Source organism: Calypte anna, chromosome 2 (genome assembly GCF_003957555.1).
Source record: "Calypte anna isolate BGI_N300 chromosome 2, bCalAnn1_v1.p, whole genome shotgun sequence".
In the NCBI taxonomy this organism is placed as follows: domain Eukaryota; kingdom Metazoa; phylum Chordata; class Aves; order Apodiformes; family Trochilidae; genus Calypte; species Calypte anna.
The window spans coordinates 20,733,538-20,951,236 of record NC_044245.1 but is presented as its reverse complement, the minus strand read 5'-3'; the positions used below and the strand labels follow the sequence as shown (position 1 = coordinate 20,951,236).

Below are 217,699 nucleotides of genomic sequence, written 5' to 3'. Positions count from 1 at the left end.
GATGGAATATGCCTTTGGCCAAGTCAGGTCAGCTGTCCCAGCTGTGTCCTCTCTCAATGTCTTTCCCAACTCCAGCCTCCTCATCAAGGGGACAGAGTGGGAAACAAAGTCTTAACTCTTGAGTAACCCAAAACATCAGTATGTCATCACACAAATCCAAAATGCACCACCACAGGGGCTGCTATGAAAACAGCTAACAGCATCCCAGTCAGATCCAGGACAAGAATTCAGCAGAAGTTCAGAGGGGGCTGGGGTAATGCCTTTGTACCCAGAAGCTGGGTGGAGGCTCAGTACAGGAGCTGAACAGGACTCAGATTAAAAATCTATTTTTTTCAATTTAGGAGCAGGGTTGTAAGCCCAGTTCTCCCAACTTAAGACACTCTGTAGATTTTATGGAAGTCCAGGAACTCTGCATGCTAGCAAAGCTCTGTCAGCTTTGTAATACATGGCACAGTGGTTAATATGAGTGTGTGTGCTACGTTTTGCAAACTTTCTGCTCTGACAGTCCTTCTTTGATGATGCTTGCTGGAGTATGTGAGAGCTTTGCTGCCCTCAGTTTTCCCCATCAACTCCCTACATATGGGCAGCAGTACAAGTGTCTGTCTGTACCATTCCTGCCAAACACAAAACAAAGCACTTTCCTTGCTGCTGCAGACTAAAAAATACTGATGTAGAAGAGGGTAGATTTAGGTTAGATATTAAGAAGAAATTCTTTAGTGCATGAAACACGTTGACAGGGAATGTGGCTTCATTATATTGTGTTATACTGACTGGTCATGAAAAGGATCCTTAGAAAGTGGTGACCTGCCAGACGGGAAAGTAAAGCCCAGAGCACTACAACGTATGAACAACCATACTGGGTCAGACCAGTGAGCCACCCGATTTCCTACAGCTCTTGCTGAGAAAAAGGGCATTACAGGGCTCCAACCCCTGGAAAAGCCTTGATTTTCTGGCAAACAGAAATTCAGGGGCTTTTTGAGCCAATGGTTTATCCAGGTAATTCATGAGCTTGTCTGATCTGATTTGAATCCTTTTATATTTTTACCTTCTAACAGTTTGCATTTAATAATTTTACAGTGTATTAAGGAAAATATATTTTTTTATTATTTTATCTTGACTGATCATTTTGTTGATTTTTGGTAGTACTCATTTAATGAAACATAGCAAATGGTTTTTCTGTGTTCAACCCCTCCATGCTACTCCTCTAGTAGCTCCTCCCCAACACTTCTGCATGTGTCTAACATTTACAGTGCCTTTTCATCAAGAAGCTATCCTATAACCTTAATAATCCTTATCACTTTTCTCCTCCTTTTAGTTCTGCTATAATCTATTTAAAACAAAGTGACTAAGACAGCAAGCAGTCTGCAACAACACAGAGTGACATAATGGGAACTTGTGCTTGCTTACCTTCAAAGTAAGTAGCAATATCTCATCTGCTTTTTTGATCACTACTCAATACTGGGCTGATGTTTTCAGGAAGTTATCCATGGTGACTCAATGATCTATTACCTAAGGAGCAGCATTACCTAAGGAGGGGTTTTTTCCCTGTACTTTGTTGTCACTGATATTAAATTTTCATCCGTTGTTTGATCTCTCAGTCACACTGGACTGTAATATTGTGCTGGAACTTTGAGCTCAGCATTAATACTGACTGCCCCTGATAATTTTGTATCAACTGAAAACTTCTGTCACCTCCTAGTGATCCTTTGCTAGGTCTCTGACGGGTATATTAAATGGAATAAACTGTCCAGTGTTTGAATACCTGTGGGAGCCCAGTGACAACTTCCCTCCACAGGAAAGGCTTTCCATTATTTCATTTTTTTTCCATATTTTCCATAATTTCCTAGTTTCTAGCTTAAAATAAGGAGCACCTGCCCTTTTTATATTTTAGGAATCTGCAGTCACTGTTCTGCAAAAGCTTTTGACAAAAATCTCCCATCTGCATCACCCTGTAAAAGCCTATGGACATTTCCAACAGATTCACGAGGCATGACTTCCTCAGAAAAAACTGCATTTGGAAACCTACCCTGCACAGGTGTTCTCACAGTTCCTCCTAATTTTGCCTGGTAAGAACATTAGATTTATTGCTCTATAGATTTCAGCATCACCTTGGAACCTTTTTTAGAGTCTGCAGTTACACTGTCCACCAGATGCATTGCAACTAGCAAATTAGCAGTTTCGTGCTGAGTTACTCCAGACGTATTTGATGGTTGCCATCCTGCCTTCTTTTTTGTCAATGTACTGATTTTGACAAATTGAGCTTGGTCTTCATCTGTCATCAGGGGCTCCTTCACCTGGTTCTTAATGAGCTGTATTCATGCAAGCTTTTTTCCTAAGTGTAGCCTTATAATGGTGAATAATCCTTCTGCCCCTTGACTGCCTCACTTGAGGCTGCACTGCATTTCTGGAAATCATCATGGTTTGGATGTGTTTGAAATTGTTTTTTATTAGCAGCTTGCTTCTTGAACTGGTATTTGATCCATCTCACTTGAGATCTACTTTTCATTTGCCAGATTTAGCCTAGGATTTCCCATTTGGTCATTACTTCTGTCAAGTTCTAGAAGTCCTCTTCACTGTCCTTTTTAATAGGGCTGTGTTATTTGTGATTTTTTTTCCTTTTTCTTTCTAAGAAGCTTTTCAGCAAGATAATGGGCAGTTCTCAGTTTAATATGGTATCACAGAAGGTTTCTTTGTGGCTTATCAGCATTTTCAATATTTTACCTTCTATTTTTGGGGAGTTTGTTTTTAAATATGCTGCTTACAACAGATCAGAGTCCTGTATCTTCCGTATCATCAGCCTTCAGTTCGACAATTGCACTTGACTACTTTGTACCTTGGGATACATTGACATGAAGTAACATATTAGGTGATAAAATCCTAAATTAATAAATTCTGCAGGATTTATTTGCCTTTAGTCTGAACAGAGCCTGCTGGAGCTGCTAAGGGAGTGAGGAGACAACAGCAATCAAAGAACTAGTGGTAGAAGTGCTGCAGAACCCACAAATTATTGGTATAGTCTTGGTTATAAAAGGCTTGGAAAACCACTCTTTATGCATGACATAAAGCAAAATGTCGGGCTGGCCTTCCACCTTTGTTCAATCTCCTTTCCATGTACACAAAGCAATTTCAAATTAAGGATTTGCTTTTCAGCTCTCAAATGATTTCCGTTCATCCGAGAAGCCCTTACCCAAATGCACCATGTATCACTAGGGACCTGCTCCACACTCCAAATGTTTTTTTCATGTAATAAATACTTGACATTTAGAAAAATTGCTTCTAAATTTACACAGTGCAGAGCTCACAGTTTGAAATTGCCCTCTAAACACCCTGAAGTGCCAGGCGCATAAATAAATATCTTCGCAAATAGATTCTTGTTTATTCGTTTTGCAAGTGTATTTTCAATTCTTAGAGATGGGTGGTTACCACAGGAAGAAAGAAACAGAAAATTTCTTTATTAAATAGCAAGAAACTTCAGGGGAAAGACTGATCAAAAATGTTAAATTCTTCTCTTGTTCTTTCAATTTTTTTTTCTCTCTTTGTAATCTAACTTTCATAATAATGGTATTATACATCTGAACTGTCCAGCTGTGCTTTATGTCATGGCAAACAAGGCATAGATTAAATTGCTTTGAAAAGAAGTTTTTAGAAAGGAAACAGTCTGTCTGCAGTTCCTGAATAGTATCCACCATACAGAATACAAATGGATCTCAAGATATATTCACCCCATAACACTACTGGGAGAGGACCATACATTGCTGTCCCCATTTTGAAAAGGTAGTAATAGAGGACTGAGTATTCAGACACATAGAGTCAAGGGACTACTCTCTCACTACATGGAGATTAAAAAGAAAAGATCCCCGCAAAGGCATCCTTCTCACTGAACTGCAAAGTCTTGCCTTGTTCCCAAGTGTGTGGAACGACAGGTTCCTGACAGCCACATATTGGTTAGCATCCCTTCTCACTATCACTAAAGACCTGTGGGCAGTGCCTGTGCTGCAGAGGCTGAAGAATAATGCAGTTAGTGGTCTCATGCAAGGATACAACCTTAAGTCAGTGAGCAAGACGATCCTTGTGTTTCCTTTAGCTGTCAAAAACCTAAACCTCATGTTGAAGTTGGCTCTCTGCTGTCAGCAGAGGCACAACAGCACCGTGGTGGATGGGATAAAGAGCCTGTTCCCTATAGTCCCCTGACTACTGAAGATGGCCATGATGATTACAGACTTGTCTTGGTCCGGATGTGCAAAGAGATTGTTTCTTGGCCAAGCCAACACTTTAGTGAAACTGAAATAATTTGTTAGATTTTCTTGCAAATGAGAGATGAAGCCATGTGGGACAGATTGAGTGTGGACATCCCCATTAGCACAGAATCATGCTTTTGCTAGTTCATACCTCTTTCTCTGAGGGTGATATCCAGATTCAGGGAATATGCTGCTCAGTCAAGCTCCATGATGTCCTCTTCATTAATGCCATATTACACTGGAAACAGGTTATTACTTACCTCCAGTTTTTGATTCTGTCAGTAAGAGATAGCCCATGACTCCCAAGGCCCCTCGGACTCACAGTTACTTTAAGTCTTGCTAATGAATTTATCCAAGTGAAGCAGTGGCAATCCCTAAGTGAAAGCAGTTTTACTTGCCCTGCTAGACTGCCAAGATAAGCTAAAGCCAAAGCACAATTGGATTAAACTACTTTTAATCCATTTGGGGCTGCACAACAGTGCAAGTACACAAATCCAATATTGATTTCAGCAGTGAGCATTTGATAAAGTAAAAGAACTTCTACATTAACATTAACCACTTGTGACTGTGAAAATTATTTTAGAGATAAAAGAAATTAAGTTCACCATGTTCCTTATTTACAAAGGTACAGATTCTGGCAGTGAATCCTTACCAATCTGATCTCATTATAAACTGTTTCTAAGTGATGCTGTATAGTTTGCTACTTAGCTACTATTTCCTTGGTCACAAAGTATAACATCAGAGGTGTAATGACCAGGCCACATAAAAGTCCATGACTTTGTATGAACAAGGCAGATGGTAGCTCATTCTGGGCTGGTACCTGACTTTCACTGAACTAAGGAGCTGTAGTTCCTTAGATAGGAGGACCCATAGATGCTGTGGCCCAGCTACTCACCCTACACTCTTTAGAAAAAATGGAATATAGAGCATGATTTATCACATCCTGACATACACACCTGAATTAGTCCAGGTGAATTATTCTCAACTTCTCTACATAGACCACAAAGGGGATCTACAGTGATGACACCTGCATTCAGTGCCAGGGAGACCACATTTGCTGCCAAAGTGCAACAACCTCCATTCCCTGCTGGACTACACAACACTGAACTCCTGTGCTGAGTCTCATTCCTCTCCCTTATTTTCCCTTCCCCCTGGTGTGAGGTCACTTTGCAGTGATCTTCCATGTCAGCTGATCTCTTGCTGTCTGACTTTTGAAATTAATAACCTCAGCAAATCATTCAGCTCCTGTGGAGCACATACAACACAATCAGTATAATTACTTCATGTCACACCTCAATTGTCACTTCACTTTAATGGACTGCAAGTAAGACGAACTTGAAAAGTGCTCCAAGTTAATGTTCTCAGAGTTTCTATTTTAGAGTCTTCTGAAAGATGTTCAATGTGTTCAGAAGAAGAGCGCTCATCCCAGAAATTATTATCTATATTATAGCAAAGCTAATAGGGGCAGCAGAGTTCAGAGCTCTATGATTAAGACACTGCTAAAGCCATTCAGTGTAGATAGGGAAAGGGTAGGACAGGAATGATGGGAATTACCTAATAAGTGTAGCTGTTTATGATGTAGAAATTTGTACATGAAGTAGTCACACTGACTATGAAGTAGCATCCTGTAACATAGAGCTTAGCACACAAGTCACCCTGTGGAGACTGTGATTGGTGAAGTGAACCTCAGACTCTTTCCTTCTGCAGCCTCACTCAGCTTTACATCAAGGTAAAATGCCCAAGGCCACCCACCATAGAGCTGTGTCAGATCTGCCTCCCACTCCGGCCCATCCAGTACTTCAACATGTTTGGTTTTTTAAAAGGAAGTTATTTTATACCTACATTTGATGGAGAACGGTGTACTCAACATCAGAGTACTGAAAGCTCCCATTTTAGGCCTCTGCCTCTGTCACCTAATGATCCACCCACTCCCCCATCCTTCCTTCTTTACATTTCTCCATGACATACCATATCCAGAGTATCTTAAATCTAGTCTCCTACTTTTCTATTCCAATGCCTCAGAGAATGTAAGTGTCTTTTTACAGAACTAGCTGTGAAACCTTTCCTGAGAATGTAACAACGCTATATTTTGGAAAAGTAGAAACAATTCACTTAAAATCCAGCTACAATCAGATTTCTTTTGCTCCTCTTTTGGATCATAGTCCAGCTTTAAGACACTTCCAAGGCAGCATGTGACCTGGCTCCTTCATCCCATACAGCTGATTCAGCCCCGTCATTCCTGCCTTCCCAGCAGGAGTGCCAGGCCCCAGCTGCTGAGGGGTCTGGGTGGGGCTGGGAGCAGCCCGTGGGCAGGAGCTGTGCCCCTGCTCTGTTAGAGGGCAGAGAAAGCTCAGGGCTCCAACCCACTCCTGGGGTCCATCCCTGGCTAACAGGAGGTTTTACACAATGCACATTGTTCAAGGCAAAGTATCAGTTTTAGAGGGACAGTTCCAATTGAGTGAGCTGAGAGTTTTTTTCTCTTTTAAAACTCCCCATATAATGCAAGAGCAATTTTTGTTCTTACAAAGGTGATTAAAAGCTAAACAAAAGAACTAATGCCCCCACAAGCTTGGTATTACACAAGTAGCACTGTGCTTGGAATTCAGTTGGATTTTTTCCCCTGAAAGTCTCTCAAAATACCTAATAAAGTAACAAAAGAAACTATTTCTAATACTTGTATCTTTTCCCTAGCATATAAAGCATTTCTTCCTCCTACAGCAGTAGCAGGACACAAGCTTCAGGACTAAATTCAACTTAGCTTCCGTGATGCAGAAAACAGAAGCTCTAAATCCAGTCCTTGCTGGGCTCTTTTTTTTTTTCACTTACATGATAAGAGTTTCATCTGCAATTATATTCTTAAGAGCCAATGCATTATGGTATCTCCATTTACTAGATGGTTCCATCTATCAGTCTGCACAGGCTGTGAGACCTTAACACTCCTATTTACTATTAACTGGCTCTGGCTCAGAGTGAGGATGACAGAGGCACTTGATACAGGATGGAAGAGCTAAGCTAAAACTTACACACGTAGCTCAAAACTGAGACACATTAAAATACCAGAACATGGGCATACTGGGATCCTTGAGGGAGATTATCACACCTCTCTTTTTAAAATGCTGATCAACTTCCTCAGCCTACGTGTGTCTTTCAGCTGCTGGCTGGCCATGGTGTCACAGTTTAACGCTGGGACAGCAATTAACTGAATACCATATGCTCTCTATTAATCCCCCTCCCTTCCCTGATAAAGAAAGGAGAGAGAATAAGGGAGACTTATGGGTGGGGAATTGAATTAGACAGCTTTAATGAAAGAATAATGATAAAAGGGAATATATACAAATATACAGAAAAATGATACCATATTCCTCCCCCTTTACCCCCAGCAATGTTCACATCACCACCAAGGCTGCAGGGCAGCCCTGGGAAAGTCCAGGCTGGACTCCTGGGGTCAGCAGCAGTCAGGAGCTGGAGGCAGGAACACAAAGATTCAGGCTGGCACAGATCAGGACCACAGGAGATGAATGGATGGAACCCTCCCAGGATGCCAAAGCAAACAGGGACAGGAGAACAAGGAGTTTGACCCTCGTGATCCCTCAAATTTATACTGAGTATTACACATATGGGATGGGACACTCTGGTCAATTTTGGTCATTATTTTGTCTGCTCCTCCCTAAAGGAAGGTTGCAGGTGTGACCTCTTTATTCCCTTCCTCTTTCCAGAGTATAAGATGTTCCTCAGAACTGAGCACAGTTCCGAGGCCTTGGTTCTGCACAACATTCTCCAGCTGTAACTATAAACATTGTGTGTTATCAGTCCTAGAAGCAGACATTGAGAAACTTGATGTTAATTTCAGCAAGTGCAGCTACTTATGAGAGACTTAGCTGAAAGCAGTATTACAAGTCAGAATATTAGCTCTATCCTGGCCCATACCAGGACATGTGGCCATGACTCCAACTCCCCTGGCCCACTGCTGTGGCTTTCAGCTTGTGGTCTACATTTCAGCCACTATCTATGCCTGGACTAAGCCTATGCCCTGATGTTGTTTTATCTTCACCTGACATTTTTTGCCTAACAGTAGAAGCAAAATCTAACCTGGCCTTGCACAATCTTGTTGCTCCTCCTGTGAAAATTCCTTAAGCCTTTCTGAAATTCGTAACCACGTGTCTCCTGCAGCTGGAGTGCTGTCTTCTTGGGAGATGCTCTGCCTCTAGAATGGTTTGTGCTTGGTGTGATCCAGAGATACAACAACTGCTTGACAGACAGCACCTCAGCACTCAACAGCTTCCCCTGGCTCTCCTCTTGCCCAGACAGCTTTTCCCTGACTGCTGCCCTAAGTAGTGGGTAAGGAAAAGGTAATGCTTTGTCTGGGGCAGTGCTCACTTGTTCTGGACCTTGACCAAACAGTCCATTAGGCAGTGCTGCTCCTTCAACATTTAGCTGTTCATCAGCTAAATATTTCAGATAGCTAAATTAATTCTAAGACACTGACTTTCCACAGCAGAAATCACACTTAGGCTTTACAAGCTGCTCTGATTACAAGGACACATTTGCATCTGCATCACTCATATATGCTAATCCAGCTGTCAGCACAACTAACAAAAGAAATCCTTGGGTTTTGTTATCTATGAAAGACTCACACTATGGAAAGGAGGGAGGCCACAAAGATCCAGATCTTAATCTTTGGGCAGAAGCTACTTGGTGATCCATGAAGCCAAATAAAACTTCTCAGTTCTAATTCTCTGTTCTGGCTGCAATAAAATTTGGCAATTGCAGTTCAGTCTCTAGAGGGCTCTAAAGGATAATAGTCCACATCACAAAACAGCTGCCTGTACATATTTGACCTGATTTGACCAGACAGGGAACTTCTACTTGGAGAAGTCACAGTAAGTAGCACAGAAGCTCTATGAGCTTCTTCTGGCCAAAAGCATAAAGTAAATGCTTTGAGGGAAAATGCTTTCTCTGAAATTAATCTGTTTGACACTCACTCCCTATAAGTATCTGTGTTCATGGCCAAAACCTATATTAAGAAAAAATCACACAGAAGCCACCAAAACATCTCTAAAGGTCTACTAGAAACACATTTACTAGACAGGAGCTCATGGTCAATATTTTGTATGAAAAAAACTTTTACGTCAGTGGTTTTAACCTTTTCAGTTTTGGAAACATTCAATTATTTTTAGAGACAGTTTTCAAATTTAATATCTACTTTTAGAGGAAAATGGTAACAATTTTTATTTCCTGTTTGGTTCCTTTCCCCAGTTTTTCCTTTTCTTAAAAAAAGAATTATAAAAGCTATTTAAAGCTGTTAGAAGTAACAAAACAAGTTACTAAGTGTGTTGCTATAGAGAAACATAAAGGACTGAAATTACATGAAGGTACTAGTTAAGCAACATATATTTATACATGTACCAATGCCCCAATCCCCCCATACCTGTTTTTAAGCACAGCTGGGTTTTTTCCTTCTAGAATTTTAAGGAACTGTCTAGATTTCTACCATCAGTTGCTAACATTGCTGTAGACTAATCAGAGCAACATCATACTTCAAAAGACATATTTTTGATTTTTAAGTCTCAGGAATTCAAAAAAGAAAAAAATTCACAATTATGCCTAATAATTCTTTATTTCCAAGCAGAAACTGCAAAAATATTCTATTACAGAACAAGTAACAAGTGCAGGATTCTAAGTATGCATTATAATAGTGAAACCATTGCCTCCTTGACAAAAAAATCATTAGGCACTTAAAACATGAAGACAAAGTACAAATTAAATCAGCCATAACATATGACTCAACATTACAAATTCATCTTGGTTTTCTGTAATAAAAGCACACACACAGCTGAGGGGCTTTCAGTGCCTCCTCCTAAATCCTGCGCAGAAACACTTCTATGTCACGCTGCACACATTCTACTCAGACAATATCAAGTTCACATCTGAACACATAAATAAGCTCAGTGTTGAGAGAATTTGAGAAAACCTCTTTGGAAACAGCAGTAGCAGAGCCTACACTAGCAGCATCACACAGAGCTTGGTGTACATAGAGGGGCACAATTATACCAGCTCCAAGAGGGGAAAGCTGAACAATACACATTTTAAAAGACAATGAAGTTTTGTGCAAAACCTATCGCAGAAACTTTATGGAATTACATTTTGATACATGGAAGAGTCTCTAAAACAACATGCATTTGCCACCCCTCAAGGAGCAGCCCTGCACAGAACTTCTCCATTCAATTATCTTCTCACTTGCGAGTCTGAACTAAACTAGAGGCAGAGGTGGCCTTTAGATGCACCTTAGAGAGGTCAATCTGTGAAGAAGCAAGTGTCCAATTGACTAACAAAAGTACCCTTCTAGAAACCAGTCAGGTACTCTTAAAAATTATTTTGGGTTGTACCACTGTTTTTTTAGGTGAGATTATGTAACTTCCCCTCAGTTTACTCTAGTAACATAAAATATATTGAATATTGGAAATCACTTTCATTAAATACTCAAATAAAAGACTATTACAAATATTAACACAAAGAATAAGTGTGAAGCTACTATAGAAAATGTGCATATAAATCATGCAGGAGTGTCAGCTGTTATTGTCCAGTTTTACAAAGACTTAAGAATGGGTTTGTACCTTAAGCACTAACAATAAAAACACCAAGAAAAGGTGGTTTGGGGGAATGATATCACAGCTAAGCCAAGAGCTGAGAAGCCTAGCAGGTTGTTACAATACAAACTTACTGTGAAGAATCTCCTCTTGCCAGTGACTAAAGAGAATAGCAAGGAATTTAAACCCAGCAATATTGTCTTGAGCTAGACTATGCTGTCACAACCATTAGCAGGATTCATTCTGATGGCTCTTGCCATGATATCATGAATTCAGGGTTGGGTCATTAAATACTTCCATCATGCAATTGTCTGAGTTTTCTCCCTCACTGGAGAAAAGAGAGATGAGAAGAATACAAGACAAAGCAGTACTAGGTGCAGCATCAAACACCGATGTATCACAGAATCATAGAATGGCCAGGGTTGGAAGGGATCATCTGGTTCCAACCCCCCTGCATGGGCAGGGACACCTCCCACTAGACAAGGTTGGACAGGGCCCCAGGGAGGGGGCAGCCACAACTTCCTTGGGCAACCTGTTCCAGTGTCTTACCACCCTCAAGTTGAAGAATTTCTTTCTAATGTCTAAACCTAGATCTCCCCTCTTCAAGATTTTAACTACTGTTGATGTTAAGTCAGGAATTAGCAGAAGACAGATTTGACTGTTTATATGATGGCAACATGAGGATGTCACTCTTTCTTGTAATTAACATCCAGACTGTTTTCATCCTTAAAGGAGTATTTGCTAACACCTGCCATAATAATTGCACCAAAGGGCAATTATTGCTCACACACAGAGGGATGTGAACTCAGGCAGGTATCACACATCACAGTACTAAGTTTACTCCTTGGTCTATGACAAACCCATGCTGATGTACTCCCCTCACATTTCTCTCATGTTGTGTTGCTTGAATCTGCCTGACACTGAGAGCATCCTGCCAGGCTGCTACCCCAGCTGGACCAGTGCACAGGAACCCAGAAACCTGGGGTCATTCTGCTGAGCTGGTGTTCCCAGAACAGGAATGTGCTCTGAAATGCGACTTTATGAAAGGAGACCATTAAATCATAGCAATAGTTCCTTTGTTTAGTGCCATGCTGCAGACTGTTTCATGCTCTACTTGACCATTATGATAATTTAGAGCCAATTAAGAAATACTTTATGAAATTCTGGAACAAAGCTTAATAAATATAAACCTGGTCACTCATTGTGTGCTGTAGATGAAAGGCGCAAATGATTTCTCCTGAGTACTCCAAGAGATCAGCAGCCTTTGAAACTTGTCTGGCCAGAAACTCTGAGATGGATGATGTTCCTGCTTAAAATGTCAGCTTCAAAATCAAGAGACCTAGGCTTTATGTGGTAAATAAACATCCCTTTGTTACTGTTCTTGGCTGGCAGACCTAGAGATGAAAGATCAGCTGCTGAAGTGCCACAAGATGAAGGATTACCTGGCTGTGAATATTTCAAACTAGGATATTCAGCTAGCAAGCTCATATGTTAGAAGTCTACTGCTTCAAAGTGTGCAACAAGTGGCTACCAGCTGTCTGAAGTAAAGCTGTTTTAGAATCGCAGAATGTCAGGGGTTGGAAGGGACCTCTGAAAATCATTGAGTCCAAGCCCCCTGCCAGAGCAGGACCAAAACTAGGGCAGGTCCCTCAGAAATGCACCTAGATGGGTCTTGAAAGTCTCCAGAGGAGACTCCACCACCTCTCTGGGAAACCTGTTCCACAGCTCTGTAACCCTTATAGTATAGAAATTATTCCTCATGTTCAGGATCTCATTCTGCAGATGTGTCACATGAGAGCAAGTGACAGGACTGAGAAAGACCTCCAGCTCAATAATTTTTTTAACCTAGACTGTCAGGCTGTAGCTCCACCAGAAGTCTGAGCAGACTCAAGATCTAAGTGATCAATTAATACAGACTAATTAACCAATCCAGATACATGTACTGGATAAAATCAAGTAATATGTAACAACAGGAATATTTCGCTACTCATTTGGGGAGCCCACAGAAGGTGCTAAATCACCTACATCATTTAGTTTCTTTCCCTGAATCACATAGGACAGAGAATTTAATCTTGACTCAAGACATCTTACTACTGTACCGAGCAAAAAGAATCAAACTGAAGTTAACTGCCTCAAAACTAGTAGACCTGGTGCAGCTCTGCTCTCTGTAGATGCTGTTTGAGACTGAAAGCATAGGCATGCTGAATAATGAATGAGTTTATTCTAGTTTACTGTCAATGAACTGAGAAACAGCATTTACAGTCAAAGGGCTTTTTATTTTTTTTATTATTTCTGAACCTGCTGGTGCTTGTTAAAATTACTGTAATGGGAAAGTGAGAAGGAGGAGCAATAATCATCCATGATAGATGCATAGAGTGGGTGTGGGTACCTAGTGTGGGTACTTAGAGTCCTTAAGCACCTTCTGTCACCACAGGGAGAGATGTGTCCTGCCCACCAGAAGAGCTGCTGTACTGACATCCCCTCCTGCAGAAGCCCATCTCTTGCCACTGACCAGGGAGGACCCCAGAGATGTTACCTGCCTGACTTGACTGAGGTGTCAGGGGACGACTGGACCTGTCCAATAGCCAGCAAACATACCCTGATGTATCCCTACAGTCCCACCTCCTTTGCTTTAAATGTGAAATTCCCCTGGCTCTGCTGGCACAAACCAATTTTGCCTTTCTGTTGCCACATTGCTGTTTTGCTGGCTCAGAGTGCCAAAATGGCTCGGTGCAGGGTCAGGCAGGAGCCAGAGCTGGTGTGATGGAGAAGGTGCAGCACAAGACCAAGGACTGGACTGGGTAGGCAGCCATCACAGCCTCCACACCCTGGAGCTACAGCCTGAATTTAGCACCTCCAGGTACGCAGTGTGAATTTCCTACCATGTTGCCTTCCTTGAGGTGTAAACCAAGACATTTAGAATATGTTTTCCTATGCTGCAAGCATAGCAGCTTTTGGTTCACAGCCAGACAAAATCTCTAACAGACACCAAACATTCCACATGGGAATGGGAAATAACTCACTCAAGGCAGCACTGGACCCAAAAGAACAATGCAACACTAAAGATCCAGAGAAGAAAATGGAATAAAAGCAGTCAAGCAGGTTTCTATCTAATGATGCTGTGAAGCAGTCATGTGCAAGGACACTGTCAGCCTCTGCAAAGGTACAGTGGAACTATTAGCACGTTGTCAGTGTTTCTATCTTTAGAAAACTATTTAATCTCAATATTTACTCCACAGCATGTGACAATATCAGAGGCCCACAAACCCTGAAAGTGATTATTCCTCATGTGAGAACTGAAAGGCCCTTCCTAGCTTCTGGTCAAGAATCCTTAATCCATACTGCACTTGCAAAAGTGTCATAAGCATTCCCAGCCCAGTACAGAATCCATTTATTCATCATGAACCCGACAAGGATGTAAAACAAATAAAAAATAATTTGTTTTGCTATCTGAGAAAAGAGCCTTCCCCACAGTGAATGTACTTCAGCAATTCTTGACTAATCTAACTGTATCCTGTTACAGAAATGTCACTATTAACTTGCCCAGCCTGTGTACAAGTTAACAGGACCTAGGTGCCAAGCACACAGCAGCAGTAGCTGTAATAAAGCTGAGTATACAGTCTGCACTCTCATGGAGTAAAGTGAGTAGAACTAACTTCTCTTAATAACTTCATGTCTGGAGTAAGGTCTGAGATACATTAAAAATAGGTTCTTCATCTAAAGTTTTATAGACAATAATTTTATTCTTTGAGGAGTTATAAGTACTTGTAGGAAAGGCTAGGAAAGGTTAACAGTTCCTCCATGTACTTCTTGTCAGTCTTGTGCTCAACACAAATTGCTGAGGGGTCTGAGAGCATAGAGGATCAAGTCTTCAGATCAGTGGCAAGTTTAAACTTAATTGAAATTGCACTGAAAAGTCTTAGTGTCTGTCCACCATGTCACAGAGCTTTCTCTTTGCTCTCATTTGTCAGTGATACACCACATGCCATTTAAGAACTATTTTTGTTGAGGAGACTAGAATAAGTTTCTCCTTTAAGAGGCTAAACCTCTTTTAAAATGTATTCCAATAACTTTTCTATCCATCTGCTAATACATGTGTGTTATAAATAACACAGCTGCACTGTCAGATACACAGTAATTTCAGGTCCTTATGGTGTCTGATGGTACATTTGTATACATTTATCTACTGAGATAATGCAACATGGCACTAACACTTTTGAAAAGTTACCCACTGCAAGCAAATTTCATTTTCTACAATCCACATCTTCTACTTATACATGAATGGGTTTAACTACTTAATTCATGCCAAGTAGTTCACTAAATTTAATCCAGGCAATGAATGATGATCACATCACCACTATGTATGCACAAAGCACTCACATTTGTTCTAAATCCACTGCAAGAACTTCTCAGTCTCTAAGAGATGTATGAATTCTTCCAAGTAAAACCATGTAGCTGCTACACAGCCAAGATCATCTCATTGCCCTACACTAGACTGGAATAAGTTACAGTACTTGCCTGAACGTAGGTATATATATCCCTTTCTGGATGAAATATGATGTGGTTCTTCTCCTTAACCTAGGTGCTTGCATCACCCAAAGTTCAAGTATCCCTTTGCAAAGCTTCCTGCTAGACACTCAAGGCAACTACATGCGTGATTTATGGTGTAGAAGGAGATCGTTTGGGAGCAAATGTCTCTGATCTATAACTAGGATCATGCAGTAGACAATCATCCACACCTCTTGTGACATGGATGTAGGGTCTACCAGCAGATGACCGTGTCTGGAAACTGGCACAAATTACCTTGACAGGATAGAGAAATGGGCAATCACCAACCATATGAAGTTTAACAAGGGCAAGCGTCAAATTCTGCAGCAAGGATGAGGCAACCCTGGTGGATGAGTGGCTGGAGAGCAGTGCAGGAGAGAGGAACCTGGGGGTCCCTGGTTGACAGCAAACTGAATATGAGCCAGCAGTGTGCCCTGGCAGCCAGGAGGGCTCAACATGTCCTGGGATGTGCCAAGTACAGTGCTGCCAGTCAGTCAAGGGATCTGATTGTCCCACTCTGCACTGGTACAGCCTCACCTTGAGCACTGTGTGCAGTTTCGGGCACCACAGTACAGAAAAGCCATCAAGCTACCGGAGAGCATCCAAAGGAGAGCAAAAAGGATGGTGAAGGGTCTGGAAGGAAGGACTTATGAATAATGGCTGAGGTCACTTGAGTTGTTCAGTTTGGAGAAAAGGAGGCTGAGGAGTGACCTCATTGCAGTATATGGCTTCCTCACAAGAGGAAGAGATGGGGCAGGTACTGATTTCTTCACTCCTGTGACCCAAGGCAGGACTCAGGTAAATGGTAGAAAGCTGAATCAGGAAAAGGTTTTTCACCCAGAAGGCAGCTGAGCAATGGAACAAGCTCCCCAGGGAAGTGGTCACAGCACCAAGCCTGCCCGAGTTCAAGAATCATTTGGATGACACTCTCAGGCACATGGTACGATTCTGGGGTGCTCTACACTGGGGCAGGAGTTGGACTTGATGATCCTGATCAGTCCCTTCCAACTCAGCAGATTCTATGATTCAAATTTCACTGCTGCTGAAGATAAAATGTGAGCATATGATGCTGGGACCATAACAGACCACAGTAAATCAAACGTTTGTGCTCCCCTGTTTTCAGTCACCAGCTGGTAGTGTAGATGTACCCACTGACTCAAATCTGATGTCTTTGTTTCTCTTAAAAGCCCTACCAATATTCAGAGGTCCGCTCATGTACTACTGGTGTCAGTCGATGCCCTAAAGCACCATCTACCTTTTAAAAAACTTATTTTGCAAAACTTGACTTTATTGCTGATATATACAACCAGGATTTATGGACACTTCTGCTTGGGTAGTAGTTGTATTGGATTCTGACAGGATTATCTTGGAAATGGATCAAGATGCTCGATGTTTTTTAGTTAACAGAGCTTGATCCGTAACAATTGATTCTAAGACTTTTAGGATAATTTATATGATTATAAAACTGCTACAAGGTAAACTTTCAAATATTACAATATAGAAATGCTCTTATAAAGTACCCATTTAAAAGGCATTTTGAATTTGAAAAGGTGCAATTCACTGAAGCAGGATTTTTTTACAGCTACTATTCTCATTTAGTAGATTATTGAATGCTCTTCATATCAGTTGATTGAGGATTTAATGCCACAGTGGTAAAAGGAGTTTTAGTAAACAAAACACCCAACAGTATCTGATTGTAAAAGAAGGAGACAGAAGACACTCATTATTTGAACTGATCATTCAATACACTCTCAAAAAAGGCACTGAAATTCTTCTTTAAACAGACTGATTATTAAAAGTTTTTGTTGTCTTTTATGTAAGCAATAGGATATAAGCAGCCATAGCTAGGGTAAAAACTGCTTGTCATAGCTCCTGGAAGCGTTAATGTGTTTCTTTTCACTGGGGTGATACTTCACTTGTTGAAGGATGTTGCTCCACAGTATTTTAGGACCACATGGAAACCTGAAGCACTGAACTGCATGGGTTTTTAATAAAGTGTCTGTAGGTTCTTTTCTCATATGTCCTGATATAGGAGAAGAGCTTAGGGTTGATTGTTAGACTTTCTTCTAACAATGCTTAGCTTAGCTTAACAGTCCTTATCTGTAGTCACAAATTGTTTGGAGCTGTGCTAGGTGAAAAAGAATTAGGAGAAATGATAGTTTTGGTACTGCTCATTTGCCTAATGATCATATGTCAGCTGAGATACAGAGCTGAGATTTCAGAAATTTGTGCCAAGTTGTGCACCATAAAGATTCCAGGGACTGCAGCATGGACCTAGCTTATTGCCCCCACTGAGAGCTGAACTGAACCTTAGACAGGAACACAAACAAGAAGAAGGGAATAAAAATAAATATATAACTCCAGCCCTTCAAACACTTTTTCATGAAATCAACATAATTCTCGAGTGATGCCATTAAATCCAGATCATTACCTATGGCAAAATAAAAGCTTGTAAACCTCTTGAGTATCTCTACCCTGAGGAATTCTTTTCATCTGTGCACTCTGGGACAAGCTAACACTGACATGGTTCTAAATTAATTACTCCTCTATAGATCTTATCACCTTTATCATGTGATGCTAGTGTTTACAGGAGCAAGTTCTTAATTGAAAATGCTCATTGCCAACTCATGCACCTACCATACCTAGACCACATCACATGACATTAACAAAACCAGAAATCTTACGTCAAAACATTATGAATGTCACATATTGCCACTCTCCTGAGATTGCGCTTTGCTGCAGTTAAACTAATAGTCAGGAGTTTCAGAATTTTACTAATGCAATCTTGTATTTTTAAAAATGCTTACTCAAAAATCAGAAATGTAGCAGTCATTGTATCTTCACTTCCTTTTCTCCCCAGTTGTAAAATATTTCTCTATGGTAACAATGCAGTTTAATGCTCACAAAATCACAGGAAATCAACTCCAACACTGAACTGCTGAGATACATACAAACTGTCTCCTTAGAATCATCACTCTGGAATTAAAACAATAAAATATGTAGCAAGACAAACCTCTTTTAGGGAGCGGCGCTTCAAGGTCCAACCAGGTGTTCCAGCAGAGACTCAAGAGTAGTGCTCTAAGCCTATAGCCCTCAGGGTTGACTAGCCTGGATCAGTGCTGTTGCTCCAAGAGCAACTGACCTCTCTGCTGGCTTGCTCAGGACTAAGCTGAGCCTGTGTCTCAGGCCTCACCTTTTATTGGCCTCATGCCCAGTGGGGACCCGCCCTAATCAGGCACAGGTGGGCCTAACACAAGCTCATGCCACTCCCTGGGAATTAGTGGCACCTGGTTGCCTCATTTCACTACAAAAATATGTTATTGGTATTTCTTGTATAGAAGGAAAATGGCTTCTAAATTAAAAATAAGTCAATAGTTTAGTCTCCTGTGTATGAATTCTACCTTTTTGCATCTACTTTTTCATCCTTATTTCAGACTGGAAGCCTATGACGTTTACTTTACAGTACCATAAGTTTGCAAAATTCCTCTGGGTAAGCTGGACTGCTAGTGACTAATTCAGCTCAAGCATCTGCCCTTACTAAAGGAGGACTTCTTCATTTGAATATCCCTAGAATTGCTCACACTTACTCCACCTGCATCACCTTCTTCAGGCTTCCCAAGCTGATCTGGATATGGGTATGTTCTAAATTATATTATCTTAGCCATGTTTTGAACTAGCTAGAGATTGAAATAATTCTTTTGTGGAAAATCAAACCAAAACCCTTCTAGATCTGTCAATACATTTAATTTGATCTGAACAATTTGATCTGAAATTTAACATAAATTCTAATTTGATTTAATAAATATTTTTCTGTTCTGGAGGGTTTTAACTAAACCAGAAGCAGTCTATCTCCACTTGTTTCATTACTGACATTCCTCACACTTAAACATAGTGGCTGAACACATGAGCAAAGTATGTCCTTAAAAGCAATACTGCATGGGTATTAAAGCAGAGACTTTCTTCCAGTGTTACATACATCTAATAATTTCAGGCTGGATAATATTTGCCCAAGTCAAGGCTAGGCTGAAATTTGATTGCCTGGCAGGAATCCAGAGGTATCTTTATTTTCAAAATGTGGTATCATCTTTCTCAAGGTAATTAAAAGTGAACTGTGGTGCAGTTCATATTTCTCTAGCTATACTATAGACACCACAAGTGTAAGAGAATTCCAGCAGAATTCAAGCTCATGATGGTATCCCACTATTACAAGTAGTTTATTTTTAATGGTTATATTTCAAAATAGGTTGTTTATAAGGGTATTTATCACTTATTTGGATTACAGCAATTTTTCAAATTAGAAAAAAGATTGCATGCTGACAGAGTCTGGAACAAAATTATTCTCTCTCATGGTCATTCTTGAGCAAATAAACAGGCAGCCCCCTGACTTTTCAGCATATTGTGCAGCTCCACCTTGAGTGTGGGCTGCACTGCTCTTCTGTCAGAAACAGATGCATTTTAATCATCTGTTAAAAAGCCCAGTCAAAGATTTTATTTTTCAGGTAAGGCACACTCAAGCTCTGTCAAAGGTTCAGCAGTCCTTACTCCCTAACTTCCAGCACATGTCTGTTCAAGCTCTCCTCATTCAGACCTGCTGGGATGATTGAGCACTATTCTCTTCCCCAGGCTCAGGGAGTCTCTGTTTCATTCTTTCTTTCTATATTTTTCTCTGTTGACTGACTCCTCGGAGCAGCTGCTTAATGTTACTGTGCTGTATAGCAAAACAACACATACTCCTCTTCCCTGCTGTCTCTTTCTAGCAAACAGAAAACCTGATGGATTCTTGGTCAGACAAAATCTGCATTTTAACAAGGCTCCTGGGCAATCAAATTTTTGCCACTCTGATTAATTTATCATCTGTCTATTTTTCTAATCAGATTTTACTGTCTATTTTTAAATATGAATCAGACTATTTCCTTTCCATGAACTTATGTTTAGTTGAAGCTAATGACATGCCCTTCAGGCTTATCAGGTTAAACCAATGAACAAACAAGACTTACTTCAGCTGTAGGGCCATAGTGAAAGTGATCTGGTTATTTAATACAAAATAATAAAGATCATTGTTTTAATTACATTGCAAGATTTTGCTGATGTCTCATTTTCCATTTTACTATCTGTGATAGGTGTGCATTTTCCTTATCAAAGAAATATACATGTCTGTTGAGCATAACCACATAGGTACAGAAGTGGATATTAAGGCAGAGTTTCCAACATTATTCAGCACCAGGTCTACAGGGCTCTCATATCTGACAATCCTTTCTAGCCCATAAGAAACTTTCACCTTTCCAATGACAAGAATCGTGTTTATGAGCAATACTGCCAAAATGTTTCACTGGGATGCTGTTATGGGCTCCCTGTGCTGTTCCAGAACTCACTACCTGATTGCAATGCAGGTGCTTGCAGCAGAGCTGCTTCTTTCACTTCTTATATACAGCAGCAAACTTCTGCGTCCCAATAAAAGGTGAAACTTCTGCATTAGACTTCTGTGGGCACCCAGTGGTGTAAGGAAGCCCTCTTCAGCTACCCACTAACAGGGAAGAGTATGAAGCAGGAAGAACATATATACTCATTATACTGTCCAGCAGGCCAAGGATGGTGATTCTACCCCTCTGCTCTGCACTGGAGAGACTCCAACTGCAGGACTTCACCAAACTCTGGAGTCCTCAGCACAGGAATGGCATGGACCTGTTGAAGTGGGTTCAGAGGAGGGCCCCAAAAATGATCTGGGAAATGATGCACCTCTCCTGTGAGGGAAGGCTAAGAGAGTTGCGATTGTTCAGCCTGAAGAACAGGAGGCTCTAGGGAGATCCTACTTAAGCCTCTCAGTACTTAAGAGGGGCTATAACAAAGATGGAGACAAACTTTCTAGCAGGACTTGTTGCAATAGGACAAGGGGTTCTAAACTAAAAAAGGGTAGATTTAGATTAGATAATAGGAAGAAAAATTTTACAGTGAGGATTATGAAACACTGGAACAGGTTTCCCAGAGAGGTCGTAGGTGCCCCATCCCTGGAAATATTCAAGGTCAGGGCTCTGAGCAACCTGATCTGGTTGAAGATGTCACTGCTCACTTCAGGGGGGCTGGACTAGTTGACCTTTAAAGATCCCTTTCCACCCAAATGATTCTATGAGTCTCTTATTATAGAATTTCAATTATCTCTAATAGTTTGTAATACTGGCAAACTAGTAGCTCATACTCAAAGCATTTAATTTTCTTTGGTTTTAAAAAGCTAAATTTTATTACTCTAAATATAGTGGAGAAAAATCTCGGGGCAGCACAACTTCTGGCTGTTTTTTTCTTTACAGATTATTTTGCAAATTTGGCCACATAAGTGATTTTCAGTCTGTCAAGCACAGACAGCATTTAATTAACCCATACAGATGCTTAAACATTTTTATGGCTTCTACCTGCACCTCTCTAGATTAAATATTCATAAGGAGTTGTCTTTTATTTTCTTAGCTGGTGTAGTTGGTACAATTAAAATTACATGGTATGTTGCCGGCAATTTATATTATAGGAAGAATAAATACAATGCAAACCACAGGGTGTAAATAGCTTAGCCACTAAGAAAAATACATTGTGTAATTCTTAACCTGTTCAATATGCTACATCTTTTTAAAAGAAAAAAAAAAAGCATACCACAGGAAATTGCATACACAGACATCTCCTCCTTGGTAATCTGCTATGTACTAGGAAAATGGATTCACTAACTGGCTTCTGTGTCCCTTCTCACGTGTTTTACCTTTTTCTAGTAATATATGAAAGAAGCTTATTTTTCCATTTCCTCAAATAAACTGAAATTTAACAAAATAGTGTCTTCTTGGTACTAGCAAACGGGAAGTTTGAAACAGCAGTCTCTCACAATGAGCCAAGTGAGAACATATCTTTGATAGCATGTTTTCTAAATACCATCAAAGGATACTTTCAAATACATTTCTGAACTTAGCCAGAAGAAAAGCCTTGAGATTCTGAACTTAAAATTTCTGGCTTGAACAAGATGATACTATTTTAATTTATTAAGTTGAGTAATACAGTTATGAGATTACATCAGTCCAATCAAAGCATCCTGTACACAACAGCAATTCTACCCTACATTTCACTTACTGTTATACTAACTTGAACTGAACCCCTGGTCAAAACAGAATTCTCTGAAAGGCAGATCTGTATTGTGATAGTATTGTGAGCTGGGGAGTTTCTGAACCTAAAAGTATTTATACAAATAAATCTTATTTTGTCAACATGGCAAATCAAGATTGAAAACAAATCTTTTCAAAGTCATCTGTCACCTGTACACAGTAAATTGCCTCAAGGTCAGCGGCCAGACTCTGTACTGCATTTCTCTGAGGCAATACACAGAAGGTGGAGGTCTGAGGGGGATGGGACAGCTAGAAAGGACAGAGGAAAGGGAATGACACTTCATCCTGTATTTCTAACTCCCAGATCCTGAGCTGCCTCGAGGTAAAATCCTCAGTGAGATCTGCTGTAGTGTATGGCAGCTTCCTCACTGTTGTCCACAAGCTGTTGGCAGCCCTGGCCTGTATGACCATACTGCTCTCCACTGCTCTTTACCTAACAAGAGGGAACAAGGGCACATATGCATGCTACTCCTTCATGGAACAATCCTGATCTTCACGTTGGCCTCTGTATACATCTAAAAAGGTTGTGCCAGGATTAAGTGTCTCCTTTTGTAGCTCATAGTATGGGACTGCCTTTAATAAAGTAGTTCAAAAAATCTTACATATAGCTGAGATAAGGAGACACTACTGACTGACTGTGAATTATGGTGATAATGTGTATGGAGCTATGCTCCCCATCTAGAGTTTGTAGCTGGAAACCATCTTTCAGCTCTGTGGTACATTATATTTATTCAGAAAACTTCAACCTCCCACTTATTTATGAACACAGTTTTCATTACATGTAAGGTAGAAACATCTCTCTAAGGAAGAACAGATCCACAATGTTCGCAAAACAAAATTTACCTTAATACATTACTTAAAGAAAGATATTTTACGTGGTAAAATGTGACCTACCTTTTTAGTTAGATTCACATTTACCAAACTGCAACTTTAAAATGCCTTTGCCATGAAGCTGAAGGATCTGGTTGTATTCTTTGGGCATTGCATGGAAACCTGGTTTGGGCAACTGGTTGTCGTAATAGTGATGGCTGATTGGCATCTTCTCTGTAGATTTTGAGAAAGGCCAGAAGCCATAGAGCTTCACTTCCTCACACAGCTCCAGAGCAGCACTAGTGATCATAAAACCAGATGACAACCGGTAGGCTTTCACACCCTTAGTTCTCCAGAACTGGGCAAGACTTTTCAGATAAGTGGGGTGAAAAAATATTGCCCTCTGGGTTGCTTTGAACTCTTGCAGAGTGTGATAGACTTTGAAAGAAGTGGCTGTGTTGCTTCTGAAGGAAAATGCTGGCAATAAAAGGAAAGCATCTCCATAGACTGCAATGTTCTCCAGAAATTCTGTCTTTTTTTCATTTAGTTTGTTGTATCTGCAAAGTACAACATTTTAGGAAGAGAGTGAATGGAAGGTACTATGGATAGAAATATTACAGACCAGAACAGCACAACCTCACTTGCATTTATGAGTTATGAACTCTTCTGCACCAGATCAGCATGTCTATGCAAATTTATACCAACCTGTTACCTGTTGTCATATGTGCTGTTATGAAAATCTGCCTTAACTGTTTAATACCTCTCAGAGGACTCAACTGGCAACATGGGAGCTACTGAAGCAGATCAGATTCACTGCTAATAGGTCCAGGTCCTGTTTACAGAATTGATCAAGTCAAGAAATTTCAGAGTACAAAACCTGTTATTTATAACCTGTTATTTATACATTGCTTAAAAAGACATGCTCTATGATATGTACTGCATAGGCCTATGAAAGGTGTTTGTTACATCAGTAGGCATTCTCTTCAAAGTATGGGTGTCTGCTCTGTGTGAAAATACAAGTATGCATGTGAGAAGTCTAGGAGTGTTAAACATACACACGTTTTAAAATAGCTGGAAATATAGGCACGTCTATCTCCTTTGACTACAAAGAGAACGTATGAAGATCTGTAAAGACTTGCAAGATCTAACTTCACAAATGAAGATGATTTATCCTCTGTAGATCTGAGTTGTCACCTGAATCACCTGAACATATGGCACTCACACACCCTTTGGGATTCAAAGCACTGAGTCCTCTTCTGTAAGTAGCTGTCTATCTGAATAGAGTATTTTCACCTTTTAAGAGCCACTTTTCACAAATGAAAAAGAGTGGTTAGACATTGGAATAAGCTGCTCAGGGAGGTGGTGGAGGCACCATCCCTGGAGGTGTTCAGAAGATGGGTAGATGAGATGCTACAGTTCAATGGTTAGGGGTTGTAGGGCAGATGGTTGATCATCTTAGAGGTCTTTTCCAACCTTGATGATTCTGTGATTCTAAATGTCTCCAGCAGAAACTGGAAAACTTGGTTTTACTTCTCTCCACAACTCAAGTACATTCAAACTTTCTTCTCATGCAGCATTTTGAGACAGAGGACAGCAGCTACTGCCATTTCCACTCAAAACCCTACCAGAGGACTTATCATTTACCTCTTGCACAAGTGGACTCACGCAAGGAGTGATACACTCCTTCATAGCTTGAAGGAGTTTAAACATAGAGCTTCTGCTTCCCAGAAAAGTGCTATTAGCACCAGAATCTGAAACAAAATGAATGAGCCTCTCCTATTGACTGAGCCTCTGTGCATCCCAGAGTCACACAGCCAAAACAAGCAAGCAATGCTAGAGCCTAAACATTGAGATACACTGAAGTGTGAAATTCTGGCCTCCAGGAATTTTCTCTGTTTCTAGTCCGTGTAAAGTACACAAAGAGCCATCAGGACAGAGTTCAGATCTCTGTCCTCCCTTGGCTCAACTCAACCTCGTCTTGTCCTTTCCAGCTCTGCCACTAGAAGGTGCAGTGTAGCCCAGCACCCTTAGGACACACAGGAGCTGAGCTTTCCTGCAAGAGGTCACCTACGCTGTACACCATGACAGTCACTGCTCAAAAGCTGATTAACCTTAAGAATAACATCAGACTAACCCAGTACTCAAACAAAGAAATTAAAGTGAATAAAGTCAGAATAGGCTTTCTGAGATAAAAAATAAATGTACTGCTGGCTAAATTATACTAAGTTGCTTCCTGCACCTCCATCAAAAGCATTTACAGTTTTTGCTGAAGACTTAATAAGATTTAATTAATTTGTAAAAAATCCTAAAGTCTTATCATAATGTCATTTCATCCTCACTCAGGTTTACAGAATTGCAAAGAATCGTTCTAGTTGGAAAAGACCTTTAAGATCATTAAGTTCACACATAACATAACATATAACATAACATAACATAACATAACATAACATAACATAACATAACATAACACTACCAACTCCTAGCTCCTATTTCCTCCAGTCTAACTCCTATTGGCCCTGATGCAGCTTAATTTGGCCCAAAAAAAAAGAAAAAAAAGAAAAAAGAGTGCACCTGCCACAGAACACTTTGATCAAGCCCAGACAAATCATGCACGGGGTCAGTAGTCACCAATGATGCTGAGCCACCAAGAAGCTTTTTCTTCCCCACATTCTTCTGCAGCCCCACTAACATAAATAAGCTAAATCTATTTTTTGGGAAGCAATAATTCATCCTCATTTAAGTTAAAATGGGCTGGGTAAGCATCAAAATAGTACTCATTGTGTAAAATAAAGGTCTGTCCTTGAACCAACGGCAAATGCCTATTAGGAATTTCTGTGTTCACTGTACTATTTCCTTCTTCCTTTAAAGGAAAAATAAAATTGCCTCATGCTGTCTATTTGACAAATACAGATATGACAGACAGTAAGATACAGTAAGATCAGTAAGCAGTAAATAACATGTCACAGCAGTCCTTTTCATAGATAAGTTGCAGTTCTAGCCTGATGAAGATGTCAGATTAGTCAGCCTGGCCTTATTAGACTTTCTTTTCATTAAGAAGGTGAAAAAAACACAACCTTGGCTGAGAAAAAAAAGTGTATGAGCAGCTTTTGTATGGATTGAGAAAATGGACTGCAGAAATAAGGCCTCCATTAGGATCAGGCTTAATGAGAACAGCTTCTAAGCACATTACCTAAGAGCATGTGTGCTTACAGTCATACTGATACAGTCAGAAATACATCTACAAGGTTTCCTGAATAATAGCTACAATTCCTTTCTCATGCTGGGGGTCATGAGGGTCATGGGGGACGAAAGAAAAGGCCTGGGCTTGTAATCATCAGTTTTATTCCGTCATAAATTGTGGATTGGTGCCATCTGAGGCACTCACTAATCTGAGCATTGCTGACTCCTTTCTGCTACAGAAAAGACCAGGTTTAACAGTTGGACTGGTACATATTTTAGATGGGAACTAAGCTCAATGAAGTAATCTGTATGCACTGGTTTCTATGCTGGTATCCCAGTGGATTTCCAACAAAATGTAAATCATGTCAAACAATTATACACAATTGCACAGACAGAGATTTGCAGCAGTACTTACTTCTGTGCTATGATACTCGGATTAACAGTCACAAGGTTTGTTTTATTGCCAACATCTTTGCTAATGCTTCCTGTGGTTGGAGGGAGGTTACACCTGAAATTGAGAAACATTAACAGATGTGCACCAGAAAAGCTTTACAGTTATTATTTGCAAATTCCTCTGCTGTGCTATGACACTTTCATGTCAGTTCCCAGGGACCTCTAAGCACTTTACAAATATTAAATAAGGCTTACAGCACTCCTAGTGAAAATATTTAATCTGCTGTACAGATGGTTAAAATAGGGCACAGGGAGCTCATTTTCATAAATCATCTCACAAATCAGAAGCAAAGTTAAAATTCTGTAAGGAGCCAGTCTATGAATGCCCTACCCTAGCTGCTAGGAAAACCTGCCCCTCTCTCCTAAACACTGCATTTGTTCTGAAAGTCTTCTATTATTTTCTGCTATAAAACAATCTAATTGACACCAGGTCCTCATCTTGCACAGTAATGTTAACAGCTGTTTCAGGAGACAACAACAGTATCACTTGTCCAACTGCAGAAACTGTGGCTTCCGTAAAAGGCAAAGAAAGCATTTTTTGTTTCAGTCAGTCACTTGTTAAGTTTAGCATCTTAGTATGCACTTTTTTCATTGTTAAGACAGTTATCTAACTGAAAAGACTAGATTTTTGTTGTTTAGGCTTTGGTGTTGTTTTGTTTGGTTTTATCTGTAACTTTGAAAAGCAGAAGTCTTAGCCAAAAGCAGGAAAGAAAACCAAGCCCAACAGACTGAATGATTGGACATCACTGAGAGAAGAACTCTCACTTGCTTACTCTGTTCCCTTGCAGGAACAATAAAGTGTGAGTCATGTACTAAAAGAGTGGGCCAAATTATGGTCCAAGTATGCCTGGTTTTCTAGACAACCTATAGAGTGGCCTGAAAAAACATCCTTAAATTAGATGCCTAATTTTTTAGATGGCCAACAGAAGATGAAACAAATACCAGGGCAGTCAAATAACTGCATTAATGAGAAGAAGTTCCCCCCCCTAAAGGATGTTAAATGAAGAGAAATAAAGAATTGTCAAAATCCTTCTCCAGTGCTCCAAACTGGCACTCGCATGCTTCCAGGCCAGCCAAGTCTTTAGTGTAGTGAAATGAGGCAACCAGGTGCCACTAATTCCCAGGGAGTGGCATGAGTTTGTGTTAAGCCCACCTGTGCCTAATTAGGTATTGGCCCCCTAATCCTGCTCATGCGCAGTGGGGGCCCACCCTAATCAGGCACAGGTGGGCTTAACACAAGCTTATGCCACTCTCTGGGAATCAGTGGCATCTGGTTGCCTCATTTCACTACACTTTAGAAACATTTGACTTTGGTAAGATGAAGCACCTCATACCTAAACACAAAGTCAGAACGATCGATTTCAGCTCCGCAGCTGGAATTTTTCAGAATGCCTCCATTTCCAACCACAGCACAGGTCTTGAAGGGATGGACTGAAAGAGGAGAGGACTGCAAACAAGTAAAAAGACACATACAATGCCTTATAAATCTTTTGACTGTTTCTTTGTATCTTCAGTAAGTTTAATAAGTAAATGCAAGTGAGCCTATTCACCATGCAGCAGACAGGGTTGCCAGGGCTGGACAGCCAAGAGCCAAAAATAGGCACCAACAAACTGAGAACTGCTACTTCTGTCATGAGTACTTTGAGGGAATAATACTAGATTGTTAAAACTGGACAAATATCTTTTAAATACACTTAACAAAAAAAATTACCTAATAGTGGACTGAATCCTTGACAAGCTAAGGAACTAATCTGTACTGAAGAAAGCTTAAATTAACCTGTTTTCCCTCACACTGTAACAGACTAGGGCTTGTCACATAGTCACTGACTTTGTCAGTTAATAGAAGTAAAATGCTCATTACTATGTCATCACACAACTACATTTAGAATCATAGAATTTTCAGGGTTAGAAGGGACCTCTAAGATCACCTACTTCCAACCCCCCTGCCATGGGCAGGGACACCTCCCACTAGATCAGGTTGCTCAGAGCCCTGTCCAGCCTGGCCTTAGAAACTTCCACGGATGGGGCTTCCACCACCTCTCTGGGCATCCTGTTCCAGTGTCTCACCACCCTCATGGTGAAGAATCTCTTCCTAACTTCCAATCTAAATCTACCCTCCTCTAGACTGAATCCATCCCCACTAGTCCCATCATACCTGACATCCTAAAAAGTCCCTCAGCAGCTTTCTCATAGGCCCCCTTCAGATACTGGAAGGATATAATAAGGTCTCCGCAGAGCCTTCTCCTCTCCAGACTGAACAACCCTGACTCTCTCAGTCTGGTTTGATGTAAAATAACAAATGTAGGGGAACCTGAAGATGCTCTAAAGGATAATCATGTGCCCTGGATTAACTGCTGGTGAATGTGACAACTCACTGAAGAGGACAGTGTTTCTGGCTGACCTCTACTTCTCTTCTTGTTAGATGTTGCTCCTTTGCTGTGGGAAGGCTGAATGGGAGCTAAATGCATCCACTTGTGGACCAGCACAGATCATAACCTATCAAATTAATATAAATTGTTGGCTATTTCAGTTGACATTAATATAGTTGGCTGTTATTCCAGGGTCTCAGACACATCTCATCCAGCCTCTCCAGCTGTGGGAGCACTGCCATGGAACAGAGGCCAACAACTGGGCTATTTTGACTGCAGAAACTGAGTGCACTTGTAAAATTGTATCAAAAATTGGTTACACAAAGTGTTCTTCTTCCTCCTTCTCCTATCAGCCTGCCCAGAGAGAAGGAGGAAAGGAAAAGGCAAAAAGTGTAGGGAAAATTACAGACACCATGTTCCCTAGTGCTATATTACAAAACAACATGTTCAAGTATTTTGTGCAATTCTGAAAAGACAGTGGGAGAACACAAAGGCCAGACAACTCTGGCTAGCTTAGCAAGTATTTATGCACATAAACCATGCTACTTTTCTCTTTCATTCAGTTTAAATTTGGAACCACTGTAACCTCTATTGTAATGAAGTTTCTAGTGATACACAGCAGCTTTAGAAAGGATTAGATGCATGGAGCCTGGGATATCACAAATCAAGATGGGTGAGAGGGTTCCCACATGCTCTTACTTTCAGAAATTAAGTACATCTCTGTACCCCTCTTTGCCTGATTTCCAGATTTGACATCTGTTAGGCCCTGAGTTCCTTTGCTCAGCCTATGTTTATGGCTGCAAAGGCTTCTCCTTAGAAGGCAAAAAAGATGGTGAGAGAGATGGGAAAAAAGTCTTTTAAGAAGTGTCTAAGGGCTTTGGGCTTGTCTAGTTTGGAGAAAAGGAGGCTGAGAGGCAAACTCGTTGCTCTCTACAGCTTCCTAAGGAGGGGAAGTGCTGAGTTCTTGCTGGAGAACTCAGCAAGGGAGGTGCTGAGTTCTTCTCTAAGATTTGGTGATGTGTGGGAATGGTTCAAAGCTACACCAGAGGAGGTTTTGACTAGACAGTAGAAAGCTTTTATTTACTGAGTGGTCAAACATTGGAACAGGCTTCCTAGAGAGCTGGATGATGGTTCAAGCCTGTCAATGTTTAAGAAGCATTTGGACAATGCTATTAATAACATGCTTTAATTTTTGTTCAGCCCTGAACTGGTCAGGCAGTTGAACTAAGTAATTGCAGGTTCCTTCCAACTGAAGTATTGTATTGTATTGTATTGTATTGTATTGTATTGTATTGTATTGAATGCTATGCCACACTATGCTACATTATGCTGTGCCACACTATGCTATTCCTTATCAGGTTTACCACCAAAATAGCTTTCAGAAGTTATATGCCCATGCCTCCACGGAAATGGCATGGGAACACAAGGAATATGAAATGTTTTTCCAGACTGAAATGCCTTTGAAAAGGGGTATGAGAAAAGTAAGTCAAATATTTTCAGAGGATTTACTCCTGAATTCATCTTGCTGCCAAACCAGGTTGCAGCCTGTGTTCTGTAGCAATTTGACCTGCAATCTGAACTATGATACGCTGTCCATGCCTCCACCACTGCAGAGGAAGGTGAAAAAAAAGGTGTTAAAATGTGAATTAAGTGCAAACAGGGTCTCTTCTAGAGGAAGGAAACAAGGCAGCTCTACTACTAACCAAAAATATATATGGCACCACAATTTTAATAACAAGTAAAAGTTCTTACCACAGGCAGCATCTTAAAAATGTCCTCTGTAATTAGGATGGTCTTCTTACTGTCCACTTCGTAACTCATGTTACTTCCAAGAGGGGTGTTGTTTTGAGAAGCAATAAAATTGTGAACTGCATCACAGCAGGAAGCTAATTCTGACCTGCAAAAAACCAAAACAATACCTGCTCAAAGACAGGCAATTAAGTAGGAGAGTGGCAGTAGAACTAGATGAATGAATGAATAAATGACCATCAGATCTAATTAACTAAGCAACAAAAGGCTGCATGAACCCTCTATAACTTCACTTCCCTTGACCTTCTTTGCAGAGCAGAGCAAGGTCCATTTTCACAGCAGATGCTCAGAAACTTATCAGACCAAGAACTCATTTTCTTAAACTGTTTTTTTTTCTCTTGGTCTTCCATTCCTATCCAGAACAAGTCTCCTCCTTATTATTGATTGCTCAGATTATTATAGAAACACTGAGAGACTTCAGTCCTCAAAGAATTAAATATAGGATTTTAACCAACATAGAATGAGTGACTGTAAGAAACTTGGAAGGCTGAAAAAAAGAAAGAACCAGAAAGATAAATGGGAAGTACTGGCTTTAGTATTTAGTGGAAAGCTAGATGGTTGCAAGCCAGTTAATTAATAATACATTTCTACACCTGTTCAGTGCAGTTCTCCTGTGCATGATCTTGTAGATGTTAAATGAATTACACCACAACTTGCAAATAAGGAAGATGGATATCTTTGTGGTAGAGACAGATAACCTAAGCTGCTCCCTGAAACTCCTTGTAAAAGTCCTCACATAGTTAAAAGTCCATCGGATTCCTTTTGCAAACATCTGTACAAGTGAATGCTTGTTCACAAAAAGAATACAATCACTCCTGTTATGAAGCACATGCACATTATCCATGCCAGCAGTGCTTACACAGGTGTATCTCATTGTGAATCTTCAGTTACCCAACATAACATGAACACTACATAAAAGAAATAACACAAACAGAAAGCAAACACAAAGTAAGAATAGTAAATACTTAAAGCTGTAAGTCCTGTAAACCTGATGCCAAGTGTATTTCAGAGCAGTTTGCAATATTACTTGAATAAGGGGCAAAGTATACAAAGTAACAGAAGTCTATATTTGTCTGACAGTTTTTTCAGTAGTTCACCTAGCTTGGGTCTTTGAAGTTATTTCAAGCTATTGTACTGCAAATGCTATTGTACTGCAAAGACAACAAAAACTTCGAGGTTTCATATTGAAGAGATTGTCATGACAGTACAGAGGAGAACCCACAAAATTTCCACTATATACCAGCAAAATTTCAATGATACCCCTACAAACAGTGAGATTACCTTTTATCTAAGTTCACTGCTATAATATTTTATAATGAGCAAGCAATTTACCTCGTTGTACTGCACTGGGGGCTCTAGGCAATGTTGAGTTTCTCCATGCTTTTGTCAATCCACGTCAGTATCACCAAAGTACAATGAGGCACATTATGATATATTCCAATCTTTTAGAAAAGACTGGTTAAATCTGGTATCTGAAACAGAACATGTTGAAGTGGAATGCTACACTGACAGCCCTTGAACTATCTAGAAATGAGGTAACATCAGAAATGACTAAAACAATGAAAGCCAACAGGGTTGAATCTGAAATCAAGGCTGAATATGTAAAAGTGCAATAAAATTATCAAGCCAGACTATTTTAAGAATCTTCCATGAAGACATAATTAGCTTAGTCAGATCCAAAATTAGGTCCCCCTTACAGGAATCCTCCAGCCTTTAGGAAAGTATACAGAGCAATTAAAAGATCCAATCATTTCTCCAAACTGTCACTAAATACTACCTCTCCACCCTGTCTTTTCCTCTTTTGAAAAAGAAATATCTCTGAATATATACTCCAGATTCTACATAATGATCAATTAAACCCAAACAGCAAATGTACTCTTAAGTCATACTGTAATCTTGGAATCCTGCTCATTTCCTTGTATACTGGGATGTGAGATTTTAAGGAGTGCAGTGGAATTATTGATCTGTTTAATGTCAGGAAAGCTATTGATTATGTGTTGGTGCAAGCTTATGCAAGCATCAATTGACCTTGCATGGTATTTTATTTGTATTTCAACTGTGGTTCATGGCTGTACAAAGATGTGTTAAGCAATACTATTATATGTTAGAGTGTAGAACAATACATCTCCATAAGAAGGAGTGGGATTTTATAATCTGCAGGAATGTCTTAACACACAAATTTCAGAAGATATATTAAAGTGGGATAAAGGTAATAGAGGTCAAGTGGAATAAAAATCAGAAGAGGAAATTACAAGACTGGGAAAGTGGGTTCTTTGCTTAACTATTCTTTTCAAGACCCAAAGTTCTTTTTTTAAGGTAGCAATATTTTCTTTTTTAAAAAAAATTAAAATATTTTCGTGGGGTGGAGCAATGTGCCACCTAAACTGCTGTGTAACATCAGGGGTTTTAAAGCTGCATTTTATACTTAGGAATTCCCTTCACTATCAAATGCAAATAAGTTTTGTCAGAAATGGTTCTTCTGTGGGTAGCTTCTGTACCTACAGCTCACACAGGGCTATTACAGCATGATACCACTGCTGAAGAACTGTTGCACCACTTCACCAGGCTCCAAGGTCAATGAGATAGCCTAAAAATGCAGTGCCTGGAAGCTTCTCTAAAACACAGCATTTGCATAGTTTTTCTCCATATTCTCCATGTTCTCCTTCCCCACCTCCTCAGTAGTTTTGAGGGCTGTTTTAGCAATTTGTTAGCTTCCAGCAAAAACAGTTGATACTATTTGTAAAGCCTGCATATTATTTGCCACCATGGGTGTACAGCCCAAATGAGAATAAATGAAGCTTAGAAGTCTGTAAAGCAAAGAGATGTGGAGGTGTAAAAAACAATTACAGCTTGCACCCAATTGGGCTCTGTAATTTGTTGCACTAATGAAACATTTCTTCTAAGTGCAAAACCTTTGAAGAATACTAATATAATAATTAATATTCAGGTTACCTAGGGAACCTGAGACTCTACTGACTGTAGCTATAAGAGCCTGTGCCAAGGAAGCTACCCAGCACAGCTTTTTTCTGGAGCTTTGAGAATGATGCTTCCAGGCAGCTGCGAGATTATTTCCCCTCCCCTTCCAAGATTGTGTCATTACTCTCTTATAACCACAAAATCCAAGAACCTGCTTTTGCTAAAACCAGTTAGAGGTGATGTAAATTTGAAAAAGGAAGAAGAACAGGGAAGATCTGAAAAGGGGGTGAAGGTGGGCTTAGAAGCAAAGGGATCATGTGGAGATGCTAGATGACTGCGGTGCTATACAGAACAAGAAATAAAAAAGGAAAAAAAGAAGTACACTGGAATTTCATAAAGGAAAGGTCTAAAAATACTTAAAAGTTCTCTATTTGTTAGTAGTCATGATTGCTGGACAAGAATTTCCCTCGACCACTGTTAGAATGTTGCCATTTACACCACTTCTGTTGTACATACACCATCTTCGCTAGCATCTGTTGTGAACTTAGAAAAAACCTCTTTAGCAAGGGTGACAAACATTAATGCAGGGCACAATAACTCCTACCTAAACTGCAAGAGCAATCAATCAAGTGCTTGCACTTGCTCCTCTGAGGACAGTCTAAATATGGCAGTGCTGATGCCAGCATTACCAAAACTGACATAAGTGAAAGGCCAGAAGACTGGTTCCCTAAGAGAGGCTTGACAAAAATCAACCAGAGAAAAGTGACTGTTGATATAGGAGGTATTAAATAGAACATGATGGCTTGTATTTGGCTCGAGGCTCTTCTTGATTTTGAGGAACGTGTGGGTAAACATCATATAGATGTCAAGGAACTCTGAGCACTGCCAGCAACCTAGCCAAGTGCACATGAGGGTGCCAAGCAGAGTAGCTTTAGCAAAAGCCATCTGGAAAAGGGCAGTTCTCTGACAAAGAATGGACACAGTATGCACAGCTGCATGGCTAAGATGAGCAGGGTAGCCAAGGGTCAACCTGTAATCCTGCACTCTGCTTTTCATACACTCATGCCTTTTTTTTGGCAAAAATATGGTGGTTTGTGCCATGCATGGCTGTTGGCTTTAACCTTTTGCCAAATTCTTTCCTGCATTTCGCTTCTAATTAATATTCTTTTATTTGGCCTGGATCTGCTGGGAGTGAGGCTTACAAGAAAAATTGATGTGTACTCACTGGCACACACTGCTGTCTTCTAGGAACATGAGTTACTGACTCAGATCACAAAGTCATTCACTCCATTACCAATATGATGGAAGCCAGCAGCAAGAGCTGCAAAGGAAAACACAAGAAAGCTTCTTTGAGAAAGTCACTACCTCACGGGAAACTGCTTTTGAACCTTATTAATTAGAGGCTAGTTTATGCCCTGAAGTGTAAGACATTAAATCCCTCATAAATATGCATGCCTGTACTTCAAAACTGCAGGATAATACAGAGATGTCAAACAGTTGACACCACACCTGAGAAGCACACAAGTGTTCTACTCAATCTAACAGATGGGCAAACAGGGAAAGAAGTGAAGCAGCTTCTCTGCAGTCTCATCAGCAGGCAGACTTCTGGTGGCACTGGCAGGTGAGCAATACCACACAGGCAGCTTCAAGCTCTCCTCCGGAAGGTGGCCAACTGGATTACTCAATTCCTGCTGCATAGCCCCTCTGAGATCAACTTCCTCTTCTGCAGAATGGATGTGTTTTATCTACCTACCTAATCAGATTTTTTTAACTGGTTAGCATTTGTATTACACAACTATTACACATTACTGACACTATGCAAAGTTAGAAAAAAGAAGAGATATACTGCCAATGGATTATTCATTCATTTATTTCACCACATTTCTAGAAGCTTTGTTCCCCATTGAAATCTTGTCAATGTATCATTTCTCAGCTAGAGTGTCCTTGAAAAGCTAGTTCCAGGCTTGTGTGCTTAAGTCTGAATAGTAAGTTTATGAGTGTATAAGCATGGAGTGTATACAAATTTAGTCAGTAAATTTTACAGTTACTTTGTTTTTTAATTTTTTTTTAAAGCCTCTGTTGGCCAACTGCTATGAGCCTTAATGGTTTCCTATATAGTCTGGTAGCAATGACAATTGTAAAATTTTAATAGCCTATTTCCTGAAAACAAGAGAGAGAAGTTTGAGACAATGGGAAAAGAAAAAAAAAGACTCATGCAAAAGCACATACCTTCTGTAAAACAATCATCTGCAGTGCCCTAAACCCAAGTACCAGTCCTTGGTCATATCAATGGACTTTCTGTATGGTATCAAAGCAGATCAGATCTCATAGGGGCAGAAGAATATCCAGCACTGTCATCAAAACTGCAGCATGAGTTGTATATATATGAACTCCTAATAGTCCAGCCAATCTGGATTCTAAAAAGCAGTGAAACCATAACAGCACAGCCCTTGAATGTCGATAAAGTAGTAAGAGTTTGCCCATCATGTGCTGAACCATGGCTTTCAAAAGATTATTTTATTTTGCTTGGTATTTGGGCTAAGTTAAAGCTACTGAACTCACCTCAATGTACATACAGTCCACATTCTCTACGTGCTTAGTGCACCCCAGTTTTCACTTCTGAATTTTTCCAATCTTCTCACTGGTTGTATAAGCTACCTTTACTACTTAGGACTCACACTCCTTGCTGGGAGGCAGTGAAAACAAGAGGAACAGTGAGTGTAAGTCCAACAGTCTTATATGACAGTTTAGACAGAGGGTGTCATGTTTGATCCCATGGGCCTAGAAGATTTAGAAAATGTTGTCCCAGTAGAAGGGAGATTAAAAAGCAATAAATGAAGAAGTAAAGCTGGAACAAGGAGTGGTTACTCTGTCACTGACTTGTACACCTAACAGACCAAAAGTAGCAAAATACTGGTCAGTGGTGGCTGGTCCATTCAGAAATAAGATAAGTTAAAAAAAGCCCAGAAAACAAAAGCCCAGAATGTAGCAGGGTGAAGAGCAGATGGTAGCAGCTTCATCTCCTGTCAACTATACAAGACACCTTCCTGCTATGAAAAAGAATGGACTGCATCCACAGCTTCTTATCATGCTCTAATATCTCTACGTACAGCTAAAGCCTGTCTGAGTTAATTAAAAGTTAATTAAACCTTAACTCTGTGTATTCCCCTGCCTCAGCTTTGGTAAACATGGTCAGTTCTGATACACAGCAAACAGCAATTTATGCTGCACAAAAAAACCTTTACCCCTTGCAAAAATACTACTTCCAAGGGTGTCATGCTGCACATGGAGATGTTAACTTTTCAATGCTGGTTAACTACAAAGATTTGGAAGATAGGTCAGTTTATTTATTTTTATTGATCATGACAGAATCTTTAATTCTGATGCATGTAATAATGTTAATTCAAGAGAGTATTTTCCCCTGGAGAAAATAGGGCTGCAAAGTGAAGCTTTTCTCCAAACCCAGCATGACACATATCCAGATCAGAGGGGAAGCTTTTCAGGGAACACTGTCCCTACTGAGCATGCACTTATGTGCCTAGCAAGTACAGATGTAGTCACATATCTGCATGCTCAGGGGCCGTGACATGCAGCATCAAACCTAAGGAGTGCCTTGGGCACTTGTGTAATAGAAGCAATAGTCTTGGGGTAAGAAAAACACTTTTTCATTACACAGTCTTTCACCAGAGTGCCAGCTGCAATGGACAAAATCGCATTGCTGATTTTTTTAATATTGTACAAATATTTTAAATCATTCTACTTCAGTTAGGTAACTATCCATTACAGAGGAGAGAGGTGAAATTACTTCATTCTTTTATCCCACTCAGTTTGCACAGTTCAGTTCAAATTAACAAGAGCAGCACCAAAATACTAATACCTACTAATGCAATCTAAATGCAATACAAAATTATCTTTTCAAAATGAAAGATTTAAATATATGGCTTGTTTGGTAAACATAGGGTAAACAGCTTTTCTGAATCAGGCAATGGAAATTACCTGAATTTTGTAGATTCTTCTGGTCTCCTTATCCAGGTGCAGTTCTGCACTTTTGTCACTATGTGAAGATAATAATCTTCTGAGTATCTAAAAAAAGGCAACAACATCAAACACTGAAATATATATACATTTATAACTAGAATCAGTCCCTAAAACATTCAAATTATGCATATGATGTATGAATAACAACATGTGTAGTGCAGATATAATAGACTGCTTTTATAACTCCATGACCTATTTTATTTTTGTAATTTGTACCAGTACTATCCTCATTTAATTAGCATGACCTATTAAATATCCTTTCTTAATACTCATGTCCTAGTGAACTTGTCTTTGGAGAAACTTTCAACGGTACACTGGTTTCAGACTTAAATATTTGGCCATTTATATCTTGAAGTTATTACAAATCATCTCAAGTGCAAATGTTAAAAAAACAATAAAAATGCCTTGTACTTGGTGCTTTAAACTTTAAAATTGTTTTGCAATGTGGCTCTTGCAAGCCAAGATGAAACTTTGTATTTCTTTTTGTTTCTTTCCTTTAACTTACAGAGTCCCCCAAACTCATTTCAATCATCACCACAGACCAGTATTTACATGTTTAAATACTTCCTTCAAATAAGTTCTTAAATAAAACAATCTGTTGTTTTACATCAACGAGCACTTCGGTGACACTGGTATACATAACCAAATACCTTTCTGCTCCTTTTATAACTTTTCATAGAAAGACAGAGTGGTTTGGACTGGGAGGGTCTCCAAAGATCATCTACAACCCCCCTGCACGGGACACTTCCCACTAAATAAGGTCACTCAAAACCCCATCCAACCTGGCCTTCAACACTTCCAAGGAGAGAGCATCCACAACTTCTTAGATAACCTGTTCCAGGGTATCACCACCCTCATAGAAATAACTTCTTCTTAATATCCAATCAAAATCTGCTCTCTTTCAGCTTAAAACTGTTAGCCCTCATCCTATCAGTGCATGTGCTTGTACAAAGTCCCTCCCAGCTTTACTTCAGGCCACTTTCAGGTACTGGGAGGATGCTATAAGGTCTCCCCGGAGCCTTCTCTTCTCCCAGCTGAACGACCCCAGCTCCCTCAGCCTGTCTTCAACAGAGTGTGCTCGTGCTCCAGCCCTCTGATTATCTTTGTGGCCCTCCTCTGGACTCACTCCAAAAGCTCCATATCCTTACTGTGTTGGGGGCCCCAGGACTGGACACTACTCCAGATGGGGTCTCATGATAGCAGCAGGTCTCGACCTGCTGACCATGCTTCTTTTGATGCAGCTCAAGATATGGATGGCTTTCTGGGCTGCTAGTGCATATTGCCAGTTCATGTTGAGCTTCTCATCAACCAACACTCCCAACTCTTTTTCCAGGTTTTTTAAGAGATTTTAAATTGTCCATATATGGAAATGCTTCAGAAAATATTATTCGAAAGAACAGTCACTTCTTCCTTTATGGGTTAAATGTTCATACTTCTCTCATTTGTGCTTGGATTCCAGTATAGTTTTTCTTAGAAACGGCAACTGTCTTGTAAGGAGGACTGGGTGAATGGGAGGGACATATGATATGGATGCTATGACATGGAACTAATGTCTGCAGAAAAGATGCAACATATTATTTTTGGCAAAAAATGGCTCAGAGTTGGCCAAAAAAACAAATGACCATGATTTTTTTTTTTAATCTGAAACTTCAAAGGGTGTATTTTGAACAGTTTTACAAGAGTTGTGATAGCAAGAAAACTCACTTGTTTTTAAATGGAGCACGAGAATTCATAGAAAGGATTATAAAAAAGCTGTGGTGGCCCCACAACCCAAAAGCTTCCTTCTCTCTGTTCAAGATGCTTTTATTACCATAGCTTTACAGTAAGCAATTTGAAAAAAACAGATGCCTTTTTTGGTTTGGTTTACAGTTGGAAGCGATAATCTTAGGTCTTTTCCAACTGTGACAATTCTGTGATAAAAGTAACTGGACCTCAAGCTAACTTGTTTATCTACTCCTGAGTAAAATCCATTCCACATTTCCAAATGAAAAAAGAAACAAAACTTTTAAGAGGAATATTGCATTAGAACTGATCTTTGGCTCAAGTCTGCACCATGATCATTCATGCATGATTTTCATTTTACAGACTGAGCAAACTCTTAAAGGAACTAGATGGCTGTGACTAAACTGATTTTCCTGAGCCCTTGCACAGCTCAAAAGAAAGGAATGATTAGACAGAAGTATGTAGAGAAACGAGATAAACCAGGTGCCTCGAATTGCCAGTGAGTGGGTGTGAGTCCACCTGTGCCTGATTAGGACAGGCCCCTATTGGGCATGAGCAAGATCAGGGGGCCAATAAAGGTGGGACACACACCCACAGAGGAAGCTCAGCTCACTCTGGTGTGAGGCATGTAGAGGCCAGCAGCTTGTCGAGCCTCTGGAGCAAGAAAGGCTCTTCCCGCTACACTTCCACCCTGGAAGCGCTGTGTGGTGGCTGGAGTCCTGGAAGAGACCAGCGGCTCGTCGGGCTTCAGGAGCAAGAATGGCTCCTCCCGCTACAGAAGTAGGAGAAGAGTGAAACTTGTTTCATTGCATCTGTAGGTATATGACCTGGTGCAGTACATTCTTCCTCCTTCCAGTCCAATTCCAAATCTCTTCTCTCCCTTTTGCCACTGCTGGTACTTACTTCATTCCACCTGTTTTGGTTTTGCTAGCCTTTGCACTTGTCATATGCCTTTGCAGGCCACTTTAACTCACTACCACAACAAAAAATAACCCAGAAGGAAAAAATATGTATATACATTTTCTTCAGTGTGTTAAACCAGATCAGGAAAGGTTCCATTGAATACCACAGCCAGTACAAGAGAGGAGTAATGGGAGGGAGAAGCTGGGAACAAGGCCTTCCTATTTCAACAGCCACCTGCTGATGTGCTGTATTATCAGCCTGGAAACTTCAGAACTACTTTCTGCTGAAGCTGCTACCTAAATTGGCTCACTGTGGGGTGAGATGAGTGTCAGCACCAGCACAGGGCAGGCCTGGGAGTGTTTAATGAGGTGGGATGGGATAGGCACACAGGACTGAAATAGCTTGTGTTGATGTTGAGTCACTCACCTAGTTCTATTTCTTAAGACTAAACAATAAATAACTCTTAGGTGCTAGAAATGACGTGAAAATTACAAGAATTAATAGGATAAGAGGGCATGAAGAGCTACTTAGGCTATAATTAACTACAAGAAAAAATATACAGAAAAAGTAAATTCTAGCCTAAAGGCATTGATAAGACTATCAGAGTCAGGAACTAAAAGAAAAATTTCTTCCTTCATCTTAGAAAGAAATTGCATGGACTGACAAGTTATTAGAAAGTTACAGAGGAACGTTTGGTTAGGAGAATAATCAAAGCATCACCCATAGTTCTGAAGGCACACAGGCACTCACTGTCAGAAACTGTAAGGACCATCTTATACATGTAACAGAAGCTGCACCTAGAGTAAAAAACACCGATTACAATGCAAGAACACTGCCGACCTTCCACTGCTCTCTACTCCATGGAATCACCCTTGCTCCAAGTTGTCTCACCAGCTCACCCAGAAAACTAACACTTCCAGGTCTTTACAAGGCAAAAAAACACCTCTACTCACCCTATGCATCCAGTTTTGCTCCTCTTGTGACTTACAAAGACGCTACGGATTTACGGAACTCATCTTTGCCAGCTATGTAACTGTGCCACAAATGGCAGAGACAGCCCAGGAGCATGTCCTAGGCAAAAGGATCTCCAGACTTCAGCAGCTCTGCAAAGCATCTGCCACTTCTGCTCACACCAGTAGTTTATGAAATGAACTCTACTTGAATACAGACAATATTCCCATGGATTTTTTAAAAGACTCAAACTGAAGCTCTGGGATTTGCTGCAGCTGGGTTTACATCCCAGAAAGCTTTATTTTTCCATTCAGCCTATTTTCGCATTTCCGGCTCTAAAGAAGCCTTGGGGACTCACTCCTCCAATGGAATCTGTTCAGAGGCCATCAAGGTATCATTTCATGGCTGTGCTGTAACCCCAACAGTCTTCTTCTCTACTCTTCCATTTTAAAGAACTGGGACATGTATTTCCACTGGCATCTGGGAGCTTACGGCACATACTCACTGATGTTAAAAGGGTTTTATTAAGAGGAAAGAGCTCTGAACTATAAATGTACATGGACAAGACAATAACTACAGTGCTGAGAGCAGAGAAACACATTTCATACTGATTTCATCCACCATTGGATGAAATGGTTGTAATTTACTGTTAGAGGAAACCTTCTTATATTGTATGAGCCTTGCTGACAACACCTGGAAGGTGTTTTTTACCTATAGTACTTGCCAGGTACACAGTGATCTTCTACCTTAACTGCAGTAGCTAAGGTGGAATTATTATGCACAGATGAGGAACTGACAAAGTATAGGTATCTTCCAATTTCTGGCAGATATCTGAAGGACAACAGGAAGAACAGAAGTGTTGAGACAGTAGAGAGACAATAGGTGAAATGTCAGAAGGAGAGACAGATGTGGCACCACTAGTTACTAAAGCTAAACACCTACTAGCTATTTGAATTAGAAGGAAAATTGAGCAGCAGGGGAAAAAAAGGAGATATACCTATTTGGCAGCTTAGGTTCAAGAAATAAAAAAATAAAACAGAAAAACATTGGCAGGGAATGCAAGAGAAAAGGATCCCTTTTGCCTTTGGACATTTTAATACTACCAAAAACCTATCAGTTTTTAAAGCCCTCAGGAGAATGTGCACTGGGTTTGATCTAGAATAAAAATGGAAAATTGCCAGCAAAACTCAGCATTTCGGGCTCTTTATCACCACCAGCATTTACCTGCTACAATAACTCCCTACTTACATAGCATTTTTTAATATAAAATAATCTGTCAAGCTTTGAACTAGTAATTTTTTTCCCTTTCTGCCAACTTAAGAGTCAAGAGTGTTGAGCACATACCTAGAAGTCCAGAACTCAAATTTAAAGCATTTATACACCATGCTGGTGAGTCACACCCTGAAAAAGCAACAAAGGTCCCTGCAGTTCTTCTCAGGGCAATAAGTTGCAATATTCAGGCACAAAGCAGTCCCCTTTGTTCCAAGTACCAGTTTCTCTTCCTGCCTGCCCAGTTTACCTTCTGCCTTGTTACATGATGCAGCTCCTTTTTCTTTATCCACAGAATAAAGGTTTCACACTTCATATAGTTTCTCCTACAATCTCAGTTCCAAAATGATCTAGATAGGAAGAGCATGTCTGCACAGCTGCAGTCTGTATAATTTCATAATGCATGGGATAAATAACAACATTTCTATTGCTACAACTGGATTTTGGGGGCAATACAGTTTCTTCTCAGTGCTGAACATTTTTCAGGTAACTGTACTCTTTAAACCTCTCTTTACCAGTCCCTGTTCCAGCTCTCACTAGCTGTGCATTAGTAACATAGTGGTCTACCACCTTTCAAAAGTGTAAGCACTCAGTTATAGTGTGGAATATTCCTTCAATGAGGTGAAATATTTTGGTGGGAGAAGAGGCAAAAAGAAGAAAAAATTGGAAGTGTAAAGATAGAATCCTGAGCATATGGTGACTTTAAAACAGGTAAAAGATCTTAAAATACAGTGAGAAAGTGAGAAAGAAGCAGAAAAGACAGATGTGTTTAAAATCATGATTTACTGTTGTTTCTGTGTTAAGAAAAAATTTTACTTCTCCAGACCTTTGAATGAGAAAAGACACAATTATTTTTACCAGAGCTTTTGTTTCTGATTCCATTTTTATTCTCTTCATAAATGCAGAGGGGGAAAAAAAACCTCCCAGCTTTAAAAAGAACATAATTTTAAGCTGGAACTCAGGCCTAAAGGGAAGCTTCATATTCACATTGTTTTATTTATTGGTACATCCAAATAGGTAAAATGTTACATGTCAAAAGCAATGAGGTGCTTCTCCCATTTTCATGTTAGACAGGGGCATGGATTTTGAGCAGGGCTGAAATCAAAGGGGTTTCTTCCATGCCAGGAAAAGGCAGAACAGCAATTTGAAACCCATAATTAATTTTGGGTGCTTTTTCAATATAGCTAAAATTGAATTATTAGTTTCCTGTGGACTAGTTATTTTAATAAATGCAATTAATTAGCAAGTTTTAATACTATTACATTTCCATACTTACTTCAGTGAATATGCTGAAAAGAATCCATTAACTGAACTTGCTCATAGCAGGAATGCTCACCAAGAAAAAGACACTCAAGAATTAAATTATTCCTCACTGATTCTATTCACCTTTTTGTGATTATCTTGGAATAAAATGTTGATAAATGGCAAGGAGAAATCTTGCTGACTTATACTGTGAAAATTAAAAAAGAAAACCACAACAAAACAAAATCCAACCTCGAATAAATATAATTAATGTGAAAGAAAGAATGCAGGCATATATTGGCTGAACAATTTCACTTTCCTTTTGTATAGCTTCTCATTAATATCTTCAGGAGTTATGTAGGAGACAATCTTTTACCCTTCTATTGAAAATAGAAAAGGAAAAACCAAAAGAAACACCTACCTTTTCTTCTTGAGAGATGATGACAAAATGTTGTCCTGAATTGCCTTACATTTTGAAGCCTGTTCAAACTGGTAAATTCCATTTTTATTAACAGTTGTTCTGTTGAAGAGAGAAAAAGCAACAAACTTTAAAAGACAGAATGTATTCTGACTGTGCTGTCACATTTACTTTGCTATGACAATAAGATTAATAATCGTTGATTTAACTGAAAACATTACCAAAGAAATCTTATTGACTTCTATTGTGAATCTCTTGTACAAAAGGGGAGTTTGCAGCTAGTGACTGTAAAATATTTGATTCTTTAATGTAACCCTATTTCATACTCTGAATTATATTTTCTGCCTTACCCTGTAATCAGAAAATGTAATTTAAAAAAGAAATTAAATGCGCTGCATCTTGAGAATTATTCTTTGAAGATATTTAAAATATTAAACAGTGAAATGCTTAGCAGATGTGATCTCCTAAAGTTGTTGATGAAATGCAATATTCAAAGCCAATATATGTACAGGAAACACCACAGGTTAAGTGGATCTTTTTACTTGGACTTTAACCTACTCACTTGAGCTCAATATTTCCTCCCTTGTTTATCCTTTATTTACATAGTAGGAAATAAATATCTGTAAAAGGAATCAATGCAAGTGCCAGGCAGTGATCCTTAATGCCTATTGTCTTATTTTCACCTCTACTGTGTTTCTTTTGCTCTGACAGTCGTAGTAGAAGATTGAGCTATAAATTAGTAGATGACTGAGTTCCTATGGTCTTATTCCATTCACCTCACTTCATCCTGTGCCTTGGTTCAATCTCATACAGTCTCCCTTTTCTATCAGCAACTTTCTGCTGTGCATATTGTCGTTCATCATTAATTTCTTTTTCCTCCAGCATTTTTATTTTCCTTGCTTCTCAACATCTTCCCCCCCTAACCCTGCCCCATTCCCTCTGAGTTCTTTCTGAGCACTCAGACACTGCAACCTATTCATCCAAACTAGAACTAGAAATAGAGAAGTCATAGATGCTGTGTCATTCACTCCTGGTGGGAGCTGCAGCAGTGAACAGAACCCATGCTGATCTTAGAACTACAGACCAAGCCACCACTGTAGAGAGGCATTCATGCACCAAGAGAAAGGGTCTGCCTTCCTTGTACACAATGAGATCTGCTTTTGAACCACTATTCCTTCTGCTAACAAGGACCAAAACTCTACTACCTTCACCTGTTAAAACATGGAGAGCATCTATCTACAAGATTTCTGACAAGCTGATTTTGAAGCTTTTATGTGGGAAAGATGCCATTTTAAGTCACAGGGTCACAGGAGTGGCTGAGCTTGGAAGGCACCTCTGGAGGTCATCTGGTCCAGCCTCTTGCTCCTAAATACAGTTGCCTAGGACTGCATTCAAGCAGATTTTGAATTTACAGTCACCCTCACAGTGAAAAAGTATTCCCTAATGTTCACAGGGAATACTTGGTGTTTCAGCTGGTGCTTATTGCCCCTGGTTCTGTCACTGGGCGCTACTAAGAACCTGACTCCAACTCCGAGCTCTCTCCCTGTGGGTATTGGTAAGGTCTCCTTTAGCCTTCTCTTCTTAAACAATTAAAACATAAACAACTCTAATGAGAAGAGACCTGACTGAAGAAAGAGTAGAATATATTCTTGGTTATTTTGCAATTGACTGTAATGTTCATAGTTACAACGGTGTAGGAAAAGGACAAACATGTCTTTCTTTCTGTTTCCATTACCCATGACATTTCTAGTGAATCAGTCACTCCATAGGAGCAATTCACTCAGGACAGAGGCTGCAGAGGAGAGAGACCGTCTCTCCCCCTTTCTTTCCACCATCAGGAACTTCTTCCCAGTGTACACACAGAGGTCCTAGGGAATTATGCTATGCAGTCTGTATGGCTCTTGGTGAGGGCAATTGTAAGACAACACAACGTAAACCTCTGTCCTTTCAGTTCTGCAGTGACCTTTATAGAGCCTAAGAGCTGGCACCACCTGCTGAGAGCTCCTCGGATGATTTTCCACACAGTTCCTTATCTAATTCTTTCTCAAGGAGTGACATACAAATGTGAGGGCAGAAGGCTCTCAGAGCACACAGTTCAAAGTATTAAGCACACAACTCCACAGACCTTACATAGTAAGTGCCAGCAAATAATCTGCCTATACCATTTATGAACACAGGTTTATTGCAGCTTTGTCTGAATGCTTCTGTCTACACTAAAGAACCAGGTGGGACCTTCCACAAAGGAACCCAGTAATAGTTCCCAAACACATTTACTTAGGACCAAATCATGATATCTCCCTCCTGCTTTTTTAAATGATTCCTCTGCAGCTGCAGCTTAAAGTAAGGGACATGGCTACAGGCAAAGCTTAGCTGTATAAAGCACACCTTAAAAAAATTATTATTGGTATCATACACCAAGTGGGTGTTACTGCTGCAGATAAGTCTGTCATTAGAACTAAAAATGAAGATACTGTATGCTGATTTGAGAAGTGGCTCCAGTCCTTCTGAGCCACAGCTGTCCAGAGGAGACCTTTTTAACTCAAGAAGCCTGCCAGAAAGACCAAGTCAGAGCAGGGAGCTAGGTCTGATCAGCTCACTGGAAGGTGCATTTGCAGGCACTGCTGAAAAACCAAGATTCTTACACGCAGAGGTTGCAACTCTTTGCAGAGTATCATCACAGGGTCCTTACAGCTTCCCATAACTTTGTGTCCTGAGATAAGTGGAGGCAGTGAATAAATATTCTCTCAACCAAATACAAACTTTACTCAATAGTCTTTTTAACTTCATAGCATTAAGGTCAACTGAAGCAAGATGCTTCATTTTACAATTCACCATCATTTTTATGCACACGTTTTCAAGACCGGAAAAATTTAAAAAAGGAGGAAGTCAGATAAAAAGAATGAGCAACGTAAACTTCTGTTCTGTTTTCTTATTAAATCCTGACTATCAGTTTTACAGCTATTAAGAGGAGAAAAAAGGAATACGGAGTCTTTCCCTTTCCAGACACATGTAAAGATTGGTAAAAATGGCACAACTGTGAGCACAACTAGACACAAATTTTAATCAATATTCTTTATCCATATAATGCAGGTCCAATATAGATCACCAAAATGCTTCTTCTACAGTTTTTTTTCCACACAAAATTTGCTCAACATTCTTTATGTGGTGAAAAATTATACAAAATGTTCTATTTGCAAGAGGTGAAGAAATACTTATTCCAGTAAAAGTTAAATGTCTGAATTTCTGTTTCATTGTCAGAGTGCCCTCTGCTTCGCGAATGATTTTTCCACTCAGATAAAAGGGGTGTGCAAGGGGCAGCCCAGACTTCTACTGCATTATTCATTGCAGAGCTGTGCAGGCATCAGACTCAAATTAGATTTCTGATCACTTAGGACAATTATGCTAGACGATATTTATCACTAAATTAATTTACCTGACCCGGTGGATGACAGTCTTTGTTCAATACTTGGAATTGCACTAAAGCTTCTGCAATGAAATCAGATAACATGCCTAACAATGCAGGTATCGGGCTACAATTCAACTAATTTTGCAAACTCTTAAGACAGATGAGAACTCCAAGTGGAAACCGTGTCAGATTCTGTTGGCTTGAGCTCAGAAAACTGATTAAATAGAAATTTGTGCAGCATTTCCCATAGAGTTTAGATGTTCTCAGAGCTAACCTCACTGACCAAAATCTGAAAAACAGAGGGTTTCTTTAATCATATATGAACAGCTTGAGGACCACATACTTCCTATGGTAATTCTACAAACTCAGAAAGTACACCATCTGTACTTTAATAAATCCACAGTAGATTAAGACCACATGCCACATTTATCAGCATGTTGTTATTCTATATCTTGCTGTCAGGAAGGGAGTAGTTCCTTAAACTGCAAAATTCTTTAAGACAAGGATGGCACCCACTATTAAAATAAGAACCTGAAAAACTATTTGGAAAGTCCACAGCCCCTTTTCCTGCACCTGTAGCACTCAGGCCTGAGACTACAGGGACCCTTAGTGCAGATTCAGCAGACAGACAGGTACCTCCCTTAGCATGGAGTTCTGGGGGAGCAGTGGTACAACAAAGGAAAAGAAAGGGAAGCCCTTTTAAACAAAACCAAACTCAACCCAAAACAGTAATCAGAGTAGGAAAATAAATGGATGAAAAAAGGATGAATAGTAGTGTAAAAGACAAAACAAAACAAAAAAACACCAAGCACAAAAACAGAAAAAGGTGATATAGTACTGTGAACTATACCATAACATTAAGATATGTCCATGACTGAAAGGCCAGTCTTCCAGTATTATCACAAAATCAGCTAGAAACAACTGAAAGAATGTGGAGTGAGATTTTCCAGAGAGCTCAGAACTGTACTGTCAGGCAACACTGAAAGCAACTAGGATGTCACCCCTAATTACAGAAAGAGTTAAGTACACACTGAACAGAAGGAAAAATCCCTCCCAGTCTCCATTTACTCTGTGCACAGCAAAACTTGTTGCATTTTTCCATGGCTACCTGCTCATCTTTCTGAAGCATCACAGGACCTCTGAACCCTGTCCCAGCTAAGCATCTCCAGCTAAAAAGGATAGCTTCTGCATGCAAAACTGCTCATCTAGATCCTTCTATCTAACTGGCACTGACCAACATTATCTGAACTGTGGATACTTTCTGTCTTAATCTCTCCCTTGAAGAGACTAATTTATATTTGAATCTCATAGCCTATTAGTTGAATACTATTAAAATCACGTAATCCTTACTTCTCAAGGAAGGGTGCTCTTAAGTTGTACCTTTGACACTATTTCAGATGAATTGGATGATAAGAATATAGTGATGTTTTTAAGGTTCACAACACCTTCATTAATAAGGCAATACACAATTTAAATGCTTGGTGAAATAGACTATAAAATGGCTTTATCAAACCACAGGAGTAAGAATTTGTCTTGTAGCATTAATCACAGTAACTGTGAAAGAGACTATCAGTTCCCATGGAGGTTTTGCTTATCTTAGGAATGCTAAATCAGGTCTTTAAGACAAGCTTAATTTTGAAATTATTTGGAAGAGCTTCTGGTGTATTCAACAGAAGGTGTTATACCTTACATCAGATGCTTTTCAGTTATAAAATCCATAAACCTCATGACAGGTAACATGACAAGCAACACTGAGAGTTTCAAGGTGGGCAAAGAGAAAATAATAAGGTACTTACACTAAAATGATGTTACGATAGCACATGATAGACAGAATGACAGAGCAGTTTCACTTGGACCAAGTAAACAGAAAGAGGCTGTGAAACCTTTCACCACCCTCAGCACATAGATGTGTCCTGGCAGCTGCTTTCAGCTGAATACCTATTCATTTAGACAGAACTAATACATGAGGCATGTGTTAGAAATGCAGTCCTAAAATATGTCTGCATCCATCACTTGAGAATGGAGGGAAAAAATACTAGGAGAGCAGTAAAATTAGTGAAGTTGCCACCAGTGCTGACTAATCTAAACTGTAGCAAATTATTTGTGCAATATACTGAGCTACTGTTCATAATCGTGGTAATAGCCTGTCTCATCTTCCCCTTCTGCCTGCCTGAATGCAGTATTTTGATGGGAGACAGAATGTACAGGTCTCTGTAGCATAGTTAATTAAGTATAGTTGTTTATTTCCTAGGTCTGCACAAAGATCTGCTGCTTTGAGAGGAACTGGAGAAACCAACATTACAGAACACTGCATTAATACTACCATGTTTAGTCATAGCTCCTCAATCACTTCCTCCCACTGTTTAATTACCTCAACACTCTCTACACTGGGCTTTCCTCGGACCTGCAAAGACAGAGTAAGTCAGGGAGACAGTAAGGGAATGCCTTAAAATTTGCAACACAAACTGTAATAGAGTAGTAGTGGTCTGCTCTTCAGGGTACTGCTGCCTTGTTATTATTAGTGTATATATATATATATATATATGTACATGTGTGTGTATGTATCTATATATACATATATGGCTTGAGAAAACTCTTTTCACTTCCCTGAAAGGAGACAGCATTATTTATCTGTTCTGTGTTCTTGGGCAGTACAAAAGGAGCTAAAATGTCTGCCTAAATGTAACATAGAACATCCTGGGCCTCCTAGCAAAGATTACCTAGCTCCACTTACCACTGTCACCTTCCTCTGATAAGTACTAGAAGTAGTAAGCCCTCTATTTCACTACTAATGGTGTGACTACACAAATATTCTGGCACACAGGTGAGAAGGGAGGCCCAAGTGCCTACAGATGGGACAAATGCAGGACTACTTCTTTGGGTTGTGCTATTGGTTTAAGAAAGCTTAAACTGTACTTTAGATGTTACAGCTTAAAAACTGAGAGGACAGGATGAGGCATAGGCATGAGGATTTGCCAGAGAACCATACTAATGTGGTGTAAATTATACTGGATCCATGGGGACTACTATACAAATCTTACCAGTAATAGCCTTGTTTTTAGTAAGAAATCATACTAACAGGCATAGTATGTTGCAAAATAAATCCAAGACAAAAGCTGGAGGTCACATTGTAGAGGCAGTCACATTATTTGAGTTATCTAGCATTTAATAAGAAAAACTGATAAGCAAAATCCTGTAAGAGACAAATCACATCTTCAAGGTTATTTACTAAAACACAGATTTCAGAGAACTTTAGGTGCCTAGTCACCATCTAATTAAATATTGTTGTGCATAACAGCTGCCTAAATATCTATGACAGTCTGAACTAATGCTCTGCTTTTCATCCTTTCATCTTTCAGTTTCACCCTTTTAAAAGAATTATTCAAAGTAAAAGACCAGATTAGCTTTCAATATTGCAAGGACCTTAGAGATTCTTCAGATGTTTGGTTACAAATATGCCTCCAACAGTCAAGGAAATCATTATAAGCAGGAAAGATCAGCTTGCAATTCTGAAGATTATCTAGATTACTTATACTTGAAGTTCAAGAACAGTGGCCATATTTTTTTTAATTTTTCCTCTCCCAGATGCTCCCACCTAAGTTGGTTACAAAATGTTAGCTTGCCAGAAAAATACATCAAACTCATCAAGAGATCAGAGTCCAACCTAAAATTCATGCACCCCCTCTTATACAGGAAAGGGCACTGCTGTCAGCAACACAGCAATGCTATTCAAAACGAAAGGATACTTCAGCAGAACCTTATTTTGGGAATTCTGCACCAAGAGACAGTTCCTAGTTTTATACTTCAACATACTGATGTAGCCTCATGTGGTTCAAAAATTCACTAAACCCTTTCAAACCTATTGCAATGATGGACTCTTCCATCCCTCTGCTACACTCATGGATACTGCAGCAAAACCCTACTGCAAACTAGAATCTAAGTCCTGTTGACTGGAGCATCCATCTCCATCACTGATGGATTGGTTCAAGCCTCCTGAACAAGTCCAGATGCTCTCTGGATCCAATCTCTCCAGCATGGCCTTCAGCCAGGCCCAGTCCAGCTGCTGCCTGGATCAAACTCCTCCAGCATGGCTCCCTGCCCAGTCCAGCTGCTCTCTAGATTAAAGTAACAGCTCCTGGTCAGTCCAGCAGGTCTCTCTCCTTCCTCATATGCCAAATACACGGCACAAACACTTGTCAGGCCAGCTTACTGTGCTTAGTCACTCAGGTGAGAAAGAAATCATCTCCTGGATTTAGCCAGCAAGCCACCCTTCCAAAGACACTACAGTTATAGGATCAAGAGCAGAATGCAACTTTTTTTTAATGAATAATTTACTTATCACATTTGTGCAGCCACTTCGTCATGGAGAAGTACAATTTCAGGTTGATCAAAACTAGCTCCAAATTAGTGCCAAAATCCTCCAAGCAGATTAAGGAAAATTATACTTAAAATCTAATGCTCACTTGCTTTATTAAAGATGAAAAACTGACCTACACGTGCCATGGATTTTCAGCCCTCTTTGCTATGTGCTGCTTCCACTTTCTTTGCTCCAGTTGTGAGTGTACTAACAGCAGATGGAAAGCAGCTAGACTTTGTTCTCTGAAGTGCTCTCTGCCAGCATTTCTAGTCAGTTTGACTCCATAGTTTAGCACACAGAGCTGAGTGGCAGGAGACTGCAGCTCAGAAACTAGAAGTGGAAAGGAAGATCATGAGAAGACAGGGCAGGGGGGAACCACAGGCATAACATGAAACATATTGGAGAACAGAGTGACAGTTAAGAAAACCAAAGCAGAACAGAGTACATACTGCAAAACCACTAAATTGTACAGAGTCAAAAGGAAAGGGAAAAACGTGGAAAGGGAAAAAATGAGCAGGAAAGAAAAGCAGGCTAAAAGCACATAATGGCAGTTAAAATGCTGCAAATATCCTTTTTTTCTTTTGTTTTATTCTAATTTTGAAATGTTACAAAATTAAAGCTTATGAATGTTTTCACTTTTGAGGTAGGGATCACAAGGGTCTCTAATCAAAGGGGCATAAGAAACCTACTGTTAGTGTACACTGCAATGATTACTACAACTATCATCACTTGCATTCACTGAGGGAAAGTGTATGTTGTTTCACCCTCAAACTCAGCTAGACTGGGTGAAATGTCAGCCTCAGTAAGGTTAACTGCATTGTCACCATAGACTTCAGCATAACTAAGACATCAGTTCCCATTAGAGACCCAATTCCCAAGTTTTTTCTAATTTTTATCATGTGTTCTTCACCACAATATGCATTGCCATGTAATAATCATTTTATCTGAAACGTTCAGGGGGTCATATGAAGTAAAAGAGCAAAAATATTTGCAGACTACTTCATAACAATACCTCACGCGTGGATTACACCACCCTCCTGCACTGTTAGTTCTACTACAGAGTGTCAAGACTCAACAGCACAAAAACAGAGTCATTAATATTGAAGGCTGCACTTAAGACAACTTGTTTCACAGCTAATTGTACCAACTATTTTGAAATTAAACTTCACAATATAAAATAACAGGCTGTACAGCAAAAATTTACACTGATCAGAAAGATCAAGGCATGGGATGAAGCAAAAGAACTCCCACAAATTAAGATGCTATAAAACATGAAAGAAGCTTTATATGTCTGGCCTAAAATCCTATGGTTTGTAAAGGAGAAATCTGTATTTTTAATTAAATACACATTACAAAAATAATATAATCCAGCTCCAGCTCCACCTTCCTGGAAAGAATAAAAGATACCTGAAACCTGTCATTCAGCAAGCACTTTTTGCACTGTATGGCAACAGAACTGCTATATGCAAAATTTTATTGGGCTCAAAGCCAATGGCAGAGTGACAGCCATCATTAAGAGGCCCTATGAACAAATAACTTATTAAAGTGATTTTTTATTTTCTCAGTCTAGTAAGTCTCTACCGCAGATTACGCTGCCAAAACAAAAGGAAGAACGAACAGGAATGAAGGCAAATTTCTGCTTCTGTAGACCCTTCCGGACGGACCCACACCACCAGTGACTGAAGGCGGGCAGCCCGTACCTGTTCTCGGTCTGAGGGGGGGAAGTGAGGGGGGACCTGAGGGCTCGCACCACTTTCGGCGTGACAGCAGCTACTCCTGCGTCCTCCTCCCAGCCCCTGGCAAGCAAGACGGGAAAACAAAGTTGTCAAAGCCCGTGATTAGACATCACCAGGCGTGAACGGCGCTGGTCTCCTCCCCACGAATCGTTCACGCGCCGCTAACACCCGATCCGAGCCTGGAGAGGGGCGCCGCGCCGGGCTCTGCCGCGCCCCTCTCCAGGCGGGGGGCGGCCGGGGGGCTCGCTACGTCCCGCTCCTCTTCCCCAGCCAGCTCCAGGATCTCCCGCCCCGCAGCCCCACCGCAGCGGGCGAGGCCCCCCGGCCGCCCTACCTGGCGCGGAGGGGCTGCTGGCCGCCCAAGCGCAGGAGGCAGCCGCCGAGCAGCAGGCTACCCAGCGCCGCGGCCAAGGCGATGACAGCCCGCATGGTGCGCTCGGCAGTGGCTACGGCCGCCCCATAGTATTTAAGGGAGGCTGCGGGGAGGGGGAGGTGGCCATGGCAGCCACAGGGTCTCTCCGCTCCGCCCCTCGCCCGTTCAGGCGGCCGCAGCCCTGCGCCGCCGCCATCAGTCCCCCCAGCCCTCGTCGTTGCCGGTTTCGGGGCCCTGCCCTGGGCTGTCGGCGGAGCCAACCGCGCTGACGAGTCGGGCAGGGGCAGGGCGGGCTTCCCGTCAAACTTTCCCCTCCGGCGAACTGCTCTCTGGTCAGTCCTTCGGAGGATGGCGGCCGCCGTGCGAGGGGCGGCTCGGCGAGGGGCTGCTGCCTCCGTTCCCCCGCTGGCCGCCGGGGCGGCGATGCCGCCTCATTGCGGAGGGCTGCTGCGGTGCGAAGGCGGGCCCCGGTCGGCCTGTGGTAACGGCCGCTTGGGGTGCTTCTTGGTAGTGGAGGCGGTCGGGCGACTACCGGGCGGTGCGAGGGAGTTAAAACACTGCCGAACGGGGGTGCTGCGACGCTGGAGAGCGCATGGATGCGCCGTGCGGGGCGACGGCGGGGTCAGTGTGCGGGGCAAGGAGGCTTCGGGCAAAGCCCGGGTAGCCTACCTGGGGCCTGGTACAGCCAGGGTACTGCTGCTGTTTCGGTAGCTCTTTCTCCTATTTATCCATGACATTTAATGTGTTCTTCGTTTCGTTTTAATATAAAATGTATTTGCAGTGATTTTGGTAAAGGAATGTTTCTCTAGTAAGTTCGCACCGTTTTGTGTAATTGTGCATATTGTGTTATTTTTTATACAAGGCCAGCCATTGCTATGAGGAACCTAGCAAAGTGCCATTAATTAGGCCCCCTTTTTTAAGAGGTTGGGTAGGAGAGATCCTTTACCTTACAGCAGCCTTTCAGTCGTGAGCCAGCTGACAACTTGTTTTTGCAGATTCTTCCCTATCCTTCCTGTTTTCTGTATCTGCAAGTGTTCCCTAAGCCTCGGAGCTGCTATTCTCACGTCCTCAAACAATGGCTTGATACTGTGTTTGGTAAGTGTTAGATCAGACAATGAGAAGCAGCATGCCTGCAGTCCAGCGAAGGAACAGCACAGCCCCAGCTGTGATAGGGTCTGCCAGCAAACATCTGATTATTTTTTTAGGGCATTTGTTAGCAGTGCTGTGGGTGCTGGTGGGAAGGAACTAGAAGTTGAGGGTTGGAGCTGCCATGGGGTAACAGGTACCAGAGTGGCTCAGTGCACAGTCCCCCCCTGCGAGCATAGCTTGGTTGCCCTCTTGGCTTTGAAGTGCTTAGTTGTATTAGAAAAACAAAGCCAGTGTTAAGACTTCTGAGCAAGTTTGTAGTTTTGAGGTTTTCATGAATCATAAATGTCTTGAATAGGAAGATGTTTCATCACTACTTCCAAAAAACTCACTTCAGGTTCAGGTCTGTCCTCTAAGTCCAGTTGATGTTGTATATGAACATATAGGGGCCAAGAGTCAAGTTCTTCAAGGTATGTGTATGTTCACTGGTTAGGAGATACTATGAATTTCAATCCCACTGTTAGTCCTGTAAATCTTGAAGGCTCCTAATTGTGCTAGGGGGTAGTACCAGTTATTTCATGATATCCATTAAATACTTGTATGTAAAACAATAAATCTTTTATTTTAGAAAGGCTAGCGATACTCTATCTCAGCTCTGAATGAAAGAAGGCTAAGAATCACAGTCCAGAAAACTGTTCTTTCCCCTCACTGTTATTTCCCTCTGCAGTACAGTTTTCCTGTGAGTCCTGAAGTATCACTGTCAGCTAATCCATGGGAAATTTAGTGATGTCAGTGAGGACATCGTATTTCAAGTTGGAGGTCTGCTGCCAACACCAGTCTATAATATCCGTAGAGATTATTTCCCAGATCACAAGGTTAATCTTTGTGTCATATTAAAGTTCTTGCAAAGAAAATGGGAAGATTATAAACCATATCTGTTTAAATTAGGCTTGGCACTCAGTGCTTGTTGTTTACCAACAACTTTACGAACACTTATTGATTGATTGTCACAATATCTCTGCGTGTTACCAGCCTTAATTTCCTGGCAGAGCAGCTTAGCAGAGAGGTTATGTGACCTAACTGAAAGGTGAGATGAGAATTGATGGTAAATCAGGATTCATATTTAGGAATGCTGGATTCAAAGAACAATTTTCTCCTGCATCATGTTGCAGTGTAAGCAGCCATGGTGTCAGGTAACATAATGTAGAGGTTCAAAATAATAAAGGCACAAGTGCTAAAGATGCCACACAGGAAAAGACAAAGACCAAACTACATACACTCAGAGAGACTGTCTCATCCTGTCCTCCTGACAGCTGGAAGCTGCTGCATCTTGGCATCATCCCCCAGCCTCTGATTCCGATTAGCTTCTGAAGTCAGTGGGAACTGATAATTGCTGGCTCACACAGAAGGAAGAGATCACTAATCAGCCAGGTGGTGTCATGATGACTTTGTTCCTGAGTTCCCACAGTCCTACTTAGCTGCTAATTCGGAAAAGTAAAATGTAGCCTTGGGTATCGTCTGTGATGGGCTTCTCCCCCCCTCCCCCTTCTTCCCCCCGGTTTGATAGGATTGCATCTCAAAAGGAATGTGGTTGTGGTGCCTGTAGCATTGCTGGTCACATGGAGCTAGCTTAGTCGTCTTATTTCCAGCAGCTAAATCATATTAAGAAGCAATTAATGTTCATTAAATGCTTTTCTAATGCTGCCATCTCATCAAAGCAATGGCTGTCATAGGGATATTACTTATTGCAAATGGGAGGGGAGATGACTGGTACAATCAGGAAGAAGAGAAAAGTACCAAAGTGACTCAGTGAAGCTGGAGTCTCATGTTGTGGCAAAGCATGAGTCCCACAGAGTGAGGTGTTGGTGCAAGACTGAGTATTTTTAGTGAACTCATTAATGTGAGTGCCTTCAGAAAAAAAAACAAAAACAAAACAACAACAAAAGCCCTTCAACAAACCTACTGAAATCTTGTGCATTTCAAACTGGGAGGAAGTAATTGGTTCATTGAGTTTCACAACTTTTTCATTTATTTCCACCCAGGTTTCCAGGGAATGTGGTTGAAATCATCATAAACTACAAGAATTGAGGTGCTGTCTGCCAAATTCTAGGACGTTAAATTGTCCAGGCCATTTACAAAAAAACAAAACCAACAAACAAACAAACAAACAAAAACAGCCATCCAAACAAAAAACCCTGCAAAAGACAATGCACTTCTGTACCCCATTTAAAAAAACAAAGTAAACTCCAAACCAAACAATCACCTTGTGTGGCTGTTGCTACTTTACTGTTTCAGTCTTGCATTAATGTTCTTTTTAATTGTTTTCTTCAGAATAGCATTTTGTGTTCTATAATTTAACAAATTATATCTAATAACTAAATTCAGCCAGCAAACAGTCTGTTGATGTCTACATAAAACTAGTTGAAGTACTGGCTGTTGAAAAGCAGTTGTGTGTATCCCAGTTTTGAGAAGACTGTCAAGTGTGCCAGTGGCAACTCATCCTGTAAAGGCACAGTTCATTCTCCACAAAAGGTGAAAAAAATCAGGGCATAAGGGAAGTAGTTGAGATGCTGAATGTCTCAATTATGGTCACCACTTGCAGTGGGACTTGCCTCTTGTGCAGAAAATTAATAATTTTTCAGTCTTAGAAACTGGCTGTGATTTTTATGTGTCTGAGTAATGTACTTTGTATACTTCACCAGATTTCTCTGTTTAGTTTAAGCAAGTAGCCAGTGTCTTTTTAGCAACCATGATCCTGCTCCATGGCAGGTAAACAGTCATTGGCAAAAATGCATCTTGTCACATTAGCCAACTTGAGGCCAGTAACTACTGAAAATCAGTGCTCTGCTGCCAGGCCCTGTGCAAGGCTTCATCCAATTAAGGGCACTGCAGGCACTGAAATGGCCATGATTGCTGTGCAGTCCAGTGTGTTTGCTCTTCCTAAGAAAGCTGATGAGAGAAGGGGGGACAAGGAAGAGGATCTGAATTCTAATTGCATACAAAGGAGGATTTTAATGCAGAAACCCTGGAAACTTTCAAGTTGTTAACTTGAAGAGAGCAGTTTTATTTTTTTCTGTTCTCTTTTCTCCCTAATGCTCTCAGCATGACTTTTTAATGTGACACCGTAAGAAAGGACATATTGGGTCAGACTAGAACAGCATGTTCCTCAGGCGGTGCCCAGTAGAAGATTCCTAGGGAAGAACTGTTCAGTGATCTGACCTAAGAATCCTTTCTCAGTTTCCAGCAATCAGCAGCTCGGGGACTTTCTGAACCAGAGGTATCTGTGTTTAGTTGCCTCTCGTGGATTTTTCTCCCATGATTGTGTCTAGCTGCTTTTTGAAACCAAGGAAATTTTTGCATCAGCAGTAGCTTGTGTCAATGATTTCCATCAAAGCTGAAATCCTTCCCATTATGATTAGCCCAGGAACAATTTGCTAAGAAAAATCTCTGTTATTATTTGGAAACTCTGCAAAAGAATATTTACCGCTTCATGCCTTTTAGCACAGGAGATCAAAGATTTTTACTACACATTGTGCAAATCAGTGCTGCTGTTAATACAAATTCACAGCATCCATTGCTAGAATTCAGAGGGAGTTATTACAGAGCATACTGTGAATGCAAATTAAAAATAATGCACAGCACTCAACCAAATCCTAATGGACCAATGGCACAATGTCAAATACATCAGGAGCAAAGACTTTTAATACTATTATTAAAACCTCAAGCAAACAAACAAAGCGAGTAAATCAGCACTGATGAAAACTGTTCAAGCAACATTTACTCATCATAGAGCAGGATGCAGACGGATGGTACAGCTCCCAGCGGTTCTTAAAATGCCTGCATGGCTGAAGGAGGAATATGCCTCCAGGGATGTCACATAATGGAAAGGTTCTCATCAGGCACTGTGGTCAATGTTTAAGGTAATTATGTCAAGCTAGACATTTCTTTCAATTAGTGAGTTTGGCACAGTGTGTCCAGCTGCTTATCTGTAGAAAATCCGATTGGGGATCACATGTTTGTTGAAGTGTGCATATAAAATACTCAGCAATAGAAGTGAAGGACTATTGCAGAGTTAGTTCAGAGTCATCCTTGATTATACAAGCGATAGGCTTTGATGGTTATCATTTTGTATGCTTATGGGAAATCAGATCCACAATCCAGGAAAACAAATGTATAATGTAAGCAAGAAGTAGGCATTACTTGGAAGAAGAAAAAAGAGGGAAAGCCATATGAGGGTCTAATATTAGGATGGCAGGACTATTGAGTTTGATCCAGGATGGTGGCCTGACAGCCCAAGTCCAAATTGGCTTCCTGGGATAACAGTGCACTGAAAAAACTAGAGCTTATTTTTCTGCACACATTTCCTGTGTTGAAATTCACATAGAATATAGGAAGTAAAAAAAAAATAAGCATTATATGCTGAGGTGCTGGGATAGACTACTTCATTGGTACCCAAGAAAACAATAGAAGTGATGTAGAGGGGTTTGGAGGAAGGGAGATGGGACCTCTGTCTTTAAACTGAAAAAAGCCATTAACCCCAATAAGAAATGTTAAAAATATAACTGGCTTGATTAGAGCCTAAACCTATTCTCCTGTAAGACTGGTTACTCTGGTCTTTTCTGCATAAAAAACTGTTGAATTATCCAGAGAAGGGTATCTGCTGTGAATCCTTCATTTTCCCTGTTCCAACTTTGGGTACTTCTTAAGCTGTTCTCAGCATTGTGAAGTTAATGCTGATAGAACTGTAGCACAAGCAAAGTGGTGTCATGGGTGTGGGTGTGCCCAAGCTCCCCGGGCCACAGCAGCTGTGCCTGACAGAGGGACATGGGGTCTGGGGCAGCCAGGCAGGGCTTGTGACTGGGATGTCCCACTGAGGGGATCACCTGAAGGACAACCCATAAGGGGCTGTGAAAGGAATTAATCACAAGGATGCTTGAGAGCTAGGGAGCGAACTCAAGGTTCTTTAGTTCAGACACAGCTTTAAGGACATGAATATTCTGCTGAAGTGGGTCTGGTCTCATGCTTGTGAGAGACCTCTGGAAGCTCATGGTAGAAGAGTCTCCACCATGAAACAGTATTTGCACATATCCATGCAGTGACTGAGTGAAGCAACACAGACACTGAACCTTCAGCATGCTGTGGGAAAAGAAGTTATGTAAGAAAATAAGTCATGCAAAAAAATACCTCTAAGTTAAAATGCTTAATGAAGCATTAATTAAGCATGGGGTGGCTCTCCTTTTTCAGGATTATAGGTGAAACTTAGGGGAAAAAAGCTCCAGACAGTTTTTTTAATTTAATTTTGCCTAGTAATGGTGTGAACCATTTATAAACTGGAGCTGAAAAACTTTTACATCCTAACCACACTAAGTCTGGGCTACTTCAAGGCCCAGCAAGATATAAAGGCATTTTAGGAGGGCTTATTTTAAATTGAGGTTGTCTCAAATGTCTTCTTTTTCCTCCATTCTGAAGTAATTTTCTGTCTGAATGGTATGGGTTGTAAACCAGGGGCCAAAATGGGCAAAACATGGTGGGACTTGGCGATGGTCTGGGACTCAGCGATCATGAAATAATAAAGTTTTCAATACTCAGGGATACAAGGAGGGTCGTCAATAAAACCTCTACATTGGACTTCCGGAGGGCAGATTTTGGCCTATTCAGAAGACTAGTCCAGAGTATACCCTGGGAAACAGCCCTTGAAAACAAAGGGGTCCAGGAGGGATGGACATATTTCAGGGAGCAAGTTTTGAAAGCACAGGAGCAGGCTGTCCCAGTGTGCTGAAAGGCAAGCTGGTGGGGAAGACGACTGGTCTGGCTGAACAGGGAGACTTTGAAAGAAATTAGGGTTAAGAAGAGGGCCTACCAATTATGGAAAAAAGAGCTAACTACTCAGGAGGAATTCAGGAATACAGTTAGGTTGTGTAGAAAGAAAATTAGAGAGACAAAGGCACAACCTGAACTGAATCTCGCCACCTCTGTGAAGGATAACAAAAAGTCCTTCTACAGATACATCAGTGGCAAAAGGAGGGACAAGGAAAACATCCATTCTTTACTGGACATGGGTGGGAATATAGTTGGCAAAGATGAAGAAAAGGCTGAGCTATTTAACACCTTCTTTGCCTCAGTTTTCAACAGTAAGACAGGTTATCCTGAGGACAGCTGGCTTCTGGAGCTTATAGAAGGTGACAAGAATCTAAACAGCCCCCCTGTAATCCAAAAGGAAACAGTTAGTGATCTATTGAACTGCTTGGATCCCCACAAGTCTATGGGACCAGATGGGATTCACCAGAGGGTGATGAAGGAGCTGGCAGAAGAGCTCACCCAGCCTTTCTCTATCATCTACCAACAGTCCTGGCTCACTGGGGACATTGCAGTTGGCAAAGTTGGCGAATGTCACGTCAATCCACAAAAAGGGACAAAAGGAGAATCTGGAAAACTACAGGCCCGTCAGCCTGACCTCAGTGCCTGGCAGGGTTATGGAACAGATCATCCTCAGTGTAATCACACAGCACCTGCAGGATGGACAAGAGATTAGACCCAGCCAGCATGGGTCTAGGAAGGGCAGGTCATGCCTGATCAACCTGATCTCCTTTTATGATTAGGTGACCCACCTGGTGGATGAGGGGAAGGCTGTAGATGTGGTCTACCTGGACTTCAGCAAAGCGTTTGACACCGTCTCCCACATCATTCTCCTGAAAAAGCTGTCAGCCCATTGTCCTGGTTCTGCATCCAGTTGGTGGCTGGTCACTAGTGGTGTCCCCCACGGATCAGTGTAGGGCCCAGTTCTGTTCAATATCCTTATTGATGATTTAGATGAGGGGATTGAGTCTGTCATCAGCAAATTTGCAGATGACACTAAGCTGGAGGGAAGTGTCGATCAGCTGGAAGGCAGGAGGGCTCTGCAGAGGGACCTGGACAGCCTGGAGAGTTGGGCTGATTCCAACGGGATGAGGTTCAACAATGCCAAGTGCCGGGTCCTGCACTTTGGCCACAACAACCCCATGCAGCACTACAGGCTGGGCATAGAGTGGTTGGAGAGCAGCCAGACAGAGAGGGACCTTGGAGTTTGGATTGACAGGAAGCTGAACATGAGCTAACAATGTGCCCAGGTAGCCAAGAAGACCAATGGCATCCTGGCCTGTAACAGGAACAGCATGGCCAGCAGGTCCAAGGAAGTGATTCTGCCCCTGTACTCAGCGCTGGTGAGGCCACACCTCGAGTCCTGTGTCCAGTTCTGGGCCCCTCAGTTCAGGAAGGATATCGAGGTCCTGGAGTGGGTCCAAAGGAGGGCAACTAGGCTGGTGAAGGGACAGACCCTGTGAGGAGAGGCTGAGGGAGCTGGGGCTGTTCAGCCTGGAGAAGAGGAGGCTCAGGGGGGGGTTGGTCTCTTTTCCCAGGCAACTCTCAGCGAGACAAGAGGGCACGGTCTTAAGTTGTGCCGGGGGAGGTTTAGGTTGGACATTAGAAAGAATTTCTTTACTGAGAGGGTGATCAAGCATTGGAATGGGCTGCCCTGAGAAGTAGTGGATTCTCCATCCCTGGAGATATTTAAAAAGAGACTGGATGTGGCACTCAGTGCCATGGTCTAGTAACTGCAGCGGTAGTGGATCAAGGGTTGGACTTGATGATCTCTGAGGTCCCTTCCAACCCAGCCAATTCTATGATTCTATGATTCTATGATTTGTGACAGAATTTGAGAGGTGCCCCCTCAGCTGAGGTAGGAAATGCAGCAGGTCTGGGGTCAGCTGCAAAAACCCTGGCAACTGAAGAACCCTGCTCTGGCATGGGGAGCAAGTGAGAAACCTCAGGTGGGTTTTCTGTGGCCAGTGGGTGTGAAAGGCAGGTAGAGACCAAGGGAGGGAGTAGGGGCTTTCTCCTTCTTCCTACAGATCCTTGCTTGGGCTCAGGTCTCTCTGTCCCCTAAACATATAGTACTAGATACAGGACTCTGTCCCCACAGTGAGATCCTTTGGTACATAACTATAATCTCCTCTGCGATTCATACATTATTAAAACTAACAATTCTTTGAACTGTTACCTTCTCCATTTCAGTAAGTATACGCTGATATCCTGTGCCCCAGTGACAGGCCTTGCTGATCCTATTGCATTCCTGGCTCACTTTCATTAGCCTCTGCAAATATACAGCCATTCTTGCTAAATCTGTGTGCTTAGTAAGCCAGAATCTCTCTTATGGTCCTCTGATAGCCACTTATGTATTTGTCTCCCTCTCAATTACTGTACTTCCAGAGAAAGCACATTTTGGTTTATTATTATCCAGTGCTTTCAATGGCCTGGCAGGAGAGAATTAAGGTCTAGCAGAGGGGAAAACCAAAGAAGACTAGTGCCATCTAGGAAGACTGAGTGCCATCTGAGCAGAAGGGATCAATACTCACTCAAATACAGCAATATTTTCAGAACAGGCATTCAGTGTCTAGCTCCCAGGTGAGGCTTCTGCAGCACATGCTCATTTTGTTCTTATAGATTGAGCAACCTTATTTTTAACCTTGAGGGCCGTAACACCCATAGCACTTGTTTAGAGACCCACTGTGTGAGGGGCTGTTAGAAATGCCCCAAAGTTAGCAAGTCCAGCTAAGCAGGTGGTGTATATAAATATCTGGTTTACATGCAGCATTTCTGAGTCTTTATTTGACAGTCTTGGCATCACCATCAGATCTGAAGGAATCTAAAAAACCTATTTGGGAGAAGGACCCCAGGGGGAGAGCAGGATCAAGCTGTGGAGGAGAGAGCCCCTGGGGTGGTGAGGGGGTGCATGGGGAGCTACTGGAGCTCAGTGTGGGAGGCACCCCCCTGGCATGCAAGGGTGTGTGGAGTCCCGAGGGCAAAGGGGGGGAGGATGAAGGAATTTTCAGCAGAAAGGAATGCTGATTCTTAAAGTACCATTATCATATGCTGGGGAGTTGTGCATTTTAATTACCCGCATTTAAAATCCTTCGTCTTTAATTTTGTGTTTGCATATTGCATGAGTATGCATTTGACCAAATAGATGAACATGTGTGACAGGCAATTCTAAAGCATGAAATCGGCACTTGAAACGTGCAGCTGGAGAAAATTTATTTAGCTGTTCCAGATGTACTCAGGTTCACCTTGGTTGTGCTTGAGAGCAAACTGAGAATTTAATAAGTACACAATATGTAATTTTATTGATAGCTGTTGGGTATGGTAATAAAAAAATACGTGAACCCTGCTGACAGGTGACTAGAGGGTAATGCAGAGAGAACCAAGGTGACACGGCAGTACCTCTACGAGCTGCCCCAAACCATGCTCCCTGGATCTTCCCTGGGGAGAGATGCTGCTTCAGCCTCTGCACCACTTCTTCTTGTGTGACTCATTCTTCAGTAACTTGCATGGTGCAAGAGTATTTGAGGGATGAAATCAGAAGCCCTCCCCTTATCTTTTCATCAGGGATGGAGATGAGACCACAGAATCAGTCCACACTGGAGGAGTTGGAACTTGCTTCCTTTCTCTACCTTGGTAAGCCAAGTTAGCAGCACTGAATTGCATGTTTTAATTTCTGTGGCACATTAACATCTTGCTAAGGATAAATAACACATAGTGGCAGGTATCTGACAGAGCTGCCATGGGGGATCTTTGCATGTCGCATACTGAGCTCTGTAAGACAGGAACCAGTGGTCGTCATGGGACCTATTTTGTGTCTGACCCAGTGATGCACATCAAGATCTGAAGCAAGATGATCTCTGGAAATTAAAATGTGCCCAGTAATTCAAAATTGTGACATATTGATTTCTTTGTTCAGACATCATATCATTTGTAAAACTCCAACACAGCACTATAACTCAATGTTTTGCTCTTTAACGATTGGTCAGTAGCCCAGTTATAAATAGTGTTTTACCATTTACTGACATTTCACATGTATTTTCTATAGACTCATAAAGAGAGTGAAGGAAGTTTTTAATAACCACAGAAATATTTCAGGCTAAACAAAAGCAAGAGCGCGTGATGATGGGAGTACACTCCCAATGTGCCACAAGAAGGTGCTGCCAGATGTTCTGCAGGAGATTGGGGAAGGAGCCAGAGAGCTGTGAGCAGAGCATGGAGAATTGCACTGGTAGGGCATCCGTGCAAATCTGTGCCCTGGAGAGCAGCTGGCTGAGGTCCTGAGCCTGATGTGAAATAAGTGACAGTGCTTTGAGCTACCCACCCCCCACCCCAGAAGGCATTGTCCTGGCTGCATCCTGCAGCAGCTCTTGGAGGAGACAGCAGGGAAGGGAGATGTGCTTTCTTCAGGCTCTGAGTGAAAAAGCACTGAATGAGCCATGGGGTGGGCACATGAGGATTAGATCACTTCTTTATGGCTATAGCAAGCAGGCATTTGGTTTTTTTCTAGCTATAGCATCTCTACTTCTGTCTTTATGTAATGTAATAAAGTGATAGAAACACTCCTTTGACTGTTCTGATCTATTTTGTAATCATAAAGTTAAGCCTTTTTAATATTTGGAAGTGTGTGTTAAATTTTGATTCTGCATTTATTCACTTCTCTTAAATATAAAAACATTTTGTGGAATTGAGTTATTAAATACAAGCTTAGAAACTAACTTCTCTCTTGCATAGCCTAGAAATACTGTGTTTTTCTAGGCAAGATGTAAAATGAATAAATGATATACAAACAAGCTGGTTTTGCTGGTTACAGGTACAAAAACTTCTTACGACTTCTACTTTTTAAAGGAGGCTGAAATTATACATTTTTTCATGTAAAGCAGCAACCTCATTAGTTGTATTTATATCTTTTAAAAAGAAAGACAAAAACCCTACTATTATGGAACAGAGCTGGGATACCATGTCTGTGTTTCACTCAGTCCAATACAGTAAGTCAAAATACAGACAACCATCTATGAACCATTTCCCATGGCTCCATTTATATTTAAAGGAAAGTTACTAACTTCTGGGCAGATATTTATTTCCTCCAAAAGTGCATGTATTCAAGCTCAGATTTCTTGCAAAACATGTAAAAAGATCCCAGGTAGGCTTATTCAGCTACAGGTAAGATAAACTCCTGCTTGACAATGAAAAGTGTTAAGGGATATTAAAAGCATTCCTGTCCACATCTGAAAATCTGCAGATTGTTTCCTTAATTCAAGTGTATTGTGCTATTAGGTAGTGGCAAGCTTTTAAATGAGTATTTTCTGCATAGCCTGGTACACAACTTCCACTGAATATGCAAGGTCCAATTTAACATGGACTAGATGGGTTAATTCTAGGTTTTAAGTGCACTTGCATATTTAATTATGTGAGAAAAATAGTTCAGGGACTTGGTGCAGTGCATGCAGTGCATGTCCTTACTGACATGAATTACTGTATCAGTGAATACCCTGCTACACTCATGTTGCCTACTTCAATTTCCCTTCAAATTAGAGCCAAATTTATCCTTTGTCTTCCCTTCCCTCTTCATGTACAAAATGGCTGCCATGCTCTTTTCTGTATCGCCCTCTGCCTTACAGGAGGGTGGGATTTTACAAGCACTTAACACTGCAATCAAAAGGGAGCTGAATTCCCCAGAGAGCAGAATTAATTGGTAGGAACGACTCAGAAGGAATCCCACTCCCACTGGAGTAACTCATCCATCATCTGTGAAGGGCTCTGCCACCCTGAATCTGGGTGGCACTGGCATGCAAAACACCACCAGGCTTCTTGCTTATCATGTTTATTTAAAGACCATCACATAGCATGTGCTCTTTTTGGCAATTCAATTACCGAAAGACCCTTCTCCTCAAAAGTATTCTTCCCCTAGCTATCAAAGACTTGGAAAAAATATTGGGTTAAATTTTTGTTTGCATTCATGAGAAAAAAAACCAAAACAGAATACTGAAAGGCTAGGTGCTGTAAAGTTCCAGAAAGCTGGGTGAGGAGCAAATCCGTGAACTCGTATTCTGTTAGGTTGAGCACACTCCGTCAAGAAACAAGCTGCCAGAGGTTTATTGTACTGAGCCATAAATGTGCAAGGTGATTATAGCAGATAAAGCCCCCAAACAGAGCTCATGGGCCCAGACACAAAGAGCGCTGAGCTCTGCAAAGCGTGCCGAGTACAGACACAGCCTGGCCGTGCAGGAGGCCTTCCCAGGCAGCATTACAGCTGGAATCTCTTACTGAACAAAGACGAGTGAAACTCCTTAAAAAAGAGGTTGGCAATGGGATAAAAAAAACCTTAAGCTGCCAAAACAAAAAAGGAAAACAAAGACTTGCTGTGCAGTTCCTGAAGAGTGACATTCAAATTAAAGCAGGGCAAGCAAGCCGTTTCTAAACCCCTCCTGTGAACCTGTTTCAAGAAGTTTTCTCTGTTGCATTCAAGTCATTGTGTTCAGTCGCAAAACACAACAGAAGTGTTAAAGGATTTCTACCAGGGAAAATTTTCAAAGCTATTTTAATTTACTAAGTTCCTCTTTAAGAAGGAATCGTTATGGCAAAGAGGAACTGGTAATTAATGTAGATGGTCCTGTCTCAGGAATCAGAGTGAGTTTTGTTGCATGAAGGGCTTGTTTCATGCTTCTTCAGCTATTGCCTTTTCTCAAAAAACATTAATTGAGGAGCCCTATTAGTTTGAAATAATAGTTTTAATTAGATTTCTACAATGCACATACTATTCTTAATTTGAACAAAACACAGTCGTTGAGTAGTTGTCCAGTACTTTAGTCTGTGCTTTATGTAAATAAATTTTATATTTCTCGATTAGCAGAGGTCAGTAATTTGCCCATGATACAGCAATGGACTATACTGCTGTGGAATTTAAAACCAGATTGGTCGTGAGTTAACTTCCATGCAAGCACTAAATTAAATTAAATTAAATTAGAGGTGATTTGCGTTTCCCTGGTCAGGATTAAAATATTAGCTGCTTTTGAGATCAGAAAAATATTCCCAGGGCAAAACCGCAAGAAACTGAAGGATGTCTGTGATTTAATTATGCATCTTGTGATATTTAGTGTTTTTCCCACTGCTCAGTCATCAGAGTCATGAGACTCTGAGACGCTGGGTTTTTTCTTTAAAACCTAAATTATCAGTCCTTAAAATTGCCAAGAAAGGAAAAAAGAAAAAAAAAGAAGAGAAGAAAAAAAAAAAGAAAAGAGGAAGTCCTTGAGCATTAGAGAAATCAAAGTGAGAAAAAAGATGAAATATTATTGAAGAACTGGTGTGGGTTCCTATGCAGGTTCCGATAGTTCCAGACATTTCTTCTTTCTTTAGCAGTGGTAAGCAATTAACACTGACAAGAGACTGTATAGTTCATGGGGATCATTTTTTAAACCATTTTGCACCACTTGGTCTTTAGAGAAATGCCCTAGAGAAGCAGTGCAGAAGATGAGCCCCAGTCTCCGTTGGAGCAGAACCCTGATCCAGCGGGCAGGACCCATGCCGGGGGGGGGGGAAGATCCGGCGCAGCTGGAACTGGTGCCTCCTGGCAGTGACTGATGTTTACAGTGCTAACAACTCGATGGCAGCTACCCTCTGTCAACAAGCAGTAGTAATGTTTATTCTAGAGATTTCACCACCACACTCATATTCTGGGACCAGATGTTGATGCCAGGCTGCCCTGAAGGTGAGGGGAGGCATGGGGCAGGAGGCACAGGGGTGACACCTGTACACACCACCTTGACAAGTACCAGGTGGCACCAGCTCTTCACCTCCAGAATGAAACCTGGGTGATGACTACGAGACATTTAAGATCACAAAACCCACTGTGTGGCCTTAGGGTGTGGCCTCAATACCTGTCTCCAACGATGCCCAAGAGGAGGGTACAGCAAGAAGGTTTTCCAGCTCCTCAGCACAGTGAAAGCTCCAAGTTATTGATGATCTCTGGACTGCCTTGCTAAAAAAACTAATGGTTTTCTCCTCCAGGAATTTCTCTAAACTCCTTGAACTCATTTGCTACATAGAACCGAATTCCACGTTTTGGCAGGGTATTGTGCGGAAAAAAATTAAAATATGTAATTTCATTTTTGTTGAAAATCTGATAATGTCAGCACATGATCCTTACAGTGTGCAAATAGTGACTCATGTTTTCTCATTTCTCATCCTCATACCAGTCACTGATTTAAATATCGGTGTCTTATTTTTTTTTTTGCAACTGAAAGCAATTCTTGAAGAGTTTGGAAAAAAAAATTAGAAACACAGAATTACAATTTTTCCAATATCTGTCTTTAGGACAATTTTGTATTGTCCTTGGTAATTAATTTGCCAACATCACATGCCACTTTTTTCACAAATTCAAAGTACTGCAGCAAGAAGCTGATTTTCTGTGACCTGTGGCTGAACAAAATCATTTTAAAATAGCCAAAATCAGAACTGCAGAAGTAATGCTTCTTAAATGAAAAAAAATATTTGTATTTTTTGCCATTAAAAGGAAAAAAAGCAAAGAAATATCACTTCAAGGTTCTGTAAAAGAGCTTAATTTGTGGGAACAATTTATAGATGCTGAATTTTATGTTAATTTGTCTTCTCCTGACATGTAAAGGCTTCCTTTGAGAGCTTTTATAGTGAAAAAAAGAAAATGAGGGGCTCTCACAAATAAAATTATGATAAAATGTCCTGTAATAGCATCAGTTGGGGTTGGAAGGGACTTTAAAGATGATCTGGCTTCAGCCCCCCTGCCATGGGCATGGACACCTCCCACCAAGGTTGAGGCATCCACACCTTCTATGTTCCAGTGTCTCATCACCCTCACAAGAGAGAGTTTATTTCTAATATCCAAACAAAATCTGCTCTCTTTCAGCATATAACCATTACTCTCTGTCCTATCACTACATGCCCTTGTGAAAAGTCTGTTCCCAGCTTTCCTGTAGGCCCTTTCAGGTACTGGAAGGTCATTATGAGTTCTTCCTGGAGCCTTCTCTTCTCCAGGCTGAGCAACCCCAAATCTCTCCCTTTCTTCACTGGAGAGGTGCTCCAGCCCTCTGGTTATCTTCATAGCCCTCCTCTGGACTCTCTCCAAGAGCTACCTGTCTTTCCTGTCCTGGGGACTCCAGAACTGGACACAGGACTCCAGGTGGGGTCTCACAAGAGCAGAGTGGGGGAGGAGAATCACCTCCCTCACCCTGCTAGCCACACTTCCTTTGATGCATCTCAGAATACGGTTATCTTTCTGGGCTGCAAATGCACTTTTCTGGCTCATGCTGAGCTTCTCATCAAGAAACACCTCCAAGTTCTTCATTTCAGGGCTGTTCTCAATCCATTCTCCACCCAACCTGTGTTTCTGCGTGGGATCGCTCCGACCCAGGTGCAGGACCTTTCATTTGGCCTTTTTGAACTTCACGTGGATCGTATGGGCCGAGCTTTCAAGCCTGTCAAGGTTCCTCTGGATGGTCTCCCTTTCTGCACCACACAACGTGGTGTTGCTGGCAGACTTGCTGAGGGTGCCTTGCATCCCATATCCAAGGTGTCCATATTGATGTAGCAGATCATTGAAAAGATGGTGAGGTGCTGTTCATCACTTTGAGAAACGCTCACGGACAGCTTCTGTTTAGGTAGGACTGGCTGCAATATTTATGAGGAGGAATATTTTATCAGAAGATTGCAATTTTTCCTCTTTTCAAACTCATTTATATTTCTTTCAGTATATTTGTTATTTGCAAGAATTCATTCAAATACGTCACTCAAAAAAGTAAGAAAGAATGAATGTCTATTTGAGAGTAAGTTCAGTTTCCCTGATATGTTTTACTTTTTTTTTTTAAATAAATCGGATGTGAAGTTTTCAGCTTATAGACGCAAGCAGATCATTTTAAGTAGGTTATTTTCATTGTATCGAGGTCATTGATCACACTTTTTAATGCCTGGCAGCATGCCTGAAAAACAAGCTTTTTGACATGGGGAAACAGACTAGAACTAATGAACTATTGATAATTGATATAAATAATATATAGCAAACATAAAAGCTCTGTACGTCATAGAATTTCAGGTTATGTTTTATTTTTGATGGTTTAAAGAGGATAGTGGCACCCTGGCCACCTTCACTGATCATTTTACTTGTAAAAATCCAGTTCTTTTCAGGGAGATAAAAAAAGGAAATCTTTACAAATTAATATGCAGACCCAACATGGATAGAGAATAAATGTCATGTAAGAAATTATGTGGTCATAGATGCTGCTTTGTGGGCAGTAAAAACTCCTGCTGAGGACCATCAGGGTAATCCTTTGCACTGTGAAACAGCCTCCTCACAATGCAGAGATCTTCTAGAAACATGAGGTCTGAGTAATTTAATTAGATTAAATTAAATTTAAATTAGATTAAATTAATTTAAAAATAAAAACCAAACACTAGAAATAATTCATTTGGAGCTTATTATGATTGCTACTTTGTATCAAGATGTTTTCCTGTTAGTCCATACTAGCAGCATTAACCAGACACCCCAAATACCCATCACTTTGGAATTGTTCAAAGAGAAGTTCAAATGCCAAATACATGGCAGAGCAGCCATAGCTCCTGTCCAGCTGCTTTGGCTGGTGTTTGTGGGGAAGGGGAGTGTTTTGCTGCTTGTGGATGGTAACAAGACTTGGACACCAGAGTGAAAAGAGTAGATGTGTGTAGTGGAACAAAGCAATCAGACGCCTCTGATTACCGAGAAGTGGGTGTGAGCCAGTATCAAATCCACCTGTGCCCAGTTAGGGCAGGCCCCCTATTGAGCATGTGCAAGACCAGGGTGCCAATAAAAGGTGAGGCTCACACCCACTGCCTGGCTCATTCTTGAGCTAGTCAAGAGAGCGTGCTGGTAGCTTATTGAGCGGCAGACCAATCTTGCTAGTTCCACTTTGTGGGCAATAGACTTAGAGCACAAGTCTATACCACGACACCGAGTTATACCTTGAGGCAACGATCCCTGAAGAAAGACTCATCTTGCTACACGTCTTGCTACAGACGTGTGGAAGATAACTACCTGACACAGCTGGTAAGTGAGCCTACCAGGGGAGGTGCCTCACTAGACCTGATGTTTACAAACAGAGAAGGACTGGTGGGAAACGTGGTGGCTGGAGGCTGTCTTGGGCTCAGCAACCATGAAATCCTTAGTAAAGTAAGGAGGGGGTAAAAAAGAGTAAAAATTAATCTTTCTGGACATATGCTTAATCCAGGACATTTTCTTCTTTTAGCATCCCATTCCCTCAAGGCCAGAGGCCTAGAGCACCCTGATTTGCACCAAGTTATTTTCATAACTCCCAAGGATAGCAATAATATTCCACTTCATAAACCATCCTAATGTGCCCAACCAGTGCCACCCACAGCTGGACAAGAGGATAAGAGAGTGAAAGAGACCAAGCTCCTGTGATGAAACATCCTTTGTACACAAAGATGCTCCTCCTCAGCTTTGTTCCATGCATTCGGGTTTGTAAGTAACTCTGCTAGATTCTTTCTGTGACAGACTGTCCCTCCTACACTAGTATTAGAGAAAAGATGGATTTTCTGTTTCATTAAGTTTAGGAGAGTTTCTACCTGTCAATCACCATAACATGCCTTGGAAGCCAGCTTTTAATGCCTAATAAAACATTTCTATGTCTAGGTATGATTGTAACTTTTGTGTTATATGTAACAACTTTTTCCTTATAAAGACTTTAGTTTAACTCAACTCACATTACAGTGGGGGTTTTTATCTACTTAATAATAGAATACTATCTAAAAATATGTCTGTGAAATCTTGAAATTAATATAAAAAGGCCGAAGGCTTTAATCCTGAGAGCTCAAGGAAGTGGCTCAGACACCAGCTTCTATAAGTATTTTGGAAGTAGAGATCACAAGTTTTAATACATCTCCTCCGATTAAAACAACGTCTCAAGGTTTAACAAGTTACCCAAGCCTGGATTAGTTCCTGAAAAGTAATTGAGATTTGAAAAGGGACACTTTCCTCTTTCAGTGCAACCTTTCTTTAATTTTTACTCTGGCATTGTTCAGGGCAAAGGATGGTACTATTTAAACAAGGTTAATTCTGCTAGGATATTAGTGCATTGATAACCTTCTGTGCAACTATCTTTACCTACTTTGTCACTGAGCCACTCTAAATTTTCAGCTGATGCAACTGGTAGAATTCAATTGGAAAAAGCTGACATTTCCAGACATGTCCAAGTAGGAAATGATTCAGTGGTTCCAAGGAGCAGAGCCAAATGTGAAAGACCATTTGGAACACGATATATCTGGAACCCTAAGCCACCCTTTTGTTTTATGAGCTTCTAATCTCTCTGTTTTAATGTGTGGTGTTTTCTTTTTACATAAGAAGATTCTGACTGTGTGCTGGTTTGAGTTGTAACTTTCTAGGAACTAACCACAAGGAGAGCCAGTGGTCCTTATCCCCTGAAAACCCCATCCAGATCCCAGTCAGCCTGGGACAAGCTACAAGTATAGTCTGAGGCATACATCTAAAGAAGCTAGTCACCAACTGAGCTGCTCTCATTTCAGTGATTAGAGTTTGACCTTGGATTCAAAATATTAATTTTCATTTGCCACAGAGGTGGTTTTTGAGGTATGCAAGTTGTGCAGGCCCATCTTACAGCAGCCTATTTTGCAGCATATTGAGGGTTTGTGTGCCCTGGGAGAAAAATCAAAAGCTTGTTTTACCTAATAAGGAAACTGCTGAGGCACATGAATAACCATACTGTTTTCCAATACATTTCACATCAATTAATTTTTCAGATTTGTGAAATAAATTGTGGTTATCTTTGAGTCAGGTTCAATGAACCAGTGCTTGGCTTTAAATAGAAAAATGGTGTTGCTGGGCAGATGTGTGCTGGCATTCAGAAGACCAGGGCTCTGTCAGCACTGAATGACACCAGCCTCTTGTGCCCCTTGATTACTTCTGGCTACAGAAGTACTGACTTCCTTTTAGCTGACTTCCTTTTCCATCTGATATTTAAGATATTTCTGCTTAAGAACTTACATATCTGTCCTGCAGAAGGTCAAGTTTCATTTTTAAAAATTAAGTAAAATTTAACTTTTCCAATTTCTTTCCTATGCAGTTTTCAGGTTCCTCTGAATCAGGCAATTTGTGTTATAGAAACTGAAGATGAGTTTGGCATTCTGGCTGAAGAAAAAGCTGAGCTGTTTGTTCTTCAGGTAGCTTTGCATTATGACTCTGTCCATGAAGAGAATTCCATAAATTACCAGTATTAAAATTAAATATTTAGAATACTTAGTCTTCTCTCTGACATCAGAAGATCTTAGCTTCCCTATTATAATTCAATAATCCCACTTTTCAGTCTGCCATCTAAAAATTGCTAGTGGCTTTTTCTTCAAAATGCTGCTGAACTGCCAGAAGGAATATATCATTTTCCTTCTTCAGCATGCCAGTAGTTTAGAGTGGCACTGAGATATTAATTAATGTCCCATGACTGAAGAATAGAGTTCAGTTCTTTTGTTTCAATCATATATAAGCTTTTGAACTGTACTTTACACTTAAAAATTCAAGTCTCTCTCTTTGATTCAGAGCTTTCCTTGCCAGCATCACTCCTGGCTATTTGCACAGAGAGGTAGGAAGAGTGACATTTACTCTTACTGATAATCTTGTTTCTTTTTGTCATAATGGAGCAACCTGTAGGCTCTTGTAGAGCCCATTCTTTTGCCTCCTGAACTCCCTTTTTGCAATTAGAGCATTAGGGACTCCATCAGTACATGAGCAGATTGACAAATTCAGGCAGGATGTGAACACTCACATTCTACCTTTTTTCTGATTTGATCTAAAAAGCCATCTTTATTTTTCAGGAGCTTCATAGTGCTATGGTAGTAGTCTCTATAACGTCACTGTATCACATCTTACTGGGCTGGGGCTAGTTAGCAGCTGGGTGAGAAAAATCATAATGGCTACAGAAGGTGATTCTGAAAATTGAGCTGGGAATACTTTTCCACACAGCTCCTGACTGCAATTAGGATATGCATTATTGAGGAATTTAAATGAGCAATAAAGCAAAGATCCTGTTAGCCAACACAGATAAGTTAATATACCAAAGGTATTAAAAGAAAAAAATGGAGACTATGATACATAATATAAATAATAGACTCTATGTAGCATTTCTTCCCTTTTTCTGACCATTTCATGTTGCTGTGCTTGGTTAGATGCATGTTAGTGCTAGGCTACACATTCTTGAGAAAATAATTCATGCTTCTGACATGCATAGTCAAGTCTTGCTTAGGTTAAGCCAGTAGGAGCAGAATAAACATAAAGCTCATGTCACTTACCTACTTGTACTCAGCTGTCTGGGCCTCTGCAGTACCCAAGAGAACACCAGTGTGCTGGAGAATGGAGCTGTTGTTAGGAGGGATGGGGAGAGGTGCTGGTGCCATGGCTGCAGACCCCTCACCCAAGGACTTGCACCATCCCTTCCATTGCTGTTCCCAGCAGCGTGGCATATGAGTGCAAAAACTCTCTGCTTACTACGTATGTATGCCAGCTGGACAGTCAGACAGACACAGATCCTTTTCAAAGCAGTAGCAGAAGACATTCAACACTCACACTGAAACCCCCTGGTCTGTGTGGGTAGAAAGGCTCCAGCATCATATTGACAGCTCAGCTAGCAGCCAGGGCAGGATTCCACACATAGGTTTAAACATTCTTAGCATGCAAGGTGCTGTATAAGTGTCAGTCATCGTGTTCTCTGTTGGCAGAGGGTTAGCTGGCTCATTTTATTACCAAGGCTATTCCTAGAAAAAGAAAATGTAAGTGCCTCAGAAAGGGAGAAGGGCTCCAAGTACCAGAAATCTTATAGTCTTTATAAGGGTGCCTTAGGTTTCTTAATTAAGTACCAATGAAATCCCAGGTGATTAATGATCCAAAGAAATAGCAATGAGTTTATGCTACTAGTCTGTGCAGTATCACCTCAGGACACAGCAGAGGGGTCAGAGATCTGTGGCACCAGAGACTGGTGCACAGGCGATTGGTGCTTTCCAGACAGAATTGTGGGTCTGTAGTAGTTTGCAAATTGTTAAAAGCTGCATGAGAAATCTGCAGCACCCTAAAGGGAGGACTCTAGAACAAATAGTGCTATATTTCCCATGTGTATTAATTCACTTGTTACCAAATATTTTCCTGACCACAGGAATTCTTTGCACTCAACTGTGTCATTACATACCAAGAACATGAGACAGTGTGCACCTATGGTAGCATTTTACACTCAGAAACAATGCTTTTAAAGTCAGACCCCTATTTTTGTTTATGTGGGGGAGTGGTCTCAGGGTGCATAAGCTGTATTGCTTTCAATTAAACCTCAAGACACACGTCTGGACTGTACCTAAGGTACTCCAGCCACTAATGTAATTAGTACCTCCTCCACCCCCTCCCATCCCTAATGGTGCAGACATTGGATACTCAGTGCCAACTGTTTCACTCCACAGCTCTTCTCCTGTTGCAGGGCACTACTTGCCCATGTGTGTGTCCATTCAGACACTCCAGCTAGACTTATGCTGATTTATGCCTCTGCTCATCTGGTCAGCAATATGGGGTCTCTGCTGCTTCCGATTCAGTTGGAGCACATCAGCTGACACATCTTCAGCCCTGCAGGTTGTAAACTTCAAAATCTGTACACTAAATTCACAGGTTGCATGTCAGGGTGTCTGCACATTCCTACTCATTTACACAGCCCCATCCCTCCTCAAACTCCATCTCCTTCCTACATGATTTCCCATAATCCTTCCTTATCTCTTCTTTACAACAGAGGTTGTACTCAGCCCTATTCCTTCCCAAGGTATAATTTGAAATCATACAGGGTAGCAAAGCTCAGAGAAATTAAAATCCATTGAGTTAGTTGGCTTGACAGAGGGCATTATGACATCAGAAGGTATTCTGAATTTTGCTCAACAATTTTGTCACCTATTTCAGTTACTTCACATACTGCAGATGTGTTTCCATCCTCTTCTCTGCATTTTTTTTTTTTTTACAGAATGAACAGGTTCAGAAGTAGACACTTTCCTGAAATCTGGGGATTGGCCAGAAGTCCATATTAAAAAATGTCTGTATTTCAGACAGCAAAAAAAGCCATCAAGGTAATACATGGACTTGAAAACTCAGCTATAAGCACCTGTTCATCTCTTCATAGATGAAGTTCAGCTGAGTGCATCTTGCTTCTAAAATAGTCCTGACACTACTGGGAATGTTGGCTCAGAGTAAAGGAAATGAGCAAAGCCAGCAGGTCTGCCAGCTCTGTGCTACAAACACGGATGGTATTGGGAGCAGAGGGAACACTTACTCACCTCATGGTAACTGGCAGAAGTGGCTGTCATGTTTCTGTTTCCATGACGCTACATTCAGACAGAGGAGGATGCATCAGAAAGAATATCCATATTGTGACCTGGATCTGCACAGTAAGGGGCTACCAGTGATAGGTGGTCTTAATTAAGAGGTTATATTTTTCATGAATGAGGACAAATCTTTCAGATGGAAGCAATCTGTGGTCACCACAATGAGAAGGAAGGTTTGCTGTGAGGTCAGATCTCCCTGCTGCTGCCACCCCTCAAAATAGTCTCCACTTTAGGAGGTGCTAAAAAGATAGTGGTATGAAGACAAAAATAAGTAATTCACTAACCATTTAAAAAGTCTGCTCATGGAATCAGAACAAAAATCCCTGACCTACAGTTCTTCCAAAGCTGCACAAAGAAAACAAGGCAAGAACCAATCCTTGACTAAAAAAGGTGTTTGTTAGGTGTGTTACAAGGCATCTAATATATTTCTATTTCCCTATTTATTCCCTATTATTTATTCTATTTAAAACTCAGTTTTAAAAACTAAACAAGTAGGAAAACACAACTGTGAAGCTGTTTATCCATGGGGAGAGAGGACTATTTGCCTGAAGTCCATGACTTAGTCCAGGTTTGTTTGCAAGATTTGTAAATTCAGACTGCACCAGAAGTTGTTGCCAACTGAATTGAGGCATATAGTTTTGACTGCACTCCTGGCTTGATGGAAAAAAATTGTTCCTCATACTCAAAACCCAAACATTTTTCCATTACTGTTTTATTATGAAGTGAGCAGCTAGAGACTCTCCAATGGAAACTGGTGCAGTCTCATCAATGTCAAGGGAAAACCTAACCTTCTCCATCAGTAGGCTGGGGAATGGGACATGAGAAGATTCCTGATTGAAAAGTGTGGCTTCACTAGAAAGCTGGTAAACAAAACCTGTTTGTTCAGGTTTTATTATAGAACAGCACAGCCACATGAAAGATGCAACACAACTTTGCTTTGTGCATTGATCTATCAGATGAGAAAGGGTTCAGATGCGGCCAGGTGGAAGAGCACATTTGTGTTTTCTTTCAAAGTGCACTCATGCTTTTGTTCTCCCAATTCACTATTCTTAGAGCAACTCAAGGCCCAGAGCCTTTTCAAGTTGATTTTCTTATTTACTGTCATTTGCTGATCATCCCAGCTCCCCCACTCTCGTTCACTCTCAGGTACCTCCTGCTGCTGCTGCTATTGTTGTCAGCTATTGGAAAAAAAAAAAAAAGCATCCCTCCTCTGAGACATACTTCACCTATAGAGGCTGCCTTTCACATCAGTAAATTGCTTCATCTCCTGCTGCCAGCTATGCCTGCAGAGCTTTCACTGGGTCCCTGTTTCTCCTCTGCTCAATATGGCACACCTTTCAAAATAGCTGTGATCCTTAACAGGGACAATAACCATTTGTCTCTTTCATCTCTATTGTCTCAAGGCTTTCAATAACAACCTTTCCAATAGTAATTTATTGCTACTAACAACGCACTGGTCTTTAGTTGGGTTCATCCTGGAAATGCAGAAGAGTACATTTTGGGAGCAGCTATTAGGGTATGCAGCAGTGCAGGTCTTTTTAAATTAATCTGAGTCATGGGGCTTAACTCTTTCTTGCACACACATACCCCCCCATTTAAGAATGAATTTAAGAAGCACCAATCTCTAGATGCATGGATCGTCTTCACAGATGGGATGACTGAGCAATAAACTTTATTTCTGTGCATGGGGCATCTCCAGTGGCCCTACCTGGGGCACACACAAGATGTCACACTGCCTCTGCAGGATGCAGCTCTCCTGCCCCTGTCCCTTATCAAACAAGGACAGTGTCCTGCCTGTCAGGATGGCCATCAGACAGAGCTCCCTTTGCAAGGACAGTGTTCAGCTTATCAGGATGGCCACTAAAGGAGTGGCTGCTCCTGTGACACCAGGGCCCAGTTTATCAGAATGATCGCCCAAATGAGGGCCTCTCCATGCAGGAACAGAGTTCAGGTGACTTATCAAATGAGGACCCCACCCAAGTACAATTTCCATTTTGTCAGGGCAGCTGTTTGTGGGACAACTCTTCATTTTGGGACTCTACAATCTGTTAGTAGCTGAAATAATTATCTACACCTTTTCTAGCACAGAGGGCTATATTACTGTTGTTCAGTGTCCACAATATTTCTTTAACATGTCTCTGACTTGAAAGGTTTTGCCAGAGAGCAGGTGATAAAAGATCACATGTGCCATGCACATTAGGACAAGGAGTTAGGATGCAGGCTGAAATGTGCTGGCTTGGAGTAATCCTGCCAGAGTTAGCTGATATGCAGGCAAAATGAGTTGGCTACATGGATTTTTCTCCCTCCTTCATGTACTATTTCTTCACATTGTCTTTATTTTTACCTTTTGTTGTAATAATGACTCATTGTGCTTAAAGGCTGTAACTCTGAATTCTCAAGAAACTCCCCAAACAAAGAATACTCGTTGATGCAAGGACTGAAAGAATAAACAAAAATAGATACAAAACTAGAGATGTTCTAGAAAAAGACAGAAGTCGTGAGTAAAGTATTTAATGGAGAGGCAGTTAAAACTTTAAGAAAAGTGACATTTTCCAGAAAGGTATGAGACAAGAGGAATAAGATCAAGTTACCATTACATTTTCTGGGAAGGCAACAGCAAAGAGAGATGGTCCTGAGGTCGGTATTTTTAAAATATTGCTAGGACATAGTCACTAGACTTATGTCCTTATGTCTACTCAGGTTTGCATAGAAATGTGCTGAAGTCTGTGCCTGTGATCAGGCAGCATAAAAGATACTGAAGAAGTATATCACATCTAGGAGGAAAAAAATGCCCTTGAAAGCTATCAGCTTTAAAGAATAAATCAGTCAGAAGGAAAAAAACTTCTGAGACATGTATAGCAGATTTCTTGACTCAATATACATTATTTACTGTTATTACAATCACTGTGACAGAGAAAGTGGTAATGGGGATCAGATATCAAAATCAAGGGGAAAAAAATCTAGTCAAAAGTCTTAACCTGTAAAAAGCAGAGATTATTTGGAATTATCAAAACAGAAACAGATCTAATTGAAAGAGTCAGATGGAAGAGAAGGCAGTATTACAGCATAGAGGGTGGCCAAGCCCCGAGTCACTGAACGACAGAGAAGAATTAAGAAACCCTAGAATTTTTACAGGCCAAAGACTCAAAATCATAGTCCAAGTCAATGTACACCTTTATTAGCCTGAAAAATGAGGCAAGATGTGTGAGTTTTAAGCATTCAAACTTTGGCCAGAACTGTTAGATTTGTAGGGAAAAACATTTTGTAAAAGCTTGCAGAGTGGGATTTAATGTACCTATAAAGAAACAACAAGTCATTCACAGTCTCTGCAGTGAAAAAGAATTTTTCAAAAGGGAATGATGTCAGCAGAACACCACCTAGAATAATGGAGCCCTCGTTAAGCAAAGGTTTTGTGTCAGCTTGATACTTACTTTTGAGCTAATCTGAGATCTCAAAAAAGAAAACCTCATATTGCTGAGAACAGACATGCTGGGCCCAGACAGAATGACAGCCATGGTGGGTGTTCAAGAGCTACATGCAAAAGGGCAGTAACATCTTGAAAATTCATTTTTAAGGAATGAACCACTGCATCTGTTCTAAGGTGGAAAACAGGTCAAATACCCAGGCTCATTAAAAAGTAAAGGAAAAGAGTCCATGAACACAGAAAGCAAATACACAGATAAAAAGAATGATGGACAGAATAAAGATTTGGCAATGGAAAATAAAAAGTTTCATTCTGAGCTAGCAGACAAAGGATGGAAATAAAGTAATAAAAAAACCCATTAACATAAAAAATGTAAAGAACAGTATCATGTTTCATGCATAGAGTTCAATAAAGTGTGAAATTAGGTCATTTGTGTTAACTTATATATATATATATTACACACTTGGATTATTATTCCCACTACTTAGAAATAGCACTGTGACAAGGCAAGACATGGAATCTTATACTTATCTATTGACCTTCAGATAACAGCCATGCTAATAATAAATAATATAATACCATGTGATTATGGTAATTTCAGATGCCTTCCAAAATAATGTAAACCTCAATCTAAAGCCTTCCTGGAAAACTGTACTGAAGTTGCCAAAAGGACACTTGAAAAGACTAATGGGTAAAGACCTACCAGATTGCAGGACAGTACTTGTGGGACTGAGGCTGTGGTTCCTCGTGTAACAGACAGCCCCACTCATGTTAAAAGCAGGGCACTAAAAATCCTTAAAATTCAATGAGGAAAAAAACAGATCAAACACAAATTGCACATCACAAAAGCCTTTGTAGTCACAGGAAGATGAATTTATATACAGATCTAACAGTGAACAACCTCTTGTGAAGCTGTTCCTCATCCCAGCCTGGTGATTTCTGAATAACAAAAGACACTCAGATAGAAAAGGAAACAGGATTAGTTCCTTTTGAGAGATAAAGAAGGAAAAATAGTTATGTCCAAATCATGGAGACTCAGGCAGAAGGGATAAGAAGTCAATTGATAGGACAGGCCAAAGAATGAGGACTGAGCAGTGCTGCACAGGAAACAAAGGGAGCTTTTCAGAGACTGATGTCCATGAGATGCTCTGTATACCCACCCAGGACTAATTCAAAGACAGAGGAGGTTTAAGTTACAAGTCACAGTATTGACAGGCACAGGCTTATTTTAAGCAGTTGTTCAGGTTGCTCATAAGCAGCCTGACAAGCAGGAGGACACAGTTCTCCCTTTCCTACAGATGTTTCAGCCCTATATGCTGATCCTGTTCCACACAGAATTTGTGTTGAGCATGTCACATAATTTCTACTGTTGACCTTTCCTTAGCTCCTGTGATAAACTGCTCAGAGGAACAGCCTTTCTGTACCTTTTTCTCTCATTAAGATGTTTAAGTAGATTTATTAAGTAGAGCATTTGGGCAATACCCAGGCAGCAGAGATTACCTCTTTTCTTTTAGTTAAACAGGACTGCAGAGTGCAATTTTGTTTAGACTTGTGAGTGATTCAGAGGGATGCTAAGAGGATTTCACAGTAGGAACTGGGGAGCTCAGAAAAGGATGCTGCAGGTGGAGGCAGATCAATTGTATGCTCTAGTTTTAGAAAAGTGTGTCCATCTTACTCTCTCAGATTCTCCTGGTCCTTTGACTTTTAGAAGTTAGTGATATTTACAGCATTATGAGTGATTAGGAATGGCATGTGACGAACAGTCAGTCTTAGCCTGGATGCCTATGAATTTTTATTACCTCAGCATTTCACCACAAACCCAGCTATTCCTTATTGCCTTTCTGCTTCAGCAGCTCCACCTTCTGCTCTTCACATTCCTGAAATCCTTGCTTTCTTTTGCATCCCACCGCTAGAGAGGCAGCAGGGTGCAATAGCTTGTCCTGAGCCTGTTGGTGCTGGCAGGGCAGGCAGTGTCTGTACCTTGGCTCAGCCAGCAGTGAGTGAAACCCAGCAGGTACCTGCCCACCTGATGCTGCTGCCTTTCTTTTATGGTGACACTCACTTGGCTCTCCTTCTCTATTCAAACACCAATCTGCTAAAAAACTTTTAAGAATACAATGTCTTTGAGACATTGCTGCCTCTCTTTCATGTGGATAAAAGTAACAACTTAGTGTTCAGTTCCGGGCCCCCCTCACTACACTGAGGTGCTGGAGCAAGTCCAGAGGAGAACAAAGCTGGTGAAGGGTCTGGAGAACAAGTCTTACAATAAATGTCTCCAGGAACTGGGGCTGTTTAGTCTGAAGAAAAAGGCACTGAGGAGGAAATCTTATCACTTTCTACAACTACCTGGAAGGAGGTTGTAATGAGGTGGGGGTAGGTCTCTTCTCCCTAGTAACAAGCAAGAGGACAAGAGGAAATGACCTCAGGTGGCTCCAGGGGAGGTTTAGATTATAAGCAATCTTCTCCTGATGAGGCAGCCTATAAAAACTGTGGATGCACAAAACCTTCATCAGTATACCTGTAGGAATACTGTTTGCAGAGCCATCTGCATTGTGCTGTCTTTATGGCCAAAGGGGTTAGAGTGGGATTCACCTCAACTCAAACTAGAGGTCTACAAAAGGTTAAATGAACTGAGCCTTCAAAGTGCTTATACCTCTCTCCTGACTCAAAGGGATATCTATTTGGGTACCTAACCTGTCTGCAAACATCTTCAGCGTAAAAATCTAGTTACATGAAAGGAATCTATCTTAGGAGTCCAGAGAGTGACTGCTCTTTCATTTTACTTCCAAGTAACAATATTCTCAAGCAGAAAAATAAAGGTAAACATATAGCAACATGGCAAGACATTTTTAAAGCCTAATCTTGCTATAAAATACATGGGTGCCAAATAAGCCTGTCCTTTTGTTGACAAAGTTGGCAGCATTATTTTGACAGGATGCTATCATTCAACTTGTGATTGCTGAAGTTCCAGTGGAGTAAGAGAACTGCATTTAATTAAAATCCATTTCTCAGTACAACTACTTCCAACACCATGAGCCATCTCTGCAATTAAGATAACGTAAAATGATCCCCTGCAGAGAACAGTACAGTAGCAATGAAGGGAACAGAGTCAAGTCCAACCCTAAGCCAGCAAATATTTATGGTTTTACAGCTTCCCAGAAAGGACTTGGCAGGGGACATGAGCAGACAACAGGGCACAGTATGTTGGTGAAGGCTTTATCATAGACCTACTTCTCTGACATGCTGAAATACATTATACTAAACTGTATTCTACAAAAAGAGATTCTAAATATATACATATGTACACACATATGAGTCTGAATATATATGAATATATGTTTTTTCTTCAAAACAAATACTTTTTAACTGGCTCGAAGCTTGCAGCAGTCACTGCTGTCAAGAGTGACCACTTCTGCCTCTTTGCTTCATAGGTGTCAACTAGTTACTGGCACCACTTGGAATCATAGCATAGTCTTTTAAATGTCACCTAATCCAACCCCATCTGCAATGAGCAGGGACATCTTCAACTAGATTAGGTCTTCAGACCCCATCTAGCCTGACATTGAATGTTTCTAGGGATGGGGCACCTGCCACTTCTCCAGGCAACTTCTTCTATTGTAAAAATTTTCTTCCAACTAGTCTAAATCTATGCCCTTTTAGTTCAGAACCACTGCCTCTTGCCAATTGGAACAGGTTCTGCTAAAAAGTTTGCCCCCACCTTTATTATAAGCCCCCTTTGAGTACTGAAAGGCTGCAATAAGGTCAGCTCAGAGCCTTCTCTTCTCCAGTTCTTTGAGCCTTCCTTCACAGGACAGGTGCTCCAGCCTTCTGATGCCCTCCCGCTGGACTCACTCCATATGGCCTATGGCTGCCTTTCAAGGGCTGTGGTGAAAATTGCCAGCTCATGTACAGCTTTTCATTCACCAGTCATTCTCAGAAGGGCTGCTCTCAGTCCCTTCACCCTCTAGCCTAGATTGATACATGGGTGTTGCTCCATGTACAGGACTTCAGTCTTGGCCTTACTGAAGCTCATGAGGTTCCCATGGGCCCACTTCGGGAGCTCATCCAGGTCTCTCTGGATGGCATCCTGCCCCCCTAGTGTGTCAACTGCAACACTTATCTTAGTATCTGCAAACTTTCTGAGGGTATATTTGATCCCACTGTCTGTATCATTGATGAAGGTTAATTAAAATGTACTGGTGCCAGTACAGACCCTCAAGGAACACCACTTGTCCCTGATCTCCATCTGGACATCAAGCCACTCTGGATGCAACCATCCAACCAGTTTCTCATCCACTAGAACAGTTCACCCATCAAATCCCTCTCTCTCCAGTTTAGGGAGCAGGATGTTGAGGTGGACAGTGTCAGAGGCCTTACAGTAATCCAGAGAGATGACATCCATTGGTTTACTGCTGGTTTACTGCTGTAGTCACTCCACCAGAGAAGGCCAGTAGGTTGGTCAGGCAGGATGTTCTTGGTGAAGAGCCATTCTGGCTGTCTTGAATCACCTCCCTGTTCCCCATGTGCCTTAGAATAGCTCCTAGGAGTGTCTGTTCCATGATCTTCCCAAGCATAGAGGAGAGTCTGACAGGTCAGTAGTTCCCAGGATCTTCCTTTTCAAAAACTGGATACAACATTTCTCTTTTATAGTCACCAGGGACTTCATCTACTGCCATGCATTTTCAAATATCAAGGAGCATGTCTTGTCAACTACATCAACTAATTTCCTCAGGACTTTGGGATGCATCTCATCGGGTCCCATAGACTTATGTATGTTTAAGTTCCTCAGGTGGTCACGAACCTGATGTTCATGGGACTTCGCTCCCCCAGTCCCTGCCTTACACTTCCCATGCTTGAGAAGTGTGGCAAGAGAAACTGCCAGTGAAGACTGAGGCAAAAAAACCCCTTGAGTACCTCAGCCTCCTCCTTGTCTGCTGTAAATATTTTTCCTGTCTTGGTCATTTGCAGGGTACTCTTTGACCATTCTCATCTGGCTGATGTACATGTAGAACCCCATTTTCTCTGTATCCTGTGCCAAGTTCAGCTCCAGCTGTGGCCTGGCCCTCTTGACCTGATCTCTAAACAAATGGGCATCATCCCTATACTCTACCCAGAATACCCATCCCTGCTTCCACTGCCTGTGCATTTCCTTCTTGCCCTTTAGTTTGACCATCAGATCTCAACTCATCCATGCCTGGCGCTTGCCTTCCTTGCCTGATTTCTTACCCTGGCAAACTCTTAAGTTCAGTTCCATGATGTGTTTTTCTGCTAGATTCTCATTATCTCACATTCTGATCTGCCTCAGGCAGCTATTAAACTCCTTGTCAAGTCACAGTTTACATCCTGACTGTGAATCATATCTTCTTTTAGCCCAAATTACCTCTGCATTTCAATATTCTGAAATAGATACTGTGAAATGAAAGCACTTTAAAAGCATTAATTGACATTTATGGCAATAACTAATTTTGTTGTTTGGTGTCAGAAAAGCTATTTGTCTGCAGATACTGTATTATTATCATTGGGTTTAGTGTACCCTTTAGTTTTATATGTAATAAACAGCACCAGTCCTTTGTGAAGACAATATAAATAATGTTTACAGTACCAGAAGGGAAAAAAATTATCTTCACCATTGCCTTAAAAGACCACATGAAATGAAATCAGAGAGTGTCTAAATTTCAGCTTTCCAAAAATGATCTAGCAAAATGCAGTGAAGAGATCTTACACCAATATAAAAAAGAGCAATATACATTATGTGTTTTAGAAACATAAAAGGCCACACATCTGCTGGTGTTAATCAGCAGCTTAATTTTCATGGCACCACACTAATGCCAACCAAATGACCATCTGATCCACTTCAAGTATCAGAAAAATCTGGGAAACAAGGAAACCTTCTCAGTTCACTTCGGATGTGCAAGATCAGCATTTATACTTTGGAACTAGTTCGTTTTCACTATGTACTGGTGCTAAATCCCACATTCCTACACTCTAAACCATTCTTGCTGTCACTTCGTCCTTTGTTTTCTCAGCCAATTTCTTGTCTGTCACAACATTAAGCCTCTTTCTAAGCTTTTGAGAACAAAATACAGTTCTTTCAGCCAGTCACACTTCCCAAAGGGCATATTAACTCTACCTATATTCCCAGACTGAAAGCAATGAACCACAGCAAGAATATCAGATTCATGTCAGTGGATGGGTTTCCTTTAAAGATCTGACCCCTGTATCAGAAGGAGGTTGGAGGCTGCTCAAGTCTGAAGCCAAATTGTCTTGTCTCCTCTTGTCTGCAAAACAGATCACATTGGCAGGGGTGGGTCTTGAATTGCTGGATTGCTAGCAAAACTCTGACTTCTTCAGGGATTTCCAAAGGCTTCAGGGAAGCAGCTGTGTAGGTGTTTCAGACAGATCCTAGAGAGTTTTATCAGTACAGAGATGAAATGAATCAGGGTTAACCTCCTGATGCACAGAACATAGCAAATACACCTATGGAGTTCTGCAGTGTAAACACGAACAGGGCTGCTCAGGGGAGGAGGGGGTAGCTGGTTCCTGGTTCAAGTTCCCAACACTGTTCTACAAATTCACAGTCAAAGGTACCAGGACAGAAAATAGATGCCATGACATGTCACAAGATGTTTACATCCCAATGATAATATTGGAAGAAACAGATTCATTCAGCATAAAAGATTATATAGTGTAAGGGAAAGAGTGGAGTAAAATTATTACAGTAAAATCTCATTAAAGGATTGAAGAATCCTTTGCCCCCTTCTCCGGAATTATTACCTACTTTTTTTTGCCCCCTTCTCCAGAATTATTACCTACCTTTTTTTTTTTTTTTTTTTTTTTTTTCCATAGCAGAAGACACAGAAAATCTTTCCACTAGATTTCACAACCATGCATTAGGTAACTGATGACTGTTCCTTTTCTTGCCTTGCTCCCCATGGCCACTCCCAGTTTCCCTGCTTGGGAGCCCTCACTCCAGTATTACTCCTTCCAGAGTTTCTTTCAGATGCTATCTCTAAATCCTGCCCCTGGCAGCTGGCTGTCTCCCCATCTACTGACCCCAGTCTACTGGGGGCTGCAGCCCCATACAGCAGTTGTCTTGGCATGGAAGCCTCTGTCACAGCTGGGGGAGGAAATACGGCTTTTCATTCACCTTATTCCATCTTGCTCTCTATACCCACATCCTCAGTCTCAGGACTTATTAGCTAACCAGGAATTTCATTGGAAAATAATGGATTTTTGACAGAAAACTGCATTTTCACGCTATCGGAATATTCAGAAAAAGGTTTAATCTAGAACTAGCACAGCACAAAATCCACCACTTTTTTTTTTTTTCCCCTAAAATTCCTGCTCCCTTTGAAAGGTATAAATCCTAGTGCTAGCACAAAGCACCCCGAAGGTTAAAGCATCACCTCTAATATTATACAGTTATCTGAAAACAAAATGACCAGCCCAACATGCCTTAGGAAAAAGAGCTTAATAATGGCTTCTCAGCAAGCACTTACAAAAACCCATCCCTGATCAGATTCCCCTCAAACTATTTCAGAGTCAGGAACCTGTAAGACCACTGTTAGTGACAGTTTTGCCATTCCTCAGACCTTCTTCCATAATTGCCACAAAAGATTACAGTAAGGAAGGATAGGTACCATATTTTAGACCTTATTGCAGCCTTCCTATAGCTGAAGGGGGCCTACAGGAAAGTTGGGGAGGGACTTTTTACAAGGGTGCATAGTGAGAGGACAAGTGGCAATGACTTTGAACTGGAAGAGGGTGGATTCAGGTTAGACATTAGGAAGAAATTCTTTAGTGTGAGGTTGGTGAGACACTGGAACATGTTTTCCAGGGAATTTGTGGATGCCTGCTCCCTGGAAGTGTTCAAGATCAGGTTGGATGGGGCTTTGAGCAACCTGGTCTAGTGGCAAGAGTGCCTGCCCATACAGAAAAGTTGGAACTACATGATCTTTGAGGTCCCCTGCAACCCAAACCACTCTATGATTCTACAATTCTCTTTCATACATATTTTATGTTGTGTAATAAGATTTCATAGAACAGAAGGAATTGGAAGATCCAGACTATGCTGGAAAAGATGACATCAGAAAGATGGGAGAGAGGACTAAATTAGCTGCCAGAACTATTTATGGAGGGTACCCAAAACCCTCAATACATTTACTTCTGCTCCTTGAAACATTCATGCTCTCAAGATGGAATTGTATCATTGCTATTTTTTCCAGGAAGTTCTTGAGATCTCAGAATTAAATTACATGAAAACACTGCAGGAAGGTGTTAATTCTTTTAACATGTAGAAAGCAACACCTGCAAACTGTGCAATTGCAGGCACATAGTGTGCCCAGAGATGAAAGAGAGCAGATATATAAATGGTACCACTCATCAGTGAAGCATGTCTCATGTGTCTCCTTGACACTAAGCACCACATAGCAAGCTTCTTCCAGTCATAAGCACTGCAGCCATCCAGGAGTGACTGAAAAAAAAACAGTCTTCTTTTCAGTTCCCTAAACATATATCCTGCATACTACCCTGAGCAGATTGCTAAAGCAATCCACGCTTCATCTAATATAAAATTTTAGATATTTTTGTTCTACGCTGCTTTCTTGTCTTTGGCACACTGTGCCCCCTAATACTTTACAGACCAATAAAAGCTGAGTTATCTCCAACTTAGTTCTGTTCAACAGCTCAAAGATTATAGCAAATGTTAAGAGGAGTGAAATGAGAACTAAAAGAAAACTGATGTTATTTACAAGAAATTTGCAATTGTTACCTCTCTGTCAATAGCCTCCACAGACCAGAAAGAAGCAAGACAAAAAGAGAATCATCATGCTTAAATTTTGAATACATTGAAAAAGATTATCCTGAAGCATAATGCTTACTTCAGACAAAAGGCAAAATCACTGTATCTTTCCCCAAACATCTGCAGCTAGGAGTTGAAGCTAATGCTCAAGGAAGTGGACGACAAGTCTGTCATAAACTCAGGGAACTCATAGATTTGCCAACCACAAAAGCCCAATGGCTTTGTATTCAGTAAACAATGATTAGTTTGTAAGAAACTGTACAGATGGAAATAAACCCCAAAGTCTGTGCACACATAACAGACATTATTCAGGAGGCAATATAATTCTTGAATGTTCTATCTGGAATTATGGAAAGAATAAAGTTATTTCTAAAAAATTTAGCCACTGCACCAATATAGGAATATCATGATGCAGTGTTCTTCCATCTGTGGACTGCTGCTAACCTGTAAAATAAAAGAGTGCTGAGACAACTGAGAAAATCACCTAGATCTTATCCTGACACAGAAAAAAAAAACCACAAAACAAAAAAACAAAAATAAAAAGGAAAATAATAATCTAAAAAGCAGCTTAATTTTGGCTTCATGACATTAAAAGCATCATGGCAACCTTGTCTAATATGGCTCTTAAAATAAGATAATCTTACCATTCAAAGGGATGAGAAGCAGAGAAACCATGCCCTTTTTTCCTGACCCAAGTTGCACATGACAGTAACACATTTCTGTTACTACTGGTGTCTATTGACTTTTTAAAAAATTCTTCTGTATCAAGTATCAACCCAGTGGAATTTATAACACAGTAGACAGCAGCAGACACTGACTACAGATCAAATAGAACTGAACAAGAAGAGCCCAAGTTTAAGCTACTCCTGTCTGAGAAGGCAGTTTGTGCCTCTGCTTTTTTCCTGTTAACTCCAAGATACAATCTTAGTAAAGATTCAATACCAGCATATTTAGTACCTGGGCACTGTTCTCTTCATTTCAGATTCCTTTCCAAGCACTGTATTATTGCAGTAAGCACAGAGAACAAAATAACAAATCTTCATTAAATTTAAATTATTGTTTCTCTTTGATAGTACGAAAATATTCAGAAGTGTTTAGATATCATGAACTCTTGGACAAATTTTCTACTTAGGAATCTTAGGAAGAATTGTTTCTGGGGTCTTTTTTACTTGAGACAGAGCCTTTTCTTAAGAGTTTGCTTGATATGATGTAAAATATGAAAGTTAAACCAATCAAGCTCCAGACACAGATCACTATAGAAGACTCCTTCTGACAAGAATTCCTGATATTTATTCCCAGAGATATCACCTCACTTTGAAGGAAGACTGAAGTAATGTTAAATACTTGGCTTTGAGTTAGCTGCAATTGTTGCCTGCAAGACCCACAATTCTGTCTCAGTTTTGTCACTGAATGAATCTCAATCTTAACAGAGTCTTCCCAGAGCTAATTTACGTAATAAACTGCTTTTTGCTGTCTTTAGTACCGAAATTTGTTTCTCTCCTTCATAAGTTGAAGGTCTATTCAATTACACAAGGCAACTTCATATGTAATAAAGGAAGAGGCACACACATTTGGCTGCACACCCAGGATTCTCTTCAGAGCACAGGAGAGTGCTTGGTGTGTGAAGCAGTACACCCATCTGAATTTTCTCTTGTTCATCATTTGTGATTTGTTCTACTGACTCTGGAACAGCCACTTAAGGGCAGGCAAAGTGCCATTTTGTGAGAATGGTATGAGCACAGATGGCCAAGAGACAACATATGAAAATCGAAGTCACTCAGTGACAGCAGCATTCCAAGCCAGGAATGTCCAAGCAGCTGTGAGGGCTAATCTATCCTGCCTATTTTTAAAGGGATATGTCATTTTGCCTAGATTAATTTCAGAAATAAAAGATACTTCTGCAGATATGTGAAAGGAGTGGTTTCAGATTAGTATAGTGCAGTAGTAGTGTAAGGCTGGAGGTGTCCTGATCTTTCCCCAGGGAGCAGTCACACTGTAAAGGTGGGAGGCACATGAGCTGCCATGTAACAGCTACTGCATAACAAGCATGTGCTGTCTCCCAGACAGCATGAACGGGGAGGCTACAGTTCACTTTTTTCCTGGTAAAGCCAGTTTTATACAGAATAGAATATGTCAATGTCTATGTCCCATAATCTCTCTTGAGATCAGTGGATATTGTCCCACCTGCTTCTAGAGAAATCTTGTTTAACATTGGTAGAGGGCCAAAACAATTAAATCCTGTCCCGTAAATTTAGATCAAAAGACCACTTCTGTGACTTTCAGATTAGGAGATCTCCATCTCCATTATTACACATCTGACTAACAGGATTTAGTCTTTCTATGCAGTTAAACTCCCTGGGGTTACAACCACTTGATTCCTAATTCAAAAGAAGTAGGTGTGAATGCTCACATATTGCTTTATTGTACTGTCATGGCAACAAAATCCTCATAGCTGCAGTGTTATTGTTAGTCATGTAGCAAAGGACAGTCAGAGGATGTTCACTGCCTCTAGCCCCCTCAAACATTAATATCACAAAAAAGTCCTGTTCCTAAACACTGAAATATCCCCTATTCTAGTACCTATTTTAGGTAACGCAGTTGTCTTAATACGTGTTAACAGATGTCATCCATTCTCTGTCATCCTATATCCTTCCGTCATTTGACAAAACAATATTATTACTCAACCTACCTTTTTTTAATGGAATATGTATTAAGAAATATAAAAAGGAAGGGTGGCTAACAGTAAGTGTGTTACAGGGGACCTCAAGTTTAATCTGTGAAATAATTCCAGAAAAAAAAAATGCATTCGTAAGCAGAGACCTTTCAGGTTTTCAGGTGCAATATGATGGACATTTGTATGAACTGACTTCTACATGCTATTGTAAAAAAATAAAATCAGAGCACAGTTTAGAACATGTCTTTTAATTGATGATTAATTTCTACAGTGCTATAGTATAAACAATCTCTAAAACAAGTATCTGGATCTGTAGCTCAACAAATCTTATAACATTTGCAAATAAATAAGTTATTAAAAGTACCATATTGTGTTGTTTTCCTGTGTGTGTAAACTGCTAATGTTAATTGATTTCAGAAAAAATAACAATAATGAGCAGCTGTGGTGCATTTACAGTATTAAGACACTTTATAAGTACAATTCTAGACATGATACACTTCAATAAGTATTTCTGTACTTACACTTTTACAAAACTGTCAACTGAGAGGACATAAAAAACATTCAAGACTGAACACAAAAGAAAGCAAGCTGTGAATAAAAGGACAATATATTTCAGTTGGTACAACGTGACATTTTAGAATTCAAAAGCAGGTGTAGGCCTGAGCTTGACAGCACGTTCCTATGAGAGGGCTAAAGCTTTCCAGCATCCAGGTTCTCCAGTTTACCTTGGTACAGCTTTAATTCATTTGTCAGACTTACTTTTCTGACTTAGAAGTTCACAAGACAGGTCTTCTCAGTCTTGTGTTAATCCAGAAGGATAAATCACTTAATCAATATCTGCAAAGCCTTCAGTCCTACTGAAGACACTCAAGGTCCCCAGAATGGCACCAGTGGTGTCCAGTACCAGACACTGGACCAAACATAGCATCCACTATTAAGATGTGCTGTCAGGAAACTGAGTTTTGAGGAGCTACATTAACCTGATACTTCAACAGCCTTGCAAAGCTTATTAGTGCCTAATAATACTGCAAATCATTTGAGCATGAGAACACAGAGCTTTGCAGAAACAGGAGGTGTTTGTTCCTTAGTCATTGTAACAGACATAGAATGTAACATTTTAATGTGCTACAGTTAATAATCCATAAAAAGTGTATGTTCAGCATGAATTTTAATTGTAAACTGTAGTAAATAATACAGTAACTCTGAGCACATTTTAAAATATAAATTATGCTATAAAATATAATTTTCAGAGAAGCTTTCAACCTTTTTGTTCAAAAACACATTTAACCACTTCTTTATAAACAACTGCAACCAGTTTGCCTGAAAATTTTGCTTTATTAAGCTCTCATGCCTAGTGCAAGAGTTAAAATACACTTACTTGTATTAACTTTCAGTCTCTTTTTTCCCTAATGTAGATTAAGTAAAAGCTGAACTCATAAAAATTGTTCATGTAGTAACTACCTTAAATTATGATTTATTGTAATGGTTGTAACTTGCTTTCACTCTAGTTTATTTAGTAATCATATAAATATTCAATATCCACTAAAGTAAGGTACTGTGAAGGCTGCAAGTACCACAGTCAGAGCAGTAGCTAGACCTAGATTTAAAATACATGTACTTCTTTCTGTATAAGAAAAGGCAGTTCCCATTGATCACAGAAGAGGTCTCCATGCACCTCCCTATTAACTAGTCATTACAATTATTATGAAAACAGCTAAATGTTAAGTTCAATGGGAACTAGAAGCAGCACACTGGACCATTTCTCTAAGGCTGTCAAATTTGCACTACACTTCTGAAACCAGCGTGGCATAGCTATCTTGGCACAGCAGTATTTCAAGAAATAAAGGCAGATAGATAGTAATAAGATAGCTGAGTAGAGCAGAAAAGACCTTTTTCTGTGACACACCCTTTGTGCACAGAGATCCTCCCAGCTGATTTCACAAGCTCCCCAGGGAGAAGGTATGAGAACATGTTAAGCTTTCTCCCTTCTCACATCCTGCGTAGTGAGAGGTGAGAGAAATCACGTCTGGCAGCTACTGTTCACAATGGCCTCAGTGACCCCCTTGGCAGCTAATGTGGAAGATGCAATTTCTCATACTGCTTTGTACTGCCCATGCCTGGAGACCCAGATCTGACCTCCAGCCATTCTGGACAGAGCTGTGAAATGAGGTGATTCATCCCATCTGGCCCTGAACAGCCTTTCCCAGTGGGAGCAGTATGTGAGTTTTGGGGGAACCTCAAAAAATTCAACTGCTTTCAGCTGGAGTTTATAACAAGGGCAGTGTTTTTATGCTACTACCAATAATAGGGAACCTGATGATCAGGAATCACCCTACAAATGCATTTTACTATGTATTTTCATTTTAAAAAGAAGCTTCGGAAGGTCATGCTATTTATAATCCATTCCAGAGGGCACATACAGAACAACTAAGAAAACACACAATTTGTTAAAGACTACATCAAAACATAAAAGATGCTGATGTTTGAACACATTCCTAAACTTCCATAAACAGGAGGAATTCAATCCTTTAGAAAACTAGGAATATTGTAGAGAAGAAGACAAAAACAGACAGATGTGAAAAAGAAGTTGGAAAGAGAGCACCATGTGGAAATTATCCTTAACTTCTTACATTCATTTGACAAGCTAAGTGTTGCAATGCTGTTATACTGAAGTTTAAGTAGCCTGCCTAAGATAAAATTCTGGCCCATCTGAAGTAAATAGCAATAGGATTTTACCTGTAATTCACACTACCTTTGAGATTATATTAAAATAAAATGTATACATTGAAGCTTCAGTGAAAGGTTTCAGTTAAAACAAGAACATGACGCCTGTTCATTTTGAAGTACTTGGCATGCATATTAATCTACATGGCAACCTCTCTAGTCTATGAAACACTGAATGCAGTACTGTAAGTAATTTTTAGCTTTTTTTTACTTATCATTTAGCAAGACTCTTCTGTGGCTGTAAATAACTTTTTTGAATCTATCATTACCTTGTTCACTGTTGCTTTACGGAAGTGCAAACTCAAGATTTTAGCAAACAGCGCCGTATTTATTTTTTCATGTCGTATGTACAAAAGGATATAAAAGCAGATCCTTAACTGACACATAATATCCTTAAGCCACAATTAAAATATATTACTAGAGTGCAGGTGTTCCTTTTGTTACAGAAATAGTATTTGTGTGATACACTCCTCTGATGAAGGATTCAAAAAACACATCCCTAAAGTATCCAAAGCATTTTCAATGAACTGATAGATGTGGTCTTCACTGAGCTGCCCTGACAGTAAAAAAAAGAAACACAGAACTTAGTCTTAATCTTAGTTGCCCATATTTCATCATACTTCTCTGGTTGCTAACTGAGAAATATTTCTAAAAACTGCCATGATGTTCCTCATGGATCAAAAATCAAGTGAAGTTTATAAAACAGTACTCTTAGAATTTCAGACAAATGTAACTGCTAGTCTAAACATTTGCAACACCACTATTTTGTAATTCAGTGTTGCAAATGTAGGTTATATTTTAAACTTTGAATAATTGTAGCTGCATATAGATCAGAGAATAAGTTAAATTATAGCACCTTGTGTGAAACTTATTCTAAAAATACAAAGATTACACCAACTATCTGAAGTCCACTATGCACCTTCTTTTAAAAGGAAACTAATTTACATGTAATGAAGACATGCATAACTATCACAAATTTGAGGCACAAAATGGAATTAGAAAGTCAGGGATATAGTACATCCTCGCTTTTTCATCAAATTACCAGATATACCAGAAAAAGGAGTATCTACAATTTTCAAAAAGCTGAATGATCGTAGAATCATTGAAGCTACAAATGGAAACTGCCTATGTAGTTCAAATCGTTGCCAAAGGAAGATTGCTTTCCAATATTGCATTATGTCTAACTTAAAACCTTCCAAGAAACTGTATGCATTGAAAAGCCCTACCGAGTCATTCCATAACCTAACTGGTCTCATGGGTAAGATCATTCTCCTGATACTCACTGGATATTTTCCTTGTTCTAGTTTTATATAACCAGTTCTAGTTACACATTCATACTTAGAAAACCTCTTCTTTTACATGCTTTTGTCACATGACAAAAAATTTTACACACTTCAAGATTCAGTCTTTCCGACTTCCTTCTCACTTTAACTAATTTTGTTACTGTTCTCTGACTTTTCAGAAGATTGACCCAGTTCTTCACTCCTGAGATAAACAAAATCTAAGACCAAACTCCAGAAATTACTTCAGCAGTCACAAGGAGTATTTTGATTTCCAGCTGCCTGATGTAGAAATTCTGCATATGTACTTTTCCTTTAACATTACTGATGCCAAAGGCAATTTCGTTGCCAACATCATCAAGGGTTCTTACTACATTGTTACTTTTCAATCTTCTCTCTTTCCCAGTAATTGTCCAAGTTTCCTCAAGTGCATTACCTTTTATCTGAATCTTTCAGGCTGCCTCTAATTCTTGTCTACATTTAATCCATTTATTGGACCTCTCTCACTCAGGTATCAAATACTGTAGTATCATTTTTAACTTTTATTAATATACTGTAGATCCCTCTTGCAGTTTATTGAATGCATTACATAGAACTAGGTCAACACAGTACAAACAATTAATGGGGAGGGAGCAATTAAAATTGCACAATGGGATGATTCAAAGCACAATTTATATTTTAAGACACTACTTCAGTTATACTTTATCCCACATAGCTATTTATAAGAAGATAAATATCTCACTATAGATGTAGCTGCTAAATGCAATAGCATATTTTTTCTTCATAAATATGTTAAGGTAGAATAGGAAACATGCTGACCATCATCCTTCCTCTGCAAATGATTCCTGTTCCAGCCCCTGACCAGAGGAAGGTGGGCACATTGAGTCTACTTCTTAGCACAAACTTTTAACCAGCTAATATTATATCTATTATTCTACGTATCTTTAAAAATACAAATAGAAATACAGAGAGATCTAAATTTGCACTGACAATCAAGAATACAGCTCTTCTCAATAGTCATTCTGGAATTCTACAGTGTGATCCTGTATTTCCAAATATATTGAACAAGATGCTAACAGAACTTATAACTGGAAAGGTATTATTTAATACACAGCTTAAATAACATTTAAGCCACATAGTCTATGAAAAACTTTATTACCTAATTGTGCTCTGTTTTCCAGAAGACTCACTTTCAGTGCAACTTATCAACTCTCCTGTTCTTGTTGATTACTAAAGATCATAACAGACCTCTCAGAACAGAAAGTACAGTAGCCAGCTAACCCAATTCTTAAATCTATTTGTGAACCTATTGAAAATAAGAAAATAATTAATCTGAAGATAGGATCAACTAAAAATCAAAGTGAAACCAAGGATGAAAAGGTTCATCTGAATATAAATTAATTGTAAAAATAATACAGTCCATGCTATTTTATGAACAGTTGTTTATTCTTGTTCCATGTTTTAAAACTTGGACTCAGAAAAATCATAGGAAATTTCGGTTTTTACCCTCTTTTTTTCCACTAAAAGCACCATAGTTACACAGCTTGATTCAGTCGTCCTTTTCCACAATTACTTCTCCATGAAGCACCCTTCTTCTCTGCCGTAGCATATGGAAGTAGAGCTGTGGAAATACTTGATCAAAGCATAAAAGAAAGCAAATTAGATTTAAAAATGCAACAGATCACATAACACAAAAATGCAATTTTGTGGAACGATGAACTGAGGAAAAACTACGGCAGACAGTGCTGCAGTTGGTTAAGGTGAAAAGTCATGAACATTACAGTGACTTGCAGGCCAGTAAATACTCACATGTCAGACAAGGCCCCCCTGAATGTACACCCCCTGTTCAGGAACTTCCCTCCAACAATTTTTTTGTATAGATAGGACTGGAACACTTTCCAGCAGTGCCTGAAGTCTCTAAAACTGTGTTAAAGTAAGCATGTTTGAATTAAAACTTTGAGGAGGATAGAAATTTACCCCTACTTGTTCAGGTCTAAACTGAGGAGCTCCATCTCCTCTGGCCCTCTAAAATCTATTATATTATTGTCCTGCTGATAAATTTGATCCTTAGATTTAATGGACAAAAAATTGGATTTATTCCTGAAGCATTACGTTATATAAACAGTTGTAAAACTGCTAGTAAGTTACAATAGCTCAGGACATTTTTTACTTATATAAATCTCTCTTGTTGATGTTCATGATTTCTTGTGAAAAAACTTCAGTGTGTGTGTACACTGAAAGTCCATGTTTAAGGTAAACTCTTAAAGGAATACCTTATATGGAAGCAGATTGTAGACCCCTTTAAGTTCATTTTTTCTGCTTATCAATGCTTTTCCCTAGTGTCTTGCCTTCTTTCCAGCTTCATTGCCCAAACTATCTAGAATATCCTATTTGCTTAGTTTGCTCTAGCCCCATTCATGGTGCTGTATCTGAATCAGGTTGCTTTCTCCTTGTCTACACTGATCAGCTACCAGTGGATGTAACATTGGAAGTGAAAAACAGTCTCTCTAAACTGAGCTCTGGTTAGCTAATGATCCGTGGCTTCTGGTTTCCAGAGTTACGAGGACAATCTGGTTAAACTTCTGAAGAATGTTCAGAAAGGTCTGGGGGATGGGTTTCTATGAAAATGAAATCTTGAATAATATTGCTTCAAGTTTTTCTCAAGCATGCTAAATGGTGACCTTTAGAGGTGACACATAAATGGATATTAATAGCAATAAAAACAAGGCAAATTTCTGGTGAAGCTTGCAGTGAAATTTTTAAGTCATTGTTTCAAAATTGCACAGGCACATTCTGAAATTCTCAGCATCACAGTTACAGAAATGTATGTGTGTAAGCAAAAAGGTTTTTTTACTTTGTCCACATCTTGGAAATGCTTTTAGCATTTTCACTCACTTTTTAAAGACAGTTTATGTTCTAAGGCAGATAACAGAATGGAAAATTTCAGTCTACATAACTAAAGCCCAGCAAAGCTGAGAACAACAAAAGGCAGACTTTCACAGCTGAAATTGTTCAGCAAATTTAACTGTAGGCAGTGTTTCCAGCATTGCTGATAATTGATTATTACGTTGTTAACATTACTACAGTTAGGTAATACTTACATGGTACGTAGGATAACATGACAATAATAAGGAAGTAATAGTAGTCAAAGGAGACATTGTATTTGTTGGGAAGTCTCAGTGAAAACATCCCTGTTTTCTTCACATAGGGTAAAGCAGCGTATATGGTTAGCAGTTCACCTGCAACTCCAGCAGGATACAAAACGATAAAAAAGTTGTATCTGCATTAAAAAAAAAAAAAAAAAAAGGTGAGAAATACTTCTTGAATTAAAAATTTCTCTTGCTATTAGTGGCACAGCAATGTATTACAGTAGTTTCTGCACCAAAATCAATGACCACATCCTGACTTGGCAGAGAATACCAGTTTCAATCACTTTGGATATCATTGCATAGGTTTAGAGAGAATGCATTCCTCAGTCTTTTTAATTTAAAAACGTGAAGTATCAAAATATTTCTACGTCTTTTTAATAATAAAAAGTAAAAAAAAACCCTGCAAATGTGTAAATTCCAATAATGTCTTTTTTTTTTCTAACTTATTGATCTTTCTCCAACCAAAAAGATTCAGACCAAGACTGGATCCCAAATTGTCATGATCCTAAATAGCTTGGTCACAGTGCATGCACAATGGGTAAGCTCCATGTATTATAATTTCTTTCAAGTTAACAAAAGCATTGAGGAACATCAGAAGCCTGTTTTACCCACTGCTACACGGGAAATCCAAATATTACTACTTTAGCTGCTAACAGAAATGGAAATTGAAAAACCCAGAAAAATAGAAAATATAGGAAATTAGAGTGTCAGAAATTTATCAGATCCCTTTTAATGGGAAGAATATAATCAAATAAAGTTTGCATTCCGTTTAAAAAACAAAACAAACAAAACAAACAAACAAAAAAAAGTGGTTTGAATGCTACAGGCCACACAGGTGGTGACAGATGAAAAACGTAATCAGTAGAGTTTGTGCTGTCCTTATGTGTAGTGCACCATGGAGATGCAGCTTCTCCTAAGGAGCAGCTCACACGTTAATGCAGGGAACAGCAGTGACAGCTGTCATACAGAGGAGGGTACAGTGTACACTCTGCTACCAATAGAGATGAGCTCCAAAACAGCAGCAACCCTACAAAAAACCTCCTCAGCTGGCCTTAGAGGACTCAAAGTATACCTATACTCACCTAACCTATTTAAACAATGACAGGCAAATATGTTATAATTATAAGCTAAAGATCAGAAATTTCCAGCTCCCTTGGAGTACAGAATTTATGCCCAGTTGTGCTGTTTGACTATCCAAAAATCTTGATGAGATATTTTGGACCCTATGAAAAGACAATACATTTTCAAATGTTTTGTTTATAGTTTCATCACATATCCCTGCTGTGAGAATGTTTGTTTTTCCTATTGTCTATTATAATAACAACAACAACAACAAAAATATCTGTTATTCAAGATACACCAACTTCATGGCAAAAAGTGTATCTAACTGTCAAAGTAGTGCTTTCTGAATGCTTTTCTCTCTTTGAAGCCTACATAAAAAATTGTTAATGAAACTTGCCCTGATTATTTTTAAGTTTGCCATTTACTGCTTAAACATAACCAAGCCTACCACCCTAGATAATAGGTGATTTAACTACATAATATATATTTTAAGAATGAATATAGATATCAGGCATGAAAAAGTGCATTAGAAGCATCAGAGCTGCATTATCTATAAACCAAAAATCAAGGAAATACAGGAAAAATAATGGAAAATAAACAAACTCTGTTTTAAACAAGAGTTGGGCTAAAGAGAGTTAAGATATTTTCCTTCTAACAGTGTAAGTCTGGTTTTCTTACACGTATTTTTCAAATAATGACTTTCAAGTATTATTCTTCCAATTAAGTCTCCTGCTAAACACGCAGTCTCTGCAATACATCTGATCTAGTAGCCCAACCTAAAGTATGCCTCAAAATCAAAGCAGTTTTGATATGGAACATACTAAGAGGGCTAGACTAAATCAATATTTAACATGAATGTAACCTTATAAAAGCATTAATAAAGCAGACTAATAATATGAAGTAATTATATGCATATAGATTAGAGTGACAGCAACTCCCACATTTTCAAAGACCTGAAATCCACAAAGACTAGCACAGGTGCTTAATTTTGGGCATTGCATTCAAAAGCATCTTAAGGAGTCATACTGTAAGTTAAAAGATCACTCAAAAGATAAAAAAAGCAGAGTTCAAACTGTGAGACACACAAAGCAAAGAACAAATCACAGCCCAAAATGTCAGCTAAAATATTTTTAACATTTTAAAGGAAGTAACAATGATCCCAAGTACAGAAAGCAACTGACTTGCAGCCTGCTGACACATAACCAAAGCTCAAACATCTGCTCTCCTGTGTGTTAGCTCAGCATGCGTGAAACTAACATGCACAGAACCATGAGAAACTGAAGTGCAAGACATCTCCACCTGGCCCATTTAATGAAGTATGGCAAATGGTTGAGCAGGTTGAATGTGTAGAAGGAATATCGAGTAATCTCTGTCACAGTCCATACGACCAGAAAAAGTATAACGCTCTCCTCATTCTGGATCTGCAGAAGTATAAAGAACCAACACTTTCTTCATCCTTAAACTTCTTTTCTGTGCAAACTGCAACAGACTTCTGTTTAAGATATATGGAACAGAACTAACAACTTCTAAATGAAAAAAATTTTGGCATCAAAGTGGTATGCTGAAACCATTACCAGGTACAGTTCTTCATCATATGTATTTAGTAATATACAGACATTTTGCAAACTGAGCAATCCATACCCATTATGCACATATCAACATATAAAACCCTTTGTTCCTCCACTTTATTCTTTAGCTGCATTTTCACCATGCTATCTGTCTCCCTCTTTCTATTTGTAGTTAATTTACTTGTCTATTGTCTTACTCCTCAAAATAGCAAGAAGAAAACAACACTGCTTGCATAATCAGTTTTTACCCAGCCTAGATTTTATTACTCTATCTCCTAGATTCTTCTGTTTTTATTTTCCTTATTCCTCACCATATAATGCACATCTCCAAGAAACATTACACAAAAGAAAATTCTTAGTATAACTTAGTATTACTAACTGGAACTTAGTCACAAAGATCAAATTTGGCAGACTTCAGGGAGTAGTAAGATAGTTAAGGCACTGAAACACAGGTGGGTCACTAAAAGAAGAGTAGTTGGTAGATCAGGAGCTTTGAGTAAACTCACTCAACAATCCTGCTCAAGATTTAAGTTCTGAGTCATTAAACTGCCTCATTAGTAGGTAGCACACGTATCTGCTGTTTCAAAACATTGGTCCTTTTTCACTCTAATTGAACAAATAAACTAAACTCCCCAAATAAGGAGAAGGTACATGGGGATCTATTACAAACACTATCTTCTGAGAAGAATTACACCCAAGTAATTTTGCTTTCTTTAAAAGGGGAGGAATTTTGTAATATACTTCCATGCCTGAAGGCTGAAAAGCTCCAGGGATGTTTGTGAAATAAAATAAAGTAACACAGCTGTTTTTTTTTTTTAATTACAAAAAAGTGAAACCAATTTATTTAATAAAGTGCAACGAAGTGGCAAAGCTTAATAGATCTCAAAGACATTGAAAATGAGCAACTCTGTCAAAAGTTAAGAAGAACTGTAAATGCTCATCTCATAAAATTGTGCCCTCAGTATGCCTCTCAAAGAAGGTACGCTTCTAGTGGAAGGACCTCAGCAACATCACAAAAGAAAAGGAGATATAAAAATACCACCACAGTCACAAATAGCAACAACTGAAGTGCAAAGACATCCAAACAAGTAAGCAAAGGCAAAGACAGAATTAGGCTGTTCTTAGTCTCATGCGATTAGAGACAAACATTGATAACCCAAACTTGGATTCGTGTCACAGTGCTAAATCCAAGCAGAAGAGCTTTAAATAAGTATGCAGAGAATTCCTATCTGTTGCCTTGCAAATCTCCAGTCAAGCAGAGAGATCTGTGTCTGGCTATCATCACTAACATGCCTCTCACCACCTAAAGTGACCCTGAACATTCATGCCTGCTAAGCAATAACAGTGTGGAATAAAATCACACATACAGTCAGATGTATTTTTTCTCAGACAGAGCTTGACCTACTGTACTGAAAACAGAGGAGACAAAAGAAATTTCTGGATATACTAAAGATTTAATCCACTGCAGATAAAAACTAGACGGCAAAATCCAGCACTGTGTTCCAGGGCTCATGTTAAAAAAACTTGTTAATCTTGTAGACATTTTACCTTAAGGGAAGAATGAAAACAGACTAAAAAAACCCAAACAAACTAAACCCAAAAAAAGCCTACTCCATGTTAAGAAAAGCAATAGTAAAAGAAAAGATGAAGCGTAGATAATGAGTCTTCTGTGAACTGAAAAAAAAAACATATCTGACAACGGAGGCAGGTACTGTATTTCATCGGCAGAAAGGTATATGCCATCTGCTGGTGAGACAGTTTAATGGCTCAGATTTTATTCAGGAGCACTAACTCAGAATCTATTACTTAATTCTCACATGCCCTCCACAAAAAGCAGACCTCAGAAACTGAACTGAATGTCCTATCTACTTGCTGTAAGGAGTCTTCTTGTTTCATTCTGCTAAAAAAAACTAGACGTACAATAACCAACTACAGTCAGGCACATAAACTATGGTAATTTATACAGGACCTTAAGTGTCTCTGTGGAATGCTGGATGACTTTACATATTTTTAATGAAAAAATGCAGCATTCGTTACATCAAATGTTAATATTGCTATAACATTCAAAACTTGAAAGGGTTCCCAAAATAAATCGCAAAATCACAACCATGTATATCCAGATACATTTTCATATAGGCATTTTCATTTAGATTAATTCAGTAAGTGCTAATTCAAGTTTGTGAAAAAGAATGGAATAACACTGAGGTAGATTTCCTGGTAAGTAACAGATCATAGATCATAGTCATAGATCTCACTTAGGCAGACCACAGCCAGCATAATGCCAAGGATGGCTGATAACAGCTAAGACCCAGGCCCAGTCTCCTGGGTAGAAGCATGCAAGTTCCATCCTGTAACCCCAGCTTCCAAAGTTACACTCAAGTATCGAAGTATTGTCTGTAGGAATGTCCTTAATTTTTAAACTGATCTTTGTGAAATGAGAACTGTATTAATAGTTTCTCTCTAAAAACAACCAAAACACAACTTGTTCACACACATACCTGTTTTATACTATGTGCAATGAACCACACCATGAAGATTCTTGAACTCACTTGGACCCCAGTCACAAGCACAGATGTGCGAACTATTCCTTAAAAAGAAAAACATGTTATCTCTGTCCCACAATTCATGTTTTAAATTAGTTACAGGAGAAACTAAAACAAAGAACTCACCAACTGCACAGTGGACTACCTGTAAACAAAAATAAGTTAGAGGTTACTGGTGTACAGTATGTCACTTTCTACAGTATATACATGGCCTTTTGATATTACTATAAACCTAGGCTTAATTCTGAAGGAGAACTGGTATTTGTCTCCAATTAACAGTCTTTAAAAGAAATAAACATTAGAGCCTGGAAATTAATGCTGTGGTAGATCAGTATCTGATCTGTGTCATGAAAAAGATTTCTTTTGCTAATTAATTGTATGTATTACATATTTGGATACTTACAAAACATTTACTTTTTCAACTAGTAAGCTTAATAGCATATTTTTTCCAATGACAACAATGAAGCTTCAGATTTATTGTATTTTCTGGTCAGTAATATTTAGTATATAGAGGGTTTTTCATTATTTTGACAGTGTTTACTAAAATGATTTATTGTGAAAGTTGGAATAAAAGCCTATACATAGCTGGCCACATGATTTTAGAAGTTGCTTGAACTTTTTTTTATTGTGAAGAGATTGAGAAAAAAGTTAAAATGTAGATAGGCACTCTTTGTTGTGCCTGGGAAAGCACTGCAAGTGCTCGATACACTCTATATAGATATATATAGATGGATTGATATAGATATCTATGGATGTATCATAAACTGAGACCCCTAGTGCATCGTTAGCAGAAGTCATGTTATTTAAAGAATATTTTACACAACATGCACAGAACCAGATTATATGGGGCATGTGAATTCAGTCTGGAAACAAGCAGAAGCAGAAAAGGCACAGAAGGATAATGAGTCCAATATAAACAGCAAGAGAGAAGCTATCACCTTTGGAGATGGAGATGAGAGCTCTACTACACTACACAATTGATCTGCTGGAGTGAAGGTCTTCAGAGATTTTGCCTTTTTATTTAAAGACTCTCATATAAAGCAGTTCCTAAGCAGTATTTGATTTAAAGAAATAGCAGAATTAAGTTTGAAATAAGTGTGCCCATTTCTTTCAAGTAGCCACCCTGCCCCCCAAAAAACTTTTGTAAATAATAGAGTTAAAAGGGCTTTAAGCACTAATCTAATATTTTGGTATTAAATCTGGGTTATTAATGTGTTTTGCCTATGATATACAGCATCCAGTAAACCAAACTAATGCTTAAAATTTACCTCAAGCAAAGCAAATGTCTGGAAAAATTTAAGCGTCTTTTGAACGCTTCTGAATAAGCCTCTATGTGTTCCTTTCTGTACATAAAACCGCACCATGGCAATACCTAATACCAGCCACCTACAAAAGAAAGAGAATGGATACATTTCAAATTAGAATTCTAAAAATATCCATCCACTGTAAATAATTGAGTAGAATAATTTCTCCACAGAGTATCTTTGCCTCTTCATTTGTCAGTGTTCTCGAGAGATTATTAAAAATATTTTTAGACATAAATATTATATAATGTTATGTAAATATTGTGCTCTCTTTTCTCTTTACTTGGAAAAGGATTGAGAATGACCTGGTTACCTTCAGAGGACTGACCTGAATTGTTGGGGGCCCCACAAAACCATGGGTTCATCTGACTTTTCACTAGCAGTGAAATTAGTGAATTAGTCACTGAAATATTTTTTCTTTTAGATCCTCATGCACTTTTACTGTGAATTACTGTTGTTTGGAAGCATGGGATGAATTTGGCACTGAAGTCACTTGTTTTAGGTAGAAGGTTTGTATAAATAAAGGACCAGAACCTATGCACATAATTTTTACATTTTTCATGGCCCCTCAACTCATAACTTTCAGAACTGATCAGTAATCTGAATGCTTCTGTTTGTGATTGTCCATGTGAAGTTACCATTACAAGTCTGTTTTCAAAAGTGTTGAGAAGCCATTTCTGAAAATCAGACTCTTGGCTTCCAGAGGCAAGCATATTTAACTAGCACATTTGACTGCTACAAACTGATAACCCTTCCAATGTAAAAGAAGAAAACTAACAGTACTTTTTAATCAAACTGGAATTTATATCTCAAGTGGATATTGAGACTAAAAAAAAAACCCATAAAATTTCTAAACTGTGGTGGGTTGTTCCCCACCACCCGGCCCAGACCCGGTACTATAACCCAAAGCACATGCAAATCCTTCCTTCCACATAACTAATCCATGTTTATATTATTATTTTATATTATTTTCAAAACAGTGTACTATATGTTCCATCCTTAACACAGAGCTATACCACATTCTTACAACCATCATGCTACCAAGGTGCCTTGAACCTTGAGGTTTCAGTCCACAAAGATTAAGAAAGTAAAAACATTAATACCGGCTTATGAGCATAACCAGAGCTATGGGTGACTATATTAAGAGTTAAAATAAAAAGCTTAAGACAGCTAGCTTAACTTCTTGTCTGATGATAGAGGGAACAATTACTTAATCCTTTCATTCTACATAAAGCCACAGCAAGCATGCCGTACAGCTCCATGAGCTCTGGCTAAGGAGGGGCCCAAGTGACAAAGCAGAGGGATGTGAGAAATACTCAAGCGGCAGAGTCAGAGAGCACACAAACATTTGGAGAAATATTTATATAACCCCCTGGATAGATATTTAACACACCTCCTGTTTATACAGTAAGCATAAGGCAATGGCTATCACTGGAAACAGGGTACCAGGAAATACTGATCTTTGGTCAGACCTGCTGTGCTGTAATGGTATGAGGTTCATATGGATCGTGACAGCTCCCTGTTCGCCTCGGATGGTATGTACTTCAGTATCATCTCCTTAACAGCTCTTACACACAGTGCTTGCTGCTGCTGCAGTCACTTGGCATGGCCTGTTCCAGCATTTCATGATGACATTTCAAAATCACATACAGCCAGTCAGGCTTCCCCATATGGTAGGAATGATTCCCCTCTACTTTAAGCCTATTAATCCAACCTGATAGAGCTCCAAAATTTGCCCTAGCAAATGTTAATTAGATTTTATAATGGATTTTAAATCTGAGTGTAGTAATTTGAGGTTGCTTCCCACCACTGTGGAAATGAGGAATTACTGGAGTATCACTGGTACTGCTTCGCAGTAAAGCTGCTCTGTTTTAGAGTGAAGTGATCAAGAAGAAGAAGGTGACAGTGAGTTTTGCATCCAGCTGGCAGCATAAAAGGTGTCAGCAACAGCTCTGTCCTAACCCTAGCATGAGAGGTCATAATGCATTCATAATGCATCTAGTTTAACAAGCCATTTTCTGCACTTCATTCTGTAACAAAAGGGTTGCAGAGAGAAGTAGTCTTGGAATACACCTAGGAGCAAAGACTGTGAAAACTTTTATTTCAACATTAATTTCTGTAGATCCATTTATTTAGTTGTCAGAGGCTTTGGATCTCAGAAAAGCCCTATCCATAAAGATCACAATAATTTGTTCCTCTCTCTTATTTCTCCTTTTCCACAAAAATTATGCAATTTCTCATGTCTTAATCCATTTTGATATTAATGGAATATGGAAGAAAAAGAAGTAGGAGATATTGAATCAGTCAGCACCTAAGGTCAGAATTAATATGGTTTGATAATCTTCTGCAGACATCTAAGAGTCAGAGTTAATTAGCAACTTCACACATGGACCATGAGGCTGAGGATTCAATGAGGTAACATTAACCTGCCAGCCAGAAAAAAACTACAGTAAAAGCACTTTTCAGAAGGTGCTGCTGCAATGTGTGAACAGACTTGAATACATGTTCAAGACTCACAGCTGCTAGTGAGAGGAAAGCCATTACAACCATATTCCTGGCGTTCTGCAACAATGCTTGAACTCCTGCTTCGACTACAGCCAATCAGTTCAGCTCTACAGGATTCAAATGGCAGAGAGTTCACCCACTGGTAACCAAGATAACATTGAATGTCATGAGGAATGTCAGCCTAGAAGTCATAAAATTGTTCTTCGTTTTCTTTTAAGCATGTGCAACTATTAGTTGTTTTCCCTGAGAGTTAAGTGACCGTGACAAGTTTTCAGGAAGTGCTCCAAGCACTAACAAGGTAAACCCGAGAGCTCTTACGATCTGCTACTCAAAACTGATACCCACTTTCCTGACAGCAAAGCACTGTAGTATGGAGCACTAGCTCAAAGGAGACCCTGGGGCTATTCCATCTCTTTCTCCTTCCAGTCACCCCCTGCTCATCACTACACGCAGGCTGGAGCCGAGAACCACCTTCGGCTTCGGGAATTTCTACCTCGCAGGGAGCCGGTGCCAGCTCTGTTCACTGGGATCCCGGGCTCACAGACCTGAACGAGCACACGGTAACCCGGAGCGTGAGTTTCCAGAGCCAGCCCGAGGGGGGAATGGCAGCCCGGGACAGCTCGCCCCGAGACCCCTCAACGCCCGAGACCGCCGGTCCGGGACCCCCAGCCCCCAGCACCGAGGGGCATTTTCGTGTCCCCGCGGCCGGGCGGCATCCCCGTCCCACAGCGGGGCGGGAGCCGGCTCGGAGGTGAGGGACAGCGGAGGGGCGGCGGCTGTGCCCAGGACGCGGCCTGCGTGGCTCCCCGGGCCGGCATTCCTACCCCGGCTATACTTAACCTCTGCGGCGGGCTCGGTGTGACGCGCTGGCGGCTGACAGCGCTGTACCGTATTAGGCAATGCCCGGCAGACAAGGGCTAACCCCGCTCCCGGCGGCTCCCCTGCGCCCCCGGGTCTCACACCCGGCTTGCCCCACACCTACCCCAGCCTGCCGGGTCCCCGCCTCAACTTAGGCCAAGCCGCACCTGGCTCGCCCCGCCCGGCGCTACCGCCCAGCGGTGCGGAAACGTGTCCCAGAGGCGCCGCGCTGCCGCCTCACGGCGCGCCCGCTTACCCCGCGGTCATGGCGACGTTGTAGAAGATGAGCCAGGCAGTGGCCAGGGCGCCCAGCCTCCTCTTCTTGCCATTCTCCTTCTCCTCCACCGCGCCGTTGCCGCCTCCGTCCTCCTCGCTGGACGCCATGGTTCCCCGGGACAGGGAGCGAGCAGCGCACAGCGCGGGAGGAGGGGCTCCCTCCGTGGCGGGGCCGAGGTCGCGCTGACAGCCGGACCTCTCGCTGTCTCTCACCCCATCTGTCTTCCTCGGCGGCCGCCGCCCGCCGCCAGCTGCTCACATGGCGCTGGGCGCTCCTCCCTCCTCCTCACAGGGGCTCCCCGGGGCACGGCAGAGCCTCCGGGGGCGGCCCGGAGGGGGGGCGGGTGAGCCTGGCGGCGGCGCTGCCGAGGGTGTCCCCGGGCGGGCAGGGCCCAGCCCTCAACCGCGGCCCTCAGCTGTCCCGCAGCTGCCCCCTCCCACGTGAGGAAGGTCCCCGTGGTTTGGCATGTCATCTCCAGCCCTGTTGGTGACCGTCAGACAAAACCGGCAGGCATAGCCCACAAAAGTGAAAAATACAGAAATGTGTGTCTAAGATCTGGGAGCCTGGCCAGTGACTGTCTGGTGGGAATACTCCCAGACCCCCATCTCAGAGGCCCAACAGCCACCTCTCGGGAAGCGGTTCGATTTGGTAGGTTACAATAAATTCCATCCTCAGTACACAAGGAAGACTAAGGTCCACACCTGAAAAGGGGGGAATGCCTTCCTGGAACCTAAAAAGACATCTGGCAGACTGAAGGATGAGATTTGGATGTGTGTTTTACTGTACAAGCCTCCCTGCAGGCAGACACAGGGATGCAAAGCCAGCACTGGGAGCATTGCAGGGACTTGCTCTGGGAGGGGACACATCCTCAGTCTGAGCTATGCTGCTGTGACATGGCCCTCCGAAAGTGCAGCTTGCACCCACCATCCTGATACATGCTCAGCCTGTGCCAGCCTGGGGATGCCATTCACTGCTTTGGGCAGCACGCACGTAGCCTTATGCTCATTTCCACAGCTAAACAAGGTGACCATGGCCACTCAGCCCAAACGCCTTCAACACATGCATATGCAGATGAAAGAATTCCAGAAGTGGGTCAGAATATACCTTTGCAATGCTATTTTTTTAGTCTCAAAAGATTTCAAGAGTCCATGTCTACCTCCTTTAGGGTGGGTTAGGTCATCTCAATGTTGAAAACACCTAGATGGGCTCAGTTCATGGGCCTTGAGGTAAAAGTTGAATAGATGTGCCATACAAAAACTCAGTCTCTCTTCCTTTCCTCACCAAGGCATGGAATTGGATGTTCATCTTTCAGCCTCAAAATACCTTCCCACTGGACCCAGGAACAGTTTAATGTGCATGGAAAATGAGTACTTGGCAAAACAGGACCATTTACATGCTAGCAAGATTATAGAAAGCATTCATATTATGTATTCACAGGTCCTTTCCATCTTCAGGTAGTCAAAAATATAACCCATCATGGGAATCCTGCAACTAAAAAATATAGACAAAAGAATTAATACACAGAATTGAACAAACTAATTCAGCAGTTTTTGCTAACCTTATACTTCAGAGGAAAGTACAAGAAACTACATAGTGGGCTAATATGGGATAATCTGAGCCCAAATTTCATCTCTATATAACAGTTGTAAGTTAGTTTAAACATTATAGCCTTCCCAAACATGTTCTGTATTTACTATGTTAATTCTGTGTCTTTCTGCTATCTTAATTACATGGGGTTTTTTACCTAAATTTCACTTCTCTCTTCAAACCATTGTAGCTTCTAAGCTTTGTCAATGCGGTGTTGAAATGAGCATCACAAATTAACTGCGTAGTTGGCCAATTAAGATCTTACTAGTGTGGATAAGTTTTTATTTTCCTTCTTAGAAGAGTGGTAGAGAAGAAAAGATTAATTTTAACCTCATCATTGGTTGAAAAGTGCTCTCAGTTACCAGCAAGAATAGGTGACCATATTGGGTGTAGTCAGTATGCCACACTGAGAACAGGTGTTTGTGCCAAAAAAAGTGTCAGGACAAGTCAAGTGGTTCCCTGTGGCAATGTCAGGAAATGGACACAGAATGACGCTCCTGACAGCATCCCCAGGGAAGCTCAGGCATCCAGAGGCACCCAGAAGTCCCAGCAGCCAGCAGCTTCCAGGATATCTGATTCTTATATGACAATATATCACTATAAAGCAAATAGTATAAACAAGTTGTTGTATTTGACTCAGATGAACTTGTTATCCAAAGTCATTTAACAGAACTGCAGTGTAAACATACAAATACCACTTCATGTGAGTTGATTTGTAAGTACTGCTTTGAATACAGAGATTGAGGAAGACATGACTGCTTGTTTTTGGCATCTACATGTGCAAATATTAACTTGGAAATTGTAAACTAAATTTTTTTATGTGGTCAGGGAAAAATTAATTGGTTTATAAAGTTTATTGTTTGAATACTAGTCTAGTTTTAACATTACATGGATTTCAGGGGACTCCAGCTATGAACTTCATATAACCCGATGTGCATACTTTATAAATTTTAAGGCTAAAAAGGACAAATAAGTAATTTTAGCCTGATTTACTGTATAACAGAGGACACCAGAGTATGGGCACTTTTAATATATTCTCTTTATATAAGGAAATAGGTAAGAATATGAAAGTAAGATGTGCAACTTGGACACTTGCAAAATATTAGGACGTGTACAATTGATTATAGATGTGAATTAAATCACTGGAGCCCAGTACTTAGAACATTTACATGTGGTCTGTGACTGGGATAAATTTTGTCTCAGTCATATCATATTGTTACACATTACAGCACCTTGACTGCTATCCAAAACATCTTGTACTTATCATGTCGAAGACAAAAGCTGTGAATAAATGGACTGGTGACACTTGTTGCTTTCTGAGCCTTCCTCTTTGATTTTCTTCTCTGACTAGCTTCCAGTTCTGACAGCAACATACACTGTGGATTATAATGAAAATGCAGTTAAAATAGAGGTCAGTGTGACTCATCCCTGTCTCCTTGCTAAAAGTGTACTGACCTGACTCTGCCTAGAGCTATGCACCTTATCTGTACAGTGCAGCAGCTAGCAAACAAATATATGATAAAATAAATGGGCACACCAAATAGACAACTCTTCCAGTAAACTGGAATTGCTTCCCCTCCATGTGTCAAACATGTTTGTCGTCCTCTGAGAAATACAGTTATCTAATGCAGATGTGTGTCAGCTGAGTGGTGGTAAAAAGTATCAGAACTTTTCTAGTAGATTGTAATATATAAGTTGCTGTTCCTAAATTCACTTTCTTACCAGAAGGCTATAGGGAAAGTAATCACTGTATATCACCAGAATCCAGACCTAACCTTGGTACGGATAAGCCCCTATCATCATTTAAAAAGTGATGAAACATATAAATAAACAACAAAATTAAACATACACTTAAGCAAATTTAAAAGTATGACATCTATAAAATTCAGAAAGTGAGTTGCACTGGCAATTAACTGAATACATGCTTTTATCTCAGTATCTGAACAACAGTACTATATAGAAATGAAGTATGCAAAGAAAGATGTGTCTGCATTAATCAGCTGAGACTGCTAACTTTGGACAAAAGTAGCACATATTTTTAAAAAACACCCTGCTAAAAACTTGCAATAAGGCTGTCTGGAGAAAAGTCCTAAGTCAGAGGAAATCCCCCCATCTCTTGGGCAGATGACCTCTTCTGTAAAATCAGTAGAGTCAGATTGTTGCAGACATCATCTCCAGAGAGAGGTCTGAAACAGAACATTTGAATAATTCCCTGGATAAGCTGTTTTTTCTTGACCCAGTCTGGTGAAACACAGACCCCAGACGTGCCTTCTTACTTGCTTAGGATGTAATTGCAAGGTGAGTCAGAATAGTGATATGATCCAACAGAGAACTTTCTGCAGTGAGGTAGTTTTCAGCTGGATCAGCTGATTGTGTAGCTACAAATGAATTGGATCAAATTCCAACTCTAATATGAGAAATGTGGTGGCAGCACATAGTTGTGGGCACAGGGAGTGCAGTGTTGCTACACTCTCTATCAGCTGTAGTTACCCTGAAGTTAGATGCAATTTGAGACCGTACCTTTGAACTAGATTCCTTACTTTTAGCTAGCTAGCTTAGGCAGCATGAGTTCCATTTCAAATACAGTAGGAAATAAAGCAAACATTTTGAACTACATCTGACAAAGGAAGCTTAACACACCTTTTTTTAATAGCATACTCATCATACTACTCACAAGTAAGGTGGAAAAGCTGTTTCCCATAGCTATCTGTGTCTGAGAGGGCAAACCCCACATTTTGTGCGAGAGTACTCTACCACCCATTCCTGTTCCACGTAAGAATGCCAGAGCCATGGGACAGGGAGAAGAGTGGGATACAAACATAATACAAAGTATTCAAAGGAGTCTTGTACTTCACACTGTGTTCAACAGGAAAAAAACTTGTTTTAGATACAAAACATGAGCCTTGGCTACAGAGCCTGAAGATGCGTTGATTATAGACTACCGTTTTCAAAGCATTAATAGGGTTTTGTCTAGGAAGTGAAGTTGGGTTAGAATCTCCTCAGGCTGAAGTCCCAGTTCCCTATATCTCTTCTGCTTGCTTATACTACGGGACTACTGCACAAAAAGTCTGTTTTGAAAGGATTTGTACAGTTCATTTTGAAACTATCAGAGGGAAGGAATGACAAAGGACAGGGATGAAACAAGTTCTGGGAACCTCTACCATATTTCTTTTGTGAACAGAGTGGGGGATAATGAATGCTGAGGAGGTAAAGCATCCTCTGAGAATACCTAGTAGATGTCATTAAATTGAGGCAGAATCTAAAGAGAATACCCAATTTCTTAGAAGTAATCCTAAGCAGCAGATGAATGCTGACCTGCATTAGCTGCTGAAAACAGTTAGTCTGGTTGGGGAAAGAAGGAGAACTCCAGAATCTGGAAAAAAAAATCAGTCAAATAACAAAGTGCCTAATGTCTGTAAATCCAGATGGTAAGAGGCTTGGTGTGCAGTTTTCATTTGATGTGTCAAAAGTCTGCCTAATGCATGCAATCACATTCATTATTGAGCATGGTTAGTGCTATTGACTGCATCTGGTATTTCTAGTAGTAGTACCTTTTTATTTTCTTGCTTGCACTCTCATGATGTGTTCATATTGCTCATTGTGATGTCTATGACTCTTCCCTCATGCGTGCACATACGTTGTCTTTTGTAATCTGTGACCCAACTAGTTTAGAGTAATTAAACACTACTAAAAGGCCTGAAGAATAATTACTTGAGTTTTATGTGGCAGCAGGAATAGGCAGAACATGTCATATCCTATGAGTCAAATTGTTATTGTCGGACACATCGCACCAAAGTCAACAAGACACTTGTACGAAGTGAAGCAGCAATATATGTCTGCACAACCAAAGGCCAGAGGATGTTGAAGGCCCTGTGAGCAACTGACAGCTACGATCTCAACAGCATCTAACCACGGAAAAGTGGTCAGGCTCCCATGCCATGCTGTGAAAGACACTGTCACTGTCACCATCCTGCACCTTCACCTCAGGCCACCCCTTTCAGAAGGTTGACAGCACTAGCAGCAGAAGACTCAGCCAAACCAATGCGTATGGAGGCTCTTAAAATTGTCTACAGGGAGCGAACGTGATGGGGCACGAAACCGACTCGCCTACTAACTAGGGAGGCACGAAAGAGCTCAGCAGAAATACATTAAAAAATCCCCCACCTTGAGCTGTGCCCACAGGCCCTCGGCCTCAGGCAGTGGGCCCGCCTGGGGCGGTGAGGCGGGCAGCAGGGGCGGTGCCGGTGCCAGTGCCTGTGGGGAGCCGGGCGGCAGAGCAGGCGGATCGCCCGCCCGCCCACCTGACGAGCCCGGCGGGGCACAGCCCGGGCCGCGGGCGCCCGAGGAAAGAGCCTGAGGGGCCTTCCTGCCTGCCGGGCTCCGCTGCCCGGGTACCGCGCTTCTGCCCCCTCCCCGGGCAGGGCCGGGGGCTGGAGGCGGTGTCGGACCGCCGGGTCCCGGGGGTACGCGGTGTTTTCCCCGCCCGTCAGGCGGCGGCGGGGCCACCCCGGGATCCCAGCATGCCGCGCGCGGCGGGCGGGCTCCCCGGCCCTGGGAGGAGGTGGCGGCGGCGGAGGTACCCCTGGCGGGAGGAGGTACCCCTGGCGGGAGGAGGAGCCGCCGCTGCCGTCGCCGCCGAGAGCTTCTGGCTCTGCCGCTGCTCTGCCGGGACGGGAGGGGTGGCTGCGCCGCGCCCCGCGATGCCGCTCTTCGCCACCAACCCCTTTGACCAGGATGTGGGTGAGTGGCGTCCCCGGGCCGGCCTCCACCTGAGGTAACCCCTCGGCCGGCCCTCCCTTCGACCTCGCTCCCGCCTCCGGCCCCCGTGGGTTGCCGGCCTGCGCTTCCCCAGCTCTGTGCTGCTCCTGCGCACCCGGCAGGCCTCGCCTGTGGCGGGGAGCCGGGGGCAGAAGCGAGGAGCGGGAGAGCGGCGGTCGCGGTGCGGCGGGGAGCGGCTGTGCCGGGGGCGCCTCCGGGCAGCTGTGGCTGCGGCCTGCTCGGTGACAGCAGGCGGGTGGCGAGGGCTGCTGCGGGCCCTGCCTGGCTCCGTGGGGCTGCGAGACAGGGGAGAGCACAGAGATGGTTGTGGGACACGATCTGGCCTGCTTAGCAGAAGGAACGTTGCAGCATAGCAAAACAAGGAGGGAGAAATGCTTATTGTGGAGTGTTACTGAAAGGATGGCAAGTAAATAGCATTCATCTACAACTGCTTCACAGATAGTCATGCGAAGGTTGTCAAAGCGGTTTGTATTCAGCGCTTTGAAGTGCATTGCTGTGTGAGCTTTCTTTCCCCCTTTCAAGTGAAACTTGACGTGCGGTGATCAGGTTTCATCCCCATCTTGCTTGTTCCAATGCCAAACTAAATAGAGAGGAATTGTCTGGCTTTTAGTTGACAAAAATTATGTTTAATGCTGATGTGTCCAAACTGAACACTAAAAATTCGTTTTGCATGTCTTACTCGTGACTGTGTAATATGCTTTGTCTTCTACACTCTGCTGCTGTCCATTTCACTTTGGATGATTAAAAGCTTTGTGTGGGGCACAATATAAAAAGACTCTTTCTTACATTTGGCTAAATATTCCCCCTCCCTGCCCCCCGATTATTTTCTTACAGAAGTTTAGCACTGTACATGTTTCTTAGAACAAATTTCTTTAGTAGCTTTATGCTTGCTGTATCTTTAAACTACATGTTATTAAATCTTAGTCTATTGAATCTTAATGATAGCTCTCTTCTAATTTTGAAGAGTTAACACTGTTCTGCTAAAGACTGCCCTTCAGTTCATAATTTTCTTGGTGGCAAAGCTGACTTATGTATGTCTTGTAGTGTAATTTGTCTGTTGAAAATGATGAAGAGATTGCACAAGAGATTGCTTGCCAATTTTCCATGTACCATTAGAGGATTAAAACATTGGTAGTATTATCTGTGAGAATAATTTGGTCTAATAAGATTGAAGAGACCTGAGGTTCTGGCTAATGTTCACATATTTTACTTCCCAAATCCTCTGTCTAGATATGAAAATCAGACTGCTTGAGTGTTTTTCTGTAGAGATAAGTCTGATAGGTGTGCTTGTCAGCACTGTGAATTTCATAATGCAGGTGGTAACACCCAACTCTTACAGAATCACAGAATTGTCACTCTTGGAAAAGACCTCTAAGATCACAGCATCAACCATCATATAGCATCAACAGCATAAGAACCATCAACCCAGAAAAAAACCATCATGCCCACTAGAGCATGTCCTGAAGTGCCACATCTACATGTTTTAGAGTATGTTTTAGAGCTTTTAGGTTTCCACTTCTTAGATCTTCCCTAGAAGCTAAACAATCCCAGTTCCCTCAGCTTCTCCTCCCAGGACTTGTTCTCTGGGCACACTCCAGCAAGTCAATGTCCTTTTTGTAGTGAGGGGCCCAGAACTGAACACAGTACTCAAGGTGCAGCCTCACCTTGTACAGGGTGCTGTAAAAGGCACAAGTACAGGGGTACGATCACTTCTTCACTGCTGGCCACACTATTTCTGATACAGGCCAGGATGCCATTGGCCCTCTTGGCTACCTGGGCACACTGCTGGCTCATATTCAACTGGCTGTTGACCTGCACCCCTCAGTCTTTTTTGGCTGGGCAGGTTTCCAGCAACTCTTCCCCCAGTCTGTAGCATTGTGTGGGGCTGTTGTGACCGAAGTTCAGGACTCAGCCCTTGGCTTTGTTGAAGCTCCTACTATCAATGGCCCATTAATCCATTAATTTTGGTGGGTTATTTGCTGTTGTATAGGTGCAGGAGATGCCAGTCCCTTACTTACTCTTCTTGCCGGATAGGATCACCAGGAGATATTTTTCAAAAGTATTATTCTGTATACTGTATGAGTACAGGGAAATAACTGCTCAATCCCAAATTGTTCTTGGAAAAGCTAACAGTGGGCAATTAGCTAATTTTCACCAGTAAACACAGCCTCTTTCCATTGGCCTTTTTCACAATGTCCCACGGGAGACTGAGGTAGCATCAGGCTGTTCAGTTGGTGGCAGCCTACTTTCAGGAGCCTGCTGCCTTTATCCATCACTCTACTGGACTTGTGCCAGGGAGATGGGAATGATGAAGTCTCCCACAAAATGTCCATGGCCCCTTCTTCCCCAAGGCCCCTTGGGAATGTGCTATTATCTGGATGAACTTCTTGGCAGGGTTCATAAAATAACGTCAGCTGTAAAGTGTTCAAGTTCTCGGGAAACTTCCAAAAGTTGTCAAGCAGTAGTGTTATTTTTCAATTATTTTTTCAGAAAGAAAGTTGAGTGTTTTGCTTTTGTTCTCACCCAGTGAAAACATTTTCTTCTGAAAATCAGATTGCTGAAGCAGAAGGGCAGTCAAAAGGTGTTTTTAATTTTATACAAATTTACACATGGTGTAGCTGGTAGTATTGCTGTGATAGCTGTGTTTTTCTGTCTGCTGGACAGCTGATCAGTATGGTGTATTAGTTGGAAATGATTTTGGAACCACTTATGATGATGGATTGCAGTGAACACATCTGGAACAAAATTGTTTGGCGTTGTTTTGAGGAGTGTACCTTTTAAATTCAGAAGAAAGTGTTTCTGGGTTTGGCCAGTCATCAGCATCTGGCTAGTCCTGTTAGTGTGTTCCTGCTGTGGAACCTGGTCATCCACAGTAGCCTACCATTTCGTGTTGACTTTGTACAGGGATTTTTGGAGTGCACCTCTTCTTTAGGTTGGTTGGCTAAAGACTATTGCTTAAGACTATGGTTACACTAATAATATTAAAGAATATTTTAACTGCTCATAGAATTGAGGAGGTAAGCTGATGTCATCCTCAAAGTGTCCAAATCTCTGTATGAATCCCAAATACTTTTTTACTTTTTGTTTTCTGAACCCTCTTTTTACCTTATTTAGGAATAGTTCAACAGGAAGGGATACCAATCAGGTGTGACACAAGTAGGTGTGGATTTTCCCAACCAAGCCTGGGAACCTTGGACAGTCTGTCCAAGTAAGGAACATAATGTTAGAACTTAATAAAAGAAAAAAAAACTTCCAGACACTGCACTCCTGAGGTTATAATTAAGAGACTAATCCTCTCTTTAAGGAGCTAGAATTAATGGTGTGCTTGTTAGTATAAAAGGAAGTCTATTTCTGCTATATTTCACAACCTTAATCATAAAATTACTCCCAGAGAACTCTTCCTGAGAAGTGCAGGCTTACCTGTAAGTTTGAGGCAGGCAGAATAATGGTGAAATGTGCCTTAAGAACCAAAAGACTGTCTGCTAATCTGTCATGACAGGCTAATTAGTAATCTAGTGGTGATTAGGCTAGGTTTGATGAGAAGTTTTGAAGTGTCATTTCAATGTTATCTCAAGAATAGAAACTGTAGCTTCGGAATTAATGTAGCCCATTCTTTATACCAACTTGATGTCAAGCATTGTAAACTTAATCTATGTTGTAAGAAGAGAACTGGAAGAACTTTTTTCTTCCTGATGGAAGCTTATTATTTCTGAAGTTTTATAAGCTGCAATAAATACAGGTTCTGGTATGAGTTGCCATACAATCACACATGATATTAAGAGCAGGTTCTTAAAAAACAGGGGGGTGTGTTAACATGATTTTTATTGCTTCTGTACAGTAAAGGATGAGGGCACTTGCTGGATTTTCTTAGGATATTAATCTGGTTCTAAATGTAAATGGTGTAAGTTTTTGAGGCACCACAGGAGTGGGAAAAAATGGGAGATTCAGGCTTACCACTTATAGAAATTAGGCAGGCAATTTAATAATGTAGTAGAACTGTAAACCTGATGCAGCTTGCAATTTTTTACCCCAAGTTTTATTAACTGTAGCAGTCATTGATAATTTTATACTCAAAGCTCTTTAGATATTTAATATTATGCATGAGTTTCATGTGATTGTAGGTAGGTAGGGATGTTAATATACCACAGTATATAGTTTGATGTATTAGAATGCAAAAAATGCTGTGACCATGGTTCCAGTGGTGCAATTTCTTGTAATAAAATACTTTTGCTATTTAAACTCATTATTCTTCAGATTTACCCCCTTGGATTAGTCAACATCTTCAAAACCATCCAGTTAGCTGTGTCTCTGAACTGGGTTTTTCTCTGTTTAGGCCAGGTTTGCCAAAAGGAGGGAAAATTATTTTGAAGGAGAGTCATGACCCCAGATAATTATGAAGACTGCAGACTGCATGTTAACCTCTGGCTACAAGGGAAGATGAATTCCAAGGACTAGGTTGGTTTGTCATGAGGCTGGTGCCTTTTTGCCTAAGCTGGCCTACTGCTTTTCTCAGAGGCGTTGTAGGGAGAAGGATGTTAACTGTGAGCTAACAGGTAGACTGCATAGAAAATGTGTTGAAAGGAGTTATAGCCACTTTTCAGTTATTTGTAAATGTTTGAGAAAAATTCTTTGAGAGAACTTTGAGAGAACTTCTCACTAAAGATACCATTGGTGCGTGTTCTTGATGAAAAATGGCAACACTGACAGGATAAAAATGAGTGTAGTACTGTTTCTGTATAACAGCAATAAAAAAATCTTTCAGTTTTCCTTTCTTAAATGAAACTCTTTGAGCTCAGCTGGGCAGTTTGAAGCCAACATAGTATATTCTACAGGCAAAGGAGTTCTAGACTGTACTTTCCTGGTAATTTTTCTTTCCTCCCAGGGAAGAGCTGTCATTTTAAGTGCTTCCCCTAATTTTAGCTGTGACAGTGTGCAATATAATACTAAAATTCAGAAGAATCAAATTAGTTCTCCAATGTGTATAATCTGTTTGTTTATATGATAATATCATATGTTATATGATAAAAGTATCACTTTATATTTGATACGAAAAGCTGAGTTGCTTGCTGATCTTCCTTCTGAAATGCTCCTTCTAGTATAGCTTTCTTTGTGGGGCTCTGCAAATAAATCCTGGCACCATTTCTAAGTATAACATGCCTGTGACGCACCTTGTTTACCAAGTAATCATCCTTGTTCTCATATATCATATAATGTGCTCATCTTCCTGCTCTGTTGTAATATTTCTGGGTGAAAGGTTGTTTAAGTTTCATGGATTTGTTAAGAGTTTGCCATAGGTGTCCAAACATCTAAATTGGATTTGCCCAGCTTGTTTTACTCTTGTTTTCAGCATTGCCTTACCACATCTTGAATCCTTTTGTCTTTGCTTTTCTTGTCCTACTGGGTTGAGCCATGTCTCTCTTGTCTAGGCAACCTCATGCATTTCATAGACTTCTGAAGGAATAAGTTGAGGTGGCCTCCTGTCACCTCAGTCGCAGCTGTTTGCTTTGCCTGGGATAGGACACCTTCTACAAGTGCTCCCAAAAGGACTTTTTAGAAATACTGTGAAAGGGGTTATATCTAAACTGAAGAAGTTGGTGCATATGGCTCACACGGCTTTACTAAAATTAATGATTCAACAGGAGATTCCTAGTTCTTTCTATGGTGGCATGACTCATTAGAGATTATTTTCAATATTGCCTAAGTGGACTCATTTGGGATGTATTATTCTGTGCACTTCTGAGCATGGTAGTGAAATGCAGAATGGTTAATATTAAAGCAATGTTGTTGTTGGTTGTTTTTTGTTGGTTTTTTTTTTTAATGGGCTAATAAATGCATTTGTTTGGTTTATTTGACAGACAAAAGGAACAACATGTAATTAATTCTAACTTCAGTGATGTGGAATGGTATGTAATCAGAATTTCTTGGCAAGTGACTGCAAAAGCAAAGAGAAATTTGCAGTCAGTTTTAGTCTTTAGGCTTGGGAAGAAGAGAAGACTTTCAGTGGGAGAGAAGGCTGAGAGGAATGCTAAATTTTTTGTTAATACCATGGTGTTTACATTGATGGAATTTTGAGAGTTTTTATCATGCTACAGAAACTGGTTGTAGTTTTAGTCTATGAGTGAAGTTTCTCCAGCTATTCTCTTGAAGATTTCTGTACCTGTTCTTTTCTTTGTAACTTCAGTTACTGAGAACTCATTTTAGAGATTCACAAGTGTGCAAAAGGCGTTGTGTTCATGAAACCTCAGTGGTGTGAAATATTCTGACAGTTTTAACTCCTGCTTTGAGTTTGAGAGCGTTTTGATCTATCTGTTACTGTTATTTCTTGAAATTCTAAGTAGCTTTAACATCTTTGAGACTTTGCGGCAGAAAAGAGCTTGGTCCCAAGGTTGATACTTTTTAAGAATAAACTTCAGCAAGACCTAAAGTTTCGGAAGCTCAAACCTGCCAAGGCTTCCCTCTTCTCTCTTTTCTGTCTAAATAGCACTTTATAAATCTGATTATAAATTTCTTTTAGCAAAATTATGAATTATTAGGAAACTAGAGAAAACTTCGCTGCAAGATGAAAATTGAAGACTTGTAATGAGAAAAAAAAAAAAAAGGAAAAAAGCCATAGTAAAATTTAAAAACTGCTTCAAATTTGAGTTGAAACAGCTTTATGTGAGAGCTGTGTCAGAAAACTGGAGACAAAGTTCCACCATGTGTACCTCTGTGACACCGTGATGTTTTCCTGGGTGTTTGTTTGACATACCTTTATTAAGTTTTGGAGAACACTGTTTTAATGAAGAAGGTGATGCTGTCTTCAAAAGTTGGTGGGTGGGTTTTTTTTGTTTTGTTTTTGTGTGCTTGTTTGTTTGTTCATTTTAGTGAAGTCTGAAATGTTACCTGTCTGGCTTGACTTTTCACTAAATTGAGTAAGATTTTACAGCAATGGTGAGGTGGAGGGACAGAATGTGAAGTAAGTGGTAATATTGCTATGGCAGAATTATTTCAGAGGTAAAAGATGAAGAACATCTCTAGCTTATCTTCATCCTTCTGTGCTAACCTGTCCTAAGGCATGAAATATAGTATTTTTTGTCCTATCAGAATCCATTTTGGTACTAAGATAAAGCCTGACAGTGACATGTCAGCTGTACCTGAGGGCTGGTAGGGTGCCAGGTGTTAGTCAGGGTAAGCAAATATTGAGTGAACATAAAGTTGGGGGTTTTTTTGGCTGTGAATGTGTGTGTCATCTTAGAAGAGAGCACATTCATGGATTAACTGATAATAGTGTAAGTAGTTTAACTTAAGTAGCTTTAAGTCATAATATTTTCTGCAAAAAACTGATGCTACATAGGAATTTTGACAAAGTGTCTTTGTTGCTTCTGTTTTCAGGGTGGTGAAAGGTGATAGTCACTTGCTAATCCTCTGGCAAAGATAGTGGCCTTTTTCGTGGATAGTCAGTGTCAGTGTACTGCTAACATGCATAGTGTGGCCTTAACTTTTAACTGCCCTTGTCTGAGACAGAATTTAAGTACAACTTTAGAGGCAATTTTTTTTCTTACATCTTACGATTAATTTTATAACACAAGGGAATTAATAGATGTTTGGTATTAGAGAAGACAGAAAGTACACAATGAAATTCAATTTCAGACTGCAATTTTGTGAGAAACTAGTGTGTGTTGTGACGAAATATTCTGACTGACAAGGAGGAAGGTGTTGCAAACAAATGAAGTTTTATACAGGGTTAAGGTCAACTTGCAAAAAGGAATATAGCCATGGTAGAAGACTTGTAATTACAATTGTGGATGAATTTGCAAAATATTCTTACTGACAATTAAAATGAAGGTTGCCATTGATGTGGTTGACATGGATCAGGAATTTCATCAATCACCATCTTATTTTTAGTTTTAGGCAAACTATTTAAATTAGCATAAAACACAGTTTGTTATTTTAAAAACTTAAGCGTGCATCGTTTTTCCTCTGGTTTGTAAGAGATATAACTGATTGTCCTTCCATTTCTCTCTGATGACATTCTGAGGAAAGAAGGATCAATTGTTGCCAAAAGTACAGATAACTGTCTGTTATTCAGAATAGTGGTCTGTTTCAGTTCCACTGGATTTCTCAGCTCTGACTGTTGAAGGATATGCTAACTGAAGCATGGCATTAGGCATGAGTGAGCTGAGTTTGTGAGGATGCATGTGAGCTCTGTACCTGGTGGGAACTTAAGGTTCCTGAAAGCACCATGCAGAAGCACTTTGGAGCTGGTTGAGCTCCAGCAAACTATCAGTGAGCTACAACAGTGGAGTCCTGGAACTAAACTGCCTCCATGCGGTCTGTTCTGTGTGTCTTTGGACTGTGCTTATCAGCTATTTTCAGTTTTGGGGATGTTTTATAGGCTCAGATACAATGCCACTTGGGCTCTGTGTTTCAAAAAAGCAGTTGCAGTGCCTTGGACTTGAGGCTGGCTCTGGAAGCAGTACAGCTGCTGTGCTCGTGGAATATGATTACAAAAGACTGACTTGGCTTGTGATGGCTCCATGCAAGGAATTCAGTTCAGGTGCTTTAACCATGTGTAGCACAGATTTTCCAGCTATGGATAACTGAAAACTAGCTATATCCAAAGGATAAATAACAAGCAGCAGAAGCGTAATGCATGGTTTTGCTGTGGTTTTTTGTTTGTTTGTTTGTTTGTTTCCCTTCTGTGTTGTTTGCTTGTCTGTGTAAGGTATCTAACTAAAGAGCCAAAATTTTGGAATAAAGAAACAATTTTAATTGATACAAGCAGAGTACAGTCTCATTTCCCTGTTCTCATGTTTTAGCATTCTTATTTGGCATGTTGAGTGGGTTCTGCTGTAATGGTGTCCCTCTCAGTTTCTGTTTTGCAGTTGATGTGCTTCATTTTTGAAGAAGATATATATATATAAAATATTTTATCTGACTGCTAGCTATACTAGTTCTAATCATGATTTGGAACAAACTGTAGACTGAAAGAAAAATCAAGCTGTTGCTTTATCAGTTGGTATGTCTTAGTGCTAGATGTTAGCATTATTTTTGTTAATTATGACCTTTTTTTTTTTTTTTTATTCAGACAAGTTTTCTGATTTAGAGAAATGAGGCAATGCTCTTTTAGTTTAACTAAGAGAACACTTAGAATTGCAACTGACTTTCATTTAGGAGTTCTCTATACTGCTTTGCTGTTTTCTTGCATCAGGCAATAAAACTGATGTGTTATCATTCCAGTTGTATGTGGCAGTGTTTCATTTTTACTCAGAAATACTTTGCGAGCACATAATTGTGAAGTTTTGCTTTTCTGCACTTTTGTTCTGAATTAAGAAACTAATTAACTTCAATCTGAAGGACAGAAACTCATTCATAAAGGCAAGACATCAACTTTGTGACAAATAATTCCTGGTAGCTCTTGGAGATTGCATGTTTTGCTTTGTTATTCTCTTCTCTGCAGGTTTACAAGTGCTAGTATGGATAGTGAATTTTTCCTGGCAAATTAAGTTTTTATAAAAAAAAATCTTTGTTTTCTTTCATAAAACTAAGAAGTTTGAGGAATGGCACTCATTGATGATGAATATTTTGCATTCTCTAGGTCAAGATGTGAAAATTACATGAAGCAGGATTAGGAAACAAAGTTTGTGTTCTATTCTGTGCCCATTCATGTGCTCATTCATCTTTAGTGATTATTAATGAGTTGTTGAATCCTCCTTGTTGAATTGTAATACATGGAACGGGAATACAAGACAGCAGTTTAGAGGGCTGAGGTAGTGGTAAATGTATCTGATTCTGTAGACAGTGAACTAATGCTTTGAAAAAATGAAAAATGAGAAAAAAATAAAATCAAATGAAAAAACCCTATCAGTAGCTATACTACTTTTGTCATATTCTGAGTATGTCTGTATTATGTGGGAAAATAACCTCAAAATGTATGTTTACTTACAAGTTTAAATCCATGGCCATAAGCGAACACTGAAAATTAAAAATAATTAGGTGTAAAAGTTTCAGTATATGAATTTGATATAGGGATTTGTCATGCATTTAGCAATATACAAAGAGGTAATATTGCAGTGTCTTTGTTGACAATTTTGTTTGAAATTTTTATTTTGATTTACTTATGCTTTATTTTTCAGAGAAAGCAACCAGTGAGATGAACACTGCAGAGGACTGGGGTCTGATCTTAGACATCTGTGATAAAGTTGGACAGTCACGCACAGGGTAAGTGACTTTGGAAATTTCCTCCCCAAACTTTTAAAATATTACTATTTTAGTTTCATACTCAGATGCAAGGAATCAAATTTTTATTGTGTATAGGTCCTTAAAACAGCTCAGTTTACTTGGATTTATTTCAAGTAATAGGAAAATAAATGGATTTTCTGCTCAGATATTTTGGAGTTCTTTGGAGATGCTGGCTGATCTTTTAATATTAGGACTTGCATATCACATCTTCTCACTCATGTAGCAGAATGAAAAACATATTGATACATTTTAGCCATGTCGCTGGAAACTGAGGGGACTTCATGAGGGATTTTTCTTACAGAATAATAAAAGGGGTTGGAAGAGACCTAATGCCAACTTGTCTAACTGCAGCTTGAAACAGGTCTAATTAGATTAGGTTGCTCAGGACCACATCAAGTCTTGAATGCCTCCAATTTGCTCATGTCAAGCAAAGTTGCTGAAAGCACACTGCCTCCCATCATTCAGGTTATTTGTGAAGGCATTTAGCAGTGCTGGTCCCAGCAGAGATCCCTCAGGGACTCTGTTTTGTACTACCTGCTAACTGGAGTTTGCACCACTGGTGACAGCCCTTTGAGTTTAGGAGGCCAGCTGTTTTTTCACCTACCTTATCATCCACTCATCCAGCTTATATTTCAGCAGTTGGGTGATAATGAATCTATATGAGCTTCACGTGTTTGTCAAAACTTTGCTAAAACCAAGGTATAAAGCATCTGCTGCCCTTCCCTTGTCCTCATCAGCAGACCACGAGTGTCCTTGTCACAGAAAGCAATGAGGTTCTGTGTTTTTTCCCCTTGTTTTAAGAAGTTGTTGCATGACTTTGGGGATTTGATAAATGTACACTTTCAAAATGGTATATTAATCTTAATTATTATGGATCTTAATATGGATCACTAATGCTCCCATTATTGATTCTGCACTGAACTGTTTCATAGACTTTGTGTTTGCACTTTTCTTTTGGACATGAAAAGTTAAAGAAAAATTTGAGTTACCAAACGAAAAATACAGTTTAAAGACATTATTTTTCTGTGTTGATAGTGTTTTTATTAAACACAGCATTAGGCTCTGGAAAGGTTTTAAATGCATCTTGGTCCAAGCATTCCCTCTAGCAATTCAGGTTTAAAAATTTATGCCATTGGTGCTGTCTAGTGGAATGATTCTCTGAGAAAGAGTTGGATTGCCACGTAAGACTGTGGGAAACAGTATGAGATACCAGACAGCAAATTCCCTCCTAGGACTTCTGTTTCAAAGCACAGGTTTGCAAATAAGCTTATTCCTTGTCCTTGGGATTAGAGAAGGTCTTAGAGGAGTACTTATAAATAGCGTGGCACATTGAGACTTTTGTAACTCGTTAAAATAACACCTGGCCAGCTGTTAATAGTGCTTCATATTAGTAAAACTGCATCTCTGCTCCATGAGGGTGTTGCTGCTGAGCCTGTTCGAGTTGATTGCTGAAAGTATTTCCATAGGCAACATGTAGTCATGAGAGCAATTTAGTGCTCAGATGTATGTAGCTGCAAAAGACAGCTGCTTGGAAATACTGACAGAGCTAGAGATCTCCTAATGTCCAGATAAATTTTTCTAGGACAGCTGGAAATTCTGTTAATGGTTTGTGGGTTTTGTTTGTGCATTTTACTTTCTTTTTTTATTTTTTTATTTATTTATTTTTTTAATAATCAGTAATTTTACCATGGCTGTGACTTTAATCTTGGTAATACCCTGTTTATAATACACTGTCAACTGACTCATTGCTTAAATGTACATTCTGATAAAACTTGCTGCTTGTAGGTTTCCGATGTTTTGCTGGATTGTCATGATGAAGCAAGGTAAAGCAAGACTAAGTTCCCCATTAAGAAGTTTAAATGCTACACTGTTTGAAATTCTCCTGCAGTTTAAGTTCATGTGGCAAGAATACTAGTCTTGTTAACTGGGATCTGCTTTAATCTTTTAACCAAATTTGGTTCAGTACAAGCAGTCTGTTACAGTTATTAGCAGTAGTTTAGATTATAAAATCTCTTTCTGGATTTTCTTTGCCTGCAGCATATTAGATTTAGATTGCTTTACACCTGAAGGTGCACTAGGAGGACTATGCTTAATTAAAGCACACTTGTTTCATTCAAGTCTGCCAACAATTTGCTTGCATCCAGAGCAATTGTTGAAAACCTGCTATGCTACAAAGTTGCTGCATTTTAAGCTTAAATTGGTTACAGTTCAGTAACAGAATTACTACTAGTAATTTTTTACATTGCTATGGCTTGGTTACAAAGAATCACCAGTAGCTAAAAATTGCCTCTTTTTTCAAAAAAGGAGAAAAAGAAGACCCATGGCACTGTAAGTCAGTCAGTCTCACAAAGGCATAGCAGCAGACATCATCTGCCTGGACCTGTGCAAAGCATTCAACACTGTCCCACAAGACATTCTGGTCTCTTACCTGGAACGATGCAGATTCAATGGATGGACCTCAGCAAGTTTGCTGATGACACCAAAATGTTGGCAAGGTCAACCTGCTGGGTGGAAGGGATGCCATCCAGAGGGACCTTTACAGGCTCAGAAAGTGGATTTATGCAAACTCCATGAAGTTCAACAAGGCCAAGCGCAAGGTTCTGCACCTGGGTCGAGGCAATCCCAAGCACTAGTACAGGTTGAGAAGAGAAAGGATTGAGGACAGTCCTGAGGAGAAGGACTTGGGGGTAGTGCTGGACCAGAAGCTTAACATGAGCCATCATTGTGTGCTTGCAGCCCATAAATACAACTGGGTCCTTGGCTGCATCAAAAGAAGCATAGACAGACAGTCAAAGGAGATGGTTTTCCTCCTCTATTCTTCTCTTGTAAGACCCCACCTCCAGTATTGTGTCCAGTTCTGGAGTCCCCCAAATAAGAATGACAGAGCTTCTTGTGTGTGTCCAGAAGAGAGCATACAAATGAGCAGAGGGCTGGAGCACGTCCCCTATGAGAACAGGCTGAGGAAGTTGGGGTTGTTCAGCCTGGAGAAGAGGAGGCTCTAAGGTGACCTTTTAGTGCCTTTCCAATACCTGTAGGGGGCCTACAAGAAAGCTGGGGGGTTGGGGCTTTTTACACCGGTGTGTAGCAAGAGGATGAGGGATGATGGTTTAAAACTTGGAGGGGATATTTAGGTTAAAGAGGAGTGAAAAATCCCTTTCCTTGAGGGTGCTGAGACACTGGAACAGGTCGCTTGGGGGAGTTGAGGCTGCCCCATCCCTGGAAGTGTTCAAGGTCAGGTTGGATGGGGTCTTGAGCAACTTGATGTAGTGGAAGGTGTTCCTGCTTATAAAGGGGGGTTGGAACTATATGGTCTTCAAGGTCCCTTCCAATCCTAGCCATTCTATGATTCTATGATTTTTCAAGATTCAGTAATATTTTAATGGTATGCATTTTTTTTCAGTAACATTTATAAATAATTACCATATGTGTGGAATTAACTTGATACTTTTTGCATGTATAACATCAGGTTCTTAAGACGATATAAAGTTTATCTAACCAGGAGACAATCAACGTGGCTTTTCAATCTCTGAATTTATTTTAGAGACTTGTACGGCTCAACAGTTGCATATTACATTGTTTGCATCCTATTTTTGGGGAATATTGGTAGTTCAATGAGCAAGTTGCCTTTTCAACAAGGAAACATGATTTTAAAAAGGCTTTACATTAAAGATAATATTTTTTCTATTTTTATACAGCATTATTGAAAACTTGCTTATTTTAAAAACTTCCATCATTTTTAACTGGCATTTTGAATCATCTGACTAGGTCTAGATTTTTGCATAGTGTTGGGTTTCTGTAGTGAAAAAGCTTACACAACTCAATCTGTAGTTTAGATTTTTTTATAGTTTACCAGGTTTGAGTAGAATATTGTTAAAAGTTTGCAAAATTCATTAAGCATCATAAAGGGGAAAAATCAAAGGCTACATATGGCATATTTTATCCTGAAGTGCCTCCCCCACCCCGGTGCCCTTCTTTCTCACTCAGTGTAGTGCCAGCCAGTAAAGACATACAGGTCTTTATGTCTGAAACTATAACAGCATTAGTTTTTATCCAGAAAAGTTACTCAATAAAAATGATGGCTGATAAAAATTAAGTCAGTGACTAGGAGAGACACCAGTGGTTGCAAAAATAGAAATGTTTGCTGCAGCACACTCTGTTGGGAGGAAGGATGGATATTGAAAAATTGTCATTGAGAAGTGATTTGTTTATATTGCTGCTTGCCTAACATTGTCCTGAGTCATTATGGATTAATCACTGCCTCAGTGAGTCAGTTTACTGTTTAGCTCATTCTTCTTTGGTGGTTTTTTGTGCCTGCTCATGCAAGAGAGAACAGTAAAATTGTTTACTTGATAGTCTTCCAAACTAACTTCTATTTCCACCACCCATTTGCCCTCAAGTTACCCAATCTCAGTGGCATTTTACCTAGTCTGTGTCAGGCTGACCAGGAAGGTCTTGGACTAGCTTGTTTCTAAAGGAGGGAGGAGATTTGTGTCACCTGTGTACTCTTGAGCCCCACAATCAGTTACTTTAGACTGTAAATTAACACTAAATTCCTGAAAAGATATGAAATATTTAATGCAGAGAAGTATTGTAAATTCCAGTTGCTATTAATTTTGTCTTTGTTACATACAATGTGATCAAATGTTTTACTTTCTAAAACTAAAAGTGAAATTTATTGTGAATGTTATATTAGTGTACAATACCATAGTTTCTATTGTATCATGACCTATTTTCACCCAACTGAGCGTATAATACCATAGCTCCTGTTGTACCATGACCTACTTTCACCCTACTGTTATTCCCACTCACTGTGCTGCCTCTGAAATTTTGATTGCAGAATCGTTGTGCAGAACTGCAGCCTAATAGGTAGAATTCTCTTCTTGCAGGGTGCATGCCTTCCCTCTGGTTTCTGCATAGTACTTCTTATAATTTACAAACTAAATTTTATGGTGAATTCATCTGAAGTAAAAATGAGGATTATAGTTCTGTGTAGAATAGGAAGTCTTATGGTGAGCGTGGATTTTTTTTTGTGTGTAGATATAAATTAAAAATATTGAGTATGTTAAAAAAATAACTGCAATATGAATAATTTCTCTTCAATATATTAACAAATAGATTACTTTAAGCCATTTTTCTTAATTACTGTTTTTTTTCTTGGCTTTTTTTTACCTTTTATAAGTTGTACTGACACATGTGAAAGAATATTTGGTTTTGAGGCTTTCTCATTACTTTAGTCATTTTTAATATGACTTTGGATTCCTTAATGAAAAAAATCATAGGCTAATGGATCCTGTTCCTGAATTGCTGAGGTCTTTATCATACATCCTACCTTTATAGGTACTGGTTTAACAATTAATGGACACACATTTTTTCCTGTTTGTGCTCAAATCACATTGAAAGGCCTACTCATACAGTAATGGTTAAAAAAGGCAATAATTTCTGAATATTTTAGCATGTACTCTTTCTCAATTAAATTTCTCAATGAGAACTCCTGCATAATTAGTAGGTAACAGGCAGCACTTGCCTTATGGCCCTCATTTGGAATAATTGGTTATATGGTGGTATACAACAAGCAATATGTGGTCTTGCTGTGTGACAGCATTTTCTATAATTAGTACTACTAAATATGAAGGGGACATTTCTGTAAAATACAGACACTGCCAAATATAGTATAGCTGAGCAGTGGTGTAGCATATACCTGAGTTTCATGTTAGTTCTTGAATATCAGCTCAATAGAAAAAGAATAGCAAAATAATTTTGTTTCTAAAAAAAAAGTTACTATAAATACTGCAGAAATTAATAAAATCTCTTAGTTTGAATTTGCCCTCTGTTTTCTTCCTGTCCTGCCTACTCTCTTTCAGGCTTATCTTTTCAGGGCTATTCACAGATTATATGCCCATGATGATTCCTACCCCAGCCTTGCTTAGCATTTTACTATCTTTAAAGACAGAATAAAGTAGCAGAAAGTCACACAGAATTTGCTATAGTAAACTATGTCTGAAGCTCCCATTCAAATTCTTTTTTAAATATCCTATTTGCAGTATTTCCATCTATGACAACATGGGTAAAAATTGAATTCTATTTTTAATTGATTTGAAAATTTGATGTAGAGTGTCTAACAGGTTTTCTAGCATTTATTTTCTCATTGCATATTTTCTTTATAAATGTTATTCTGTGGATTAAAAAGATTCTGAAGAATGTAGTGGTGGCAATTAAAAAAGGTGGTAGGAAGGGTGTTGGTTACTGTTATGCAAGCAGATGTTCTTAGCTGTGTGTATGGAGTACAGAGAAGTAGGTGCAGGAACTACAGAGAATTGCAGTTCTCTTAATTGCAAGGGATTTTATGCCTTCTGGAGTGTTAACAGTAATTCTCACTAACTACGAAAAGTAATGTAACTGTAAGGGTTTTTAATAAGCAATCCTACAGATAGAAATGGCTACAACTGTTAATTTTTTTTTCAATGTTGTACATACAAGCTGCTAAATAATTCCCAGGCAATGTTAAGGAGAGCTTGCTGTCTGTTAAGATTGTCATGCATTGTTATGTGTACAGGAGGAAATGTTCATTCTATTCCATTTTTCAAAATCTGTCTTTTTTAGGCCTAAGGACTGTCTCCGTTCTATTATGAAGAGAGTAAACCATAAAGATCCTCATGTTGCTATGCAAGCATTAACAGTAGGTTCTTTTCAATGTAGTGCTTTTCATTTCTGAATAGTTATAGTGAAAAAAAGCCTTCTCTGCATTTTAATCTTTCTTTCTTTAGCTTTTAGGAGCATGTGTATCGAACTGTGGTAAAATCTTTCATTTAGAAGTCTGCTCAAGAGATTTTGCCAGTGAAGTAAGCAATGTGTTGAATAAGGTAATGCATGACTTTGATTTATACAATTCATAGAAAATTCAAATCAGACAGAGAAAAGTTAAATCTAGACATTGCCTAGATAGTTTATATTTTCAATAACATGAAATTACTTGAATTTAAGGGATTAAGATCAGATTCATACATTATTTAACTAGTTTCTACTGTGCTTGCAGGGTCATCCAAAAGTCTGTGAGAAGCTGAAGGCCCTTATGGTGGAATGGACTGATGAATTCAAGAATGATCCACAGCTTAGTTTAATATCTGCTATGATAAAAAATCTTAAGGAGCAAGGAGTTACTTTCCCAGCTATTGGTTCACAGGTATGTTAAATTCTGTGATCTGTCCTAAGGGTATCACAGGTTCTTTTTATTCTCAGTTCTGTATTTAACAGTTTGTAGTCTTGAATTTGGTAATGTTTTTGGCAAACAAAATGAAATCTCTCTAGTCCAAATAAAACACTCCTTTGAGTTATGTAATGCTCTGGTTTACTTTAGATTTTTAGGTAGCAGGTAAATACAAATAAAAATGATGAACTCAGTGCATTGTCAGGTTTTTTAAATGCATTTTTTCATCTCTTACTTTTGACTAGGCTGCTGAACAGGCAAAAGCAAGTCCGGCACTGGTTGCCAAAGATCCTGGTACAGTAGCCAACAAAAAGGAAGAGGAAGATTTAGCTAAAGGTGAGAGCATTAACTTGCTGATGTGATTAATATATTGGTAAATATCTAATAAAGTGGGAACAAATATTTTGCTTCTTTCCTCTATGTTAATTGTAAATTTATGGATTATAGTTTTGATTTCAGTTCCTTTTTGTACCTTTCCTGAAGAGGCAGAGATGAAAATTATTCTATGGGTAAGAAAATATGAAATGTTCCTGGTTTGTACTTTTTTCCCTTGCCAAACTGCAACAACAGAGTAAAAAATCTGCAAAAATCTCATATTAGTGATGTGCTCCACTGTGGAAATGTTCTGCACTTGAATTTTCCCTATCCCTGAGGCAAATGTAGCACATTCATTTGCAATTTAAACTATTAATTCAGACCAATGACCTCTGATATCACAAAGAAACAATGTGTACCTGAATAGCTGAATTTCTTTAATGTTTCAAGACATCTGGAGAAGTTGAACATCTTGTTTATGCTAATAAGTACACTTGACATCAGTTAAAGTTAATAACAATAATATGAAAATAAAAATTACTTAATTATGTGAAGTTCACTTCATTTGTGTTTAGGTGATATTTATTCATTCTGTCCATACTGAAAGTCTCAGTAAATCTATAGGCAGAATTGTGCTCTCTGTTAATAAACATCTTTTTGGTTTTTGGTTTTTACCATTATTTCTAGGTGAAAAGCAGAAGTTGATCATGACGTAGCAGGAATGGAATTATTCTAAAAGTTTTTACACAGTTAAATTTTGTATAATTCAACCCATTTTTGTAAGGAAATTACATGTGAGTAACTCTTCTTTTGTAGCTATTGAACTGTCACTAAAAGAACAAAGGCAACAGCAAACAACACTTTCCAGTTTGTATCCAAGCACCTCAAGCCTTTTAACAAATCCCAAACATGAGGGCCGAAAGGTTCGTGCAATCTATGATTTTGAGGCTGCTGAAGACAACGAATTAACTTTTAAAGCTGGAGAACTTATAACTATTCTTGATGACAGGTAATTTATAGAGAATGCCTACTAGAAGTATATTACAAAGTAAAAATAAATTGAGAATAATTGTATCTTCTGTGCAGACTCATCCATTGGAATACAGTTGCAATAAAATATACTTATATAGTAAACACTTTATTTAGTTATCTCCTAGATTTTTTACATACAAAGGTAATTGCATAAAGATTCTTGTTTAAAGATTTCTGCCTATATAGAAATTGTACTTATGTACAAGTAGTAGAAAGGCCTTGTAAAGTGCAATTCTTAAGAAAATTCCATGTGAGGATGTTTTTTTTAATGTATGGGTTTTTTAATAATTTTTTTTATCTTTAGTGATCCAAATTGGTGGAAAGGTGAAACTCATCAGGGTATAGGATTGTTTCCATCTAATTTTGTAACAGCTGATCTTTCTGCTGAGCCAGAAATGAGTAAGTAACTATTTTTTTGTACATGTTAAGCCTTGCCATGACCCAAGGGGTACTTTTCTGTGTTGTACTTTTTGAATTTCCTTTCCCTCTGATGGAGTTCATTTGCAAGTTATTGTGATACTCAGAGTGAACCTGAGGAGCCTTTGCTGTGTTCTCAAAAGCAGCAGTCATATCTGTATATGACAGATCAAGGTTGTCCAAACTGATATCTGCTGTAAAATATGTTGCTGTTTACTGCTGACTTTGTCAGTAGCTTCCTTCAACAAGCAGCTTCCTTGAGACTCATTTAACAACTCCATTGACACCTAGATAAATGTAGGCAACAGCAGTTTCCTTCCAAATTGCCTTTTTGCCTGATTGCAGTGGTATATGTCTAATCAAGGAAAAACCAAAGGTCCCAGGCCAGATGAGGCCTTTGAACATGTACATGTGCATAATAGGAGGAGCATTGTCTACATACTGGTTACCATGTATCTATTTAGATCAGTTTAACCTACTGGAAATAGTTATATTAAAATATTCACTATTAGACAAGGTTTGAAGATGCTAGAACTGATTTCTGTAAATTTGATGGGGTTGCAAGAATAATCTCCTGTGATAAGTGTGGCAAAGGTATGAGCAGGTCAGCAGAGTTTTTTGTTGTGGCCTTCAGTAAGGAGGAGTGAGATTTTTTTCAGGTACTATTTGATGGAGAAAGAATAGCACATTTTGAGAACTTTTGAGTCTATACTTTGCTCTGGAAAAAAGAAGGTTTCAGTTTGTCACCAATGATTTTACCAGTTTTCTCTTCAACCTGACCCACTAGTCCTATTTCATTTTCTTATTTATTTATTTTTTTTTTAATTTTCACAGTAGATGCTTCAAATGCAAAGTACTGAGACAAGATACTAGGTGTTATGGGTTTTGTCATTGTTTTGTTTATTTCTATTTTATAAAATTAAACCTGTCTGTTTATCTTACAGTGAAAGCTGAGAAGAAAACAGTGCAGTTCAGCGATGAAGTTCAAGTAGAGACAATAGAACCTGAGCCTGAACCAGTTTATATTGATGAAGTAAGTGTGATACAAGTATTGATTTTCAACTGCCAGTTCATTTAAATATGTGCATTCATACTGTACCTCAAGAACAATCTGAAATATCAGGAGAACATAATCAAAAGAGAATGGGAAAGGAAAAAATTAATAATCTGCAGTATTCTAATGTATTTGTGTGTCCCAGAGTTCTTAGGAATTTCTGAAACTGGATGTGGAGACTATTCCATTTAATGCCCTATTCCAGGATTGTACAGCTGTTCACCTCCAAACTAGAAGCTTGGTTGGACTGACGCATTTACTTTCAAGTTTTGCTTTATGTACTTAAGGATATCTCAGTGATATCCACCCTGAATGCTGGCTTAGATTTATTTCCAGTATAATCATCTCCCCACAGTCTGAAAGGTCTCTTTCCTTCTCTGCAAAATGAGCTTTCTGTTGTTTTGTCAGTAATGTGTTCGTGAGATCTGCGCAATCTCCTCACAGTGATTCTGCAAGGTTCCCAGAAACTCTCAGCTCTAGATGCTTTTCCCTGCCTTTTTCTTTATTTTTCATTTCTATCCCAGGGGTCTTAAAACTGTTCCTTTGAGAATTTATTGCTTTCTCTCTCATGACCTTCCATTTCTTTCTCAACTAGGGTTCTGGCATTGCTTTTTGAAGTGAAAAAATCAGTTACAGCCTTTCTGAAGTCCTATTTAACTCCTGCCTCAAATATTCTTCCTCCCAACAGATCTAAGTTTGTAATGTGCCCAAATAGCTTATCTCAGCCCTGCCTATAAGTGCCTTCCACCTTTTGTTTTCTGTTATTCCCTGCTAGTTTATGTGTTAGTGTTTTGTTCTGAAAATTATCATAGTATAATTTTAAAGGAAGTAGTTTGTTTAGTTTCTTCCTGCCTTTCCTGAGATTTAGGAGGAAAAAACATGGGTTTAGTGTTTGCTTTGATACGACCTATGTAACTCTGGCATGTTAAAGGCTATTTCCTTGATAGCACTCAGCTATTCTAATCATTTACATATAATGTTTGGTCAAGCAGTATAGTTGATTGCAAGACATATTTTTTAGAGAGTCTATGGTTCTTAATTTACACCCTTTTCTATTTTTATAAATAGGTTGCTTTTAAGCTGGTTAATCAAGGATGGCTTATTCTGAAATCAACTATATAATCCCTCCCCACATAATTTTAAAGAAACTCTTTTATAAGTATTAATAATGACATTGCTCATGTGCTGATGGGTGTTGGAAAATGCAGAATAGTTTTCAGTGAACTTAGATTTAAGTACACTTAAAAATAATACTCTTTATGCATTCTGTCAAAACTTTTGCACTAATCCCACTAGGTGGTAGCATTGCATATATAATAACTAGAAAGGGAAAATAGAAACTACTCAGAAAATAAGGCTTAGAATGACTTCTGGGAATAAAGGGTTGTTCTGCACATTTCACTTGTTTCTACTAATAATTTTTATCATTGGGCTTTTCATTGTTCAAACATCTTCATTTCTATGAAGTAGTATGTGTGATTTGTGTTTTCTAAAAGTTAGTCTAGATGATCTGCAAATCCCAAGTGATCCAAATGACTACTTTAAATAGCTGCTTTAATTTACTATCCTGAAACTGTTAACTCTTCCTCTCCCCATGTATGCCCTAAGTTACACAATTTGTGTTCTAGGATAAAATGGATCAACTCTTGCAGATGTTACAAAGTGCAGATCCATCTGATGACCAGCCAGATCTCCCAGAATTGCTTCATCTCGAGGGTAAGAAAGTTTCATGGGGCTTCTTGTTGTTTTCCTCTCTAGCAATTACCTATATTAATTTTAAACTATGTGAATTATAAAAATAATTCAGCTTAATGTGTGCACCACAACCAAGCCTGAAAAAGGGGCCTGAGCAGTAATTTTCTCAGTTCCTGTTTCCCACTGCTAAGAGACTGAAGTACAAAACCTGTAAATTAATCCTGTTTTAGGAACTGCACATCAGGGATGTGTCTGCACATACTGTAGTTCTTCTAAAGCTGAAGGAGGGTAGGAGGAAACATGGATGTTTTAAGTGCCTCATATAGTTATAGAGGCTGTTGTCTAAGTGGATTGTCAGGACAGAGGCAAAGAAATTAAAGGTATGTTTGTCAACCAGCCTCCAGGTAGAGGTTTTACAGTAGAATCTTCTTTCAAAATGTGTTGTGAGATCTTTAGAACAATGCTGAATGCTATGAGTTATGTTAAACTGTGGAACTACTCCTGTAATCTGAAAACTGTAGTGTAGTCAGATGATAACTCCTCAGCCATCTGCAAAAACATTTGTCATATGTTTGTCTGTGTATAGTTCTACAATGCCATATTCAAGACTGTATTTGCTCTACACTCAGATCTTGGGTAGCTAGGTAGGCATAGTTTCTGGGAATTTTTTTATAGATATGTGTTGGATCTTGGGTTCCTGCCACTTGTGGCAGGTGCTAATCAACATTTGAAAAAAACCACTAATTTCTTCCTCCATCCAGATGTCCAGTCACTAATGTCTTTGAATTGGACAGCTCATCCCAACACTTTGAGGAGCTCAGTGTTTGTGGTTGGCAGTAGTGCAGATATATAAGCAGTCCTTCTAATGCCTCTTACCACACTTCGTGTTATACATAAAAATAATCAGAATTTACACCAGGTTTTACATCTTCTCCCAGAGTTTCTGCCCTCCCTGAAGAAGAGATCACCCTTCAAATTTCCTTGAACTTTTTTGTGCAAAATAGTCTCAGTTTTGCACTCTCTGGATGTTAAGTGTGTTATGTTTCACTGTATTTATTTTCTTTTTAAATTCGCATATTTAAAGTGTACCACTACTGAAAGATTCTGCTGTATTTTATTTTAAATTGTTCATGACACTGCCTCTGTTACTGTAATTTTTTTGGCATACAGATTATAGGAGGGATTTTAAAAAAGCAATGGGTTAGCATCTACACATTGCAATCTGATAATTTTTTAGAAAGCTCCTTTCTGACTTGCAGTATGGAAAGGTTTATTACTTTGATGTGTTTTAATGTCTTTCTATTCTAGCAATGTGCCACCAGATGGGACCTCTCATAGATGAAAAGTTGGAAGATATAGACAGGTAAAGTACACGTGTTTGGACTCAAATTAAATTTGTCCTTTAATAGACCTCTGTTATTAGTTAATAATATCTTAATAATATCTGAGCATACTGGCAAATAAAACAGGTGTATTTATTAGTAGCTTCTCATCTTGGTGGAGGCCTGAAGGTTTTTTTTCCTAGTTACATAGTATTTTATAGCATTGTATCACTTGATGTTATGGCACTTGTCAGACATTGCTTCATAGGCAGTACAAGTATGTCTCTTATTACACCTCATGAAATTTTTCCTGGATTGTCTGTTCTGTTCTGAAGTTATCTAAACTGTAGAATAAGCTGTAAAATGTATTTTCTAGGAAGCATTCAGAACTTTCAGAGCTCAATGTTAAAGCAATGGAGGCTCTTTCTTTGTATAACAAACTGATGAATGAAGACCCAATGTATTCCATGTATGCAAAACTACAAAACCAACAGTACTATATGCAGTCATCTGGTGTTTCTGGCTCTCAGGTATGTATGTAACTTTTAATGGCCATTGACATTATCAAGTACATACTGAGCTATGTTGATTTCTTAAATATTATTAATGATAAACAGTTCTCCAGATGAGCTAAATTATTCACAAACCTTGCTCATATATTTTTTTTACATTATACTTTTCTAGATGGCTTAAATATGCCAATAAGGGTTTTTTTATGATCTCTCTTACCTTAATGCTAGGTTAAAGTAATCTTTCTGCCTCAGGTAAAGTCTCTCAAGACCAGTGTTTCTTGCAACGCAGTATGTAAAAAACAAAAAGTTTGTGATCAGATGAAAACTTTGAATATGTTCCTTTTTCAAGTTGTAACACTTCTAGTTCTTTTCTGCTTAATTGTTTTTTGAACAAGGAAAAACCCATTTTTTATTGACTGGCACATAAAATTAAAAACTAAAGATGCCAGTCTCTTGTGTAATGGGTTTAAGAAAATAAAGAACCAAAGGAGTACAATTCCTGCTTAAGATTATGCCTTCTCCATCCTAAAATCAATCTCTTCTTTTGATTTCCTTTTTTGAAATACCAATGGAAGTTTTTTTTGACTGAGTAAAAAAAGAATTCAAGTCAACTCAATACCTCTTCAGTATTATATAAACGTTGAAATGGATTTAGTTTTAAAAGACACTGAAAGTAAATACATATTTGTAGGAAGCTAAAAGAAGAGAATGCATTATATTATAGAGGAACACTGTCTTCTGTTCATATATGATAAGCAATCATATTGTGAGCCTATGAAATAATTTGAGTGTTCTATAAATGAGCATGTGTCTGGGGATTGTTAAAGGGAAAAACTGAATTTGGTGGTCAAGATGAACCAGTATAAAGTTGTGAAAAGTTAGGAAATCTCATGCCTTTCCTGCCTTCTAAAATTCGTGAGCAATATGGATAAACCTTTTATGAACATATAATCTGACATTCATGTATCTTAAGATAGGAGAGCTGTATATTGTAAGTTTAGATTAATTCAATTGTGTGAGAGACATGGTAATTTCTTCTCATTTTTTGTGTTAAGCCAAAGAATTCAAAACAAAAGCTGAGAGTTTAGAAATTTAGTTGTGATTTAGAAAACAGTTAACACATCTGCTAAGAAGCTTTTTCTCTAGTTAGTTATAGAACACAAATTTATTTCAATTGAAATTCTTTAAGATCTCTTTTTGCCTTCTGCTCCACTCAGGTAATTTTACAATGGCAGTCTGAACAGTTACATGAAATTACATGAATTTCAGTGACTACTTAGTGAAAGTTATCTGGGTATCAAAAAATTTTCTGCTTTGGACTGCTATTTATTAATGATTTTAATCCCTCAGTATATTAATTCAAAAGTAGAAGCTCTTAATTAGTATAATTGATAGCCATTAAAATAAAATTTGGAATACAATTTTTCCAGTACACTATGTGACCTTTTTAGTACTGAAGTCTGACGTTAGAAATGTAAATAGTGTCTTTTGAAAATCTGGTATTTTTTTCATTCTGCAACGCCTAATAGGAGATAATAAGTTGTTTTCTATTAAAATATCAGTAGTAAGTGGTTTGAGAGACTTCTGTAAGTTCTAATTTCAAATTTTAAATACCGGATTTTCTTGTATTTTATTTTTAATATGCCTTTATTTAACTTTCTAGGTTTATCCAGGGCAACCTCAAAGTAACACATATTTGGTGGCAGGGAGTACACAGATGGGCCATGTTCAAGGCTATAATCTCCCTCCTGAACAACTCTCTTCTCTCAGCCAAGGCACAGTTACTCCATCTGCCAGCTCAGTACTGCCTGGTCAGCCCACACAGACATCATACACAAAGTAATTTAATATTTGATTTTCCTATTCCTGTTTAAAGCTATTTAAACATAAAAGATTATATTTAAAGGAGATTTTTTTTTCTTACAGAACTATAATTTTAAGCACGACAGAAAGATACTTCAGTACAGATATATCCAGTGTTTTTTATTGGTGTTGTGTATTTGATAAAAATCCCTGGCAAGCTTCAAACTTCTCTGTTGTTTTTATAATTTTCTCTAGTTTTTAATGTTTTATATAAGAAATGCATAATTTCAATACAGATTTTTGGAAAAGAAAAATTAGAGAAAATTAAATAGATGAGACTGATTAATTTTTAATTTTAGATAACTTAATGACCACTTTCAATAATTTACTGATGAAGATTATTTTCTGCTCTGGCTGGCTTTGCATAGATTCTGAGGCAGTGTAGATTGTATGTTTCTTTCCACATATTTTACTGTGAAAGCATGGGGAGAATTCCACTTATTTTGCAAAAGAAGTGAATGGGATATGAACAGTTAAATGGATACAGCTTCCTGATATAAAGCAGCTACTGGTGGCTTTCTGTTTTGGGTAGATGTGTGAAGATACTTAGCTTTGGCTAAGCTACCTCTATGTGAAAATGTTTTGAATTGACCCCAGGGAAAGATGAGGGCAGGTTTTTTTTCCTCTATAAAATGGTTTCATTTTATAAAGTTGGGAGAGACACACGACTTCAGTTATTGAATTATTTGTTAGTCTCTGTGCCCAAAAGTTACTTATTTGGAGTCTATTGATAATGATAAATTGATATTGATAAAGTATTCTGCATACTTCACCTGACTTGTGAGCAGAATGGAAGATAGATGGCATTCCATGTTACATGTCAAAATAGAACAAAGTATAGATTTGCAGTTTAGTTTTAAATCCATGGGAGGTGCGTTAGGTGTATTTAAATATGAGGAATGTGTTTGAGTTTTAGTCGGAATATTCATTTGCCATAGTTGTAAATATGCAAGGTGTCCAGAGTTAGGAGATGTTTGTGTATGTATATATAAAACAGCTGAAGAAGCAGTAAAGTGTTGCTGATCTGTTGGTAAATTGTAAATTTACCTTTCTTTTTTTTTTTTTTTTTTTTCCCCAATTTTTTTTTTTTCAGTGCAATGGTTGGCTCTGTTGCTGGAAATACTTACTCAAACCAGGCTGCAGTGTATAGTCCACCACCTGCTACTGTTGATGTTGCTGCTTATCAGAATGCTGGAACTAATATGTCCCAGGTGCCAAACTATAACTTACCATCCACACCTCTGCCACAGACAGCAGGCAGTCAGCAAGCACCTCCACAACAGCCACAGCCTCCGCCACCTCAACAACCACAACATAGTTACTCACAGAAGGCTCTGCTATAGGATCCAGGACTTCTGATTCCCGGTCTTCTTTAACCTCTGCTAAAGGCAGTTGGCAGTTCTATGCGTTTCTTCCTTTAATCTCTTAAACTTTGTTTATCCTCAGCTTAACAAGAATCTATCTTGGTGAACAAGTTCAATTTGCACTGACTTTTTAGGATTTTTTTTTTTTAATTTTGCAGAGGAACGTATGTATTTAGGACATTTAATTCCCTTTAAAATGCCTAAAAATTGGTACAAGATTATTTATGTCTGGTAAAATTGGCTAGTCTGTGAAAACTCAACACTTACAAACTGTTGTGGCATATACATTATGTACATATAGTGTGTGATTGCAGTAGTGGCCATTTCGTATAGCTATGGTGATCATGTGAATATATTTAACACAATGTTTAAAAATAATTTACTTTATTTTGGTTTAATCATGAACTGACAACCAGGTTTAATAGTTTTGTCTCATTTTATGGCAGATGTGGTGTCTTTTTCCAGTGCAGGAAAAACAGTAATTCTGCATATCATGGCTACACTTACAAGCTAAGGTCTATATACAAACTTACAAACTTAACCTGAGTCTAGGATTTATTACTTCTTGAACTGAACACAAGTATATCATGACTATTAGATTGCTTATCTACCAAAGTAAACTAGTTAACTGGGAAGGGATTTGAGGGGATAACAGCAAATTATGATTCTGCTTCAGATATAATTAATAATTTAAACTACTGTTCAGAGGCTGCTATACATATCATGGGACCATGCAACAGATCAGGATCTTGCATTTTATCATGACAAGCATGTAATTTATTTTTTCCAAGTTGTTTTTTTTACAATGAGAACCACAACTGTATTTTATGTTTATTGGTAGAGATTACACCAAAGACAGAGGAGTAAGTTGGAGGAGAAATGATGGAGTATTCAACTGGAACACACATAAGTAACACTACTTTATTCAAGTTTCTTAATTAGAACATGGAGAATTATGGACATTTAAATCACTTTGCTGAACAAGCCTTCAGGCTTTATTTTATATCTTGTGGCCTTGCTTAGCTATTTGTTCTGTTTACTGTTCTTACACAAACACTTTTGCCTTAAACATCTGTTTCAGTTTCCAGTTGTACCATTTGAGATGACTAGCCCTTCTGAAGTGTGAATAGCTTGTGAAGCATCTTATTTCCATTGACTTTCAGGTTACTTTGAATTCTCATCTGCAGAAACATGCATTGGCCTTTATAAACTTTTGGGTTTCTCAGTAACTTAGCCAGGTGGCTCTTTAAGGCATGGTATTTTCTTTCCACAGCTGAGGTGCTGTAAAATAAGATGGTGAGGAAAGGCAGCATTTTTAGATATGCCTGATAGAGTTTGTTGTACAAAGAGTGTTGTTAGTTTGCATTCATGTTCATTCTGTTAATGCATCTTGGTGTCCGCTTTTCCATCGACTCTGATTCCAATTGGAGCAATACTAGATGACTTCAACATCAGATCTGTGTTTTCAGTCTTGTTAGTGTCTGTGTCAGAAAGAGTTTGCTTTTGTGCACTATATTTTAATGTGATCCTTCTGGAATTAAGTGTTGCAATTGTACATTATACTGTATGCTGACTTCATCCCATACACTGCTGTGTCTGTTCACAATTACCTAACATGCCTTTGTTTCACTGTTTAATAGTCACTGGTGTTTTGCCTGTTAATGCTTTCAGATGACTGCTTTGCATAATTGAAAACTGGGGTGGTTACAAAATATGTCCATAGCTGATGTGTTCTAGTTTGAGGGTGTTCTAGCCAGCTGGCTGTTTTGATACTAGTATTTTCACATTATTTTTTTCTTTCTCCAGAATTTTTAAGCACCCTCACAAACTGCCATTAAATCTTGGCATCATCACAAATGTCTGTGAAAGTTTAATGGACATACCAAAAAAAAAAAAAAAAAGAAAAAGAAATTATCCAAGATATTGTCATAGCTAATTTTTAATAGATTAAAGGGGTGCTTTTCTTTAGAAAGGGCATGTAATATTTCTACACACACAAAAAAGTCTTACTCCATGGTTTTCCAGCCTGGATTCAGGTAGGGGCTTGAAACATCAAAATAATCCAGCTGACATTGTCTGTTTGTATTCTTAGGTTCCCACATGTTAGGTCATGTGTTCCCTAAGAAGGTCCTGTGGAGCTTCTGTACAGAAATGACTCAGCAAAAATGCTTTTTGTTACTTATTTGTCTTGTTTCTAAAATTTTTTAAGTCATCTTTCCTTAACACACTGAAATGTTCATTCCTGATTTCTTCTTTGAACACTGAAAACTTATATTTATCTTCAGTTTTTCTACTTTCCAACTTACTTATTTTGGTCATTTATCCATCTTCAGGAAAACTACACGTCTTTCATGTATGTTCATTGTGACCAAAACACCTTCTAAAATGCAATGCCACTGTAAGTTCAAGACAACAAAAGTTCTGAAAAAAAGATGGACACTTTTTATTTTCTTTCATGCCTTTATTAGAGTCACTGCACTAAGATTTTCCTGTAACCAATTGTGAATTTTAGTTGACTTAGAATCAGTTTTCATTGTCCATAGTCAGTGTGGTAGATCACTAGATTTTAAAGTTCAGAATCTTAGTGTTCCTACTGCCTCCTACCTTTTCTGTTTCAGATACAATTAAATTGAATTTGGAGCTCTATTACTTCATGTTGATTGTTCTCATTTACCAGAAAAGATTATTTCATCTTCTCCTTTGGTTGTGTCTCATATACTAGATACTCTAAAGTATACTAGTTACTCCTCCTGCCTTGCTAGATGCTGTCATTGCACTAATACCTTCACTCATCGTCTCGTGTCCTCCCTAGCTGATAATTTAGCAGTTATATTTCAGTTCAGTTCCTCTTAGCTGGTTTAATATCATGAATGTGGAGATGCTATTTCTGGGGCTTTTCTTTATTCTGAGATTCTTTGTTTATGCATTTTTTCCCAAGTTCACAGATGTTCTGTCTTGCTGTGGTATTGAACACTGAATATGGGCAAAAAGGGAAAAGTCCATGTACAGCTACTGTATGGAAAAGCTTTTTCACAGATAAAGGAAGTGTCAGTAAGTTAACCTTGTTGCAAGTTAAGAATCCCAGCAAATTATAAGTTATTCATGTTCCAATAGAAGACCTGATTTTGGAAAGTCTTTTCTCTTTACATGTAAATTGTCAATGAAAGGCTAATGTGTTTTAATAATATTTTGTATAAATCTTTGTTATTTAACCCTTTCACTGAGGAATACAAAAATGTTAATAATTGACTCCATAAGGGGTATTTTAGTGGCTTGTTTATAATGAACTGGAACATACCCTGGAAAGTGCCTTCTGTGCATTTTACTTCCTAAGCAAAGCTAGTTTACCCATGTGTATCATCTCAATTTATGTGGCCATAGTAATGATGTCAAGATTTACTGTAAAGCATCCCAGGAAGAATACTGAGGCAGTGTGTTACGATTTCCTACACTGCTGTCCTGGCAGTATGTTCCAGAGTGTGCAGTTGCAGTAACAGTTGCAACATGTTTACCCACCTCTTTTCTCTTTTTAGTAACTGGTACCCAGAAAGATGTGTATGTAATGTCATTGGGCAAAGAACATACATGGACAGCAGTAAAACAGCAGTAAAAAGGAACAAAATATAAGAATTCCTTCATGCTTCACAACAGGTGTGGTGGTGTGGTGCAGTATATTTCCCTCAAGGTACAGTTACTACTCCAGTTACAGTCAGTAACTACAGTTACTAACAGGTGGGAAGAACTGAAATGAATTTGAGCAACCAGAACTTCAGAGAATTCTGCCAAATTGGAGATGCTTAGGTGTAACAAAGGAGGTAAATTTAATTTTAATAACATGTACATATTTCGATGATCAAGTCTAGGCTGCTATTATAGTTCTCTGATTTCATCTAGATGGCAGGAACATCAGATTTACACTGGAGAACTGCTTAATACCTCATTCTCCTTTTTTTTTTTTTTTTTTTTTTTTTTAGTATATTCTCTAATATCACCTTATTTGTCACTCGTATTTCAAATATATCTGTGTAGTCTTTACATGTAAAGGTCTTATTCCTTGTCTGCTGGGTTTCACAGACAGAATGAAAAAGAACGTCTCTAATTACAGCAGCTGCAACAGCACTTTGAATTACATAGCTGCAGCTTCCTTTGGAGAAGGAATCCATGTATCTGTTTTGAAGAACAAGGGAGCATAATTTTTCCAGTTAGAAACTGGGAGGAGAGTTTTTGAAGAAAAGATAAAGTTACAAAAACCTCCATTGCTACAAAAACTTCCATTGCTAAGAGCAGGCAGAATCATTTTTTACTCTGTTATTCAATTTCAGTAGATCTGACCAACTCCATACTACAGGTATTCCTTTTTCATTTTCAGCTGCAATGAAGAATATTGACCTTCATGTGTCAATATCCAACACCTTAGGAAAACATAGGAAGGCCTTGACATTTGAACTTTTTGCTTCAATATGTAAGAAAGACTATGTACATTTTTGAAGCCTTGTTTCTTAAATTAGTGTTTAAAAACATTCCATTTGCTACTATGTAAAATTGCAGATCTAAACTTCACTTTTCATGCTGCTGCCTTGGCAAGAAGGTGGTAGAATTTTTTCTGTTCTTCTATCCTGCATGTGCTTCTGGAAATCCAAATTATTTTTGTCTTTGTCATGAAAAAGAAAAGAGGCCTGCTGCAGTCTGCTTTGGTTTTAATAAAGTGTACACAGTAGCAAAGTGCATTTTTTGGTTTTGTTTGTTTTCATGCTCCCTTTGATGTTGGCATATGTATATATTTAGATATACTGCACTGTTGTACAAGAATTGTTTTAGTAAATAACACTATTTGTAAAAACTGTTGGTTTTGGTATGGATGCAAAATATTAAAGTTGGAGTATTTAGTTCATAATGTTGCAAAGTCAATTTATAACATTTGTGGAAGAATTATCAGAAAAGGATTTTCTTTACTGGAAGGACTTGGAGATGCAGTATGCAAGGTCTGATAGAAGTACTTAGCTCAAATTTTCTGATTTCATGGTGGATGGAGGTGGGGTTTTGGTTGTTTTGAGTTGTTTTGAGTTGTTAGGTTTTGTATGATGATTACATATAGATTCTGTTTTTACTTTTAAAGGTTTTTATCTGTCATTAACTTCAGGTAAAATCCAACAATACATGGTACTCCTTATATCAAGTATACTGAATCTCCTGTTTCTTCTGGTAAGAAATAGAACATGAATAATTTAATAGCGTGGTAAAGAACAAATGAAAAATACTGTATCTGTACAACCTAATGTGTCTATTTGCTTACAGATCAATAAGCAGGTATAACTGACAGTTACTATGCACACTTAATTCCATTCCTGATGACAGTAATGCAAAGTAGTGTAAAACTTGGTTGTTTGATCTATATGAAATGAGTTGAAGATCCAGCTAAAGCCTTGTTTGTGAATCTGTGTTACTGCTTAGAATACTGTCACAGCTGAAGCTTGATAGTCTTGACATATGAATGCTATGTTCTTAAAACAGTGTTAAACTTTATAGGTTCCTTGCTTAAACCAGGGTAAGTATCTAAGTTCACTATGGAACTCTGAGAGCAACAAGCAGCAGATTAATAGTTTGGCCTGTTCTTAGGGTCTCTTCCAAAAATGTTAGTGAAACATCATTGGGTGTTTATGTGGACTATGGGTTAATTCAGTTAAATCACAATTTCTTCATTTCAAGAGAATATCGGTTGAGTTGACAGAATTAAGTGTCATACAGATTGTAGAAATGAAATGTAATGTCTCCTCTGATTTGGAACAGGGAAGGGGAATAAATACTGATTTAGCTTTAGTGCCTCTCTTTTGAACAGAAGTGGGCAGAATCTGTTGTGATGAGTAGTTTGGGAGTTTGTTCCACAGTATTTAAGTCTTATTGTAAAATCCACTGTCATGTATCTCAGCAACAGGTAAAAGAAGCATCAGTATATTTTTAAGGGGTCACTTTAACTTGATGAACAGGTTCATATGTAATCTCTCTTCATAGTAGTCACTTCATATTGCAATACAAAGCTGCAATGCATTGTCATTACTGTAGCTGGTTTTCAAAATCTCTTGCTACTCTGTTGCAGTACAAAGGCTTCTTTCTCACAGTATTTGTAGATTTACCTTATCTGCACTATTTTAAGTCAAGGCTCTTTTCTTTGATGCTAATCATGATCTGTGTTTTAAGCAAGAAATGAGAAATAAGCCATTGTGAGAGAACATGAGAAACTCTACTGATTAAGGGAGATTTGAACTTTTAAAAATTCCCCTCAGTGTTGGGAGCATATAATGGCAACATGCAATAATAAAGAAAATCATACTAGAGGAATAAAGGGAAACATTTTCAGTTGTAACTTGAGAGTACCTTCAGAGTGAATCTCTTGAGTTGATACAAATCATAAGATATATAGTGACTGTAGCACCTTATATTTTGCTTTGACTCTGATTAACCCTGTTAAGCATGATTTTTGTGTTTTTATGCATGTACCTTTGATTTCTAAAATCCATGCAAGTTGGTCTTCATGCCCATGTTCCTGAGGTTGGTGACATCCTCTGCCTTAGCAGTTGTACTTTGGACCCTCCTGATAAAGGTGTTGGATCCAGCAGGAATGTGTTGTGGATTGGTAAAGCATGTCAAGAGTGTGTCACTGTTTGCTGGTAGGAACTCAATTGCCAGTCAGGGTCCCTATTTACCACCTTTTGGCTATAGGAAGCACAAGTATCAAGAAATTAAACCCTTCAGTGTATTCATGCCTAGGCCACTTAGTTTTATACATATATTCCATAGTGCTTTCTAAGCTCGACTTGTTAGTAAGCGAACAAATCAGCCCTGACTGCAACTGAAATCACACTGGAATCTATTTCTAGCCAGTTGTGATGCCTTGCCGCTGGTGACTCTTGCATCCTCTGATATTTGTGGATTATGCAGATGTGTTTACTTTCACAAGCTGTGTGTCAGACTGTCCCAATTTACTGTGATTCACAAAGGAGTGTGAACATTTTGATCCCTTGGTTTTAATGTCTTTCAGACTTGTGAAAAATTCAGCAAATTAGACTTTTTCTTTGGTCCCGTGGTGACATAATATTGTAGCTGATGCTGAAGAAAAACGTGTGGCTAGAGCATTATAGATAGTCTGAATTTTTACTTAAAAACATGTTGTTCTACATAAGAACATAAAGAGGTTTCAGTTTAGCCAAGGACAGTGAAGTCAGGGTTCTCTGGAACTGTGCAAGAACATAGAATCAGTACCAGTCACCTCGCTGCCATTGAAACATCCAAGTTGTTTCATAGAAAGCATAGGAGCTGTCTGAAAGACTCCACTGGGGGAGTGTTCAGAAGGCTCTCTTTCCTCCTAGTGCAGTGAGGAGAAAAAGAAGTGAATAACTTTTTGCTTTGACAGAGTCCACAATCTCACTTCTTGCAGCTTCTGTGGAATCATGATTTATATTTTCTGATTGTGTAGATGACACTCTAGGATTCAGCATTAGTAAGTTTTAAAACTCCTCCTGTTCACTTAACTGTAAAGTAGATAATTGTCACTTATTAATTTAACTTAATAAGCTTGCTCTTTCTGAAAACAGACATGCTTTTTCTACTCTTGAGCATTTCTTCCAGATAATCAAGGTTTCCTGTAGGGGTTGGCCATTCCTTGCAAGGTTTCAGAGTCCCACTAATCACTTCGGGGGGCAGCTTGATTTCTCAAACCAGTCCCTAATTTTGCCTCTCTCGGGAACTAGACTGACTCCCTTGAATTTGTCTATCCTAGAGCCTCAAACTGACATCAGATTGTTGCTCAGGTTTCTTTATCCAGGCCAGATAGAAGGTAAAAAGCAACTAATTGTTTATCTGCAAACAGTACTGAGCTGAAAAGCGATCAGTGGGATCCTGTACTTAAGAAGCAGGAAAACAAAGAATATAGATCCCAGTTTTTCTATGTATGTATTCAGTTCCATATACTATACAAGTTTCCTAGGTAGCTATGCCCCTCTATCATGTACTTTCTCATACTTGATATTTATAGTAAGCATGTCCATAAATACTAACAGTAAACCATAAATTTAATTAAGTTTATAGAGAGAGATACCCAATTCTTTAGACATTTGCACTCTGCTGATTGTCCTTCCACAATAACACAGATGTCTTGTGGAGCCTGTAAACTGTTTTTAGAACACAGACAGTCCTGCTCTTGAATGTCAAGTTCTGTCTCCCCCTCATCACTGGTTCAGTCACACAACTACTATAATTTGGCTGAGTATTTTTCAAGTCTCTGTAATGTCACTTTGGCCTGCAACGTACTCTTCATATAGCACCTGGTTATTGGGAACATAATTTTCTGATTCGTTTTATTTTTTGTTCATCAGTGGTACAGTTTCACAAAGGAATCAACCAGGTTTCAACCCTGGAAAAAAGCACCTCAGCTCTTGGGGAATGAAATTGAGTTCCAAATGGTCTAATGATAGAAGTTGATGGTTTTATCCCACTTCTTATCTTTTAACCCCTACAGGACTCAGGTGGGCAATCACTTTAGCATGCGTGGTAAGTCCATCATAAACTTTCAGGAGTGGTTCACTCTACATACATTGTGCATTACTTTTAAGAACTTGATTAGGTTTATGCAATTCCAGAACTCATTTCAGCTTTCTTTCCAACCAGACCATGCACTTAACAGCTTTTGCAGTCTCATTTGTCTCTGATAGAAGTTTTGTACATTTTTTGAACTCTAGTATTTCACTAAGGACTTTGGATGATAGGTAGGTAGGTAGGTAGGTAGATAGATAGATAGATAGATAGATAGACAGACAGACAGACAGATAGAGGAAGGGTAGGAAAAAGGTGATTGTTAATGTAAGAGCAGGTTATTCCAACCTTGCATCTATCTATCTATCTATCTATCTATCTATCTATCTATCTATCTATCTATCTATCTTTGTGTCTAGATTCTTTAGCTGTTAGTTTATATGTTCTAAAGTGAAAGTGTTGTTTCTACCACTTTTTAAGAATAATAAAAAGCAAAAAAATCTGTGACAAAATATAACAGAAAAATTCTCTGACCATAAGGATGTAATTCAAGAATACCACGGATGGTTAAGAATATAAAATATATTCTTTTTCTACAGTGAATTAATGTGAGCACATAAATTGCAAGGACGTAAAACAGAAGCTAGAACTTTTGAAGCATTACTGTATGGCTGCAATTTTTACCACACCAGGTAGATTAAGACTCTAAGCATGTCCAAGAATAAGTCAGTCTGTCAGTGCTGCCAGGACTGTCCTCTTTGACATATCCTGGCCTCGTCTCTGAAACTAAGCTGCTAGAAAACTATTCTGTTACAGAATGGTTCTAAGGATAACAACCAAAATCTGATATTCAGCTGTCAATTTCTTTCTCATACTTTACTTAAGTAGATAATTCTAATTGCTTTGTACCATTTATGTAGAGCAAATAGCATAGATTTAAGTGTCTAAAAGTAAAAGCTTTCCTTTGGAAGTTATTGTTTTTAAATTGTCACACTGTGCTGAACACAGTATTTTGCTGGAAATGCCTGGCTGCCTTACTAGACTGCTCTTTTAAGAAGTGGAATTCGTAATAGACCTTCTAAGAGTCTCACTTAAGCACAATCCAGTATGTTTCTGTATTTTCATCATGTTATCTGTTTCATCAACCTGTTCCCTCATCATATTTTTCAGTTATTATTTTGGGCAATTTTAGTGATTTATTTTTTTAATAGAGTTTACATAAAGGCAACACCCAGCTAAAAGAGAATTACTTTCATAAAACATGGTGTCAGAAATGGGTCCAAGTGTAGCATATTTGTAATTATGTTGGGAGTGTCCACCCTGGTCTTCAAAATACTCTATTTAACAAGTCTCTTTCACTGACCCTTTTTTCTTATTTAATTTATTTTAGTCTTTGGGGGACAAAGTGAGTATTTTCTTTCTCCCATTTGTATTGGCTCATTTTCAAATAAATTAATAGCTCAATTGCAGACAAAAATGTGGTGATCTTGAAATGTTTCTCCTGCTCTCTGTCTTACCTCCTATGCCTTCTTATGTTTGCATTTTCCTTTCATTTTTTCCTAACAAATCTCAGCTTTACTTATTATACTTCCCAACAATTCTTTCAGTCTGTACCCAGTTGTGTGATCCATGACTCTCTGTATTTGGAAGTAATGGTTCACTATGGAAGACTTTCTGCAAAATCCTTCCATGGTCTGCCATAATCTTGTTGCCATCATTACAATCCATGGTCACTTGATTTGTTTGGGTCTGTTTTCATTACTAAGATGCTTCAGAACACGAATGGGTACTTTGCAGTTCCTCCTCTTCCGAGTTCAAAAAGAGTTGTTTTGCTCAAATGGTTTCAGCATGTTTTGAATCTGAGTGTATTTTAACAGTGACAATGTCCCCATCATCTGTTGGAATTTAGTATAATGTCAATCTAGTGTCTTGTCATCTCACCTATATAAAGCTAGTGCTGTTTTCTGTTTATGATCTCCTTCCTTTGTTTTTTCTGGAAGAAATTTGAGTCAAATTTAATGAAGTAAGTGATCAGAATTAGTTTCAGTTCATATTTTTGATAAAAAGGCAGGGTAAGCATCACACAGTAAATCTGGTAGGCTTAAAAATCTTAAAAAGACTTGGTGAGTGAGGTACAGTAGTCTTGGGTTTATATTATGAATAAAAATAGGTCCTTCATAAGATCATTATGAGCATTCCAAACCTAAAGAGTTTGTTTCATTTGAGAAGGTTAGTAAAGCAGCATCTTTAGATATTTTGTCAGGAGGCTGCTCTATTCAAGTATTGATAAATATGTCACTTCTAGCACGTGCTTTACATGAAGAGTAATCCTTGCTTCACTAATTCTTTGGTATTTCAATTGGTTGTAACTCCCAGAGCAAAACTGTAAAGGGTGTTGTGCTATAAAAGGGATCTTGACTGCAGATCTGGCCCGACATAATTACCCAGAAGCACTTATTTTGTCTGAGTTTCTCAGCTAAATTGAACTTCTTATCCATAAATCACTACAGGTATTTGGGTTCTTTTAATACTTGTATGTCTATCAGAACAGAAGTAGAAGCTGTTGAAAGGTATCTTTGGTAAAATACGAAATGCAGTAGTCAATTGTTTTGAGTGATGTGCTTCAGAATAGCAATGACAAGCAAGAGACCATGATGACATGGATTTAATTTCCCTTCTTAGTACTTCACTGCCAAATTTTTGAAGCATTGGATTCACTGGAGGGGGGCATGATGTGGGGTAGGGTCTGAAGGACTTAAGGGTGGTGGAGAGAGTGAAGGAAAAAAGAAAAGTAGCACTTGAGGTGGATGATGCAATCAGAAGAGACAAAGATGATGACTCTGTGCAACTAAATGGGTCTCTGCTCTTAAAGTTTGGTTTCTAGTGGGACAAACATGCTTCTTATAGAGAGGATTCATTCATAGAAACCCTCAGTTGTCAGTATACCACACAATATTTTAAAACGGTAAGAAGTAGCCTCTTTGTGTTATAAAAGAAGTGAAGTAAGCCAGGGCTATGAGTGAAATTAGAATAATGGCATGTTCTGCAATGTCCAGAGAATTTCAGAAGTTTCCTGCTTTGGGTGCCATAGTTAAGTACCTCACCCAGGAGAATTATCAAAATAAAAAAAATTAAAGATATCTTTTGGAGAGTACTCTGAGGCCTATGGCACGCGATATCCTGAGCACTTCAGTGTTCATCTTCAACTGCTTACATTTTCACTGACTGGTTTGGAGCAAAAATCAGATTTTATGATTTATGAAGCACTCCAACTTTCTTTACCCCTATAGCTATGTTTGCTGTTCACCTCTTGGCTCTCAGCCTTAACAGCATAAAGGAAGCATGGGTTGTATATATGGAGCATGGTTTACTATATCCTGCTTTGCTGCCTCTGTGACATTTGCTGATTTGGTTTCCTGTAAAAACTGATACATCAGCTCACTTCTGGTCATAGATAACAGACAGGAAGAGCTGCCAGGACTCCCAAGAAGAATAGTCTGTGTAAATCCTCCATACAGCACAGAGCTGAATTGAGTATTTTTATTTTAGGAAGAAGAAGCAAATGGTATGTTTTGATACTGCAGAAGGAAGCTGTTCTCAGAAAATACAGATATTTTAAGTTGTTCGTGATTTCAAACCCATTGCTCTACAGAATGCCTTGATAAGATGACAATGTCAGTATGAAATGAGAGAGAACAAAGTTTTCATGTTGTTGGCTGTCTTGATTGCCTGGCAGGCAGCCATAATGGGTCTGCCTGAGCAATTACAGACTGTACTGGTTGAAATAACAAGTGGCAAGAATTGCTGCTGTACCTTCAGAAACAGACTGTGAGGATCTCTTGTACTGAACTGAATGCTGCAGATACCTAATTTCTGGGATTGCTAGTGGAGGTAATCCTGGTTTAAATGGAATATAGCACAGCCAACTATTGGTCAATGAAACCCCCATGATTTATCTACAGGCTTTCACAGTACATGAAATTACAAAAATGCTTAGAAATCACGGAATCACAGAATGTCAGGGATCAGAAGGGAGTCCTACCCCCATGCCAGAGCAGAACCAAAACTAAGGCAGGTCACTCAGAAATGTATCCAGATGGATCTTAAAAGTCTCAAGAGAAGGAGACTCCACAACTACAGTCTTAAAAAGTTTCTTTTTTTGAAACCTGTAAGCTTGGACATCTATGAAATGGTGAAGATGTTGAATTAAAGGAAAGACATTGGTCTTGACAAAAAGTGTGTCCAAAAAAAGGAAAAAACCTATTGCAAAAATATTCTATCAAAGTACTTGTTTCCATTTAATTTTTTCTGGTTTAACTGCCATTTAGTAATTTTTGAGAGTTTAAGATTAAGCAAATGAATATGTTTCACTCAAATTTATGTTGATGCTGAACTTGCACTGAAATGTGGCATCACAATAGTCCAGCCACAACTGTGTCCAATCTCTTGGTTCTAGCTGAGCCACTGGGAAAGGCAAATAACCCTGCCCGATTTGGGATTATTATGTCTTTCCTCTATTTCCTTTTAATTTCTACTGGATGTCTTTTCCCATGTGTGGTTTGGGGTTTTTGGTTTGTTCTGTTTTTTACTTTGACTTACATAAGAAATGTCTTGTCCATCTATGGAAATAACTACAAAAGTTGGAGCCCGTGTCACCCATGAACAACTTGTACCTGTATGAACACAGGAGATGAAGATTCTCCTGGTAACAGGACCATGGCTCTTTGGCCTGGGGGCTTACAGGATAATTTTGTAAGAGAAGAAGAGAGAGTGGATGAGTCTTTTCAGCCCTGTGGTGCTGTTGATGTCCACAGGTGCAAGAATTGATCCCACTACTGATGCAATAGTAGGATACAATAATCACAGAAAGTAGTTCCCTACTCTGAATTGCTTTGTAGGGCAGGACATCTTTCAGCTAGAACCCACCATGAGTGCTGCTGCTGACTGTATTGGTCTTTAATGTGGTTTTGAGAACCACGTTTGAATTTTTCTCCCAGCTGCTATGAGGAAAGCTTTTATGCTCTCACCTTACTGCTCACTCTGGAAACAAATTTTATGATGAGGAACAGTTAGAGTCTTACATATGAGTGGTCATCATTTTACAGGTATTAATTGACCTACACATTACACTACATCATCATGCCTTGAAGTGGTGAAATGATGCACGTGGTGACTGCGCCGTGTACCATAAACACACAGAAAACCACGAATTGAGGTTAAATTCTGAGAGCTCTGGTTTCTAGTCCTGTTTGCACATTATAAGAGTGCTGTTTCCCTGGATTCAAAATCTTTTGGCATAGCTCCCAGGAATCTGGACTAGTTCCCTTACAGATTTTGCTAAGTCAATATTCATAAATATTCTCAAGGAAATGCCTGGTGAGACTGTTACACAGTGGTACAAGACATTTCACTCAAATCTCAACATTTTGAAATATTTGAAATATTACAAACCAGTTGAACAAATAACAGTGAAACTGCCTTTTTTCATTATGTATACAACAGGTACATCTTGGCTTTAATGCATTGTGAGATTTTCTGACTGTTCATAATACTTCCCAGTAGGAAAGAAAAAGGTAATTTGGTCTCTCTTCTTTTTCATGCCAGTGCATTTCTGCTGAAAATGCATCCCAGCGATGAGCTGAAGTGATAGCTATCATCTACATGCTTCTGGCTGGAGTCAGTCATTTCACTACTGGTTCACTGAGTAGTTGTCAGATGGCAGGTTCTTTGGGGCAGTTCAGCAAGTTGCTACATTTCTTAATAACTTTAGAGCTCTTGACAGATTTCTCAAAATTCAAGGCGAGGCTGTTGGATTTCCCAGAAATTATGATTAACAGGCTTAGACTCGTGCCTCAATGTGTTACCGAAACTTTGCAGGAGGTCAGCAATTTAAACTTCTGTCTTCTTTTTATAGTTCTCCCACAAAGACAGCACAGGAGACACTGCACCAAGAGAAGGTGGTACTGTGTTAATCTCTTGGGGTGGAGGCCAAAGTGAGAAGGCTTGTTACTGCAACTCCAACAGCCTCCTAAATCCAGGTAAGAATTAAGCCCCAAGGTGTCTTTTACACCATTCTCAGCCTCCAGCTTCAGTTTGTGACTTCTCACAGAGGACTCAGCATCATTCCAGCCCCTCCTCACCCTGCTTCCTCTGCCTCTGCCATGCAACTCTTCCTCCTTCACACATACCTTTTCATACCACAAGCTAGAAACTTGTCACATGGCTTTAATTTCATTTGAAATAGGCTCAAGGGTAGAACAGCTTTGAGACTACCTGAGGAACTTTTTGGCTTTTCAATACTCTAGATACACATCACTATATTTGCTCCTCTGGGAAGACAAGGGAGGTCATAGTAACAATCTCATTTACATGTGAGGAGGTGAGGGCAGGGATGAAGTGAAACACAGGATCACTAAGTTAGGTGGTGGCTTTATGCCGAGCTGTGTGTACATCAGGACTGGCGGTGTTCCCGGGTGACACTGCAGTGACAGGACCCGTGCTGTGCTGATCTGACCTCCGCTGTGGGAGGCATCTGTCACCCTACACGTGCCCAGATCCTGCTGCAGGCTGGTGACTCATCCCACCCGTGGAGCCAGCCTGACAGGCGCTCCTCAGACCAGCTCGGTGAGCTGTCTCTGAATGCATTAAGGGTTTAGGACTAATCAAAATGATGTTACTTGGTGACTAAGCAATAATGTCAAATAAAACCATCATTATAGGAGAGGCAAACCTAGCATGTTTATGAGCAAAACACAGAGTGAGCTGCCATGGGACAGAGGGACGTCTCGTGGCTCTGGCACTGGGAGGAACGTTCAGTCTGTTCTGGCACGGGTAGAACTGAGGTGTGCAAATTTTGTTCTGTTCTGCAGGAAATATTACCAAAAGAAAATTCCTGTTGTTGAAATTAGAATAAAATATAACAACATTCTGTCAAATAAGATTTTTTTCCCCCTACTATAGTGAAAATGCCATAATATATACTCAGTGACTGTTTAGTTTACATAATACTTCATATTTCAGTTTTACTGAGTTAATTTTCTGATTAAAAAAGATATTAAAATCTGAAAAAATGGTGAAAGCATTTCAGGCAGCACAGACTTAAGGAGTTCATTGAATATAAGAGGAGGTTTGAACATTAAATCAGAGATTAACTCAATTCTCAATGCCTTTAGAGAAATAAGATATACTTTCTTCCAAAAATCTAATATTCTGCCCATGGGTAAACCCTGTACTATGGATAGCAATTCATAAAGTTGAAGTTAGCATATTTAAAATTCTGTATAAATAATCCCACTAACATTAAGGATAGTATAAATTAAAAAAAAACAAACAAAACCTGCCTTTTTAAACTAATATTATTGCTTAATTTCATAGTTCTTTGGGAAATTGCACTGAAACATGCTTTTTTTTTCAAATAAAATTCCTCTGTCACGTGTTACTTTGCTACAGTAACTGTTATGAATTTATGTTCACAATGGCACAGAGTTAATGGCACACTGATTGTGGACATAGACTTTTCTTTATTAGAAAAAGAACACTGAAATGTTGCTTTAACTAATACCCAACAGAAAGCTCTTAAGTGATGGTTTAAAGATTTCTCAGGTATCCTCATAATACTTACAAGAATGCCACAGTAGTGAGAAAGGATCAAATCTGTGGTTTAGGAATGTGGCCTATGATTTTGTTCATAATTAGATTATTTGAAGTAATATAACTATATTAAAGTTATAGCAAATAAATGCAGAAACACCAAAATACCCTCTTTCCCACAAGCAAACCAACACAGATTTTCTACCTGACAGTTACTTAACGATCCCATAATCTGCTCAGAGGAAGTTTCTTTTTTAATACTGTCTCCTACTGATTTATTTCTGTCCTAAAACATGTTTGTTGCTGAAGGACCTCTGACAGCTCTTTTGAGTTGGTTGTGACAATGGGTAAGAAGACTATTGTCTTTGAAGTAAACTGAATATTTTTATGCTTGTACCATGACATGGCAAAGAGAAGCAACTGGCACAATAGCTCTGTATGGATTATTCTTTTAGATTTCTCTTTCATGTCTCAGCTTTTGCCTTTCATTTGTAAAAACAAGCCATCCTATTTCCTGATAAGAAAACTTCTTCATCCTTAAGCTATCATATTTCTGCTGCATCTCTTTTTGTCCATGATAATTAATAATAACTAAGTGTAGACCTCAAAGGCAGCAACTGCTACCAGTATGTTATGGCATCACACTGATTTCAAGGGGTGTCTGCTCAGCTCTCAGAGAGTTCTAAATTTTGCTGAACTTTGCAATATCCACATAGTTGGATGTTATTATGTATGAAGAAAACTTTCAGGGAACACCCAATAACAAAAACATTCAGTACTGTGAAAATGTTGTTTATATACTCTAGGATGAGTGCTGAAATGTTTATAGGCTTCCGTTATGGATAACCCATTGTAGCATCAAAAAAACCTCTCTTTAGTTTCCAGGCTGTTCTCTGAAATGCGTATAACTTACAAATTTTCTAGGTTTGAGATAAAAATTCATGTATACACTAAACTGTTGGCTTGTATAGGAAGATGTCCTTTCATTAAAACAAAGTAAGTCTTGGCTGTTCACCAGAAAGTCCCTAAAATAATATGCTGATTTAAAGATATGAACAACTAACTAAGGACCTCTTACCTGTATTTTATACAAAAAAGCTCCCATCCCCCAATCTAGTATCTAGCTGTATTTTTAGAAACATGACATAGTACAATACCAAGGGAAAATCAAATTAGAACTGATAAAAGGCACATGATATGATCCATGTAGGCACACTGGATGTCCTACAGCCATGGATCTTCTCTCCTGGGCCATTTGAGACTCCACTATGATGACAAAAAAAAGAAACCTTCTAGAATTTCTTTACTTAGCCTAAGCATCTGAAAATGTTGAGTTGTATTTATTTTGGCTTTAACGATGGAGGTGACACACATTGGTAGCTGTAAGCAGCCAGAAATGGATGCTTGGACAAGGCAAGGAACAAGGGCATGGAATTTTTTCTTTATTTTCGTAGTGTGGATCAAGCACAAACTTAAAATAAAATGTTAGAAATTGTGTGAGTATACATACAGTCCCAATAGTTATATATATTTATAAAGCAATAATGCATATATAAGAAAAAATTTTATTCTTGCTTTGCAATAAAAGCAGAGTGTTGGAATTTTAAATGTTTTTTAAATTTAACGCCCAGATAGAAGACTGCATTAGCTGAATTTAAAGTTAATGTTCTACATTATAGTAATGATATCCTCAAGAGCCTTTTAATAGGTAAAGATTCTCTGGTGACAGATATTAAAGCCTTGATTATTCCCCTTTCTAAAATGTTTTATTATATTTTGCTTGTAGAAATCAGAAACCTCAAAATCAATTTTTGGATAACATTTCAGAAGAATCTGATTTGTATAAAAAAGAAACTGAACTTTACCAATGCCTACTTTCTTCCCTGCTTAATGTCTTGTTTATATAGCTTCTTAACATAGTATAGGTGTTACAAATTATACACATTTTGTTCTAGACAATATGTTTAACATACCTGACAATGTAAACATTAGAAATGTATAGACAACTACTGATTCAATCTGAAGTTCACACCTGAAGCATCAAAATGCATATTGCATGAAAATCTGAAAGAACAGATAATAATCCAGTTGTTCTGCTTCAACACAAACCAAATAGGCATCATATGTTTCAGGTCTGGATATGATTTCATTTAGACTGAACCTTCCATCTTCCTGTTGACTACCAGAGTCAAGGGCCACTGTGATTTCAGGATTACAGATTATTTTGCCAGGAACAGTCACCCCTTGCAAGTACTGGATGTGCCAGAAGCAGAGAGGGTCCGACCTGTTTCAGAGGAATTTAGGCCTTTCTGTTCCAAAAGTAAGTGGCAGCTGGCTTGCTACCCACGGGGAAGGATGAAAACATATGTCTATCTAGGGCATGTATCCTGTCATTAGTTATTTAGCAGATTGGACTTCTGGTAGCTACTTGCCTATAAGTCACTGTAGCCTGAGATTTTGGTGAATTTTTTTGTGTCAGAAGAGAGAAAAATCTTTACATAGGAGTATTTCTGATCAGAATATACTTCTGATGACCCATTTCGATTGGAAGCGACCTCTGGAAGTCATTTAGTATGACCCCCTCCCCCAAACTTGGCTATTTTGAAATTAAAATTCTGTTTCTTAGCTCCTTACCCAGTTCAGTTTTGAGAATCTCCAAAAACAGAGTTCCCTTTGTCACTTCAGAGTGCAGCTCATTCCTGCTACTGACCACTGAATAGGTGTAATTATTCAACTACTTACTGCTACTTTTCTGCCTATGTGTGTGACACACAAGTGCAACTCCTTTTGCTATTTGAATCATCAGGGTTTATCTAAAGACTGTTGAGGTAGCTGTACTTCCTGACATTAAGACTGAACTTCACACCATGTCTCCCTTCTCTGTTTATCTTCGGCCAAAGAATACCACAAGTTCTTAAACTGTCAGTGACAATCTTGCAAGTAATTGTTGGGGTAGCAGCATTATTCTTTATCTTCTGACTTGTTCTTTCTAGCAAGGATATGCTTTCCTGGGCTTTCTGGGTGTTGCTGACTGCTAGTGAAATAAACCTGTAAACAAATCCCAAGATGACTTCTGAAATCTTTTTTTTCTTCCACTTCTAAAAACACTCTTCATACATGCTTCGAATGCCTGAATATTCTGAAGGTGGTGGTGCTAGAGTATGGAGGAATTCCTAATTTCTGCATTGTACTATGATGATCTGCACAAGCTATAAACTCCTCAGTGAGAGCACTTGGACTTTATAGTTGTTCAGCATGAAGGTCATTGCAAATAATTATTAATAATAAATATCTGCCCAATACTGCAGCAAGAGATTAAGTTTCCCACACGGGAATTCATCAACATAATAATACAGAACATTGCAGATTAAGGCTGAAACACTTCCCACCTCCTGTTCCTGGGCCAAGTTGTTCCTGACCTTTATGTGGGTCCACAGATGTCAAGAGAAATTATGAAGCACTTCCTCTTCACTCCTTGCACGTAAACGACAGAAGGGTCCAGCACAGCTGAATGCCTGACTGGAATCCCTTCAAATGTTAATGGGAGTTTCATCCCTGACTTCAAATGAGCTTAGACTTCACCTCCAGTGTTTCTTCTCCTCTAATAATATTGTTGAAGTACGTTCTCACTCTACCCTGTCTCCTTCCATACTAGTCTCATACTGGTGTTTCCTGCAGATGATCTACTTTTCCACCCAGAACTTTCAGCAAGGAAGCTTTTAGAGAGTTTCAGTACTTACCAAAGGTTTCTGAGTGCGTGACAGTAAAGGCGGAGCTGCTGTACAGCGTGCTTCACACAACAGGTTTGATGCTTGTCACTTTTGCGTATGCTGTATCACAAAGTTTAGTAAGTCTGATACATTACACAAGTCTCTGTGTAAAACAGCAATAAGACTGCTGTATTCCATCCATCTGGGACCCGTCAGATCGTTTATTAATAATGGCCTCTGCAGAATAACATAAGGCTCCTCCACAACACGTCAAGAAGCCATAAAAACCTCAATGCAGATTGTTTGTTAAAGGCACCTTTACAAAAACATTATTTTCTTTCACAGATGCTTCAGCTTGTGAAGCAGCCAAAAAGGTTTAACAGCTGATAGAGCCACCACAGATAAATATGTCAGTAAGTAGACTTTAATTTATTGGCGCTCAGAAAATGTCGCGTTAAGAGTTTCTAAACCCGTGCGTGCCCCCCTACTCATTCTTTCCACTCCGAGCAGAGGCTGCGGCCCCGGCCCCGGCAGCCTCTCCGCGTCCCGCTCCGCGGCGGCTGCGGGAGCAACCTGCTCGCACGTGGGGGAGGAGTGAAGGGGGGGGGGGGGAAACCCAAATCCCGGCTTCCCAAAAGTAGGTCTCTGCTGCTTCTGCAGTCTTCGTTTTCGGGAGAAACCTGGTCGTTCGAGCGAGTTTTTTGTTTGAGACTTGGTTTCGTCTCCGAAAGAAAGGAGGGGGATGTCCTGATCCCTCGGCGCGGGTTTGCCCGATTTGCTTGAAAAAAACAGCCGCTGACCCACATGCAAAGCTAACAGGGTCGCAGAGAGGATAAAAAAAAAAAAAAAAAAAAAAAGTCGCTATCTCTACAAACAACGAAAAAACACCCAGCCCTCCTCTCAGCTATCACCACTTTATCACCTGCATGTGCCTGGAAGGAGGCTGTTCCCTCCGCTGAGGGAAAAAAAAAATCAGCTTAGGAAAGCAAAGTTTGAACAGCGAATTCCTGTTATTTCAAAACGCCCCATGTGACAGGATATTTCCTTATCATTTCGAGCCCAGAGCTTTCCCGATCCACCAGCCCTTCGCAAGTGCGGAGGACCTGCCCGGCGGGAAGCCCTCTCCTCACAGCGCCGGGGCGCCACGGGCGAAGCGATGGCTCCCTCCCTCCTCCTGCTTCTCCTCGCACTTCTCCCCCGGGTTTTTCCGCTGCTGGGTAAGTGCCCGCAGGGGCTGTGCGGGTTAAGAAAAGAGCGGAGTCGCGGCCAGCGTAGAGTCCAACCTGACTTGGGCTTAGGGAGGGAATGAGGGCACCGCGCAGGTGGAGAAGCCCGCGGCCATTTTAACCCCCTCGGTGCTGCCTGAGGGGAACCCAAACGCGGCGGAGCCTCCCCTCGAGCTCTCCCTCAGCCGCCTGCCCCAGATGCCTTCCTCTCCTCACCTGCACCCCGAGGTGCTCAGTGGGTGCCAAAAAGTGCTGTCAGCAGCAGCACCTCAGTTTCCCCGCTGCCCAGGGGATTCAGCCCGCGTGAGTTTAACGCTGTCACTTCACCCGCTTCCTCTCCTCCAAGGACTGCGGACGGGGCTGGTGTTGGGGCTCTGTCTTTCCTCTGGTCCTGTGGTCTTTGATGGGCCTCGGGTTTTGCTTTTGGCAGGTGGCTTTTGTAAGGGGATGTTAAGGTACCTGAGGTCTTGGCACGGAGTAGAGCTGTGAAAACATGAAAGTTGTGTTTCTTGGTTTCTTCTTGAGCTTGCATCCACTGTCTCTGAGAATAACTGTGATTTCCAGCACACTGCTGATTTTCAGGGAAAGTTTTGCATCTGCCCTTCCTGAAAGATTCTCAGCATCCTTGCCTCTCCAGTTTTAGGTCTCCTGAAGCACAGCTTTGTGACACTGCCTTGTAACCTTTCTTGGTTTGTGTAATAGGAGCAGTCATTGTAGGCTATCTGATAAGCAAGTCTGCATGAGGACTGCCATTCTACCTGCATGCTGCCTTATTACTCCCTCATCTCTCACTTTTGGCTTTTGGTGTGTTCTTCTGGTACTCTCCGCTGCTGTTTAACACTCGTAGCTCTTTACTGGCTTTACAGGTTATGTTATGATTTACAGTTGCATAATCTGTGATAGTTTGCAAATGCTGCAGGGTGTGAAGAAACACTGGCAAACTGGAAATCTCTATTGTGGAAAAGATACTTGGTCAGTGAAATTTTAGAGTACATGGTACAATTCTTAGGTTACAATGGTGAGGTAAGTTAATTCCTATAACAGGCATGTTCCTATGCATTTTAAAGAATGCCTTCTCCGAGGAGTAATTCTCAAAATAATTCAAAGTACCAGTAGTGTGGTTCTCATGGTCATGCTGTGCTGGACCTTTAAATGTACCCCCATAATCTATAGTCAAGAATGGCACCTTGTTATCAGAACTCTCTAACAAATGCTGCTACAGAACAGTGAAACACAGGTAGGAGTTCTGTGAGTAATCCTGCTCAGCCTAATTTACAAATACATCTTGTCATTGACAATATCAATGTCAACTCTGTATCAAGAGTTCATAGGAAAGAGTTGGCAGGGCATAGTAAGGATTGCACCAATACCGTGCTAGTTTCATGTTCCTCTAGGTTATGTAATAATTCACACAGAAGGTGTTGCATGGGAATCCTCTGGTGTCCAAGCAGGCAGAACACAGAAATAAAGCTGTAAACCAGAGACACATGAGACCATGCTAAAAGTCTGCTGCATGACCATAGATGAGGGAGAAGTAATTCTGAGGGGAAGGAAATTCTACAACTACAGTATCACAGTGGCTCTTGCATTCTGCTACCTCTTGTTCTGTCCTATTTTGATGCTAACTTATTTTCAGTGCCTTCTTGGACGTTTTGGACCATTACCTGCTTTTCTATGTCTTATTCCCAGTCAGAACCCTGCATGCACTGAGGCCCTGATCTAAGCAGCCGTGCTGTGTTTACACACTACTAATGCTTTGTAAAAGTACAGTCAGAAAAGTAGAGGATGATAGATATGTCTTTTTTTTTTTTTTTTTTCTTTTTTTCCCCTTCCTTCCCCCTGCCTCCTGCCCAGATCTTTTTGTTCAGCTTTCTAACCTTTTTTTCTGTAGCCAGAACTCTGCACCCTCTCAGGCTTGTGTACAGCATTCCAGACTTTGGAGTCTGGAGAACCTTGTCACTTGTATAGCATCCTCTCTTTAATGGCAAAAGCTGAATAAACCAAAGAATGCTGTTTTAGGCTGCAAGTACAATTTTTGGCAGTTTGAAGATCTGGCCATGTTTTTCACACAAGTGAAAATGTCTGACATCTCTTTAACCAAGAAACTTCAAATGTAAGGTTTCAGGAAAAGGAGAGTTGCAAGCATTGCATATATCAGTTTACAATAACATTGTGCTCAAATGGTAGTAGAAAAGCAGAATAAAAAAAGTTATCACTAGCAGTGATAATTATACATTTCCTTGTATTGTCTGTGAGCAAAACAGTTTGGCAAAAGGCAATGAATGATTTCCAGTGCTCATCAGTTTTACACTGCTTCCCAGTGAGTTGGAAGCCAAAGGACAGGAGAAGGAAACTGAACCATGGATGAAATAAGTCTAGGTCAGCTCTTTCTCTGAGACAGAGATTATTTGTTCCCAGGTTCTTCTGCAGAAAAGTATTATCATTTACATAATAGAGCCTCAGGAGAGAGGAGGAAGTTTTTCTGTGCTTAACCTGTTTTCCTTTTAAATATTTCTCTATTATAGATTTTGTTTAATTTGGTAATCCTAGACTAAAATAAATATTGTTTTAATTAGCTTCAATCCCCAAAGTCTCATAAAATGGTATTTCTCTTTTCTAGCTTGTAGCTCAGTTAAAATATGATTTTAAGACCTTGTACATCCTGTTACATTATGTGATCTAATATCAGAGAGAACTATTTGGTTACCTTGCCAAAATGTATCTCAGGAGGATCATGGAGAAATTTTCAGTCTTTGGGCAAGACCAGCTCAGAAATGTTGCAATACGTAGTACATGCAAGTGTAAGAGGTGCTAAAAACTTTTCTAGAGGTTATAGTTTTGATTTGAACCTTGAATACATGAAAATGCATGCTGTGCAGCACTTTTTACTTAACAGTAGAACTAACTTTGGGAGCTATGAAGAGCCTTGTAGGATCAATAAGCAGCAAACCTGATGTTGGCAGGTCCCACTCCTGTCACAATCTCATTCATAATGGAGAAATGTAAGAAAAGAAAAAGAAATCACTAATTGCTGCAGTTGAGCAAAAAAATATAATATGCTATTCCAGCCCTGCAAGTAGCATAAGCATAAAGCTTAAAAAAATGTCTTTCCCTGTGGTTAAGTCTTTTAAAGAACTCCCCACTGGGGGCAAATGGAGCTTACAGAACTTAATGGTTTTTGTCATCTCCTCATGCCTGGGAGACCATGGTGCTGTAGTGCTCAGTGTCAGTATCTGCAGTGTACAGTGTGATTGTTCCCTTATTTTTTAATAACTCCCATGGATGCATCTTGAAATAATACCATGAGTGTCTTTTGTCTCTTCAGTTTAATGCATGCTTTAAAGTTACAGGAGAAATTACATCTTCATTTTTGCTGCCCTGCATTCTGAGTGTAGATGCTTTCAGTGATGCAAAAGAGTTGAAATGTCCTCATGTCTGCCCTAGTTGCATTCTACAATCACTTTAGCAGGTGTAGGTCACAGGAGTACTGAACCTTCTTTTGCTGAACAGCTGATAAGATTTTAACCCCAATACTGGTGTCTAGATTCATATTTTGACAGTAAGGAAGATACTACAAAGAAAATGATTCCAGTGTTTTTGTCTTCCAGATACTAGCATCTTCTTAATATATAATGAAGATCACAAGCGCTGTGTACTGGCTCAAAGCTCTAATTCCGTGACTACTGCTCCTTGTGTTCAAGAAAATGAGTCACAAAAATTCAGGTGGGTCTCAGATCACCAGCTTATGAGCGTAGCATTCAAATTGTGCTTGGGAGTGCCTTCGAAGAAAGACTGGGTTCCGATCACTCTGTATCCTTGTGACAAGGCTAGTGAACTTCAGCGATGGGAATGCAGAAATGAGACTCTCTTTGCAATCCAAGGGGAAGATTTGTTTTTCAACTATGGAAACAGACAGGAAAGGAATATTATGCTGTACAAGGGATCTGGTTTATGGAGTAGGTGGAAAGTCTACGGAACTACAGACGATCTGTGTTCTCGAGGCTATGAAGGTAAAGTTCTGTAAATTAATTTCTGTACTTCAAACTTATTTCTATGTGTAACTAATTAAAATATTTAGAAGTTTAGATTAATTTCCTTCATCTTGTGAGTGAGTGTGACTTCTGGCAAAATCAGCAATCCTTGAGAGTGTGGTTTATGTTTTTTAAGGGGTTCATTTTGCTTTTTGTCAAACTTTACAGTGTTCCGGTAGATAATTATCCATGCATGGTGGTGATTCATTTGGAGATGTGAAAAAAAGTCTAGGGTAAGGGTCCATTTTCTAGGCTGACATAAAGGCTGACTGCAGTACTAGTCCTTGGACTAGAGCCAGAATGAAAGAACCCTAGTAAACTATGTGAGAGAAGGTAGATGGAGTGATGGCTCTGTTCCTCCTTTTTTTTCTAGCAGCTCTGTCAGACACATCTTGGTGTGTCATGTCTGTAGCAGTCCCTGTCAAGTAGTGTTTCTCTCTATGTCTTCCCATCAATGCATCTACATTATATATACGCACAGAGAAAACTGCTTTAGTTACTTTGATAAGTTTCACTGATTCAGATTTCTCATGGAAGAGTGTCTTTAGATGCCAGTGACATTTTTCTTTCAATGTAGTATTCTGGAGTCACTCTGTGACTTTTAAATTTTAAAGTATGTGTTCTTCCCTGTCTAAAATGGTCAGCAAGTGAAAGGTTATGGACAGAAGAATCAGCAGTTCTATGTGCTTAAAAAGAAAATTGCTTAACTATGTGGATTTATCCTTTTGATTATATGCTTATAAAATTTATCACAGGAATATACTTGTCTTGGCTCAGCCTTTTCTGGTCAGGGGTCTCCTTGAGATATAGAAATTTGTCTTGTTGTAGGCATTGGTATCATCTTAGACTTAGAGAGTAAAATTATTGATGTCCCATTCCTAGTACAGTTTGAATACTAAGGTAGCAAGCTTTATATGCTATAATATGATGACAAAGGTGAACTGATATATATGTATTATACATATATATATAGTATACATATATATATATATATTCCCCATGCTTATTAGTGCTTACACATTTTTAAATTGTTATGTCTCCTTAGATACCTATACAGTGAGAGGAAATGCCAATGGAGCACCTTGTGTATTCCCTTTTAAGTTTGGTGATAAATGGTATGCTGACTGCACAGATGCTGGCAGATCAGATGGCTGGTTCTGGTGTGGAACCACTTCAGACTTTGATGTTGACAAGATGTATGGATTTTGCCCATTGAAGTGTAAGTTTTATAATCTTCAAGATTCTGCTGTACTGTTACTCAGCTGCTTGGAAATATTGGTGTCCTTATCATGTGCTTTACTGTACAAACTACAGTTTGAAATGGTGCATTTTCTTGTCTCCATGCAGCCCGCTGTCCTTTTAGAAACTACATAATTATGCTAATACAGGGCTCAGCATAAAAAATACTGACCAACTGCATCCAGGTGGAAGTGTGTTAATCACATGCTAGAACCTGTGATTACACCATTTACTTAAATAGAAAGTTAATTAGATATAAAGACATAATATTAGTATATGCAAAAGGCTGTGTAGAAGCTTATGCAGAAGCTATACTTTAAATTGAAATTAAGACTACTTTGCCCTATAAACATGAAGAATCTTACATTAACTTTTTCCTACATCCCAGTAATTCCCAAATCTGCATGATACATTGCAATTATGTATTTAAAATCAGTGAGAAGTATTTATATTTTAAATTCCCTGCCTTGGAGTTTCAACTGTAGTATTATGAATATACAGAACTTTGCCTAGGAAAGTTGATATTACTTTAAGTAAATTATAGTAATATGCCTGTATGTAGTAGAATTCTTTTAAATTTGAATAGTTTCTCTGAACTTCTTCCTCTATCATCCTGGAAGGGGTAGCATTTCTACTTTCCTTCTTTACTATGGAGTTTTGCAGTAAAGCTCCAGCTGAGCACAGACATAAGGAAAAAAATTTTGATATGAAGAAACTATTGTGGGTTGATCTTTACTGCTTTGATGATTATTAGTGTCCTTGCCTGATTTCCATGAATGCTGGAATTTTCCTGTTTCCATTTGTTATTTTAGAGGTACAAATATCGAAAGTTTTTTTTCTTTTTTCTTTGATATAATTTTTTCCAAGATATGAAAACCATGTCATGAATATCAGTCCCATTAATGCAGCATGTACAGGATCAACTTAAGAATGCTACCTGTCTAATTTTCTTTGAGTATAGCAAATGGACATCATCAAAATTTTGTTTAATTCTTTGGCATAATTCAAGGAAATCCATTCAGATGGCTGTGATTGTTTTTGGGAAAAGCTGCTTTATGCTGATTGCCTGTATGTTTCCTTCCTGATTCTTCAGTACTGACTATAAAATATTCAAGTTTGGGTCACATACTTTAGGGAGAGACAGGCTGTGGTAGCAGAAGATTTAGCCAGCCCTATGATAGAGGAATGCACTGTACATGAGAGTGATAAGTTAATAAATACAACAGAATCTTTAAACATAGAATGTTTTAAGTCTCTATATGTTGATTTAGTGAGATTTAAGTGTTTATTTTTTCCTAAACTGCCTAGGGGAGCAAAAGTGCTGAAAATATCTGATTGCAGACTATTACAGCTATTCATACTGGGGCCTGGACATAGAGTGAAATTTTTGTGATTGAACCAGTCACTTTTCTTTTTATTGTAAAACCAGATGTTCTCCAAAATGAAAAGGGTATAAGACTATACTTAAAACAATTATTATACTCAATAGAGGTGTAGAAATTTGACCAGTGGAGATAATATAACTGTATGACTTTTTTTGCTGCTTTAGAAAAAAGATTCTGATACAATGACAGTAGAAACTAAATCTCACAGAAAGAAACTGAGAAGTGTTGCAGCATTGGACAAGTTTTAGTAGCATAGGAAATAGTAGTGTCTGTTGCACTGCACTGTATAAGTAAGTATTGGGGAAGGAAAAAGCTTGCACAGTGTAAGACCATCAAGAGACTGTCATGGGGTGTGCCCAGAGCTGTATTCAAGTGGGCAAAAGTCCATTAATGCCCCTTCTTTGGTAGAATCATAGAATCATAGAATTAGCCGGGTTGGAAGGGACCTCAGAGATCATCTAGTCCAACCCTTGACCCACCGGAGCAGTTGCTAGACCATGGCACTGAGTGCCACATCCAGTCTTTTTTTAAATGTCTCCAGGGACGGAGAATCTACCACCTCTCTGGGCAGTCCATTCCATAGCCTAATCACCCTCTCCGTGAAGAAATTCTTTCTAATATCTAACCTAAACCTCCCCTGGCACAACTTAAGACTGTGTCCTCTTGTCTTGTTGAAGGTCGTCTGTGAAAAGAGTCCAGTTCCCACCTCGCTACAGCCTCCTTTCAGGTAGTTGTAGACAGCAATGAGGTCTCCCCTGAGCCTCCTCTTCTTCAGGCTGAACAGCCCCAGCTCTCTCAGCCTCTCCTCATAGGGCCTGTGCTCGAGTCCCTTCACCAGCCTGGTTGCCCTCCTTTGGACCTGTTCCAGGACCTCTACATCCTTCTTAAACTGAGGGGCCCAGAACTGGACACAGTACTCGAGGTGTGGCCTAACCAGCGCTGAGTACAGGGGAAGAATCACCTCCCTGGACCTGCTGGTGACGCTGTTTTTGATACAGGCCAGGATGCCATTGGCCTTCTTGGCCACCTGGGCACACTGCTGGCTCATGTTCAGTTTCTTGTTGATGCAGACTCCCAGGTCCCTTTCTGCCTGGCTGCTCTCCAGCCACTCTGTGCCCAGCCTGTAGCGCTGCATGGGGTTGTTGTGACCAAAGTGCAGGACCCGGCACTTGGCCTTGTTGAACCTCATCCCGTTGGAATCGGCCCAGCTCTCTAGTCTGTCCAGGTCCCTCTGCAGAGCCCTCCTGCCTTCGAGTTGGTCCACACTTCCTCCCAGCTTGGTGTCATCTGCGAATTTGCTGATGATGGACTCAATCCCTTCGTCTAGGTCGTCGATAAAGATACTGAACAGAACTGGGCCCAATACTGATCCCTGGGGGACACCACTAGCGACCGGCCGCCAACTGGATGCAGCCCCGTTCACCACCACTCTCTGGGCCCGGCCCTCCAGCCAGTTCCTAACCCAGCACAGGGTGCTCCTGTCCAAGCTGTGGGCTGACAGCTTTTTCAGGAGAATGCTATGGGGGACGGTGTCAAAGGCTTTGCTGAAATCCAGGTAGACCACATCCACCGCCTTCCCCTCATCCACCAAACGGGTCACCTGATCATAAAAGGAGATCAGGTTGGTCAGGCAGGACCTGCCCTTCCTAAACCCGTGCTGGCTGGGTCTGATCCCTTGCCCATCCTGCAGGTGCTGTGTGATTGCACTGAGGATGATCTGCTCCATGACCCTGCCAGGCACTGAGGTCAGGCTGACGGGCCTGTAGTTTCCCAGGTCCTCCTTCCGGCCCTTTTTGTGGATTGGCGTGACATTCGCCAACTTCCAATCGTCTGGGATGTCCCCAGTGATCCAGGACTGTTGGTAGATGATAGAGAGAGGCTTGGCGAGCTCTTCTGCCAGCTCCCTCATCACTCTTGGGTGGATCCCATCCGGTCCCATAGACTTGTGGGGGTCCAAGCAGCTCAAGAGGTCACTGACTGTGTCCTTCAATATTACAGGGGGGCTGTTTAGATTTTTATCACCTTCTATAGGCTCCAGAAGCCTGCTGTCAACAGGATAACCTGTCTTTCTGTTGAAAACTGAGGTAAAGAAGGTGTTAAATACCTCAGCCTTTTCCTCATCTTTGATAACTATATTCCCACCCATGTCCAGTACAGAATGAATGTTTTCCTTGCCTCTTCTTTTGCTATTGATATATATATTTTTTATATTGATATATATATATATATTGATATATAGATGAAAGATCTAGATTTTCTTTTATGAGTTTAGAAAGCCTTGTAAGTGATGAGCCTCTAGAAAGCCTTATAAACTTGAAGCAGACTTAGAAAGGAAATCACATGTGCATAGAATGAGCCACTACATAAGTAGTCTTATCCTGGTATATTAGTGTTAGACAAATCTACATCATTGTATTCATTCACAAATATTGAATTTATTCTTATTACAGGCTTTTTGCCATGCTGCTGTTTCAAGGTGTTTTGAAGGGTTTTTCATTGTGATGTGTAGTCTGGTTCAAAATCCCTGGTGAATTGGTCAAATAAGTTGTACAGAGTGATTTGTGTTGTTTCTTCTGATTTATTGGGAACTCATAATCTGACTTTGAAACTCACAAATTTATGTAGGAAAACAATTAAAAGAAGGAGGAATGTTTTAGGAAAAGATGTCTAACTGAAGATAAGAATGTGAAGGCAGTTTACTATACTTTAGACTTTTTCACTATTGGCAGCATAATATCTTTGTATGCTACAGTGTAAGTACACATAATATTACACACAATATCTTTATTGTAAAACCAAGAATTTCAGGAGGAGGTGAGATGGATGCTAATAATGTACATTTTGTGTTCCATGCATGGGTCTTGTTAACCTCTGTTTGATTAAAAAAATCCATAGCTACTTTACAAAGTACCCAAAATTTGAAATAATAAAAGGGTTTCTTACTTAAGAAAAATGATCAGCTTGATGGACGCCTTAGCATGAGTCTGGGAGTTTTCAGTCCTTTTCTCCTCAGTGAGAAATCTAATATTTTATTGTGACTTTAGCCACTCATCTTCTGTCTTAAACAGCAGGTTTGCTGTGTTTGAGGAAATGGTGACACTGTTTTATTACCTATATACTGTCCAACACTGCTGTCATGGTTTAGCTCTGCCCTGGATTTGCCAACACATTAATTAGCCTCATTAATCCTTTCAAACCAGCCTTCTGTTACAGTGATTAGGTTTGTGTATTTTTGCTAAGTGATCTATTCTATATTTTTTCTGGTTCTGTCTTCATGTAAGTTACAGCATTTCTTTTTCTCCTTACAGTTAATAGTGTTGATGTGTTGTGGAACACTGATCCTTTAACAAATGTCCAGTACCAGATAAATTCTGAGGCAGCTCTGAAATGGCATCAGGCAAGAAAGAGCTGTCAACAACAGAAGGCAGAGTTGTTAAGCATCACAGAGTTGCATGAACAAACATACCTGACAGGTAAGATAATATTATCCATCACTTTTTTTAAAAAAAGTGCATTATTATATCAATGACACTTATATAGCATGTTCCACCTTGAAAATTATTATTTGTTCAGTTCTGGTAATTAGTAGATTTAAATTTTTAGCTTGAATGATTTAGCCGGAAAATTGACAGTACTCCAGAGGGTGGACTGCAAGACAAGAATCACTTCCCTTGACCTGCTGGCAACACTTATTTTGATCCAACCCAGAATATGATTGGCTTTCTGGGCTGCAGGCACACATTGCTGGCTCATACCCAATTTTTCAACCACTGGTTTCCCCAAGTCTTTCTCCACCCGATTGCTCTCAATCTATTGATCCCCCAGCCCTAACCCAGGTGGAGGACCTTGCACTTGGCCTTCATGAGGTTCACATGGGCCCACTCCTGAAGTCTGTCAAGGTCCATCTGGATGGCATCCCTTCCCTCCAGTCTATAAACCACACACCTCAGCTTGGTGTCATCTGCAAACTTGCTGAAGGTGCACTCAGTCCCACTGCCTATGTTATTGATGGAGACATTTAGTAGTGTCCATCCCAATACAAACCCTGGAGGAACACCACTTGTAACTGGTTTCTATCTAGATATTGAATCATTGGCAGTTAACTTTTTGGATATGGCCATCCAGCCAGTTCCATATCCATCTATTAGTCTATCCACCAAATCCATATTTCCCCAATGTAGAGGATATTTTTATTTTTAATACTATGAACAGCCTTTTGTTTTCAATTTACATTTACTCAAAAACTTTCATTTTCAATTTAAGATTTTGGTCATGATATGGGACATGGTTTAATGAGTGTGATGAAACTATTGTTAAAATTAATGCTTAAGGGAACAATTTGGCACTGACATCTAGAAGTGAGTTACTAGCATTGTGTTTTAATTGCAAACTGGTAAGATATTCCTGCCAAATATACATGAAAATCAGTTTTTCATTCTACAGCTCTCCTGGCAAAACCAGGATTTTCTGTCATGATCAGTTCTTGATTCTCTTAATAACAACTTGTTTGTGTAGAAGAAGTGCTGGAACACATTCATATGTTGGTGCCAAATCAGGCTCTGGTATGACATTCCAGTCCTTTCCAGTGCTTAACTACCCCTCCTTTTAACCTTGCCATGCTTCAAATGCTGCCCATAATCTTGGCATCAAAGAAAAATAAAATGCATAGCACAAAATGCGTGCTGGCATGATGATAACTGGACAAGCAGAAATAAATAATGTACATTGCCAGTGATTTTCTGTGGGCTATGCAGAAAATGTGTTTAAATAAAAAAAATCAGCAGTCATCTGGCTGGACTTCTAAGTCTTATATGAAAGGCAGAGATAGAGAACAGTTTAATAAAGACTGTAAATAATGCTACAGGATTCAGCAGCACCATACTTAAGCATTTCTAGGTTCTTTTCAGAACTGGAGGATTAATTTGGAACTCATTTTAGAAGCCTGACTTACCACTGACTACAGAGGTGAAATCAAATGGATCTGAAAAATGTACTGAAAGATGTGCTGTTAAAAAGATGATGTTTGGATTTGTGGCATTTTAATGTAGTTTAATAAAATGCAAACAGGTTTCTTTTTCTTTACTTTATAGTAATTTGTAAATTTGAAACTCACATTTGTTAATTTTATTGGAAGAGACTATACACAATAAGGAAGCATTAACTTTTCATTTTCTAAAACAGATTTTTGGTTATGTGACCTTTTGTGCAACCTTATAAATTTAATATCCTATAGTTCTTGAAAAAAATATTTGCTTCATATTTATTATAACTGGTTTACAAACATCATTCAGAGGTGTAATTTTGTTTTCTATTATAATAAAATTCTATACACCTAAAAATGTGAAAACGCTAAAACTAACACACTAAGCATCCTCATGTAGAGGACATACTGCAGATTTAGTGTAGCCACCTTCACTAAAAGGTTGAAAGTTGTTCAAACTTGTAATAGGAAAAAGAAGAAGCAGACAATTTTAGCTAGAATTCATCTCTCAGATGAAGGTGTTTCCTCTTGCTGTGCAGTTCCAGAACTTTGTCTCTGTTACCTAGGTTTGACTGGAAGACTGAGTTCTGCTCTCTGGTTTGGCCTCAACAGTTTGAATTTCAACAGTGGATGGCAATGGGTTGGTGGTGCTCCTTTTCGATACTTAAATTGGGTTCCAGGTAAGGTTAAATTTGTTGCGACTTGGTTTAAAAGGCAAAAATTTATCATTTTGTAACATATTTCTTCTCTAGTTCTCTATTCTCATGCAATTATTTATCTTGTTTTAATGTTGGAGGATTCCAGGTGTGGCTGTAAAGACTGTGAGTAATTCAAGCTATGGATACACACCGGGCTTAGTTTATTTTTCACAATGGAAACTGTAGCTCCAAAATCCAGAGGAAACTTTAAAAAATAGTCTACTTACAATTAATTTGTATATCTTCTTTACTTTATTTCTATATAATACAGAATAAGTCTGATGCTATAGATATCTTCATTTGTGAGATTCAACTGGTCAGTGTATGTTTGGTGTAGTTTTGTTTTGTTGGTTTTTGTTTTTTTTTTTTGCTTAAAGGTTGGATTTTCACTTTTGTTTGGGATTAGCCTACCTGTGGCAGTAGCACATATCAAAGGAACATGTTAGGTTAGTCTACTTTAAAGCAGACTTAGCTGCTTCACAGCTGTACTTGTAATGTTGAACTCAGGTGCCATTACTAAAAATCTGTCCTCCTATGCCATCTGTATACCTGGTGAAGAAGAGGTGTTCTTCCAGTTTCCTACTCACATTGCCTGTGTTATGGTATCACAGGACCCATGCTTCTTTGCAATGGATAAGTCAAAGGCTTCAGGAAACCTTTGGAGACTAATGTAAAGTAGATGTCTGAAATTACCAGAGCAGTGTAAATTTATCTTAAATTAAACGTACCTTCTTTATCTTCATAGAGCACGTTTTATGTATTTAATCTTAATTTTATAAATGTATGCCCCATCATACCATTCAGTGGTTTCCTTGTGTAGATAGTGCCAAAACCAGATTTTATGTGGAAAAACTTTATGAGTAGGTAAGCTTTGAAGACTGAAGTGAACTGCTTTATTAATAGCTGTCTAATGGAGTGAAAACACAAGGCAAACAAATGGGCCAAACTCCAAGTTGCTGTGAAATTATTTATAGGTCTGTCATCCAAGTGCACTGATAAGGATCTGCAAGTAATGAAGAGTAGAGGAAAACTGATTGTGAGGTGGAGCCAATGTGGCAAGGGAAGCCGTTCATGGTTGTTAAAACTGCAGACAACTTTCAGTTGTCTCTTGAAGAGTTAGATGGGTTTTGGAAAAATCAAACTGGGCTCTCTTTATCTTTAAATCCTTATGTTTTTTTAATTTCATTCAAAGGTAATACTCTTAAGTCCATATAATCTATTTTGTAAGTGTGCTATCTCCTTCCTGACTTTACTTTGGTCCTCCTACCTCTGTTTCATTCTCATTGTCCTAGTTGTTCATGAGCTGGCTCTTATTTCACTTGTATATTTTAAAAGAATTTGTGGAAGCTTCATATTCTTTCATGTCACTAACCCTACCTAAACAACAGAAAACTAATTTATCAACATTTAAACTAAAATTACCCTGTTGGGCATTTGGGAGAGTTAACTGCCAGCAGCTGAACTCAGCTGAACTTTTTTTTTGTACATTAAACCAATTTAAATTTGTGGTTTTGAAGTACACATATCTTTTTCTCCCATGGGAGGAAGATATGACATGACTGCAAATACAAGAGTAACTGTAATAGTAATGAAATTATAAAAGAAAAATTTCAGTGACCAGTCCTGCACACTAAACAATTCTGCACACATAGTTTTGCTGTGTTTATTGTTGAGCAGTGCTGACACTTGATTGTTATGTAGTATAGTGACGTGTTCAGAAATAAAAGAAAATTAATGTTGAGTTACCAGAAAATCCATAAAAATCCATGACCAGATCCTGAAAAGTTAATCTGGTTTATTGCAGAAATGTGTTCTGTTCTACAGCTTCTACAGGTTCTACTTTTCTTCTAGATGTTCATATTAATGCTAATGCTAAGCTTCAACTGAAAATATCCAGATATCCTGCTATTGTCGTATTGTTTAGACAAGTGGACAAGAAGTTCCCATTACTGAAACAATTACATATTATTTTCATGCCTTTACTGTTCTGCTAAGGACAAAATTTGGGTAGCTTACTGAACAGTTATTTTTTTCACCTGAAGACTGTGCTCTGATGTTTAGACATTCTTCCTTTAGAAAGGAAAAAAATCTGAACAAAATAGGTGCACTGTAACACCTTCAGTCATGACTTTGAACCTGTGAAGAGGGTGTTAAATTATAAACTGAACAAATAGCTAAACTTGTAGTTGCTGTGAAAAAACATCTCTTATGGCAATGAACTGCCCTGTTCAGTCCAAAGAACTGTGGAAAACCACAATTGTTTGGATGTTAGTATATCTTATAATTTAAGCACAGAAAACATTAGAATGTGAGAGCAATTGGGATGATAGCCATGATGTGCTTACATTTAGTTATTGTTGAGGTTTTGTTTTGGTGTGTTGTATTTTTTTTTTTATTTTATTTTATTTATTTTTTTTTTTTTAAGGACATCCTTCTCCAGAACCTGGAAAAATCTGTGCAGCATTAAATCCTGCCAAAGGTGCTAAGTGGGAGAATCGGGAATGCAATCAGAAACTTGGCTATATTTGTAAAAGAGGAAATGCTACTTTAGAATCTTTCATTATTCCAACAGGTAGGTTTGGTAATAATCCCCCTATAAATTATTAATTACTGGAGTTTTTTTTGTTTTGGTTTTTTTTCTAGAATTCTAATAGGGTTTTTTTATTGCACATGTTAAAACCAATCAAAAGTCTTTGCACCAAGGCTTGACCAAGATTCCCTGTAACAGTGAACAGTGTACACTGCATTTTTGTTTTGGCCTCCCTTCTTCCTGGATAGCAATCTTTCTTCAGTATAAGAAACTTCCAAGCACAACTGTCAGATTTTGTTCATAAAATAAAAAGAGAAACAATTTAATATTTTTAAAAAACGATGTATTTATCAGAGTTCTTATTAGTTAGACCCATTTCATTATTATCTCTCTGTGTACTATGAAAGCCTTGTAACTTACTCCTTTTTTTCATCACTCCTTCTTGTTCCTTCCAAATTTCTTTCTCTTTCCAGGACATACAGGTATCTCCTAAATCCATTGACATTATTTTGTACAGGTTGTAAAAGAAGAAAGCTAAACCATTATGGAATTTCCAGGCCATTTCTTAATATGCATTGCTGGGAACCTGGTGTTTTGTAAACTCAGTGTTTGATATTTGTCTTAAAAAACATGTTTTAAATTTTTTTTCCTTCTTTGGACAGTTGGTGACCAGCCCAGTCAAAACCGTTTATGACAGCAGTTTCTGCATAATTTGTTTTGGTTTTTTTCTGGAAAGGGAAGGAAAGGGAAGGGAAGGAAAGGGAAGGAAAGGGAAGGGAAGGGAAGGGAAGGAAAGGAAAGGAAAGGAAAGGAAAGGAAAGGAAAGGAAAGGAAAGGAAAGGAAAGGAAAGGAAAGGAAAGGAAAGGAAAGGAAAGGAAAGGAAAGGAAAGGAAAGGAAAGGAAAGGAAAGGAAAGGAAAGGAAAGGAAAGGAAAGGAGCAAGAATGAGTCAATGTCTCATTAATTATTGAAATCCATATTTAATACTTCAATTAATACTTCAGTGTTAAAATCAAGTAAATTTGTTTCCTTAGCTGAGAAAACATGCAGCTGAGCTGCATATTTTAATTCTTTTCCAAATTAAGATGTAAAGTTTTGTTAGTATTTGTACACAGCTGATAAACAGATACATTATATAATTTGTCAACATTTTTCAATTGGCTACCACTCAGCTTTTCAGGGTTCATACATCAGTTCTTAAACACTGATGCCTATAAATACTGCCTGCTGTGTCATTCAGATTTTATTTCAGTTTATTTCATCTCTTATGCATTAAGCTTTTGATTCTGATCTACTCCTGCTTACCAGTAATTTGGAGAAAGAAGAGAAATGACAAAAATTTCAAATGTAAAGTAAATTGCTGAGTAACATGGTGACAGACTAACCATAATCTGGCTGTGTTTCACTTCATAAAATATTTTCCAAAATGTCCCTGTGAGCGGAAGTCATAAAAGGAATAAGCATGCGATCATGCAAGGTGTTAAATGCCCTCAGCTTTTAATGATGTTAAGGAAAACTCATGGCAGATGATGTTTTCCTGACTAGGTCTCCTGAGTCAAGAAATAAATTAACTGCAAATTCATACATTCCCTTAATTGTGCACTTACTACTAAACAAAGACAATCCTTTGAAATTTTAACCCTAGAAGTTACAGTTAAGTCTATTGAGGCAGAATGCAAAAAACGATACCATACAACAGAATATCATTGTGTTTCTATCCAAAACAAAGTGGAGAAAAATCTATTCAGACCTTTTATTTTTGTTGCAGATTAAGATTTTTATGAAGCCAACTGTACAGTGTTTTTTTGGTTATATTTTTTCCTTTTTTCCTAGCAGAGCTGCTTTTTCCAGCAGGGGGCCATATTACTGCATGCATCTACCTGATGTAGAATCTTAGGTCTTGAAAGCATTTGCCCTGTATTACAGCAAAGTGAATTGATAGGCACCTCTTAATTTCACCTCCAAAACTTGTTTATTTTTTAATTTAACTTTCTAAGAAAAGGCTTGATGCCTGTCTACCTCCACCAAGTGATTGCCAAAATAGATTTCATTCCAATCCAACAAAGTGCAGTGATATTTCAGTATTAAGTTTACAAATGTTGCATAAAACATTAGATTAAATAATATTAGTGCCACACTGTTGTGACTGCTTTGTGAGGTCCCTGTTGACAGACCACAGAGAATGGGACTGTGTGGGACCAGTCTGGATGGCTGAGTCATGCAACAAACTTCAGGTAGTGCTTTCAGCCTTTTAGAGACTTGAGTCAATCACCATAAGATCTTCAGATTCCAGGAAGCCAAGTTTATAGCTGACAAAAGCAATTGTGTTCTGTGAGGAATGACTATTCTATGCTTACTAATTTTGTTTCTGTATCTTGATGTTTACTACCATAAATTCATAAGCTTAATGTTTGGATAATGTTTTTTATACATTGATGTGATTTTCCTTGCTTTTTGTGCTTCATTGAAATGAAATTCATGCTGTACTATGTGTTTCTATTCAGATGAAAAGTAGATTGTATGGCCTTGTGTTGTCATGTATTTTCTTTAAGAGGAGAATAGGGAAGCTCAGAGTTTATTTTGCTGAGTACTGGAAATTAAGAACTCAAGACTTTATCTTACTGAGAAATCCCCAGCTATGTCATGCAATAGAACTTGCACCAAGAAACCAGGCAGTCAACTTTTTTTTGTATTGTTTTGCAGCCTGCAACAAAGTCCTTGGTGTTACTGGTTTTAGAATCATAGCTTTGTATAACCACGTAGGTTGGAAAAGATCATCAAGTCCAACTGTTAACCTAATACTGCCAAGTCCACCACTAAGATATGTCCCTGAGTGCCACATTTACATGTCTTTTAAATCTTTCCAGGGATGGTGACTCCACCACTTCCTTGGGCAGCCTGTTTCAAAGCATGAAAACCTTTTGGTGAAGAAATTTTTCCTAAGGTGAACAAATTTTTCCAACATCCAATCTAAACCTCCCCTGGCAGAACTTGGGGCCATTTCCTGTTGTCCTATCTCTTACTCCTTGGGAGAAGAGACCAACCAACACCCATCACACTACAACCTCCTTTCAGGTAGCTGTAGAGAGCAAGAAGGTCTCCTCTCAGCCTCATTTTCTCCAGGCTAAACTTCCTTAGTTCCCACAGTAGCTCCTTGTAAGAATTGTTCTCTAGACCCTCACCAATTTGTTGCCCTTCATTGGATGTGCTCCAGCACCTTGATGTCTTTGCTGTAGTGAGGTGCCCAGAACTGAACACAGTATTTGAGGTGTGGCCTCACCAGTGCCAAGTGAAGGGGGATGATCTGATCACCTCCCTTCTCCTGCTGGCCACACTGCTTCTGATACCAGAATGGATCCAAAGCATTCTGTTGTCTTTTTTGTCAATAGAAGGAAATCAGTTTTGTCAAGCAGGACGGGTTTCTCATGAGCCCATGATGACTTGACCTGATCACCTGGTTGTCCTGTACATGTGTGGTTTCACTGTGCCCAAGATGGCTTGCAGCCTTAACATCACCCACAAGTCCTTCTGTGTTAGACAAGTTTGCAAACAATTTCAAAGCAGTTCTCTGACTGTTATAGCAAGGCACTTTAAGATTCACGAGCTCAGAGCTGAGACCAGGCATAGGTCAAATTAGGAAGCCATCTGAAGCATCAGATTAATCTCTCCAATAGCATTTGCCATTTGTTTCTCCCAACACGACCATATACATTCAGTGTGTTTTTCTGGGCTTCCCCCACTCTCCATTCCAGTTCTTCATCTCCTGTGGCAGTATCGAGCCTTGCTCTGTGGTGACAAAATTCAGTTTTACTTAAACTCTGTGAGAATATGCTAGCACTTTTTTGAGGCATGTCTGCAAACAGCAGACCATGTTTATAGCTGTGCAAGAAATCTGTGTTGTGACAGTAGTCATCAGCATATTCCAGTTGAAACAGAGTGTATGCTTGCAACCTGAGCCTGACTGGCCTTGCCTTTGGATGCCTACTTAAGTATTTCCACAGAATATACCCCCCAGTAATACACAAACGCACTACTTACTTCTCCTTCCCTCATGTAAACAAGTTGCTTTGCCAAGAGAATTTCTGCAAACCTGCTGTCCTTGTCCTGCTCAGTATATGGGTATTTGCTAAACCCATCTGTTGATTATAAAGTGCTGCAAGAATTATAATTTGTTTTTACAGTGGCAGTGTTTTGTTTATTGTAAGTTTGGGTGGCACTCCTGACAAGGCTGAGTTGTTTGCTGAACAGCAATGTGATTGATGTCAGTATTCTGGTACTGTTCTGTTGAACTTTTAAAAGCAAGTTTTAAGCACAAATTCCTTTGACAGCATAATTTTCTCAATGAAGCTTTAAAAGAAACGATTCCTAAAAGCTCCATTCTTATCTGGGTTCTATTGTCACTCTGTAGAACCAGTTATTTTTAATTTGCTAGTCTAGGAAATGGGGCAAATCCACAGAATGTCTAGGGTCTGGAGAAAAAAATTAACTTCATGAATATGTTTTGTATGCCCAGGTTCTTAACATATAGCTATGCAGTATGGAGGAAGAAGAGACATACTGACATAGGTGTAAAAAAATGATAAATCACAGCTCTGCAGACCTTTCCTTTTAGTATATATGTATGCATATAAAAATCAAAACTGTGTTTCATGGTGATTTTTAATTCTGTCTTCTCATAAGATGCAAGAACTTATTCACAACAGTACTGTTATTTAAAAAAAGAATCTAGAAATTTCAGCTTTTAATTATGCATGCAGATTATTATTCCTGCACATGTTTTTCAGCTTGTTTGTGAAGAAATTATATATTTAATTTGTTTGTTAAATATCTCCTTATGTGATTTTTGATCTTTAGTTAAGAATAGAATTCTGTAACTCTTCATGGTAATCTTCTTTTCAGAGACTAATGTACCTATTAGATGTCCCGCTCAATGGATGTCATATGCTGGTCACTGTTACATAATTCACAGGGACCCCAAAATATGGAAAGATGCCTTAACATCTTGTAGGAAAGAGGATGGGGATCTGGCAAGCATCCATAATGTTGAAGAGTACAGCTTTGTTCTTTCTCAGCTTGGGTACCGTGAGTATTTTTTTACAATAACATATATATGTTTATATGAAGAAAGTTTTGAATATGTCTTACCTATTAATAAAAGAAGAAGCCTCTTTTAAAAAAATAAAACATTGTCCTGATCACAGGGTACAGAGGAGTTAGATTTAAAAAATACCATATTTTCAAGTACTTTTCAAGTATTTCAATACCAATACCATTTTTCAAGTCATGTTGCTTGTGTTTCTTCGGAAAAAGGAAGCTGTCCAGTGTATGGATTCAGATATGCCTCAAATTAAATACAGTATTTATGTACTTGGTTTCTGAGCACAGTCTTTGCAAGGCAAGTTAGGCTACAGATACTGTGTGTTCATTAGAGGAGATGCAACCATGAGTTTGCATGTAGGATCAGTTACTGCTTTTTGATGGCAGTCACATGTTCACTTCTATGTATGTTTCTTTTCAGGAACTGAATCCATGTGTGCTTATAGTGCCAGATAAATGTTAGTTTATCATAAAATCACAGAATGGCTTGGTGTGGAAGGGTCCCTAAAGATCACCCAGTTCCAACCCCTCTGCACAGGCTTGGATACCTCCCACTAGACCAGGCTGCTCAAAGCCCCATCCAGCCTGGCCTTGAACACTTCCAGGGAGGGTGCATCCACAACTTCACTGGGCACTCGTGTCTCTCCATCCTCACAGCAACGAATTTCTTCCTGGTGTCTAATCTAAATCCACCATCTCTTGTTTCAACCCATTCCCCCTTGTCCTATCACTATAAGTCATTATAAAAAGTCCCTCCCCGGTTTTTCCTGTAGGTCCCCTTCAAGTACTGGAAGACTGCTATAAGGTCTATCCAAGAGCCTTCTCTTCTACAGGCTGAACAACCCCAGCTTTCTCAGCCTGTCTTCTTAGGAGAGGTGCTCCATCCCCCCGATCATCTTTGTGGCCCTCCTCTGGATTCCCCATGTCCTTCCTGTGTTGGGGGCTCCAGAACTGAACAGTACTCCAGGTGAAGTGAACCAAGAGTTGAATAGAGGGAGAAAATCACTTTCCTCTGCCTGTTGGTCCTGCTTCTTTTAATGCAGTCCAGGATATGGTTGGCTTTTCCCAAGTGAATAACCATAGGACTAGAGAAAGGGGCCTGAAGTTGCACCAAGGGAGATTTAGACTAGATATTGGGAAGAATTTCTTTACTGAAAGAGTAGTCAGGCACTGGAAAGGTGCTATGATTGCTGCTTCATACTGAGCTTCTCATCAACCAACACTCTTAAGTTCTTCTCTTCTTGTCCTTCATTGAGGGTGCACTAAGCTGCTTTCAGCTGCAGTGTAACATCAGTCTTTCCGTGGCAATCATAAAATAGCTGTTGTGCTTTAGTTTTGTATCCTAGCCAACTCCACTGCAACTTGTCCTCACATTCCTGAAAGAATGATTTCTTGTTCCTTCATGAACAACATGCAACTTTTACTCTTTCAAATGATATTCTTAGTAAAGGTGGAACCTCTTGATTGAGACATTAAAACATCTGAAAGAATTAAGGCTCTAAAGGAAACCAATTTTGTTTTCACCTACTCTTTGGAAAGAGATTGTTTAATGGTTTAATGCCTTCTCTCAAGGCCTTTCCTGAGCTGACTGTGCTGCACTGTTTTTGTAAAAGTGGATGTTTCTGAAAGGCAAAATAGTCCTGAAGGAAACCAGGCTTCCCGCATATGCCACATTCATGGCAAAAGATTGTTTTGAAAGCATTCTTTTCAGGGGAGTAAAACAGGACTAACTAAAGAAGCCTTTGAAAGCATTTTAATACCAGTATCAGGTTACACTTGTCCACCAAGATGAGAACATCATGTATTCCAGTGCCTAGAAAATCTTGTCTGCGTCACTACTCAGATGCAGTAAGTGTGGAACAGAAAGAACAAAAGTTTATCTTTGTGCCAAACAAGTCACAGTCCCATGATAAAACAAAGGAAGAAGGGGTACAATGAGATGAATATTGTCATAGCAGCTGAGCTTCTGTTGGCATCACTCACAAAGGAGAACTTTAGAGAGGAACATGAAGAAGAATAAAGAAGTGCATGGATGTTTATACAGAAGTCCAGCATGTGACATGGAACAAATGCTACCCAGTGTGTGTCTGAGAGAGTGTGAAACAGCTTATTTGCAAGTGACTGGGAAAAAAAATCTGAACCCTTCTTGTTGGAGGAGACATAGTAAGGATAGTATGATGCATTTCCAGCACCCATGAAAGTGAAGCCACCATTTGGTGAGGCCACCAAATGAAGTTTTGGTCCCAGTGCTTGTTTGAGGACAGCATTCCCTGGGATGTCACCTCAAGGTTCAACATTCCAAGTGCCGGGTCCTGCACTTTGACCACAACAACCCCATGGGGAGCTCCAGGCTGGGCACAGAGTGGCAGAAAGGGGCCTGGGAGTCTGAATTGCCAGAAAGCTGAACATGAGCCAGCAGTGTGCCCAGGTGGCCAAGAAGGCCAATGGCATCCTGGGCTGGATCAGGAACAGTGTGGCCAGCAGGTCCAGGGAAGGGATTCTGCCCCTGTGCTCAGCTCTGGTGAGGCCACAGCTTGAGTCCTGTGTCCAGTTCTGGGCCCCTCAGCTCAGGAAGAAGATTGAGGTGCTGGAGCAGGTCCAGAGAAGAGCAAGGAGGCTGTGAAGGGATCCAGCACAGATCCTATGAGGAGAGGCTGAGGGAGCTGGGGATGTTCAGGCTGGAGAAGAGGAGGCTCAGGGGAGACCTCATCACTCTCTACAACTCCCTGAAAGGAGGTTGGAGCCGGGGGGGGTTGGGCTCTTTTCCCAGGCAACTCTCAGCAAGACAAGAGGGCAGGGTCTCAAGTTGTGCCAGGGGAGGTTTAGGTTGGAGATTAGAAAGAATTTCTTTACGGAGAGGGTGATCAGACATTGGAATGGGCTGCCCAGGGAAGTAGTGGATTCTCCATCCCTGGAGATATTTAAAAAGAGACTGGATGTGGCACTCAATGCCATGGGCTGGGAACTGCAGTAGGAGTGGATCAAGGGTTGGACTTGATGATCTCTGAGGATGTTAGAGGAAGACCTACAAAAAAAGGCAAGAACTATGATAACAAAGTGAACAGGAAAAACCTCTAGTCCTGTAGATGGGCTGTAGAAGTGCAATGTCACAAACAGTGGGAAAAAGTGCTAAAAGTAACCTAGCTGTCATTTGTGAAAAATATGCATAAAGAATATGTTCTAGCAACCAAATAGTTGATACTCCACTTGGAAATACTGCTGTCTAAGGAAAGGACTGTGCGTGTACTTGGTCAGCATGATCTGAGTCATAACGCTGTGGACAAAAGGAAACATCTGCTGCCTTTTGCATAGGCTGGATGCTGGATAAGAAATAAATATTTAAATAAATAAAAAAGCCAAAATGAAACCAACAGAACAGTTGCACTAAACAAAGTTATAAAATCAGCTCTAGAGAGGAGTTCGATGATGACAGAGTTCAGATTGATTATAAATATTAAAATTTTTAATCCTCCTTATTCAAATAGTTTATTCAGAACAAAAGTAGATAGAAGCATTACAGTAGCAATGTTTTAGAGTGGAAGATTTTAAGCACAGAGAAACAAACCTCTGAGACACAGTTGCTGAAAAACAACATCCTTGATCAGTCCTGTGGTTTCCTACCAGCCAAAACCCAGCAGCTAACTCTATTAACTGAAAAATGAAAAAATTACAACAACCACATGAATTTAATTTTGGTGTGAAATAAAAAAAATCACAGGCACACCAGTAACAGGCAAACTTGCAAGTACTTTGGTTGTCAGCTCTAAAAGGCAACACTGGGTGCCTGAGAATTAGAAAAGGACACTTTCACAATGTGAAAGGTAGGAAGGAAAGAGGAGGTAGCATTTTAATTAGGTATTTATTAATTTCTTGTTACAAGAGTTCTGAGCTGCAACAAAAGAATGAACCTAGCTGCATTACAACATAATTCAACCAAGATACTATTTTGTCTGTTTTGTACAAAGTTAAACATGTTTAATATATTACCACTAGAGTGAATATCCTTTCCTGATGACTGGAGTGATTATATGAGGAAAGGTCTGCTCTCTTTATGAAACAAGGAGCCTTAATTTCCTCTGACTGCCTTTTAAACTTACTGAGGATAAATTGTTTTCTCTTCCATGACTATAGGATTTCACATCATATAAAAGGACTGCTATTTATCTATTTAATTGTATGTTTTAGAGCCAGCTGATGAGCTGTGGATTGGGTTGAATGACCTCAAGGTTCAGATGTATTTTGAATGGAGTGATGGGACACCTGTCACCTACACCAAGTGGCTTCGTGGAGAACCCACTCATGCAAACAACAGGCAAGAGGACTGTGTTGTTATGAAGGGAAAGGTAAAGTCATGTAGTCATTGATTTAATTATCTTATAATTACATTTATCATTTTGGCTTTTTTCTATGCAAGAGCACAGCAGGGTAATACTTTTTGGAGCAGTCCATTTTAGAGTCTTATAGATGTTACTTTTTTGAGGAAGAATCCTTGTTCAAGGTTGCCAGAAAACCATTTTTGTTGTTTTTCCTGAGAATCAGGCGAGTGGTGGCTTTCCTTGAAGACAACTGCCACTCGAACCTGTACTTCTGGATTTCAGTTTGTGCATATGGGCTTTTTCTGAAGCAGTTTTTAGTTACACTGTGATGCATGTGAACATTAATGTTTTTCTTTAGGAAGCTAAAAAGACATTTTGGTTATGTTTGGATTTTTTTTTTTCTGATTTGAAAGAATATGGGTACCTTAAAATGTGCTACCAATTTTAATGGTGTTAAAAAAGAAGAGAGAAACACTAACTTTGGAAGAAAATAGAGAAAATAGAGGCCTTTACTTTCTTTTTCTAAGCAAAGTTGTAAATCTCAAGTCAAAGTGGATTAGATGTCATACTTCTATCTGCATAAGCTTGTAAGAGCTGTGACAAAAGTGATTAGCAATGGCATTAGTGGAAGCCTTCACTGAGTGGCTGTATACGTAGAATTAAATGGCTGCCTTTTGGAATATGGCAATGATCCAGGGAGTACTACAGGAAGTGAGATAACACCTGGTATAAAAATCAGTCTGTGTGATGTTGCAAAATTATAGTTTTCCACTTTGTGATAATTAAACATATTGAACTTACCACTGCCTTCAGGGTTGATGTAATTTATCAGTTATTTAGGCAGTTTGCTGGCTCTACCTAGGCAGGAACTCAACATTTGCAGTCAATGTGGGTCTATACCCTAATATTGTATTTGCCATATTGTCATTTGAGGCAGAGGGATTCAAAAATTGCACTGAATGGAACCTCACAATGAGGTAACTAGACAGCCAAAATTTCAGAGTAAGTTTTCCCATGGTGAAGAAGTGTAAATGTTGTGAACGTTGTGCTGATTTCTTCTAAGCTGAGGTCAGATTTTTAGGTGGTTATCTGAAATGCCTACCAGCCTAGTGAGACTGAGAAAGAAATAGGGTTTGATGAGGCAGCCACCAATGGACTTACTTTGCAGTCAGCATAAAAGGAAACACAAGCACCAGTTGAGCATCCTGCAGTTCTTCATTGTTGTAGGCAGTGGTGTTGAGATTTGGGAGAATTTTTGCTGGAAGCAGGGTTTGTTGAGGTTCTAGGGCATAAGGCGTATTGTAGCACAAGGGAATGTACATTACCATGATGGTTATTTTACATTTCTGGGTGGGAAAACAAGGAAAGAAAAAAGGGTAAAAAAAAAAAAACAAAACAAAGAAAAAATTTGCCACCAACTGCTATGATTTTCATTCTACAAGAATGGAGCCAGGTGAAAAATTGCCTTGCACAGGGGTTTCTCTTCCTCTCCCAATACCTTAATTTGTCTCTTGAACCAAAATGGAAACATGGTGTGGGGTTTATTACTGTCAGTATAGCTCCCATTGAATGTCATTGTTTCTTCTGAGAATCTGTGCTATGAGGAATAGCAATGCTAATGCTAGCTTTGACAATGAACTTTTTACATCTTCAAAGTTTTCTATAAATATTAGCTAAGGGTCTAGTAATATGTTTGGGTTTTTTCTGTTGTAACAGGATTTCTGTGGGGAGAGATGGTATCTCCCTTTCCTCCTGCATGCTTATTAAATCAGTAGCCTACTAAATCAGGAGTATATTGGTGTCAGCTCCAAGGGCTTGCATTTCAGAATGGTAAATAATGTAAGAAAGTGCAAGTCAATGGTCAATCAGTGCCAGCAAAAGTGATGTTGGAATTCAGCAATGCTATTAGGTGTAGGGTTTGCTTCTTTTAAACCTAGAAAAAAAAATTACTTAAAGCATAAAGCACCTTTTTGAAGCTAAATCTCAATTGACTGTGGTTTTCTGTTCTTATGTTCAGGATGGATTTTGGGCAGATCATTCTTGTGAAAAGAAAATTGGCTACATTTGTAAAAGGAAACCCATGCCAGAATCTCCCACAGAAGAGGAAACTGTTGACATGGGCTGCCAAAGAGTAAGTGAAGAAAAAGTTGTCTGATCTGAATAGGCTTCTAGGGATGATTAAATGGAGAAAATGCCACCTAGGTGACAGATAAAAAAAAAAAATGAAAATTGAGTTCTGCATTGCCATAATCAGAACAAGTTTGCCTTCTTATTTCTATGCCAGTTGGATTACTTCATACATACGAATAATTGTAGGCTCTGACTGTCATTTGGCTCTTGATGCTCCCTCTCTTTTTCCAGAACTTAATCCAACCTCAAACCTGTAGTCCCGGCAGAGGATAATTTTTCCTTGATTGGCATTCAAGCCTTCCTAAGGAATTTGCCTGTATCAGCAGTTGCCCTTCAGCTCTGGATAGAATTTTCTGTAAAATTATTCATAGCAGGAAGTGCGTGCTTGTCTACTTACTGTCCTCAAGGCTTTGTTGTAGTCTCTGGCACTGCTCTCTACTTTGAAGAATTTATGAGTGCTTGAGCAAAATTAATCCATTGCACTCCCTCTGAACTGCCAGCAGATCTGTTGTTTATTTAGAAATGCCCATCCTTTGGTAACATAACACTCAGTAATTAAAAAAAATTTACTGCAATTTGCTATGTCCTTGGGAATCTTACTGGTTTTTGTTTCTCATGAAGAAAGTTCCTTTTCTCCTAAGTCTGCTTTAAACAGCTGCAGTGGATGTCTTTGGTGTTTATTCCTAGTATTCATAAAAGAGTACCTGTGAACCTTACAAATATTCAATTGTTGGAGAAGAAAAAGGGACCTTAATGCTAATGGGTGTTATGGTTCTCCTCACCTAGAGGACTAACTGCATGCTTGTAGAAAAAAAAGTCTATCATAGTTGAGAAACTGAAAGCCACCAGAAGAAAATTTGTGTCAGTTGTGGTTTGTCATAGCAAACTCTTTCTTCTTTAAGCATATTCCTGAGTTAATGACACTTGAATGATAAAATATCAAAAAACCAGTGCTAATGTTGGTTACTAATAAACAAACTTTTTTGAGGTGTCATTCCCTTTCTGAGAACCCAAGCTGAAAATTGCTTCTCAAGACCATTTTCATGACTGCACAATATCTATGTGCTAGTTATAATCCTATAACGAGCACTGAAAGTGCACAGCAAAGCCCCTTATGCTTTCATAAGTGGAATGCACTGATTGAAAGTTCATTGCTTGTGAAAAATTGTATTATAAAAGAAAAATTTTAAAAGCTGTATTCCTCACTGTTTTCAGTCCAGCTTTTTCAGTTCAGTTGTTCCTTTTTCTAATGATTATAATGATCATTTGATAGTGGTATACATCAGGGTTTTTTTGCCTTGTCTTGCCTTCCCTTGCCTTGCCCCTTGCATTTCCTCTTACCTTGCCTTCTTTTTAAACAAATTTAGAAAAGCTGCAACATATGCAATCTCTTGATGTCTCTTTTGACAGGGTTGGAAAAGACATGGTTTTTATTGTTACTTCATTGGAAATACATTTGTATCATATTCTCAAGCAAATCAAACCTGTGTAAGGCATCAGGCCTTTTTGGCAACTGTTAGAGACAGGTACGTAAAAGTCTATTTGCATGAGGGGATCACATAAAGCTTTAACATCCAGTGTCATTGGAATATCAAAATAAAAATTCTGAACTGGACAAGAGTTCAGGCAATAGCTATGTGTAGATGCAGAACTTCTCACAGTTTTTGCATGTGTATTAAAATCCAGGAATTGAGTTTATAGTACATCAGTGATGGCTAGGAAATCAGTATATATATATATATATATATATGGTTATAGCAAGGAAAAAATAGAATTATGTTTTCTGTTTTCTTAATAACACTTTGAAATGCCTACCAACCTAGTGAGGCTGAGAAATAAATTATAGGAGTTGATGAGGCTGCCACCACTGGACTTACTTTGCATTTAGCATAGCACAGAGAAGACACAAGCTGATGGGTTTTCTTTGAGTAAGGGATGCAGAATCTAATTTGATTATTAAATGTAGAGATATGCTTCTGAATTCCTTTCAAAAGGTAGTTTAAATGAGCACGAACGTACAGTTTTGGCCTGCCTGGTTTTCTCAGAGTTGGGCTACTTTAAAAGGATTTAAATAAAAAACCAAATGATGAACCTGAAGATCCATCACCATTCAGCCAGGGTTCAGTGTGTGCTAAATTTCTGAGTGACTGGTGCACATTATTGAATGTGGAAATTTGGAAAAAAATGAAAGTTTAAGAACCAAAGCCTATTTCACTTGCAGTTGACTTAATGCTTTACCTCTTATATCTTTCTATATAATCTAAATAGATACGTTATAATGAGAAAACTCTTAAGTGTCATGGATGGTAGCATTCTAGTTGTAAGTAGAACTGCAACTGTCATAGAGAGGATTTAGCAGTATTGTGGTCTTCAGACTATATGTTAAGATCAGACTTCTTTTATTTATTTGATTTCTGAAGAGATGTTTGTTTAAAAGCCACAATGAATTATGACAGGCTTTACATCTACATATGTTTGTTTCCCAGACCTAAACTTGCCTTTATTATCACTGGATTTAACCTGTAGTGTTCCTTAGTTTGATAACTTAGTGTCATGCTACTCTTGCTCTACTTTTGTGTATTTCTTGAATAAAGCTGAGATTCATTTTCCAGTTTTGGATCTGCCTGAAAGAAGTCATTCAGATACAAGGAGACTAGAAACACTCAAAAAATGCAGTGGTATAACACATAAGTCACGTCAGGTTTCTTCTTTCCCACCAATTTCATGTCAGTCTGTGACTGCCATTTTCTTTACTGGACATTCAAAGAAAAGGTGGAATACTCTGGTATTCAAGCTTGCAAAATATCTGTTATGTAATGTTTGGTTATGAACTTAGTTCAAGTAAATCCACCCAAACTACACCTTCAAGAAGGTACAGTGGTAATTCTGAGAAAATATAAGCCTTTTACAACTTCTAAAAGTAAATTTTATGGTATTAATTTAATGATTGTGTTCTTTTGAGTAGATACGAACAAGCCTTTCTCACTAGTTTGGTTGGGCTGAGAACAGAAAGATACTTTTGGATTGGACTTTCAGATGTAGAAGAAAAGGGAACATTCAAGTGGGCTAATGGCGAGTCTGTCTTATTTACACACTGGAATTCTGAAATGCCTGGTGGGTAAAGATGTTTCATGAATCCACTACTTGATTCTTTTTATTTTACTCCCTAGCCCTTACTTAATGGAATAAATACTGACTGCTCTCAAATTCTCTCACTGCTTTTCTCAAGTGTGCAGTATTGTTGCTAACTTTCAGTGTAGTGTTGAAATGAGTTTTTAATATGAGCTTGGATAAAACCTTTAAACTGAGATCAAGTTTCTGATTTGCATATCTTCTGGAAAAGTCAGTGTCTCTACTACTCAGGAATAGCAAACTCTGCAGGCATACTGCACCCTCCTTGGAAGTCCTACCTGTTCAGCCAGGTCTCAATGCACTTGCTGTGTGTTCTGAGGTATGTGAGATCACAGCATGCAATCAGCATCTCTGCTCTTAAAGAAAATGTGATTATAGAAAAAGATAAGAGGGCCAAGGTTAGATTTATGTTTAGTATTTTTGTGATTACTATCTTTACTAGATCAGCTATTATTTCCTTGTTTCAACTCTTACTAAATTTTGTGGACATCGCTAAATTTTTCTCTTCTAATAAAATTTTGGGTAGCCATGTCATCTCTGACATGATCACATCAGGAAGAGGATGGTTAGCAACATGAGAAACATTTCTGAGTCTGTAAAAAGACTTAATTTCTGTTAGGATAGAATACGAAGTTTTCTAAATTCTTGTGACCCTTTAAATGTTATTTTGTGCATTCCTGTTTACAACCAGGAAGAAAGCGGGGCTGCGTTGCCATGAGGACTGGGATCGCAGGTGGATTATGGGATGTATTAAAATGTGAAGAAAAGGCAAAGTTCCTATGCAAAATGTGGGCAGAGGGAGTGACGACTCCACCTGCTCCTACCACAACTCCTATTCCCCGGTGTCCAGAAGGTTGGAACTCAAACAATCGTATTAGTTTCTGTTTCAAAGTAAGTATGTAGCTTATTTCTCCATGAAGATGCATTCTATTTGCTGCACATGCATGCAATAAAAACTGGTAAACACATGTTTTATTGTGTCATAAGTTTATTTATAGATCATATGTGGAGGTCTTTTTCCTTTATATTGAACTGCTTACAGTTTTATTTCTTCCATTGAAGTCTGATCTTCAGGTCTGACCTTCTGATCTTAATTTCCTATCTTTTTTTTTAAGATTAAGTGTCTTGTTATCTTGCAGCACATACTCCTGTCAGCAATGCAGGCTTGCTTAAAGACATACTAAGCCTTTGTTTCAAAGAGGTGAACACTCATAAATCCTATATTCAAAGTTTCTGTAATCCTCATAGAACAAGTTAATGTAAATGAATTGCTGGTGGGTAGCTGATATTACTTGGTCTTGTGATTTATGTGGTCTATTTTTTCTGATTACAAAATGATTTCATTAGCCTTTTTCAGGAGGGGAGAAGAAAACATGGCTTGAATCTCAGGCGTTTTGTCGAGCTATAGGAGGAGATCTGGCCTCCATTAATGGTAAAGAAGAACAGGATGTGATATGGCGTTCTATTGTGTGAGTATCTGCAGTGTGGTCATCTTAATTTTAATTACCCATTTGATCTTTCTGAAAATTTTTCTTTTTATGGATATTTTTTTACTCCAGTGTAATTAAAGGTTGAACCCGATGATCCTTGAGGTGCGTTGCAACTTGGAATTCTATGATTCTGTGTTTTGTATTGAACACAGCAAAAAAACCCAGAGCTACTGAAATACCAGGAGTTGTGTGACTAGTGGAATCACTCCAGAAACTAATGTTAAAATGGGATTGGAAAGATATCTACTTGAGGCAAGATTTATCATCTGTTGTAAAAATATTTACTGCGAATTTGAGGATACTGTAAAATTACCACACGTGCCAGATGATTTCACATAAGCAAGTGTACAAATAGGGTAGCAGTTGTGATATAAATCTGGTCAATATATTGATTCCATATGATTTTAATGAACGAATTAGAAAGCAGAAGCAACTTCTGATTCTTTTATTACCACACAGGGCATGTAAATAATGTTCATAAGTCCTTGAACAGTAAAAAGCAGGTGTGAGATTTCTGAATGAGATCAAATACTCTTAAAAAGGTAGCACTTGCAATCCAACCTGAATAGGCTGGGCTCAATGAACTGGTACATCCCTATTGAAGTAGGAAGCAGGACTGAAACATGGCAGCCTTGCAAAATGCTGCAACTCTACTAGAATTCCAGCTATGTACTTATAGTAAGTATAACATTCACATGCTGTATTGATACAAATTAACTCATTAAATTCAGGCAAATCACTGAAATGTGTCTGCTTGCAGACAATAAGTAATTTAAGGTGCAGTTTTTAAAACATGATTCAACTGCTGCAAGTTTCTGTGTTTTGAAACAGCAAATGCCTTTACAGAGACAATAAAATGTTGATTAATGGAGCAACAGTAACTATTGACCCATCATACAAATATATGTATTAACTTATTTTCAAGAGTTGGGTTGGATCTGGACATTTTCTTGGTCAGCATTTCAGTGGGTCTGAGTTAAAGCATAGTGATAGCATCTTGAAGTGGTTGAATTTTAATTATTTCCACACTGTTATTGTTTTTAACAGCTCTAAGAATTATTTTTAGAGTATCTTATTAATTGTTGTGAATTATAGGCTATGTAAATACTGTAACACCCTTATTAGTTTTGCTTTGATGTTTTAACTACTTACTAATAGGTTATTTATTATTCTTTAGGAACAATGGCTATTACAACCAAAATTTCTGGATGGGCTTGTATTACTTGAATCCTGATGATGGCTTTGTTTGGAGTGATGGATCTCCAGTGAGTGATTTAATTTTCCACACCTGTTATTTTACATTGCCTGTGCTTCTCAAGTGTGGGGGGTGTTTCTGTTTCTGTGTAATTTTATGCTTAATCATAACCCTCTGCTGTGTCATGCTTAATTTAGGAAAGTTTATGAATTGCAATTTCATGGCCCAGTTTCTTTGGCTAAAGCACTGGTTTCTGAAAAGAAAACATGCATTGAATCAACAAGCAAATTAAATTCATGTACACTAAAAGGATTCCTTATAAATGCAAAGATTTTTTGAGTAAAATAGTCTACATTTAGTATTTCTGTCCTTTGGTAGTTAGATCCTTGTCTAAATTGGCCTACATTCCAATAATCTGAATGCAGTTGTTTTATGTCAGTGTGACTTGACTATAATTTAGACTAAGATCTGAAGCTGTAGAAGCAAAAGTGGGTTTTAAGATGTGAGCATATTTCATGCAAGGCTGGTCAAAATATCTTGAAGGAATTTTACCATACAGAAAACTAAAACTGGAATTTATAGAGGAATATTAGAATAGCAGTAATCTTTTTCTGAAAAAAAATGCCAAGAGTTTTGTTATGTAATAATAATGTCCTGCTACCTTACTCATACAGGATATTTACTTAACATCAACATGTAGCATGCCCCATCCTTATTAAATGAATTTTGCAGAATTTATGTCCTATAAAAAATGTCAGTATTCTTCCAGGTCTGATCAAAAACAACTGTTACCTAGGGTGCAGTTCAGTGACAATCTGGAAGAAAGTTTAAAATGTCAGGAATTTTATGTGGAGTTTCTGGTTTGCTCTTTGTTTTTTAAACTGGCAGTAGGAGCAAATTGTAAGTCTGGAGTTTGATGCTGTCTCCTTCCTCTCTCCATTTTCTTTCTCTGTAGCAGAATTTTCATAAAATCTTTTCTGTTGTAGGTGAGGTATGAAAACTGGGGCTTGGGAGAACCCAATTATTATCAAGGAATTGAACACTGTGCAGAACTCAATGGTGGTTCCAGCATGCTTTGGAATGACAGGCACTGTGATTATCTGTATGGCTGGATTTGCCAGATAAGAAAAGGTATCTTACTCCTTTGCATTAGTATAAAAGCAAAATATACTCTGTTGATTTTTTCTTGAATTTTCAGAAATAAGTAATTTCAAGGCCTGTCAGGCTGGTTAACTCTGGAATGTGAAATATCAAAGTGATATAAGCATTTCCATGTCTTCAATGCATTTAAAGATTCAGAGCCTTTGGTGCTTTGCTGGGATTTCACCTATCTTTCTCTATGATTTCAGAAGGGCCAATGTGATATGTTACTTTTAATATCCACACTCACTTTTAACTTTTAGAGAAATTTGTGCACTTGCTTATTTTGGATTTTTAGTTGAGTTTCATGTTTTTAGTAAATAGATAGCAAAACAATTCACATACATAATTTTAGGTATGAAAACTCCCTTCTTTGCTCAGCGTAGGTACTGTTTTGTCAGCTCTAGCTGAAATCTGTAGCTGAAAGATGGAGCCTATTTTCAGGAGGCTTTATTTTGCATTGACTGGATTTTATATTGGTGGTTTCTTGTCAGGTATATGTTGGTTCCTTGATAAATTCTCTTGAGATCTGAGTTTTGATGTTTTTTGTTTTCTGAAGACCTCCGAACAAGATTTATAATTGAGGGAAATCTTGAGTTCTAGAAGCAGGGCATCTACCTAACTCTGAGTGTTTCAGAAAGAGCTCATTTAAACATTTTACCACAATCTTATACTGTGCTTTACTGAGTAAAGCAAAATAAAAATGCTGGGGAAAGGAGGGAGAGGAAGATACAGAGCTGTCTTAATGCTTTGGGAGTTAAGGTTTTCTGCATCTGGTGAATACAGAAAATAATTACTTAATTCAGATGAATTTAAAGATGTTTTATAATACTCTGCATATCAGGAACAGCCTATATTTAGAGCCTTAGGGAGAAAGAAGATGTATTTAAAATTTAACAGTGCAACAAAAATAAGAGATTAAGGCTATTTAGTTCCTCCTAGTTTTTGGTGTTAAATCCTTTGGTAACTGTAAAATTTAGTGTCAATAGAAAAATATACCTATTAATCATAGTAAATATTTGCTTTTGCAGTAGAAAGTGTACAATAAAAATGAATGTTTTTTCTTACAGGGGCAAGTGTAAAGCCAGAACCAACAGAATCTCCTGCACCCAGTAGGTGTTATTATTATAACTCTTCGTGTATGTGTATGTCTAAAAACATTTTTAAAATTTTTCTAATAAGAATGTCTTGTGTCTCAGGAACATTGTAGTTAACTTAACCTTTATCTTACAGATTATAAGACTACTGAGGATGGATGGCTTGTACATGAAGACAAACAATATTATTTCAGCACAGAGAATGTTCCTATGGAAAAAGGTCGTGAGTTCTGCAAGAGGAACTTTGGAGATCTTGCTGTCATTCAGACTGAAAGTGAAAGAAAGTTCCTCTGGCGATATGTAAGAAAAATCATTAATACTATGGAATAAATCATCCAAAACAAGTGAGCATGGGCACAAATCCTTTTCACTCTGGTGTACTCCCTAGAAGTTTTATTATGGTGAAATTGCAGTAGCAATAAGCTAGATCAGTATGAGGAACAATTTCACATATTTTCTTAGATTTTTTTTCACTACTGAGACAAAGACAATTTTGGTTTGGTACTTTGCATAGAAATAAGCAGAGTAAGCATTTAACAGATAATTTTTTGCTTTTCTTATTCAATGTGGTGATTACACCACATCTCATCTGTCTGCAGCTGGTAATATGCTAAGGTAAGTCTTAATGCTTGCTTGTAATTGATAAAGCAATTCATATCCTCAGTCAGATGTATATTGCTCCATACCATGACAATAGATTCTATGATAAAAAGTGGAAATATATATAATTTTAATGTTCATATTCTAGCTCTTGAAAAATGGCAAAGAGGATGCATATTTCATTGGTTTACAACTGAGTGTTGACCAGCGGACAAGGTAGGCCAACTAGAATTATCAAGTTTGCTTTAAAACAATGTACAGAGCAGAAAAAAAATAATGAAATACTTGAATGAAATTGTGGCCTGCCAAAGCAAATGAGAATATTTTTCCTCTGAGTTCTGTGAGCCTGTGTTTGGAAGCTCACCTTTTATTGGCCCTCTAATCCTGCTCATGCGCAGTGGGGGGCCCACCCTAATCAGGCACAGGTGGGCTTAACACAAGCTCATGCCCACTACCTGGTAATTAGTGGCACCTGGTTGCCTCATTTCACTACAAGTCATATGTAAAAACAATAGCTAATGACACTATATAAGTGCACCAGATGCACTTTGAAGGAAAGCAGGTTTTCTGCAAGCTTTTCTGAATGTCTCTATGAAACATCATATTGATTTTTACGTGTGATTCTATGTCAGGTCTGCTTTCAGTTCATTCTTGGTATTGAAGTGCCCAGGTAGATTCCTAGGTCTTGGTTCTCCTTTTAGTCCACAAGGTCAATGAGGACCCTCCAGTGGATAATTATGATGTTAGGTGGACCAGATTAACTTCTGAAAATGAGGTATCTACGCCAATCCATTGTTTTTGTAAGGGCCCTAAGATGAATGTACTTTTAAGTGAAGTACCTTGTCTATGTGTCTGCAGGGTGAACCAAGGCACCTCTATCACCCAGGTTACAAAGGAGTGTATATCCCAAGAAATATTTCATTTTCTGGTTGTGTTTCTGTTCTTTATTGTGTAATCTACATGGATGTACACATTTTTCAGTGTTTATATTTTTCCTTATGGTAAGGTACATTGCACAGGAATTTCCTTGTAGGTGGTTTGTCAAGTCCTTTTCCTCTGCATGGGGGCAAGATCAAGCATTTTACCATGCTGCAAATATCTCTTGTGTCTGTAGCAGACACAGGGAATGTATGACTTGGGGGAAATGGTGAGCATCTGGGTTCTCTCATGCTGAAGTGATGTCTGGCTGTTGTTTTGACTCGAATGATTGAGTATTGTCCTATCAGTTGCAAAAAAATCAGCACATTGTTTCAATGCAGAGTAAACACAACTTCAATACATACTCTGCACAGAGTAAGTTTAGTGCTATTAGTAAAGAAGCAAATTGGTCAAAAACCACTTATACTATGGATGGTTATAATAAACATATTGCAAAATTGAAGCAGTTCTATTTCTGTCCCCAATAAGTGTTTTGTTGGATTGTTTTCTTAAGCTGGATGGATGGCACTCCAGTGACTTACTTGGCATGGGCACCACATGAACCTAACTTTGCAAATAATGATGAAAACTGTGTAGTTATGTATAAGAATTTAGGTGAGTTTTTTTAAGTTTGTTCCTAAATTTCGTTATTTGTGTGTTATGTTACAATTTTTTTTTCATCTGAGAAGCACCTCTCCCACATTTATTTTCCTCTTTTGCAAGATGTTATAGGAGTAGATCATAGTATTGTATTCAGGATTTAATAGTTTCGTGCTCTTTCGTTTACCTTAGTCCTAGCACGGGGAAGGTCTGGTAGAGGTTGATGGTTGTGTTTGCTATATGACTGGTTTATATTTTTAATTAAAATTGGCTGAATGTGACATTATAACATTGATATTTCTAGTCCCTGCTTCTTCACTGCTTTTAACATTCTATAATTACAGCGTGTAAAATGTGAGAGATTTATCCTAGATGCTGATATAGTATGTTAAGAAAGTGAGGACTTAGGACTTGATCCTGCCTTTCAACTAAAATCCCGTTGTGTAAGAATGAGTGAAAAGGTTTTCCATTTGCGTAGCTCTGGATGTGGTATCATATAGTTTCCCATTTGTATTCTGTGCAGGATTTTGGAATGATATAAACTGCGGTTATCCAAATCCCTACATCTGTGAAAGGCACAACAGTTCCATTAATTCAACTGTTCCTCCAACAACATTTTCGAGTCCAAGAGGATGTCATCCAACTTGGCTTTCCTTTCACAATAAGGTACCATAACAAATAGAACATATGTTAGATGTTTGGCAAAGCATTAAATAGCAAACAAGGGAATTATTTAATAATATTGCCTCCTACTACATTAAAATATTACCTTTTTTTTTTATTTTTACAGAGTCCTGGTTGATGCTTTTCTTTTTTTTGCAGGAAAGGTGCTTTTTGTTGCTTCTAATGAACACAGATGAGCACATTCAGTAGTTTTTCAGTGCTGAATCTATTTTCCATTTTATCTTCCTTAACTTTGCTAAAGTGGTATGCTTTGTAGAGTCAAATAAATAAACTGGCAGACTAATATCAGTCATGCTTAGTTTAACATTGTTAGCTAACTGTCTATAAAATTCAGTTTCTACTTATTTTTTTAGGGATTTCAGAACAAATCTAATATGTGTCTTGTTGAGCAAAACACTTACTTAAGATCTTTAGTTTCATACTGAACAAAGATCAGAACAAAAATCCCCCCCTTATTTTAAGCTGAATGTGGGGTTTTTTCCAGATAAATTCATTATTTTTACTTTTTTCCATCCTGCTTTGTTTAAAGCTGTGGTTTTCAATCTGTGAAGGACATTGAAATAAAGATAATATATAGAATTTTTTTTATGTTTTAGTGTTACAAAATATTTGGATCTACAGAAGATGAACGTGTCACTTGGCATGCTGCACGAACAGCTTGCATGAATTTAGGAGGAAACCTGGCCACTATCCCTAATGAACAAGTGCAAGGTATTGTGCATAGCTTTGTAGCAACTAGATGAGATAATATTTAATCTTTGCAGGATGTCTGTTGTATTTTTGTAATTATGGGCAGGATTTGAATAATTGCACATCTCATTTTTTCCCAAAATATGTAATTTTTAGAAATTTACTATGAAGTGTAAGCATACATACATACATACATACATATATATGCATATTTTCCTGGCAGCGAAAGTAGTGCTTTTTCTGCTTACATTTGGTTCCAGCTTGACCCACCACATTCCATTGCAGATGGTGTAGTTCACTGGATGTCACTAACTCTTTGCATGGCTTTCTTATTATCTCAATCAGAACACCTTTAGGACCTGACCTTGCTGTCTCTCAGTGGCCTGGGACAGAGGTTTGACTGTTTATACCCCTATGCACACCTCATCACACAGAAGTACCATTCTTTTCACTAGAAGAGCTTATTTTAATGTAACTAAGAGCTGGATTACTGACTGGAGAAGATGAGCAGAGGGCAATTACCTCATGCTTGAATTAACAGGGCATACATTTAAATTAAAAATTGAGGAAGATTTTGGTAGATGTTATTAACACTGTCTTTTTAGGGATACTGTTTTGTAATACAGTGATGAGAAACAGATGCTACACAACACACCCTGCTTGTGAACTCAAAGGAGCATACTGAAAAATAAACCATTGTGAAAAAAAGTCCTTGTTGTAGTCTAAGCAATTAGTTTAGACTCCTGACACAAACTTAATACAAGTTATGTTTTTTACATGTGAAGAGATGAAGAATCAGAATTCCACATTTCAATTATAGGTAGATACTTGCCCAAAATACTTTCTGCAGTACAGATTTCAGGAAGTTCATGCACAGGGTTTGAATTCTAGGTGAAAGAGAAATGAGCAATAAAGCTATTAGCACAAAGCTATTGTTATTGCTGGACAAGTGGGCATAAAGACTTGAGTTCCTGATACAGTTTCTGGCAGAAGGGTAATGCTAACATTTGGCAAAGAAATCTACAGGTATCATTTTATTTAAGTTGCTTTTATTTTAAAAGACTAAAAGAACTTGAACATTTCATAAAGTGGGCAAATATTGTTTGCAGGGAACAGTAAGCTCATGACACTGACTGTTGCAGCTGACAAAGCCGTTATATGTTAATTTGATCACAGTGATTGATGTGTTGTGGATTAGTGGCTGATGAATCCCAGCTGACCTGGCCTGCTCCATTTTTATGCTAGCTAATACACATAGGCACCTTCTTGACTGTGCAAAGGTGTGGTGATGAATGTTCTTTGGATGAGTAGTTCTGTTGAGACTCATGTTAAGCATGTTGCTTGTGCATTCTGCTCCCTGATAAGATGGTGTAAACTATTTCCCAGGTGTTCCATGGAGAAAAGAAACACTTGCAGTTCTCTAACTTGTGAATATGCACAAGTTGTAGGTGCTTAATGGTGCTGTCTGTTTAATAACACTAAGGGATAAGCAGTCTGGTAGGATTATCAAATATGTATGTGCTATATATTTCCAAGTCAGCTGTGGGACCAGGATTTATAAATGTTTTGAGGCATTACAAAAAGCAGTTATGCCCTGCTTTTGGAATTCATCCCAGTACCAGCTTGGATACATAGCTGAAGTTACTTTGTCCACAGTGACAGTTACATATCTGTTTCCCCATTCCTTAAACACAAAAGTCTCCTCCTTCATCTGACCTGCTTGTATTGTCAAAAATTAAGTGGTCTGCATTTCAGAAAAAATGTTTAGTATCACCATTTTCTGTGAGGCCAGTCATTTCTATTCCTTCATTAACAGTGTTTTTTCAATTTCTTTGCCATTTTCTGCTCTAGCTTTCCTCACCTTCCATATGAAAGATTTTGTTACTGACGCATGGATTGGATTAAATGATATAAACCATGAATTGAGGTTCCTTTGGACAGATGGAACAGGGGTTTACTTTACAAACTGGGCCAAAGGCTTCCCATCAGGACGTATGGATCTATACTCGTATGATGGCCAGGTAAATGGCAATTTACAGAAATTTGATTTTTAGATTGCATTTACACATTTTTGATTTGAGACATGTTAATGCTTGACTTATATAAAAATATATATCAGTTAACAATCCAAACAGAGTGAATGGTTTTTGAGCCCTTGAGCAGTTGCTCTATTAGCTTGTGACAGGATCTGTTAAGTGCTCATTCAGAGATCAATTTCAAATTTCAGTTTTCTGTATCCAGGAAGCCAACACTGCTTTGGTGTTCACCCTGCTTGCTCTTATAGGCTGTGGGAAAGAGGACAGTGGGATTCTTACCTCCTGACATTTGCCCCAAAAGAACACTGAATGAGTGCATCCTCCTAGTCCTCTGATCACAGCTGTACTGGACTTAGCTGGTTTCACAGCAGACACTGAGACACTGCTGAGAAAGGGACACTTACAAACATTTGCTCAAACAGCCAAGTCTCACACAGAGGCAAATTTTATCAGTCACACTTGCTGAAAGGGCATGCTTATAGAAGACATCTATTCATTTTTTACGGAAAAAAAAAATAAAATCACTTGCTCTGTTTCTTTCTCTGATGGAGCTCCTCTCCTTGATCTTACACATTTAGATAGTTCTGTGCTATGCAGCTAAAACAGATTATAGTACTTCTGTATATAGTTACTTCTCTTGAATGCAATTTCTTATATAGAAATCTTACTTTTATGAATAATATGATTTTTCCTGGTTTTGAAAGTAACACCTCTGAGCTTCTTATCTCTAATGGAGGAAGAAAATTTGTTCAAAAATTCAGAATTCAAAAGAGAAAGCATCTTTAAAATGCTGCTTCTGGGAGGAACAATATATATTTTTCTCTTTTTATGAAAAGTAGTAGAATTTATATGAAGTGTTCTGTGAAAACTTATCAAGTTCTTATTTTATAAATTTCAGACTTATTTTTAAATTTACTTGACCTTGGCAAAACAAATTATTATAGTTATTACAAAATAATATGCAACTTTTCAGTTCCAAAGATTTAAGTCTTAATGAATTTCACTTTCAAATGAAGAGTTTATCTGTGTATCTCCTCCTAGACAGAAATCCAAAGAAGTAAATTGAATATAGATGAAATATAGATGCTTCACTGCACAAAACCATTTGTACACCTGTGTTATTTTGCATTCACCATTGTTTGTTTAATACATGCTCATGTAGACAGGATAGCTAGAATCTATATCAGAGATGTTGAAATGTCACTTTAAGGGTGGTACTGATAGATCAATGGCTGCCTTGGGGCAGGAGCAGTTCTAATTTTTATGTGTGGAACGTCACAGCTTTCAACTATAGAATTTGCCTATTGATGGTCCAGATTTTTTTCTGTGACAAATTTAAGTCTTTTTCTACAGTGGTTGACTTTGAATTGCCCGTGGCTTTCTTTCTCTCCTGCTGTATTCCTGGAAACATGAGAATACTGGAATAACTCTGGTCTACTTATCCACTGTGTTGTTGCTTAAGAAAGAACAACATTAAGAAATCTGTGAAGTGCAAGAGGAACAGAACCTCCACATCACAAAACTTATGCTGTTAAATATTACAAGGATGAGAGTAAAACTACTGCATTCCTTGTGTCTCAAGATGTAAAAGGGGGAAGATAGTTTTGTGTTTGCTTCTTCTAGCTATTTGTAATTGATTTTATATCTTTTTGCCTCAAGGCTGATTGTGTTGTCATGAAAAACAGTCCTGTTAAGGAAGCAGGGAAGTGGGCTGATGGGAGCTGTGATAACAGCAGAGGATATATATGCCAAATTAATGCAGGTACTTGTATTTTAAGTTAAAATGCAATCAGACTTTATGGTGTTTCAGTTAATTGTTTTGCTGTGTGGATTTAAATGTCATTTCACTTCCAACAAAAATACATCCACAAATCATTCTCCAGACAGGAACAAAAGGGTAATATGTGTTAGAAGTTCAGTTAGACTACTCACAGCTGGCTCTTTCCAATAACTGGCATGTTGCTACCTTCCTGACACAGAATTTGTATCTGCAGCTTTATGTTTCCCATGACCCTTGACATGCTGTATTTTTATTCTCTCTGTCATTTTCTGAACTCATTGGCTTTCAAAATATGTTCTGGAAAATACTATCTTGTGCATGTAGCATGAACTGTCTGGAGTGCAGCTGTAATTCACCTACACCTGCACTAATTAAAAAAGCAACAAAAACTTGGGTTTAAGAATCTGATTCCTTTTTAAGGACTGGGATGTTGTGCAGTTTTCCTTTCACTCACAAAAAGATCTCTGGAAAACAACACAGTCTCTACTATGTGTTTCTTTTTCAGTGAGTATATGTGTCTTTTTTCACCCTTATTTTACAGATGCTGAGTTTTTGCCTTCTCCAAGTTCATCCCCCTCCAGCATTCTCCGTTATGGTAACAGTAGTTACCTGTTCGTCGATACCAAAATGCAATGGGAGGAAGCACGAGAAAACTGCAAACGGGATCAGTTTGACCTTGCCAGCATCTTAGATCCCTACAGTCAGTCATTCTTGTGGATAAAAATGTTAAAATATGGGGTGCCAATGTGGATTGGTCTTAACAGTAATGTGGTAAGAACATCAAACTAATTGAACATGATGCTGCTTTACTTGTGGGCAAATCAGGAATGGAAAAGTCTTACTATATCTCTTCACTTTAGCTTAGTTAGTTTATGTCTTGGCCCCAAATACTTGCATGTACTGACAGATTTAGAGGTAGGAATCCATCCCCTTCCATTACTCTGATTAAACTGTAAAAATTATTTGCTATTTGCTATTTACTATTATTATTATTTACTATTTATCACATTCACTCTGTTCACTTCCAAACAAGACATTTTAGGCTTGCATTTTGAAAGATCTCATTGGTTATATTGTGTATTTGAGATTAACCCTCATATTTTTTTACCTTAGTGAAGAGTGGAAAGCATTTATTCCAAAAAATGGTAGTAAATGAAACTGAGAACTCCCTAATGTTTTTTAAGTTAATTTGAAGCCATGTATTATGCGTTTCATTTTGCTGAAAAGTATTTTTTGTGCTGTTGTATTTTTCAATGCGTAGCTTCTTGTTGCAAAGTAAATTGAGCCATTCACTAATGATTTCTACAAAAAAATCTTCTAGCACAAGGTGCTCGGACAGACATTTGACTGATGAAGGAATGATTCATGCTTAGAGTTTAATAATTCTTGTTATTTATTTTGTTCTTAGACCAATGGGCGTTACAAATGGGTTGATAACTGGAGAATGAAGTATACTAAATGGGCTGAAGGGGAGCCAAAACAGAAAATAGGCTGTGTCTATCTGGATGTTTCTGGAACGTGGAAAACAGGATCCTGTAATGAAAGTTACTTCTCTATTTGCAAAAAGGCTGATGGTAAGAACTTGAATCTAACCATTTCAATTAAGATTATTATCTGCTTAGGTATTTTTTTTTCATTTCAAGAGCTAAGGAGATGAAAGCATTTAAATTTACTTGGGTTGAATGGTGCTTCTTTAAAACGAGAACCAATGCACGTTAAGAAAGAGGTAGTGTGACTGTGAATAGCCATCACTTTATATTAATAAGGTTAGACATATTTTGCAAAGCTTAGGCTCATGTTACTCTGATATTTATTCTCGTATTGAGTAAACATTGCAAGACCAAAAACCTCAAAAATCAAAAGGTAATGAATATTAGGTGTTCATACAGGTACGATATTGAAGGGGGAAGAGCTGAATGACTAAGCTGTAAGGTGTGACAGCTTTCCAGCTTTTCCTTTTATAACTGAATAACAAGCTACAGGAGTTATAGAAATTATTAAAGATACTTCTTCAGGCTCCTTTCTTTTATGTTTTTGACTTGAAACTCTTGTTGCTGTCATGTGAGAATGAGGTTGCAACTTGTATGACTAAGTTCATATGAGCCTTAATTCAGCAAAGCATTCAGGTGTAAAATACATTGGTGACTGAAGAGCTGAGCTGAACTTTAGAATGTGTTGAAAGATAAAAGTATGCTTGGGTTGTTTGCTAAATTAGATTTCTTGAGACTATAGTTGCAATACTTTTTGTTTATAGGTATAGGACTTTTTCTCCTTATTGTGTTGTAGTAAGCAGTATAGGCTACCAGGTTCCAGTCTTTTAAAGACCTGTGTGTGTTTTCCACATTCAGCTGGAATGATCAATTTGTTCTAAAAGATTGTATAAGAAGCAATTTCTTTAAATTTTGTGCTTTTTTAAAAAAACTTTTTTAAAAAATAGTTCAAGCTCCCACCGAACCCCCTCAGCTTCCAGGAAAGTGCCCTGAATCAGAAGGACACAAGTCTTGGATCCCTTTCCGAGGTCATTGCTACTACATTGAATCTTCATCTACAAGAAACTGGGCCCAGGCATCTTTAGAATGTCTTCGACTAGGTAAGTGAGCTCCTTAATCAAAGAGCACATATTTATTATGTGTTTGTCCTCTCTTTGGAAAGCTGAACATGCAATACGTATTTCTGTAATTTGTGATTTCAAGGATGGTCCAAAGTGTTGAACAATCTATGGACAATGTGAATCCTTCTAGCAGATGGGCTCAGACATTCAGTTTTCCAGGTGTTCCATAGATCTCAGTGTCCTCAGTTGCTGGGACATGGAATGTCATGCTGAGTATGCGTGGCCACGAGACAGGCTCCTGTTGCTGGTGCAGACTCAAGGCTCCATCCCTGCCACAGACACTCTGATCCCTCCAGTAATCAGTCCTTCATGGTGTTGCCTCTAGAGAGACACATGGGCATGCATACATACACAGCTAGCTGAGATTCTCCTGGTCCCTTGGATAGCCATCTCAGCTTGTGGTTTCATCCTTGCTGACGCACATACTTGGCTGATTTACCTACTTGCTGGCTAAGCTGACTTGATATCACATACTCACTTGTGTACCTGCTGTTGCTCCAGATGCTGTCAATAGGAACACAAGGGTCTCCGAATCATAGTCCCACTCCCGTTTCTGGTACTTAGACCTCCTTGCACACACATGCATACAAAGTGAAGTCTTTTCCCTGTGAAAATGGTTAGAAATACGGTTTATTAAGAAGACAGGACTGTCCACCCAGATCAAGCATGGGGTATGGCCAGAGACTTATCACTCTATTTCTCTATACTTGTTTCTTCCAAATAATCTACATCCATCTCTTTCCCTGCATTTGGTTCCTTCCCTGAACATCTCATAATAACTCTAGTGCAATCTTGGAATTCTCTTTTTTTATCACACCATGTGTCTCATCTGCCTATGTAACTCCCCTCAGTCTGAAAGGTATTCTGACATTGACTTGTCTTGATGGGCTTCATGACAGGACACTAGAGCTGTGACAGCCCCAGGAGGGGTCTGAGCAGGATGTCCCAACCTCTGGGTTCTTCCCCTGCCATTGTGCCTCTTCCCTCCCCTGTCCTAGTGAAGATTGGCCTTTGATGGTCTGATGGCTCCTGTGATGGGCCTAGGAATAGCCAGGGAAGGGGTCCCCCATCTGCCATTGACTCTCTGGACTCCCTTGTGGATGAGCAATGAATCTTTTTATCACATAACCTTAATGTAACGAACATCTGATAGCATTCCACAAAAGAGGAACAATTAAAAAACCAAAAAGACTACAGTGAAAAAAAAGAGGAACATTTTGTGTTCTCTTATATTCTGCTGTCCCTGCTTGCACTCTGCGTTTTGTTGGACTCTTCCAATTTTGTCTTACCCATACTAGAATTTTGAACCATAGTATAATTAATCAGTAGCTTAGCAGTGATTGAAATGACTAATATTTTCATTCCCTGTAACTCTTCCTTCATTAGCTGTGAGGAAATACCTTCAAAAATTAAACAGTCAAATAAAATAGTGAAGTGCCAAACACAGCTGTTCCTCCATACCTGTTGAATGGATTTCAGCCCCACACTAAAGCAAAGTGAAAATATGCTTTCTTTGGTGTTTAATTCCATGCTATACAAACCTGTGGGAAGCTCTTTCTGTCTGCTGGCTTCATGCTGTGACTTTTTGACTTTGCTAGAGCAAAGTGCCAAGTGGTGTATGCAGGCAACTAACATTGCCCACATTAACTGGGCAACAGGTGACCAAGATAATCTTTCTTTCTCTGATGGCTACAGATTGAACAGGAGAATAAATGAGATCTGGTTAAAGAGTTATACAAAGGACTGTGTTTCAGAAAGTCAGAAAAGTCTGTGACATACTTGGACTATACAAAGACTGAGGAAGCACTTATTAATATGCAAAATCACATGGTTTAGCAACTGAAGTTATATATACTTTTTACTATAACCTTTTAATTTTGTTTAGAGTGGGTTTGGGTTTGTTTGTTTTTAACTAGTGCCACATCAGTAGAAACTTACTTCCAATACAATATTAACCTGTAGTATTTTGCCTAGAGTTCTTGTTAAGTTATGTTGCTATTTCTCAATGGGTGAGGAAAAAGGCCAAAATGCTAGTGCAGTGCTGTGGGAATTATAAGAAATTAATCAGCGACAATGCCAATGTCCTTCATAAGCTCTTATCTGAAGTTAGTTACTGTTTTGAATTTCAAACTCTGCTTGGAGTTTGATGTGGATAATCAGTGTCAAGAATAAGACTGGCATTTCACAGAGCAATGAGAATGCTTTTCACTGGAAAACTTAAGTCTCCTACATTTTTTTTCTCTTTTTCTTTCAGGTGCCTCTTTGGTATCAGTTGAAGACTCAACTGAAGCCAACTTTCTGACATATAGCATTGAACCGCTTGAAGGGAAAACTTCAACATTTTGGACAGGACTGTACAGAAATGTGGATGGTAACTTATTTACTTTTGAGATCTTTCTTTTGGTGACTAGTTGTCACAAGCTGCTTGACATGGTCATTGAAAATTTCACGTTTTACTTCTGCAATACGTAAGACGTGAAATTAGAAAAGTTAGTACATTATCATCAAAGGGAAGCTGGTCAGTTGTAATCAGACAATAACTAGTGATATATAATAGAAAAGGCCAACCACAGAAATCTCATCCTAAAGCAGGAAAATTTCAGCATGACAAAGTAAGATACGAAGGTGCACATAGTAAACAAAATGGTGTTGGGACTTGAGTCAAAGTCAAATGGTTCTTCTCAAATGTAAAGAGACCCTGTGTTAATATCCTTGTCATTGAGATCTTGCAGTTTTTGAGCTAGAAAATAATGTGGCTAACATCACCTCTGCTTTTGGGAATCACCATCCTGGGATGACCAGCTATTTGTCTTTAGTTACAGCCAGACCTCAGAACAGCTTCAGCTCTAAGCTGGAATTGTTTGTGTCTTGTGATTGTGTGTATGACAAGTTTTTCTATTTTTTGCCTCTTTGTAAGGAAGGTGAGTTAGGAGACAATTGGCAAAAGATTACTTTTATTAAATCTTAAAACTGCTGATTCATATTTTCTCAGTAGTACAGTTAGCATTAAATTAAATAGATATTTCTTTCTTTATGATAGGCCTAAAGTTAAAAGTTACTGAAGTCTTGTGCTGTTCAGGTGAAAAGCACTTGTAGAATAATGGATTGCAGAATAGTTCAGGTGACTTGGAACAAGGTTTTCTCCAGTTTAGGACTGTTTTAAAAACTGCTTGCTCAAACATTTCATTGACAAACCATATGAGGAGAAGGCAATTATTCAATTACACTACTTGAATCTTAACCAGGAAAAGGTAAAGTTTTCAGTGGAAGAGAAAAGAACTTGAAGAGAATAATGTTTTGTAAGCATAACACATGAAGGAAAGTTGGGGGTCACTCGTGGCTAATTGACACATGTACTGTTTTTTAGCATGGTTTTAGAGTAAGTGTAGAGCAATACAGTTCTTACAGAGATCATAATCAAGAGATGCTTTAGCAAGTATGTATCATTAGATTACTAGACAGTGATTACAGTGATTTCAGCATAACTACATAGATAAATTACATGTATTTGGAAGAGTTATTGTGTACAAATGCCATGCCCAGGCACAAATAGTGACAAGTATTTAAAACATAAATTTAAAAAAGCAAAATATGAAGAATCTGGTAAGAAAAAAACACAATTTTAAAATTTTTATACTGAGTCTAAGAATTTCTTTGTGTACAGCTTAGGAGTCACAAGGGATATATTTATTCTAAATAAGTAACACTATTAAAAGATAAAAAGGGAAAAAAAGAGAACAGGAAGGAAGAGGCAGAAAGTCCCAGCGTAGTTAGACATCAGTGATCATAAGATTTTTAAAGCAGATTTTTAAGAAGGAAAATTGTGTGTGTAAAGTCAGTGGGAAGGAACACAAACTGAAAAACGAATGGAAGAAAACTGGACTTAAAAAGATTTCACTGGGAGCTTTTTAAAAATTATTACAAAACCTCTCTAAAAATTAATGAAATAAAGGACATTCTGTTGAAGACAAATTATCTTTTGACATAACTAATGAATGTAAACTAAACAGTCAATACTGCACCATTGCAATAATTTGTTGGAGATACTTCTTTAAACCCTCTTGCCTTTGTAACATCATAAGCCAGACTGGCTTGCTATTTTCCAAAAATTGATGTTGTATCATTTGCATAAAAAATACAGGGCAACATGATGTATCAGACCAAAAATCTAAGTTGCTAGTAGCCTGTCCCCAAGCTACAAGTAGATTTCTTAGGAAGTCAACAAATCTGTTCAGGTGGAAGTGAATACTGTCTTGTTTTTACATATGCACTGTTGTTCCCACTAGGAGACTGGCTGTGGCTAGACAACACTGCAGTTAATTTTGTCAACTGGAATGCAGGAGAACCTTCCCCTCAACAAAATGAGCACTGTGTTGAAATGTACGCACAGTCTGGGTACTGGAATAATATCTATTGCTCTTCCTACAAAGGCTATGTTTGTAAAAAGCCAAAAAGTAAGTGGTACATGTATGACTTTCTTTCATGAATTAATTATGCTTTTTTATGCTAGCATTACATGGCCATTACGTGCAGTGCATTTTTCCTGGGTGTTTTGAGGTTTTGTAAATGACAAGGGATACACATTTGCATGCCAACAAAAAGAAAGAAAGATTAAGTTTTGTCAGAAAGTAGGACTGATGACCAGTGCTCAAGTCCCGTCAGAGTAGTTTTAAAAATACTGCATTCCTACCTTAAATGTACCTAATGTATGCACTAATCAAGTTTGCCCCTTCTGGATAAACAATTGTTGACTGTCCATAGAGTTAGTACTGTGCTTTAAGCAAACAAATTTGTCTCATCTATTAGAAAATAACCTGCTCAGTCCACAGAATATGCTTTGTGTATTTCTCTCTGGAAGTCTCATTTTCATGCATTTTCTGAGTATGAAGTCATGTTTCTGTGAATTTAATATTAATGAACTAATGAACAGTTTTTGGACTTTTTGTCTCTATGTTTGAGATGATGACTGAATGAAAAGCAGAGCAAAATAACACAGTTTGAATATGCTAATCTTGAAGTATCCTGAAGTAATTGAATGTGCAGATTTTATATTAATGACAACCAGTGCATACATGTTCCTAAAAATCACCCTAATAATTTCTTCCAGCATGTATTGCAATATCAGAATCTCTTACAAATGTTTACTGAGAAGAGTAAAATGCATGTAGTAGCTAAAGTATGCTCACTTCCTCTACAAAACTGGAAATAAAATTCTGCTATCTTTTCTATACATTTGCTCTCATGCAAAAGTATTCTTACTTACTCAGATGCTTGTAATGATTAGTGTATCCCCTACAGGAAATACTGCAGAGCTGTCAAATGCAACCATCCATTCAGAGTCTACTTACTCACCTTTTTACATTGTCATTGACAAGCTAAAAGGCACTTAATATTCATTCTCCATCCAGAACAGTCATAGCTGTGGGTAACCAGTGTTAAAACCAATGGCCAAACTTCCTTTTAAACCAATCAAGTCACCTTTCTATGCTGGTGCTGGCATTCACCTCTGTTTTGATAGTGAGCACTTTCAAGGGGCTGAAGCAGATAAAATCTATTTGCTTTTTTTAGGATTTTTTTTAGGCCATTGAAGTCTCTCAGTGAACCAAATTTATTCCACTTGCTACATTTATATAACAAATATTGCAAGAATTTGAAATAATCAGTTATACTGAGAATTATGTTTGGTCATCTCTGGCTTGAATATGATGTGTAAATTTTCTCATGGTTCTCCTTGGAAACTCTCTGATGTTTCTTCTTTTCTGCTAGTTTATGTAAATACCAACATGTGAGACCAGAGTACAATAGACCATTGGTGCTGTGTCTTTTGATAGATCTGTATAGCTGTGTATGGACTTAACCCAAATACTTTCAGTATTTAGTGATATATATTGCCATGTATTTATAATAATAATATAATAATAAAATAATTCTATATTAATGTTTTGAAATGCCAGCAATTGAAACACCACCAGCAGCCGAAATGCCACCAGCTGAAATGCCTACGAAGGGTAAGAGTATTGTCTTTCAAGTAGACAGTAAGCAATACAGTATTCTGTATAATATCTTTTACATTTTCTGATATATCTTTGTACCATATTTGTTTCCTAGGAGCAAATAATTTCTAGTAGAATACAATATACATTCAGTTTCCAAATGCAGAATTAAAAAAAAAATAATTAGTTAAACAGCACAAAATGTTGGTGTTTTAATTTTATGTGTTAGCTTTGCCTCCCGTTATTTTGAAACAAATGGAACACTTTTAATTAAAACATCATACTTTCTAAAGAAATTATTTCCAGTGATCAGATAAAGAACATATAGCACCCTCTTGATTTCCTTGTATTTGTTTTCAGCAATGACAAAAGATGAGAAGCCTCCTCCTCTGAACCACAGTAAAACAGGAGTTGTAGTTATTGTTGCCACCCTCATCCTAGCTGGAAGTGGCCTTGCAGGATATTTCTTCTACAAGAGAAGAAAGAATCGCTTGTCAACAAATGACAGCTTTGAGAACAATTTGTATTTTAATAGTGACACAGTTCCTGGAACTAGTGACACAAAGGATCTTGTGACCAACATAGAACAGAATGAACATGCAGCACTGTAATGTAATAAAAAGAAATGTAATGTAATATGTAATGTAAAATGTAATGTAATAAAGTAAAATGTGCCTTGTTTTAATAAAATTATGCATTTAGAATTAAGCAGAATCTATTTTCTCATGTGCAAATACTGTAGTAGTCAGTTTTGGTGTGTGTTTAATGTTACATACAGCAGTTACTTTATTTTTTAACCATTGTATAATGTGTAAAATTTCAGATCTCAGGATTTGCTGACCCACAATGAGTGTGGATCTTAAGAAAAGAGATAATATTGACTAAGTACTAAATGGAACAATAGAAATGGATGCAATAAAGGAAGTAAAATGTAGACAGATCTACTTGAGATGTCAAACAATGCCAGTACGCAGATTCTAAAAGCTATTAAGCAAATGTCTCTCTAATTCCACCATCTTTCAAGCAAGTCCCTTTTCTAGGGTAATTGATAAATGGCAAGTCTGTATTTAGGTGCATCCACTTTAAATCACTTGGGAAAAACATATTTTATGATAAAATTTCAATTCCCACAAGTTCATGCAACACAGAGAAACAACTATGAAGTTCTTGTAGTTCATGTATTCTGTGACTTAATCAGGTGAAATCTTGGGGCAGACTTCTGGAGTGTATTTGGTGTTAATGGCCAGTGTTCTGATTGGCCACAAGTTGGTTTGTCTCTAAGAGGTGGTAAGATCAGGGCAAAATGTCCTTATCAGGACAGCAGTTGCTGAGGAGGGAGAGAAACACTACCCGTACTTGTTTGGAAGGTTTATAGGAGTACTGGGTAGCTGTTAAGGTGATCACATACTGGTATTGTGCCTTGTGTGCTGGTAGTCAAGAACAATTTAGCTTTACCAATGTATTATTTACCAGTGGTTTTATTTCCTTCCTAAAATGTCTATATCAGTTACCATAATGTGGAGTTCATATTCCTAATTTTTGTAAATCTTGTAAAATGTAAAACATGCATGATTCCTCACTCATGTTCAAAGGTTTGGAAGGTTTGTTTTTGTGATTTCAGATTTTATTCTGTGAAATAAACAGTAACTAGCTTTGATTTTTAAAATAGTTTTTAGTTTTATACTCCTCTATGTAAGACTGTGTAACATGATAAAATTAAAAAGGAGGTGATACAATCATAGAGACATCCATCCACAGTTCTGGTCAAGTAATATATTGACCATATTTTCCTGATCTGTCCAGGGTTCTTCATGCCATCTGGTGTGGCTTATGTACCAGAAGCCTCTGGACTGACAGGTTTATGATGTTAAGCGTGACATCGTTTCAATCATATGGAGAAGTGGTGCCAGCTAGAAAGGTGTGTGAAAGGAACAGTGAAAGGTCCAAAAGCCTTGACTGGAATCCCTACATCACTGTATTGGCTGTTGTGCAACCAACAAATAGGAGCGTTCTCTTGGCAAAAGAAGTTCAGTACTTTTCTGAGTATCTGCACAATCTCGTGGCAGTGTCTGCACACTGAATGGTTCAAGATAACATTTTGCCACATATATCTGCAAATGCACGGAAAGGAAAGGAAATAAAGATTGAGGGGATGTATAATTTCTGGTGCTTTGCCATACTCTCCAGCAGCTAAAGAGTGTCAAGTGGGGAACCTGTCTGTTGCAGCCTGGACAGTTCTGAACTCATTGACCCATTTAAACTGCCTGAAATACAGCATCATCTTTGAGTAGAAGAGAGTTAAAAATGCCATGCTGGCAAATAGCTGACGGTAGCTGCTGCTTCTGTGAAATGCTGTATCTCTTATACTCTACTGTTCAAAAAGGTAAAACAAAAAATAAAACAGGTTCCAAATCAGCGGCTCTACTTGGAATATGGATCTACTTGGCCTGCTCATATTAGAAAGAATGTGAGTGAAAAAGACTTGATTTTCAGAACAGGAGGAAATCTAAGCTGCATGTTTTTCTCTCCCTCCTATTGCAATAAAATGGAATTGAAAAAAGTTTCTCACTAAAAGAAGCAAGTATGGAAGCAGTGGCATTTACAACATAGGAACTGTCAGTCCCTTTCTAGTGGTGCCCAGTAATAGGACAAGGATTTATGGGTATAAGCTAGAACATGGGACGCTCTACTTCAGCATGAGGAGAAAATTCTTTACTGTGAGAGTGATGGAGCACTGGAATGGGCTGCCCAGAGAGGTTATGGAGTCTCCTCTGGAGATCCTGAATGTGATCCTGCTTCGGCAGAGGGGTTGGACCAGATGACCTCTAGTGGTCCTTTCCAACCTCTAACATTCTATGATTCTAAATCATCACAGTTCCTTGTAGTAAGCTGAATATCAGCATTGATACTTCATACACAGTCTCATTTTGAATAGAATGTAGAGAAATTAACGACCCTGAACACATTAAA

At 39.1% G+C, this 217,699-nt stretch overlaps 4 protein-coding genes across 7 annotated transcripts; 2 read left to right on the top strand and 2 right to left on the bottom strand.

Moving 5' to 3' along the window:
• Positions 1–21,358: 21,358 nt before the first annotated feature.
• Positions 21,359–55,486, bottom strand: ST8SIA6 (ST8 alpha-N-acetyl-neuraminide alpha-2,8-sialyltransferase 6). 2 transcript variants are annotated; one of them, XM_030444554.1, is made up of 9 exons: positions 54,420–54,514; positions 54,050–54,145; positions 44,590–44,688; positions 38,040–38,126; positions 31,071–31,215; positions 28,284–28,396; positions 26,912–27,004; positions 23,401–23,873; positions 21,359–22,571 (listed from the first exon to the last, which is right to left on the bottom strand). In XM_030444554.1, exons 1-8 carry the CDS (start codon positions 54,512–54,514, stop codon positions 23,405–23,407), a joined length of 1,197 nt encoding a protein of 398 aa, XP_030300414.1. In that variant the 3' UTR covers positions 21,359–22,571; positions 23,401–23,404. The 2 variants fall into 2 exon arrangements, with proteins under 2 accessions (XP_030300414.1, XP_030300415.1); XM_030444555.1 differs by lacking the exon at positions 54,420–54,514 and adding an exon at positions 55,405–55,486 and having other exon boundaries at positions 22,555–23,873.
• A 37,412-nt stretch (positions 55,487–92,898) lies between these two features.
• Positions 92,899–110,181, bottom strand: HACD1 (3-hydroxyacyl-CoA dehydratase 1). Of its 2 annotated transcripts, none has more exons than XM_030444965.1 (7): positions 109,919–110,181; positions 106,264–106,381; positions 105,122–105,140; positions 104,951–105,033; positions 102,184–102,305; positions 99,775–99,953; positions 92,899–98,305 (listed from the first exon to the last, which is right to left on the bottom strand). In XM_030444965.1, the coding sequence occupies exons 1-7, from the start codon at positions 110,044–110,046 to the stop codon at positions 98,223–98,225; spliced, it is 732 nt and encodes a 243-aa protein (XP_030300825.1). In that variant the 5' UTR covers positions 110,047–110,181; the 3' UTR covers positions 92,899–98,222. The 2 variants fall into 2 exon arrangements, with proteins under 2 accessions (XP_030300825.1, XP_030300824.1); XM_030444964.1 differs by having other exon boundaries at positions 104,951–105,039; positions 109,919–110,169.
• Positions 110,182–116,079: 5,898 nt separating this feature from the next.
• Positions 116,080–148,719, top strand: STAM (signal transducing adaptor molecule). Its single transcript, XM_030445423.1, has 14 exons — positions 116,080–116,266; positions 126,421–126,505; positions 133,127–133,202; positions 133,291–133,386; positions 133,560–133,706; positions 133,976–134,066; positions 134,862–135,054; positions 135,382–135,476; positions 136,439–136,527; positions 138,177–138,264; positions 139,552–139,606; positions 139,942–140,095; positions 141,741–141,916; positions 143,034–148,719. The coding sequence occupies exons 1-14, from the start codon at positions 116,227–116,229 to the stop codon at positions 143,281–143,283; spliced, it is 1,635 nt and encodes a 544-aa protein (XP_030301283.1). The 5' UTR covers positions 116,080–116,226; the 3' UTR covers positions 143,284–148,719.
• A 15,438-nt stretch (positions 148,720–164,157) lies between these two features.
• Positions 164,158–216,386, top strand: LOC103527499 (macrophage mannose receptor 1). 2 transcript variants are annotated; one of them, XM_008492693.2, is made up of 30 exons: positions 164,158–164,347; positions 167,965–168,366; positions 169,433–169,606; positions 174,320–174,484; positions 176,559–176,672; positions 179,116–179,262; positions 184,120–184,302; positions 188,503–188,660; positions 190,651–190,764; positions 192,174–192,289; positions 193,729–193,877; positions 194,587–194,786; positions 195,243–195,364; positions 196,563–196,650; positions 197,567–197,711; positions 198,791–198,832; positions 198,954–199,117; positions 199,566–199,633; positions 200,850–200,950; positions 201,459–201,601; positions 202,216–202,330; positions 204,161–204,330; positions 206,005–206,107; positions 206,667–206,896; positions 207,534–207,699; positions 208,563–208,715; positions 210,991–211,107; positions 213,023–213,190; positions 214,691–214,744; positions 215,090–216,386. In XM_008492693.2, exons 1-30 carry the CDS (start codon positions 164,287–164,289, stop codon positions 215,338–215,340), a joined length of 4,383 nt encoding a protein of 1,460 aa, XP_008490915.2. In that variant the 5' UTR covers positions 164,158–164,286; the 3' UTR covers positions 215,341–216,386. The 2 variants fall into 2 exon arrangements, with proteins under 2 accessions (XP_008490915.2, XP_030302371.1); XM_030446511.1 differs by lacking the exon at positions 164,158–164,347 and having other exon boundaries at positions 167,979–168,079.
• The last annotated feature ends 1,313 nt before the right edge of the window (positions 216,387–217,699 follow it).

Coding starts and splice junctions, on each gene's coding strand:
- ST8SIA6 (XM_030444554.1), bottom strand. CDS start 54,514: ATGCGGGCTGTCATCGCCTTGGCCGCGGCGCTGGGTAGCCTGCTGCTC. Junction 31,216..38,039: donor GAAGAATCTACAAAATTCAG/GTAATTTCCATT, acceptor GGTTTTTTGCAG/GTCAGAATTAGCTTCCTGCT. Junction 23,874..26,911: donor CCGAGTATCATAGCACAGAA/GTAAGTACTGCT, acceptor TGTACTTTGCAG/ATACAACAAACTAAATGAAA.
- HACD1 (XM_030444964.1), bottom strand. CDS start 110,046: ATGGCGTCCAGCGAGGAGGACGGAGGCGGCAACGGCGCGGTGGAGGAG. Junction 99,954..102,183: donor TACTTCATTAAATGGGCCAG/GTGGAGATGTCT, acceptor TTTTTAATGCAG/ATACAACTTTTTTATCGTTT. Junction 98,306..99,774: donor CATGTTATCCTACGTACCAT/GTAAGTATTACC, acceptor GCTTTGATCAAG/TATTTCCACAGCTCTACTTC.
- STAM (XM_030445423.1), top strand. CDS start 116,227: ATGCCGCTCTTCGCCACCAACCCCTTTGACCAGGATGTGG. Junction 134,067..134,861: donor AGAGGAAGATTTAGCTAAAG/GTGAGAGCATTA, acceptor CTTCTTTTGTAG/CTATTGAACTGTCACTAAAA. Junction 138,265..139,551: donor AGAATTGCTTCATCTCGAGG/GTAAGAAAGTTT, acceptor TTTCTATTCTAG/CAATGTGCCACCAGATGGGA.
- LOC103527499 (XM_008492693.2), top strand. CDS start 164,287: ATGGCTCCCTCCCTCCTCCTGCTTCTCCTCGCACTTCTCCCCCGGGTT. Junction 169,607..174,319: donor TGGATTTTGCCCATTGAAGT/GTAAGTTTTATA, acceptor TTCTCCTTACAG/TTAATAGTGTTGATGTGTTG. Junction 201,602..202,215: donor GGCTTTCCTTTCACAATAAG/GTACCATAACAA, acceptor TTTATGTTTTAG/TGTTACAAAATATTTGGATC.